General features: G+C 47.2%; 5 protein-coding genes across 7 annotated transcripts; 2 read left to right on the top strand and 3 right to left on the bottom strand.

The window, feature by feature from the left end:
• Nucleotides 1-9,888: 9,888 nt before the first annotated feature.
• Nucleotides 9,889-66,777, top strand: LOC139234168 (solute carrier family 25 member 44-like). Its single transcript, XM_070865192.1, has 4 exons — nucleotides 9,889-10,540; nucleotides 19,890-20,017; nucleotides 22,699-22,925; nucleotides 66,635-66,777. The coding sequence occupies exons 1-3, from the start codon at nucleotides 9,919-9,921 to the stop codon at nucleotides 22,888-22,890; spliced, it is 942 nt and encodes a 313-aa protein (XP_070721293.1). The 5' UTR covers nucleotides 9,889-9,918; the 3' UTR covers nucleotides 22,891-22,925; nucleotides 66,635-66,777.
• On the top strand, nucleotides 22,906-150,053 carry skic8 (SKI8 subunit of superkiller complex). Of its 2 annotated transcripts, none has more exons than XM_070865194.1 (11): nucleotides 22,906-22,925; nucleotides 134,899-134,948; nucleotides 135,050-135,077; nucleotides 136,859-136,964; nucleotides 139,675-139,847; nucleotides 142,461-142,609; nucleotides 145,589-145,682; nucleotides 147,910-148,003; nucleotides 148,109-148,201; nucleotides 149,415-149,493; nucleotides 149,643-150,053. In XM_070865194.1, the coding sequence occupies exons 2-11, from the start codon at nucleotides 134,937-134,939 to the stop codon at nucleotides 149,730-149,732; spliced, it is 918 nt and encodes a 305-aa protein (XP_070721295.1). In that variant the 5' UTR covers nucleotides 22,906-22,925; nucleotides 134,899-134,936; the 3' UTR covers nucleotides 149,733-150,053. The 2 variants fall into 2 exon arrangements, with proteins under 2 accessions (XP_070721295.1, XP_070721294.1); XM_070865193.1 differs by lacking the exon at nucleotides 22,906-22,925 and adding an exon at nucleotides 134,168-134,254.
• LOC139233744 (cellular retinoic acid-binding protein 1) lies at nucleotides 87,584-98,099 on the bottom strand. The gene is made up of 4 exons (XM_070864218.1): nucleotides 97,907-98,099; nucleotides 96,492-96,670; nucleotides 89,944-90,057; nucleotides 87,584-88,004 (listed from the first exon to the last, which is right to left on the bottom strand). The coding sequence occupies exons 1-4, from the start codon at nucleotides 97,974-97,976 to the stop codon at nucleotides 87,954-87,956; spliced, it is 414 nt and encodes a 137-aa protein (XP_070720319.1). The 5' UTR covers nucleotides 97,977-98,099; the 3' UTR covers nucleotides 87,584-87,953.
• Nucleotides 150,054-155,847: 5,794 nt separating the features above from the next.
• On the bottom strand, nucleotides 155,848-183,401 carry LOC139234170 (dnaJ homolog subfamily A member 4-like). Of its 2 annotated transcripts, XM_070865196.1 has the most exons (7): nucleotides 183,029-183,401; nucleotides 174,627-174,807; nucleotides 166,872-166,976; nucleotides 160,068-160,295; nucleotides 159,727-159,957; nucleotides 156,774-156,874; nucleotides 155,848-156,691 (listed from the first exon to the last, which is right to left on the bottom strand). In XM_070865196.1, the coding sequence occupies exons 1-7, from the start codon at nucleotides 183,158-183,160 to the stop codon at nucleotides 156,479-156,481; spliced, it is 1,191 nt and encodes a 396-aa protein (XP_070721297.1). In that variant the 5' UTR covers nucleotides 183,161-183,401; the 3' UTR covers nucleotides 155,848-156,478. The 2 variants fall into 2 exon arrangements, with proteins under 2 accessions (XP_070721297.1, XP_070721298.1); XM_070865197.1 differs by lacking the exons at nucleotides 174,627-174,807; nucleotides 183,029-183,401 and adding an exon at nucleotides 173,697-174,613.
• Nucleotides 183,402-220,136: 36,735 nt separating this feature from the next.
• On the bottom strand, nucleotides 220,137-247,940 carry LOC139233745 (uncharacterized). Its single transcript, XM_070864219.1, has 5 exons — nucleotides 247,782-247,940; nucleotides 230,000-230,129; nucleotides 228,497-228,679; nucleotides 226,334-226,504; nucleotides 220,137-220,830 (listed from the first exon to the last, which is right to left on the bottom strand). Exons 1-5 carry the CDS (start codon nucleotides 247,926-247,928, stop codon nucleotides 220,280-220,282), a joined length of 1,182 nt encoding a protein of 393 aa, XP_070720320.1. The 5' UTR covers nucleotides 247,929-247,940; the 3' UTR covers nucleotides 220,137-220,279.
• Between the last annotated feature and the right edge of the window lie 40,418 nt (nucleotides 247,941-288,358).

The raw sequence follows: 288,358 nt of genomic DNA on the forward strand, positions 1-288,358 counted from the left end.
CTGCAGGACCATGTGTCCTGTGGCGAAACTGGCCCAACCTGGTCGTCGTCTTCTTCGTATGGCAGTTGTTATGTATGTAAACCTCACCAATGTGTAAGACTTGCCACCAGGGGGCACACCTGTGGGAGATCTAAAGGTCACCTGTGCACCCTGGGCAAGCAGGTATAAAAGGTAACCTACCATGCTGCTTCCTCACTCTGGAGTTACATGAAAGAGACCAAGGTCACAATAGTTTGAGCTTACAATACAATCTTGTGGAGTTATTCTGAACTTAATCACTGGCGACGAGTAACAGATCAAGAACTTTCACACGGTAATGGCTGCCGTTGGTATTCTTGAGAGATTTGTTGAGGGTGATGATTGGGAAGCCTTCATTGAGCGTCTCGACCAGTACTTCGTGGCCAATGAGCTGGACACAGCTGAGATGGCGGTCAAGCGCAGGGCGATTCTCCTCACCATATGTGGGTCTTCGATATATGGCCTCGTCTGCTGACACCGATCAAACCAACGGACACGACTTACACAGACCTGTGCACGCTGGTTCGGGAACACCTCAAGCCAAAGGAGAGCATCTTAATGGCCAGGTATCGCTTTTACACGCATCATCGCTCCGAGGGCCAGAACGTGGCGAGCTATGTCGTTGACCTAAGACGCCTTGCGGGACAGTGCAAATTTGTCGGATCTTTGGGGAAATGTTGCGTGACTTTTTCATGCTTGGAATCGGCCACGAGGTCATTCTTTGCAAACTGTTGTCTGCCGAATCCTTAGATCTGAGCAAGGCCATCACAATAGACCAGGCTTTCATATCCACAAGCGATAACACGAAACAGATATCTTCACAGCATCGAAGCTCACCAGCAAGTACTGTGCATAACATAATGCCTTCAGCAGGCAGAACTGTACATGGCAGGGCCTACACGACCGCAGAGGCCAGGCCTAGGGTGACTCAGAGTCCGCTGTGGGGTATGAATGCTTATCATTAATACCATGTTGGCGCTGCGGGGGTAGCCATAGAGCTCATCAATGTCGATTCAAGCACTATGTGTGCAAGCGCTGTGGATCAATGGGGCACCTCGAGCAAATGTGCAAACGACCCGTGACTCACCACTTGGCAGAGTCAGCAGAGGACGACCAATCCAGCGCGGATCACGCTGAACAAGCTGGAGAGGCAACTCAACTGCCAAAGCCCTCCGATAATGTTAAAAGTTAAACTTAACGGCATTCCAATCTCCATGGAATTGGACACAGGGGCGAGTCAATCAATCATGAGCCAGAAAGCTTTTGAGAAGCTGTGGGGCAACAAGGCACAGAGGCCAAAACTGAGCCCGATTCACACAAAGCTGCGCACTTACACCAAAGAGCTCATACCTGTTATCGACAGTGCAGCAGTGAAGGTATCATACGAGGGAGCTGTGCATGATTTACCACTGTGGATTGTACCATGCGATGGCCCAACGCTGTTCGGCAGAAGCTGGCTAGGAAAGATCCGATGGAACTGGGACGACATCAAAGCACTGTCTTTGGAGGATGACGCCTCGTGCGCCCAGATGCTAAACAAATTCCCGGCACTATTTGAGCCAGGCATCGGCAACTTCATAGGTGCCAAGGTGCAGATCCATCTTGTTCCTGGGGCACAGCCCGTTCATCACGAGGTCTGAGCAATCCCATATATGATGCAAGAGAAAATCGAGATCGAGCTGGACAGACTTCAACGAGAGGGAATCATATCGCCAGTCGAGTTCAACGAGTGGGCCAATTCAATCATGCCAGTGCTAAAGAGCGATGGGACGGTCAAAATCTGTGGGGACTACAAGGTAACGATCAATCGAGTCTCGTTACAGGACTAGTACCCACTACCTAAAGTGGAGGACCTATTCGCAACGCTAGCAGGGGGAAAGTCGTTCACCAAGCTAGATCTAACCTCTGCTTACATGACACAGGAGCTGGCTGAACAGTCAAAGAAATTATCGTGCATCAACACATACAAAGGACTGTTTGTGTACCACAGATGCCTCTTTGGGGTTCGCTCGGCTGCGGCCATCTTCCAGAGGAACATGGAGAGTCTGCTGAAATAGGTTCCATGCACCGTGGTGTTTCAAGACGACATCCTCATCACTGGTCGCAACACCACCGAATACTTGCACAACCTGGAAGAGGTTCTGAAGCGACTGGACAGAGTGGGACTCGGGCTGAAACGCTCCAAGTATGTTTTCCTGGTGCCAAAGGTCAAATTTCTGGGGAGAAAGATTGCGGTGGACGGCATCAGACCACGGACTCCAAGATGGAGGCCATCAAGAATGCACCAAGACCACAGAATGTGATGGAGCTGCGTTCGTTCCTGGGACTCCTCAACTATTTTGGTAACTTTCTACCGGGGTTGAGCACTTTGCTGGAACCCTTGCATTTATTGCTACGGAAGGGTGACGACTGGGTTTGGGGTAAATCTCAAGAGACAGCCTTTAATAAGGCCAGAAACCTGCTATGCTCTAACAAGTTACTTGTATTGTATGACCCAATTAAACATTTAGTGATATGTCGTCGTTTGGGGTCGGTTGTGTGTTACAACAAGCAAATGTGTCAGGCAAACTACAACCGGTTGCATATGCGTCCACAAGTTTATCCAAGGCTGAAAGAGCTTTCAGTATGGTTGAGAAAGAAGCGTTAGCATGTGTATACGGGGTTAAGAAAATGCACCAATACCTATTTGGTCTCCGGTTCGAGCTCGAAACCGACCACAAACTGCTTGCTTCACCGCTCTCAAAAAGCAAAGGTATCAACACCAATGCTTCATCCTGCAACCAAAGATAGGCAATAATATTGTCTGCGTATGACTGTGTAATCCGCCACAGACCAGGCACTGAGAACTGCACTAACGTCCTCAGTCGGCTACCATTGCCCACCACCGGGGTGGAAATGGCACAGCCCACAGACTTGCTTCTGGTAATGGATGCTTTTGAGAGCGAGGGGTCACCTGTCACGGCTCGCCAGATCAGGACCTGGACTAGCCAGGACCCTGTGCTATCACTAGTAAAAAGCTGCGTCCTTAATGGAAGCAGGTCGGTGGTTCCCAGGGAAATGCAAGATGAAATGAAGCCGTTCCACCGACGCAAGGATGAATTGTCTATCCAATCGGATTGTCTCCGATGGGGGAATCACGTGGTTTTGGCAAAAAAGGCAGGGAAACGTTTATAAGCGACCTACACAGTCCCCACCCAGGCATAGACATGATGAAGGCTATCGTCAGGTCACACGTTTGGTGGCCCGGCATTGACTCCCAATTGGAGTCATGCAGACACCAATGCAACATTTGCTCACAGTTGAGCAATGCACCTAGGGAGGCCCCACTGAGCCTGTGGTCATGGGTCCCACATAGATTTTTCTGGCCCTTTTCTAGGAAAGATGTTTCTAGTAGCAGTGGACACTTACTCTAAATGGATTGAATACATAATAATGTCATCATGTACGTCCACTGCCACCATTGAAAGCCTCAGGGCCATGTTCACCACCCATAGTTTGCCCGTCATCCTTGTTAGTGCCAATGGACTGTGTTTCACCAGCTCAGAATTCAACGAGTTCATGACCCATAATGGCATTAAGCATGTCAGGTCTGCCCCATTTAAGCCTGCATCCAATGGTCAAGCGGAATGGGCAGTCCAAACCATCAAGCAGAGCTTGAAACGCGTAACGGACGGCTCCTTGCAGACCCGGTTATCTTGGGTCCTGCTCAGCTACCGGACGCGCCCGCACTTGCTCACCGGGGTTCCTCCTGCAGAATTGTTAATGAAGAGAGCACTCAGAAACAGGCTCTCCTTAGTCCACCCGGATCTCAATGATCACGTAGAAACCCGGCGGCACTGGCATAACGCGTACCACGATCGCGCAGCTGTATCATGTGACATTGAGGTTAATGATCCTGTGTTTGTTCTCAATCATGGTCATGGTCCCAAATGGGTTGCTGGCAAGGAGGGAAATGGAGTGTTTGTTGTTAAACTGTTGAATGGACAAACATGCAGAAAGCACATGGATCAGACCAAACTGCAATTCACTGACAACCAAGAACAGTTTGAAGAAGACTTTACCATCTATGATCCACCAACACACACCCAGCCAGCAATCGACCTCGCTGTCAACCACGAGGATAAACCCACCATGCCTGACAGTCCGATCAGACCAGCCGCGCTGCCGTGCAGCAATGATCTGACAACTCCCCCATGCCAGGACTTCAACTTCAACTCAGGCAATCAGCCCGGGAACGCAGAGTGCCAGATCACCTCAACCTGTAAATAACTTGTACATAAGACTTTTGGGGGGGATGGGGGGGGGTGATGTTATGTATGTAAACCTCACCAATGTGTAAGACTTGCCACCAGGGGTCACCTGTGCACCCTGGGCAAACAGGTATAAAAGGTAACCTACCATGCTGCTTCCTCACTCTGGAGTTACATTAAAGAGACCAAGGTCACAATAGTTTGAGCTTACAATACAGTCTTGTGGCGTTATTCTGAACTTAACAGCAGTAGCAAAGCAAATCAAATGTCAGTATCTAAGTCAGATATCCAGGCCAAAGCTTCCAGTGTAACAGTGTGGATCTCCTGTAGGCTGCCTGTGAATTCCCTCTGAGGGCAGTGCTTGATGATGTGCTCCAGGGTCTGATTAGGAGCTCCACAGTCGCTTTAATCTTCCACCTATGGAGAAGGTGGCAGCATCGACTGTGACCAGTTCTGAGGCGGTTGATGGTTGTCCACTATTTGCGAGGAAGGTTTGACCCTTCAGGTTGTATTGGGGGTCCGCTAAGGAATCCATTCTGTATGTCACAGTTCTTCCAAGCATTTCGCCATCGGTCATCAAGGCTGAGAGGAGATCACTGAAGGGCTTCGGCGACGGTCCAAAATGGCCACCTAGATTTGAGATGGTTTGGTGGTAGGTTGTTCGAGTCGGCCTGGATTGGCATGTCTTTGCTGGTGTAGCGGTTGTATTCTCTGGATACTGCATATTCGTGGTGTGGGTGTGGTGGTGCGATGTTTGCCCAACCTGGTGATTTCCTTCTCGTGCCAGGTTTAGAACCACCAAGTAGACTTGGCAGGTCATTTTTACGCCAGTTTGGAGAAAAGAGTTGACAAACCTGATGTTTAGTGAAGTGCAGGCCTCTTTGCAGATCGACGTTAGTGTGATTATGAGATGTTTTGAGGTGTATGAAAGACAAGTCTTCGGGTGGGCGTGGAGGAATTCGGCCTCCTTGCCCACCCATGCTTTCTGCTCAAGCTACAATTCCTCTAAGCTGGACTGCTGAATTGCCGCTAAGGTTTGAAAGGCCAAGGCGTCTCTTTAGGGATCAGATGCCTACCTGGAGGAATGCACCTACGCATCTATCAAGATCACGTAACCGTTGAGCCAAACCCCGGCAGCCACTATTTGGAACAGCAAAATTAAAGCACATAGGATTGGGGGTAATGTATTGGCATGGATTGAAAATTGGTTAACTGGCAGGAAACAGAGTAGGAATAAATGGGTCTTTTTCCGGGTGGCGGGCAGTGACTAGTGGAGCACCACAGGGATCAGTGCTTGGGCCCCAGCTATTCACAATATATATAAATGATTTGGATGAGGGAACCAAATGTAATATTTCCAAGTTTGCTAACGACACAAAACTAGGTGGGATTGTGAGTTGTGAGGAGGATGCAAAGACGCTGCAAGGCAATTTAGATAGGTTGAGTGAGAGGGCAAACACATGGCAGATGCAGTATAACATGGATAAATGTGAAATTAGCCATTTTGTTAGGAAAAACATAAGGACAAAGTATTATTTAAATAGTGATGGCTTGGGAAGTGTAGATGTACAAAGGGACCTGGGTGTCCTGTATACCAGTCATTGAAAGCAAACATGCAGGTGCAGCAAGCAGTTAGGAAGGCAAATGGTATATTGCAAGAGGATTTGAGTAAAGAAGCAAGGATGTCTTACTACAGTTATACAGGGCCTTGGTGAGACCGCACCTGGAATATTGTGTGCAGTTTTGGTCTCCTTACCTAAGAAAGGATATACTTGCCATAGAGAAAGTGCAGCGAAGGTTCACCAGACTGATTCGTGGGATGGCAGGACTGTCGTATGAGGAGAGATTGGGTCGACTAGACCTGTATTCACTAGAGTTTAGAAGAATGAGAGGGGATCTCATTGAAACATATAAAATTCTGATTGGGTTGGATAGACTGGATGCGGGGAGGATGTTTCCCCTGGCTGGGAAGTCTAGAACAAGGGGTCACAGTCTCAGGATACAGGGTAGGAAATTTAGGACCGAGATGAGGTGACATTTTTTCACTCAGAGGGTGGAGAACCTGTGGAATTCTCTACAACAGAAGGCTGTGGAGGCCAAGTCACTGAATATATTTAAGAGGGAGATAGATAGATTTCTAGAAACAAAAGACATCAAGAGGTATGGGGAAAAAGCGGGAACATGGTGTTGAGATAGAGGATCAGCCATGATCAGATTGAATGGCGGTGCAGACTCGAAGGGCCGAATGGCCTACTCCTGCCCCTATTTTCTATAAAGGAGCTGGGCCACCACATTGATCTGTGTTGTCGGAATTGAATGTAATAGTTCCAAGTTTGCAGATGACACTAAGCTGGGTGGCAGTGTGAGCTGTGAGGAGGATGCTAAGAGGCTGCAGGGTGACTTGGACAGGTTGGGTGAGTAGGCAAATGCATGGCAGATGCAGTATAATGTAGATAAATGTGAGGTTATCCACTTTGGTGGTAAAAACAGGAAGGCAGAATATTATCTGAATGGTGACAGATTAAGAAAAGGGGAGGTGCAATGAGACCTGGTGTCATGGTACATCAGTCATTGAAAGTTGAATGCAGGTACAGCAGGTGGTGAAAAAGGCAAATGGCATGTTGGCCTTCATAACGAGAGGATTTGAGTATAGGAGCAGGGAGGTCTTACTGCAGTTGTACAGGGCCTTGGTGAGGCCACACCTTGAAAATTGTGTACAGTTTTGGTCTCCTAATCTGAGGAAGGACATTCTTGCTATTAAGGGAGTGCAGCGAAGGTTCACCAGACTGATTCCCGGGATGGCACGACTTACATATGAAGAAAAACTGGATCAACTGGGCTTATATTCACTGGAATTTAGAAGAATGAGATGGGATCTCGTAGAAACATAAAATTCTGATGGGATTGGACAGGTTAGATGCAGGAAGAATGTTCCCGATGTTGGGGAAGTCCAGAACCAGGGTGATATGTCCTTACTATACAGTATAAATGCACACGAGGCCCATACTTGAGAGAAGGTCACTCTGTGACCAGTTACCTTTATTACCAAGACCTCAAGTGATGAAGCTGGGTGGAGCTTCCCCTTTTATACCTGAAAGTCCAGGTTAGGAGTGTCTCCCACAAGTTCACCCCTTGTGGTCAATGTTCTCAAGGTGTACAACTTAGGTCAGCTTATACATGGGTTACAATGATAGTTGAATACATGACACAGGGGTCACAGACTAAGGATAAGGGGTAAGCCATTTAGGACCAAGATGAGGAGAAACTTCTTCACTCAGAGAATTGGGAACCTGTGGAATTCTCTACTACAGAAACTTGTTGAGATATATTCAAAAGGGAGTTAGATGTGGCCCTTACGGCTAAAGGGATCAAGGGGTATGGAGAGAAAGCAGGAATGGGGTACTGAAGTTGCATGATCGGCCATGATCATATTGAATGGTGGTTAGGCTCGAAGGGCCGCATGGCCTACTCCTGCACTTACTTTCTATGGTTCTATGTTTGCTCATTCAAGGAATGATATGGACAGGTTGTTTTCTCTTGGGTGCTGTATATACTGGCCATAAATGGGAGTAGTTCTTTGTATGCAAGGTCAAAAGTGCAGGGATTACTGATATACTAATTGGTATCTGAATGCTATATCTGAGCGTTAAAGAGTCGAATTCTCTAAATGTGTTCAGGAATGTCTCGCGTAAGAGACATGTCCTCGATTGTTTCCTGGTTTGTAACCTGAGAGCTGATGTGGGAAATGATGGGTCGTGAAGTAGTGGGCCTGGTTATATGTATTAATATGTCATCTGCACACAGTGTGTTTTATGTTTGGCTCTTCCGGCTTGCATTCCATAGAGTTCATTATTATAGGTACTGCAGGTGGTCCAATGGCCAGAGCAAAGAGAAGGGGCCCCAAGGGACAGCTGTATCTGGCTGCTCTTTGTAAGTACAATGGGGGCACAAGGGGCAATTGGTGTATAATATAGATTAAAGGGTTCTGATTCAGCGGTATCGTCCTGGTTGGGGCATTAACTTTTGAGAAGTTGGAAGTTTAACACCAGGCGCAAATCAATCTCGCTGCCCGCTAAATTCGGTCTCGGCACTCAAAAGAGTGCAGGAGAGTGCTAAATCAGGCGCTAATGGTGCAGGTGAGTGGCATTAGGCTCCAAGTGATAATGAGTATGTGGTGTGTAATCGGGAGTGAGCCTTGGCAAAGGCGCCTTCCAGCCATTAAAGGGGAGGGTCACTGGAGTCTGCACACCAGTCCCCAATGATTCGGAGAGAGCAGAATGGCGATATGCTGTGGGATGAAATGCAAAGTCCTTTGACAGCCCACGACACTCCGGGGACTAAGCAGCCTTTATTTGCCTGCAGAACAATCCTGCGCTCTGCCACTCATAAATGACCTTTGGAACGGAAGTTTCTTGACAGCTGGTGTGCATTTCTCTAAGTAACGCCCCGCCCCGCCGGCCGGCTGGTTTAGACCTCCCCTCCTTGGTGCTGTCGACGTGAGGGCGAGGGCGTTGGCGCTACTGAGCTTTGCATGCTCACTGACGTCACAGTCCTGCCGGGCGCTAACTAGGGGTGCTAACATGCCGAATTTCTCCCCCAGTGTCTTTACAAAGGCCATTCTCGATCATGGGGAGAAGGCAGTCCAATTCTACCCAATTAAATGCCTTCTCAGCACTAATTAAGGAAGAAATCACTACCTTAGTGGTGAACGTATGAAATATCTGCCTGATTGTCAATCGTGGATGAAGCATATTTGGCCTGGATGCTACAATCAGCTCCGGTATACGTGGGTTAGTGAGAGAAGAGATGGGAGCGGATTTCTGTTTCTGATTACTATTCAGTGATGACCATAACCGTTGTGTTGGAAAATTCCTGAATTTTGACAAGACAGGCCTTGGCTATGATGCTCTTCCCAGTTGATGAGGCTGCTCTGCTGGCACTTGCTGTCTCAGTTCCCAAATTCAGACTGGCCACTTGAAAGAGATGCCACTAATGTTCATGGAACTTGCTGAGGCATGAATCACCGGGAGAAAATACTAGCGCTGGGCAGGTCTGAGGGGGCAAGGCAACATCTTTTTGCTTCAATTGATATAATGTGCTATTTAATGTTAATTTAAATTACATGCCGTGATGGAAGAGTTCATGTTCTAGAACTAAGGGGCATTGTCTCAGAATAAGGGGTCGCCCATTTAAGACGGAAATGAGGAAGAATTTCTTCTCTGAGGGTCGTGAATCTTTGGAACTCTCTGCCCCAGAGAGTTGTGGAGGCTGGGTCATTGAATATATTTAAGGTGGAGATGGACAGATTTTCAGAGGATAAGGGAGTCGAGGGTTATGGGGAGAGGGCAGGGAAGTGGAGCTGAGTCCATGATCAGATCAGCCATGACCTTATTGAAAGGTGGAGCAGGCTCGAGGGGCCGAATGGCCGACTCCTGCTCCTATTTCGTATGTTCTGGAGGGAGGAGCATTGTTGCGCCAAATGCCCTGCAGTGACACTGAATTTTAGATACATCTTGGGAAGAAAATGTGAACTTTAGAACTTGTAAAGTGGATAAAGTCAACCTAATGACGTTAGTGGTTCTAAAACTGAGCACCCTTCCTGACCTTTTTTACAGATTACTGTGGACATTAGGTACAACCGCAGCCGGAAATGCATGAAAAGCGAAACATTCAGATAATAGGATGGGAGGACCTGGACAAAACAAAATTCTACTCGTTTGGTATCTTAATGAATCTGTCGCTGCGCCTTGGGCTGTATCCAGCCATGCTGATCAGGACCAGGCTCCAGGTCCAAAAGGGGAAGAGTCATTATGAAGGCACTTATGACGCGTTGTTTAAAATCCTACGGACTGAGGGCATGCGGGGACTTTACAGAGGTTTTTCCGTGAATGTATTCACCATCGTCGCTAGCCAAGCGTATATCACAACCTACGAGCTGGTGCGCACATATGTGTCCAACTACAGCGATAATAATGCCATTAAGTCATTTGTGGCAGGAGGTTTGTCGGCACTCATTGCACAGAGCTTCGCCGTGCCCATTGATAACGTTTCTCAGCACATGATGGTGGCGGGCCACAGAGCGAATATTGGCAGGTTCAAGCTGTATGAAATCACAAGATCGTACAGACAGGCGTTTGGACTAACGCGGGAAGTTATCTCTCAGATTTTCAGAAATGATGGCCCAGGGGGGTTTTACAGAGGATATTTAGCCTCCCTGATGACGTACATTCCCAACAGTGCATTGTGGTGGCCTTTTTATCATTTCTTTGCAGGTATGTAAGATTTAGGATCACAGGTCACACACAGATACCCAAAGGGTCTTAGGAGTTCTACGGCATTTATTAAGAGAGCGATAGTTCAAATATCGTCAAACATAACACACAATCAGGATAGGCATAGTAGACATACGACCATGACAAGTAGCTGGTACTAGTCCCGATTGGACAGACGGCTGGTGGTAAGAACACTGCTTATCTTCACCGCCTGCCCTGAAATTCCTTCTAGGTCTCTCTTTTATTCTCTTTTTAGGGGTGGGCCTGGTATAGGATATGGACAGGACTATTTAACCTGTGATATGTCGGGTTTTTTGTCTGAACTCTTGGGTGGAAACCCTCCTCTTCACATCCTCCCGAGCTGGAGTCAGTCAGGCCATTCTTGGCCTTCAGATGTTTGGAACTGCCCGTGATCAGTTATTTATTTTAACGCTGTTCAAGCCGCTTTAGCTATTGTACCACGGAATGAATCTTCAATTCTAACACCAGTCTGAGGAGACTTTTTGGTCTCAAGTTACTTCTTCCAATTCACAATTTATTACAGGTATGGAAGGCTGCAGTTGTTCTCTCTCCTTCCTGAGCTCAGCTTTATAATAAATGTCGAAAATGCTGGAAATCTCAGCGGTTCAGGCAGCATTTGAACTCTGTTTCTCTCCACAGATGCTGCCTGACCAGCCGAGATTTCCAGCATTTTCTGTTTTTATTTCAGATTCCAGCATCTGCAGTATTTTGCTTTTGTGTCTAGAATAAATGTGTTGGACATCAAATAATTTGGGAAGGGGAGAGGTTTCCAACCACTTGTACATGAAAACTTGGCATTACTCTTGTTCAGAATGAATTTAGCAAAATCTAGAATAACTCCCGCTCTTCAGCAGATTCTACTTCATTGGAAAATTTAGTTTCAAGACTGTGGCCACGTTCTCAAACTTTGTGCTTCCTTCAGGGTTGATTTATAATAGTGCTTAAAGCAGTTACATATTACAGCTATTTGGTAATCACAGTACAATAAATTATATAAAATGAAGGACATAGCTCATGTATAAAAAGTGTAACAGTAATGGTTACAAGTCGGTGTGTAACATGTGTAACGGTTACATGTCAGTGTGTAACAGTCACATATTGGTGTGTAACGGTCACACGCCGATGTCGCAGTAACGGTTAAATGGCAGTTCCTCTTGTGTAAGACGATAAGGAATTTTAGGAACAGGAAAAGGCCATTTTACATCAACTCCAGTTATCCAACTTTTAACTATCTTTCAATCACTTCTCTTCCCGACATGCATCCAGTTATCTCAACATATTTAGCTTGTCTGCTACAATGGCTTTCTCTAGTAACTTACTCCACAGGTCCTGTTATCTTCCAGGTGCAAACGTTCTGCCTGGATTTTCTTCTTTCTTTTAAGGCTGCGTCTATTTGTACTAACTGAAATGCAGCTGTTTCTCTGATTGGCTCTCCATTTTCACATGACCTATTGCTGATTGGTCCCCATGGAGGATAAGCCGCACCCTGAAGTTCCTCTGGAATGTGTAACTGGAACCGCCCAACCCAAGTTCTGAGTAACTTTCCAATTTATAATTCGATCCATTTTGACTTCAGAAGCCACAGAAGATAGATCTGCCCAAAAGCCACCAAGTTCCAGCCGAAGTCCATTACCCCAGTGCAAGTGCATCCCTTCGCCATCTGAAGACCCTTACCCCAGCATATACTGCCTTCCACAGCTGAAGTCCCTTACCCAAACGCAAGATCTTATCTCCCCCGCCCCATAGATGGGGCATTGTGCAAGCTCTCTCTCTCTCTCCCCACAAGCTCTCTCTCCCCCCCAAGCTCTCTCTCTCTCTCTCCCCCCAAGCTCTCTCTCTCTCTCTCCTCCCAAGCTCTCTCTCCCGCTAAGCTCTCGCTCTCTCCCCCCAAGCTCTCTCTATCCCCCCAAGCTCTCTCTCTCCCCCAAGCTCTCTCTCCCCCCAAGCTCTCTCCCTCTCTCTCCTCCCTCTCCTCCCAAGCTCTCCTGCTAAGTTCTCGCTTCTCCCCCCAAGCTCTCCCCCCAAGCTCTCTCTTCCCCCCCCCCAAGCTCCCTCTATCTCTCTCCCTCAGGCTCCCCCAAGCTCTCTTGCTCTTCCCCCCTCCCCAAGCTCTCCCCCCCTCCCCAAGCTCTCCCCACAAGCTCTCTCTCCCCCCCCAAGCTCTCCCCCCCCCAAGCTCTCTCTCTCCCCACAAGCTCTCTCTCCTCCCAAGCTCTCTCTCTCCCCCCCCAAGCTCTCTCTCTCTCCCCCCAAGCTCTCTCTCTCTCCCCAAGCTCTCTCTCTCCCCCCCAAGCTCTCTCCCCCCAAGCTCTCTCTCTCCCCCCAAGCTCTCTCTCTCTCTCTCTCCCCCAAGCTCTCTCTCTCTCTTTCTCCTCCCAAGCTCTCTCTCCCGCTAAGCTCTCGCTCTCTCCCCCCAAGCTCTCTCTATTCCCCCAAGCTCTCTCTCTCCCCCCAAGCTCTCTCTCTCTCTCCCCCAAGCTCTCTCTCTCTCTCTCCTCCCAAGCTCTCTCTCTCCCGCTAAGCTCTCGCTTCTCCCCCCAAGCTCTCCCCCCAAGCTCTCTTCCCCCCCCCCCCCCTAAGCTCCCTCTCTCTCTCTCCCTCAGGCTCCCCCAACCTCTCTCGCTCTCACCCCCCCCAAGCTCTCTCCCCAAGCTCTCGCTCTCTCCCCCCAAGTTCTCTCCCCCCAAAAGCGCGATCTCTCTCTCCCACAGGCGCGCTCTCTCTTTCTCCCCCCCCCCAAGCTCTCTCTCTCTTTCCCCCCCCCAGCGCTCGCTCTCTTCCCTAAACTCTCTCTCTCCCCCCCCCCCCCAGCTCTCTCTCCCCCCCCCTCTCTCTCCCCCCCAGCTCTCTCTCTCTCTCTCCCCCCAAGCTTGCGCTCTCTCCTCCCAAGCTTGCTCTCTCCCCGCTTCTCACTCTCCCCGTTGCCCCGGGCTCTCTTCCCCCCCAACAAGCAGATGTTCGCGGCACTGCGGGTGGCTCAGAGGCAACGTGGTGTTGGATGCATGCGCAGAAAAGGGTTATTGAGAATTGGGTGGGGTGGGGGGGGTGGGTGAGGCGCCGAGTCGGCGATATTTGTCCTAACTCTCGCTTCTGCGCATGTGTCAGAAGGGAGTTTAGCTTCCGTATATTTTGCGTGCCTCCCTGATATTTGAACTATTTTTGCATGTCTTTAATAATTTCCAATTCTCCTACCTACTTGTTTTGAAATACTTGTGCTTATCCTGCTACTGTTCTCGCCCTATAATCTGTTTCAATGGCCAGAATTAAGTTGGACTATTTCACTACCATTCCTTAAATATTCTGCACTCTCTCACCTTGGGTCTTCCAGCCATTTTAGTGTTGCATCTAATCTTATCTTCATTCATTTTGTTCTCCCTGGAAGTCCAAAGGTTTTTGTATCACAATCCTTTTGCAAACCCTGATGAACATTTCAGTTCCAATGATCCTCGATGCTTCCTCACATCTAATATACGCACTGTTACATCTTGAATATAGAGTCAGACCAGATACTGAAAGCTCAAAGTAAGAGTGCCTCTCCAGCCTCCTTATATACAGGTGCTCCCAAGGGATTGTGGGATCCCTTGTGACTCCAGGGGATAAGCCTTCTGGTGGTTAGACATGGTAATTACAGGTTTACATACATAACAACACTCCTCCCACCCAAAGTCAATAGTGTAACTATTTACAATGTGAGTCGATCTGGGGCCTTCCTTTCCCTGGTTGATCGTCTCGGTGCGGTGCAAATGCTGGTGTTGGTGAGTCGTTTGTTGGGCCTTTGCTCGACTGCTGCTCAGCTGGCCTTGCTAGACTGCTGGGGATGGTGAGTCTTGCTGGGCAGCTGCGGGTGATGGGTTCTGTTTTGTGGTCAACCGCTGGGTTGGTTGCCACTGGTATGTGTGTTGGAGGGTCAAAAAAGGTAGAGTCCATTGTGGGTTGTTCTGGATAGTCTGTAAATCTGAGTTTGGTTTGATCCAAGTGTTTTCTGCAGGTGAGTCCATTTGCGAGTTTGACCACAAACACTCTACTCCCCTCTTTGGCCAAAACAGTGCCAGCAAGCCACTTGGGATCGTATCCATAGTTCAACACAAATACAGGATCATTTACTTCAATTTCACGTGACACATTTGCACGATCATGATATGTATTCTGTTGAAGCTGCCTGCTCTCTACCTGTTCATGTAGATCAGAGTGGACTAACGAGAGCCTTGTCTTAAGTGCCCTTTTCATGAGCAGTTCAGCGGGAGGGACCCCGGTGAGCGAGTGGGTCTTGTGCGGTAACTAAGCAGGACTCGGGATAAGCGAGTCTGCAGTGAGCCTTCAGTTACCCTTTTCAAGCTCTGCTTGAATGTTTGAACTGCTTGTTCTGCCTGACCGTTGGACGCTGGCTTAAAAGGGGCAGACATGACATGTTTGATCCCATTGCGGGTCATGAATTCCTTGAATTCGGCACTGGTAAAGCATGGCCCATTGTCACTTACAAGGACATCAGGCAGGCCGTGCATGGCAAACATGGCCCGTAGGCTTTCAATGGTGGCAGCGGATGTGCTTGCCGACATTATCACGCATTCAATCCATTTGGAGTATGCATCTACAACCACTAAAAACATTTTTCCCAAGAATGGGCCTGCATAGTCGACATGAACCCGAGACCACGGTTTGGAGGGCCAAGACCATAAACTTAGTGGCGCCTCCCTGGATGCATTGCTTAACTGGGAACATGTATTACATTTGTGCACACAGGATTCTAAGTCTGCATCGATACCGGGCCATGTGGGATCTGGCTATTGCTTTCATCATTACAATGCCTGGGTGGGTACTGTGGAGATCACTAATGAAAGTGTCTCTGCCCTTTTTTGGCACAATTACCCGATTACCCCATCGGAAGCAGTCTGCCTGTATAGACATTTCATCTTTGCGCTGCTGGTACGGCTTTATTTCTTCCTGCATCTCTAATGGGACACTAGACCAACTCCCGTGAAGCACACAGTTTTTTTTACTAAGGACAGTCAGGGGTCCTGGTTCGTCCAGGTTCTAATCTGTCGGGCGGTAACAGGCGATTGCTCACTCTCGAATGCTTCCATTACCATAACTAAATCTACAGGCTGTGCCATTTCCACCCCAGTGGTGGGCAATAGTAGCCTACTGAGAGCATCGGCACAGTTTTCTGTGCCTGGCTTGTGGCGGATGGCGTAGTTGTATGCGGACAACATGAGCGCCCATCTCTGGATGCGGGCCGATGCACTCGTATTTATCCCCTTACTTTCAGAAAAGAGGGATATAAGTGGCTTATGGTTGGTTTCCAATTCAAATTTGAGCCCGAACAGATATTGATGCATTTTCTTTACCCTGTAAATACACGGTAATGCTTCTTTTTCGATCATATTGTAGGCCCTCACGGCTTTAGACAGACTTCTGGATGCATAAGCAACCGGTTGCAATTTCCCAAATTCATTGGCTTGTGGCAATACACGCCCGCCCCCGTACGACGACGCATCACATGCTAGCACCAAACGTTTACATGGATCATACAACACAAGCAATTTGTTTGAACATAACAGCTTCCTAGCTTTGTCAATGGCATTTTCTTGGCTTTTACCCCATACCCCATTCATCTCCCTTATGCAGTAAAGAATACAGGGGTACTAACAATATGCTAAGACCCGGTAAGAAGTTACCAAAATAGTTCAGGAGTCCTAGAAACGACCGCAGCTCCGTCACATTCTGTGGTCTCGGTGAGTTCTTGATTGCCTCCGTCTTCGAATCAGTGGGCCTGATGCTGTTCATTGCGATTCTTCTCCCCAGGAACTCCATTTCAGTCACCAGGAAAACGCACTTCGAGCATTTTAGCCTGAGCCCCACACGATTAAGCCGACTAAGAACCTCCTTCGGGTTCTGCAAGTGCTCGACGGTATCCCGACCTGTAACCAAGATGTCATCCTGGAAGACCACGGTGCACGGGACCGACTTCAGCAAACTTTTCATGTTCCTCTGGAATATCGCCGCGGCCGATCGAATCCCAAACGGGCATCTGTTGTAAACAAAAAGACCTTTGTGCGTGTTGATGCAGGTGAGGCCTCTCAAGATTTCCTCCAGCTCCTGCGTCATGTAGGCCGAGGTCAAGTCCAGCTTTGTGAACGTTTTCCCTCCCGCCAGCGTCGCAAATAGGTCGTCTGCCTTTGGTAGCGGGTATTGATCCTGCAGCGAGAAACGATTGATAGTTACTTTGTAATCACCACAATTCTGACGGTGCCGCCTCCCTTGAGGACTGGAATGATCAGACTGGCCCACTTAGTGAATTCGATCAGTGAAATGATTCCCTCTCGTTGCAGCCTGTCCAGCTCGATCTCCACCCTCTCATCATGTAAGGTACTGCTCTCACCTTGTGATGGATTGGTCGCACCCCCAGAATCAAATGGATCTGCACTTTTGCTCCTTGGAACTTCTCGATGCCTGGTTTAAACAGCAAGGGAAACTTGCTTAGGACCTGGGCACGTGAGGTGTTGTCGATGGACGAAAGCGCTCGGACGTCATCCCAGTTCCAGCGTATCCTTCCCAGCCAGCTCCTGCCGAACAGCGTGGGGCCATCGCCCGGTACCACCCAGAGTGGTAAATCGTGCACCGCTCCATCGTAGGAGACCTTTACGGTAGCACTGCCAATTACGGGAATCAGTTCCTTTGTGTACATTCTAAGTTTGGTGCAAATGAGAGTCAGGACTGAAGCCTTGTTGCACCACAACTTATCGAAAGTCTTTTTACCATTATTGACTGGCTTGTACCTGTGTCCAGCTCCATGGACCACATTTAATTCAACCTTCAGCATTATCGGGGTACACTTTGTGGTAAATGCGTGCACCTCATATACCTCTGCCTCCTCGGTCTGAGGCTCTGGTTCGTCATGACCCACCGTGGATCTGTCCTCCTCTGAAACATGGTGGTTTGCAGGGTTTGCAGCTCGCCTGCACATACGTTGGAGGTGTCCCATTGTTCCACAGCCCTTGCAAACGTATCCTTTGAAGCGGCATGAATGTAATCGATGATCACCCCCGCAGCGCCAACAAGGTGTTAATTGCCTTGTATTCACCACCCTTGATGGCGGACTCTGAGTCACCTGTGTACATGCAGCTGCAGGCGTGTAAGTGCTGCCATGTACATATCGATTCGAAAACAATGTTACTTTGTTCACAGTAGTTGCAGCAGCACTAGTGTGCTGGGAAATTTGTTTAGTATTGTCACTGGTGGCAATAAAAGCCTGGGCTATCGCTATGGCTTTACTCAATGTTGGGGCCTTTACAGTCAAAAATGAAGTATTACCTCACGGCCAATGCCAAGTACAAAGAAGTCCCTGAGCATGTGCTCCAAGTGTCCATCAAATTCGCAATGTTCTGCAAGGCGCCTTAGCTCGGCGACGTAGCTCGCCACTTCCTGGCCTTCAGACCTCTCGCATGTGTAGAAACAGTACCTCGCCATCAGAACGTTTTCCTTCGGGTTTAGATGCTCCCGGATCAGTGTGCACAACTCATCGTCCAACTTGTCTGTGGGTTTTGCTGGAACGAGCAGGTTTTTCATGAGGCCAAATGTTGATGCCCCGCAAATGGTGAGGAGGATCGCCCTTCGTTTGGCAGTGTTCCCTCCTCCTTCTAGCTCGTTGGCCATGAAGTATTGGTCAAGCCGCTCCACGAAGATTTCCCAATCATCTCCCTCCGAAAATTTCTCCAGGTTGCCCACAGTTCTCTGCATAGTTGCAGTGGGGTTCGGCGCCAGTTGTTACGTCTTGAATAAAGAGTCAGACTAGATACTGCAAGCTCAAAGTAAGTGTGACCGTAGTCCTTTATTACAGATCTCAGAGTGCCTCTCCAGCCTTATATCCAGGTGCTCCCAAGGGATTGTGGGATCCCTTGGGACTCCAAGGGATAAGCCCTCTGGTGGTTAGACATGGTAATTACAGGTTTACATACCTAACACGCACCATATCTGGATTATTCATAGAGTCGATGCAGAAAGTCACAGAGTACAAACATGAGTCGGGAAACGATCCAACTCCAACTCTACAAATGACTGTTTGGAAATAAAAAAGGCTTCTCTTTGGGGGAAAAAAACTGCAGGCGATAACAAACCATAAAGAGTCTCACGATTAATAATCCTACTTTGTAACTGATTAATTTTTGAAAGGAGTCCTACTGGTAAAACGCTTTAGCTGGAAATTGGGTTGAAGGTTATTTAAGGCGTTAATGTCGGGCGATCGCTAAATTTAGCGCCGGAAAATGGGTTGCGACGGCAGCCAAAAAATTAAGTGGAGCAGAGTGCTAAGTGATGCGTTCCACACCTGTCTCGGGGCGCTAGGCCAGGTGAGCAACTGAATATCCGTTGCTAAAGAGCCGGCTTCATAGAGCCCAAAGAGAAGCTTCCCTGCCAAAAAAAGAATCGGAACAAAAAACATTACTCGCCCCAAATAAAGTTAAATTGCAAAAAAAAATGGATCCTACTTACTTCACGCAGTTATTCCTTCCATTAGCGCCCCAGGACAGCTCTGACCGGCAGGCTTTCTCTGGCGGGGTCACTACGGGGCGCTACAAGTGCAGCGCAAACCAAATGTTGGTTCCATGTTGATACCGGGGGCGTTGCACACCGGCGCTACGCTCCTCAGTGCCGCTGGTGCCGGCACACTGTAGTTACCGAGTAGAGCGAATGCCGGCGGTCACGTCTGCTCACCCTTTAGCGACCTATTACAATGTACAAAATCACAGAGGGAAAACTATTGTGTGTTTGAGATACTAGAGTGGGATAGCTGAGTGGAGAATAATAACATAAGAAATAGGAGCAGGAGTAGGCCATTCAGTCCCTCGGGCCTGCTCCGCCATTCAATAAGATCATGGCTGGTCTAATCATGGACTCAGCTCCACTTCCCCGCCCACTCCCCAGAACCCCTTATCCCCTTATCGCTCAAAAATCTGTCTATCTCCGCTTTAAATACATTCAATGACCCTCCACAGCTCTCTGGGGCAGAGAATTCCACAGATTTACAACCCTCAAAGAAATTCCTCCTCATCTCAGTTTTAAATGGGCAGCCCCTTATTCTGAGACTATGTCCCCTAGTTTTAGTTTCCCCTATGAGTGGAAATATACTCTCTGCATCCACCTTGTCGAGCCCCCTCATTATCTTAAATGTTTCGATAAGATCACCTCTCATTCTTCTGAACTCCAATGTGTATGGGCCCAACCTACTCAACCTATCCTCATAAGTCAACCCCCTTATCTCCAGAATCAACCTAGTGATCTTCTGATTGTGTGCATCTAACCATTGATGCCTGTTTATTTGTCTGAATTACAGAGCAGTTGTTCTATTGGGCTCCTGGTGACTGCCCTCATTTGGTCCTTCAAGGAATGGCCGCACCACTGGCTGCAGCCACAGCATCTACAATCACCAACCCGATGGATGTTGTCAGGGCTAGGGTTCAGGTGAGGATACTTTAAAAAAAAAATTCTCGGCATATCGGTGCCGCTAGCAAGTCCAGCATTTATTGCCCATTCCTTTTTGCCCATGAGAAGTAGTGAGTAACCTTCGTGAACCACTGCAGACCGTAGGGTGGAGGTACCAGAGGGGGTTCCAGGATTTTGACTCATCGGTGGAATTGTGGAATTGACGTGTGTGTGTGTGGCAGGAGAAAAATCAGTGATGAGCAATCAGAAGCAGGAGCTCTGGTCGGTTCCCTTTCTCCCGCTAGCCCAGACACCAGCTCTAGGATCGCCACTGCCGCAGTTAGATTTGGCTAACAGCACAGGCAGGAACTGAATCTGGGACCTTACCTTCCGACCTGTGTGACTCAGTATGATGCTGTGGTTGACCTTGGATTTTGTATTGTAAAAGTAAAAGGAATGGATAAAATCTCATTTAAGCATTGCTTCCATTTTTATCAGGATTCAGACTTCAATAACTCGGAACCAAGAGAAGGAAAGAAGTAATTTAGAAGTTTGACCAATGATACTTGTATTAATTGGGATTGGAATTCCTGTTTCTAAACACATCAACAGCCACCTGCAGCTCCGTGTGGCTCTATGGCTGAATGGGCTGTACAGTGTCATTCTGAGTCACACAGGTCGGAAGGTCAGGTCCCAGATTCAGTTCCTGTCCTGTGCTGTTAGCCAAATCTAACTGCGGCAGTGGCGATCCTAGAGCTGGTGCCTGGGCTAGAGGGAGAAAGGGAACTGACCAGAGCTCCTGCTTCTGATTTTTCTCCCGCCACAAACTCCGATCCCTAGCCACTGACTCCATCCCTCTCCCTAGCATCTGTCTGAGACTGCACCAAACTGTTCACAACCTAGGCGTCATATTCCACCCTGAAATGAGCTTCCGGCCACATATCCGTGGCATAACTAAAACCGCCTATTTCCACATCAATAACATCGCCCGCCTCTGCCCCTGCCTCAGCTCATCTGCTGCTGTACCCTCACCTATGCCTTTGTTATTTCTAGACTTGACTACTCCAATGCATTCCTGGCTGGCCTCCCATATTCTACCCTACATAAGCTTGAGGTCATCCAAAACTCAGCAGCCCATGTCCTGACTCGCACCAAGTCCCGCTCACCCATCACCCCCTGTGCTCGCTGACCTACATTGGCTCCCAGTTAAGCAAGGCCTCGATTTCAAAATTCTCATCCTTGTTTACAAGTCCCTCCATGGCCTTGGCCCTCCCTATCTCCGTAATCTCTTTCAGCCTGACAACCCCACGAGATGTCTGCATTCCTCAAATTCTGCCCTCTTGAGCATCCCTGATCATAACTGCTCAACCATCGGTGGCCGTGCCTTCAGCTGCCAGGACTCTAAGCTCTGGAACTCCCTCCCTAAACCTCTCCACCTCGCTACCTCTCTTTCCTCCTTTAAGACGCCCCTTAAAACCTACCTCTCATCTGCCGTAATTTCTTCTTTTTTGGCTCGGTGTCAAATTTATTAGTTTTGTTTTCTAACACCGCTGTGAAGCTCCTTGGGACATTTTACTACGATAAAGGCGCTATATAAATAAAAGTTGTTGTTGTTGTTGTTGTTGTTGAAAGTAGCTAGTCGAAGAGTCACATTTGGCTGAAACAGGCTCCATGGTTGAATAGCCTGCCGGCGTGTAGAATGGCTCCGTGGCCGAGGTACTTGAGATCCACTCTCATCCATTCGCTCATACCGAGGCACCTGTCACTACCGCGAGAAAATGTCAGGCGAAACATTATCGAATGGGAGAGGGGTAATGAGCACTGTTTAATCAGTGTTCACAGAACTTAAAACTGCTTTTATATATTTATCCAATGTTCGGGCCCAGTATTGGTGATCTCGCTCCCGGCATTTTAGATGTTTATCTCATCATCATAGGCCATTGACACAACTATTATTCAGCAAGATTTAGTAAACCTTCGTGTTTAGGCAGGGGATTTGCCAAATGACTTTAAACATAGGACAATCTACAGATTACAATTAAGTATAAACTGAAGACATTTGACGACAAGAATCCGAGCAGGATTTGAAAGATTTAAAAATGTCATGGCACAACCATTACGAGGGACTGCCTAATACTTTACTATACAACCATTGTGCAATTAGTAAAAGGCGCACGATCATAAGAAATTTATTGCAAGGAATTAGTGCAGAGAGATAATGCAATCTGCTTGAACAGCAGACCTTAAACATCCACTCCCTCCACCATCATTGCACTGTGGCTGTAGTATGTACTAGCAAAGTGGTTAATTAGGGCAGATACCATTTAACCATTGGTATGTTTCTCTCTTTATCTTAAATAAGCTCTCCATAATTTGTGGAGAGAGTAGCATTGAGAGCCAAGTGATGAACACAATCTCACAGTAATCTAAATGGATGCTCCACTTGCAGAGCAATGCCTAACCTTTAGGGAAACCTATTGAGCAGGACAAGTAACAGCAGGTTAATATTAAGGGAAAACACAGGAAAGAATTTGTTAAATATTATTGGAGAGATATCTAAATCCAAATATGATGAACCAAACAAACTATGGGGTGGGAAGGAGATGTGGTAATGAGTAGAGAACGAGATCAGGACACAGCCGCCCAAGTCTATTAGGAACACCCTGGATTTCCCCCGAGTGCAGTAATTGGCTTGGTTCCATTCATGTTTTGTGTTTCAGGTGGGGGTGAAGTCCTCGATGATTGAAACGTTCCGGCAGCTTCTGAGAGAAGAGGGTGCCGGGGGCTTGACCAAGGGGCTGTCTGCCCGCATCTTATCCACAGCTCCAGCGTCTCTCGTCTTAGTGCTGTGTTATGAAACACTCAAGAGGATCAGTCTGAGGCCAGAACGAGTGGAATCTCGACACTGCTAGCTGCCTGGGAGCCTGTGGCTGATCGAAACAAACGGGTACAAATTTCCACTGCGGCTATTAACGCAAAGTTGGCAAATTTTGGTCATCTTATACATAAACTCACTGTTTGACATTTTAAACTCCAGTGATGATGCAGGCATTGCACTTAAGCAAAGGACCTTTATTCTAGAAATGAATCTTTTCCATTTACTGGTTGTGCTTATAGTCCTCCCTCATTCAGAGTCACTTATAGTCTCTGATACTCTGTGATCATAAGAATGGGGTTTACTGTACGCTTGAGCTGGCAATCAAATCATTATGAACAGTGTAGTTAATTCAGCCGATGGATGGTGTAATATTCTCATGTTGTGTCCTCTCCAATTGTGAAAACTCCCAGCAGTACAGTGATAAATTTTAGCCTTCAAAACCTGGGATGTGTTTGGAGAGGATTTTAAGATGCAACAACAAAAGGCTGCAGCACCAACACTGGTGAGATAGTGAGTTTAGAAGATCTATTGTCGCCGTATGAAAGCATAGACTAAAGCTGCGTTCACAGTGTCGGATGTAAACAGAGTGAAGCGCTCCCGAGATTGTCTCAGATTTTGGTTTGTACTAAGTCTCCCTTCTCGGTGTACGTGGGTGCTGAAGCTGGTGTTCAAACGCACCATGGTGTATTGAGACACCTCTCACCATTTATTTTTAAAGACAGTTCTATTGGGTTCTGTGCCTTTAAAGGGACTCGTTTTGTATTTTATCCGGTGGTTAGTAATGTACTTGCGAGAAAGCAACTGCACAATTTTCATAAAGATTTTGCTTCTGACGCCTACAACCCAAAAAATGACAACTTCTAGATTTCTCAGTGCCATCTATTTCTCGGTGGCATTTTACACAGTGAGTCAAGACCCAGGTGAAATCCTCAGGTGACACAAGGTCAGATGGCAAGAAATATTGGACTGGAGTACGGAGATGTAATTCAGTCTCCATTTTAAAGCTAGACACTTTGCTCTGGTTTTTATTTTCATTTATAAATTCCGGTGCCCAGATTTATAATGGAAAGTACCCAAGCAAACTTGCCCCCGTGCAATTATACTCTCCTGCCAGTAGAATTTACAGCACAGTCATTCGGTCCGACTGGTCGATGCAGGTGTTGATGTTCCACACCAGCCTCTTCCCTCTCTATTTCCTTCATCTCGCCCTGTCAACATATCCTTCTATTTCTTCCTCATCAAACTTCCCCGTAACTGCAGAAAATGTTATGACAATGTGACAAGTTTACAAAGGAATTTATAACGGTAAAATGGCAGGAAATGCACGAGGCCATAACATTTTATATATATATATTATATATTAGTTGATCTTCTGTGGCATTGCACACAGGAAGTCAAGAGCAATTGTAGTCTTGGGTGAAGTGAGGGTATGGATGGGAGATTAATAACCCGGGGCGTGCAGACCTAATTCATGTCGCCATTTTAAAGCCACACATTCTGTCCTTTTTTTACATTTCAATGATAGATTCCTGTGTCCATACTTATAACAGAAACTGCTTCTGGAAACTTGGCCCACTGTAATTCCCCCAATTCCTCCTTCTTTCAATGAAGGATACAGCGACAAAGGAGGCCATTCAGCCCATCGTGCCTATTGTCAGCTCTTTGAAAGACCTATCCAATTAGTCCCCCGTCCCCACCCCCCCGCACCGTTCTGCTCTTTCCCCATAGCCCTGCAAATTTTTCCTTTTCAAGTATTTATCTAATTCACTTTTGAAAGTTATTGAATCTGTTTCCAGGCGATACATTTCAGATCATAACAACTTGTTACATAAAATAAACTCCTCATGCCCCCTCTGGTTCTGTTGCCAATCACCTTAAATCCGTGTCCTCTGGTTACCGACCCTCCTGCCACTGGAAGCTGTTTCTCCTTATTTACTATATCAAAGCCGTTCATAATTTTGAACACTTCTGTTAAATCTTCCCTTGACCCTCTCTGCTCCAAGGAAAACAGCACCAGCTTCTCTAATCTCTCCATGGAACTGAAGTCTCTCATCCCTGGTATAATTCCTCTGCACTCAAGGTCTTGACATCCATTCTAAAGTGTGGTGTACCAGAATTGGCCACAATACTCCAGCTGAGGCAAGCCAGTGCTTTGTAAAGGTTTATCAACAACTTCCTTGTGAAAATTAGACGGTGGAAGACTTCTAGCTCGGTGAATGTGTTCCAATCCCTCCATGGCCTCACTCCTCCCTATCTCCTCCAGCCCTCCGAGAAATCTGCACTCCTCCAATTCTGGCCTCCCCGATTTCTTTCCTCCACCATCGCTGACTTTTCCTTCAGCTGCCGAGGCCCTAAGCTCTGGAATTCCCTCCCTAAACATCTCTGCCTCTCTCGCTCCCTCCTTTAAAACCTACCTCTTTGACCAAGCTTTTGGTCACCTGTCCTAATCTCTCCTTATGTGGCTTAGTATCAAATGTTTGTCTGATTTTCGCTCCAGCAAAGCGTTTTGACTACATTACAGGCGCTATAGAAATGCAAGATGTAATTGCCACTGCTGGGCCTCCCCCGGAGACCGGGCATAATTGCAACAGCCAAGTTAACATAGGCCGTTCCCATTATAAACGTCAACACATGAACATACAATCAAAAAAAGTTCAGGGAGAGCACGCAAACTTGAAAATGATAGTCAGGAAAAGACCAGCTGGTCCTTCGAGCCCCTGCCCCACACTAATGATGCCTGGAGCACCGTGACTAGACACTTCCGAATGCCCACCCCCGCTGCCACCCTCCTGTGAGAGGCAAAAAACCCAGGGCCACTAAGGGGGGGGTACAGCTGGTAACACATTCCAGAGGCTCACTACTCCGGGCAAAGAAGAAGGGTCGAACATCCAGCCTCTTCCTACTTTCACACAGTTTAGCTGCATGTCCCCTGGCTTTCACCACTCGGAAGTAATCGATCAAGAGGCATGCAATCCGGCCCTTTCATTATTTTATGCACCTCTATCGGGTCGCCTCTAAGTCTGCACTGCTCTAGAATAAAAGAGATCCAACTCTTCAAGCCGATCTGAGTAACTAAGGTTCTTTAAGCTGGGAATTATTCTCGCAGCTCTCCTCTGCACCTTTTCCAAGGCCGCTATATCGCCCACCATGTGAGAGCTGTGCACAGTCCTCTCGATGTGGTCTAACCAATAACCTGTACAGCTCTCACCATTCCGCTCCCTCTACACTCAGACCTTTCTGAGCTTTTTATATTCGCACAAAGCCAGTTAATCTTAAAAGAGATCATTTGTATCTGTTGGTGCCTGTTCAGTCTGGAATGGTTACAGTTCAATCATTTACTGGACACAGTTCTTTAATACATTTACTAACATTCGAGTCTACTAACATTAAACATCTATGTATATAAAATAAAGCAAGATTCTAGATCTAGTTTACTTTTATGACTACTATTTCACATACAATCTGATTTTCTAACGTCTCCACTGTCCAGGTCATTAATAAAAGCAGTGAACAGTAACAGGCCTAGGTCTGAGCTCGGGGAGAGGGTGGGTAGGTGGCGGAACATCACTAATAACTTGCCTCCTGGCTGATCCACATCCGTTAATTACAATTTTTTTCGATGCGCTGATTCCCACTGATACCACAGATTCTACCTTGCAAAGTAACCTAGCGTGAGGTACCTTCCTGAAAGTCCAGGCAGACAACATCAACCAGATTACCTTCATCCACTAACTAGTAACTGGTTCAAAAAACTCCAGTTTGTAAGACATGACCTTTTCTGGAAGCTGTGCTGAATATTTCTAATGGCCCCTTTTTCCAATCATTAACGCAATCTCTTCGTATCCTTTCAAGCATCTTCCTAATGATGGGCGTCAGGCTAACGGGCCTAGTTCCCTGGCTCTGACTTGTCCCCTTTTTTGAAGGAACTACATAAACTAGCTTTCACTGTAAAGGAACAATCCTTGACTCTCCTTCTTAGGCAGTCCCCCGGAGTCGAGGATGACTTGCTTCCACACTAACCTGAGTTCTCAGGTGACTAATGAGACCAATGTGGAACCTACAGACTCTGTCACAGGTGGGGCACATGGTGGTTGGAGGGACGGGTGGGTGGGGTGCTTGATTTGTCGTACATTCCTTCCGCTGTTTGTATTTGGCTTCTGCGTGCTCCCAGCGAAGAGACTCAAAGTGTTTGGTGACTTCTCGGATGCTTCTCCTCCACTTTGAGCGGCCTTGGGCTAGGGATTCCCAAGAGTCGGTGGGGATTTTACATTTTTTTCAAGGAGGCTTTGAGGGTGCTGACTCTATTGAACTATTGAAGATATGGGCAAGAGATTCACAGAACACCCACCTGTCCCATCTCTTTAATACAGAGGCAAGATTTTTTTTAAAGTTATCTGTATGGGTTATATTCCACTGTCATGTGGATTGCAATTATTGATCAGCCCAAAACATGGTACAGGTACACCCTCCCCAATCCAGCAACCTCCGTGCCGGTTTTCGTGTTTTTCCGGACTTTGGAATGTGTTTCTGATGTCTGAAGTCCGGAAACGCCCGAGCCTAGGTTCGGGTATTTCTGGATTTCAGAACACCAGAAGCGTGTCCTGAGTCCGGAAATGCCTGGGCCCAGGTTGTGATTTTTCTGTTTTTTGGACGTCATCTTGTAGTTCTCCTCGCAGGCCTCGTAGTGCTCGCTTCTTCGCAATGATTGGTAAGCCTCCCTCTCTTGTTTTTGCAACGCAGTATCCTGTAACTACTTAATATGAGCTTCCCGGCCTGTATCTTTTGCTACCATCTTCAAATTTGAAAAGGAATGTACAGTACGCAATCTGCTTGAGGTGAGGTCAGATCAGCTCCGCTCGGAGTCATGGGGCGTGGCAATCCACTTTGTTCAGGCTAAAACTACTAGTCAGATTTATTTACAATAAGGCAGTTTACACAGTAGCAGGTGGCCAACTGCTGATGGCAGAAAACAATAAAGTTAGGATCAGTCCATGAGGGATTAAATGACCTTCCTACACCATCAATATCTGCAATACCTTCACAGAAAACAGTCTTCTGTAGACTTCCTTAGGTAAAACCTATAGTCTGTGAAGTGAGCAAAATTAAAGCGTCACTTCCAGAAACTGAACAGAAGATGTTGCAAAAAGCCTGTGGATTATTTTCTGGTTGAAAAGGCCCCTGAATAAATATTTGTCAACCAGTCAAATTCAGAGACAGAATGCTGCGAGCCACCACAGTATCAAACAACTTGACACAGGAAGACTTTCTGGTTATTGGATGGACGATAGTGGTTTGGAACACACAAGGAGGACATTTGCCATACCTGATTAACTTTCCACAATTTGCATGGCCTTCCAAGGGACCACTAATTTGGTTAGCACCTGTAACCACATTTCTGCATCCTTATTTGCATAATGCCTATTTTGAAGAAGAGCAGGGGAGTTATCTCCGGTGTCCTGGCCAATATTTATCCCTCAATCAACATCATTAAACAAATTATCCGGTCATTATCACATTGCTGTTTGTGGGAGCTTGCTGTGCACAAATTTTCTGTCACGTTTCCCACATTACAACAGTGACTACACTCCAAAAGTACTTCATTGGGTGCAAAGCGCTTTGAGACGTCCAGTGGCAATGAAAGGTGCTATCTAAATGCAAGTCTCCCTCCCTCTCTCATAATCAAGCACGCTCCCTGTGCTCTCACAGACAGCTTGGCTCATTGAAGATGTGGATGCGTTGGGACAGATTTGTGTATTGCAGCTCCCAACACACAGAAAGTAAATGCTTTTAACGATAACTTAAACGCACCTTTGCTGTATCTAATGTCGCATGTATTTAAGAAAAACTGTATGATGATAATGATGGGCAGAATGGCCTCTTTCTGCCCTGTCAGTCCCCCTCAAAATCTTATATGTTTCAATGAGATTACCTCTCATTCTTCTAAACTCCAAAGAGTATAGGCCCAATCTACTCAATCTCTCCTCATTGGACAACCCTCTCATCCCAGGGATCAATTTAGTGAACCTTTGTTTCACCATCTCTAGGGTAAGTTTGTCCTTCCTCAGATAAGGAGACCAAAACTGTGCTCAGTACTCCAGGTGTGGTCTCTGTCTTGCAATAAAGGACAACTTGCCATTTGCCTTCCGAATTGCTTGTTGTTCCTGTATGCTAACTCTCTGTGTTTCTTGTACGAGGACACCTAAATCTCTCTGAACACTATTTGTAATAGTTTCTCACTGTTTTAAAAAATATTATTTCTATTCTTCCTACCAAAGTGAATCACCTCACATTTCCCCACATTGTACTCCATCTGCCACCTTGCTGTCCATTCACTGAACCTGTCTATATTCCTTTGCAGGGTCTTTGTGTCCTCCTCACAGCTTAATGTCCCACCTAGCTTTGTTTCGTCAGTAAACCATTACACTCAGTCCTTTCATCTAATTTATTAATACAGATTGTAAATAAATGAGGCCCAAGCACTGCTGCCTGCTAGTTACATTGCCCCACTTGTTTTACTATGTTCAAGGTGCAAATAAATGGAAGTTGTTGTGATATGTGCCGCTGGATATAGACTTTTAGGGAAACAATGATGCACTGCCACCAGGTGTCCACATTGTGCAATTACATGGTGAGTTTAGAAACATTGCCAGAAATTCAGTATTGCCCCGATTGGGACGTTAACCTTTGAGACGTTAGAAGTTTAGCACCAGTCACTAATCAATCTCGCTACCTGCTAAATTCAGTCTCAGCGCTCAAAGAGTGCAGGGGAACGCTAAATCAGGTGCTATCATCATAGGCAGTCCCTCGAAATTGAGGAAGACTTGCTTTCACTCTAAAAGTGAGTTCTCAGATGACTGTACAGTCCAATACGGGAATTACAGTCTCTGTCACAGGTGGGACAGACAGTCGTTGAGGGAAGGGGTGGGTGGGACTGGTTTGTCACACGCTCCTTCCGCTGCCTGTGCTTGGTTCCTGCATGCTCTCGGCGACGAAACTCGAGGTGCTCAGCGACCTCCCGGATGCTCTTCCTCCACTTAGGGCGGTCTTTGGCCAGGGACTCCCAGGTGTCAGTGGGGATGTTGCATTTTATCAAGGAGGCTTTGAGGGTGTCCATGTGACGTTTCCTCTGCCCACCTGGAGCTCGCCTGCCGTGTAGGAGCTGTGATGCTAATGGTGTAGGTGAGGGTGTTAGGCTTCAAGCAGTGTGTAATCGGGAGTGAGCATTGGCGAAGGCATCTTCCAGCCATTAAAGGGGAGGGTGACTGGAGTCTGCACACCAGCCCCCAATGATTCGGGGAGAGCAGAATGGCGATATGCCGTGGGAGGAAATGCAAAGTTCTTTGACTGCCCACAACACTCCGGGGATGAAGCAGCCTTCATCTGCCTGCAGAAAAATCCTGCGATCTCTGCCACTCATAACTGACACCAGTGGTGGAGTGATGGAAATCGGGGTTGCATAAGAGGCCAGAATTGGAGAAGCGCAGACATCTTGGGGGTTGTGGGGCTGGAGGAGGATACAGAGATAGGGAGGGGGCGGGGCTAGAGGAGGATACAGAGATAGGGAGGGGGCGGGGCTAGAGGAGGATACAGAGATAGGGAGGGGGCGGGGCTAGAGGAGGATACAGAGATAGGGAGGGGGCGGGGCTAGAGGAGGATACAGAGATGAGGGGGCGGGGCTAGAGGAGGATACAGATATAGGGAGAGGGTGGGGCTAGAGGAGGATACAGAGATAGGGAGGGGGCGGGGCTAGAGGAGGATACAGATATAGGGAGGGGGTGGGGCTAGAGGAGGATACAGAGATAGGGAGGGGGTGGAGCTAGAGGAGGATATAGGGAGGGGGTGGGGCTAGAGGAGGATACAGAGATAGGGAGGGGGCGGGGCTAGAGGAGGATACAGATATTGGGAGGGGGTGGGGCTAGAGGAGGATACAGAGATAGGGAGGGGGCGGGGCTAGAGGAGGATACAGAGATAGGGAGGGGGCGGGGCTAGAGGAGGATACAGAGATAGGGAGGGGTGGGGCTAGAGGAGGATACAGAGATAGGGAGGGGCGGGGCTAGAGGAGGATACAGATATAGGGAGGGGGCGGGGCTAGAGGAGGATACAGAGATAGGGAGGGGGTAGAGCTAGAGGAGAATACAGAGATGGGGAGGGGGCGGGGCTAGAGGAGGATACAGAGACAGGGTGGGGGCGGGGTTAGAGGAGGATACAGAGACAGGGCGGGGCTAGAGGAGGATACAGATAGGGAGGGGGTGGGGCTAGAGGAGGATACAGAGACAGGGCGTTGCTAGAGGAGGATACAGAGATAGGGAGGGGGCGAGGCCATGGAGGGATTTGAAAACAAGGATGAGAATTTTATAATTGAGGCGTTGTGGAACCAAGTCCCACTTCAGAAATGTGAGCCTGCAATCACGGCTGTAAAGGGCTGTGGGACGTTCTGAGGGTCGTGAAATGCAAGTTTGTTTTTCTTTCTTGTCATTGACTGGAGAAAATAGTTTATTCTGCCTTTTTAAAGCTGTTATAGAGAGCAAAACAAAGACTGGGACACTCACATGGGGAAAAGGCAAACCTGAAGTAAGACAATCATGGTAATTGTCAATATTAGAATTCCCTCCTCAACACCATCTCCGCAGGGATTGCAGCAATTCACAGGAAAAGCCCACCACTGCTCTCTCAGCGCGGCAATAATTGAGGCCCTGCCAACATCACCCAAAGCCCGAGAACAGGATTAAATACATAGCAAATAATGACGCTTGTTGATAGAGTAAACATGGAGAAGTTGCTTTCACTGGAAGGTGGATCAGAAACTGGAGGTCACAGATTTAAGGTATTTAGTAAATAAAACCAGAGGGGCAACATTTTTACGCAGCGAGTTATGATCTGGAACGCGCTGCCTGAAAGGGCGGTGGAAGCAGATTCAATAGTGACTTACAAAAGGGAATTGGTTGAATTCTTGAAAAAGAGAAATGTGCAGGGGAGTGGGGAAAGAGCAGGGGAATGGAACTGATTGGATCGCTCGTCTAAAGAGCTGGCACAGGCCCTGTGGGCCGAATGGCCTCCCTGTGCTGTGTGATTCTATTCTATGATTCTATATACAAATCACAATGTAAAAATATATATATAATAAAGAACAAAATCAAAAAAAAAACAACACACATATAATAACTGAACTTTATAAATCTCTGGTTAGGCCTCTGCTGGAGTATTGTGGAGTATTCTGGGCACCACACTTCAGGAAAGATGTAAAGGCCTTAGAAAGGTTAGAGAGGAGGTTTACCGGGATGAGGGATGAGGGACTTCAGTTATGAGGTGAGGTCGGAAAAGTCAGGCCTGATCTCCTTGGAGCAGAGATGGTTAAGAAGTGACCTAATAGAGGTTTTCAAGATGAGGAGAGTATTATGTATGTAGGCACTTTGTTAATGACTCCACAAGGCAGGGTATGATACTTGAGCTGTGTAGACTGTAGTCTTTTATTGCAGCTCCTAGAGTGAGGACACCAAGCTGTGAGCTCCTTTTTATACTGGGTTACCTGCAGTGTGCAGGTAACCCTTAGGTCTCCAGCAGCAGCACCCTCTGGTATACAGGTAAGGTGTGTACAGGGTGAAGGTACATTCAATGTTACAGACATCATATAACAATACAAGCATGCATACATAACAGAGAGGTTTTGAGAGTGTAGATGGGGAAACGATTCCCTGTGGCGAGTGGGTCAACAACCAGAGGTCACAGATTCAAAACCTTTGGAAAATATCTAGAGGGGAGGTGAGGGGAATTTTTTTCACTCAGAGAGTTGTCAGGATCTGGAATGCTCTACCTGAACAGTGGTGGTAGCCTTTTAAAAGACACTGTAATGTATTTGCTTCATGGGCTCTTTGCATAAGAATGCACAGCAACACATTGCTATTAAGAACTAGTTGGTTAATTAGCAAAGGTTTAACAATCACACTACACATTACCAGTTCATCCACCAGGCTCACAACTGCATTCCTCATTGTGGATAGAAACATAGAAAATAGGTGCAGGAGTAGGACATTCGGCCCTTCGAGCCTGCACCACCATTCAATATGATCATGGCTGATCATTCCCTCAGTACCCCTTTCCTGATTTCTCTCCATACCCCTTGATCCCTTTAGCCGTAAGGGTCACATCTAATTCCCCTTTGAATATATCTAACGAACTCGCCTCAACAACTTTCTGTGGCAGAGAATTCCACAGGTTCACAATTCTCTCTGAGTGAAGAAGTTTCACCTCATTTCGGTCCTAAATGGCTTACCCCCTATCCTTAGACTATGACCCCTGTTCTGGACTTCCACAACATCGGGAACATTCTTCCTGCATCTAACCTGTCCAATTCCATCAGAATTTTATATGTTTCTATGAGATCCCCTCTCATTCTTCTAAACTCCAGTGAAATAAAACTCTAGCCATTTGGGTCTTGGTCATCCTAGAATATTATCTGAATGGTGACAGATTAGGAAAAGGGGAGGTGCAATGAGACCTGGGTGTCATGGTACATCAGTCATTGAAAGTTGGCATGCAGGTACAGCAGGCGGTGAAGAAGGCAAATGGCATGTTGGCCTTCATAGTGAGAGGATCCAGTCTTTCTTCATATGTCAGTCCTGCCATCCTGGGAATCAGTCTGGTGAACCTTCGCTGCACTCCCTCAATAGCAAGAACGTCCTTCCTCAGATTAGGAGACCAAAACTGTACGCAATATTCGAGGTACAGCCTCACCAAGGCCCTGTACAACTGCAGTAAGACCTCCCTGCTCCGATACTCAAATCCTCTCGCTATGAAGGCCAACATGCCATTTGCCTTCTTCACCGCCTGCTGTATCTGTATGCCAACTTTCAATGACTGATGTACCATGACACCCAGGTCTCATTGCACCTCCCCTTTTCCTAATCTGTCACCATTCAGATAATATTCTAGGATGACCTAGACCCAAATGGCTGGAGTTTTATTGAGTCTTGTGAACATCACGTGACTGGTTCATCCACCAGGCTCACAACCACCTCCCTCATCGTGGATCCCCCGAACCCACCTGGCTGGGATTTTATTGAGTCTTGTGAATATCATGTGACTGGCTAAGTCACTCCCAACTCAACAGCTCTACAAATCTGTGAGCATCCTCACAAGGAGTTGGACAGGAACTTGAGGATGAAGAACTTACAAGGTAAGCAGGGATGTGGGACTGAGCAAAGAATCAGCACAGGCACGACGGGCCAAATGGCCTCCTTCTGTGCTGTAATTTTCTAAGTTTCTATAACGCTCACTAACACCCGAGAGAAAAGGGGAGCGGTGGGGAAAGCCAGAAAGAGAACAGGAGAAGGACAAGGAGTGGTGGGTGATAGAGAAGGAACAGAACCATAGTGTTGAGCCAGAGTGGAGAGAGAGGGACACACGTCGTATTGAGGGGGGAATCACGGGAATAGCGCAGGAGAAGCACTGACTATTGAACTGGTTTACCTGCCAGCAATCCAACAGATCATCGTGAGTCGTTGTATGGTTGTAGTCTTTCTGTTAACGAGGGAAAAATTAAAAATTCACTGCTATATCTGAGGTTCAAATGATAGTGAGGCACAAATTCACTCGCTGTGGTGTTTATTCTGAGAATAATCGGGACACTGGTTACACACTGACTCTCATTCAAACAGCGTTTAGAGCGACAGATAAACTGGACGAAGGCGACTGAGAAGTTTTCCCATTATTGCCAAATGCTTAAAATACCAGCACCAGAGGGCGCTATAACCATGGTCTGCCTCACAGAAACCTCACTGAAAGAAAGACTTGTATTTATATAGCGCCTTTTACGACCACCGTACGTCTCAAAGTGCTTCACAGCCAATGAAGTACTTTTGAAGTGTTGTGATGTGGGAAAAGCAGCAGCCAATTTGTGCACAGCAAGCTCCCACAAACAGCAATGTGATAATGACCAGATAATCTGTTTTTGCTATGTTGATTGAGGGATAAATATTGGCCCTAGGACACCGGGGATAACTCCCCTGCTTTTCTTCAAAATAGTGCCATGGGATCTTTAACATTCACCTGAGAAAGCAGACGGGGCCTCGGTTTAACGTCTCATCCAAACGACGGCACCTCCGGCACTGCCCCGTTACCATAGTAATCCCGCAGTTTTGAAGCAATCGGTGCCATTGTTTATCAAGATAGCGTCACACACAAGTGACCCGCTGCCACGTTTTGCAATGCAGTGAAATCCTGTCTGTCAGCTGAGGGAGAGCTGCTTTAGGAGATGGTGGCCAGGATTTCCTCCGAGCCATTTCCATTCTGGTGCCTGTGTGATCTTACCATGTACGGAGGGATTTTACACTGCAGTCATGGCAAAGAGTTCCCCGGCCTCGTCCTCGAAGGCGGTGGGGGGCTAAACCGGACACGGTATTCTAAACGAGGCCGTACACAGATCGTGCTCGAGGACAAGATCGTATTTCCTGTTCACAGAAGCATAGAAATTTACAGCACAGAAGGCAGCCATTTCGGCCCATTGTGTCCGTGCCGGCCGACAAAGAGCTATCCAGCCCAATCCCACTTTCCAGCTCTTGGTCCGTAGCCCTGTAGGTTACGGCACTTCAAGTGCACATCCAAGTACTTTTTAAATGTGGTGAGGGTTTCTGCCTCTACCACCCTTTCAGGCAGTGAGTTCCAGACCCCCACCGCCCTCTGGGTGAAGAAATTTCCCCTCTAAACCTCCCCTCAGTTACTTTAATTCTATGCCCCCTGGTTATTGACCCCTCTGCCAAGGGAAATAGGTCTTTCCTCTCCACTCTATCCGGGCCCCTCATCATTTTATATACCTCAATAAGGTCTCCCCTCAGCCTCCTCTGCTCCAAAGAAAACAAAGTTAGTGGCCATTGGTGAGTAGGATGGAGGTGCTGGAGGTGATGCCACCCATATGGTGGGGTGGAGGAGTCCAGAAAAAAGGGAGCAGAAACTTAAAATTAGAGCCAGGCCGTTCAGGGGTGATGTCAGGAAGCACTTCTTCACACAAAGGGCCGAGGGAATCTGGAACTCTCCCCTCCCAAAAAGCTGTTGGGGCTGGGGGGGGTCAATTGAAAATTTCAAAACTGAGTTTGATGGATATTTTTTGGGGAAGGGGATTAAGGGACATGGAGCAAACACATGTAAATGGAGTTAGAATAAAGATCAGCTCTGATCAAACTGAATGACGGAACAGCGTCGAAGGGCTGAATGGCCTGCTCCTGTCGTAGTTCATGTTATAAATTTAAAAAAGAAAGACTTGCATTTATATAGCGCCTTTCATGCCCACGGGATGTCTCAAAGCGCTTTACAGCCAATGAAGTACTTTTGGAGTGTAGTCGCTGTTGTAATGTGGGAAACGCGGCGGCCAACTTGCGCACAGCAAGCTCCCACAAATGTGACAATGACCAGATAATCTGTTTTTTGTTATGTTGATTGAGGGATAATCATTGTCCCAGGACACAGGGGATAGCTCCCCTGCTCTGCTTCGAAAGATTGCCATGCGATCTTTTACGTCCACCTGAGGGGGCAGATGGGGCCTCGGTTTAATGTCTCATCCGAAAGACGGCACCTCTGACAGTGCAGCACTCCCTCACCACTGCACTGGAGTGTTAGCCAAGATTTATGTGCTGATAAGAACATTGGCTGGCGCAGATACGATGGTAAATACTGCAGGGAATCAAATACGGCTAGGTTGATCTCCTGGACTATTTTCGATTGTCTGGATGGGTCGGACAGGAATTTTTCCCAGACTTTTCTCCCTAAATTGGCCTGGGGTTTTTATCTGTTTTTTGCCTCTCCCGGGAGATCACATGGCTCCGGTTGGGGTGGAGTGTAGAATGTTTCAGTGTTTTAGTGTCACAGTTGTGTGAGGCGGACTGGTTGGGCTGGGTGCTCTTTACCTTTCCGCCATTGTTCATTGTTCATAGGTTTATATGTAACCTTCAGGGCTGCTGACCGAGGGCCGTGCGGCTCTTTGTCGACTGGCGCGGACACGATGGGCCGAGATGGCCTCCTTCTGCGCTGTAAATTTCTATGTTTCTGTAAGAAATAGGAGCAGGAGACGTCCATACGGCCCCTCCAGCCTGCTCATGGGTGATCTGATCTTGAGCTCAATTCCACTTCCCTGCCCGCTCCCCATAACCATGGTCTCCTTTCCATCCATCTCAATTCATTACGAGTACGAGAGACTCATTTGCTGTGTTAAGGATCTGTGGTTTCATAGTCGCCCCTTTAATCATGATCCCAGGAGCAGTTCTATGACTGCCAGCTGGACAAGGCCCCACCTCCAATCAGTCGGTGGCGATTTACGCAAATTATGCCGGTGTTTGTCAACCTGATGTTTTATTTTCTCCAGACAAAAGGCAGCTTGTGGAGCCGAGGCGCTGCAGCTGCCAAGTGACCTGACGTGGATGAAACTAACGTGACATTCGACCCCGGGTCACATTAGCGACAGCAAACAGCTCCCGGCGGCAGCATTCTCCTGCCAGGGGCGCGGCCCAAATTCGGAAAGAATAAACTGTGTCAAGGTCATTAAAAAAGCGTTAAGTGCAGGAGAGCGCATTTGCTCTGCTCTCTCGGTAAAGTGCAGCTTGATCAACCTCCTCATCGGCCCGTCTTATTAAGGGGCAAAGACCATCTCTGGGAGTGGTGGGGGTGGGTTGAGGACTCCGAAAGGACAGGCATTTTTGGGGGGGTTTTATTGCAGTTCACGTCGAACCCTCATTCGGGACAGGGTGAAGCTCGGCCCTGACCTCAATCATTGGCTGCATTTAATGGGAACATCGATAACGCAACAGCGAGTGAGCCTGAATCAGACTGACAGATGTCGGACAATATTGGCTCAACATTAAACTCACGGCTATGCCCCAATCGCAGCTTTTGCTGAAATACAAATTGTTAAACACCCTCCCCACAACAGAATTGTGCACGGCTCCTAATGTCATGTCGTGTCAGCTGTGGATCAGTGGGCAGCACACTCGCCTCGGAGTCAGAGAGTTGTGGGTTCAAATCCCACTCCAGGGACTTGAGCACATAATCCAGGCTAACACTCCAGTGCAGTGCTGAGGGAGTGTTGCACTGTCAGAGGTGCCATCCCATCTTTCGGATCAGACGTTAAACCGAGGCCCCGTCTGCTCTCTTCAGGTGGACGTAAAAGATCCCATGGCACTATTTGGAAGAAGAGCAGAGGAATTATCCCCGGTGTCCTGGGGCCAATATTTATCCCTCAATCAACATCACAAAAAAACAGATGATCTGGTCATTATCACATTGCTGTTTGTGGGAGCTTGCTGCGCGCAACTTGGCTGCCGCATTTCCCACATTACAACAGTGACTACACTCCAAAAGTACTTCATTGGCTGTAAAGCACTTTGAGACATTCGGTGGTCATGAAAGGCGCTATAGAAATGCAAGTCTTTCTTTGTTTTTCAACCTTTCAGGGCACGTCAGTAGTCCTGTATTCCGTTTAGAAAATCTGTGAAAATAATGCTCCTCTTTATTTTTATTATTTTGTTTTCAATTCCTTCCCCTGTGTTATTCCAGTGTGTATTTAATTGTAAGGAGTGTTGTGTATCTGTAAAGCATGCACTCCCATGTTCTGCCACCAAGGAGGGCATCCCCTGAAGTCCCAAGGGATCCCAGCATCCCTTGGGAGCACTGTATATAAGCCGGCCCCGAAGGCCTGTTCCTCACTCTGGAGTGTCTTAATAAAGACTGAGGTCACTGTTATTTTAACCTCCCTGTGTGCAGTCTCATCTGTGTTAGGAACACAATAACTGGCGCCGAGAATACGAATCCAACGCAAAGATGCAACAAACTGTGGGCATCCTGGAGAAGTTCTCGGAGGGTGAGGACTGGGAAGTCTATGTCGAATGGCTAGACCAGTATTTTGTAGCCAACGAGCTGGACGGAGAAGGAAGCACTGCAAAAAGGAGAGCGGTCCTCCTCACAGTCTGCGGGGCACCGACCTACAGCCTCATGAAGAATCTTCTGGCTCCAGTGAAACCCACAGATAAGTCGTATGAGGAGCTGTGTACACTGGTTCGGGAGCATCTTAACCCGAGGGAGAGCGTGCTGATGGCGAGGTATCGGTTCTACACGTGCCAGCGATCTGAAGGATAGGAAGTGGCGAGCTACGTCGCCGAGCTAAGGTCACTTGCAGGACAATGTGAGTTTGATGGCTACCTGGAGCAGATGCTCAGAGACTTTTTTGTACTCGGCATTGGCCACGAGACCATCCTACGAAAACTTTTGACTGTACAGACACCGACCCTGGCGGTTATGTCCACCAGTGCTAACACCAAAACAAATCTCTCAGCACACAAGTGCTAGCAATGTTCATAAATTAACTGGAACTGTGTTTGCGAGCAGAAATGTACAGGGCAGAAACCACGAGTCTGCAACTGCCAGCAGACCTCAGGTGACCCAGATGACTCAGAGTCCCCAACAAGGGATGAATGCAAGGCAATTCACACCTTGTTGGCGTTGTGGAGGCTTCCATTCAGCCTATTCATGCCGCTTCAAAGGGTATGTTTGTAAGAGCTGTAGAACAATGGGGCACCTCCAACGAGCTTGATGACAAGCAGCGAGCTCTGCAAAACCTGCTAACCACCACATGGCAGAGGAAGATCGGTCCATGGTGGATCAAAGCAATTTCGAGCATCAGTAAATGTCAAATTGAATGGCTTACCCGTAGCCATGGAACAGGACACTGGTGCTAGCCAATCCATCATCAATAAAAAGATGTTTGAGAGACTGTGGTGCAACAAGGCATTCAGACCAGCCCTGAGCCCCATCCACACGAAACTGAGAACGTACACCAAAGAGCTTATCACTGTCCTGGGCAGCGCCATGGTCAAGGTCACCTACGAGGACACGGTGCACGAACTGCCACTCTGGATTGTCCCGGGCGATGGCCCCACACTGCTTGGAAGGAGCTGGCTTGGCAAAATCCGCTGTCACATGTCGATGAGGCCTCATGTACCCAGGTTCTTAACAAATTTCCTTCCCTTTTTGAGCCAGGCATTGGAAACTTTTCCGGGGCGAAGGTGCAGATCCACTTGGTCCCAGAGGCACGACCCATTCACCACAAGGCGCGAGCGGTACCTCACATGATGAGGGAGAGAGTGGAAATCGAGCTGGACAGGCTGCAACGCAAGGGCATCATCTCCCCAGTGGAATTCAGCGAGTGGGCCAGCCCCATTGTTCCAGTACTCAAAAGTGATGGCACGGTCAGGATTTGTGGCGATTATAAAGTTACTATTAATCGTTTCTCGCTACAGGACCAATACCCGCTACCTAAGGCAGACAACCTATTTGCGACGCTGGCAGGAGGCAAGACGTTCACTAAGCTCGACCTGACTTCGGCCTACATGATGCAGGAGCTGGAGGAGTCTTCGAAGGGCCTCACCTGCATCAACACGCACAAGGGACTGTTCATCTACAACAGATGCCCGTTTGGAATTTGGTCGGCTGCAGCGATCTTCCAGAGAAAACATGGAGAGCCTACTCAAGTCGGTACCATACACGGTGGGTTTTTCAGGACAACATATTGGTCACGGGTTGGAACACTGTCGAGCATCTACAAAACCTGGAGGAGGTCCTCCAGCGACTGGATCGCGTAGGGCTGCGGCTGAAGAGGTCGAAATGCGTCTTCATGGCAACAGAAGTGGAGTTTTTGGGGAGAAAGATCGCGGCGGACAGCATTCGGCCCACAGACGCCAAGACAGAGGCTATCAGGAACGCGCACAGGCCACAGAACGTCACGGAGCTGCGGTCATTCCTGGGACTCCTCAACTATTTTGGTAACTTCCTACTTGGGTTAAGCACCCTCTTAGAGCCCCTACATGTGTTATTGCGAAAAGGTGAGAACTGGGTATGGGAAAAAAAACAAGTAATTGCTTTTGAGAAAGCCAGAAACATTTTATGCTCCAACAAGCTGCTTGTATTGTATAACCCGTGTAAAAGACTTGTGCTAGCATGTGACGCGTCGTCGTATGGCGTCGGGTGTGTATTACAACAAGCTAACGTTGCGGGGAAGTTGCAACCTGTCGCCTATGCCTCCAGGAGCTTGTCTAAGGCTGAGAGGGCCGACAGCATGATTGAGAAGGAGGCATTAGCGTGTGTGTTCGGGGTAAAGAAAATGCTTCAGTACCTGTTTGACCTCAAATTTGAGCTGGAAACTGATCACAAGCCCCTCATATCCCTGTTCGCTGAAAACAAGGGGATAAATACTAATGCCTCAGCCCGCATACAAAGGTGGGCACTCGCGCTATCAGCGTATAACTATACCATCTGCCACAGGTCAGGCACCGAGAACTGTGCGGATGCTCTCAGTCGGCAGACCTGTTGATGGTCATGGAAGCGTTTGAAAATGATAAATCACCTGTCACAGCCCACCAGCTTAGGACTTGGACCAGCCAAGATCCTCTGCTGTCCCTAGTAAAAAACTGTGTACTGCATGGGAGCTGGGCCAGCATCCCCGTTGAAATGCAAGAGCCAATCAAGCTGTTCCAGCGGCGAAAGGACGAGCTGTCCATTCAGGCAGACTGCCTGTTGTGGGGTAACTGCATAGTGCTATCCAAAAAGGGCAGGGAGACATTCATCTCGGATCTCCACAGCACACACCCGGGTATAGTAATGATGAAAGCGATAGCCAGATCCCACGTGTGGTGGCCCGGTATCGACTCTGACTTAGAGTCCTGTGTACGGCAATGCAGCGTGTGTGCCCAGTTGAGCAACGCGCCCAGAGCGGCACCACTAAGTTTGTGTTCCTGGCCCTCCAGACCATGGTCGAGGATCCATGTCGACTATGGGGGCCCGTTTGTCGGTAAAATGTTCCTGGATGGTGGTGGATGCTTTTTGAAAATGGATTGCATGTGAAATAATGTCGGGAAGCACCGCCACCGCCACCATTGAAAGCCTGAGGGCCATGTTTGCCACCCACGGCCTGCCTGACATACTGCTCAGTGACAACGGGCCATGAGTCACCAGTGCCGAATTTAAAGAATTCATGACCCGCAATGGGATCAAACATGTCACCTCGGCCCCGTTTAAACCAGCCTCCAATGGGCGGGCAGAGCGGGCAGTACAAACCATCAAACAGAGCCTTAAACGAGTCACAGAAGGCTCACTCCAATCCCGCCTGTCCCGAGTACTGCTCAGCTACCACACAAGACCCCATTCACTCACAGGGATGCCCCCGGCTGAGCTACTCATGAAAAGGACACTTAAAACCAGACTCTCGCTGGTTCACCCCAACCTGCATGATCAGGTAGAAAGCAGGCGGCAGCAACAAAATGTAAACGATGGTCGCGCCACTGTGTCACGGGAAATTGATCTGAATGACCCTGTGTATGTGCTAAACTATGGACATGGTCCCAAGTGGATCGCGGGCACGGTGATAGCTAAAGAAGGGAGTAGGATGTTTGTAGTCAAACGAGACAATGGACAAATTTGCAGAAAACACCTGGACCAAACGAGGTTGCGGTTCACAGACTGCCCTGAACAACCCACAGCAGACACCACCTTTTTCGAGCCCACTACACACACCCAAAGGATCAACGACACCACGCCGGACCAGGAAATCGAACCCATCACGCCCAATAGCCCAGCAAGGCCAGGCTCACCTAGCAGCCCTGCAGGGCCAACAACACGCCAGCCCAGCGAGGACACAGCCAACACACCAGAACAGACATTTGTACTGAGGCGGCCCACCAGGGAAAGAAAGGCTCCCGACCGCCTCACCTTGTAAATAGTTTTCACTTTGACTTTGTGGGGGAGTGGTGTTGTGTATCTGTAAAGCATGCACTCCCATGTTCCGCCACCAGAGAGCGGATCCCCTGCAGTCCCAAGGGATCCCAGCATCCCTTGGGAGCACTGTATATAAGGCCTGTTCCTCGCTCTGGATTGTCTCATTAAAGACTGAGGTCACTGTTACTTTAACCTCCCTGTGTGCAGTCTGATCTGTGTTAGGAACACAATAAGGAGGATAGGCCGAGCCTCGTTGGCCACTGCCAGACCAAGGTTATTAGTCTCAGCCTTGGTTTGCTGTGAAACGGAAGCCTGTGGATCTTGGCCGCACTCCAGCATTTGATCGTTTGACAGCAGCAGTACCGCGGGAGGTGGAGGGGACACAGGAATGGGGGGCGACTTTAACTCTAACTGCCTAGCGGAAACTAAGGTCCCACCTTGCCCCCACCCGGAAAGGCAATATTTTCCCCCGCTGTAGTGAGGCAGCTCCAAGGACGGCCACCCGAAGCCGATGGGGTCCTTCTTAGCATGTGCATGTCGGTCGGCCTGAGGAGGGATGTAACTGTGCCTTTCCCGTCAGGGGGGTGACGGCAGGATAAGCTAAGTCCTGGTGGGGCCAGGAGAGGCCCGAGTACTGCCCTCACCCCGCGAGAAAGCTGTGGCCCTCCTTTACCACGGACTGCCTCCTTTTCCCCCCCCACATACCCAAACAGCCAGATATCTACCCAAGTCAGTTCTGCCATCCACCTTCGAAACATAGAAACATAGAAAATAGGAGCAGTAGTCGGCCATTGGATGAGGGCCTGTTCGTGCGGATGTGAAGGTTGGACGGAATTCCAAGAATGGGGAAAGGCAATGGTATAAATACAATCTGATGATCTGGATGTACAGGTACATATAACTCTTGGTCATTCCAGTGCAGGCAGACCAAGAGTTCTCACATCATAGTATAAAGGCACTATATAGGCTTGCAGTAACGATGTGGATTGTCCTCTCCGCTCTCACTGGGCATCTTGTCAAACTCTGAACAATTGTTGATCATTGGAGGTGGCCAAATGGTGTTGAGTGCAGCTCGTGAATGTATCCAGAGTGAATTGGTTAGTGCCGTAAACACGCAGCAACCAGTCAGTATCTGAAAGAGAAAAGATCGGTTCATGTATCAGCGGGTTCGTCCTTTTCTTCTCTCAACACTTGCTTTAATCCAGTCGGTTTGCCAAATTAGATCGCTGAACATTGGGAACAGTAACACAGTGGTTATATTACTGGACCAGTAATCCCGAGGCCTGGATTAATGATCCGGAGACATGAGTACAAATACCACCACGGCAGCTGGGGAATTTAAATTCAGTTAAACAAATAAATCTGGAATTAAAACGTTAAATCAGTAATAACCACCATGAAACTACCGGATTGTCATAAAACCTAATCTGGTTCACTAATGCCCTTTAGGGAAGGAAACCTGCCGCCCTTACCCGGTCTGGCCTATGTGTGACTCCAGACCCACAGCAAAATGATTGACCCTTCACTGCCCTCTGAAATGGCCCAGCGAGACACTCAGTTGTCACCACACGGACTGCAGCATTGAAGAAAACGGCTCACCACCTTCTCACGGGCAACTGGGGAGGGGCAATAAATGCCGGCCTTGCCAGCGACGCCCACATCCCGTGAATGAATTTTTTTGAAACGGTTCTGAACCTGGCCAGGACAGAATGTGAATGTTTGAGGAGAGGGGTCATTAGCGTTACCTAGGTACTTGCAGCCAGGGCAGCTTGTAACCATAGTTCCTGAACACAATTGTGCCATGTGTGATCTGTGTCAAATGTTAATGCTTGCGTAGCACTTACTCTGAGCTAAAGAACTGTTTGTCTCTCTTCCCCCCCCCCCCCCCTGCCAGTTGGAAGCAATGCTTTGAATGTGCCCAATTGAGCAATACCAGGTAAGAGATTTAAGGTTTGTCACTGTGTCGACCTAAGGGTCCTTGATGACCCAGTCAGTGCCATACTGACATATTTGTCTTTACCACTAACCTTTGATGGAATTAGAGCGATGTCGACTGTGACACCAACAGTTTTGGCAACAGACTGTTTAGAGGAGCCGATCCCAAAAACTGCCCCAAAGTTAATACAACCCCTTTGATCTGCTGGAGTATTTTCCCATGAATTGTTCTCATATTGATTACCAAAGCAATTGGTGACATAGCCTGACAAGTCTTTGAATGATGGAGGGGGGGGGGGTGCAAGTTTATCCTGAGCCGCCCTACCCCGCGGGGAACTGCCGGGATGGATGGATGGGGGGCCAGCGCTGACTTTACAGCCCGTGGTCAGTATCAGGAGTGGGGTAATACTGGCGTCCCATCCCATCCCGTGGTGATTCCTGCCCGGCGAGTTTGGTAAAAGTGATACCCCCCCACCCCCGGGTCTCTGTGTGGCAGCCTCTTCAGGGGTTTTAATTTCTCCAGCCTCCCTGCGCACGGTTTCAGCGGGTCCCCAAAGTCAGAGGGTCCCCCGTTACTGGCTGATGCTTGGCAGTGCTTACGGTCTTGTATGTATTGTCGCCATCGGGTTAATCAAGATCTGGTCAGTTACAAGCGATCTGTAAAGATGCAATGGGTTTTCCTGAATTTGTTAAGGCCCCTAGTTAATACGCAGCGAGGGTGTTACCATTCATCTGGACTTGGTTGGCTGTGAGGACAAGTGTACCCACTGTAGCTGAACTCCCTCCTCTTGCTCCAGGCCAAGCAATGGAAGATACATTCAGGAAAGGGGTACTGAGGGAATGATCAGCCATGATCTTATTGAATGGTGGTGCAGGCTCGAAGGGCCGAATAGCCTACTCCTGCACCCATTTTCTATGTTTCTATCTATTCATCCCTTCGAGCCTGCACCACCATTCAATATGATCATGGTTGATTCTCGATCTCAACACCATATTCCTACTTTTTCCCCATACCCCTTGATGTCTTTTGTGTCTAGAAATCTACCTATCTCCCTCTTGCATATATTCAGTGATTTGGCCTCCACAGCCTTCTGTGGTAGAGAATTCCACAGGTTCAACACCCTCTGAGTGAAAAAAATTCTCTTCATCTCCTACCCCGTATCCTGAGACTGTGACCCCTTGTTCTAGACTTCCCAGTCATGGGAAACATCTTCCCTGCATCCAGTCTATCCAACCCAGTCAGAATTTTATACCTTGTGACGGCAGGAGACCTCCAGGCCTCTAGGAAGTCAGCCGGCTGGAATTAATTGAGGCCCGGGAGTTGGGCCTCATTTCTGGAGCAGAGGGTGAGCTGCCAATCTGCCCCAGACACACGCGGAGTTAAAATCAGGGCCCGAGGGCTCAGCCGCCTCTTCAGGTGGATGTAAAAGATCCCAAACCAATATTTGTAAAGCAGCAGCAAGTTCTCTCCGTGTCCTGACCCAGATTTCTCACTAATCCCACACCACCAGAAGCAGATTAACTGGTCATGTACCTCACTGTTTTTTGGGGGACCTTGCTGCGTCCGAATCGACCACAGCGTTTGCCCGCAAGGCAACACCTGACTACACCTCAAACTCTAATCATTGGCTGTAAATCGCTTCAGCCCTTCTCCTGGTTTTGTTCTATTTGCTGCTCTTTGCTTTGTTTACACACTCAGTCTCCGAGCTCCAGCCCCTGCCGCTGGAGTTGCTGCAAAGATGGCTTTTTGTTCCTGTGTTTTGATATAGTTGCTGGCATCATAGAATCATAAAGATTTACTGCACGGAAGGAGGCTATTCCGGCCCATCGTGTCCATGCCGGCCGACAAAGAGCAGTCCAGCCTAATCCCATCCTACATCTCTCGGTCCCTAGCCCTGTAGGTTACGGCACTTCAAGTGCAGATCCAAGTCCTTTTTAAATGTGGTGAGGGTTTCTGTCTCTACCACCCTTTCAGGCAGTGAGTTCCAGACCCCCACCGCCCTCTGGGTGAAGAAATTTCCCCTCAAATCCCCTCTAAACCTCCTACCAATTACTTTAAATCTATGTCCCCTGGTTGTTGATCCCTCTGCCAGGTCCTTCCTATCCACTCTATCCAGACCCCTCATAATTTTATACACCTCAGTCAGGTCTCCCCTCAGCCTCCTCTGCTCTAAAGAAAACAGACCCAGCATCTCCAATCTTTCCTCATAGCCAAAATTCTCCAGTCCAGGCAACATTCTTGTAAATCCCCTCTGCACCCTTTCCAGTGCAATCACATCTTTCCTGTAATGTGGTGACCAGAACTGCACACAGTACTCCTGCTGTGGTCTAACCAGTGTTTTATACATTGGAGATGCTGGGTTTGTTTTCTTTGGAACAGAGGAGGCTGAGGGGAGACCTGATTGGGTGTATAAAATTATGAGGGGTCTGGATAGAGTGGATAGGAAGGATCTGCTTCCCTTGGCATCCATTCTTTCCTTTTTTTTGGACAAGAGTGCTTAGAAAGAGCATCTTATAATTGCTGCAAGACTTTTGCGTTTGAGCCAACCCATTATAGTTAGTTAAGTGAGTTTTGTCATAAGCACATAGGAATTAGGAGCAGGAGTTGGCTATTCGGCCCCTCGAGCCTGCTCCGCCATTCAATGAGATCAAGGCTGATCTTCTACCTCAACTCCACTTTCCTGCACTGGCCCCATATCCCTCGATTCCCTTAATATCCAAAAATCTATCGATCACCGTCTTAAATATACTCAAAGACTGAGCCTGCACAGCCCTCTGGGGCAGAGAATTCCAAAGATTCACCACCCTCAGAGTGAAGAAATTCCTCCTCATCTAGTCCTAAATGGCCGAGCCCTTATCCTGAGACTGTGACCCCTGATTCTAGACTCCCCAGCCCGGGGGAAACATCCTCCCTGCATTTACCCTGTCTTATGGAGGCTAGAGTCCTGTGCTTGTGTCCAATACATAAGAACATAAGAAATAGAAACAGGAGTAGGCCATACGGCCCTTCGAGCCTGCTCCGCCATTCAATAAGATCATGGCTGATCTGATCATGGACTCAGCTCCACTTCCTCGCCCGCTCCCCATAACCTCTTATCCCCTTATCGTTTAAGACCGCAAACACTACTTGAAGATTTATTAAAGGATAAATTAATCAACATGTCTACAGCCGACATTGAGATTACATAAGATGCAGTCACATAACAGGATGGCCAGTTGAGCTCAATTTTTCTCTACTCTCTCTCTTTCCAACTTCTTCCCTCTTCCGATTTTTTCCCACCTGTGGTTAAGATCTCTCCACATTAGTACTGTTTCTAAGCTGCGCCTATCTATCGTGCTTTGCATTCATAACCCTTGACCTATTTTCGGTGCAAGCCACTATCATGGTGTCCCAGGCCTGTTAAATATTATGGTCCCAAAGTTGCACAGAGAGCATTGATGTTCAGGATAGCAAGGCATAGAAAGAGAACTGAGTTTCCAGTTGGAGGTGATAAAGCGTATCTAAATGTAAGTATGTCCCAACCCGGCCTTAGCGACTGAGGTAGACATTCTTTTCTACAGTCTCATTTCTTTTAACTGCAGAACCAATCTAAAAACTGACTATAATACAAGTAATTCCTTTGTGTAAAATGAGTTCCCGTACTGTTTCTCCATCTTACTCTCTAACACACCTCGGAGATGTATTTCCGAGGATCACCATGGTAATGTGAGCTGCTCGCCATTGAGTCCGAAGCTTTGGGTCCAGCTCTCACTCCAGGAACTGAGTTCACAGTCGAGGCTGACATTCCAGTGTCAATGAAAGACTTGCATTTATATAGCGCCTTTCACAACTTCAGGATGTCCCAAAGCGCTTTTCAGCCAATGAAGTACTTTTGCAGTGTAGTCACTGTTGTTATCATCATCATGGGCGGTCCCTCAAAACGAGGATGACTTGCTTCCACACCAAAAAAAAGGATGAGTTCACAGGTGTTTCAATGAAGGACCTAATATTCCAGATCCCGAACTACATCCTGAAGGGTGGAAGATGCCTGTGCGTGGATTTTTTTAACGTGGGGTGACCATTGCACACCAGCCACCACACGGGCTTGACAGAGCGAGGTCTTGGTCCAGTGGCAAGGGTTAACCAGGACAACTGGAGACCAGCTCTGCTGCACGGACCCAGTGCGCGCACATATCGCAGTGTGGGCTGGCCCGTGCTGGCCTTGGGCCCCGGCTGGCCTTGGGCCCCGGCCCCAAACGCACGCCTCCCCTGGGCCTCGATCACATCCCTCTACAATCTCTCGCTGCTCCTTTGCCCCGACCTCGCCGTCCTGCTGTACCTGCCCATGCTCCAATCACCGACCTGGACCTTGATGACGTCACTCTTCGCTGCCCATGGCCACCGCTCGCCGCTCCTTTTATGGCCCCGACCTGCCGCTGATGGTCTCTCGCAGGTTGGGGCCTCCACACTGTTGTAATGTGGGAAACGCGGCAGCCATGTTGCGCACAGCAAGCTCCCACAAACAGCAATGCGATCGTGATCCGATAATCTGTTTTATTGATGTTGGTTGAGGGATAAATATTGGCCAGGACACCAGGGAGAACTCCCCCTGCTCGTCTTCGAAATGATACCCTGTGATCTGTTACAGTGCGAAAGAAAGAGAAATTTGGTTTATACCAAAGAGTGAACATACTGTGAAAGTGATTGCTGGCGATGGTTTGGTATATTACTGTGATATTTCTCACACTGTCACTGGCTCCTAACCAAACGCGAGCTTCACTCTGACCACAGATCACACTATCGATCAGCAGGAACTGCCTGCAGTGCACACTGTCCACACAACACTGCGTTGTTGCCATGGGAACTCGGATTCTGGGACAAATTCATTTGTATCGCGGTGACTCATCCTCGGGACCAGTATTTGAGTGTCAGCAAATGGACAGCTTTATTACTCAAACGTTAAATTAATAAAATAGGCAAGCAATGTAAACCCCAAATCCCCAAACAGACCGGTCGTAGTGTAAAGGGGTGACTGGGTAGATTTAGTGGGATGGTGAGGATATTGCTTCACAAGCCCCACAGCCTCCTTCCAATTAATCAGCCTCTTCAATTTATCGTTAGGCTCAGTCTAGCCTTCAAACGCTACACTTATTACTAACACAGACCATGGAGCGGGACCCAAGTAGGTGACAGCCATGGTTCAGTGGGTAGAAACATAGAAACATAGAAATTAGGTGCAGGAGTAGGCCATTCGGCCCATCGAGCCTGCACCACCATTCAATATGATCATGGCACTCTCGCCAGGGACTTGAGTAGAATAGATCTAGGCTAACACTCCAGTGCAGGGCTGAGGGAATGCTGCCATCTGTCGGAGGTGCCATCTTTTGGATGAGACGCTAAACCGAGGCCCCGTCTGCTCTCTCAGGTGGACATCAAAGATCCCATGGCACCATTTTGAAGAGCAGGGGAGTTATACCCGGTGTCCTGGGCCAATATTTATCCCTCAACCAACATCACAAAAAAACGGATTATCTGGTCATTGTGGGAGCTTGCTGTGCGCAAATTGGTTGCCGCGTTCCCCACATTACAACAGTGACTATACTATAAAAGTACCCCATTGGCTGTAAAGTGCTTTGGGACATCCTGAGGTTGTGAAAGGCGCTGTTTAAATGCAATCTTTCATTTACATTGAATGTCAGCCTAGCCTGTGAGCTCGAACCCAAAGCTTCGGACTCAATGGTGAGCATGTGGAAAGCGGACACATTGCTGTTTGTGGGAGCTTGCTGTGCGCAAATTGTCTGCCACGTTTCCCACATTACAACAGTGACTGCACTCCAAGAAGTACTTTATTGGCTGCAAAGCGCTTTGAGCTGCCCTGAGAATCATTAAAGGCGCTCTACAAAATGCAAGGTTCTTTTTCCATTTCATGAACAAATCTATAAGGACAGGTGAGATCTGCCTTCTGACGTGCTGTGACCCAATTTTGCCACCGGACCATGTTGATCGGGCGGATGATGAGTGGTGGTGACAGATCCATACGTCGCAATTTCTTAGCAGTAAAGTTAATGAGCGAGTTCAAAAGCCCCGAACACAAGGCAATGAAACGAACAGGGTTCTGCATGGTTAGATGATGAGACCACGTCGCGGTTCCTTTTCACATAGTTGGCCTCTTGGTAATTTGTGCGTCCGTTACATGTTGCGACAATTCTCCCAATAACTCAAAGCAACAGTGACTCAAGCATAAAGTTCACCCGGGGGTTATGGCAGGTGCTGACCATCACTGAAATGGCAATTTGAAATCAAGTTCCGATGAATGGCTTGTTCGTAGAATATTAGATATTTTAGTTGGAAGCCTAGGGTAGGAACTGAGCGAGCCTCTTTCATGGTGCTGGTCCCACAAGCTGTTTGATTTAACAATAGCTCAGACATCGACTGGACAGCTCCAAGCTCAGCTTCCGAAGCACGCCAATCGTCCTTCGAGTTTGGCGCTATTGAAACAGTATGATTAATTAATACGCTCCATGCTATGGCAAATGATTCATCACTGCCACAAGGGAGGCTCTGGATTTTTAAGTGTTACCTCACTGTCTCTCTCTGCCATTGTAGCTCCGAACTTGTTGCCAATAATCAGAACTGACAGAAGCATCCAAAAGTTTACATTTTGCTGCCTGGTCATTACTGAAACTCTTCAAGAATCTAACTTCTTGTTCCAGGATCATGGGAACCTTAGGGACAGGAGGAGGCCATTCAGCTCCTCTAGCCCGCTCTGCCATGGCTTATGTCGACCTCAACTCCATTTACCCGTCTTTGTTCCATATCCCTTGATACTCTTACATAAGAAACATTGTTGAGGCCAGTTCGTTAGATATATTCAAAAGGGAGTTAGATGTGGCCCTTACGGCTAAAGGGATCAAATGGAGAGAAAGCAGGAATGGGGTACTGAAGTTGCATGATCAGCCATGATCATATTGAATGGTGGTGCAGGCTCGAATGGCCTGCTCCTGCACCTATTTTCTATGTTTCTATAAGAAATAGGAACAGGAGTAGGCCATTTGGCCCCTCGAGATTCAATAAGATCATGGTTGATCTGATCCTGGGCTCAGCTCCACTTCCCCGCCCACTCCCCATAACTCTTAACTCCCTTACCTTGAATGCTCCAAATGTTCCCCAGCATCCACAGTCTATTGGGGGGAGAGTTCCAGATTTCTATTAGACTTTGTATATTAATTTTCTGAAAGTGGCCCCTTAGACATTTTTTTTTCGAAGCCCATCTCCACCCCGAGGCCACAGTCCCCCACTTGGAAATGCTTGGATCATCAAGCGAACAGATCTGCATTGTGCATTCACAAGTGTTTATTAAATCACTGTAGCCATGGATGGATTCATCGTTAAATTAACAGGCCATTGCACTAATATCAGACAATTTCCTTCAACCCATTGTACAAAACCAGCCAGGGGCAGCTTATTCACTTATTGTGCATTGGGGTCAAAAGTAGAGCAATCTGTAACTGCAGGCCCACAGGCCGTGGTGTCAAAGCATCTTCCTGAGCACAAATGATGAAAAGTGAAATCGGCAAATAGTCCAGAAGATGCGACGGTGTTTGAATATTTGTTTCATTGTTTTATACAATTTCTTACACTGTGGGACAGTGCCAATGTTGATAAAGTCCAACTAGTTTAAATCCTATTTAGTACCGAGAAACTGGTTTCATATGACAACACAAAAAGGATATCTTACTGTGCCCAAACCCACAACCTCTACAACTTAGAAGGACAGGGCAGCATGAGTATGGGAACACCACCAAAATCCTGAAAGACATGGATTAACCAAGGACAGTCAGCACGGATTTGTTAAGGGAGGGTCGTGTCTGACTAACTTGATTTAATTTTTCGAGAAGGTAACCAGGAGGCTCAATGAGGGCAGTGTGTACGTTGTAGTGTATATGGATTTTAGCAAAGCTTTTGATAAGGTCCCACATGACAGACTGATCACGAAAGTAAAAGCCCATAGGATACAGGGCAAAGTGGCAAGTTGGATCCAAAATTGGCTCAGAGGCAGGAAGCAAAGCGTAATGGTTGATGGGTGTTTTTGTGACCGGAAGACTGCATCCAGTGGGGTTCCGCAGGGCCCAGTGCTGGGTCCCTTGCTTTTTTTTGGTATATATCAATGACTTGGACTTAAATGTTGGGGGGTATGATTAAGAAGTTTGGAGATGATACAAAAATAGGCTGTGTGGTTGATAATGAAGAAGAAAGCTGCAGATTGCAGGAAGATATCAATATATTGGTCAGAACAGTGGCAAATGGAATTCAATCCGGAGAAGTGTGAGGTAATGCATTTGGCGAGGGGTAACAAGACAAGGGAATACACATTAAATGGTAGGACACTGAAAAGTGTAGAGGAACAAAGGGACCTTGGAGTGCAAGTCCACAGATTCCTGAAGGTAGCAGGCCAGGTAGATAAGGTGGTTAAGAAGGCATTCGGAATACTTGCCTTTATTAGTTGAGGCATGGAATACAAGAGCAGGGAGGTTAGGCTTGAACTGCATAAAACACTGGTTAGGCCACAGCTGGAGTGCTGCGTGCAGTTCTGATCACCACATTACAGGAAATATGTGATTGCACTGGAGAGGGCACAGAGGAGATTTACAAGAATATTACCTTGACTGGAGAATTTTGGCTATGAGTTAAGATAGGAGATGCTGGGTCTGTTTTCTTTGGAATAGAGGAGGCTGAGGGGAGACCTGATTGAGGGGTATAAAATTATGAGGGGAGTGGATAGGGAGATATGAGGGGAAATTTCATCACCTAGAGGGTGGTGGGAGTCTGGAACTCGCTGCTTGAAAGGGTGGTAGAGGCAGAAACCCTCACCATATTTAAAAAATACTTGGATGTGCACTTAAAGTACAGGACTACGGACCGAGAGCTCAAAAGTGGGTTTAGGCTGGATAGCTCTTTGTCGGCCGGTGGGGACACAATGGGCCAAAATGGCCTCCTTCTGTGCTGTAAATTTCTGTGATTCTATGACCACCTCGCCAAGTTCCCCTCCAAGTTTCCTAACTTGGAAATATATCGCTGTTCCTTCACCGTCGCTGGGTCAAAATCCTGGAACTCCCTCCCTAACAGCACTGTGGGAGCACCTTCACCACACGGACTGCAGCGGTTCAAGAAGACGGCTCACCACCACCTTCTCAAGGGCAATTAGGGATGGGCAATAAATGCCAGCCTTGCCAGCGATGCCCACATCCCAGGAATGAATAAAAAAAATAGTTGGAATTATGCTCCCCATAACCCTTCACTCCCTTATCGTTCAAAAACCTGTCTATATCCACCTTAAATATATTCAATGACCCAGCCTCCACAGCTCTCTGGAGCAGAGTATTCCAAAGATTCACGACCCTCTGAGAGAAGAAATTCCTCCTCATTTCTGTTTTAAATGGGCGGCCCCTTATTCTGAAACTATGCACCCTAGTTTTAGATTCCCCCACGAGGGGAAATATCCTCTCTGCATCTACCCTGTCAAGCCCCCTCAGAATCTTATACATTTCAATAAGATCACCTCTCATTCTTCTAAACTCCAATGAGTATAGGCCCAACCTGCTCAACCTTTCTTCATAAGACAACCCCTTCATCTCGTGAACCTTCTATGAACTGTCTCCAGTGCAAGTATATCCCTCCTATATAAGGAGACCAAATCTGTATGCAGTACTCCAGGTGTGGCCTCACCAATACCCTGTACAGTTGTAGCAGGACTTCTCTGCTTTTATACTCCATCCCCCTTGCAATAAAGGCCAACATTCCATTTGCCTTCCTAATTACTTGTTGTACCTGCATACTAACTTTTTGTGTTTCATGTACAAGGACCCCCAGGTCCCTCTGTACCGTAGCATTTTGTAATCTCTCCTCATTTAAATAATAATTAGCTTTTTTATTTTTCCTACCTAAGTGGATAACCTCATATTTTCCCACATTATACTCCATAATGCCAAACTTTTGCCCATTCACTTAGCCTGTCTATATCCCTTTGCAGATGCTTTGTGTCCTCCTCACAATTTGCTTTTCTACCCATCTTTGTATCATCAGCAAATTTGGCTACATTACACTCGGTCCCTTCATCCAATTCATTAATATAGATTGTAAATAGTTGAGGCCCCAGCACCGATCCCTGCGGCAACCCACTAGATACAGTTTGCCAACCTGAAAATGACCCATTTATCCCCACTCTCTGTTTTCTGTTAGTTAGCTAATCCTCTATCCATGCTAATATATTATCCCCAACCCCATCTTGTGCAGTAACCTTTTAAGTGGCACCTTATCGAATGCCTTCTGGAAATCCAAATACACAACATCTACTGGTTCCCCATTATCCACCCTGCTCATTACATCCTCAAAGAACTCCAGCAAACTTGTCAAACACGATTTCCCTTTCATAAAACCATGCTGACTCTGCTTGACTGTATTATGCTTTTCTAAATGTCCTGCTGCTACTTCCTTAATAATGGACTCTACCATTTTCCCAATCACAGATATTAGGCTAACTGGTCTATAGTTTCCTGCTTTTTGTCTCCATCTTTCCTTAAATAGGGGCATCACATTTGCGGATTTGCAATCCACTGGGACCTCTCCAGAATCCAGGGAATTTTGTTAGATTAAACATAGAAACATAGAAAATAGGTGCAGGAGTAGGCCATTTGGCCCTTCGAGCCTGCACCACCATTCAATAAGATCACGGCTGATCATTCTACTCAGTACCCATTTCCTGCTTTCTCTCCATACTCCTTGATCCCGTTAGCCGTAAAGGCCATATCTAATTCCCTCTAACACCACACAAGTGCCAGGCAATGACTATCTAAAACAATCGAGAGTCTAACCATCGCCTTTTGACATTCAACGGCATTACTATCGCTGAATACTCCACCATCAACATCCTGGGGTCACCATTGACCAGAAACCTAACTGGACCAGCCACATAAATACTGTGGCAACAAGAGCGGGTCAGAGGCTGGGTATTCTGCGGCGAGTGTCTCACCTCCTGACTCCCCAAAGCCTTTCCACCATCTACAAGGCACAAGTCAGGAGTGTGATGGGATACTCTCCACTTGCCTGGATGAGTTGCAGCTCCAACAACACTCAAGAAGCTCGACACCATCCAGGACAAAGCAGCCCGTTTGATCGGCACCCCATCCACCACCTTAAACACTCACTCCTTCCATCACCGACGTACCGTGGCTGCAGTGTGTACCATCTACAAGATGCGCTGCAGCCGTCTTGGTTAATCCTTGCCACTGGTCCAAGCCCGTGCGGTGGCTGGTGTGCAACGGCCACCACACATTAAAAAATCTAGGCACAGGCATCTTCCACCCTTTAACATGTAGCTTAGGATCTGAAATATTAGGTCCTTCATTGAAACACCTGCAAACTCATCTCTTTTTGGCGTGGAAGCAAGTTATCCTCGATACGAGGGACTTCCTATGATGATGTTGAAGATGATGCACTGCAGCAACTCACCAAGGATTGTTCGGCAGCACCTCCCAAACCCACGACCTCTACCACCTAGAAGGACAACACCAGCAGGCGCATGGGAACACCACCACTTCCACATTTCCCTCCAAGTCACACACCATCCTGACTTAGAACTATATCGCTGTTCCTTCATCGTCCGTGGGTCAAAATCCTACAACTCCCTCCGCAACAGCACTGTGGGAGTACCTTCACCACACGGACTGCAGCGGTTCAAGAAGGCGGTTCACATCTTCTCGAGGGCAATTAGGGATGGGCAATAAATGCTGGTTTGGCCAGTGACGTCCACATCCCATGAACGAATTTTTAAAAAAGTATTTCCAGCATTTTCTGTTTTTATTTGCTTCAAACATAATTGGCAGAGCTGCTGCCTTGTGGGCCTGCACTGGGAGCAGGTAAGGCAGGTTCTGTGGGACTCAAGTTAATGGCAGCAGAACCTGCTTGTCTCCAACTATTTTATTTGTGAACATTAAACAAGTGCCCCCGATTAAAGGGAGGTCGCACTCCAAAAACCTTTCAAGTGCCCCCTTGTTTTTTTTGATGGCACTAGAAACACAAATTATATAAGTGCCCACTGGCTATAAGGGGTGGGGCACTAAAACCGACAAACATAGACAAATTAAACTTTAAACATTAAGGATCAAATTAAAGTTTGGTTGCCGGGGGCAGTGATGCACTCCAGTCCCTCCGGCGCCCACCTCTCGCGGAAGGCCGCGAGCGTACCGGTGGACACCGCGTGCTCCATCTCCAGGGACACCATGGCCCGGATGTAACTGCGGAAGAGAGGCAGGCAGTCAGGCTGAACGACCCCCTCGACCGCCCGCTGCCTGGACCGGCTGATGGCCCCCTTGGCCATGCCCAGGAGCAGTCCTACGAGGTGGCCTTCGAACCTTCCCAATCCCCTCTGCACAGGGTGCCCAAAGATCAGGAGTGTGGGACTGAACTGCAACCAGAATTTGAGGAGCAGCCCCTTCAGATATTGGAAGAGGGGCTGCAACCTCACACACTCAATATACACATGGAACACGGACTCCTCTAGATTGCAGATATTACAAGCGTGTGGGAGCCCGTGAACCGACTGAAAAACTTATTGCACAGGACTGCTCCGTGCAACACCCTCAATGATTACAACTAATGCATCCACTATCTCTGCAGCCACTTCTTTTAAGATCCGAGGACGCAGGCCATCAGGTCCAGGGGACTTGTCCACTTCTAGTCCCATTAGTTTACCGAGTACATTTTCTTTAGTGATAGTAATTGTTTTAAGTTCCCCTCTCCCTATAGCCCCTGATTTATCAATTATTGGGATGCTTTTAGTGTCTTCTCCCATGAAGACCGATACAAAATAAGGGACCAATATTTACTTTAACTACTCTCTTCCTTTCTATATACCTGTAAAAGCTCCAACTAACTGTCTGTTACTTCTTGCTAGTTTACTCTCATAAACCATCTTCTTGCTCTTTATTATTTTTTTAATCGTCCTTTGCTGGTTTCTAAAAATTTCCTAATCCTCTGGCCTTCCACTGTCCTTCGTATGCCTTGTTTGTGGGAGCTTGCTGTGCGCAAATTGGCTGCTGCATCTCCCAGATTACAACAGTGACTACCCTCCAAATGTACTCCATTAGTTGTACAGCGCTTTTGAGGCGTCCGGTGGTCATGAAAGGCGCTATATAAATGCAAGTCTTGCTTGCCTTTGTTTTCAATTTGATACCATCCTTTACTTTCTTTTGGCCTTTCCAGCAATGCCTATACCCCGAGAATGAATGACATTTAATTTAAAGTAAGAAATTAAGGGGTATTCTTAAACAAGCAATTTGGAACAAAATGAAAAGCAAGCGTTATAGAGTCTCTTCAATCAAATCTCTTGTTTAAGGTCTTCTCTCTCCTTGCCCTTTGTTGGTTCTGCCTTCACTGCTGAGAGGGTGGGTTCAGGACTCTGTCAATGCATTTTGAAACCAGCCACAAAGAATTACAAGAGACTGGTGCCTAATTTTAAAATAAGATGCAGCAGTTACTTTATATAACCCATTTAATATTTTATATTCTGAGTGAGTTCTATTTAATTCTTTGTGTCACTGGCCCTGAAATCCCAGTTTCTTCCCGCGGGCGTTCGACTAAAAATAGGACAAAAGATGCTCTGTTACCTTTTGGTGGAACGCTCACCAGAGATCCCAGACTCGAGGCCTCCTCTTCTTGCGGAACGGAGTGCGTTCACATTGGGACGTCCGTAGGAATCACGTGGGCCTGGACACCCAATCACGGTAAAGTATTTTCTCATTCATAGTACTAGGAGTTTCGTAAGTCTGGAACTCCTATTATTATGAATCCGAAATACCCCCAAACATCCAAACACTACATAAAACATTTTAAAAACACCTCACATAAATACATTATAGAAATTAAAGTTGATAGAAATGTTTTTGAAAAAAATATATATTTGCAGATTTTTAAAAAAAGTTTTAATTATGGTTTAAAATAAAATTACCTGAGTGGGCAGGGTTTTTAACATAAATCTGTATTTTTAAATTTTATTTTAATATGTTTTTGATATGTTTTTAAACTCTTATGCTGGTAAAGAGTTTTAAGGACATTCGCAGGGCAAGAGATGGGCAAATAGCCCAATCTCTGCCGTGGGACTGTCCTCGCTCCCGACATGCAGCGATCTGTCAAGCCAGAAACTTGGTGATGTCACCGCCCCGTCTCTGCCCCTCAGGTGATGTCACCGCCCCATATCCGCCCCTCAGGTGATGTCACCGACGCTTATCCGCCCCTCAGGTGACGTCACCGCCCCATATCCGCCCCTCAGGTGTAGTCACCGCTCCATCTCCGCCCCTCAGGTGATGTCACCGCCCCATATCCGCCCCTCAGGTGATGTCACTGCCCCATCTCCGCCCCTCAGGTGTAGTCACCGCTCCATCTCCGCCCCTCAGGTGATGTCACCGCCCCATATCCGCCCCTCAGGCGATGTCACCGCCCCATATCCGCCCCTCAGGCGATGTCACCGCCCCATATCCGCCCCCTAGGGGATGTCACTGCCCCATATCCGCCCCTCAGGTGATGTCATCGCCCCATATCTGCCCCTCGGGTGATGCCACTGCCCCATATCCGCCCCTCAGGTGAGGTCACCACCCATCTCCGCCCCTCAGGTGATGTCACCGTCCCATATCTGCCCCTCACGTGTAGTCACCGCCTCATATCCGCCCCTCAAGTGAGGTCACTGACCCATCTCTGCCCCTCAGGTGATGTCACCGCCCCCATCTCCGCCCCTCAGGTGATGTCACCATCCCATATCCACCCCTCAGGTGATGTCACCGTCCCCATTTACACCAACTTCCGGATCAAAACAAAAAAAAACAAAGAGTAGAATTGCGCGAAAGAGCCGACCTGAACCACAGTTGTGGTAAAAACCACCGAAACGGGGTGGGAATGCCCCATTTTGGGCGGGGGGCAATTTGTACCCCTTAACCTTCTCAGCTCTAATGAATAAAACCCTAAAGTTTCAAGTGTCTCTTCACAGCTGTAACCCCCTCGTCCCTGGTAATATCCCAGTGAATCCATACTTTTACTACCCTTTATATATCCTATAATGGAATCCACCAAAACTGTGCACAATACTCCAACTGCAGCCTTACTAAGGTCTTGTACTGACTCAGCATCATCTCCTATGCTTTTGTATTCTGTGCCTCTAGGTACAAAACCAAGCATTCCATTCGCCTTTTTATACTCCAGGGACGTGAGCACACAATCCAGGCTGACAGTCCAGTGCAGGACTGAGGGAGTGCTGCACTGTCCAAGGTGCCATCTTTCAGATGAGACGTTAAGAGGATATAAAGGCATGGCACTATTTGAAGAAGAGCAGGGGAGTTATCCCCGGTGTCCTGGCCAATATTTATCCCTCAATCAACATCACTACAAAACAGATTATCTGGTCATTATCACATTGCTGTTTGTGGGAGCTTGCTGTGCACAAATTGGCTGCCGCGTTACCCACATTACAACAGTGACAACATTTCCAAAAAGTATAGCATTGGCTGCAAAGTGCTTTGGGACATCTTGAGGTTGTGAAAGGCGCTATATGAATGCAGTGTCCAATGTTGCAATAAGTTTTCCCTTCAAAGAAATCTTCAAAGGACTTTTGGGAAAGTGATCCCCAATCCCAGTATATGTCCAGACCCTGCACCAAATAAAGTGATAAGATAGTCAGACAACCTGTCTCCGAGCTTCCAGTGTAGCTCTGAGCCAGTCACTAGAAGGTATTGCACAGGATATACCACTCAGAAACAGGCCATTCGGCCCAACCAGTCCATGCTGGCGTTTATGCTCCACTCGAGCTTCCTCCCGTCTTTCCTCATCTAACTGTCAGCATAACACTCTATTCCTTTCTCCCTTATATATCTCCTCTTAAATGCATCGATACTATTCGCTTCAACCACTCCCTGTGGGAGCAAGTTCCACATTCTCAGCATTCCCTGAGTAAAGACGTTTTTTCTGAATACACAGCACAGAAACAGGCCAATCGGCCCAACCAGCATTTGATTTCTTGGTGACTAACTTATATTGATGGCCTCTAGTTATGCTCTTCCCCACAAGTGGAAACATTCTCTCTGTATCCACTCTATCAAAAACTTTCAGAATTTTAAAGACCTCTATTAGATCACCCCTCAGCCTTCTCGTTTCAAGGCAACTTGTTCATCATTTCCTGATAGGTATAATCTCAGTTTCGGTATCAATCTTGTAAATCTTTTTTACACCCTCTCCAGTGCCTCTATATCCTTTTTATAATATGGCAACCAATTGTACGCAGTGCTCCAAGCACGGTTTAATCAAGATTCGATACAGGTTTAGCATAACTGCTCCACTTTTCAATTCTACCCTCTAGAAATAAACCCTAGTGCTTGGTTTGCTTTTTTATGGCCTTGTTAATCTGTGTCACAACTTATAGTGATTTGTGTATTTGTACTCCCAGATCCCTCTGTTCCCCTAGCCCATTTAGATTTTTATTTTCCAAGTAATACATGACCTCCTTATTTTTCTTACCAAAATCTCTTATCTGTGTTAAAATTCATTTGCCAAGTATATGCCCATTCCTTCACGTTTATTAATGTCCTCTTGTAAGTTGTTGCAGTCCTCCTCATTATTGACTATTGCCCTTAATTTGCTGTCCTCCACAAATTTAGAAATTGTGTTCTTGATTCCAAAGTCTAAATCATTAATATAAATTGTGAACAACAGTGGTCCCAGCACTGATCCTTGTGGAACACCACTACCCACCTTCTGCCATTGTGAATAGCTACCCTTTATCCCTACTCTCTACTTTCTGACTTGAAGCCAGTTAGCGATCCATTCTGCTACTTGCCCCCTGACTGCACATGCTCTGACTTTGTTCATTAGCCTATTATCGGGTACCTTATCGAAGGCCTTTTGAAAATCTAGATATATCACATCTACTACATTACCCTTGTCTACTCTCTCTGATACTTCAAAGAATTCCGTGAGGTTGGTCAAGCAAGATTTTTCCCTTTTGAAAGTCATCTATTCATTATTATACTTTTGATTCCTAGATTTTTTCTATTTTCTCCTTTAGTTGGAATTCCATTATTTTTCCTACTGCTGATGTTAAGCTGACTGGTCTATAGTTCCATGGACATTTTCTATCCCCCTTCTTAAATATAGGTAAACGGTTAGCTATCCGCCAGTTCTCTGGCACTACACCTTTTTCTAATGAATTATTAAATATGGGTAATAGTGCCTCTGCTATCTCTTTAGATTCTTTTAAAATGCATGGATGTAATCTGTCCAGACGAGATGTTTTATCCTCTTTGAGTTTGATTAGTTTATTTTCTATTTCTCCCCTTTTTATTTTAAATGTAATTATATCATTTTAATCCATCTTCCGATGTCATGTCCACCTGATCTGTCTCCCTGGTAAATATCTGCCATTCTGCTATCGCTGCCTGTGATTTTATCCTGTCCATCTCTTCGTGGCCCTAGTCCCATCCCAACTTTACTTTTTTTGTTTCTGTGCCTGGAAAATAGTTTACTATTTTGTTTTATGTTCCTTGATGATTTAATTTCATAGTTCCTCTTTGCCTTCCTAATTATTTATTTAACTTCTCTCCCGGTCTCTTTGGTATTCTCCCTCGTCATGCGCTCCTCTGCTGTCCATGTACTCAATTTATGTCCCTTTCCTTGCCCTCAAATTTTCCCTTCCATCTCTATTTAAACATGGTATCTTATTAGTGTTTTGTTTGTTCTTGAATGTGAGAGCTGAATGGTGATAACTGTCCCAACTACACTCTGTGAGGAAGTCTTCAGTCTTTGCTTGGTGATTCCCCACAGTATGAAACACATTATTGAGCTGTTTAAGGGGCCTTGATTACCTGTAGCTCGAATACTGCGTGCAGTTCTGGTCACCACAATACAGGAAAGATGTGATGCACTGGAAAGGGTGCAGAGGAGAATTATGAGGATTTTGCCTGGACTGGAAATCTTTAGTTATGAGGCTGGGGTTGTTTTCTTTGAAACAGAGGGGGCTGAGCAGAGATTTAATTGAGGTGTATAAAATTATGAGGGGCCTAGATAGAGTGGCTATGAAGGACCTATTTCCCTTAGCGGGTGGGGGGGAGGGGGGGTCAATAACCAGGGGGCATAGATTTAAAGTAATTTGTGGAAGGTTTAGAGGGGAGTTGAGGATTTTTTTCACCCAGAGGGTGGTGGGGGCCTGGAACTCACTGCCTGAAAGGGTGGTAGAGGCAGAAACCCTCACCACATTTAAAAAGTACTTGGATGTGCACTTGAAGTGCTGTAACCTATAGGGCGATGGACCAAGAGATGTAGGGTGGGATTGGGCTGGGTAGCTCGTTTTTGACCGGCATGGACACGATGGGCCGAATGGCCTCCTTCTGTGTCGCAATTTTCTATGAGCACGACCGTAATCACAACCATGGCAATCCAGGAGACCATGGGCATGTGGCGAGATTCTAACATGCCTTGTCGAGTTACGTTAATAATTGCAATTTCCTCAGCTTGAAATTCTGCTGTGCAATATTATTGTGCGAGGACTTTGCCTGCTTGCAACACACTCCTTCACTGTTTTAATAGAGAATATAACCAATGTACACTTAGTGGTTGAGTATATTTACAAAGATCGATAGATTTTTGGATATTAATGAAATTAAGGAACATGGGGACAGTGCAGGAAGGTGGAGTTGAGGTCGAAGATCAGCCATGTTCTCAGTGAATGATGGAGCAGGCTCGAGGGGCCGAATGGCCGACTATTTCATATGACCTTATGAAATAAACAGATTAACACCATTGAAATAGTGGGTACACATAAATACACCAAATCATCATATGATAATATTGCACAGCATCATACTGAAGAGTGCTTCAGCTGTAGGGTTGTAATAGAGGGCTGTGCCTCAATAATGTAATCGGGTGTTATGTGGTGATTAGCTATCGGAGCGTTATGTGTCGATACAGTAATAGAGGGGTATGTATTGACAACGCGAGCCAGGGTGTCCCTGGAGATGGAGCACGTGGTGTCCGCTGGTACGCTCGCGGCCTTCTGCGAGAGATGGGCGCCGGAGGGACTGGAGTACATCATCACCCCCGGCAACCAAATTTTAATTTGATTTGACAAAGTTGCATTGTTAATTTGTGGGTTTTGATGCCCTTACAAAAGGGGGCACTTGATTTAATGATACACAAAAATAATTGTATCGACGAAGTCAATAAGGGAAACGCAATGACTTCAGAGCACTAATCATCATCATAGGCAGTCCCTCGAAATCGAGGAAGACTTGCTTCCACTCCAACAGTGAGTTCTCAGGTGGCTGAACAGTCCAATACGGGAATTACAGTCTCTGTCACAGGTGGAACAGACAGTGGTTGAGGGAAAGGGTGGGTGGGGAGTCTGGTTTGCCGCACGCTCCTTCCGCTGCCCGCGCTTGTTTTCTGCATGCTCTCGGCGACGGGACGCGAGGGGCTCAGCGCCCTCCCGGATGCACTGAAACATACACCTTGGCAACAACGCTCAAAAGTGAGCTGAAGAGAGGGTAGGTAGGAAATTCAATCCTGATAAATCATATCTGGCCCCTCTCTGGCAGATACTTTCTGGGAAGGCTGCAAGGGTCCATGGTGCATTAAATTGGGGGAGTTACAGAGCAATAAACACAAGCGACAGTGAATCCCAGTTGGAGAATGCTGCTTTCTCAGACTGGTCTAACTCCCCCCGGTTTATATATTTTTGTACCGAGCCAAAGTCCGTGCGTACACTGACCCTCCCACACGCGCTCACTTTATCAAATACCCTTGTACCTAACTTTATTCCCCATGCTTGCTTTGGGGAGTCGTTTACAGACACATGTGTCATCCTTTGACTCTGATCTGCTGCACCTTTTGCCGCATATGTCTCATTGACAGCTCCGCAGACCCTGCCCTCTGCCTTTGTGCGTTCTCCCACAAGACACCAGATGTCACCGAGGAGACGGCTGGCAGATAGGGCACATGCTGCCCTGCTCCCTCCATCATCCCTCCTTCCCCCTGAAGATCGCCTGTTGAGACAACCTGATTGTTCCGCTGGCCATCCATCAGCGGCGGGCTGTCAGGCACCTGCCAGGGTAACAAAGGCTGAGCTGCTGGAGTGACACAGGCCCGAGATAATAAAACCCAGCCAGGCATCAACTCCATCATCGGGCCCGGAGACAACCATCTCCCCCATCACCTCAGGCAATCCCCCGAAGCCCTCATACTCAATGCAACCCTGCAGCCCTTTATTCACGTGATAAAACAACGCAATGCAGGCGGCTGACCAAGGTGACCCTAATCATTCAGCTAACCCCTCAAAGAATGAAGAAGATTTATGTCCTTGTGATGTGAGCGATCAGCGGCCCTACAAATAAATACAGCCCGAGGGATTGGACTCAGGACTGGCTAAAGGCCGCATTGTTTGTTTATGTTTAAAACTGTACGACGTGCCTTCTGTAACCGTTGGCAACGAGCACTAAAGGTTGATCGACAAACAGGGTTCACGATCAAATATCAGTCTCCCTGCTTTGTTTAGTTTCGGTTCTGTTTTATTTTAAATAACTTCAATATCGTATGTATTACATAGATTCCTATTGACCAAACTCATTCCAATTAACCAAATTTCTTTGAATTAACCAAACTTCTTTGAATTAACCAAACTCCCTCGAAATAACCAAACTCCCTCGAATTAACCCAAATTCAGTCTAATTTTTTAAAAATTCATTGGATGTGGGCATCGCTGCTGCCAAGGCCAACATTTATTGCCCATCCATAACTGTCCTTGACAAAGTGGTGGTGCTGAGCTGCCTTCTTGATAACTGAGTGGCTTGCTAGGCCATTTAAGAGTCAACCACATTGCTGTGGGTCTGGAGTCACATGCAGGCCAGACCAGGCAAGGATGGCAGATTTCCTTCCCTCAACGACATTAAGTGAGCCAGATGGGTTTTTATGACAATCCATTAGTTTCATGCTTACCATTACTGATACTAGCTTTTTATTCCAGATTTATTTAATTAACTGAATTTAAATTCGCCCCACATGGTGGGATTTGAACTCACATCCCCAGATTATTAGTCCAGGCCTCTAGATTACTCGTCCACTGACATAACCACTATGCCACCGTTGCTATTCTAAATAACTGATATCATTTTGAGTTTGATGTCTCTGATAACAGAGGGCTCAGTGTCTGTATCAATGGCGCCCTCCCCTTACATCATTACTGCTTTCATTCTCATGTTATCTAACCCGCAAGTCTAGTTCAGAAAAAAGAAAGAAAGAACTTGCATTTATATAGCGCCTTTCACGACCACTAGACACCGGACATCTCAAATCGCTTTACAGCCAATGAAGTACTTTTGGAGTGTAGTCACTGTTGTAATGTGGGAAACGCAGCAGCCAATTTGCGCACAGCAAGCTCCCACAAGCAGCAATGTGATAATGACCAGATAATCTGTTTTTTTTGTTTATGTGGATTGAGGGATAAATATCGGCCCCAGGACACCGGAGATAACTCCCCTGCTCTTCTTTGAAATAGTGCCATGGGATTTTTTACATCCACCTGAGAGAGCAAACGGGGCCTCGGTTTAACGTCTCATCCGAAAGACGGCATCTCCGACAGTGCAGCACTCCCTCAGCATTGCACTGGAGTGTTAGCCTAGATTTATGTGCTCAAGTCCCTGGAATTGGACTGGAACCCACAACCTTCTGACTCCGAGGCGAGGGTGCTACCCACGTGACAAGAATACTCGACTAGTTTGACTGGGGCTTTGCTTATCGACAATGTTATTGAGCCGAGTCTCTGCAGTGAAGGTGGAGCTCTAGTGATTATGCTATTAAAGATGTAATTATAGTAATTTAATGCTATATTAATATATTATTTCATTCTTTCACATATATATATATATATATATAGGCCAAGCAATCTTTGAGTAATCCCGATGTCCACACTTGTACACACACCCCAGTAAAGTGAATGGTGACTGTTGGGCCGATGGGTTGGTCTTCCTGGAGGTGGTCAATACACAAGAATAGTCCGCCATCGCTAGTGTAATTTTTCTCTTTTACCTAGCACGTGATACCTGCAGATTTGGACAGTAAGGAACAAATAGTCAAAAGGCCAGACTTTCCCTAAAGCCCCCAACGCCCGATTGCCCGCTGAGAAGCAACGCTATCGTCCGGTGAAAAAAGCTAGCGAGAATTTCCATTTTGAGGGTAAAGGTAAGTAAAACTAATCGCCCGGCACACTCATTGTCGGTGGTTTTCTCAGCGGGTAAGTGCAAAGTTAGCCAAATGAGCGATCGTTACCAGAATGGACGGTAAGTAGTGAAATTTAGTCCGAGGCTGCGGTTGGGCCTAGGGAGGGGGGAAAACTTTAAAAAAATGTCATTTAAAAAAAAACACTGTACAAAGCATTCCCAAGACAGTTTTAACCCTAATCGCTGTGTTAAAATTAAAAATAAATAATTAAAGAACCTTTCACTGACCTTTCTTTGCAGGGCTCCCCCTTACCGACCTATTTAAGCAGCATTTACAGGGCGGGTCTCTCGCCGATCTGGACGCCGGCGGTTGAGGCCAAACTTATGCCCTGGCGGTTGTTCTCGCCATTGCACACGGGCGGTCTGGTCCCGGTGGGCGACTTCTGATGTGGGCGATAATGTTCAAAAAGTTACGTGGAAACTCTTGCCAGGCGGAAAACCAGCTGTACCGCCGAGAAAATCGGCGACAATGAAGCCGAGAGTCTGGCCCATAGTATTTTGCTTGTTCCTATATTAGATCCGAGGTACCGAACACAGATTCACAAACCCACAGAGAGTCAAGCAAGGTCTGTACGGCGCAGCCTTGGACAACATGGACCACTTTCCACACCTCGGGAACCTATTATCAGCAAGGGCAGACATCGATGACGAGGTCCAACATCGCCTCCAGTGCGCCAACGCAGCCTTCGGTCGCCTGAGGAAGATAGTCCTCAAATCTGGCACCAAGCTCATGGTCTACTGGGCTGTAGTGATACCCGCCCTCCTATATGGCTCAGAGACGTGGACCATATACAGTAGACACTTCAAATCGCTGGAGAAATACCACCAACGCTGTCTCCACAAGAGCCTGCAAATCCCCTGGGAGGATGGAGGCGCCAACGTCAGTGTTCTCGATCAGGCCAACATCACCAGCATCGAAGCACTGACCACACTCGACCAACTTTGTTGGGCGGGCCACATCGTCTGCATGCCCGACAGAAGACTCCCAAGGCAAGTGCTCTACTCGGAATTCCTACACGGCAAGTGAGCCCCAGGTGGGTGGAGGAAATATTTCAAGGACACCCTCAAAGCCTCCTTGATAAAGTGCAACATCCCCACCGACACCTGGGAGTCCCTGGCCAAAGACCTCCCTAAGTGGAGGGCGCTGAGCACCTTGAGTCTTGTCACCAAGAGTGTTATGTTCCTAATAAAGTAATGTAACTGAGTACTGAAGACATGAGCAAGTGTGACCTTAGCTCCTTTATTCAAACTTCAGAGTGCTGGTACAGCATGGGAGGCCTGCTTATATACAGTACTCCCAAGGGATGCTGGGATCCCTTGGGACGCCAACAGGTATGCCCTCTGGTGGCGGTATGATACAGGTTACATAGGGTTGCATACATAACAGAGAGCATGCAGAAACCAAGCGCAGGCAGCGGAAGGATTATACAGCAAACCAGTCCCACCCACCCTTTCCTTCAACCACTGTCTGCCCCACCTGTGACAGAGACTGTAATTCCTGTATTGGACTGTTCAGCCATCTGAGAACTCACTTTTAGAGTGGAAGCAAGTCTTCCTCGATTCTGAGGGACTGCCTATGATGATGATGATGTACAAGGACTTTAAGTCTTGGCTGCCAGCTCTCACCTGAACTCTCCATTATCCATGCCCTTGTGTTCAATGGTACTCGGGACAGCAGGGCCTTGTTCCTCGTGTTTCCCCACCGGCCAAATCCCACATCCCACTGCTGCAAGGCCTAGCTCATTGTGACCTGCGGGATCTTGCTGTGTGCAAATGGGCTGCCACCTTCGCCTGCAAGGATGCTCCCAGAATTGCGAGGTTATACCCATCAGGAATCATTGAACAGCCGGGGCTCGTTTCTCTAGAACAGGGAAGACAAATAGAGACCTTTAAGATCATGAAAGGATTTGATCAAGTAGATGTAGAGAGAATATTTCCACTTGTGAGGGAGACCAAAACTAGGGGCAATAAATAGAAGACAGTCACTAATAAATCCAGTAAGGAATTCAGGAGAAATGTCTTTACCCAGAGAGTGGTGAGAATGTGGAACTCATAAGAACATAAGAAATAGGAGCAGGAGTCGGCCTCCTGGCCCCTCGAGCCTGCTCCACCAGTCAATAAGATCATGGCTGGTCTGATCATGGACTCAGCTCCACTTCCCTGCCCGCTCCCCATAACCCGTTATCCCCTTATCACTCAAAAATCTGTCTCTCTCCACCTTAAATATATCCAATAACCCAGCCTCCACAGCTCTCTGGGGCAGAGAATTCCACAGATTTACAGCCCTCTGAGAGAAGAAATTCCTCCTCATCTCAGTTTTAAATGGACGGCCCCTTATTCTGAGACTGTGCCCCCTAGTTTTAGTTTCCCCTATGAGTGGAAATTGCCTCTCTGCATCCACCTTGTCGAGCTTCCTCATTATCTTATATGTTTCGATAAGACCACCTCTCATTCTTCTGAACTCCATGAGTAGAGGCCCAACCTACTCAACCTATCTTCATAAGTCAACCCCCTCATCTCCGGAATCAACCGAGTGAACCTTCTCTGAACAGCCTCCAATGCAAATATATCCCTCCTTAAATACGGAGACCAAAACTGTATGCAGTACTCCAGGTGTGTCCTCACCAATACCCTGTACAGTTGTAGCAGGACTTCTCTTTTTTTTTCAAAATATACTTTATTCATATAAAAATTTGTACAGTACATTCAACAGCAGTTCAGTACATTTAGCTGCGGTCAGCAATCCCATACACTACATTTGGGTGCTGACGTCAGTTCCGTTCGATACATTTCCTTGCTTTTCGGTTCAAGTACAATTCGGAACAATACAGGATACATTGTAGTACGTTCAACAAATGACATTACATGTGTCACTATACAGTACACGGAATTGGTGATGGTACATTTCCATTTTGTCTTTTCAACATGCATTACGAAACAGACCTTGCATAGTACATGGCACTACATAGGTGTTTACAGGTCATGGTGCTCCATGTATGCAAAAAGTAAATTACAAGTACGGCCCGAGGGGAGTTTTGTACTGATTCCAGCCCCTGGGTTTACCGTGGCGGAAGGGCTTTAAACTGTGGCCCTTCCCCACCGTGCCTTTGCGGCGACTGCACCAATTTTCAGTGCGTCCCTCAGCACATAGTCCTGGATCTTGGATTGCGCCAGTCTGCAACACGCAGACGTGGACATCTCCTTGCTCTGGAAGACCAGCAAGTTTCGGCAAGACCAAAGTGCGTCTTTCACCGAGTTGATGGCCCTCCAGCAGCAGGTGATGTCTGTCTCGGTGTGTGTCCCTGGGAACAGTCCATAGAGCACAGGGTCCTGTGTTACGGAGCTGCTCAGGATGAACCTCGACAGCAACCACTGCATCTCTTTCCAGACCTGCCTTGCGAAGGCGCAATCCTGAAGGAGGTGGGTGACAGTCTCGTCCGCCCCGCAGCCGACTCGGGGGCACCGTGCCGTGCTGCTGAGACGTCGGCTGTGCATGAATGCTCTGACTGGTAGGGCCCTCCTCACCGCCAACCAAGCTACATCTTCAGAGCTTGTGTGAAAGCTCTGGCGATGAGACGTTCTGCCAAACGAGTTCGACAGTCTGCTCAGGGAACCACCCGACAGGGTCCACCCTCTCCTTCTTTCATAGGGCGTCCAGGACCTTATGTGCTGACCACTGTTTTATGGCTTTGCGGTCAAATGGGTTTTTTGTGAAAAACTTTTCCACGAAGGACAGGTGGACAGGCATGGTCCAGCTGGTGGGGCCATTTCGCGGCAGCATCGCCAGGCCCATCCTTCGCAACACCGGGGACAGGTAGAACCTCAGCACGTAGTGACACTTGGTGTTTGCGTACCGGGGGTCTGTGCACAGTTTGATGCAGCCGCACACAAAGGTGGCCATCAGGATGAGGGCCACGTTCGGAACATCCTTTCCTCCACTGTCCAGAGATTTATACATTGTGTCTCTGCGGACACGTTCCATTTTGGTTCTCCAGACAAAGTGGAAGACGGCCCGGGTGATTGCCGCGGCACAGGAGCGAGAGATAGGCCAGACCTGTGCCACGTGTAGCAACCCCGAGAGCACCTCACTCCTGATGACCAGCTTCTTTCCTGCCATGGAGAGGAAGCACAGCTTCCACCATCCCAGTTTTTGCTTCACTTTGGCAATACACTCTTCCCAGTTTTTGACACATTCCCCGCTCCGAACCATATTCCCAACACCTTCAGGTAATCTGGCTTAACGGTGAAGGGTTAAGCAGGACTTCTCTGCTTTTATACTCTATCCCCCTTGCAATAAAGGCCAACATTCCATTTGCCTTCCTGATTACTTGCTGTACCTGCAAACTAACCTTTTGTGTTTCATGCACAAAGACCCCCAGGTCCCTCTGTACTACAGCACTTTGCAATTTTTCTCCATTTAAATTATAATTTGCTTTTCTATTTTTTCTGCCAAAGTGGATAACCTCACATTTTCCCACATTATACTCCATCTGCCAATTTTTTGCCCACTCACTTAGCCTGTCTATATCCTTTTACAGATTTTGTGTGTCCTCCTCGCAATTTGCTATCGCATCCATCTTTGTGTAATCAGAAAACTTGGCTACATTACACTCGGTCCCTTCATCCAAGTCATTAATATAGATTGTAAATAGTTGAGGCCCCAGCACCAATCCCTGTGGCACCCCACTAGTCACTGTTTGCCAACCGGAAAATGACCCATTTATCCCAACTTTCTGTTTTCTGTTAGTTAGCCAATCCTCTATCCATGTTAATATATTACCCCAACCCCGTGAGCTTTTATCTTGTGCAGTAACCTTTTGTAAGGCACCTTATTGAATGCCTTCTGGAAATCCAAATACACCACATCCACTGGTTTTCCCTTATCCACCTTGTTCGTTACATCCTCAAAGAACTCCAGCAAATTTGTCAAACATGATTTCCCTTTCATAAAACCATGCTGACTCTGCTTGATTTTATCATGCTTTTCCAAACTGCTTCCTTAATAATGGACTCCAGCATTTTCCCAACGACAGATGTTAGGCTAACTGGTCTATAGTTTCCTGCTTTCTGTCTGCCTCGCTACCACGTAGTGTAGTTAAGGCGAACAGTATAGATATATTTAAGGCGAAACTAGATAAACACATGAGGGAGAAAGGAATAGAAGGTTACACTGAAGGGGCTGGATTTTCGGGTCTTCTGCGCTCTGTGCGGCGGCAATGGCGGGGGTGGGGGTGTTCTGGGCGGGCGGTCAGCCTCCAGCGCCCTGCGGCGATCCTCGGGTCCGGTTTAGCGGCGGCGCGGAGCAGCACCGCCCGGAAGAACTGCGTCCGGTGTGCGACACCCCTGATCGTGACACCGGCGCGAGTTTGAGCTCCTGCCCGACCCGTCTGCCTCGCAGCGCGCCCCTCACTGACCGCCTGGGAAATCAGGGCGGCCTACCATCCCGTCGGCGGACAGGTAAGTAATAGACTCCTAAGGTAAGATTGTTTTTTCTTTAAATATTTTTTGCAATTTGTGTTGTGCTGGCGTGGGCAATGTTTTGGGAATGTTTTTGTGTTTTTTAGTTCCCCCCCAGGCGTCTCTGGGAGCGCTCCCGGCCCGGCTCGTTAGCTCGGGAGTTTCGCATCCTAACGCCCCGAGAGGGGTGTACACCGCCTCCCTTAGCGCTGCGCCCCCTGACTCAGGACCCAGCTGCCCAATGTTACTGACTGAGGCGCAAACTGTTCCCGGGCACTAACTTTCCCATCCCGCCACTAACTTTCCCACCCTGCCACCATTATCGCCCCGAAAACATCAAAGCCTAAACTCCAGCTCACGGAGTTAGATGAAGAGGGTATGGAGGAGGCTCGTATGGAGCGCACACACTGGACAAATGGCCCATTTCTGTTCTGTGAATTCCATGTTATTCTCACTGTATGTGAATCCATTTGTCTGAAATGTGATAAGCACGAGTCTTTCAATGGAGGGAGGGGCACTTGCTGCTGTTACTGTGGTGCTGAGGTTCGAGGCATGTTGCTGTGAGCGAGTGATAGTCTGACACTGCTGGAGATCGGGAGCTGTGCATTCCTTGTTCTTTATGAGGTTCACAGTGCTGAATACATGCTCACAGATCCAAGGGAAACCAAGCGTGGTACACGTGCTGCTTTCAAGGGCTTTAAGATTTGGGTGCTGAGCTGTTCTGCCTGCTCTCCTCAGAGTTCTTCCAGTTCGTGTGTGTCTTCTTCACAACACCACTGGTTTATTGATCAAACTCCAGTCGAACTTTCCCTCCACTCAGACATTTGCTCGGTGATTCACACCTCAATGCGCAGCAGCGAAAATGGGTCAAGGGCAGAGCGAAGTTCTCCATACAACTGTGCAGGGAGTCGGGTGAACAATTCAAGCCAGGGTCTTATGACACTGCTGTGAAGCACCTTAGGACCTTTTACTATGTTAAAGGCACTATATAAGTAAAAGTTGTTGTTGTTGTTTGCATGAAGTTTTCAAAATTGCCAATTGGAGACATAATAGGACCCTGCGACAGCTGGCTATTGTTCATTGCGTTTGGCAGCAGCCGTGTTTCACTATTGCAGGAGGTCCACGTGTGGTGATGGACGGCATCTTCTCGACACCGAGCTCCTGTTCCTGGAGCAATTGTGGCAACTGCTCGGACAGCTCAGCTTCCTGGCTGTGATTTTGCAAAGGCAAAATGGTGAATAGCTCTTTCATAAATGCTTTCCTGGTGTTAAAATAAGCAAAAGCGTACAATTCTTGAATGACCTGATTTATCCATCTCAGTGCCGTGGTTCTGTGAGGTCTCGGATTGCATGGTGAAGACCTTCAGATAAAACCGCTATATGTTGTACGCTTGTTGAATCTGTCAATGGAATTTTGTGAAAGCCTTTCACTTCACTCTCTGCTAACCCTGTCTTTGCTACCCCAACCCTGCATTCCTTCACGACCTCAGCATCACTGGCGGGTTTGCATCATTTTCTCAGCGGCTAACATACTCAAGTAATAAAAACAGAAAATGCTGGAAATATCAGCGGGTCAGGCAGCATCTGTGGAGAGAAACAGAGTTAACGGAACTTCCTCCGAATGTAGCTGTTTCCTTGGTGGTTCATTGTATGATCGGGGCGGAGGAGTGATGAGGAATTGTGGCTAAGATTCGGTGAGAGATCGTGGCAGAGGTGCGGCGAATGAGGGTGTGGGACCCAGAAGAACAAAAGAACATAAAAATTAGGAACAGGAGTAGGCCATCTAGCCCCTCCAGCCTGCTCCGCCATTCAACAAGATCATGGCTGATCTGGCCGTGGACTCAGCTCCACTTACCCGCCCGCTCTCCATAACCCTTAATTCCCCTATTGGTTAAAAATCTATCCATCTGTGATTTGAATACATTCAATGAGCTAGCCTCAACTGGGCAGAGAATTCCACAGGTTCACAACCCTCTGGGAGAAGAAATTCCCTCTCAACTCGGTTTTAAATTGGCTCCCCCGTATTTTGAGGCTGTGCCCCCTAGTTCTAGTCTGCCCGACCAGTGGAAACAACCTCTCTGCCTCTATCTTGTCTATCCCTTTCATTATTTTAAATGTTTCTATAAGATCACCCCTCATCCTTCTGAACTCCAACGAGTAAAGATCCAGTCTACTTAATCTATCATCATAAGGTAAACCCCTCATCTCCGGAATCAGCCTAGTGAATCGTCTCTGTACCCCCTCCAAAGCTAGTATATCCTTCCTTAAGTAAGGTGACCAAAACTGCATGCAGTACTCCAGGTGCGGCCTCACCAATACCCTATACAGTTGCAGCAGGACCTCCCTGCTTTTGTACTCCATCCCTCTCGCAATGAAGGCCAACATTTCATTCGCCTTCCTGATTACCTGCTGCACCTGCAAACTAACTTTTTGGGATTCATGCACAAGGACCCCCAGGTCCCTCTGCACCGCAGCATGTTGTAATTTCTCCCCATTCAAATAATATTCCCTTTTACTGTTTTTTTTTTCCCAAGGATGACCTCACACTTTCCGACATTGTATTCCATCTGCCAAACCTTAGCCCATTCGCTTAACCTATCCAAATCTCTTTGCAGCCTCTCTGTGTTCTCTACACAACCCGCTTTCCCACTAATCTTTGTGTCATCTGCAAATTTTGTTACACTACACTCTGTCCCCTCTTCCAGGTCATCTATGTATATTGTAAACTGTTGTGCTCCCAGCACCGATCCCTGTGGCACACCACTAACCACCGATTTTCAACCCGAAAAGGACCCATTTATCCCGACTCTCTGCTTTCTGTTAGCCAGCCAATTTTCTATCCATGCTAATACAATTCCTCTGACTCCGCGTACCTTTATCTTCTACAGTAGTTTTGTGTGGCACCTTATCAAATGTCTTTTGGAAATCTAAATACACCACATCCATCGGTACACCTCTATCCACCATGCTCATTATATCCTCAAAGAATTCCAGTAAATTAGTTAAACATGATTTCCCCTTCATGAATCCATGTTGCGTCTACTTGATTGCACTATTCCTATCCAGGTGTCCCGCTATTTCTTCCTTAATGATAGCTTCAAGCATTTTCCCCACTACAGATGTTAAACTAACTGGCCTATACTTACCTGCCTTTTGTCTGCCCCCTTTTTTAAACAGAGGCGTTACATTAGCTGCTTTCCAATCCGCTGGTACCTCCCCAGAGTCCAGAAAATGTTGGTAGATTATAATGAATGCATCTGCTATAACTTCCGCCATCTCTTTTAATATCCTGGGATGCATTTCATCAGGACCAGGGGACTTGTCTACCTTGAGTCCCATTAGCCTGTCCAGCACTACCCCCCTAGTGATAGTGATTGTCTCGAGGTCCTCCCTTCCCACATTCCTGTGACCAGCAATTTTTGGCATGGTTTTTGTGTCTTCCACTGTGAAGACCGAAGCAAAATAATTGTTTAAGGTCTCAGCCATTTCCACATTTCCCATTATTAAATCCCCCTTCTCATCTCCGAAGGGACCAACATTTACTTTAGTCACTCTTTTCCGTTTTATATATCTGTAAAAGCTTTTACTATCTGTTTTTATGTTTTGCGCAAGTTTACTTTCGTAATCTATCTTTCCTTTATTGCTTTCTTAGTCATTCTTTGCTGTCGTTTAAAATTTTCCCAATCTTCTAGTTTCCCACTAACCTTGGCCACCTTATACGCATTGGTTTTTAATTTGATACTCTCCTTTATTTCTTTGGTTATCCACGGCTGGTTATCTTGGCCACCCTGCAACCACGTTTCTGTAATGGCCACCAAATCATACCCATTTGTAATGATTTGTGCCGTCAACTCATTTACTTTATTTCGAATGCTGCGTGCGTTTAGGTAGAGTGTTTTAATACAAGTTTTAAACCATGATTTTTAGTTTTGACCCCTCCTGCAGCCCCTTTATATTCTTACATATTGTCCCTTCCTATCACCTTGTGGTTTACACTTACCCCAGTGCTACTCTGCTCTGTTGCCTCCTGCCTTTTGCATTCTTTCTTGGGATCCTGTTCATCTGAGCTCTCACCCATTCTAACTAGCTCAGAGCCCTCTCCTGTGTTCCGAATACTCCTTGCATTGAGGCATCGAGCTTTCATGCTTGCCTTTTTATTACACTTTGACTCTTTAGAATTTTGCTGTACAGTGGCCCTTTTTGTTTTTTGCCTTGGGTTTCTCTGCCCTCCATTTCCTTTCTGTCTTTTGCTTTGGTCTCCTTTTTGTTTCCCTCTGTCTCCCTGCATTGGTTCCCATCCCCCTGCCATGTTAGTTTAACTCCTCCCCAATAGTACTGGCAAACACTCCCCCTAGGACATTGGTTCCGGTCCTGCCTAGGTGCAGACCGTCCAGTTTGTACTGGTCCCACCTCCCCCAGAACCAGTTCCAATGCCCCAGGAATTTGAATCCCTCCCTGCTGCACCACTGCCCAAGCCACGTATTCATCTGAGCTATCCTGTGATTCCTACTCTGACTAGCACGTGGCACTGGTAGCAATCCCGAGATTACTACTTTTGAGGTCCTACGTTTTAATTTAGCTCCTAGCTCCTTAAATTCATCTCGTAGGACCTCATCCCTTTTTTAACCTATATCGTTGGTACCAATGTGCACCACGACAACTGGCTGTTCACCCTCCCTTTTCAGAATGTCCTGCACCCGCTCTGAGACATCCTTGACCCTTGCACCAGGGAGGCAACATACCATCCTGGAGTCTCGGTTGCGGCCGCAGAAACACCTATCTATTCCCCTTACAATCGAATCCCCTACCACTATCGCTCTCCCACTCTTTTTCCTGCCCTCCTGTGCAGCAGAGCCAGCCACGGTGCCATGAACTTGGCTGCTGCTGCCCTCCCCTGATGAGTCATCCCCCTCAACAGTACTCAAAGCGGTGTATCTGTTTTGCAGGGGGATGACCGCAGGAGACCCCTGCACTACCTTCCTTGCACTGCTCTTCCTGCTGGCTGGGGAACCCTTCACCTGCGGTAAGACCAACTCGCTACACGTGCTACTCACGTCATTCTCAGCATCGTGGATGCTCCAGAGTAAATCCACCCTCAGCTCCAATTCCGCAACGCGTGCAGCAGAGCAGGTCTCCAGTCTTCCTGGTTAACCCTTGCCGCTAGCTAAAGGCTGAGCTCTGTCAAGCCCGTGTGGTGGCTGGTGTGCAACAGCCACCACACGTTAAAACAATCCATGCACAGGCATCTGTGGAGAGAAACCACAGTTACCCACCCCCTCAATTGGAGTTCAGGGCTAGAACATCGGGTCCTTCATTGAAACATCTGTGAACTCATGTGGAAGCAAGTCATCCTCGTTCGAGGGACCGCCTATGATGATGATGATTCATTGCATGACTTCCAAAGTTGGGCAAACGTTTAAATGTGTCGATTTCAGTGCTTCCATTTTCCTTCCTCTGACTCCTGAAGGAAGACATGATTGCTGAACTGGAGAGAGGAGACTTTCACAGCAACTTTCCCCCCTACAGCACAGCAACAGGACTGAGGCCTGGAGCCAAGTTTTGCTTCTCCCTAACTCTTCTGCTCCTCAATTTGCGGAACATACAGAGGCCACTCTGAGTGAGGGTGAGAGGAGGTGAGGGCCAGTGGCCTTCTCCATTAAAAGAAAGAAAGACTTGCATTTATATAGCGCCTTTCATGACCACCGGGCGTCTCAAAGTGCTTTACAACCAATGAAGTACTTTTGGAGTGTAGTCACTGTTGTAATGTGGGGAACGTAACAGCCATTGTGCACAGCAAGCTCCCACACACAGCAATGTGATAATGACCAGATCATCTGTTTTTTTGTTATGTTGATTGAGGGATAAATATTGGCCCCAGGACACCGGGGATAACTCCCCTGCTCTTCTTCGAAATTGTTCCATGGGATCTTTTACGTCCTCTTGAGAGGGCAGACGGGGCCTCGGTTTAACGTCTCATCCGAAAGACAGCACAGCATTCCCTCAGCACTGCACTGGGAGTGTCCACCTCGATTTCGTTTGTGCTCAAGTCCCTGGACTGGGACTTGAACCCACAACCTTCTGACTCAGAGACGAGAGTGCTGCCCACTGAGCCACAGCTAATAGTAAACCCCAACAGCCCGTCATACATCCACTCAACAGAGAAAGAGCTACTTGCTTTATTGAGGAGTTGTCCATGAGGGTCCTGACATTCCAGGTCCCAAATTTCATTTTGAGGGGGTGGAAGATGCCTGTGCGTGAGTTCTTTTAACATAGGGTGGCTGTTGCACACCGGCTATCACATGGGCTTAGCAGAGCAAGGTCTTGGTCCAGTAGCAAGGGGGTCCAAGATGACTGGAGACCAGGCTCTGCTGTATGAGAACACGGGAGCTGGAGTTGTGGAGGAAGCTATAACTAGGGGATAGACACCCTGATGTACAGTTGCAATCAGCGGTCCTCAGTGACATGTTTCCACCCAGGCAGAAAGCGTGGCAGAATAGGGAGGACAAACCAACAGATATCAAGGGGCATGTCGGAACCAACGCGATAGGCAAGAACCTGAATGAGCTTGAGGAGTTAGGATCTAGATTTAAGCGTTAAACCTCAAGGGTAGGAATCTCATTGGTTACTCCCAGTAGCAGGGGCTGGAAGTCAGGGGAAAGCAGGTTAATTGTGTTAATGTGTGGTGGAAGGGAGGCTTTCCTAGGACATTGAGACAGGCTCTGGGGCAGTGGTGGGGGGGGGGGGGGGGGAAGTGTTGTGGGGGTTGTTGGGGGTGGAATGTTGGGGGTTGTGTTTGGGGGGGGAGTGTTGAGGGGAATGTTGGGGGGGGCCAGTGTTGGGGGGGAGTGTTGGAGGGGGAGTTTTGGGGGGTCAGTGTTGGGGGGGAGTGTTGGAGGGGGAGTGTAGGGGGGCATATTAGGGGTAGTGTTGAGGGGAGTATTGGGGGATGTGTTGAGGAGGCAGTGTTAGGGGAGTGTTGTGGGGGGTGTTGTGGGGGAGTGTTGGCGGGGGAGCGTTGGGGGGGGGAGTGTGTTGGGGTGGAGTGTTGGGGGGAAGCGTTGGGGGGAGCGTTGGGGTTGTTGGGAGGATCGTTGGGGGGTGTTAGGGGGGCTGTTGGGAATGTTGTTGGGGGGAGCGTTTGGGGGTGTTGGGGGGATTGTTGGGGAGAGCTGTGCAGGTAGGACGGGGGTGTTGGGGGGATTGTCGGGAGAGCTGTGCAGGTAGGACGGGGCTGCCGCTGAATCAGACCAATGACCTGCAGAGAGGGTAAATAAGTCAACTGGAGGAAGGATCGAAACTAAGAAGGCAAGGAGGTGGGCCAAACAATACAGACCCTGTAGAGAGGAAATAGAGAGGCAGAAAAGATACAGGAGCTGGATGTTGTGAGACAGAGCAGGGACTGATAGACAACAGTTCAAGGGAAGAACCTGACACCATGGGTTGGAAGAAATATGTTTTCAGATCATTGAGTATTGGTGCAGTTATTGTAAACCAGGCCAATCAGCAGAGTATGTTGGGTTTATATAGGCTTTTGTCATATATCTCTATTGCCCTTATGTGGGGGTACTATAGGGTATTACCATGCATCCTTTACCCCTAATAGTTCAAGGACTAGGAAACATTATAACTATGGTTAATATTCTTTATTAATTGAATCAATGAGATAATAAAACTCACCCCTTTACAGTGTAAATGTGATATAGGTCCCAATTATAGATCACATACGAGGGACCTCGTCAGGAAACGGAAAGCGTGTCATCCTTAGCTGCTCTAACTGGCGCAGCAAAACCAGAATAAACCTCCCCAAGGGGCCCCAGTGAGTGTATTGTTCATATGTGTAATGTCGTCCTCCTAACGCAGTGTATCAGGTCAACGCATTCCAACCATGTCTGGTTAATCTCCCATCAACAAGCCTGCTGATTAACAAATGGGAAACCGCGGGTATCAGTTCTGTCCTTGCTCTTATCTCATCCCAGAACATTCATAACACAAGCCTAATCACCCCACAGCACCTCCCTACCCTCACTTGGCCGATTTACCGTACACTGACTATATTCCTTCATCGCTTCTCACGGATGGGTCCCCCCAACACCCCCCACCACCCCCCACAACATTCCCCCACAACGGTTCTGCTCCAGTGCTAACCTTGCAGAGCCGTTGCAGAATAAGTACTATTATGTCGGCGTATATTTTAAAAGCTCACGATGGCGATTCTCCCTGGTACACCTGTAGTTTCAGACTGGAGATGGCAGTGTGTCATTCGTATTCGAATCGGTCTTTGATACTCAGAGACTGGAGAGAGCTTTGTTCCAAACTATATGTTTATTACACATAAAAGAAGCTGCAATATAAGAAATAAAGAAATTAAAGTACAAAGGTTATACTTATAAAGTCGATATACAACCTGCTAAACAATGCAAGGTTCCGAGGTGATCAACTTGAATCGCCCTTCAGTCACCTGAGCGTGTCCAGTTCTGCTCCAAAAAACATTCCAATGTTCCATGCTTTAAACCCGCCTTAGCTGCACTGATCACATTTCACACTATGGGAACTTGAGCCTACTTTCGTGCCTGTCTGCTAATTAATTTTAATGTTTGCCAGGCCAAGCAGCCACCGAACAACTCCATCACATTCCACAAAAGCCAGACTCAGCTAATGGTTCCTATGATCCTATAACCGTATGATAACCAAGGAGACAGCTGGATTTTCGGTTGTCTAACGCCTCAGCTAGCGGCCAGAGGGGGCATTAATGGGAGCATTAGAGCTTAGCGGCCGGGCGCACAGCTTTTAGCGCCACAACGGAAAATTCGTTGCGGCTCACCGGGGGCGCAAACCACTAGCGGCGGCTGTTGACGATCGCTCCGATCCTGATGTTGGTCCTGGTGCAACGCCCACGCTTCCCTGGTCGGTAAATTCAGTGCGGCCACCTCATTGAGCGCCCGCCAAGAACAACGTCTGGAAAAACAGTGGGTCCAGGCTTGCAGAGTTGTTAACTGGTGGCTACTTAAAGGGATGAGGAAGCGCTTCCCTCGGAGGTCACAGTCAGTGCAACGTTTACACACAGCACGGTGCGGGAGCCTCCCAGTTTGCAGCGGCAGACAGACATAACAGTGCTGGTTGGAAACAAGTGATTTTGAAAACGTTAATGAGTGCGTTACTATGCCGCGCCTTTAAGACTCGGCTTTTCCTGGGATCTGATTCGGAGTTCCGCGCATGCGCAATGGCTCCACAAAATGTACCGACCAAACATTCATCATGGTCTCCCCACCTGTAGTGTACAACGGCTGGTTTATCGTCCCTGTCAGCTCTTAGACCAATTCTGACAAATTTCTGGGCACGAGTGCAAACATGTTTAAGGCGCCAAAAGTAACGCTCCGCCTGGGTTAATGCCGCAACAGAGATGCGGCCAAATTTCTCCCCCATTGTGTCTTGCTACGTAGGGTTATCAAGGACATTTTACAAACTGCTGACAAAGCAGCCCGCTTGATCGGCACCCCATCCATCACCTTCAACATTCACTCTCTCCACCACCTTAAACATTCACTCCCTCCACCACCGGCGCACTATGGCTGCAATGTGTACCATCTACAAGATGCACTGCAGCAACTCGCCAAGGCCAAGGCTTCTTTGGCAGCACCTCCCAAACCCGCGACCTCTACCACCTAGAAGGACAAGGGCAGCAGGCGCATGGGAACACCACCACCTGCAAGCCCTAAGCTCTGGGATTCCCTCCCTAAACCTCTCTTCTTCTCTACCTCACTTTCCTCCTTTAAGACGCTCATTAAAACTAACCTCTTTATCTGCCCTTTACGTGGCTCGATGTCAAATTTTGTTTTATAACACTCCTGTGAAGCACCTTGGGACATTTTACTACGTTAAAGGCGCTATATAATTACAAGTTGTTGTTGTTATTGCAAGTTTCCCTCCAAGTCATATACCATCCTGACTTGGAAATATATCGTCGCTATCATAAGGCATTCCATCGTTCACTGGGTCAAAATCCTGGAACTCCCTTCCTAACAGCACTGTCGGAGCACCTTCACCACACGGACTGCAGCGGTTCAAGAAGGCAGCTCACCACCATCTTCCTAAGGGCGATTAGGGATGGGCCATAAATGCCGGCCTTGTCAGCAATGCCTACATCTCGTGAACGAATAAAAAAAATACAACTTTGAAGCTAAAAGGCCCATTCTACAGAAAAGCCAAATGGCCAACTCCTGCTCCTATTTCTTATGTTTATGTTTCTTATGAACGATGGAATGCCTTATGATAGCGGCCTGAGAGGTTACCATGGACATGCCAACCACCAGGAGGAGGTCCATCGGGACGTTGATCCTTAAGGGGGTTGAAAACCAGCATAACAGACCCCCGCCCCCTTTCTCAAACCAGCTGTGCCCACTTTGTGCCAGCTTAGCTGACATGACTAGTTGGTAAATCTGCACTAAGACCCTCCGTAATCCACTCAGTAACAGCCCGTACGCACAACTTGTTCCCACTGTGGATCTTTATGAGTGAGGAGCTTTATCAAAAGAGCTGCTCCCATTCAGATCCCCTCAGTGAATTTTAATCACTCATTGAACTGGCGTTTGGCTCCAATAGTTCTCCAAAATGCTTAAAGCAGTGACGACAAAGTCCAGCGCAGGATAATCATTCGATTGTCCCCGGGGCACAGATGAGTCTTGATGCTAATATTCAGGCACCTGCAATTGACAATGACGCCAAGCGCTGAGCACTGGGATTGTGTCTCCCTCCCCTCTCTCACAGATGCATGAGCTCATTCACAGAGAAAACTGCAGATTTGCAAACTAATTGCCGCCACTCCCAGCAGCCTGGGCGGGCGGTGATCTTCGAGCAGAGGGAACGGAAGGCCGAGGGTTCGGAACAAAGCCCTCAGTGTGAGGTCCGAGAACTGTGTCAGGGACAAATAGACTGCGAGTGGCCGTCATTTGCAATAACCCCGGTGATTGCACCCCCCCCCCCGGCCCCCCGCTGAGTGAGCCGTGGATTTAGGAAGCAGCCCGCGACAGCCGGCCATCTCGCGGGTCCCGTGTCTGTCGCTTGGGCCACAGGTTGGGTTGCCAACCCTCCCGGGCTGCCCTGGCACCTTCGGGATTATTAGTTACAAAAAATATTGGAGCATGATTGCGTTACATGGATAGACTGGAGAAGCTGGGGTTGTTCTCCTTGGAGCAGAGAAGGTTGAGAGGAGATTTGATCGAGGTGTTCTGGACAGAGTAGATAGAAACTGTTCCCATTGGTGGAAGGGTTGGAACCAAAGGACTCAGATTTAAGGTGATTTAGAAGAATGAGAGGTGATCTCATTGAAATATACAAGATTCTAAAGGGGATTGACAGGGTAGATGCTAAGAGGATGTTTCCCCCGGGCTGGAGAGTCTAGAACCAGGGGTCACAGTCTCAGGATAAAGGGTCGGTCATTTAAGACGGAGATGAAGAGGAAATTGTTTTCTCAGAGGGTTGTGAACCTTTGGAATTCTCTGCCCCAGAGAGCTGTGGATGCTGAGTCTCTGAATATATTTAAGGCTGAGATCGCTAGATTTTTGGACTCTAGAGCAATAAAGGGATCTGGAGATCGGGTGGGAAAGTGAGTTGAGGTCAATGATCAGCCATGATCTTATGGAATGTTGGAGCAGGCTCGAGGGGCCGTAGGTCCTACTCCAGCTCCTATTTCTTATGTTCTTATGTCTTTCTTATGATTGGTAAAAGAACCAAAGGTGACATGAGGAACGACTTTTTTACCCAGCGAGTGGTTAGGATCTGGAATGCACGGCCTGAAAGGGTGGTGGAGGCAGACTCAATCGCGGCTTTCAAAGGGGAGTTGGATAAGTACCTGGAGGAACAAAAATTGCAGGGCTACTGGGAAAGGGCGGGGGAGTGGGATTAGCTGAGGTGCTCTTGCAGAGAGCCGGCACGGGCTCGATGGGCCGAATGGCCTCCTTCGGTGCTGTAACCACTCTGTGATTCTAGGATAAAAAAAGCTCGTTAACCCCCGGCTGGGCCTGTTGGAGGTGGAAGGTCACGTGATGAAACCTCCAGGGAAACATCCAACCAGAGTTGGCAACCCCTTGCCAGCGGAGTTATTAAAAATGAGAACATTTCATTATTCATGTGAAAGTAGGCCTTTCAGTCGGATATTTGTATGGGGACTAGAGTTTTGCATGTTGTCTGGTAGGTGTTAGCTCGTGAACAATGTACAAGTGTCAGCTTGGCTCAGTTGGTAGCACTCTTGCCTCTGGGTGAGAAGGATGTGGATTCACGACCCACTCCCAGCACGCAACCTAGGTGGGCACTCCAATCCAGGGCTGAGGGAATGCTGCATTGTTGGAGCAGGTTTGTTGAGGCAGTTAATGTCTCGGAATCCATGGCCTGACTGATATCTGGGAGATGATGAGAGGTTGCAAGTACTTGCCAAGGAGATTTTAACACTCAAAGTAACGTCCCCTTTGCAAGAACCTTGTGCAATTAATTTAGGTTACTGGCAAAAGAGCCAGAGATGAGATGAGAATCTTTTTTACACAGCGTGCTATTGTGATCAGGAACGCGCTGCCTGAAAGGGTGGTGGAAGCAGATTCAATAGTAACCCTCGCTGGGGGAATTGGATGTATACTAGGAAAGGTAACATTTGCAGGGCTATGTGGAAAGAGGGGAGGTGGGACTGTGGGCCGAATGGCCGCCTTTTGTGCCGTATGATTCTAAGTGGGGTTTCTGCTACACTGTGTAATAAGAAATCGTGGAGTAGATTATTCTGACCCCCGCCCTCTGCCTGGCAACAGATGGGGACAGCACACCCAAAGGACCTCTGCCCCTGTCCATGCCCAAGAGCGCTGGTATTTCTCACCCCGGGCCTTTAATATGGCCTGACGCACACACTGCACAGGCCTTTATTGCAAGGGGGATGGAGTATAAAAGCAGAGAAGTGCTGCTACAACTGTACTGCGTACACTTTTGGTCTCCTTATTTAAGGAAGGATATACTTGCATTGGAGGCTGTTCAGAGAAGGTTCACTAGGTTGATTCCAGAGATGAGGGGGTTGACTTATGAGGATAGGTTGAGTAGGTTGGGCCTCTATACATTGGAGTTGATCTTATCGAAACATAAGATAATGAGGGGGCTCAATAAGGTGGATGCAGAGAGGATATTTCCACTCATAGGGGAAACTAAAACTAGGGGACATAGTCTCAGAATAAGGAACCGCTCATTTAAAACTGAGATGAGGAGGAATTTCTTCTCTGAGGGTTGTAAATCTGTGGAATTCTCTGCCCCAGAGAGCTGTGGAGGCTGGGTCATTGAATATATTTAAAGCGAAGATAGACAGATTTTTGAGCGATAAGGGAATAAAGGGTTATGGGGAGCGGGCGGGGAAGTGGAGCTGAGTCCATGATCAGATCAGCCATGATCGTATTGAATGGCGGAGCAGGCTCGAGGGGTCAAATGGCCGACTCCTGCTCCTATTTCTTATGTTCTTATAACTACCCCCTTAGGCCAGAGCAAGGGGGCAAGAGATGTTGGAACCTGCAGCTGAGTGTTGGCCCACCGAGCTCTGGATCTCCTGGTTGCTGGTGGAGGTCAGCAATCGATGGACATAATGCCTCGATTGTGCACACGATCTGGTCTTGGCAGTCCTTCAGCTTATCACCAGAACCTTCACAGAACCTCCGGCCAGCCCGGCTCCGGAGCGGACCACAGCGGCACAGGAAAGGAGTGGAAACTAACAGGGATACAGGAAAAGGGAGAGGAGAGAGAGACTGCATTTTCTATAGCGCCTTTCACAACCTTAGAACGTCTCACAACTCTTCACAGCCAATGAAGTAGATCCGAAGTGTAGTCACTGTTGTAATGTAAGAAACGGGAGAGCCAATTTGGGTACAGCAAGCTCCCGCAAGCAGCGACGAGATAAATGACCAGGTATCCTGCTTCGGCAACGCTGGTCCACGTGTGCATCAGAATGCGCAAGGGCCAGATAGCCAACCCAGTACCTGGAGGAACGGGCCACCCCAGTCCCAAGAAGACATCCCAAGCGCCCGCCATCTTCAGCCACTCGGGGGGTCTCTGACACGGAGCACAAGATCTGGTGCTACGTAAAGTCACCAAGGGGAAACGCCAGCCACGTACCGTCCCTGGTAGTTGGGCTGGCTGTAAAGCACTTTGGGTCGTCTGGTGGCCAGGAAAGGCACTACATAACTGCACGGAACTCTACAATGCCAGTTTTTGCGCTAAAAACATTCGAATTGTCCAATAATTTGAAGTATATGTTAAGTTAGTGCTTCAAAAATTGAATTCTCAGATCACTTGATGTAAGCAAATTGGAATTAGGAGTAGACTGTAAACGCTTGGAGTCCCTGGTTGGGCGTGTGTAGAGGCCAGTGTTGTCGGAGGGGCATTGGGCCACAGCACTGTGTACACCTGGGGAGGAGGGGGAATACATTGGGTGATGTGAGAGTGGGCTGATGTTCTCTATGGAAACCTGCTGTGCGGTATTTCACTCGCAATGCCCCCTGGATAGTTAACTTCCAAAAACACAATGAGAGACTCAAACTTCACTTTCATAAAGATTCAGTTGCCAGCTTCACATAGACACCGACCTTCCGTGGCCTTTTCACTTGGGCGATCTGAATGCACAGCACATTGCCAGGGAGAACATTGAGGACATCTCATCTCTGCTTATTTCCATCACATTTCCATATGTTAATATATTAAAATGAAGCTCTCAGGCATTTTGGAGTGAAACCACTTCTGACCTGAGCCAGCTGGAGAATCATGTGTCGCAGGCCGAGCACAGGCAGCAGATCCAGGTCCCCGATCAATGGCCATGGCTACACTCACCTCCCTGCCCATCGATGGCCAATGTAAAGGATAATCTCTCAACCCCCATCAATGGCCAATGAACAATGATCTCTCTGCCCCACAGTGGCCAATGAACGATGATCTCTTTGCCCATCAATGGCCAATGAACAATGATCTCTCTGCCCCAAAGTGGCCAATGAACGATGATCTCTTTGCCCATCAATGGCCCAATGAACGATGATCCCTCTACCCCACAGTGGCCAATGAACGATGATTTCTCAACCCTCACAGTGGGCAATGAACGATGATCCCTCTACCCCAATAAACGATGATCTCTCTATCTCACAGTGCCCATTAAAGTGGTGATTTTTCTGCCCAACAGACAGGCGCCACGAGACAACAAACCATAAAATCAAAACTAGACATTTCTTGAAAAGAAAGTGCCAAATACGCCTTGAACGTTTCTTTTAGATTTTATTCTCCAATTCATCGTATTTCTGTCCAGTTGCATTCAGCATTTGGGAATGAACAAAACCCATTCCACTTCAATGAAATGCAGCAACGCACCAGCCAGTGATAAATGGACAGGTACAGATAGTGCTCAAAGGTTCTACTTCAGAAGTACAAAATTATACGGGACCGAGTGAAAACAGATACGCTTAGTAAACCTCGGGTGATTCACACCTTCACTATTACACACATCAAAGAGATCTCCCGACATTAAAATAAAACATACAACACTAATGTAAAACTTGGAATGTCGCGATTAGGTATCAGTAACTGTGATACACCATCATGCACACATCATGTGAGAGGAAATGATTCTGCAGCTAATGGGCTTTCCCCATATTACAAAGACGCTGTGTTGGTGCAGTTACTCCTTAACATAGACCCTCGTACAGACGACATCATTAGCAACCAGCGTCTGGAATTAAAGAACAGAAAAGAATGTTATCATTTGTAATAGCTCACTCCATGGTCTATGCTTACATTAAAGAGTATGCAATGTCGGTTGTTAAGATTTTTATTCAGGTGTGAAAGAAATGTTTTAGCAAGAAAGACTTGCATTTATATAGCACCTTTCACAACCACAGGATTCCCCGAAGTGCTTTACAGCCAAATGAAGTACTTTTGAAGTGCAGTCACTGTTAGTACGTAGGAAAAGTGGCTACCAATTTGTGCACAGCAAGCTCCCACAATCAGCCATGCGATTATGACCAAATAAAGTGGTGTTGGTTGAGGGATCATCATCATAGGCAGTCCCTCGGAATCGAGGAAGACTTGCTTCCACTCCTGAAGCGAGTTCTCTGGTGCCTGAACAGTCCAATACGAGAGTCACAGACTCTGTCACAGGTGGGACAGACAGTCGCCAAGGGAAGGGGTGTGTGGGACTGATTTGCCGCACGCTCCTTCCGCTGCCTGCGCTTGACCTCTTCACGCTCTCAGCGTTGAGATTCGAAGAGCTCAACGCCCTCCCGGATGCACTTTCTCCACCTAGGGTGGTCTTTGGCCAAGGACTCCCAGGTGTCAGTGGTGATGTCGCAGTTTATCAGGGAAGCTTTGAGAATTGTAACATTTCCACTGCCCACCGTTGGCTCGTTTGCCGTGAAGGAGCTCCGCATAGAGCAATTGCTTAGGGAGTCTCGTGTCTGGCATGCAAACTATGTGGCCTGCCCAGTGAAGCTGATCGAGTGTGGTCAGTGCTTCAATGCTGGGGATGTTGGCCTGGATGAGGACACTGATGTCAGTGCGTCTGTCCTCCCAAGGGGTTTGCAGGATCTTACGGAGACATCGTTGGTGATATATCTCCAGCGACTTGAGGTGCCTTCTGTACATCGTCCATGCCTCTGATCCATACAGGAAGGCAGGTATTACTACAGCCCTGTAGACCGTGAGCTTGGTGGTAGACTTGAGGGTAGTGTTGGTTGAGAGATAAATATTACCCAGATCACCGCGGAGTACTTTCTTGCTCTTCTTCGAATAGTGCCATAGGATCTTTTACAGTCCACCTGAGAGAGCAGACGGGGCCTCGGTTTAACATCTCATCCGAAAGACGGCACCTCCGAAAATGCAGCACTCCCTCAGCACCTCACTGAAATGTCAGCTTGGATTGCGTGCTCAAGTCTCTTGGGTGGGAACTTGAACCCACAGCCTTCTGACTGAAAGGTGAGAGTGTTACTAACTGCACTAAGACTAATATCGACCCAGAGCAACATTGGGGCTGGTTTCTGAGAGTGTGCAAACAGCAAGGGTCAAGCACAGACAGTATGCATCGTGACTTCTCCCTGGCCATACGCAATCGCGGGCCAATGAGCACCATGAATCAAAAGGAATGCTGGTGTCCCAGCCAGTGATGTTGGTAAAACCAGCCCCATTGTTATTGACTATCACAATGTCAGCTGTAGCTCAGTGGGCAGCACACTTGCCTCTGAGTCAGAAGGTTGTGGGTTCAAGTCCCACCCTAGGAACTGGAGCACATAAATCTAGGCTGACACTCCCAGTGCAGTGCTGAGGGAATGTTGCATTGTTGGAGGTGCTGTCTTTCACATGAACTGTTAAACCAAGGTCCCGTCTGCCCTCTAAAATGGACCTAAAAGATCCCACAGCACTATTTTGAAGAAGAGCAGGGAAGTTATCCCTCAATCAACATAACAAATGATCTGGTCATTATCACATAGCTGTTGGTGGGGGCTTGCCGTATGCACATTGGCTGTCGCGTTTCCCATATTACAACAATGACTACACTCCAAAAGGACTTCATTGGCCGTAAAGTGCTTCGGGTGGTCGTGAAAGGTGCTATATAAATGCAAGTCTTTCTTTTTCCCTCTGACGGTGGATCTAATAAGAAAATCAAAATGACCTACCAGGATTAATTCATTGTTCACCAGTTCCCGTGTCCAGTGTGTTTTAGGCCCACCTCCGTTCAGAAGGGTTTGCTTGCAGTAGATTTTGTTTTCACTTTCCCAGTTGGGCAGACTCTGGAAGAAAAAGGGATGAACAAAGACAGTAAGCGATCCCACGGCTGAACACACGTAAATAAATCCGTTCTGTGCAAAGGTCCCCAGTGTTAGGTTTCTCCCTCGTTAGATATCTTTCACAAAATCTATGCAAGCGATTGGATTGTAATAACTTTGAAATAATAATCAATATGAGGCCACAGTAGTCTTGTGGTTAAGGTCTTGAACTCGCATAGGAACACAGTAGGCCATTCACACCCCACCCTCCTTCAAGACTGTCCCCCCAACCCAGAGGTCAGGATTTCAAATCTCGCAATGGCAAGTTGTGAAATTGAATTTGATAATCTTGCTATGTGCGGCTGGCATCAGAAAAATGACCGTGAAGATGGCCGGATTGTCATAAAAACCCAACTGGCTCACTGATGTGCATCAGGAAAGAGACCAATCCAGCCTGGCCTATACGTGACTCCAGTCGCACACAATGAGGTTGACCATTAATGCCCCCACATCCCAATAAACACTACCCTGTAACGTTGCAAAAATATATTTTTTAAATGACACAGATACAAAATAACTGAACAGGACAGACAGCCATGAGATGCTGCAATTGTCCTTTCGGGAGGGAAATCTGCCGCCCTTACCCTGGTCTGGCCTATATGTAACTCCAGATCCGCAGCAAGGTGGTTGGCTCTTAAAGTGCCCTCTGAAATGGCCTAGCGAGCCACTCAGTTGCTCAAGGGCAAATAGGGATGGGCAATAAATGCTGCTGAAGCCCACGTCCAAAGAACGAATAAAAAAAATAAATAGAAACATAGAAACATAGAAAATAGGTGCAGGAGTAGGCCATTCGGCCCTTCTAGCCTGCACCGCCATTCAATGAGTTCATGGCTGAACATGCAATTTCAGTACCCGCTTCCTGCTTTCTCACCATACCCCTTGATCCCCCGAGTAGTAAGGACTTTATCTAACTTGAATATATTTAGTGAATTGGCCTCAACAACTTTCTGTGGTAGAGAATTCCACAGGTTCACCACTCTCTGGGTGAAGAAGTTTCTCCTCATCTCGGTCCTAAATGGCTTACCTCTTATCCTTAGGCTGTGACCCCTGGTTCTGGACTTCCCCAACATTGGGAACATTCTTCCTGCATCTAACCTGTCCAAACCCGTCAGAATTTTAAACGTTTCTATGAGGTCCCCTCTCATTCTTCTGAACTCCAGTGAATACAAGCCCAGTTGATCCAGTCTTTCTTGATAGGTCAGTCCCACCATCCCGGGAATCAGTCTGGTGAACCTTCGCTGCACTCCCTCAATAACAAGAATGACCTTCCTCAAGTTAGGAGACCAAAACTGTACACAATACTCCAGGTGTGGCCTCACCAAGGCCCTGTACAACTGTAGCAACACCTCCCTGCCCCTGTACTCAAATCCCCTTGCTATGAAGGCCAACATGCCATTTGCTTTCTTAACCGCCTGCTGTACCTGCATGCCAACCTTCAATGACTGATGTACCTTGACACCCAGGTCTCGTTGCACCTCCCCTTTTCTTAATCTGTCACCATTCAGATAATAGTCTGTCTCTCTATTTTTACCTCACATTTATCCACATTATACTTCATCTGCCATGCATTTGCCCACTCACCTAACCTATCCAAGTCACTCTGCAGCCTCATAGCATCCTCCTCGCAGCTCACACTGCCACCCAACTTAGTGTCATCCGCAAATTTGGAGATACTACATTTAATCCCCTGGTCTAAATCATTAATGTACAGTGAAACAGCTGGGGCCCCAGCACAGAACCTTGCGGTACCCCACTAGTCACTGCCTGCCATTCTGAAAAGTACCCATTTACTCCTACTCTTTGCTTCCTGTCTGACAACCAGTTCTCAATCCATGTCAGCACACTACTCCCAATCCCATGTGCTTTAACTTTGCACATTAATCTCTTGTGTGGGACCTTGTCGAAAGCCTTCTGAAAGTCCAAATATACCACATCAACTGGTTCTCCCTTGTCCACTCTACTGGAAACATCCTCAAATAAACTGCAATGCCCCTATTTGATCAGGTATCAATTTATATTGTGCAGCGAAAGACGCGGGGCCGATTGTGATCTTCAAGTCGAAGTCATGTCGAAATGCTTTCGAACTGCTGTTACTCCTGCCAGAGAGGTCGAGTGCCAATAACACTCAGTTCTCATTTGCTCATTTGCATCGTTACTCACAGCAACAAGTGCGAGATGGAAAGAGTGCTGCCACAGAGCAAAGGCACCTAATATTCATTATTTTACTGATTTCTGTCTGTCTGTAGTTTTTTTATTAAGTGTGAACTAATGCCACAATCAGACCAACTGGCTCGGAGAACCAGTGGCATACTGATCAGGAATTCCGACACGTTTCGCGGGGATTGGGGATTCAGAAATCCGGGCGTGCGCACTCCACGATTCGCCGACAGGGGATCTTTGTGGGAGTGCACACTGAAATTCCTGATAGTCACATCCAAATTCCCTTTACGGATTCCCGATGGGTGATGGGTGGAAAACTGTGGGCAGAGCGAGGCCAATATTCTCAGCGTGTGCTCCTGGTGGTGAGGCTCCATGGCGGGAACGGGATTTCACAGGGTTACCCCTTCTACCTTTAAACTGAAAGCCTGCGGAGAATAGATTCGCCAGGGAGAGGAGAAAGACATCAAATGGGAATACAGATAGAAAACCACATTTAATTCCATTCGCCACGGTTATTAAGCTGGGCGCCAGTGCTCATCTCTACCCGGTTTAAGATTCCAAGGGGATCATCTGGACTTTGTACGATAGTGTAAAACGGGGGATAGCGAATCAGCAACTTGTTTTACATCTTAGAATCAGAAAGCAGACATCTTAGAATTGGGCATGAAAGTGGAGTCGAGGTAGAAGATCAGCCACAATCTTGTTAAATGGCGCTCCAGGCTCGAGGGGCCGTATTGGCCTACTCCTGCTCCTAGTTCTTATGTTAAAGAAAGACTTGGATTTATACATCACCTTTCATGGCCACCGGACGTCTCAAAGCGTTTTACAGCCAACGAAGTACTTTTGGAGTCACTGTTGTAATGTAGGAAACGCAGCAGCCAATCTGCGCACAGCAAGCTCCCACAAACAGCAATGTGACAATGACCAGATAATCTTTTTTTTTGTTATGTTGATTGAGGGATAAATATTGGCCCCAGGACGCCGGGGATAACTCCCCTGCTCGTCTTTGAAATAGTGCCACGGGATCTTTTACATCCACCTGAGAGCAGACGGAGCCTCAGTTTAACGTCCCATCCGGAAGACGGCACCTCCGACAGTGCGGCACTCCTTCAGCACTGCACTGGAGTGTCAGCCTAGATTTTTTGTGCTCAAAGTCCCTGGAGTGGAACTTGAACCCACAACCTTCTGACCCAGAGGCGAGTGTGCTGCCCACTGAGCCACGGCTGACACTACACAGGAGACCATTTGGCCCATCATGTTGGCTCTTTGAAAGGTCTGTACAAATAGTCCCACTCCACAGTTCTTTCCCCTTAGCCGGGCAATTCTTTTTCCAAGTACATGTAAGTCACACGTAGGGCGTCACACTTTAAGTAGATAAATAGCCACTACATGTTTCGTTTCCTCTTGCTGATTTTCTGAACTATCTGATCGACTGGAATTTCAGGACCAGAGGCTTCCTTCGGACGAATGCCTCCAACCCGGAATTTTTTGCGAAAGTACTTTATGGTCCTGGAGGCGCCTTCGATTGCTATGGGAGGCTTTCTCTTCCCGCGCAACCAATCACAGTACAGTATTCTCATTGCTAGCGACGGGACCTCTGTAACTCCGAGTTCTCATTGCTATCAATGAGGAAAAAAAAAACACCCAAGAACAACACAAAGGTGAAACATTACATCTCAGAGTCAGAAGGTTGTGGGATCAAGTCCCACTCCAGAGACTTGAGCACATAAATCTAGGCTGACACTCCAGTGCAGTGCTGAGGGAATGCCGCGCTGTCGGAGGTGCCGTCTTTCGGATGCGACGTTAAACCGAGGCCCTGTCTGCCCTCTCAGGTGGATGTAAAAGATCCCACGGCCACTGTTTCAAAGAAGAGCAGGGGAGTTCTCACAGATGTCCTGACTAATATTTATCCCTCAACTAACATCACGAAAAACAACAGATTATCTGGGTCATTGTCACATTTGTGGGAGCTTGCTGTGCGCAAATTGGCTGCTGTATTTTCCGCATTACAACAGTGACTACATCAATGCTCCCTCTAAGCTGTGTGGCCGCACAGCTCTCTGCCAGTCCCACATAGCATGTGACGGGCTTTTTCAATGTTACATTTTACACAAGCCGGAAACTGTGAATGGGCCGCACTACCCCTTAAAGGAGCACACAAAAACAAAATTAGGGGAACATTGGAATGCACTTCAATAAAGTTCTTCATTGGCTGTAAAGAGCTTTGAGTCCTCCTTGAGGTCGTGAGAGGTACTGTCTAAAAAAGAAAAAGGACTTACATTTATATAGCGCCTTTCACAACCTTTACAGCCAATGAAGTATATTTGGAGTGTAGTCACTGTTGTAATGTGGGAAACGCGGCAGCCAATTTGTGCACAGCAAGCTCCCACAAACAGCAATGTGATAATGACCAGATAATCTGTTTTTGTTGATTGAGGGATAAATATTGGCCCAGGACACCGGGGATAACTCCCCTGCTCTTCTTCGAAATGGTGCCATGGGATCTTTTACATCCACCTGAGAGAGCAGACTGGGCCTTGGTTTAACGTCCCATCCGAAAGACGGCACCTCTGACAGTGCAGCACTCCCTCAGCGCTGCACTGGAGTGTCAGCCTAGATTTATGTGCTCAAGTCCCTGGCTGGTCTCCCACATTCTGCCCAACGTAAACTAGAGGTCAGCTGAAACTCGGCTGCCCGTGTCCTAACTCGCACCAAGTCCCGCTCACCCATCACCCCTGTGCTCGCTGACCCACATTAGTTTCCCGGTTGCAACATCTCAATTTCAAAATTCTCATTCTTGTTTTCAAATCCCTCCATGGACTCACCCCTCCCTATCTCTGTAATCTCCTCCAGCTCCACAAGATGTCTGCGCTCCTCTAATTCTGCCCCCTTGAGCATCCCTGATTATAATCGCTAAACCATTGGTGGCCGTGCCTTCTGTTGCCTGGGCCCCAAGCTCTGGAACTCTCTGCCTGAACTTCTCTGCCTCTCTTTCCTCCTTCAAATCACTTTATTTAAGACACTCGTTAAACCCTACCTCTTTGACCAAGCTTTTGGTCACTCGTGCTAATTTCTATTTATGCGGTTTGGTATCAATTTTTTAATCTCGTGGCACTCCTGTGAAGCACCTTGGGACATTTCACTGCGTTAAAAGGCGCTATATAAATACAAGTTGTTGTTGTTGGAGTGGGGCTTGAACCCACAACCTTCAGAGGCAATTGAGGCACAGCCGACACACAAAATGCACGTCTTGCTTTCTTCTTCACCTCATCTTGTGTTTGGAGCCGGTCACACCGGGAGTTCAAGTCAGCGGACACTGCTTGATAATGTTTGTAGAGAACAGCTTCACTCACTACCCCCCCGAAGCAGTATCAACACCTCAACCAGCAACATCTACAAGCAACACAAGCGTGTGGTAGCCGGGCAGAGCGCCGAGCAAGCAGCGATAGACAGGAGGGCTAAAAGAATGAAATAGCAGGAGAGAGAGAGAGAGAAAGCATGTTATTTTTCCCCCATTTTCCGCTGAGCCACTGGAGACCAGCTTGTCTATTCTAATGCTGCCGGCACCAGGCGCCCGCTCAGATCTTACTGGGAAGCGAGTTGTCTGCAGCATCATTAACTTAATATAAAGTCAACTGGCCAAGCAAGGATGAATTAGTCACTCTTGACGTTTGCAGTCACCACAGGGAGCCACCCACACTCAATTAGTAATGTGTTAGTGTGTGTCTCATTGTAGCAGGACTCTCCGAGCCCTGACTATCTGCCGTCTCCTCATTGCTTAATGTTCAAAATCCCTCTCACCGCCAGCTCTGCTGCATTTTATTCCTGCTCCAGAAACAAGGGAGTGTTTATAATATAAAAGATCAAAAGAGAAAGCGCTGGAAATCTCAGCGGGTCAGACAGCATCTGTGGAGAGAAACAGAGTTAACGTTTCAGGTCTGTGTGACCCTTCGTCAAAAGGAAGTGTTGAACCCACTTTGTGACTCTTCAATCTGCTGCCTAATCCTTTCAGTGCAATTATCTGATAATTACATTTTTATATTCCCATTTTTCTTACACATTTATCTCTCCCCACAGATGCTGCTGAGATTTCCAGCATTTTATGTTTTTATTCCCATTTTTCTGTCTTATTTATCTGGCGTAGTTCCCATCATTGGCTTGTGGGTTGGATGAGTTTTTTTTTAAGAACACTAGAGAATCCACCCCCCACACCGGGAGCATGTAAATGTTCACCTCACCTTGCATTTTCTCCCGTCTACCGTCTCCTCCTCAAACTCCTCTCCGATCTTGAAGTTGATCTCGGTGGTCCTCACCGTGGTGGAGGTCTTGATGTAGAACTGGTCGCCATCCTGTCTGATCTCCACCAGCGGCTTGGATGCTGCAGCTACTGCCACTTTCCTCAGCATGGCATTGACCCCTGGGGGTGAGGGTCAGAGAATGAGGGGGTCAGACAGGCAGAGCAAACACATCCCCCAAAATACAGACTTACATTGGGGAGGTCACAGTTCATTTGAGGAGGGCTACCAGTCTTTTCTATTCCAACAATAACCAGCTCACAACACTTCGAATTAAAGAAAGACTTGCATTTATATAGCACCTTTCACGACCACCGGACATCTCAAAGCGCTTTACAGTCAATGAAGTACTTTTGGAGTGTAGTCACTGTTGTAATGTGGGATTATATAGGATCTACAACACAGAGACAGGCCATTCAGCCAACCAGTCCATGCCGGCGTTTATGCTCCACTCAAGCCTCCTCCAGTCTTTCCTCATCTAACCCTATCAGCATAACCCTCTATTCCCTTCTCCCTAATGTGTTTGTCTAGCCTCCCCTTAAATGCATCGATACTATTCGCTTCAACCACTCCCTGTGGCAGTGAGTTCCACATTCTCACCGCTCTCTGGGTAAAGAAGTTTCTCCTGAATTCCCCATTGGATTTCTTGAATATCTTATATTGATGGCCTCTAGTTATGTTCTTCCCCACAAGTGGAAACATTTTCTCTGTACCCACTCTATCAAAACCTTTCATCATTTTACAGACCTCTATTAGGTCACCCCTCAGCCTTCTCTTTGCAAGAGAACAGAGACCCCCAGCCTGTTCATCCTTTCCTGATATGTGTACCAGATCGAAAGTTCTGCTGGTGGAGATAACTCGACGCTAGGGAAGGGGACTCCCCACCCCTCCCGTGCAGTTACTCTCAGACAACACCGACTATTGAATGTACAAAACAAAAAGGTCACATGAATCACTGCAAAATCATGCAATAAACACACTCTGGGACCAAAGCCCTCGGAGGGCTACATTTTTCAGTCGTTTTCGAAAATGCATTGAACGATTCCTGTTACATGCGACTATTATAGAGCAGAACTAAGGTGCCGTGAGTAAATAGATGTATTTATCGATTACGCTGATGCAGAAGCTTGTTGCCTGTTCCACTTTAGGAAAAAAAAGGAACCGATTGTTCAATTGCTTGCGATTGATGGTTTTTTTTTCCTGTTGCAAAAAAATTGTAAAAATGCAAAGCAAAGGATCGGATTAAGATTCAGCCTGGGACACTGGCAGCTCTCTATCTCTGTGCATCTGTACCGTGCGGCTCGGCATCAGGCAAACAGGGGGTCACTGCAACAAGGATGGACACAAAACAGCCTTACCCAGGACTTTGAGCAGCTCATCGAAATTCTCACTGCTTCTCATCTTCCAAGTGCCGGCAAAGTTGGGCATGTTGTGCCTGTGCTGTCACAGATGCTGTGCCTGGGCTGGGAGAGTTTCTCTGCAGGGTAAAGCAGTTCCTACACACACTCTCAGACACACAAGTCTCTCCAGCTGCTGCCTCTCAAACTCTGCTGCTCATTACGCGAGGGGTCTGTGCTCGGAATCACCCAACGTGCTGCCACAGTCCCGGCCCACCCAACTGCAACCTTGGATTTAAAGCCGCACTGTCCCCCGCTCTGCCTTTTATGTGTGGTTGGTCTTCGAACCCACCCCCTCTCTCGGGCTCTGACGCTTGTCTCTCGCTGCTTGCACACACTGGCTTGAAACAAATTAACCCAATCCAGGGGGAATTTATGGAGTGAGACAATTAAAGGCATAGTCGCCCTCTCCCGCCCCCCATAAACCACAGCCTAGGAGGACCCCCCACCCCAGATATCCCATCCTGTCCCGCTCACCAGTCACCTTCGTGTGCAACCAGTCTCCCACTCAAAGACCTGGCTGGCCAATTTAAACTTTCGCCCATAATGTAAGACACGTTACACTCCTTCTCCTGATTTTCCAATCCCTTTGAAAGCAAAGAAAGACTTGCATTTATAGAAACGTAGAAAATAGGTGCAGGAGTAGGCCATTCGACCCCTTCGAGCCTGCACCGCCATTCAATAAGATCATGGCTGATCATGCAACTTCAGTATTCCATTCCTGCTTTCTCTTCATACTCCTTGATCCCTTTAGTCGTAAGGGCCATATATAACTCCCTTTTGAAATGAACTGGCCTCAACAACTTACTGTGGTAGAGAATTCCACAGGGTCACAATTCTCTGAGTGAAGAAGTTTCTCCTCATCTTGGTCCTAAATGGCTTACCCCTTATCCTTAGACTGTGACCCCTGGTTCTGGACTTCCCCAACATCGGGAACGTTCTTCCTGCAACTAACCTGTCCAATCCCGTCAGAATTTTATATGTTTCTATGAGATCCCCTCTCATTTTTCTAAATTTCGGTGAACATAAGCCTAGTCGATCCAGTCTCTCCTCATAGGTCAGTCCTGCCATCCCGGGAATCAGTCTGGTGAACCTTTGCTGCACTCCCTCAATAGCAAGAATGTCCTTCCTCAGATTAGGAGACCAAAACTGTACCAATATTTATATAACGCCTTTCATGATCACCGGACGTCCCAATGCGCTTTATAGCCAATGAAGTACTTTTGGAGCGTAGTCACTGTTGTAATGTGGGAAACGCGGCAGCCAATTTGCGCACAGCAAGCTCCCACAAACAGCACTGTGATAATGACCAGATAATCTGTTTTAGTGACGTTGATTGAGGGATAAATATTGGCCCAGGACACCGGGGATAACTTCCCTGCTCTTCTTCAAAATAGTGCCATGGGATCTTTTACATCCACCCGAGAGAGCAGACGGGGGCCTCGGTTTAACATCTCCTCCGAAAGACGGCACCTCTGACAGTGCAACACTCCCTCAGCACTGCACTGGAGAGTGTCAGCCTAGGTTTTGTGCTTCTCAGGAGTGGGACTTGAACCCAAAATCTTCTGACTCAGGTGAGTGTGCTACCCACTAAGCCACGGCTGACCAAATATTAACAGGCAGCCCATCCAATAGACAAAAGTTAAAACAACCCCCCTCCCCATCTTTATTTTCAAATCCCTCTGTTGCATCACTATCCAGCCCTTCGATCCAGCTCATCGCCAACATCGGTTGCTAATCTCGCGTGTTGCCCGTCCTCCACTCACTATGAGATGGGAAAAGCTGCGGATCGCTCACTCACCACTCCTCTGCAATTCTCCTCATTCTCAGTTACACAGCTTCCTGTAAAGCCCTCGCCCATCATAACCCCTGCAGCCTCCCCCAGCCCGATGTACCAACCTTGGCCTGCTTCGCACCCAGCTACCTTGGCCCTACATGGATTGTAGCATTGGAGCAGCACGGGCCAGCCCACACTGCGATATGTGCGCACTGGTTCCGTGCAGCAGAGCTGGTCTCCAGTCGTCCTGGGTAATCCTTGCCACTGGAGCAAGATCTCGCTCTGTCAAGCCCGTGTGGTGGCTGGTGTGCAACGGTCACCCCTAGTTAATAAAATCCACGCACAGGCATCTTCCACCCTTCGACATGTAGTTCGGGACCTGGAATATTGAAACACCTGTGAACTCATCCCTTTTTGGCATGGAAGCAAGTCATCCACGCTTCGAGGGATTGCCTATGATGATGATGACATGCATTTCTGTCACTTTAACCACTTTCACTCAAGAGGCTTGCCACCATCCAGGACAAAGCAGCCACTTGGTCGGCACCCCATCCACCACCTTCAACATTCATTCCCTCCACCACCGGCGCACCGTGGCTGCAGTGTGTACCATCTATAAGATGCACTGCAGCAACTCGCCAAGGCTTCTTCAGCAGCACCTCCCAAACCCACGACCTCTACCACCTAGAAGGACAAGGGCAGCAGGTGCATGGGAACACCAGTACCTGCAAGTTCCCCTCCAATTTACGCACCATCCTGACTTAGAAATACATCGGCTGTTCCTTCATCGTCGCTGGGTCAAAATCCTGGAACTCCCTCCCTAACAGCATTGTGGAAGCACCTTCACCACACGGACTGCAGCGGTTCAAGAAGGTGGTTCACCATCACCTTCTCGAGGGGCAATTAGGGATGGGCAATAAATGCCAGCCTTGCCAGCGATGCCTTTCGCCCATATCCCTTGTTGCTGTGCAAAAGACTCGGCCGCACCGATTTTTATTTCTACTGGAACTGAAATCGGGCGGACTTTCCAACGAGTAGTCAATCCGCAAACATTGGCTTTACACCTCGGGGGGAAATTTAGCCTCACGTCTCCTAAACATGTGCGGAAAGGTGCCTGCAACTTCCGCTTATTCAAAAGTGCTTTTTACCCATGATCTACAACTCATTCCCATTTTCAGAGCTTCAGTAATGTCATGGGCCGACATTAGAGAGTGTTATAGACCGAGGTGCCCAGCGACTGCGACCACCAGATATCATCATATGCATATCCCTCGAAATCGAGGAAGACTTGCTTCCACTCGAAAAATGAGTCCTTAGGTGACTGTACAGTCCAATATGGGAATTACAGTCTCTATCACAGGTGGGACAGACAGTGGTTGAAGGAAAGGGTGGGTAGGGAGTCTGGTTTGCCGCACGCTCCTTTCGCTGCCTGCGCTTGGTTTCTGCATGCTCTCGGTGACGAGACTCGAGGTGCTCAGCGCCCTCCTGGATAATATGTGAGCTGATGGTGCATTTGGCTTTGGTTCAAATTGGTTTTCTTTGATTCATTCTCCTGAGGTGGGCGTCGCTGGCAAGGCTGGCATTGATTGCCCCGTCACTCGAAGGTGGTGGTACTCCTTGAACCGAGTGGCTTGCAGGGTAGTTAAGAGTCAACCACGTTGGTGTGAGACTGGAGTCACATGTAGGCCAGACCGGGGTAAGGACAGTAAGTTTCCTTCCCTGAAGGACGTGTGAAGGAAAGGACGCAGTTTTTTTATAAAAAGCAGCGCGATGCGTATTACTAAGTTTCCGAGTGCGAGATTAAATGACAGGCTGTGGACAATGGGCTGGATGTGGGTTTGTGCGATTATTGATCAAACCTTCTGACTGCCTCCTCCCCCCACCAGGCAGGGATCGGGACACTTGATCAAACTCATCAATCTGTCAGAACGGCTGTAAATTATTTTGCAACAATGGAGAGTTGGAGCGGTACAGATGAGGCTCAGGGGCCAGGTCCGCCCCTTAACAAATTTACTTAAGCTGCAAATAATAAGGCTGGGGGCTGCCACTTTGCATTTATTGATTGAAGAGCAGGCTGGATTTCAGCCGCTCGCCCAGCCCCCCTCGGTAAAGGCAATCCGTCACACGTCCTCTGGCCTGCTCCTGAGCACAAGCTATTTGCTGCCACAAACAGATCCCAGCTGCAGTATAAATAAGTCCCACTGCTAACTTTAAGCACTCGGGAAATGAAATAACATCGCATCAAGGTGGCCGCGAATGTTCTCAAGTCAACTCAAAGTGGAAAAGAGGTTCACCAGACTGATTCCTGGGCTGGGGGGATTGTCCTATGAGGAGAGATTGAGTAGACCAGGCCTATATTCTCTCGAGTTTAGAATATGAGAGGTGATCTCATTGAAACATACAAAATTCTTACAGGGCTTGACAGGGTCGATGCAGGGAGGATGTTTCCCCCTGGCTGGGGAGTCCAGAACCAGGGGTCACAGTCTCAGGATAAGGGGTCGGCTATTTAGGACTGAGATGAGGAGAAATTTCTTCACTCAGAGGGTGGTGAATCTGTGGAATTCTCTGCCACAGAGGGCTGTGGAGGCTCAGTATTTGAGTATATTCAAGACAGAGATCGATAGATTTTTGAATATTAAGGGAATCAAGGGATTACCGGGAAAGTGCAGGAAAGTGGAGTTGAGGTCGAAGATCAGCCATGATCTGATTGAATGGCGGAGCAGGCTCGAGGGGCCGAATGGCCTACTTCTGCTCCTAATTCTTTATGCTCGTATGAGACAATAGGGCGGATCTGTGATAATTGTACGTTGATCTTAACTGCAACATCTGCATAAACTGAGAGAGAACTTCCTTGTATTTGTTTTTCGTGAAAGGGATCGCGTTTTTGCCCGCCTTCGATTGATGACTTTACCTCAGGTTTGTGTGGTAATGAATCCCAGATTGAGATTGACATGAATGCTCTTAAACAGCCTGCACTTTGAAATCCCTCTGGCAGTCCACAAGATTTCCTTTTCCGTCATTAAATCCCTCGGAGGCTCCTTTCGTGTGACGAGAATTGGGTCGTGTGCTGCACTCGGTTAAGTACAGGTACCTTTAAGATTGGAAGCATCGTTTCTTCAGCTTCAGAGCGCCAGCCGGGATGATTTACACTCAGTGATGATGTTAACATTAATAGTTAACCAGGACTGTCACTATAAATATAGGCAGCGAGAGTATATCGCTGTAGAAAGTAATGTGCACTGCTCTCACGCCCAGGAGTTAATTTAAGGTACATGACTAACAGGGTGAGCTGAATAGCAGTCAACATGTTCTTCTCCACCATTGGAAACTAAATGCACCACAGATACCTAAAACTTTTCTTTGCTGGTACTTTAGCTCTGTGAAGCTTATTGCTAACTTTGCCTCTCTACTATAACTAACACTACAAATCTGTTAGTGGACACAGCAAATTCCATTCTCAACCGATAATATTCTACTGGGGTCAGCACTGTGTGACTCCAATACCCGCACTTTATGCTAATCTCATCATCATAGACGGCCCCTCGAACGAGGATGACTTGCTTCTGTAAATTCTTGGATTCTTTTACCTCAATCTGGTTCAGTAAAATTACTGAGTCGAATACCTCTTGTGCTTTGAACAAAGCAGTCTTTATTACCGGCCAGTAAGACCTATCAGACAGAAGATATACTCTCTGGATAGAGCGTACACACTCCCTACGGATAGGTGAAGTTACATCGTAAAGCGTCAACAGTTATACAGTTTTGAAATCAGATAACAAAATACAATTAGATTGACATTCTAACTCATCCACTCATTAGTCAATCGATATGAGATGTTTTTATGAAAGCTCAAGCATTGCCTCTAAATGTTTCAATCTAGTGGTGTGACTATTAACTGAGACCTTGCAATTCTGCAGATTTATTTCATGTTACAATTAGATGTTATTGGCAGGATTAGTGACTTGAAACCTTGAGAAAGACTGTTAGCTATGCTGATGTTGCATTATTTGCAATCTGACATTCTCCCAGCTATTCTTCCATGGCTTATACATTTTCATATATCCCGTTTACTTTACTGTCCTTAATTCCAAATATTCCGTTCAGATTTCCACATCCCTCCTTTTATCATTCTATGATAACATTTAGGATCATTCTAGGAGTATTGCATTCATCCGTTCACACTCCCTTTCCAGAATCATATTATTGTTGAGTAGTTCTCTAGTTTGTTGGATCATAACCCGGGAACCCTTGACCACAAGAGGGTCTGCTAACCTTGTCATCATTACTTTACAGCAGAGGTTAAGGCAACCAACAATCAAACAGCAGGTAATTATTATTACGATGAGAACAATTGCCCCATGTATTAGATAGGATCTCCAAGATCCACCCAGAAACCAATCAAACCTGCTAAGTTCTTTTGCTGGTGTGGATAACTTCTTCACCTCCCTCCTTATGTGATCGGCAAGGTGGGTTATGTTTTCTGAACTATCAGGAATGTAAGTGCAACATTCAGATCCTATCAGGGCACACGTTCCCCCTTTCTCAGCTAACAGGTAATCGAGGGCCATTCGGTTTTGTAATGCTACGGTCCTTATCGCTACCATTTCAGCTGTGATGCCCTCCAGAGCCTCAGCAGTGCGGTTAGCTACCTGTTCCAATATCGTTTCTTTGAATCCATCTAACAGTCTCAGTTAGGGTCAGTGGAACGGTGCGCAAAGGAATTCCCCCTTTGGAATGTATAGGGATATGTGAACACACCCAGCATCTAGTGAAGTGCCCTTTTTCCGCATAAACGTAAGATATATACAAAAAGGTGTTTACATGGAGCTCTCGCCTTTGTCTTCCTTCCCGTGCGCCAAAACTGTCATATATCAACACTATTATGCAGACAGTGGCATACAGACACAGTCTCATCTTATAAATAGTCCAATTATTTAGCTGATAAAAAGAGTTCTTTTTTCCCGTTTCCCTTCTTCAGGCCTCCGTCAGTGTATTTGGCTGTCTTACGGGTAAAAGTTCAAACTGATCCTCCTTCAACTGCCTTGTTCAGCTATGGGGAAGAGGAGATCTGGAACAGAAACAGGAATTAGACTAACCAGCAAAATTTGTTTAAATGGTGATGAGCTTGCAGTGGTGCAGGTGAACCCAGGCACTTTTCCCCTCAACCTTGGCTGCAGTGGAGGTAGTGAGTGACACCTAAAAAAAAAAAGGCCCCTCCCATTGTGGCTCTAATCCCTTCCGAATCACTACTTCCCTGGTGCCATGAGGGACAATTCGGGTAAAACTGGGAGGTCGAGGTGAGCATCTTGAATCTGGTTGTGAACTAGTCGCAGAGCCTGAGTCAGAGAAAGAACATAGATGGTCATCAGTCTAGCTGAGATCTCATATCTAGGAACAATTTCCCTCATTAACACCTTAACAACAGTCTGAGTCTTATTGTCCAGGTTAGGGTAGGCTTCAATCCATCTGCTGAACACATCTACTATTACTAACACATATTTGTAACACTGAACTTTTTGCAACTCAATATAGTCCAACTGAAATGTCTCAAAGGGACCTTCGGGTAGGGGCGTTTTACCCCAATCACAGGGGACTCCCTTCCCTGGATTATGTTGCTGGCAAACCAGGCAACGACGACTGATGTTCTGGGTGAGCGCCTGGAGTCTAGGGTGCCACCAAGTAGCCAAAAGTGTGTCACTCGTGGTCCTTGCTCCACAATGAGTAGCAAAATGCATACATTCAATAACCCATAGAACCAACTCGTCAGACATGCAAGTCTGTTCCGCGGGAGTGGTCCAGAGTTTAGAAACATTGTCATAAGTACATGCATAATATTTCCACAACAGTTTATCTTTTTCAGGAGCGTCCTCCTGTGCTTTTATAACATCTTGGATGGTTGGCATTGGTTTTTCCGAGGCTAACTTATCCTTCGCAGGATTTTTAGTCTGACTCATAATTTTGGGCACTACCATCTGTTGGTCACGAGAGGCCTGTTTGGCCTCTTGGTCAGCACAACGATTCCCTATATCAACCAGAGAATTTCCGGTAGTGTGGGCAGTACATTTGACAATGGCAATGCGTTTGGGGAACATGAGGGCTTGCAACAAATCAGATACTAGCTGTTTATGGGATATCTCATTCCCTTGTGAGGTTAGGAATCCCCTATTTTTCCATAATTGTCCGAAATCATGGGCCACCCCAAAGGCATACCTAGAGTCGGTATAGATATTGACTTTGAGATCTTTGGCCAAGATACAGGCTCGGGTGAGGGCGAATAGTTCAGCTTGTTGAGCAGAATAGGCAGTTTCAAAAGCGGCAGATTCCAAGACCTGATTCTCCTGGTTTACTATGGCGTATCCTGCGATTCGTGTATCTTCTGGATTAATAGAAGTACTTCCGTCAACATACATAAACAATCATGACTGGGTTCTTCCTCATCTTGGGTTGGCTCAGTAAGAATACAGTCTGGATCTTCCATTGGTACATCAACTAAATCTTCCCTGACTGATGTGGCCTCTTAAATTAAAGATAAGCAATCATGACTGGGTTCTTCCTCATCTTGGGGTAGCTCAGTAAGAAAACAGGCCGGATTACTTGCAGTACAGTGCCGAAAGGTCAGTTTAGGATTGCCTGTGATTTCAGTGGGTTCTGTCGGATAGAGGGCCAGTCCACATTGCCCTGCACTGGGATCTCAATCGGATCAATGGGAGTATAACCCACTTGGGAGGGGTCCTCTGCCCACACATGAGGATCCACATAGTCAGGTATGTCCGAGCCAGTATGATGCTGTAGAGTCGTTAAGACATTCTCGGGGTCCCCATGAAATTGGACTGTTCGGCCATGTTTTACGATATGCACATCCCGGCTGGTAGGGTCAGCCTCATCTATGGCCTTGCGTACCATAACTCCCAAATCTTTAGCATGGTGAGGGGCTAATACTTCACGAGCAATATGCAGTGCCATTGTTAGGGGCTGTTTCCACAGATTCTTATCCACTTCCACAAAATCTGCCTCTCTTTCCAGTCCAGTCACTCTAGCCCTTAATAGAATTCCCTTCACTTCCCCTTCGTGATCCTGATAAAAGTTCTGCAGGTCCTGATTCTTTCCACTGGGATCGTATGCTAGGGTCACGTGATAGGGTGCCTGTGGCAGGTCCAGAGACCACCACTGAGGGGTTCTAGTGGTATAATACTGCCGCTTAAGGGTTTCCTGTTTTACAATAATCCCATCATCTCCACACTCCAAATGCAACTGGAATTTGCAAAGGAGGTCTCTAGCCATCAAGTTACAGTCCAGATTGGTTGTGATAACAACTCGATGTTCCACCGATTCTTCCTGGTAACCCATTTTAACCGGTTCTGACACTGGGAATGTCGAGATTTGTCCCAGGAATCCTGAAAGTTCTTGTGTTTCAGTAGAGGCAGGGAGTTTAAGCTTTGATTGTACAGAAGACATGAAGGCTCCCGTATCTATCAAAAAGGGTTGCCACTCATTCAGAATGGGTTCGTCGTCCGGGGAGGATCTCTGCACAATCAAGCTGTGTAGTCAATTGGGGGACAATTGACCAAAGGGGTTGTTCTGGGAGAAGTTAGTGTAAGATCCTCCTCTCCCCCCTTGCCCCCCTCCTCTTCCTCCTCTTCCTTTTCCATGCTGACGGTAGGGGCAATTTTTATTCCAATGTCCTTCCTGCCCACAATTAAAACAGTCAATTCCTCTTACCCAGTCCCGGCCTCTTCCCATACCATGCCGGGGACAATAGGGAGGTTTATTAGCAGGGCTCGGGCCGTTTGGTTGTTTAGTATAACCGTATCCTTGCCCATCCATCCAATCCTGTATGCAACACTGCGGTTCTATTGATCCTTCCTCCCGAGATGGCTCTTCCTTTCTAGTCACGTATTCAGTCTTGACCCAGGTTGGGGGCGCACCTCCCCCCTCCCCTTTCTTTTCCTGCCAATAATATCTAACTGCCCTTTCCATTTGTCCGGATAGCGTGAGCAATCAAATAGTTGTTCGAAGATCACATAGACATCTATAGTGGGGTGGTCTGCAGCTTGTTGTGCATCAGGGTTTGGCATTGGTCTGACAGGGAATTGGTGTCGGGACTTTGGGATCTTGGAAATCATTTCTAGGTCGGAGGATGTTTCGGAGCTGTCTGACTGCTTGACAGTTCTGCGTCTCGGATCGGCGGGGGTGTTTGCTATGTCTTTCACAACTTGGACTGGTAGAGTGACTCGATGATTTACGGGACTGTCTGTGAGTGAGATATAGTTCTGCCCTTTCGAGTGTGAGATCTGGTCCTTTCGGCTATATTGCTTGTGAACTGGGGATCCGAATCGTTATCAGAGGATGAGGAGTCAGTTTGGGTTTGTTGCTTTGGTGGTATGGGGTTATTTTTAACTCCTCTCGCCGGAGTGTAAGGTGGAGGGTGTTGGGAAGAGGACTGGAGCAAGGGGCCAGGGGGTTCGGAAGGCGCCGTTGGGCGCTGAGTCAGTGTCCACTCATCAATTTCATCATCAGCCTCGGTTAACACAATGCCAGCTATTTTAACTCGTAGTTGATCAATACCTTTCTCAGAGGTCCCAGAGGATCTCTTAGCAAGTTTCTCGTGCGCACATTCTTTCTTTAAGACGTCTACAGTTTTAACATGTGTTCCCTCTGTCAATGAAAGTCCTAATTTAATAGCATTTGTTTGCCAACTTGACAGAAGTGATGCATCTTTTAATTTCTGACAATAATGTCGCCAGGTTGCAATTAAATTTTTATCCCCTTTTCCTCGTCCCCTTCTCCAAATTAATCCCTGTGCTTTTTTTGCTACCTCTACGCTTCTGGTGCCACCTAGAGGCCACTGGTCATCCCCTAATAATTTGTTCAGGGCTCCTGATAATTTTCTAAAGTCTTCAGCTCTTTCAGGGAATTCCTCACATAGCTTTTGTAGCGGACTATCCGCATCCGTTGTTTTATCCAACTGATCACCCATTTTCACACTGCCTCTCGTATTACCGTGTCGTTACGCGTTCGTGTCGTCGTGCAATTTAAACAAACTTAAAAATAGACACAGACTTTACAGAAACTAACACTGACTTTAACTAACTCCAAATAAACAAACGTTACTAATGCTAACACTTACCCGCGTCGCCGCGCGGTTCGCGTCGCCGCGCGATTCTTAAAACTCCCACGTCGCCCCACAGTTCACGTCGCCGCGCAATCCGCGTTGCCTCGCAGTTCACGTCGCCACGCAATCCGCGTCGACCCGTGGCTCGCATCGCCGCGCGAGTTAAGATACTTAAAACTTTAAAAGCTAAACAAGGACTTCTAACACTTACCCGCGTCGCCGCGCAGTTCGTGTCACCGCGCGATTTCAATACAAGATTGACAAAGACTTCTAACACTTACCCGCGTCGCCGCGCGATTTAAATACTTAAAACTCTAAACACTTAAGACTTACAAAGACTTACTGACATTAGCACTGACTTTCGCGATTCGCGTTGCTGCGCCTCTGCGTCACTGCGCGTCTACGTCACTGCGCATTTACGTCACTGCGCGTTCGCTTCACTGCGCGTTTACATCACTGCGCGTTCGCTTCACTGCGCGTTTACGTCACTGCGCGTTCGCTTCGGCCCTTCTCCTCTCGGCCGCACGCTCGCGCCGCTGCGCGCCTCGCGTTGTTTGTGCGTCTGTGCCGCTGCGCGTTCGCGTCGGCCCTACCTTCAGAGTTGCTGCGGGGGTTTTTAAAAAAAAATTCAATCAGAGCCTAGACGGGCCAAGTGATATACAAGGTCGACGTCGTACCTGAGTTGAACACCTATCCTCTATTTAAATCCCCATTTTATTCCCTGTGAGCCTAATTTTCTAATTTTGATTTCTTATGAGCCTCAATTAATTTCTTTCAGTTTCCAAATTTCCCTATCCTTTCACTTTACTGCGCAGTTTAAATCCAATCAGATGAACACCTATTTCTAATTTTAGAAGGTATTCGCCAAATTGTTATGAATCTCGTTCAGACACTACCCGAGAACCAGCGAGTGGCTAAACTTTTCTCAGACTTATGAAACTGGGGGAAACTGGAACAGTATTGAAATCATACTCACTCCAGTGGCCACTTTCCCCTCGTCTCGTCCAAGGTTAGTCTGGCTCTTAGTTCGCAAGTTTTCGGCAGTCGTCCGTTGAGATCCCACTTCTGACACCAAATGTAAATTCCTGGATTCTTTTACCTCAATCTGGTTCAGTAAAATTATTGAGTCGAATACCTCTTGTGCTTTGAACAAAGCAGTCTTTATTACCGGCCAGTAAGACCTATCAGACAGAAGATATACTCTCTGGATAGAGCGTACATACTCCCTACAGATTGGTGAAGTTACATCGTAAAGCGTCAACAGTTATACAGTTTTGAAATCAGATAACAAAATACAATTAGATTGACATTCTAACTCAGCCACTCATTAGTCAATCGATATGAGATGTTTTTATGAAAGCTCAAGCATTGCCTCTAAATGTTTCAATCTAGTGGTGTGACTATTAACTGAGACCTTGCAATTCTGCAGATTTATTTCATGTTACAATTCGATGTTATTGGCAGGATTAGTGACTTGAAACCTTGAGAAAGACTGTTAGCTATGCTGATGTTGCACTATTTGCAATCTGACATTCTCCCAGCTATTCTTCCATGGCTTATACATTTTCATATATCCCGTTTACTTTACTGTCATTAATTCCATATATTCCGTTCAGATATCCACACTTCCACAAGTGTTCACAGATGTTTCAATGAAGGACCCGATGTTCCAGTCCTGAACTCCAGTTGAGGGGGTGGAAGATGCCTGTGTGTGGATTTTTTTAACGTTTGGTGACCGTTGCACACCAGCCACCACACGGGCTTGACAGAGCTCGGTCTTTATCCAGTGGCGAGGGTTAACCAGGACGACTGGAGACCTGCTCTGCTGCACGGACCTAGTGCGCACACATATCGCAGTGTGGGCTGGTCCGTGCTGCCCCTGGGCCCTCGGCTCTTCTGGGCCCCGTACTCTCATTCGCCGCACCTCCGCCACGATCTCTCACCGCTACCATATTATTGACAACATAAAATAGCTTTACTTTGTTACAAAAGAATCTACATATGTCTTATATATTCCTTTTAAATGGATATGCTGCCCTGTAATTGTGTACAATAGGTTATTCCTCGAATGGCAGTGCAGATTATTCCTTTAGCAGGCGTGCACGTTATTCCGATATTTCTTTAAGTGTGAAATTTTAATTTTCAACTCAAGTTGTCATCATTCCTGCCTGTCAGGCACAGCATATTTAAGGACCTAAATCGGGGAAGCTTTTCAATTTTTAATGTGACTTTTCCTCACGCCACAAAAATCCATTAAAAGAAACAGAAAATACAGAGCAGGTGTCAGTGTGGATAAATGTTTAAAACAAAACAAAACACTCAAGCAGATGGGACTAAATCACCAGAAGAATTACTTTCTTTTCGACTGCTCCTGAAAACTCGGTCGCAATGTGAAGACGCCCTCCCGACGAGCCCAATTAGAGGTTTGGGGGCTTGGCCAGTTTTACAGGCGCCTCTGGCCACAAGAGGTCCAGGTCCAAGGCTTCAAGGTGCGTATTGTATGCCTTTAACTCTGTGCTTGCTACCAAAATCACAGAATCAGAGAAATTTACAGCACGGAGGAGGCCATTTCGGCCCATCGTGTCCGCGCCGGCCGACCAAGAGCTATCCGGCCTAATCCCACTTTGCAGCTCTGGGTCCGTAGCCCTGGAGGTTACTTCAGGTGCACATCCAAGTACTTTTTAAATGTGATGAGAGTTTTGGCCTCCAGCAGGCAGTGAGTTCCAGACCCCCCCCTCCTGGGAAAAATATTTCCCCTCAAATCCCCTCTAAACCTCCTACCAATTACTTTAACTCTATGCCGCCTGGTTGTTGGTTCCTCTGCGAAGGGAAATAGGTTCATCCTATCCATTCTATCCAGGCCCCTCATCATTTTATACACCTCAATCAGGTCTCCCCTCAGCCTCCTCTGTTCCAAAGAAAACAACCCCAGCCTATCCAATCTTTCCTCAAAGCTAAAATTCTCCAGTGCAGGTAACATCCTGGTAAATCTCTGTACCCTCTCTAGTGCAACATCCTGGTAAATCTCCTCTATACACTCTCTAGTGCAACATCCTGGCAAATCTCCTCTGTACCCTCTCTGGTATAACATCCTGGCAAATCTCCTCTGTACCCTCTCTAGTGCAACATCCTGGCAAATCTCCTCTGTACCCTCTCTAGTGCAACATCCTGGTAAATCTCCTCTGCACCCTCTCTAGTGCAACATCCTGGTAAATCTCCTCTGTACCCTCTCTGGTGCAACATCCTGGTAAATCTCCTCTGTACCCTCTCTAGTGCAACATCCTGGTAAATCTCCTCTGCACCCTCTCTAGTGCAACATCCTGGTAAATCTCCTCTGCACCCTCTCTGGTGCAACATTCTGGTAAATCTCCTCTGTACCCTCTCTGGTGCAACATCCTGGTAAATCTCCTCTGTACCCTCTCTGGTGCAACATTCTGGTAAATCTCCTCTGTACCCTCTCTCGTGCAACATTCTGGTAAATCTCCTCGTACCCTCTAGTGCAACATCCTTGTAGTGTATGTAGGCACTTTTGGTAATGACTCCACGAGGCAGGGGTATGGCACTTAAACTGTGCAGACTGTAGTCCTTTATTTGCAGCTCCTTGGGTGAGGACACTAACCTGTGAGCTTTTTATACTGGGTTACCGTGTGCAGGTAACCCTTAGGTCTCCAGCAGCAGCACCCTCTGGTGTACAGGTAAGGTATGTACAGTGTAAGGGTACATTCAGTGTTACAGACATCATACAACAAAACAAGCATGCATATATAACAATCCTGGTAAACCTCCTCTGTACCCTCTCCTAGTGCAGCACCCTGGTAAATCTCCTCTGTACCCTCTCTGGTGCAACATCCTGGTAAATCTCCTCTGTACCCTCTCTGGTGCAACACCCTGGTAAATCTCCTCTGTACCCTCTCTGGTGCAACATCCTGGTAAATCTCCTCTGCACCCTCTCTAGTGCAACATCCTGGTAAACCTCCTCTGTACCCTCTCCTAGTGCAGCACCCTGGTAAATCTCCTCTGTACCCTCTCTGGTGCAACATCCTGGTAAATCTCCTCTGTACCCTCTCTGGTGCAACATCCTGGTAAATCTCCTCTGCACCATCTCTAGTGCAACATCCTGGTAAATCTCCTCTGTACCCTCTCCTAGTGCAACATCCTGGTAAATCTCCTCTGTACCCTCTCTGGTGCAACATCCTGGTAAATCTCCTCTGTACCCTCTCCTAGTGCAACATCCTGGTAAATCTCCTCTGTACCCTCTCTGGTGCAACATCCTGGTAAATCTCCTCTGTACCCTCTCTGGTGCAACATCCTGGTAAATCTCCTCTGTACCCTCTCTGGTGCAACATCCTGGTAAATCTCCTCTGTATCCGCTCTAGTGCAAATGGAAGCATGCCCAGGCCCTCGGGAACTTTGTAGGCCTCTGGTTTCTGCCTCCAATTTTAGGAACATAGGAACCGGAGAAGGCCATTCAAATCCTCGAGCCTGTTCCACCATTCAGTTAGATCATGGCTGATCTGTATCTTAACTCCAATTGCCCGTCTTGATTCCAAAACCCTTAATCCCCTTGCCTAACAAAAAGCCATCAATCTCAGTTTTAAAATTTCCAATTGACCCACAGGCTCAACAGCTTTTTGGGGGAGGGAGTTCCAGATTCCCACGGCCCTTTGTGTGAAGAAGTACTTCCCGACATCCCCCCTGAATGGCCTGGCTCTCATTTTAAGGTTATGCCCCTTGTTCTGGACTCAGCCCACCAGAGGTATTGAGTATGGAAGAACTCCACAAGACTGAGTACTGTGAGCTAAAACTGATGTGACCTTAGTCTCTTTAATACAACTCCAGAGTGCCTAAGCAACATGGCAGACAACCTTTTATACTCCCTTGCACGAGGTGTATACAACAGTTGCACCCCCTGGTGGTGAGTCTTACACAGTTACAATGTTTACATACATACTTCAGGAAATAGTTTCCCTCTCCCCACCCTAAAAACTCCTTTAATCATCTTAAACTCCTCGATTAGATCTTCAACACTCGAGGGAATACAAGCCCAATCTGTGCAACCTGCCCTCGTCATAGAAACATAGAAAATAGGTGCAGGAGTAGGCCATTCGGCCCTTCGAGCCTGCACCGCCATTCAACAAGATCATGGCTGATCACCCACCCCAGCACCTCCCCCTCCCCACGCCCCCTCCACACCCCCCCGACCCCCCCAGCCGCTAGGACCACATCCAACTCCCTCCCGAACACATCCAATGAACTGGCATCAACAACTCCCCAAGTGAACCCCACAGGCCAACAACTCCCCGAGTGAACCCCACAGGCCAACAACTCCCCGAGTGAACCCCACAGGCCAACAACTCCCCGAGTGAACCCCACAGGCCAACAACTCCCCAAGTGAACCCCACAGGCCAACAACTCCCCGAGTGAACCCCACAGGCCAACAACTCCCCGAGTGAAGAAGTCTCTCCCAATCCCAGCCTCAAACAGCCCACCCCCCCCATCCCAAGAGCGTGCCCCCCCGCAACTCCAGACCCACCCAACACCGGGAACACTCCCCCCGCACCCAACCCGCCCCGTCCCGTCAGAATCCTTCCCAAATGCCGAACACCCCCGGATGTCGAGCCCCCAGCCCCGGCCATCCCGGAGCCGCGCCCCCGCGACGCCAACCACACCACATCCACCAACCGCCATCTGCACAGTCAACCCGTCCACCCCACTCCGAACACTCCCCGCACCGGGGCACAGAGCCCCCAGGCCCGCCCCTCCAACACACTTCGCCCCCCCAGACCTCCACTGCAATGTGGCCCCTCCTGTCCCCCGCCCTGGGTTTCTCCGTCATTTAAGCCTTTTAGCCCCAATTTTCTCTGGAGTGAAAACATTGGAAGCCCCTTGTGCAAGAAACATTCCCAGCTTTCCTTTTTACTCCAGATTTCCTCAGTTTTGACTTGTCCCTTCCCCCGATGATAAATAATTTATCGGAATTAACTTTGGAAATCCTCAATTAACACAGCTGAAAGTCTGCTCTTTTCCAAAGGGAATAAGCCAACTTTCTTCACACTTCTTCCCAACTGAGCTTCCTAACCCCGGGGTCAATGTAATTGCTTCTATCTGTGCTGTATGATTAATAGGGTGTTGCTCAGCATGTTACAGCAATCCAGTTCCTTCCCTTTTGCACTGCAGCCAAGCTGAGGGTTTCGAACACGTACATCATCATCATAGGCAGTCCCTCGGAATCGAGGAAGACTTGCTTCCACTCTTAAAATGAGTCCTTAGGTGGCTGAGCAGTCCAATACGAGAGCCCCAGTCCCTGTCACAGGTGGGACGGATAGTCATTGAGGGAAAGGGTGGGTGGGACAGGTTTGCCGCACGCTCCTTCTGTTGCCAGCGCTTGGTTTCTGCATGCTCTCGGCGATGAGACTCGAGGTGTTCAGCACCCTCCCGGATGCACTTCCTCCACTTTGGGTCGTCTTTGGCCAGGGTCTCCCAGGTGTCGGTGGGGATGTTGCACTTTATCAGGGAGGCTCTGAGGGTGTCCTTGAAACGTTTCCTCTGCCTACCTTTATTCGGAACTCCTTCACGGCAAACGAGCCAGAGCGCTTGCTTTGGGAGTCTCGTGTCTGGCATGCGAACTATGTGGCCCGCCCAGTGGAGCTGATCAAGTGTGGTCAGTGCTTCAATGTATAACCCCCAAGTCATAGTCAACGTATTTACTGAGGCGTACGAAAGCATGGGCTTTACGCTAACATCCGTAAGACAAAGATCCTCCACCAGCCTGTTCTCGTCGCACAGCACTGCCCCCAGTCATCAAGATCCTCGGCACGGCCCTGGACAACATGGACCATTTCCCATACCTACACATACCAACAGTAAACAACTGCTCTTTGACACATACTGGCTGAGACAGGTCGGGTCAGACTGACCATTGATATAAATGAGAGGCCGGCGGGTGGGTGCAATTTCGTGACATCATCTCCCAGCATGCACAAAGAGCTCGGTTTATTTTGACCATGAAAACAGGGAACGCCAGAATGCACAGTATGGAAGTAGTAGTTTAACTTTACCAGTGGAATTCTCCCCCTAACCTCTCCCCCTCTCTCTCCACCTTAAAACCCAGCTTGTTGTCAAGCTTTGGTTCCCCGACCCCCACCCCCACCACTGTCGGGTTGCCAACTCTGGTTGGAGGAATTCCTGGAGGCTTGATCATGTGACATGCTGTCATCTGACCATGTGACGCCTGGTCACATGGCCTCTGACCACATGACTTCTACAAATGTCAGTGCGTTCACGGTACGAAGGTCGGCTCCCCTGTCGTTGGCACCTTTTGCTCGTGGTTTCGGGCCAGCAGCTGTTGTGCGACAAGTTCCAAAAACCAAGGGGAAGGGAGGAAACCGTGGAACTCCTCCCCATCTCAGAGACCCCACATTTCAAAGACCTTCCATTTCAGGAACGTCCCTGGATGCTGACCCCCGCCATTCCCAACACTCCAGCACCCTCCAACTGCACCCCATGTGCTCGCAATTCTCTGCGAGGCTTGTCTCTCAGCAGCCGATGACATCATGGGGGGTGGTGGGGAAGTGGGGAGTGGGGAGTGGGGAAGGGTGGGAGTGGGGTGTGGGGAGGGGAGGGAGTTGGGGGGAGTGAGTGGGGAGGGGTGGAACGGGGGGGTGGGGAGTGGGGGAGGATTGCAGGGGGAGAAGGGTGGTGGGAGTGGAGGGGTAGTGAGTGGGGGGGGTTGTGGGGGAGGGGAGTGGGAGGGGAGAGTGAGGAGGGGTGAGAGTGGGGGAGGGGTGAGAGTGGGGGAGGGGTGAGAGTGGGGGAGGGGTGAGAGTGGGGGAGGGGTGAGAGTGGGGGAGGGGAGAGTGTGGAGGGAGAGGGGTGTATGGGGGGGGGTGAGAGTGGAGGGGTAGTGAGTGGGGGAGGGGAGTGGAGGGGGTGTGAGGTGTGTGGGGGAGTGAGGAGGGGTGAGAGTGGGGAAGGGGGGAGTGCAGAGGGAGAGGGGTGTGTGGGGGGGTGGGAGTGGAGGGAGGGGAGTGGGGGGGGTTGGGGGTGGTGAGGAGTGCGGGGGGAGAAGGGTGTGAAGGGGTGGGGGTTGTATGGGGGGGTGGGAGTGGAGGGGTAGTGAGTGGGGGAGGGGTAGTGAGTGGGAGAGGGGAGTGGGGGGGGGGGGTGAGGAGTGTGGAGGGAGAGGGGTGTATGGGGTACGCACTGCGGCAGGATATTTAAATGGCTGAAGCCCCCAGGCTGCTGGAGGCAACACTCGGGGGAGGAACTGCTGAGTCTGGGAGGCTCTCCGCCATTCCGGGAGGATTGGGAATCCTGCCCCTCTGTCTAATCCCTCTGCCTTTGGCTCGTTGCCCATTTTTTCTTTACACCCCCAGGTTACCCTGGGACATGGTGCAATATACAAGGTGCAAGGAGTCGCCACGGTTGGTGTTGTATTTCCCGCTGTTTAGGCCGCTAATCGCCTTGCCCCCAGTGCGCCACACCGCCTTTAGGGATATTTATTCACTCTGCCTTGTGCCCAGTACGTGTTCCTCGCAATGTATCTGGGACGATTCTGTGAATATCCGGGATTCGCCTCCACCAGCTAGGTCGATCAGGAGACTGTGGGCCATGCTACACTTGATTGTCCATCCATAACAGTTGGAATCCGGAGCGCTGTATATACGCGACTGGCAGCATAGGAATTCTGAGATAAAGACCAGGGCCCATCCAGTTCACCTTCTACTTTCCTGGACCATGTTGCAACCATCTACCATGATGCAACGATAATGGAGCTGTTGACCAATCACAGTGAGCGATCTCTATCAATGCGTCTACAACAGAGCCCGACACGAGGTGAGGGAAGCCCTCAGTGGGCGAGAGCTTTGAGGAACCACAGGTCCAAAGTCCCCTGTTCCCCTCTGAGCTCGCTACTCTCCCCATACGTCACGGCCCAAATTACTCACATACTGTTGGGGGGGGGGGGGGGGGAGTTTTGGCTGTTTGCGTCTCCCGTTCTAACGGGGTGCAAACAGCTTCTCACTCGGACGGGGCGCCGCAACCGACTTCCATGAAATTCCACAGGACTTTAGTGCTGGGGGTAACCTGCTCCCCGCTCCTCACTCCCCACTCCTCCCCGCTCCCCACTTCCCGCTCCTCCCTGCTCCCAACTGCTCCCCATTCCCCTCTGCTCCCCCCCTCCCGCTCCTGCACCCCCCCCCCCCCCCACTGCTGGTAACTTCCCGGGCTTCTGCGCAGCGACCCGTCTGCGCCCCGGAGCGAACGTTCGGTATCATCCCGCAAACAATGCAAGAACGTACTGGGCTGTAGGCCGCTCGTGGGGCGAGAATTAAAGGGAAAGTGCGGTAGTAAAAAAACAAAATGGCCGCATTACTGGTGGCAGCCATGCTGTTTGTGGGTCGCGGGGTCTGTGACGGGCTCGCGCTTGTGTGCTGGGCTGCTGCCACAGCAACCCCGCTCCCCGGTGTTCCAGCGATGGCCCCGTCTCCCGCCCGCAGTCGGCAGCTTGGCCCTCCACTTTAATGGAAAGGGGAGGGGCCCTGTCTTCCCGCCAGCGCTTGGCTTCCTTCCGTGTAGCGCTGGAAATGCCACGTGGCTTTGCGTCCTGGTCCCGCCCTCGAGAGGAATTGCGGCGCGAGATTTGCCCTGCAGTTCCCCTCGGGGGCCGATAAGTCCAATATAGCTCGCCAAATGGGGGCGGTACGGAATTTCACCCCCTGTATTTCTTTCAGAAAATGACATCGATCCAAATTTAATTTAAATGAATAAAAACTGTTGTTAAGTTTAGAATAACTCCACAAGACTGAGTACTGTGAGCTAAAACTGATGTGACCTTAGTCTCTTTAATAAAACTTCAGAGTGCCAAAGCAGCATGGCCGACAACCTTTTATACTCGCTTGCACGAGGTGTGCTGGTGACCCTTGGGTCTCCAACAGGTGCGCCCCCTGGTGGCAAGTCTTACCCAGTTATCATGTTTACATACATAACAAAAACTAACTGCTCCCACCTTCTGCCTCGGGAGCCTATTCCACAGATTGACCACTCGCTCACTGAAATATTGTTTCCGAAGGTTAGTTTTGAATTTACCCCTCCTTCTGGTCCAAACGGTGTCCCCTGGCTCTCCTGTGCTGGACACGGTCAACATTATCTAGTCCCTTTAGAATCCTCCAAACAGTCGCCTCAAAACCTCCTTTTCCAGTGTGGATAAGCCCTATTTACATAATCGCTCCTCATAATCCAATCCCTCAAGCCCCTCATTCTGTTGCTCTCTCCTGTACCCCCTCAATCACTGCTGTACCCTTTCTGTACAGTGGCGACCAGAACTGTACTCAGTATTCCACGTGTGATCGCACCAGTGATTTATAAAGTGACAGGATTACCTCGCTATTTCACTTCAATATTGGCCTTTTAGTAAATCCCAACATTTGACTCATTTTACTCACTGCTGCCGAGCACTGTTGGGATATTGGTCACGTGTATTTGTAAAAGATTAGAGTTTGATTTGAGATAGATCCAGTACCTGAACTCAAAGGATTTGAAATTAGTTCTGACCTGCATTGGCTCCCAGTCCACCAACGCCTTGATTTTAAAATGCTCATCCTTGTTTTCAAATCCCTCTATGGCCTCGCCCCTCCCTACCTCTGTAATCTCCTCCAGCCTCACAACCTCCCCCCGCCGCCGGGATGTCAGCGTTCCTCTAATTCTGTCCTCTTGAGCATCCCTGATTATAAATCGCTCAACCACAATAAATGGGAGGATACTGAGCGGTGTGGAGGTACAGAGGGACCTTGGATTATGCGTCCACAGATCCTTAAAGATAGCAGGCCAGGTCGATAAGGTTGTTAAAAAGGCATATGGAATGCTTTCCTTTATTAGCCGAGGCATAGAATACAAGAGCAGGGAAGTTATGCTTGAACTGTATAAAACACTAGTTAGGCCACAGCTGGAGTACTGCATGCAGGTCTGGTCACCACATTACACGAAAGATGTGATTGCACTGGAGAGGGTACAGAGGAGATTTACGAGGATGCTGCCAGGACTGGAGAATTTTAGCTAAGAGGAAAGATTGGATAGGCTGGTGTTGTTTCCTTGGAACAGAGGAGGCTGAGGGGAGATTTAATTGAGGTGTATAAAATTATGAGGGGCCTAGAGAGAGTGGATAGGTAGGACCTATTTCCCTTAGCAGAGGGGTCAATAATCAGGGGGCATAGATTTAAAGTCGTTGGTGGAAGGATTAGAGGGGAGATGAGGAAATATTTCTTCACCCAGAGGGCGGTGGGGGTCTGGAACTCACTGCCTGAAAGGGTGGTAGAGGCAGAAACCCTCACCACATTTAAAAAGTACCTGGATGTGCACTTGAAGTGCCGTAACCTACAGGGCTACGGACCGAGAGCTGGAAAGTGGGATTAGGCTGGATAGCTCTTTGTCAGCCGGCACGGACACGATGGGCCGAATGGCCTCCTTCTGTGTTGTAATTTTTCTATGATTCTATGATTCTAACCATTGGTGGCCGAGCCTTCTGTTGCCTGGGCCCCAAGCTCTGGAACTACCTCCCTAAACCTCTCCACCTCTCTACCTCTCTTTCCTCCTTTAAGACGCTCCTTAAAACCTACCTCTTTGACCAAGCTTTTGGTCACCTGCCCTACTCTCTGTGTACGGCTCCGTGTCAAATTTTTATAACGTTCCTGTGAAGCACCTTGGGGCGTTTCACTAGATTAAAGGTGCTATATAAATACGAGTTGTTGATAATTTGGATTAGAATTCAGATAGAGTAAAGTTTAAATTCATAAAAAGGGATGGAATTCAACCTAAAAATTGTGGCTAGATTTTGAATTAAGAAATTTGAATTCATAAAACATTATGAGCTAAAGCAAATTAGTTTGGTTTCTAAAAATAGATTGAGCTTTTGATTTGAATCGAATAAAGAGATTGAAATCTCCTCAGAAATGGAGACAAAAAATTGGAAATCAGCAAACATCATTTACACATATGTTGGTATGGGATTGGAGTTTAACTTCAAAGATCGGATTGGCAAACAGTTGAGAAAAGGGACTGGCATTTTACTTCGAATTGAGAAAAGAAAATGAATTAAAATTGGGGAAAAGAAAATGGCTGAACTTTCAATTATAAACAGGGGCTTGGAAATCGAATTTTAGAAAAGAAAATATGTGAATTTAAATTAAGAAAAAGCAAGTTGATGTATTGGAATTGTATTAGGGATGAGGAAGAATTTGAATTCAAGTTGCAAAACTGGTTTGGCTTTGAAATCAAAATCGAGACAAAGGGGATGGAAAGTAATTTTAAAAAGGAGAGCAGTGGGACTTCACACAAAAAATAATCTGAACTGGAAAAGGCTGAGTTTCAAGTTGGAACAGGAAAGCTATGTGACTCCTGTATAACTCAGGCTGTCCTGGTAGCAAAACTCCCCATCACTGACAATCTGGCCTCTGTCAGCCTCTTTGTGTCTTTCCAGTTTCATTGATTTACTGACTGCCTCACTGACAGGCCGATCGCTAGCTGTGCGCACAGGCCTGTCTGTTTAATATTCCAGAGCTTTCACACAACAACTGCTGTCCGGGGGCTGAATGGGATTCTGAGATTGCTGCTGGGCCCCGAGAGTCCGATCGTTCCCCGCTCAGCTCTTCTCTGCCATCAGGTGGCTTAATAGTGACATTAATAGCTGGTTTATTCTGCAAGTACAGTGGATAGAACCATAATCTAATGCACACAGTTCATATATTTGTATCAAGCCATTCCTAGTGCAGCACCCCACTGCTGCATTGTCGGAGTTCTTGATTTTAAAATGTTCATTCTTGTGTTCAAATCCCTCCATGGCCTCACCCCTCCCTATCTCTGTAACCTCCTCCAGCCCCTACACCCTTCCCTATCTCTGTAACCCCCTCCAGCCCCTACATCCCTTCCCTATCTCTGTAACCTCCTCCAGCCCCACAACCCTCCCTATCTCTGTAACCTCTTCCAGCCACTACACCCCTTCCTATCTCTGTAACCTCCTCCAGCCCCTACATCCCTCCCTATCTCTGTAACCTCCTCCAGCCCCTACACCCCTTCCTATCTCTGTAACCCCCTCCAGCCCCTACACCCCTTCCTATCTCTGTAACCCCCTCCAGCCCCTACATCCCTCCCTATCTCTGTAACCCCCTCCAGCCCCTACACCCCTCCGAGATATCTGCGCTGCTTCAATTCTGGCCACTTGAAATCTGCATCCCTGACTTTAATCAATCCACCATTAGCACTGTCATGTATGTAACCTTCATGTAACACTGTACACTGTATACACCTAAGCAATGCACACCTTGACCACAGGGGGTGAACTTGTGGGAGACACTCCTCACCTGGTCATCCAGGTATATAAAGGGAGGTCCCACGCAGGGTCATCACTTCTTGGTCCTGTGAATAAAGGTTCGGGTCACAGAGTGACCTTATCTGCAGAATGTGCCTCGTGTGAATTTATAGTAGTGCGTAAGGACACTACATTTGGCGACGAGAAACGGGAATCAACGACTCATGAGAATGACCACCGGTAGCACAGAGGAATGGTACTGTGTTGGTGAGGACTGGGACGATTTCGTTGAGAGGCTCCAGCAGAGCTTTGTCACGAAGGACTGGCTGGGAGCGGCAGCGGTTAACAAGCGAAGGGCGCATCTACTGACCAGCTGTGGACCTAAGACATACGTGCTGATGAAGGACCTGTTCGCACCCGAGAAGCCGGCGGACAAAACCTTTGAAGAGCTCAGCAAACTGATCGTTGAGCACCTCAAACCGGCGAGCAGCACACACATGGCCCGACACCGATTCTATACACACCGACGTCGGGAAGGACAGAGCATACCGGACTTCGTCGCGGACCTTCGGCGCTTGGCCAGCCTCTAAGTTCACAGACACCTGCAGGGGGGAGATGTTAAGGGATTTCTTCATTGAAGGCATTGGTCATGCCGAGATTTTCAGAAAGCTAATTGAGACCAAGGACTTGACCTTGGAAGCAGCGGCGTTGATGGCTCAGACTTTTCTGGTGAGGGAGGAGGAAACCAAGATCATATACGCGCGCAACTCTGCTTCCAATGTGGCGATGGATCAGGGAGTTAACATGGTAAACGCGACTCAGAACCCCGCAGGCAGGCAAGGGCAATTCGACACCACCCAGGCAGCAACAGACTCTAGAGTGGGTCCTCAACAGAGACAATGGCAGGTTGAACAGACATTTACACCATCACAGTGGACAATGCATCCCGGGATGGGGCCATTGACACCCACTAACAGAGTGCTCAAGAGTAATCAAAGAGACAATCAGAGAGGAATGCCTGGTAACAGCTCTTTTGTTCACAACAATCTCAGCTCATGCTGGAGGTGCGGGGGCAGTCATGCTGCAAAAACCTGTAGGTTTCAACAATTTATCTGTAGAAATTGTAACTTCAGTGGGCATTTAGCCAGAATGTGCAGGAAGCCCACAGCGAGGCTAATTTACGAGGCAGATGAACCACAAGAGGGGTCTGCAAGGCAGGTTGATGCTTGGGACAAAGCAATGGACGCTGAAGTTCAGCGGGTTCATGTGGCAAACATCATGTGGCAGCTCATATACTAAAACGCCATCTATGATGATGAAAGTCCTATTAAACGGCATTCCGGTACGCATGGAGCTGGACACAGGGGCCAGCCAGTCACTTAGGAGTGTCCAACAATTCGAGAAACTACGGCCACTCAGAGCTAGCAGACCCAAGCTAGAACGCATTGACACGCAATTCCGCATGTACACCAAAGAGATCATCCCAGTGCTAGGCAGTGCAATGTTGGTGGTCACACATAATGGATCAGAGAACCGGCTGCCACTCTAAATTGTCCCGGGAAATGGTCCCGCGCTTTTGGGGAGGAGCTGGCTAGCCAAGATGAACTGGAAATGGGGGGGATGTGCACGCCATTTCATCTGTGGAGCGAAATTCATGCTCACAGGTCCTACAGAAATTTGTGTCACTATTTCAACCTGACGTAAGGACTTTCAAAGGCACCAAAGTAAGGATACGCATCACCCTGGACGCCACACCAGTACACCACAAAGCCAGAGCTGTGCCGTACATGATGCGGGAGAAAATTGAGAGTGAGTTGGACAGGTTGCTAAGAGAGGGCATAATTTCGCCCGTTGAATTCAGCAACTGGGCAAGCCCCAACTCTCCATCCAAGCCAACTGCCTGCTATGGGGCAGCCGGGTAGTCATGTCCCAGAGGGGTAGGGAAGCATTCATCAGGGAACTCCACAGCGAGCACCCAGGCATCGCGCTAATGAAGGCCATTGCCCGGTCACATGTATGGTGGCCGGGAATTGACTCAGACCTGGAACACTGTGTTCGCAGATGCACGACATGTGCCCAGCTGGGCAATGCCCCCAGGGAGGCCCCACTCAGTCCGTGGCTCTGGCCCACCAGGCCATGGTCACGTATTCACGTAGACTATGCGGGCCCGTTCATGGGAAAAATGTTCCTCATTGTTGTTGATGCATACTCGAAATGGATCGCGTGCATCATATTGAATTCGTGCACGACATCCACCACTGTGGAGAGTCTGCGTATGATCTTTGCGACGCACGGGTTGCCGGACATCCTGGTTAGCGACAATGGCCCGTGTTTCACTAACTATGAATTCCGGGAGTTCATGTTGGGTAATGACATCAAACATATCAGGACAGCACCGTTCAAGCCGGCTTCCAATGGCCAGGCGGAACGAGCGGTCCAAATCATAAAACAATGCATGCTCCAGATTCAAGGACCCTCCCTTCAATACTGTCTATCGCGCCTCCTGCTGGCCTATAGGTTCCGACCGCATTCACTCACGGGAGTCCCGCCAGCGGAACTACTCATGAAACGTACACTTAAAACTCGGCTGTCCCTCATTCATCCAGTCCTGTCAGACATTGTTGAGGGCAAGCGCCAGTCCCAAAATGAGTGCCATGACCGTAACTCAAAGGGGCGATGTATAGAAATCGATGACCGTGTATTTGTTCTTAATCACGCTTTGGGGCCCAAGTGGCTTGAGGGTACTGTAATTGGCAAAGAGGGGAATCGGGTCATAGTGGTCAGACTTAACAATGGACAGATATGCCACAAGCATCTGGACCAAGTAAAAAAAAGGTTCAGCATGGACACTGAGGAACCTGAGGAAGATCATGAGATGCTGCCCACACCACCGCAAGTGAATGAGCAACAAGAACTTTCAGCAGCATGCACAGTCCCTGCGACCAGCCCGGACGAGCCGGAATCACCACAGAGGACAGAGATGCATACCAAGGCTCAACAACCAGAGCCCCAACTGCAGCACTCCACGAGAGAGTGTCGACCGCCCGAAAGACTTAATCTTTGACCCCATAAGATGTTGGGGGGGGGGGGGGGGGGAGGGTGATGTCATGTATGTAACCTTCATGTAACAACACTGCATACTGTATACACCTAAGAAATGCACACCTTGACCACAGGGGGTGAACTTGTGGGAGACACTCCTCACCTGGTTATCCAGGTATATAAAGGGAGGTCCCACGCAGGGTCATCACTTCTTGGTCCTGTGAATAAAGGTTTGGGTCACAGAGTGATCTTATCTGCAGAATGTGCCTCATGTGAATTTATAGTAGTGTGTAAGGACACAACAAGCACCATTAGGACTAGGCCCTAAGCTCTGGGATTCCCTCCCCAAGCCTCTCCGCCTCTCTACCTCTCTTTCCTCCTTTAAGACGCAGCTTAATACCTACCTCTTTGACCAACCTGCCTGAATATCTCCTTATGTGTCAAATGTTGTTTTATTACGCTCCTGTGACGCGCCTTGGGACTTTCACTGTATTAAAGACGCTGTTCCATGCTCATGCTAGTGCAGACTCTCCCATCAGGTTCTCACCCTGCATATGCAAAGATCCCCAATACAGGAAAATGGGTCAGGAATGTGATGGACACAGAGGGGTGAGTGGTAGTCCTGTCCCACCAGAACTCATAGAAACATAGAAAATAAGTGCAGGAGTAGGCCATTCGGCCCTTCGAGCCTGCACTGCCATTCGATATGATCATGGCTGATCATGCAACTTCTGTACCCAATTCCTGCTTTCTCTCCATACCCCTTGATCCCTTTAGCCATAAGGGCCATATCTAACTCCCCTTTGAATATATCTAACGAACTGGCATCAACAACTCTCTGTGGTAGAGAATTCCACAAGTTCAGAGTGAAGAAGTTTCTCCTCATCTCAGTCCTAAATGGCTTACCCCTTATCCTTAGACTGTGACCCCTGGTTCTGGACTTCCACAACATCGGGAACATTCTTCCTGCATCTAACCTGTCCAATCCCGTCAGAATTTTACATGTTTCTATGAGATCCCCTCTCATTCTTCTAAATTCCAGTGACTATAAGCCTAGTCGATCCAGTCGTTCTTCATATGTCATTCCTGCCATCCCGGGAATCAGTCTGGTGAACCTTCGCTGCACTCCCTCAATAGCAAGAATGCCCTTCCTCAGATTAGGAGATCAAAACTGAACACAATATTCAAGGTGTGGCCTCACCAAGGCCCTGTACAACTGCAGCAAGACCTCCCTGCTCCTATACTTAAATCCTCTCGCTATGAAGGCCAACATGCCATTTGCCTTCTTCACTGCCTGCTGTATCTGTATGCCAACTTTCAATGACTGATGTACCATGACACCCAGGTCTTGTTGCACCTCCCCTTTTCCTAATCTGTCACCATTCAGATAATATTCCGCCTTCCTGTTTTTGCCACCAAAGTGGATAACCTCACATTTATCTACATTATACTGCATCTGCCATGCAGTTGCCCACTCACCTAACCTGTCCAAGTCACCCTGCAGCCTCTTAGCATCCTCCTCACAGCTCACACTGCCACCCAGCTTAGTGTCATCTGCAAACTTGGAGATACTACATTCAATTCCTTCATCAAATCATTAATGTATATTGTAAATAGCTGGGATCCGAGCACTGAACCTTGTGGTACCCCACTAGTCACTGCCTGCCATTTTGAAAACATAGAAACATAGAAATTAGGTGCAGGAGCAGGCCATTTGACCCTTCGAGCCTGCACCACCATTCAATATGATCATGGCTGATCATTCAACCTTAGTACCCCTTTCCTGCTTTCTCTCCATAACCCTTGATCCCTTTGGCCGTAAGGGCCATATCTAACTCCCTTTTGAATATATCTAACAAACTGGCCTCAACAACTTTCTGCGGTAGAGAATTCCACAGGACCCATTTATTCCTACTCTTTGCTTCCTGTCTGCTAACCAGTTCTCTATCCATGTCAACATATTACCCCCAATACCATGTGCTTTAATTTTGCACACTAATCTCTTGTATGGGATCTTGTCAAAAGCCTTTTGAATGTCCAAATACATTACATCCACTGGTTCTCCCTTGTCCACTCTACTAATTTTATCCTCAAAAAAATTCTAGAAGATTTGTCAAGCATGATTTCCCTTTCATAAATCCATGCTGACTTGGACCGATCCTGTCACTGCTTTCCAAATGCGCTGCTAGTACATCTTTAATAATTGATTCCAACATTTTCCCCACTACTGATGTCAGGCTAACTGGTCTATAATTACCAGTTTTCTCTCTCCCTCCTTTTTTAAAAAGTGGGATTACATTAGCTACCCTCCAGTCCATAGGAACTGACTCAGAGTCTATAGAATGTTGCCCAAATAGGAGAATCTTTTCAAACTGGAGGAAAGGAAAGATAACACGATTGAATTCAAGTATGAGAAAGGCAAAAGGTATTTGAAAGTAGAAAGTGGGTCAGATGGGCTACAGAACAAACTCACGAATGTGGTGTGTGTTCCTGACACTTCCGACATCTCAACACTAATCTGCTCGTTATTTTTTTAATTCTTTCCTGGGATGTGGGCGTTACTGGCAAGGCTGGCATTTATGGCCCATCCCTAATTGCCCTTAAGAAGGTGGTGGTGAGTCGCCTTCTTGAACCGCTGCAGTCTGTGTGGTGAAGGTACTCCTACAGTGCTGCTAGGGAGAGAGTTCCAGGATTTTGACCCAGCAACGATGAAGGAACGGCGATATATTTCCAAGTCAGGATGGTGTGTGACTTAGAGGGGAACGTGGAGGTGGTGGTGTTCCCATGCGCCTGCTGTCCTTGTCCTTCTTGGTGGTAGAGGTCGCGGGTTTGGCAGGTGTGGCATATAACAGAGAGCACAGAGGAGGGTCCCAGAATTCCAAATCACCAAGTCCCTTTGAAGAGGCTACAATCATTGAAATGGACATGATAGGGAGAGTGAAGTCGAGCTCTGTAAGGTAGTAACATCAGTCTTGTGCTCGTTGTCCTCTCCTCTTCCCTCACATACTGTCACCCAGGCTTCAGGCTTTCACTCCTTGTGCTAGATGTAGTGAAACTATAAACCCCATACAAATACAAGGTTGATTTTTCTTCTGGCGGTTTAATTACATCTGGTGTACGGAGAAAGCTTTCTCCTCAGAGTAGTGTTTCTCCTCAGGGTGTGACCAATCATTGCACACCTCTTGTAACCTCTCCCATCATAGCTTGGAGCCTGCTTCCCAAACCATCTTCACTTGTGAAGCCCCATTCCCAGTGCTGCACTGCCGGAGGTGCTGTCTTTCAGATCAGACATTAATCTGCTCTCTCGGGTGGATGTAAAAGATCCCACGACACTATTCAAAGAAGAGCAGGGGAGTTGTTAAGTATGGAAGAACTCCACAAGACTGAGTACTGTGAGCTAAAACTGATATGACCTTAGTCTCTTTAATACAACTCCAGAGTGCCTGAGCAGCATGGCAGACAACCTTTTATACTCCCTTGCACAAAGTGTGCAGGTGACCCTTGGGCCTCCAACAGTTGCACCCTCTGGTGGCAAGTCATACACAGTTACAATGTTTACATACATAACAAGAGTTATCATAGAATCATAGTGTCATGTATCTCACATTACTGTACATAACTGTATATTACAATGCTATACATGACTGTAATTAGATATGACCTGTAACCACAAGCATACCTTACCACCAGGGGTGCACTTGCAGGAGACACTGCACACCTGTTCCACACAGGTATATAAAGACAGGTCTCAGGCAAGTGTGGCATTCGAGAGCTGTGTAATAAAGGTGCAGGTCCTGAGTGACCTTGACTTCAGCATGTGCCTCGTGTGAGTCTGTACTACAGAGACAGGACTTTACAGTGGTGAAGAGTTACGGGATTACAGAATCCACAGAATGGCGACCAACGGCTCAGATGAAAAATACAATGCTGGAGATAATTGGGAGGACTTTATAGAAAGGCTCCAGCAAAGCTTCATAACCAAAGACTGGTTAGGCGATGATAAGGCAGACAAGAGAAGAGCCCATCTCTTGACCATGGCTCGAAAACATACGTCTTAATGAAGGACCTGCTGGCACCCGAGAACCAGGAAGCAAGTCGTTTGAAGAGTTGAGCACACTGGTAAGAGACCACCTGAAGCCAGCGAGCAGCCTACACATGGCCAGACACAGGTTCTACAACTACAGACGCTGTGTGGGCCAGAGCATACCCGACTTCGTGGCAGAACTTTGGAGGTTGGCTAGCTTATGTGAGTTCTCCGATGAACTAAGGAGAGAAGTACTGAGAGACTTTTTTATTGAAGGAATAGGCCATGCAGGTATATTCCAAAAGCTCATAGAGACCAAGAACTTGACCCTAGAGGCAGCAGCACTGGTTGCACAGACATTCTTGGCAGGAGAAGAAGAAACGAGGTTGATCTATACTGCGGGTACGACAACTAACGAAACATCGGAACAAGGGGTTCACAGCGTGAAACAAGCCACTACCCCCACACACAGACAAAGGCAGGAGAGCAGGCCCTCAACAGCAGGCAGTGGCGCCAGAAGCCATCAAGGGCCACAGGAACCTCATCAACCCACAATGCGAGCAATCAACTACAAACAGAGAAGCTCAAGAAAGATCAGCCAGATGCAGCTCATCCTTTGGAAACAATGGAAGCGGTCTATGCTGGAGATGTGGGGGAAGGCACTCATTAAGGGGGTGTCGATTTCAACTATACAGGGCATCTGGCCCGCATGTACAGAAAAACGACAGCTCGGCTGGTATGCGAATCGGAAGGGTTGGAAAGCGGACCAGAAGATGATGGGGACAGTACCCGGGACACCGAGGTACAGCAGGTCAACACGATCAATGGCCACTGCTCTTACAACAAGATGCCTCCAATAATGATGAGGGTCCTACTCAACGGGATACCCGTCAACCATGGAGCTGGATACGGGAGCGAGTCAATCTCTCATGAGCGCTCAACAATTTGAACAGGTGAGACAGACCAAAACTCACAAGGGTCGACACCAAACTAAGGACCTATACCAAAGAAATCGTCCCAGTCCTTGGCAGCGCCATGCTCTCAGTCACACACAAAGGGACAGTGAACCGACTTCCTCTGTGGATGTCCCCGGATATCTCCCAGCACTGCTGGGGAGAAGCTGGCTGGCAAAACTAAATTGGAAATGAGATAATGTTCACGCCATGTCGTCAGAGGAACGGACCTCCTGCTCAACAATTCTAAGTCGATTTGAACATCTGTTTCAGCCAGGTGTGGGCACCTTCAAAGGGGCTAAAGTCAAAATCTACATCACACAGGACGCTAGACCGGTCCATCACAAGGCTAGAGCTGTGCCCTATGTGATGAGGGAAAAGATTGAACATGAACTGGACAGGCTTCTGCGGGAAGGCATTATCTCACCAGTGGAATTTAACGACTGGGCAAGTCCCATCGTCCCAGTCATGAAGCCTGATGGATCCGTACGAATCTGTGGGGATTACAAATCTACCATAAACAGAGTCTCCCTACAGGACCAGTACCCGCTGCCCAGAGCGGAGGACTTATTTGCCACATTGGCTGGAGGAAAACTTTTCTCGAAACTAGATCTCACACCTGCGTATATGACGCAAGAATTGACCGAGGAATCCAAGCTACTCACCACCACTCACACACATCGAGGCCTTTTCATGTACAATCGATGCCCATTCAGCATCAGGTCGGCAGCTGCTATATTCCAGCGCAACATGGAGAGTCTGCTCAAGTCCATCCCGGGGACGGTTGTATTTCAAGACGACATACTTATCACGGGCAGGGACACTGACTCCCATCTCCGCAATTTGGAGGAAGTACTAAAGCGGTTGGATCGGGTAGGCCAAAGAGTTAAGAAATCCAAATGCCTGTTTTTCGTGCCCGAGGTTGAATTTTTGGGCAGAAGGATTGCCGCTGATGGAATCCGCCCAACAGAGTCCAAAACAGAAGCAGTTCGCCTGGCACCCAGGCCCTGGAATGTCTCGGAACTGCCGCCTTTCTCGGGCTACTCAATTACTTTGGGAACTTTATGCAGAACTTAAGCATGCTGCTGGAACCTCTCCACGTGCTACTCAGAAAGGGGTGCGATTGGTTTTGGGAGGACGCCCACGAACGTGCCTTCAATAAGGCACGCAACCTTCTGTGTTCCAACAGTGTTTTGACGTTCTTTGATCCAGGTAAAAAGCTAGTTCTCACATGCGATGCGTCAGCGTATGGGGTCGAGTGCGTTTTACAACATGTCAGTGGTGCGGGTAAATTACAACCCATAGCTTATGCCTCCAGGTCACTTTCGCGGGCGGAGCACGGGTACGGAATGGTGGAGAAGGAGGCGCTCGCGTGCGTGTACGGTGTCAAAAAGATGCACCAATACTTTTTCGGGGCCAAGTTCGTGTTAGAAACAGACCACAAGCCCCTCACGTCCCTCCAATCAGAGAGCAAGGCAATAAACGCCAACGCCTCGGCGCGCATTCAACGGTGGGCACTCGTGCTGGCGTCTTACGACTACACCCTAAGGCACAGACCAGGCACAGACAACTGTGCCGACGCGCTTAGCAGGCTACCGCTGGCGATCACAGAAGGGTCCGACGAACAGGACTGTGAGATAGTCATGAACCTTTGAGTCCACAGGTTCCCCCATGACAGCTCGCCAAATCAGAGCCTGGACGACCAGCGACCCCATGTTATCCCTAGTAAAAAGATGTGTCTTAACTGGGCAGAGGCTCGCGATGCCTGCCCCAAGGAGATCAAACCTTTCCATAGGCGCATGCATGAGCTGTCACTACAAGCAGACTGCCTGATGTGGGGCAGCCGAGTAGTTATGCCTCTGCGAGGCAGAGAGGCGTTTGTCCAGGAGCTCCACCGCGAGCACCCGGGGATCGTTCTCATGAAGGCCATAGTCAGATCTCACGTCTGGTGGCCTGGCATTGACGCGGACTTGGAGCTCTGCGTCTGAAGGTGCACCATTTGTGCCCAACTCAGTAATGCCCCCAGGGAGGCCCCCCTGAGCTCCTGGCCCACCAAACCGTGGTCGCGGGTGCACATAGACTATGCGGGCCCATTCATGGGCAAAATGTTCCTCATAGTTGGTAGATGCATTTTCAAAGAGGATCGAATGCACCATTTTAAACTCGAGCACCACCTCCACCACTGTGGAGAGCCTTGGAACCATGTTCACAATGCACGGCATTCCTGACATATTGGTCAGTGATAATGGTCCGAGCTTCACCAATGCAGAATTCCAAGATTTTATAAGTGACCACGGCATAAATCACGTTAAGACGGCACCGTTCAAGCCGGCCTTCAATGGCCAGGCGGAGCGAGCAGTGCAGATCATTAAACAAGGCATGCTCAAAATCCAAGGTCCCACACTGCAGGGCCACCTGTCACGACTGCTGCTGGCAGACAGATCTCGTCTGCATTCATTGACTGGAGTTCTCCCCGCGCAACTATTGATGAAACGGACCTTAAAGACAAGGCTCTCATTAATCCTCCCAGACATGCATGACATCGTTGAGGCAAAGCGCCGTAAGCTAACTGAGTACCATGACCGAAATTCGACGGGGAGGTGGAATGAGATAGGGACAAAGTGTTCATGCAGGGGTCCCAAATGGCTTGCAGGGACGGTAACAGGCAAGGAAGGAAACAGGCTACTGGTGGTACAAATGGACAATGGCCAAACCTGCCGGAGGCATGTAGACCAAGTCAAAAGTAGATTTACCAACAACACTGCTGAACCAGAGGCAGACTACAATGTGGAATTCACACCACACCTGGTGGACAGACAGAGGGAACAACCTGAGGAAAAGGCAATCCCAACAGACTGCCCAGGGGAAGACACCAACAATCATACTGAACGAAACAGACAGCCCAGGCGAGATACCAACAATCACACCGAAAGAAAAACAGGCACCAAGGCAAACAGCTGAACCACAACTAAGACGCTCCACGCGAGAGCGTAGTCCACCTGAGAGACTGAATCTATAAAGACAATAAGACCTTGGGGAAGGGTGATGTCATTTTTCTCACATTACTGTACATAACTGTATCTTACCATGCTATACATGACTGTAACTAGATATGACCTGTAACTACAAGCATACCTTACCACAAGGGGTGCACTTACAGGAGACACTGCATACCTGTTCCACACAGGTATATAAAGACAGGTCTCAGGCAAGTAAGGCATTCGAGAGCTGTGTAATAAAGGTGCAAGTCCTGAGTGACCTTGACTTCAGCATGTGCCTCGTGTGAGTCTGAATGCAGGGACAGGATTTTACACATAAGACGATCACAGCACGGAAGGAGGCTATTTTGGTTCATTGTGTCCGTGCTGGCCGACAAAGAGCTATCTAGCCTAATCCCACTTCCCAGCTCTTGGTCCGTAGCCCTGTAGGTTACGGCACTTCAACTGCATATCCAAGTACTTTTTTAATGACCTTCCCTAACCCCGGTGTCCTGGCCAATATCCCTCAACCAACATCATGAAAACAGAGTATCTGGTCACTGTCACATTGCTGTGTGTGGGAGCTTGCTGTGCGCAAATTGACTGCTGCGTTTCCCATATTACAACAGTGACTGCGCTCCAAAAAGTACTTCATTGGCTGTAAAGCGCTTTGGGATGTCCGGTGGTTGTGAAAGGCGCTATAGAAATGCAAGTCTTTCTTGCTATTCGGGTATGTTCCGAGGTGGCGATGGGAACTGTAGAAATGGAAGTCCTGGCCCAGTGTTTGTCAATATAGGTGTTGCTGTACCAAACTTAAACCAGAATTGAGTGGGCTTCACAGCCAATGAGCAATGGAGGGATAAGATGGCAGAGGCTTGGAGAGACCATGGCTACACCAGTTGACCATTGCTGAGAGAGGGAGAGGCTGTGGGAAAAGGGGACCCGGCGCGCATGCGCGGCTTTGGCCCATCGCGCGCATGCGTAGCAAAGCCACGAAAGCCTGCACTCTGGATCGCGCGTGCGCAGTACAGCCGGAAACCGGCGGCGACAGTGTCGTCACTTCCGCGGAGAGTTGTCATGGTGCCCAAGGCCTGTTGAGCGAGCCCGGAGCCTCCAGACTCGGGTAATGGGCGCCGCCAGCTCTTCCTCCAGCGCTGGCGCCCCGCGGGTGTAGGGGAGGGGAGCAGCGCGCTCTCCCGGCTCAAACTCCTCATCCACGGCCCTCGCTGTGCGCGCATTTATATAGCGCCTCTCACCACCACCACCTCAGGGCGTCCCAAAGCGCTTTACAGCCAATGAAGTACTTTGAGTGTAGTCACTGTTGTAATGTGGGAAACGCGGCAGCCAATTTGTGCACAGCACGCTCCCACAAATAGCAATGTGATAATGCCCAGATCATCTGTTTTTGTTATGTTGATTGAGGGATAAATATTGGCCCCAGGACACCGGGGATAACTTCCCTGCTCTTCTTTAAAATAGTGCCATGGAATCTTTTACGTCCACCTGAGAGCAGACGGGGCCTCGGTTCAACGTCTCATCCGAAAGACGGCACCTCCGACAGTGCAGCACTCCCTCAGCACTGCACTGGAGTGTCAGCCTAGGGTTATTTGCTCAAGTAACCCACGACCTTCTGACTCAGAGGCGAGGGTGCTGCCCACTGAGCCGTGGCCCAAATGAGAGGGACTGCACTTTAGAGTTGCTCACGTGGCATTTTTGCACCAAGGACTGTGACAAGGTGCCATTTAAATACAAGTTCTTCCTTTCCAGAGTAAATCATCAGTCCGCGTTGGTCAGAAGCCAGAAGAATGAGCACACAGGTAAAGAAATAAGTTAATTTACCTTTGTAAAAGAAGCAAAATGTCTTGCATTTTACTATTTTGAATGCTTTATGCACTAACATTCCTCTTTCTATCTTCAGTACAGTGTCCTGTTCAAACAAGAGCATGGTGAGTAACTAACATTTTATAGTAATGTACTGTATATGGAAAGGAAATTACTTGGCTTAATTTTGCTGAAAATAGCATTTTAAAATGAATCTAATACTTAAACTATATGGTCCTGACTAAAGACATCCAAGTATGAGCTGTATGCTAAAAGTCAAACTCACCACCAACTAAGATGGCCAGCATAAACTAAACATAGAGACCCCTTTTACCCTGATAAGTCTGTACACTAAAAATCAAAGTGTTCCTCACCTCGCATCAGAATTGTCTCTCGCTCACTTTTTTTTGTTCTGCTGCCCCTTTACATTGCCTGGTGCCCGCCCACCCACTCGCTGCTCCTTTGGTGCCCTGTCTGCTGCTCCTGCTGATTATTATATCTGCTGCCAACTTCGCATTGCCCCTTTCAGACTTTTTTTTTTAAACTTCCTGCACTCGGATGCTCTTTCCTGATTGGTTCAAAACTGTTGCCAATTAGGAAGCAACCATTTCTGATCTTCCATTCCCAAGGAGTTTGAATTGTTCAGCCAAGTCTCCCTTGCATTTAAAAACTCAAATGATCCACAGGTCAGGTTGAAGGAGACTGTGGCTTGGATTTGGTCTGTAGACGGTGTTACACACTGCTGCCGTAGATATACAAGTGATTTGCCCAGAGCTTACAAACGCCTCCAGAATTTGGCTGTATAAACTGATTTTGGGGATGAACTGATTTTCCCGATGTTGGGGAAGTCAAGAACCAGGGGACCAGTTCATTGGATATATTCAAGAGGGAGTTAAATATGGCCCTTGCGGCTAAGGGGATCAAGGGGTATGGAGAGAAAGTAGGAAAGAGGTACTGAGGGAATGATCAGCCATGATATTGAATGGCGGTGCAGACTCGAAGGGCCGAATGGCCTACTCCTGCACCTATTTTCTATGTTTCTATTTCTTAAATTTTACTTATGATTTTATTTTCCTTTTGAATTAATTGTTTCAAACCTTCCGTGAGTACGATCTGACTGATATTAAATTCTTATCAGCTATTTCATTGTTTTTCCTACGTTTATTTAGAGTATTGGCATCAATATTCCAGAGGAAAAATCACCCAGTTGTACTATCTTTGTGATGTATCCAAAATAGTGCAGGTTGAACCTCCCTTATCCAGAACTCCCTTATCCGGAACTATCCCTCGTCCAGAACCATTTCTGACCACTGGGTGGCGCATACGCAGAACTCCGACATGAACAAATTAAAGTCCTTCCTTGCTGCCGACTCCCGCAATCGCTGGCCTGACCCCGTGATCCACCGCTTCCAATGATCTCTCTGCCGCACTCCCAGCCCCAAACCAGCCAGCCCCGCTATCCCCTTGCTCAGTACCTGTACCATTCAATTTAAGATGGCCACCCCTTGTCCGGAAAAATCCCTTATCCAGAACAGGCCAGGTCCTGAGAGTTCCGGCTAAGGGAGGTTCAACCTGTATATTTAATTTTTTTTTAATGGAAATTCAGAACCTTCTACAAAACCTATGACAATACAGTGTTAAAATGTTCATGGTTGCAGACTGGTGAGAGAAATAATTCAAATTAGACCATTGTCGAGTGACCAGTTCAGTTTGTAAATGACTGATAGTTCCTTTTTAGATTTGAATGCTCAAATATTCAAGATTCTCGCACAGGCTTTGCATTTCTAATAGGATTTTTGTAAGCCTTTCTGCCATTCGCCTTTCAGTTCATCTTGCCTATTGCTTGCAGTAAAGGTTCGCCTTGTTAACATTCAATAATTAGCCTCTGGTTCTCATTTCCTTAAAGCTCACGAAGACTCGATCTGGTCTGTGGCCTGGGGAAAGAGTGAGAAGGATGGCTCGGAGTCCATAGTGACCGGCTCTTTAGATGACCTCGTTAAAGTCTGGAAATGGTAGGTCTGCTTTTGATTTGAAGAATATTTCAACTTCTGGAACTTAGAAATATGCTTTGGACACTGACATTAAATGCAATACGTCAATTGAACACTTAACTTTCTTGAGGAGACTAGCTTGATGCTTTACTTTTTTTAAAGAACACTTGCAATACGGGTGTGACAAAATAATATTTTGGTCTGCTTTGGTACCTTTTCCTTTGAATCTCGTCTTGGGGACATCAGTTCAATACCTTTGACCAAACCTGTGTCGATACAGTGTTAACATTTTCAGACTGGAGAGAGAAATAATTGAAATGAGACCATTGCCGTGGGACCACTTCAGTGTGCAAATGACTGATTGTTCCTTTTAGATTTGAATATTCAGATATTCAGGGAGTCCCAGTAACTCTTAGTTTCTGTTTTGGGGAGTGAGTTTGAAATTCCTGGAAGGGAGAGAAATCGATTTAACATTCCCCCGAAAAACTTTAGGATATTATAAACTCCCACAGTGATAAGGCATTGAAAGAGAAAAATAACTTTATGTATCTACAAGTTATTCTTACCAGTTGTGATATTTTGCTTTGTCCAGTAGGGAAGTTAGTTGGAAAGCAGATGTTTAGTTGCTTATTTAATAAATATACTTGATATTTTAAACTTAAAATAAGCTTATGTGATGCTTTACCACTTTAAAAAAGAAAGACTTGCACCTTTCACCACCACCGGACGTTTCAAAGCGCTTTACAGCCAATGAAGTACTTTTGGAGTGTAGTAATGTGGGAAACGTGGCAGCCAATTTGCGCACAGCAAGCTCCCACAAACAGCACTGTGATAACGATCAGATCATCTCTTTCTTTAATGTTGATTGAAGGATAAATATTGGCCAGGACACCAGGGATAACTCCCTGCTCTTCTTCACAATAGTGCCACGGGATCTTTTACATCCACCTGAGAGGGCAGACGAGTCTCATCCAAAAGATGGCACCTCCGACAGTGCAGCACTCCCTCAGCACTGCACTGGAGTGTCAGCCCAGATTTATGTGCTCAAGTCCCTGGAGTGGGACTTGAACCCACAACCTTCTGACTCAAGACGAGAGTGCTGCCCACTGAGCCACAGCTGACTAGAGGACTGGAGAGAGAGATTGTGGCAGTTCAGTATCTAAAAACAATTAACAAATGGGGTTTTTCCATTTCCTGGGTGTTTTACTGAAAGTGTACCTAAAGTGTGTGGAGTTGGGACTCTCCCGGGAGAGTGTATTAGTCTATCAATCTTATTATAAAATGTTGTCCATACTTTGTCCAACACAAGTTTTTGTGTTTTTTCTTAAGTCCCATTTGCAATATACAGAAATCTTAACAAACCACAATGTTAACAGGCTCTTAATTGCTCCCTAAATAAAACCATGGTTCTATCACTGGGCTGAATAACAGTTAATGCAATCACCAGTCTTTTCTTAATCAATTAGGCTTTCTGTCTTTAAATGGAGACATCCACAATTTAGCAAAAAAACACATTTTATTTTACACAATATATCCTGTCCTTATAAAATAACATATCCTTTGACTTACTGAGAGCAGTGTCAATTTTTTATATACATCCAACGGCCATAGTTACCTGCTTAAAGTGATTATACTATACAAGTTCTATATAATGCGAATATTATTTTCAAATCCCTCTCTATCTCTGTAATTTCCTCCAGCCCCACAAACCGCCACCCCCCCCCCCCCCCCCCCGAGATATCTGCGCTCCTCGAATTCTGCCCTCCAGAGCATCCCTGATTATAATCGCTCAACCATTGGTGGCCGTGCCTTCTGTTGCCTGGGCCCGAAGCTCTAGAACTCCCTCCCTAAACCTCTCCGCCTCTCCTCCTTCAAGACGCTCCTTAAAACCAAGCTTTTGGTCACTTGCCCTACTTTCTACTTGTGTGGCTCAGTGTGAAATTTGTTATAATACATCTGTGAAGTGTCTTGAGACTTTTCACTATGTTAAAAGGCGCTATATAAATATAAGTTGTTGTTAACTTTGATTTCTTTACCTAATTAAGGATCATTTGCTTGACCTCACTCGTTTTAAAGACAGTTTAAAAAAAAATCTTCCGCCTCCTGGCGGGTGACGTGATAAAATCATGCGTGTGGAGAATGTGTAACCACAGGTAGCAAAATGGTGTCCCTCCAACTCACTCAGCAACGTCACTGGGCCTCTGCTAGTAATATGTAAAAATATTATGTGCGTACATAACATGATCTAATTGAATGGTCTACTGTTCCGAGCACACTTCAATTTATAAAATTCCCTGATAAACACCAGTTAAACTGAATGACCTGAAGCTCCGAATATTTGACCATTGGACTCTGTGGTCTTAAAGGGGCAGCTGCTGAATAAATAACGCACTGCGTGTTACGTGGTGTAAAGCTGCTGTCCTTTTAAAACAACCGATCTTCATCCGACTGACTTAAGAACAACACCAAAATACAGTTTCTGACCGATGTCTAGTGAGTTACAAGGAGCTAATAATCCACTCAGAAAATGCCCTCTAATTGATTTTGTGATTTGCCTATTTACAAATTTGAGCTTGTGCTCTTAAAGGGACACACCGCTTCACCCACTGGTCTGCATTAGCAGCAGAATAATACATTGTGCAGCGCACAGCATCGTGCCCCTGACTAGCTGTGCGCAGCGTACCTGCTAATCTTCTAAACTGCTTGAATTCATGTATATCTCTTGCTTCAGGGTGGATGAGAAGTTGGAACTGCAGTGGACTCTTGAAGGACACCAGCTAGGTGTCGTATCAGTTGATATTAATCACACGGGCACCACTGCAGCCTCTAGTTCTCTGGATGCGCATATCCGCCTCTGGGACTTGGAATCAGGCAAGCAAATTAAGTCTTTGGATGCTGGGCCAGGTAAAATATTGATCATTTATTTCAATTAATTACTGTTGCTTATAATTCTGACCAGAACTTGTACAACTAATGCGCATCGGTCGAATTCTAACTGTTGAAACGTGCAAAAATAGCATGCATGTACACAAATCAAGTGGTTTAGGGTATTATTGTGAATATAGACTACAGTCACTTCTAGAATTGATTTTATATTTGCTTAAACTTGTCAGATTATTCTGTGTATTTGTACCCGACTGCATCTCTGTAGTTGAAGTGAATGTGCCCCATCTCCAGCCAATAGAGATCAGCACCTCGTCCAATGTAAGGTGTGGCCTCAGTGTGCCTGCAGTAATACACTGAGCAGATTACTGAATGTTATTCCACTAAGTACTACTGGTTTTAAGAGAAGAGAAACTTGAATTCAAACAAATTAGTTAAAAAGCTGGGTTTTTATTGAAAGCTAAGAATTTAAGTCAGACAGTGAAATGTTGGGGGAGATGGATCATAAGAATTAGGAGTAGGGCATTCGGCCCCTCGAGCCTGCTCCGCCATTCAGTGAGATCATGGCTGATCTTTTACCTCAACTCCACTTTCCTGCACTATCCACATATCCCTTGATTCCCTTTAGTATCCAAAAATTTATCGATCTCTGTCTTGAATATATTCAAAGACTGAGCCTCCACAGCCCTCAGGGGGAGAGAATTGCAAAGATTCACCAGCCTCTGAGTGAAGAAGTTTCTCCTCATCTCAGTCCTAAATGGCAACCCCTTATTCTGAGACTGACCCCTGGTTCTAGGCTCCCCAGCCAGAGGAAACATCTTCCTGCATCGACCCTGTCAAGCCCTGTAAGAATGTTGTATGTTTCAATGAGATCACCTCTCATTCTTCTAAACTCTAGAGAATATAGGCCTGGTCTACTCAATCTCTCCTTATCAGTCACAAGAACTTAACTGTTTTTGTGAAGAATCAAAAATTGGATCAGTGTTCTTCGATTGGAAAGTAATCTGCCACGAGTAAAGCACTTGGTTAAGTTTGGGTACCTTATGTTAGTTTTTAGCTGGAAGATGGAAAATAATTCACATAGTTTGCCAAATAATCTTCGCCTTCATATCAGAGTACAATCTGATAATGATGGGCTGGGTTAAACTCTATTGTCTGTAACAGAGCTCTTCTAGAAACATAGAAATATAGACATAGAAAATAGGTGCAGGAGTCGGCCATTCGGCCCTTCGAGCCTGCACTACCATTCAATATGATCATGGCTGATCATGAAACTTCAGTACCCCATTCATGCTTTCTCTCCATACCCCTTGATCCCTTTAGCCGTAAGGGCCATATCTAACTCCCTTTTGAATATATCCAATGAACTGGCCTCAACAACTTTCTGTGGCAGAGAATTCCACAGGTTCACAACTCTCTGGGTGAAAAAGTTTCTCCTTATCTAGGTCCTATATGGCCTCCCCTTTATCTTTAGACCCCTGTTTCTGGACTTCCCCAACATTGGGAACATTCTTCCCGCATCTAACCTGTCCAGTCCCGTCAGAATTTTATAAGTTTCTATGAGATCCCCTCTCATTCATCTAAATTCCAGTGAATATAAGCCTAGTTGATCCAGTCTTTCCTCATATGTCAGTCCTGTCATCCCGGGAATCAGTGAACCTTCGCTGCACTCCCTCAATAGCAAGAATGTCCTTCCTCAGATTAGGAGACCAAAACTGTACACATACTCAAGGTGTGGTCTCACCAAGGCCCTGTACAACTGCAGTAAGATCTCCCTGCTCCTATACTCAAATCCCCTCCCTTTGAAGGCCAGCATGCCATTTGCTTTCTTTACTGCCTGCTGTACCTGCATGCCTATCTTCAATGACTGATGTACCATGACACCCAGGCCTCGTTGCACCTCCCCTTTTACTAATGTCACCATTCAGATAATGTGCCTTCCTGTTTTTGCCACCAAAGTGGATAACCTCACATTTATCCACATTATACTGCATCTGCCATGCATTTGCCCACTCACCTAACATATCCAAGTCACCTTGCAGCCTCATTCTGACCGATTAATTGCAGCTTTGAGTTCAATCATGTGCGAGGGTAGTGGGGTCAGGGGCAAGGTTCTCTCTCTTTTTGGTGCGTGGCCCAGTCAAAATACCACAGATGCGCGGTTTTACCTTTGCGGGATCTCGAGTGCAGTGGGGATCTGCGGAGTGGGGCGGGGCCAGGGGCCTGCGGGGTGGGGGGGGGCCCGTGGAGAGTGGGGGTCGGTGTCAGGGGACCTGTCGGGGGAGGGGGGGGCGGGGTCAGGGGCCCATGGAGGGGGGTGGGATTGTGGTTTGTGGCTGCATTTTCCATGTTTGCCTTGATTAGTTTTCTATTCCTATTTTCCTTTGCATCAAACGGACAGTTTGCGTTTCCTGCTGTCTTGTTGCCTCCTCCTGTGTCGCTCTGTAACCTTGCTTAGTCCCTGTCTCCAAGTTTGTCATTGTTCAAACTGCAGTTGGGTCTGCTGGATCGGCAAAGCCAAACGTTGAATTTCCAGGTTTCTTTACAGTTAGCTTGTTTTTTTTTCGGTGTTTTTTAATGTTTTGTGTTCATGAACTAACACTAATTTTATTGAGGTATTTTGTTTCTCTTCAGTTGATGCCTGGGCCGTGGCCTTCTCTCCAGATGGCAAGTTTTTAGCAACAGGGAGTCACCTGGGGAAAGTTAATATATTTGGCGTTGAAAGTGGAAAGAAAGAATCTTCCTTGGATACCAGAGGAAAATTCATCCTCAGTATTGCATATGTAAGACAAACCAGAGAAGGGGTTTTATTCACAGTTGACATGTTGTGCTGCACTGAGGGCAGACTGAAGCCTGGTTCTGGTGGAGGTGTGATTATGTTAATTTTAGGTCTAATCTAGATATACTCTCCGGTTCAGAACATAAGAAATAGGAACAGGAGTAGGCCATACGGCCCCTTCGAGCCTGCTCCGCCATCAAATAAGATCATGGCTGATCTGATCACGGGCTCAGCTCCACTTCCCTGTCCACTCCCCATAACCCCTTATCGATTAAGAAACTGTCTACTTCTGTCTTAAATTCATTCAATGTTTAACGGAGATCAAACAGGGCACAATAAACACATGTTCTTTCTCTGCAATAGTTCGGACACTGCTGCAGCTGCTACAAATGGCCCTTTCCCTCTGAAAAAGAGGAACTTCCATTAAAAGCTGCTGTAAAACACTGCATGGGCAGGATCAAGCTTGATTGATGGCTCACCCCAAAAAGCTTCATAACATCGATTATAGATCAAAGGTAACTGGTCACTTGGGCAAGGTACCTGAAGCTACACCTGAGTGGCCATAGGAGAAGGAAGGAGAAAACATTACAACTATGTTAAAAACATGAATGATTTTCACTAGTTTCCCCTACATTCAAGAGTTTACCTTCACAGCCCAATATCTAGCCATGTGGTAGCCTAACCTGGGGTCACTAATAGAACACTGGGCATTTAATATCAACTGGATGGACTCTTATGGCCTCACCCCTCCCTATCTCTGTAACCTCCTTCAGCCCCCGAGATATCTGCCCTCCTCTAATTCTACCCTCCTCTAATTCTGCCCTCCTCTAATTCTGCCCTCCTCTAATTCTGCCCTCCTCTAATTCTGCCCTCCTCTAATTCTGCCCTCCTCTAATTCTGCCCTCCTCTAATTCTGCCCTCCTCTAATTCTGCCCTCCTCTAATTCTGCCCTCTTGAGCATCCCTGGTTATAATCACTCAACAATTAGTGGCTGTGCCTTCAGCTGCCTGGACCCCAAGCTCTGGTGTTCCCTCACTAAACCTCTCCACTTCTCTACCTCTCCTTGAAACCGCTCCTTAAAACCTGCCTCTTCCCTAATATCTCATTATGTGGCTCGGTGTCACATTTTGTTTGATTATGCTCCTGAGAAATGCTGTGGGATGTTTTATGTTAAAAGCGCTGTATAAAAACAAGTTGTTGCTCCCTGCCTTAATCTCACGCCTGCAACCACATGGCTTCCTCCAGTATTCTGAGCGATGGACCGATGGACACGTTAATCAGATGAGAATCATCAAACAGTCAGTAACTGTGTTTAGAGGAACAGTAAACCTTGCTGGCCCTCCTTGACCTGGCCAAACATGGGGTCGAAATTGATCAAGAGCAAGCTCTGCCCATTTACTGCCGAAACCACCGCTAAGATCCTGACGGTACTTTGGGCAGAAGTTTGGTCAAAAAAAAGAGGGCGGGGAAAGTGCCCAGCGGCAAAACTGGGCGTTACCCTCCGATTCTGGGCGGTAAATGCAATCCTGGAGAAAGTTACGCCGAGGCTGGAGTCTGGCCCGGGGGGGGGGGGGGGGGGGGAGAAACGCACCAAAAAAAACGTTCCAAAAATAAAAAAAACAAGAATCACAAAACCTTCAGAGGACCCTTTAACATAAAATCACTGCAAAAGAAGTCAAGAAAAAAATTCTCACTTACCTTTTCTTGCAGCTCTTCAAACCGACCGTGCTTCCACACAACGGTCTTTTCTCCTGGAGGAGTGGAGGACCGCTCGGGTGAATCTCAGACGGGAGCGAGTGGGGGGGCTTTTTTCGCTGTTGCACGCTAGCGCACACTCCCCCAGCGGTCCTTTCAAACCGCCGGCGTGAGGGCCTCACCAATCTCCCACGGAGGGGACACCGCCGAGTTTTGCCGGCGGTAGGACCATCAATTTCGGCCCCCATGTGTTTTCTTTGTTCTTACCTGCTAGCCGGACAGGAAGGCAGCTGTTTGACCTCCGACCCTACCTCTGTTTGGGGGTGGGGGTTGGCAAATGGGGCGACCAATTAAATAGGCGACGGCCCCAAGAAATTATGGTTCTTGAATCGAGGCATTTTGACAAAATTAATCAAATCATCTTTTCTCAGTTTAAAATAGTATGCGATTAGCAATGTTTCACAAACTGGTCCATCTAACTTCAATACACTTTCCCTTCTTCTTGCCCCCAACCCCCCCCCTCCACCCTTCTCCGCAGCTCCAGCAGTAGGAATTTTAATCCCTTGTGAATTAATAACCTCTCAACATAAATCATGCCAAGATTATTCTGTGGTGAAAATGGTCAGAGATCCTGATGCCTGAGCAGGTGACTTGCTGAATGGAAATTGTACATTTAACCCATTGATGTCACTGAGCCGTGCGCTGCAGTATACCATATCCAGTCTCTAATTGTAGGCTCATTGTCTCGCCCAAGGAGTTTGTGTAATTAGCAGTGGACTGTTCCCGGACCTCGGGTTTCAGTCTGTTCCTCCTTTATTCAGCTAGATGTGTCCAGATAGTCGTACACTCAAATGTTAACTCTGATATGTTTTTGGGTTAGTTGTGTGTGTAGGGGGTGAGTTATTGGTTTTGCTTTGCAGGGTATATGTTTTAAATGTTCTCTCAAAGTTTTGAAAGTTTAAATATTAAAAGCCCCATATTCTTTGACCTTGGTTTAAAATGAGTCAGTTGCAGTAATATTCAATATATTTTCTTTCACTGAAATAATCGCACAAATATTGCATGCTTTATTTCCTGAAGCTTTATATCGGTTGTGGTTGAATAGATATCACTCGATTATGAATCAGTGAATCCTAAAATATTTGACTTTTAAGTATTTTGTGACCGAGTATATATTGCCCTGTGTACAGTGCGAGGATGGGTCTGTGAGCAGTTATTTTGCTGTGGGGCTGGGGGAGAAAACGATGTTGCTTCATATCATAAGGCACGAATCTTGTGTTCGCTGCAGAGCCCTGATGGGAAGTACCTAGCCAGCGGAGCTATCGATGGCATCATCAACATTTTCGATATTGCAACTGGGAAGCTTCTGCATACGCTAGAAGGTAAAACTACCAGAGCTGTGCAGTGCTGATAAATGGAAAGCACGTCATGTGATCAGCATAGTGAAACATTACTGTGCTATTACAACTACTTTAAAATAACTTTAAATCAAGTGCCTGCTTTTGTAAGGGCACAATAATCCACAGATTAACCAATAAGCATTAAGGATGCATTTATTTGTACTAACTGAATTGCAGCCATTTCTCTGATTGGCTCTCCATTATCACATGACCTATTGCTGATTGGTCCTCTTGGAGGATAAGCCACACCCTGACGTTTCTCTGGAATGTGTAAATGGAACCGCCCAGCCTGACACTGCACATTGTAACGTGATTCATTTGGACTTCAGAAGGCAGAAAGGACTCATCCCTCCCCCAGCCGCAGTACCCCCTTACCCCAGTGCAAGTACATCCCCCTTACCCCAGTGCAAGTGCATCCCTCCCCCAGCCTAAGTCCCTTACCCAAGCGCAAGTACCCTTACTGCTCGCCTCCCTGCCGTGGATCGGGCATTGTCATTGAGTGCGGATTATTAACAGGTTTATTGGGTATGTAGTGTCAGTATCGTGACTTCTGGATTTTATCCACACCAACGATGTCGGGTGTGGGTGTAAAGAGGGTTGGAGGAATGTGATTTATCTTCCCTGAGTTTCCTCTCTTTTTCCCCCCCCCCCACCCCCAAACCAGGCTTCTCTCCTCCCAACCTCCCAACCAAGCTCCCAGGCTCTCTCTCTTTCTTCCCCACCGGAGCGGAGTCGGCGACGATTTGTCCTAACTAGTTCTAGCGAGTTAGGACCAATAGTCACTCCGAAACATTAAAGGGAGCCTTACAAGTTGAATTAAATTAAAATTTTGTCCCTGTTGAAATGATACACTCCAGTCCCCACCTCTCGCAGAAGGCCGCGAGCGTACCGGTGGACACCGCGTGCCCCATCTCCAGGGACACCCTGGCACGAACGTTGGCGTGAAAGAGAGGCAGGCAGTCGGGCTGAATGACCCCCTTGACCGCCCGCTGCCTGGACCGGCTGATGGCTCCCTTGGCCATGACAAGGAGCAGTCCTACGAGGAGGCCCTCGGACCTGCCCGCTCCCCTCCGCACAGGGTGCCCAAAGATCAGGAGCGTGGGACTGAAGTGCAACCAGAAATTGAGGAGCAGTCCCTTCAAGTATTGGAAGAGGGGCTGCAACCTCGCACACTGTATATAAACACATGGAACACAGACTCCTTAAGAAATTGCAGGTAGCTTGGAGACCGTGACTGGGATTGCATGGAGTTGGATGAGTGGACAGGTGTGGCCTTGTGCTTGTGATCCTCCATGTGGTCATTTACCCTGGAGGGAAAGTCTTCATTTATCTGATAGTCTGCACCGTCTCACAGTCAGTTTTTGCAATGACATTGGTGGACGTTTGTGAGTAGCTTATGTGTCTGATTTCTGAATCACAGATGGTGTGTGACAAGCGACTGGAAAAAGAGGGAGATTAGCTTTGGAAATAGTTTCCCTCGTAAAATAAATTGTGAACATGTCTTTTCTTCCTTCTTCCTCCTCCTCCTCCCGCAAGTGGAAGGAGTAAAATCCGAATCCACCTCCGGTTTGACTATATCATAGATAAGGGAGAGAAATAGACAAGTTAAAGCTTCTCCATTCCCCTGAGCGGGTTATTTTTGAGACCGTATACTTGTCATCTTTATCAGATGGATTGACTCCCGTGTTACAGAATTTTCCCAGACCATAATTCTGTGAAGATGCTGGTTTGATATTTAGACTTTCAACGTGTCGGTGTCTTTCTTTCCTGATGGATCTCCATTACAAACTCCTTCTTCGTCCGTATTTCACCATTCACCTGCAGCCAGACAGATCCCTCCCGAGTCAAAGCTAAATACTGCGGATGCTGGAAATCCGAAATAAAAACGGAAAATGCTGGAAACACTCAGCAGGTCGGACAGCATCTGTGAAGGAAGAAACAGAGTTAACGTTTCAGGTCGCTGACCTTTCAGAACTGATGAAAGGTCGTCGACCTGATACGTTAACTCCGTTTCTCCATCCAGATGCTGCCTCACCTGCTGAGTATTTCCAGCATTTTCTGTTTTTATTTGAGATCCCTCTCAATCTTGTCTTCCTACCTGAGGTGACATTTTCTCCTTGGCGTAGAATGTTTGGATTTTAAAAATATTCAATTCTCTTCGATACCTGCAAAACTCAGTTCTTAAATGGTTCAATTCTTTGACTTTCAGGTCACGCCAAGCCGATTCGATCTCTGACATTCTCTCCAGACTCGCAACTTCTAATCACAGCCTCTGATGATGGCTACATCAAGATTTATGATGTGTAAGAGGTTTCATTACACTTGTTTGATTTAGTTGTTCTAGTTATGTTTCAACAGCCTAATTAATTGGTTCCCATTAACACGACTCCATCTGACCCTTCCTACAGCCAACATGCCAATCTTGCTGGTACCCTGAGTGGTCATGGGTCCTGGGTGCTGAGTGTCGCTTTCTGCCCGGATGACACGCATTTTGTATCAAGGTAATGATGCATTGCTTGTGGAATAAATGCACCTGAGTTTTGAAATGCTAATTGAAATCTCCCAAGGGCTGAAATGATGTGGTGGGACACTGGCAAACAAGCACTCAATGAGTTTCTCTGAAAATCCTCTGATATTTGTCAGGATATCAACCGGTTTAAAAGGAATGGGTCAGAGGAGTTTCAGACCAGCGTTTTATTGGTACACTAGTATCCAATAGTGCAGTTCCATGGCCCAAGTGTCCTGCTGAATTCTAAAAATGGAAAGTAAATGATATCATGGTATTATTCAGTTGACCTCTAGTATAGTAATCAGGACCCAGGTCGCTGCTTGCAGCGTGGGCAGGAGCATCGGCGAGGCCCTGGTACAGCAGAGGAGTGGGAAGGTCGTGGCGGACTTGCGACGAGTGATCGGGGCGGAGGAGTGATTATGGCTGAGATTTAGTGGGTGATCGTGACGGAGGTTCGGCGAATGTTTGGTGTGGAGGCGGAGGTGCGGCGGTAGATCGTGGCGGAAGTGCGGCGAGTGTTTTTGTGGCGAGGAGCGGTGAGGGATCGTGGCGGAAGTGCGGTGAATGAGGGTACTGGCCCAGAAGAGCCGAGGGCCCAGGGGCAGCACGGGCCAGCCCACACTGATATGTGTGCTTACTAGGTCCGTGCAGCAGAGCTGGTCTCCAGTCGTTCTGGTTAACCCTTCCCAGTGGATAAAGGCCTAGCTCTGTCAAGCCCGTGTGGTGGCTGATGTGCAACAGTTACCACGCGTTAAAAAAATCCACGCACAGGCATCTTCCATCCTCTCAATTGGAGTTCAGGACTGGAACATCGGGTCCTTCATTGAAACATCTGTGAACTTGTGGAAGCAAGTCATCCTCGTTCGAGGAACCACCTATGATGATGAGTATAGTAATGTCATCAAATCCAGCTACAGAACTGCAATACAACTTGTACAGCCATACACCTATTTTTTATCCGAGAGTAACATTTGTTCAAGTTCCTTTTTTTTTTCCTTGCCTTTTTTGCCAAGTTTCTCAGTGATGCACAGCAAGGGCCAAAGGGCAGGCCTAAAGCTCGGAGGACAGTCAGTCAGCCTTTGCCCAGTGCCACTGTAAAGCTAGCCTTTAGACGATGTGTGGAAACGACTGGGGGCAGCTCAGGCACCCTCAGAGAGAGTTTGTTAAAGAATTGTTTTTAACCAGCTTCTTCTCTTCTGTATCAGCTCTTCTGACAAAAGTGTCAAGGTTTGGGACGCTAGCTCAAGAAGTTGTGTGCACACTTTCTTTGATCACCTGGATCAGGTAACTTTCATTCCAATCGGACAGTTTCAAACCTCGCCAGCAGTTAACTGTATTCTGCGCTGTACATATTGTAGCTCTGTTCCCTTGCTGATCTAAAAGGCCTCACGAAGTAGACCTTTTTAAGTATAAACGTTTTACATTCTCCACAGGTCTGGGGTGCTAAATACAATGGAAATGGATCCAAGATAGTCTCTGTTGCAGATGATCGTGAGATCCACATTTATGACTGTCCGATCTGAAGTTTTCTCCCACTGTTCCAAGTGTAAACCTGCACCCACGCTGACAAACTGGTGCCTCTCTGGGAATTTTCAAGACCAGTAACATGCTTTTTATGACGGCAGAAATCTGCAGTTACAATACTTTATGAAACCAAAGGAGCCATCATGAAATCTGCCTGGATTAAACTATTCCTTGTTTTATTTTAATTTGGTGTATATGGAACACTTTGCCCATATAAGAAAACTTTTATTGTGTTTTGAGTTTTTGCTGTATCCCTTGTGTAAGGTGTATTGTCTTTTGTTCTATTTTTGAAGTTGCTGAAATAAACTTGGTTTTATAAATGTGGTTGTGGCCTAATTCCACACCGCGCACGGATAGGAATGCTCGCTGATTTGAGCTGCTGTATCGGGACGAATTGATGTCTCTGCCACTTAGCTCTGTGTTCCTGGGCCGAAGTTTAGGTTGCTGACAGAAAACAAATTGTTGCCACTTCTGTTTGAAACCACTAAAGATCATCATGCAAGTCTGTAATGTGAAATGCGTAAGAGAAAGTGTTGTGTAGGGCTGAGAGATCTGGCACCATTGTGGGAATGGTAATGAAAATACTATTAATACAGCAATATTTTCATCCACTTAAACGCAAGGAAAACAGCAATAACATTTTTTAAATGCACAAATTAATTTGGAACAGTTTGCTTTCAAATGAAACATAGAAAATAGGTGCAGGAGTAGGCCATTCGAGCCTGCACCACCATTCAATAAGATCATGGCTGATCATTCACCTCAGTACCCCTTTTCTGCTTTCTCTCCATACCCCTTGATCCCTTTAGCCGTAAGGGCCATACCTAATTTCCTCTTGATGCCAGTTCGTTGGATATATTCAACAACTCTCTGCGGTAGGCAATTCCACAGGTTAACAACTCTCTGGGTGAAGAAGTTTCTCCTCATCTCAGTCCTAAATGGCTTACCCCTTATCCTTAGACTGTGACCCCTGGTTCTGGACTTCCCCAACATCGGAAACATGCTTCCTGCATCTAACCTGTCCAGTCCTGGCAGAATTTTATATGTTTCTATGAGATCCCCTCTCACTCTTCTAAAATACAGGCCCAGTCGATCCAGTCTCTTCTCATATGTCAGTCCTGCCATCCCGGGAATCAGTCTGGTGAACCTTCGCTGCACTCCCTCAATAGCAAGAACATCCTTCTTCAGATTAGGAGACCAAAACTGAACACAATATTCCAGGTGAGGCCTCACCAAGGCCCTGTACAACTGTAGTAAGACCTCCCTGCTCCTATACTCAAATCCTCTCGCTATGAAGGCCAACATGCCATTTGCCGCCTTCACCGCCTGCTGTACCTGCATGCCAACTTTCAATGACTGATGTACCATGACACCCAGGTCTCGTTGCACCTCCCCTTTTCCTAATCTGCCGTCATTCAGATAATATTCTGCCTTCATGTTTTTGCCACAAATGTGGATAACCTCTCATTTATCTACATTATACTGCATTTGCCCACTCACCTAACCTGTCCAAGTCCCCCTGAAGCCTCTTAGTGTCCTCCTAACAGCTCACATTGCCACCCAGCTTAGTGTCATCTGCAAACTTGGAGATATTACACATCATCTAAATCATTGATGTATATTAATAGCTGGGGTCCCAGCACTGAGCCCTGCGGCACCCCACTAGTCATTGCCTGCCATTCTGAAAAGGACCCGTTTATCCTGACTCTGCTTCCTGTCTGCCAACCAGTTCTCTACATTACCCCCCAATACCACGTGCTTTGATTTTGCACACCAATCTCTTGTGTGGCACCTTGTCAAAAACCTTTTGAAAGTCCAAATACACCACATCTACTGGTTCTCCCTTGTCCAGTCTACTAGTTACATCCTCAAAAAATTCTAGAAGATTTGTCAAGCATGATTTCCCTTTCATAAATTCATGCTGACTTGGACCGATCCTGTCACTGTCTTTCAAATGCGCTGCTATTTCATCTTTAGTAATTGATTCCAACATTTTCCCCACTACTGATGTCAGGCTAACCGGTCTATAATTACCCATTTTCTCTTTCCCTGTTTTAATAAGTGGTGTTACATTAGCTACCCTCCAGTCCATAGGAACTGATTCAGAGTCGATAGACTGTTGGAAAATGATCACCAATGCATCCACTATTTCTAAGGCCACTTCCTTAAGTACTCTGGGATGCAGACTCAGGCTCTGGGGATTTATCGGCCTTCAATCCCATCAATTTCCCTAACACAATTTCCTGACTAATAACGATTTCCTTCAGTTCTTCTTTCTCACTAGACCCTCGGTCCCCTAGTATTTCCGGAAGGTTATTTGTTCCTTCGTGAAGACAGAACCAAAGTATTTGTTCAATTGGTCTGCCATTTCTTTGTTCCCCGTTATAAATTCACCTGATTCTGACTGCAAGGGACTTACGTTTGTCTTCACTAATCTTTTTCTCTTCACATATCTATAGAAGCTTTTGCAGTCAGTTTTTATGTTCCCAGCAAGCTTCCTCTCATACTCTATTTTCCCCCTCCTAATTAAACCCTTTGTCCTCCTCTGAATTCTAAATTTCTCCCAGTCCTCAAGTTTGCTGCTTTTTCTGGCCAATTTATATGCCTCTTCCTTGGTTTTAACACTATCCCCAAATTTCCCTTGTTAGCCAAGGTTGAGCCACCTTCCCTGTTTCATTTTTATTCCAGACAGGGATGTACAATTGTTGAAGTTCATCCATGTGATCTTTAAATGTTTACCATTGCCTATCCATTGTCAACCCTTTAAGTATCATTCGCTAGTTCACGTCTCATACCATCGAAGTTACCTTTCCTTAAGTTCAGGATCCTAAGTCTCTGAATTAACTGTCACTCCCCATCTTAATAAAGAATTCTATCATATTATCATCACTCTTCCCCCAAGGGGCCTCGCACAAGATTGCTAATTAGTCCTTTCTCATTACCCAGTCTAGGATGGCCAGCCCTCTAGTTGGTCCCTCGACATATTGGTCTAGAAAACCATCCCTAATACACTCCAGGAAATCCTCCTCCACCATATTGCTACCAGTACAGATAACTGCTGTTCCTTTATTGCTCGCATCCCTAATTTGTTGTTTGATGCTGTCCCAATCCTCACTACTACTGTTTGGTGATCTGTACACAACTCCCACTAGTGTTTTCTGTCCTTTGGTATTCTGCAGCTCTACTATTCGGATTCTACATCATCCAAGTTAATGTCCTTCCTTACTATTGGTTAATTTCCTCTTTAACCAACAATGCTACTCTACCTCCCTTTCCTTTCTGTCTATCCTTCCTGAATGTTGAATACACCTGGATGTTGAGTTACCAGCCTTGGTCACCCTGGAGCCATGTCTCTGTAATCCCAATTATATCATATTCGTTAATAGCTGCCTGTGCAGTTAATTCGTCCACTTTATTACCAATACTCCTCGCATTGAGGCACAGAGCCTTCAGGCTTGTCTTTTTAACACACTTTGTCCCTTTTGAATTTTGCTGTAATGTGGCCCTTTTTGATTTTTGCCTTGGGTTTCTCTGCCCTCCACTTTTACTTTTCCACTTTATCTTTTGCTTCCGCCTCCATTTTACTTCCCTCTGTCTCCCTGCATAGGTTCCCATCCCCCTGCCATATTAGTTTAATGCCCTGCAGCTGCTCCGAGACATCCTTGACCCTTGCACCAGGGAGGCAACATACCAGCCTGGAGTCTCGATTGAGGCAGCAGAAATGCTTATTCCCCTTACAATGGAATTCCCTACCACTATAGCTCTCCCACTTTTTCCTGCCCTCCTGTGCAGCAGAGCCACCCATGTTGTCATGAACTTGGCTGCTGCTGCCCTCCTGATGAGTCATTCCCCCACAACAGCACCATAAAGGTGGTGTATCTGTTTTGGAGGGGGATGACCGCAGGGGACACTTGCACTACCTTCCTTCCACTGCTCTGCCTGATGGTCACCCATTCCCTATCTGCCTGAGTAACCTTTACCTGCGGTGTGACCAACTCACTAAACGTGCTATTCACAACATCCTCAGCATCGCGGTATTCCAGAGTGAATCCACCCGCAGCTCCAGTGAGATGTTAAATCGAAGCCCCGTCTGCCCTCTCAAGTGGACATAAAATATCCCAAAATGCTATTTTGAAGAAGAGCAGAGAGTTCTCCCCAGTGTCCTGGCCAATGTTTATCCCTCAACCAACATCACTAAAAACAGATTATCACATTGCTGGTTGTGGGAGCTTGCTGTGTGCAAATTGGCTGCCGCGTTTCCCACATTACAATAGTGACTGCACTTCAAAAAGCAGTTCATTGGTTGTAAAGTGCTTTGGGTAGTCCTGAGGCCATGAAAGGTGCTATATAAATGCAAGTCTTTAATTTCACTTCAGAGGGAGAACCTGAATTTGGTAGTTTTCCAGCTATGACACTCCTGCTAGATGTTTTTTTTTTCCATTCTCTATGTAGCAACTGGATGTTCTCGATGTCATTTAAAATCCTCTCGTTTTAAGAGCACAAATCTAAAATTGGCATCAATTTTATTTAATATACAGGTGCTAGCTTTTGACCCATACTTGAGTAAAACAACCTGGAATCAAAAACAATGAAGATTAAGATGGCTCCAGTTGCCTCGTTGGCATTTGCTTATTCAGGCAGGAAAATAGTGTACTTCACACCATTATTAAAACCAGCAACAGTTTGTACTGGTGTAAAGTAGACCTCATATGTACGGCCTGGAAAGGTAAGATACAGCAGGATCTTGAGTGATGCAAAAGGGGAATTTGAGCAGCTAATTTCTGGTTGAAGACCCAAATTCTCCTTGACCATCTGGAGTTGGTGGCTAGGAACCAAAGACATTGGCCTTCCCAATGTTTATTTGGAGGAAACTTATCATCGGACAAGCAGTCAGACAATTTAGAGACTGTGCAGAGAGGTGGAGCTGGATGTTGTCAAAGTACATGTGGAAGCTACCAAGGAGCATATACAACAACCCTCCCCCAATTCTCTGTTCCTCTAACCGGCCACTGGTGCAAACCCCCTTTGCCCTACCATTAGCGACCATTGTAGGCCCCACACTCTTAATTCTTCACCTCCCTCTCCTCAAAAGGTCGTCCAAAACCCACTTCTTTGACCAAGCTTTTAATGACCCCCTCCTTATATCTCCATCTATTTTTTGTCAGATTACACCTCTGTGAATCACCTTGGGATATTTTTCTACATTACATTTTTATAGTACATTTAAGTTGTTGAGACAAAAAACATCTTCCATAATTCCAGACATTATGGAGCCAGGTGGACATCGAAGACCTCAGCTTTACTGTATGCAGGGCAGTGTTAATTTATATACAAAGCTAATTCTGGCGCTCGCTCCTTCATGACCATAGAATGTCACATGGCTAAACTTGACATTTAAGGTCCTGTACAATCTATTTTGTAAAGAAGAAAGGTAAATTTAATCATGCAATGTCAGTTCAAACTCTATTAAAATCATAACTTTGTATGATCTGTATGTTAACAGTCTATCAGTCTAAAATGTCTTATGCTTTCACACATTTATGAAATAATTTATCAAACATTATTTAAATTACTTATAGAATAGGTTTAATCATTCATGCCATTCTGAAATAAACAGCGTTCCAGCTAGTGGCAAATAGTGGAATCTGATTCAGCCTTATGATTTGAGCGTTCTTGCACAGGACTGTGTTACGTACAAATCAGGCTAATTGCCAACACGCTCACTAAACATCCGTAAGACAAAAGTCCCCCACCAACCTGTCCCCGCCATACCCCCCAGTCATGAAGATACACGGACAACATGGACCACTTTCCATACCTCGGGAGCCTATTATCAAAAAGGGCAGACATCGACGAGATTCAACACCGCCTCCAGTGCGTCAGCGCAGCCTTCGGCCGCCTGAGGAAAATAGTGTTCGAAGACCAGGCCCTCAAATCTGCCACCAAGCTCATGGTCTACAGGGCTGTAGTAATACCTGCCCTCCTGTATGGCTCATATGATGTTATGAAGGTACTGTAGTTCAGATTTTCTAATAGATAAAAATTTAGCAACAGGATGTTTTTTTTGGCCAGATAGTGAATTATTTCAAATACACTGGCTCACATATACAGTAATCAGTTTCCATAGTCCATTTAATATTGGAAGACAAGAAAAACACATCACTCCATAATCCTATGAGCAATACCAGAGCTAACATGTAGAAATACACTCAGACATCAGTAGAATGGGCTTGTGTTGATTGTCTAAACGGAACAATGTGACCATTCATCGATTACAGTGTGGCCAGAACGACAAAGACAAATTACAGTGCTTCAGTGCATATAAATACAGGAACAATCTGAGATAGCAAAAAAACTCCAGTAGGTATTCTTTATCAAAATAAAGGGAAAAAAGACAAGTACTTTCTTGTAATTAAAAACAGAGAATGCTGGAAAGCTCAGCAGGTCAGGCAGCATCTGTGGAGAGAGAAACAGAGTTAATGTTTCAGGTCGATCTTAAACGCTAACTCTGTTTCTCCACAGATGCTGCCTGACCCGCTGAGATTTCCAGCATTTTCTGTTTTTATTTCAGATTCCAGCATCCGCAGTATTTTGCTTTTGTATTAGTTCTATTTTGTAGCTGTTCAAGTGTATGATGTACAATAAATTTTATGCAGTCTGTTATTCCTGGATAACCAAAGCAATGCTTTTTTTTAATATTAAAATAGTTTTGATGCCTATTTTTAGAACACCAGCTAGCCATGGTTTAGGATGTTTGACACTGAACACCTCCTCTCGGTTTCTGATCTTCCTTGTATGCTTCTCCACAGTAAGCTTTGCGCTGCTCCTCCAGGAGACATTCTGTCAGCTCCACCTGTTCCATGTCGGCAGTGATCGCCACCTTTTGACGTGGCGGAAGCAGATCTTCCAACTCAGTCAGGTTTTGTGCGGGAATCCAGCCGTATGGGGGAAACTTCACCTGCAGATGAGGCAAGAGCGTAACTATCCAACAGTCATAACCCGTACCTTCAGTAACCAGAACGTCCTGGGCTAAAACTTACCGAGAACTGAATCATCAGCTGGCCTTTCTCAAACGGATCTCTGTAAATAGGTAGACCTTCATTAAGAACACTTTTAAAATTGCCCACTCTCATAACGTCGCCTAAAAAAAAGACAACCAAAATTCAGGTACAAAGTAAAATGCACATTAAAATCTCACCGACTATTTGGTACAACATATATTACCTATGAAGGATCAATAAAGAGGAAAAGGGTACTAGATTGGGAAAAATAATTACAGAACAAGGGACCTTGCCCGGATTGAATGGAAGTAAAAATAGAAAAATAGACCAATAGATCAGCAATAGGACTGAATGGCCGCCGTTTCTCTGATTGGCTCTCCATTATCACATGACCTATTGCTGATTGGTTCCGTTGGAGGATAAGCCACACCCTGAAGTTTCTCTGGAATGTGTAATTGGAACAGCTGAACATCTGACTGACTTTGCAAATTGTAAGATGATCCTTTCTGACTTCTGAAGCCAGAGAGGACACATCTCGAGCAACCCAGCAAAAGCTATCAAGTTCCAGTCGAAGTCCCTTACCCCAGCACAAGTGCTTCCTCCCCCAGCCAAAGTCCCTTACCCCCCCCCCCCGCACCATAGATGGGGCATTGTGTGGGTAACAGATTGTTAACAGGTTTATTGGGTATACAGTGTCGTAACTTCTGGATCTCATCCACTCCAACAATGGCCCTTGTAACACATGCACTGAGCTTTCGAGAAATCGGGTGTGGGTGTAACGGGGGTTGGAAGAACATGATCTGTCTTGCCAGAGTTCCCGCTCTCCCCTCCCACCCTCCCAACCAGTGTCTCTCGCTCTCTCTCGCCAGTCAGAATAAATTTCTAAAAGGAGGATTGTACTTGACCAACCTTGTAGAATTCTTTGAAGAAGTAAGAGGATAAAGGAAATGCTGGCAATGTGGTGTATATGAATTTTTAAAAATAAAGCATTTCATAAGGTACCATTACAGCAAAGATAATGGTACACTGAGTTGCAGGGAATGTGGCTGGAAAGCAGGAAAAATAAACCCAGAAAGGAGTGGCTCTCTGCAGAGTGGGGCTGCTCTAACTTACTGTACAGGATTCTCCTCTTGATTCAAATTCCCACTCTGCTGTGTTCATTAAATGTTTTAAATACAAAATTACTACAAAAATGACGAATTACCAGGAGTAAATTAATGATCAGAACAGAGACGATACCAAAACTTTCTGATGACACCAAATTCTGACTAGGATTGTGAAAGGCAGCACGATCAGTTCGGATAGCTGGCAGGTGGAAACGTTTCATTTTGGAAGCAATATTTAAAGGATGTAACCCTTAATTATTAAGATTTTAAATGGCATAAAAGAAACACAGGTCACTAAACATTAATGGCAAACAGTAACTAGTGGGGTGCCGCAGGGATCGATGTTGGGACCCCAACTATTTACAATCTATATTAATGACTTGGATGAAGGGACTGAGTGTAATGTAGACAAGTTTGCTGATGATACAAAGACGGGTGGGAAAGCAAATTGTGAGGAGGACGCAAAAAATCTGCAAAGGAATATAGACAGGCTAAGTGAGTGGGCAAAAATTTGGCAGATGGAGTATAATGTGGGAAAATGTGAGGTTGTCCATTTTGGCAGAAAAATAGAAAAGTAAATTATAATTTAAATGGAGAAAAATTGCAAAATGCTTCATTACAGAATGACCTGGGGGTCCTTGTGCATGAAACACAAAAAGTGAGTATGCAGGTACAGCAAGTAATCAGGAAGGCAAATGGAATGTTGGCCTTTATTGCAAGGGGGATGGAGTATAAAAGCAGAGAAGTCCTGCTACAACTGTACAGGGTATTGGCGAGGCCACACCTAGAGTACTGCGTACAGTTTTGGTCTCCGTATTTAAGGAAGGATATACTTACATTGGAGGCTATTCAGAGAAGGTTCACTAGGTTGATTCCGGAGATGAGGGGTTGACATGAAAATAGGTTGAGTTTGTTGAGCCTATACACACTGGAGTTCAGAAGAATGAGGTGATCTTATCGAAACATATAAGATTATGAGGGGGCTCAACATGGTGGATGCAGATAGGATATTTCCACTCATAGGGGAAACTAAAACTAGGGAGCATAGTCTCAGAATAAGGGGCCACCCATTTAAAACTGAGATGAGGAGGAATTTCTTCTCTCAGAGGGCTGTAAATCTGTGGAATTCTCTGTCCCAGAGAGCTGTAGAGGCTGGGTCATTGAATATATTTAAGGTGGAGATAGACAGATTTTTAAGCGATAAAGGAATAAAGGGTTATGGGGAGCAGGTGGGGAAGTGGAGCTGAGTCCATGATCAGATCAGCCATGATCTTATTAAATGGCGGAGCCGGCTTGAGGGGCCAAATGGCCGACTCCCGCTTCTTATGTAAGCAGATAAAGCCGTACAATGCCAACAAAGTTTTAGTTTTATGTATCCAGAGACAGAATATGGGTGGTAATGTTGAACGTGTACAAGAGCTCTGTTAAGCAAACGATGGAGTATTGTATACAGTTCTGAACTATAAAACAATGGAAAGGGGGATGGGATGTTGCAAGGGGTGAGGGATTGGAGCCTGAAGATGGAAAAGGTCGGCGCCTTTACTCCCACTGAATCAGAGAAGGTTAAAAGGCAACTTGATAAGGTAAGCGATGATGAGATTGTTTCCACTGATCCGTGAGACAGTAGCAAGAGGAATTACAAAAATAATTTGAAAGAACAGTTTTGCACAGAAGGCATTTAGAATGAAGAATTCTTTCAAATGGTCTGTTTCTGCACTAGAACATTCTAAAGTAAATTTTAAAGTGCTATTTTAACCAAGTAGGAAATAGTATAATTGTGCCAAATTCTGAAAAAGATAAATGGAGCTTTCAGTAATGTTAGGACATCACTGCTTTAGAACTTTATATAGCGCTAAGAAAGAAATAGTATTTTCTTTGATGTTAACCTGGTTTTGAAGTAATCAGAAGTGTCCTTTTGTCAAGTGTTATTACTGTTCTTTTGAAACCACATAAAGCTTCCACGAGCAGGATTTCCATTTTCATTATCAAGTTATTTCCATGTCTTCGGAATAAATCATGGTCCTTTTGATCAAGCACAATGACGACGTCACCAGGATCTAATCCAGGCTCCTGATCCCCCTCTCCACGGAAGGTTATCTTCTGCCCATCTTGCATACCTTAAATAAAGTCATTTCAGAATATGTAATTCCCAAAGTCATAAATAAAACTATTATACAGAACAGCTCCAAGATCTAAACCTCAGAGCATCCTTACTCTCTTCATTTACCTTTGTCTATGTGAACTTCCAGTATTTTTCTCTCTTTCATAATTTTGCGTCCATTACAATTCTTGCACCGGTCTTTTGGATCAATGTGTTCACACTGCCCGTGGCATTCGGAGCACATTGTCTGAATCTGCTGCACCATTCCAAGCCCAATTTGTTGGATGTGGATTTCAATCCCTCGGCCTTTGCAGTTTGGACATTTTTCCACAGATCCTTTCTTGCCTCCACAACCTGTTTATTTTTTTTTTAAATAGACAAGATGAAAAACATGGAATAAAACTCTTGTGTGGCACCTTGTCAAAAACCTTTTGAAAGTCCAAATACACCACATCTACTGGTTCTCCCTTGTCCACTCTACTAGTTACATCCTCAAAAAATTCTCGAAGATTTGTCAAGCATGATTTCCCTTTCATAAATCTTGGACCGATCCTGTCACTACTTTCCAAGTGCGCTGCTATTTCATCTTTAATAATTGATGCCAACATTTTCCCCACTACTGATGTCAGGCTAACCTGTCTTCATTACCCGTTTTCTCTTTCTCTCCTTTCTTAAAATGTGGTGTTACATTAGCTACCCTCCAGTCCATAGGAACTGATCCAGAGTCTATAGACTGTTGGAAAATGATCACCAATGCATCCACTATTTTTAGGGCCACTTCCTTAAGTGCTCTGGGATACAGACTATCAGGCCCCGGGGATTTATTGGCCTTCAATTCCATCAATTTCCCTAACACAATTTCCCGCCTAATAAGGATTTCCTTCAGTTCCTCCTTCTCACTGGACCCTTGGTCCCCTAGTATTGCCGGAAGGTTATTTGTGTCTTCCTTCGTGAAGACAGAACCAAAGTATTTGTTCAACTGGTCTGCCATTTCTTTGTTCCTCATTATAAATTCACCTGAATCTGACTGCAAGGGACCTAAGTTTGTCTTCACTACTCTTTTTCTCTTCACATATCTATAGAAGCTTTTGCAGTCAGTTTTTATGTTCCCGGCAAGCTTCCTCTCATACTCTATTTCCCCCCTCCTAATTAAACCCTTTGTCCTCCTCTGCTGAATTATAAAATTCTCCCAGTGCTCAGGTTTGCTGCTTTTTCAGGCCAATTTATATGCCTCTTCTTTGGATTTAACACTATCCTTAATTTCCCTTGTTAGCCACGATTGAGTCACCTTCCCCGTTTTATTTTTACTCCAGACAGGGATGTGCAATTGTTGAAGTTCATCCATGTGATCTTTAAATGTTTGCCATTGCCTATCCACCGTCAACCCTTAAAGTATCATTCGCCAGTCTATTCTAGCCAATTCACGAAACATACCACCGAAGTTACCTTTCCTTAAGTTCAGGACCCTAGTCTCTGAATTAACTGTGTCACTCTCTATCTTAATAAAGAATTCTACCATGTTATTTCCCAAGGGGCCTCACACAACAAGATTGCTAATTAGTCCTTTCTCATTACACATCACCCAGTCTAGGATGGTCAGCCCTCTAGTTGGTTCCTCGACATATTGGCCTAGAAAACCATCCCTAATACACTCCAGGAAATCCTCCTCCACTGCATTGCTACCAGTTTGGTTAGCCCAATCAATATGTAGATTAAAGTCGCCCATGATAACTGCTGTACCTTTATTGCACACATCCCTAATTTCTTGTTTGATGCTGTCCCCAACCTCACTACTACTGTTTGGTGGTCTGTACACAACTCCCACTGGCATTTTCTGCCCTTTGGTATTCCGTAGCTCCACCCATACCGATTCCACATCATCTAAGCTAATGTCCTTCCTTACTATTACGTTAATTTCCTCCTTAACCAGCAACACCACCTCACCTCCTTTTCCTTTCTGTCTATCCTTCCTGAATGTTGAATACCCCAGGATGTTGAGTTCCCAGCCTTGGTCACCCTGTAGGCTCTTTCAGCCTTGGATAAACTTCTGGACGCATATGCAACCGGTTGCAGTTTGCCTGACACATTGGCTTGCTGTAACACACAACCGACCCCGTACGAAGATGCATCACAAGCTAGTACTAAACGTTTACATGGGTCATACAGTACAAATAACTTGTTAGAACATAGCAAGTTTCAGGCCTTGTTAAAGGCTGTCTCGAGATTTACCCCAAACCCAGTCGTCACCCTTGCATAGCAATAAGTGCAAAGGTTCCAGCAAAGTGCTCAACCCCAGTAGAAAGTTACCAAAATAGTTGAGTCCCAGAAACGAATGCAGCTCCATCACATTCTGTGGTCTGGGTGCATTCTTGATGGCCTCCGACTTGGAGTCTGTGGGTCTGATGCCGTCCGCCGCGATCTTTCTCCCTAGAAATTCGACCTCTGGCACCAGGAAACTTGGAGCATTTCAGCCCGAGTCCCACTCTGTCCAGTCGCTTTAGAACCTCTTTCAGATTGTGCAAGTGTTCGGTGGTGTTGCGGCCAGTGATCAGGATGATCTTGAAACACCACGGTGCGCGGAACCAATTTCAGCAGACTCTCCATGTTCCTCTGGAAGATGGCCAAAGCCGAGCGAATCCCAAAGGGGCATTTGTGGTATATGAACAGTCCTTTGTGCATGTTGATGCATGTCAATTTTTTCGAAGGTTCAGCCAGCTCCTGTCATGTAAGCAGAGGTTAGATCCAGCTTGGTGAACGACTTCCCCCCTGCTAGCGTTGCGAACAGGTCATCCACTTTGGGTAGTGGGTACTGGTCCTGTAACAAGACTCGGTTGATCGTTACCTTGTAGTCCCCGCAGATTCTGACCGTCCCATCACTTTTCAACCGGAACAATTGGACTGGCCCACTCGTTGAACTCGATTGGCGATATGATCCCCTCGATCTCGACTTTCTCTCGCATCATGTATGGAACCGCTCGGGCCTTGTGATGAACAGGTCATGCATCAGGGACTAGATGGATCTGCACTTTGGCGCCTGTGAAGTTGCCGATGCCTGGCTCGAATAACGACGTGAATTTGTTTTGCACTTGGGCGCACGAAGCGTCATCTACCAAAGACGATGCTTTGATGTCGTCCCAGTTCCATCGAATCTTTCCTAGCCAGCTTCTGCCGAACAGCGTTGGGCCATTGCTGGTACAATCCATAGTGGTAAATCATGCACAGCTTATCATATGATACCTTCACTGCCGCACTGCCAATGACTGGTATGAGGTCTTTGGTGTAAGTGCGTAGCTTGGTGTGGATCGGGCTTAGTTTTGTCCTTTGTGCCTTGTTGCCCCAGTTTCTCAAAAGCCTTCTGGCTCATAATTGACTGACTCACCCCCGTATCCGATTCCATAGAAACTGGAATGCCGTTTAATTTGACTTTTAACATTATTGAAGGGCTTTTGGTGGTGAAGGTGTGTACCCCATACACTTCCTCTTCAGCCTCGGCTTGAGTTGCCTCTCTTACTTGTTCAGCATGATCCACGCCGGATCAGTCATCTTCTGCCGACTCTGTTAGGTGGTGAGTCGCAGCATGTCTGCACATTCACTGGAGGTGCCCCATTGTTCCACAGCCCTTTCACACGTAGTGCTTGAATCAACATTGATGGGCTCAATGATTACCCCCCAGCGCCAACATGGTGTTAATGGATTCGCATTCACGCCCCACGGCGGATTCAGTCATCCTAGGTCTGGCCTCTGTGGGCGTGTAGGCCCTGCCATGTACAGTTCTGCCTGCTGAAGGTGTTATTTTATGCACAGTACTTTCCGGTGTGCTTCGATGCTGCAATGTTTCGTGTTGTCGTTCGTGGACAAGGCTATCGTGATGGCCTTGCTCAGATCTAGGGATTCGGCAGACAGCAAGTTTGCGAAGAATGACCTCGTGGCTGATTCCAAGCACGAAAAAGTCCCGCAATACTTCCCCCAAAAATCCAGCAACGTGTCTTAGGTCGGCGACATAGCTCGTCACGTCCTGGCCCTCGGAGCGATGGTGTGTATAAAAGTGATACCTGGCCATCAAGATGCTCTCCTTCGGCTTGAGGTGTTCCCAAACCAGTGTGCACAACTCTTCATATGTCTCCTCCGTTGGTTTCGTCGGTGCTAGCAGATTTTTGATGAGGCCATATATCGTGGACCCGCAAATGGTGAGGAGAATCGCCCTGCGCTTGACCACGTTTTTTTCTGTATCCAGCTCATTGGCCACGAAGTACTGGTCAAGACGCTCAACGATGGCTTTCCAATCATCACTCTCAACAAATCTCTGAAGAATACCAACGGCAGCCATAACCGCGTGAAAGTTTGTGATCTGTTACTCATCGCCAATTGTTATGTTCAGAATAACTCCACAAGACTGTATATTGTAAGCTCAAACTGTTGTGACCTTGATCTCTTTAATGTAACTCCAGAGTGAGGAAGCAGCATGGTAGAATGCCTTTTATACCTGGGTGTGCAGGTGACCCTTGGGTCTCCCACAGGTGCGCCCCCTGGTGGCAAGTCTTACACACTGGTTTACATACATAATAGAAACCTTTTTTCCTGTTTTTGCCATACACTGCAAAATCAAACAGTTTACACTTCAAAGCTTTTCAAAATGTACATCTAGCTCATTTAATGAAAACTTATTGGTGGCTCTCTTGTTCACCCCATTGTTTGTTGTCCAATACCTCCACACAATTACCTCCGACCATTCCCTTGGTGGTTACCGTATTAGTAAAATAGAATACCATAACATATCCAATCATGGTAACTGCCAGCGTTTCCAGGACAGTGTCCACAGCCAAAAATCACTATAGCTCCTGGATCTTCTGCTTCTAGCAAGATCAGGAATTTCCACTCAGCATGCAGTGGCACTGATTCACTTTAGAGCAGCAGTAACAGGAGGGAGGAGCTAGAGGAGGAAGGAAAGAGTTCGGAGAATCCCAGCATTGGAGGGAGAGGGGAGAGTTGAAAGCAAGGAGTGCACAGGCATCAACTTGGGGCGGGGGTGGCAGGAGGGAGAGGAGAAAGAGAGAAGGTTGAACAGACAAGTGGAACAGGAGGAGAGGAGACAGGGAGTAGAGTGCCAGCATGAATGGACAGCTCGATGAAAAGTGCCAGTCTCAAATAGGTGAGGCAGGGAAAGATGAGCATCAGGTTGATCGGAGGAGGACAGTGCCTGCATGAATGGCGGGTGAGAGGTTACCTCTGAATTGGGAAGCAGGTGATAGAATGTTTGTACACTGGCTTCATGGGGAGCACAGTGCCTTTGAACTGGAGCTATCTACTTTAATCCCATGTTCCAATATTCTAACCAAAATTCTAATTCTTTCCCCCCCCCCCATTATTTCTGAGTGCTAATCCTCAATCTATGGCTGTTCTTTACCAATTCACCAACCACACAAACAATCTTTCATTGCTTACTCTCTGAATTGTGAAAATATCTATTGGATCCCCTTTAACCCCAGTGATAAAGCCCCAATTTTTTGATAGCTAACCTTTCATTGCTGAATCTTTGTTGTACTAATTCCATGGCTGGAGTTCCTAGTTATTAGAACTGGATTACTACAGAAAACCTCTCTAAACTGCCAAATCCCATCATTTACTTATTTCCCGCTATCTGGCTATGAGACGCTCTCAATATGGTAACAGATTAATTATTTGACTCAACCAAGAAAGACTCTAAATTGAACACCAGCATCATTAAAAAAAAACTTGCTTTGTTCCAAATTAATTAAGGCCACCATCTTCCCATTTTTCCTTTGATATCGCTTCTGACATTTTTTTAAAAAGACAGAATATTTTGTATCCCAGCAGAAGCCAAGTTTCTATCAAGCCTGCATCATGCTCGCCCATTCTAATTAGTGTCTCCAGTTCCTTGACTATTTCCAATGCTCTGTACATAAACAGAGTGCAACCCAGCCTATTAACTCTCCAACTATGCTTTCCTTCACCATGCTCTAATTTCTCTCCCATCTGCGGAGGTATGTTTCTCCATAACCTTCTCTTCAACCCCATCCCCTGAGCCGGTGGTTAGATTGCTCTGCCCTTCACTATACTTATTTCAATCTTGCTCACAAGTGCTGCAAAATTTCCTGCTGCTACCCTCCCCCACCCCCCCCGATCTTATTGGTGTCTGACAAGTGTCAGCTGTGGCTCAGTGGGCAGCACTCTCGCCTCTGAGTCAGAAGGTTTTGGGTTCAAGTCCCACTCCAGGGACTTGAGCACAAAAATCTAGGCTGACACTCCCAGTGCAGTGCTGAGGGAGTGCTGCACTGTTGGAGGTGCTATCTTTCAGATGAGACGTTAAACCGAGGCCCCATCTGCTCTCTCAGGTGGACGTAAAAGATCCTGTGGCACTATTTCAAAGAAGAGCAGGGGAGTTCTCCCCGGTGTCCTGGCCAAAATTTATCCCTCAATTGACATAACAAGAAACAGATGATCTGGTCATTATCACATTGCTGTTTGCGGGAGCTTGCTGTGCGCAACTTGGCTGCCACGTTTCCCACATTACAAGTGACTACACTCCAAAAGTACTTAATTGGCTGTAAAGTGCTTTGAGATGTCCGGTGGTCGTGAAAGGCGCTATAGAAATGCAAGTTTAAAAATAAAATTCTCCTCTTTCTATTTTTACTCTCTCTATAAAGACTTTGGTAGCAGTTCTGGTTAGATGAAGCCCATACCATCTGTTCCAGAGCTCATTCCACAGTCCTCAAAACAAACCTCCCTTCTACACCATCTATCAAGCTATGCATAAATGTATTCAAGCCCATTTCGAGTTGTCAGCTTTTGTGGCGTTGTCAGCTGTTAACCAGTTGTTTTCAGTTTGGTATGTGTCATTTCATGCTATAGCTTCAGCTCAACTGCCTCTCAACAGATTATTTAAGTTTTGAATGAAATTTGTGTACCCACCGTCGCATTTGTCACAAATGACATTTTTCTTCAATGCCAACTTCCTTGTGGCTCCATTATAAATATCTTCAAGTGAAACAGCTAACTGGTGCACAACATCCTTGCCTAGACATAGATAGGTAATGCTGTCAGAACATGTGAAAATATATATCCAAATGCTGATTTCAGTTTATATATTGAAACATTATCTTACAATTGAACTTTTCTTTAAGCATCAAATATAATTATGGGATTACTTTAACACTGAGAAAAGTTAAGTTAAATTATTGGTAGACATACAACTAGATAGTTGTCTATACAGAGTTCCAGGAGGTTGATGGAGGATAAGAAATATCAGTGAGTCCGACTGGAGCAATGACAGAGGAAGCTCCCTGTTGTCGGCCACTGGGAAAGTCATCGCTAGAATCCTCCTCAAGTGTCTTCTCCCTGTTGCTGAGGAGCTCCTCCCGGAGTCACAGTGCGGATTTCATCCACTACGGAGTACAACGGACATGATCTTTACGGCACAACAACTGCAAGAGAAATGCAGGGAACAGCACCAACCCTTGTACATGGCCTTCTTTAACCTCATAAAGGCCTTTGACACTGGGTTAATGTGCCATCTCATTTATTACATTGTGGGACTGGTACGGAACACAAGAAATGGTTATGGAGCTATCTTCATGCCCCTTGCTACTTTCCATGTATATGCAGTAAGTCAATGTCATCTTTTGCCAGTTAGATAAAGTTAGCATTTGGGGTTTCTTTAAAAAAAAAATACACTAGTTTTATTTGTTTGCATGTTTCAGGCTACTTTTGTAGGTTAACCCTAGCTTCCCATGCCCAGATATATAGGTGATGTATAGCAAGCCCAGAATCTGAATAGAGAACCCTCTTCAGTTAGTTTTATCAAATGATCTGGGGTGATTACCCTCGAAAGGCAGAAAAGCATCAGTAGACTTTGACAGATGAAACAGTAAAGGAACAAGTGGCAGCAGTACTAATATACATTTGATTATTAAAGTTGAAAATAATTTAACCATTGCACTAAGCTATCATATAAACAATATGTTTATGCAATGGTTGTTTTCCTTCCCACCATCTATAGAAACGATCTAAAGTGACCATCTCTGAAGCCTACAGACACTCACCAATCTGAACAACTGATCAATAAGTATTTTCAACAGTTACCAAGAACAAGCAGATTTAAATAACCATTGAATTTAAACTAATCTTCCAATCAAGCACACTTGAAAAAACCCTACACGATGTTTGCATTTGAATTGATTGGCCTGGCCCCTCCCTTAGACACCGGGGACAGACATCGACTGAAATCTTTAACAATTGAATCCAGTTAAACTGGGGCATGATCTCTGCAAATGAAGCAGGTTTTTAAATTGATGTACCATGGGAGAATTACAGTTGCCAAAAAACATGCAAAATATTAGACAAAAGATACTTAAATGTTGTGTCCTTGGCCCAAACACCAGCACCTGCTGGACTGCATAGTCCCACAGAGATCTCTAATTGCTGGATGGATCATTGCATAAATCACTCACCATTCTGACAGGCCATCACAAGGACGTGTTTATTTGCAACACCTAAAGCTTGGATCCCCTTGATTACATGACCTGATTGCTGATTGGTCCCCTTGGAGGATAAGACACACCCAGCAGTTTCTCTGGAATGTGTAATTAGAACTGTCCTGCCTATTTAATCAGTGACTTTGCAAAGTGTAATTCGAGTCATTCTGACTGCTGACTCCAGGCAGGAGAGAGTTCACTCTCACAGGTTAAGACCTTATCCCAACCCGCCAAACAAGTTCCTGCCCCACCGCCCAAGTTCCTGACATACTCACCCCCCAACCGAAGTTCCTGACCTACTCCCCTGCCCAAGTTCCTTTACCTGCTCACCCACACCTACCTCCCCCACCATATATGGGGCATTGTGTGTGGGTCACGGATTGTTGGGTTTATTGGGTATGAAGTGAATCATCATCATAGGCAGTCCTTCGTAGTCGAGGATGACTTGCTTCCACACTAGAAATGTGTTCTGAGGTGACTGAAGAGTCCAATGCGGGACCTACAGTCTCTGTCACAGGTGGGGCAAACGGTGGTTGAAGGAACAGGTGAGTGGGGTGCTTGGGTTGCCACGTGCTCCTTCCGCCATCGATACTTGGCTTCAGCTTGCTCTTGGCAAAGAGTCGCGAGGTGTTCAGCGCCTTCCCAGATGCTTTCCCTCCACTTTGTGCGGACTTGGGCCAGGGATTCCCAGGTGTCGGTGGGGATGATACATTGTTCAAGGACACTTTGAGGGTGTCCTTTAAGTGTTTCTTCTGCCCACCTGGGGCTCGCTTGCTGTTTCAGAGCTCCGAGTACAGAGTTTGTTTTGGGAGTCTCGTGTCAGGCATGCGGACGATGTGGCCCATCCAGCGGAGCTGATTGAGCGTGGTCAGTGCTTCGATGCTGGGGATATTGGCCTGAGCGACGTTGGGGCGCCTATCCTACCAATGGATTTGCGGAGGCAGCTTTGGTGGTACTTCTCCAGTATTTTGAGTTGCCTGCTGTACATAGTCCATGTTTCGGAGCCATATAGGAGGAATAGTGACAGTCTCGTGACTTCCAGATTTTGTCCAGTCTTGCCACCTGTATCATGTTCTGTCTCTCAAACCCCGCGCCCTCCCCATTAGACCCCAATCACGCTCTTCTGCCATGCCCACTGTGCTGTCCGTATTCTTTAGGCCTCTCCCCCCCCCCCCCCACTCCCCGCCTTCCCCCCAATCCAATTTTCTCGGGAGCCTTCTCCACGGAGCTGAGGAAAGCGTGGCCCGCGCAGTCCGGCAACTGCAACTGAGGTACTGTGCATGCGCGACCAAACCTCAGTGGCAGCGCGCATATGCAAATGGGGCAGAGGCGGCAGCGCACGCGCGCAGAAGGACACAAAAATGTTCGTGCAGATAATCACTCCCACAAGAAAATCTTGGAAGTTTCAGTGTCAGGTGGTTGAAAAATTCCCAGTATCACTGTACAGTTGCGCATCAGCCGGTCATTCCGGAAACAATGTCAACTCTCAATGGAAGTCCTTTAAACATACTGAGGCTGAAACTCTGGCCTCACCGGGTCCATACGAAGTGCGGACGGATCCGGTGAGGCCTCGCAAAAGCCGGTTTTCGGAGCGTGATGTGCATACGCTGAAAACCGGCTTTTCCGATCTGTCAAGATTTGTCTCCGCATCCCCGCAGGAAGGACATCCGCGCGGGTGAGATTGGGCTATTTACACAACTCATACCCAGCGAATGCCCTTCAAACTCTTACGCCTGGTAAAGGTAGGTGCGTAGCTTACTTTTAACAGCGCGAGTTTTAAAACATATAAAAATTAAATTTAAAAACACATTTTTACGTTAAAAACCCTGTCCATTAGGGTAAGTTTGTGTTAAGCCATATTAAAACACAAAAATGTTTTTCAAAATATATTATTTTCAAAAACATTTAATTAACTTTAATATGAAGTAATTTTAAATATGCGAGGTGTTTTATTTATTTATTATGTTGTGTTTGGGGGTTTTCTCATTGATAGTAATGGCAACTCAGAGAAACGGAGTTCCCATTATTATCAACGAGAATACTGCAGAGTGATTGGTTGTCCAGGCCCATGTGATTCCAGCTTGGACTTGCATTACCTCGAAGACAGGTCCCCGTGCGATGCGCAGCAAATGACCGGGATCTTGCGTTTCTCCAGACCAACAGGTAGATTCGTAGATTTTTTTTCCGGGTCGTACGAAGTAAGCCTCCGACCGGAATTTTCACCCCACTGTTTTTTCAAACACGACTGGTTTGACAAACACAACTTGGAAAGCAAAATGTTCCTGGCCAGAAAGCCAAGAACTTCCAACAGTTGATTTAGAAGACAAGCACTCGATGATCACTATTTTGACTTGTGTCGTTGGGTACAACTTGTGCTGCATGCAAATCACACACAAGGCATAAAAGGATCCAACTGTTTCAGTCAGCAGGACTCTTAATAATCCCAAAACACAAATTGTCCTTCTATGTAACAGCTGATTACAATAAAGCACTAATCTTCTACAGGTTATTGTTGGACATTATGGAACAGGCCTTTATGTTTTACTCTAGATCATTTATTTCCAGTTCAATATCTCAAACCACTGCCACAGGAGAACCCTTACTCCCGATTACCTACCCAATATCTTGGTCATTTGTAGTGAGCCCAATTATCTAAGAGAAAACCTTCATCATTGTATTTTGACTTACTGGAAGGTAGTAGAATTGCTAAACTGTGCCATTGATTATAAACTGCTAAACAGATTTATTGAACAGTAAATGGATAAGTGAACAGAAAAGATGACACTGTTGATTTACTTAATCTTAACTAACCATCCTTGGATTCAATAGAAAAGTAACCCGAGTTGTGCCGACTCCACTAAACCACCCTGGAAACTGGACCGAGGGCCCTGAATACTACCCTTTACAAGGTGCTTTGTTGCTGACTGTCCATGGCACCACTCTGGTCTATATCACAATCTCGGTTTCAAATGCATTAGCAAATTTTAACAAGATAAGTTGAGAACTTTTTAAATGACCAGGATGAAAACATCACAGAATCATAGAGGTTTACAGCACGGAAGGAGGCCATTTCGGTCCATTGTGTCCGTGCCGGGCGACAAAGAGCTATCCAGCCTAATCCCACTTTCCAGCTCTCGGTCTGTAGCCCTGCAGGTTACGGCACTTCAACTGCACATCCAAGTACTTTTTTAAATGCTACGAGGGTTTCTGCCTCTACCACCCTTGCAGGCAGGGAGTTCCAGACCCACACCACCCTCTGGCTGAAAAAAATTCTCCTCAAATCCCCTGTAAACCTCCTACCAATTACTTTAGATCTATGCCCTCTGCTAAGGGAAATACATCCTTCCTTTCCACTCAATCTAGGCCCCTCATAATTTTAAACACCTTAATTTGGTCTTCCCTCAGCCTCCTCTGTTCCAAAGGAAACAAACCCAGCCTATCCAATCTTTCCTCATAGCTAAAATACTCCAGTCACATCTTTCCTGTAATGTGGTGACCAGAACTGCACACAGTACTCCAGCTGTAGCTTTACTCGTGTTTTATACAGTTCAAGCATAACCTCCTTGCTCTTGTATTCAATGCCTCGGCTAATAATGACAAGTATCGCAAGGTTCTGTGCTGGGGCCCCAGCTGTTTACACTGTACATTAATGATTTAGACGAGGGGATTAAATGTAGTATCTCCAAATTTGCGGATGACACTAAGTTGGGTGGCAGTGTGAGCTGCGAGGAGGATGCTATGAGGCTGCAGAGTGACTTGGATAGGTTAGGTGAGTGGGCAAATGAATGGCAGATGAAGTATAATGTGGATAAATGTGAGGTTATCCACTTTGGTGGTAAAAACAGAGAGACAGACTATTATCTGAATGGTGACAGATTAGGAAAAGGGAAGGTGCAACGAGACCTGGGTGTCATGGTACATCAGTCATTGAAGGTTGGCATGCAGGTACAGCAGGCGGTTAAGAAAGCAAATGGCATGTTGGCCTTCATAGCGAGGGGATTGGAGTACAGGGGCAGGGAGGTGTTGCTACAGTTGTACAGGGCCTTGGTGAGGCCACACCTGGAGTATTGTGTAACGTTTTGGTCTCCTAACTTGAGGAAGGACATTCTTGCTATTGAGGGAGTGCAGCGAAGATTCACCAGACTGATTCCCGGGATGGTGAGACTGACCTATCAAGAAAGACTGGATCAACTGGGCTTGTATTCACTGGAGTTCAGAAGAATGAGAGGGGACCTCATAGAAACGTTTAAAATTCTGACGGGTTTAGACAGGTTAGATGCAGGAAGAATGTTCCCAATGTTGGGGAAGTCCAGAACCAGGGGTCACAGTCTAAGGATAAGGGGTAAGCCATTTAGGACCGAGATGAGGAGAAACTTCTTCACCCAGAGAGTGGTGAACCTGTGGAATTCTCTACCACAGAAAGTAGTTGAGGCCAATTCACTAAATATATTCAAAAGGAAGTTAGATGAAGTCCTTACTAATCGGGGGATCAAGGGGTATGGCGAGAAAGCAGGAATGGGGTACTGAAGTTTCATGTTCAGCCATGAACTCATTGAATGGCGGTGCAGGCTAGAAGGGCTGAATGGCCTGCTCCTGCACCTAGTTTCTATGTATCCTGTATGCCCTCTTAACCACCTTATCTACCTGGCCTGCTACCTTCAGGGATTTGTGGACCTACACTCCAAGGTCCCTGTGTTCCTCTGCACTTCTCAATGTCCTACCATTTAATGTGGATTCCCTTGCCTTGTTAGACCTCCCCAAATGTATCACTTCACACTTCTCCGGATTGAATTCCATTTGCCACTGTTCTGCCCACCTGTCCACTGGTCCACTGATACCTTCCTGCAGACTACAGCTTTCTTCTTCATTATCACCCACACAGCCAATTTTTGTATCTGCAAACTTCTTAATCATACCCCCTATGTTCAAGTCCAAATCACTGAAACATATCACAAAAGGCAAGGGACCTAGTACCGATCCCTGAAGTTCAACTGAAGAGGACTGTAAGTGACCTCAGGAGGGGAAAGACAGATTAGTAGACAGAGCAGATGAACACCAGATGTAATTTAATACGGAGAAATAGGCCGTACATTTGCGAAGGATAAGGAGCAGACATGCATATGGTGAAACTTGGAGGAGCAGAGATTTAGGGGTTTCAATATTAAAAAAAATTTAAAGTGGGAGGACAAGTTGAAGCAGCCACAAAAGCATATTGGTGGCCAGTTTTTATAAACTGGGGTAGAGTATAAAACCAAAACCAAACCTGTATGAATCATTGGTTAGGCCGCAATAACACTGTGGCCAGTTGTGGGTGCTTTACTTCAGGATGGAGCCAAGGCCACTGAGAGGCCGCAGAAGAGATTCACCAAGGTGAGACCAGGGATGGGAAACGTTTGTTCGGAGGTAGGATTAGAGAAACTGGGTCCCGATAATGTCCCAATACACTGCCACCAAAGTCAGAATGTAGGTTCCTTCTGTAAATGATTTTTTAAATTTCAAAATATACTTTATTCATATAAAAATTTGCACAATACATTCGAAAGTAGTTCAGTGCATTTGGATGCGGTCAGCAATTCCATACATTACATTTGGATGCTGTCCGCAGTTCCGTTCAATACATTTGTTTACTTTACATTTCAAGGTACGATTCATACAATCCAGGATACATTGTGGTACGTTCATCAAGTTACATTACATGTGTCACCATACGGTACACAATGAGGGCACAGTTACATTTGTTTCCAACATGCATTACGCAACAGAACTTGCATTATACATGGCACTACATAGGTGTTTGCTTCTGTAAATGATAAATATCCATAATTCCTTAACAGAAAATGGTATTTCCATGCACTACACATCGTCCAAGTCAACTGCCGGCACCTCACCTCCAAGTTAGTCTGTCAACATGTGGCTCGGTGAGAGGGCAGCTGGGTTAACTTTTCCCTCTTTCCTTCTGGGAGAATATCTGTCCTGCACCCAGCATCTCCCTTCTGGTATTTCCAATCACCATATGCGGAAACTGCAGGCACAATCTTGTATCTTACCATCTAGACTGTAAGTTAATCTTATAAGAAAAAACGAGGTAACTCAAAATGGCTTACCAACCATTTTGTCTTTCTACTGGAAAAATGCATATGTGTGTGAAATTTATTCCCCCCCGCCATTGAACTAGGGAAATTACTTCATGTACCTCTTTTCTCCCTCTGTATTCTGCCACCACCACCAAAGAACATGTCGAAGATGTCCATGGGCGAGGAGAAGCCACCAACTCCTCCTCCTCCTCCTTTAATGGCTTGCTCACCACCTTGGTCATAGAGCTCTCGCTTCTTGGGGTCTGACAAAACCTCATAGGCTTGTGCTATAAGCTTGAACTATTAAGAGAAGCAAGAAAAGAAAAGTAACCAGAAATGAACAAAATAAATTTGAATTATCTACCACCAGTGTAAACATTTCTAACATCACTAACCAATAATTCAACATAAAACAGAGCAAGATTTGAAGTTCGGGATTTTTCTCCTATGAAGACGCTTTCTCTTTGACCTATGATTTGAGAAGAAATCCTTCGACAGACTGTTGAACTGATTTGCCCAAGTAAAGTCATAAAAAGACCATCCCATCTTTAATTATTTTAAACTATTTGCACAAAAGGAACACAGCAAGAACCCAAATAGAACCTTTAAGTTCAGAGCCAACGAAAATTAGTGAAATTATCCTTGGAATACTTCTTCCAAAAGTGGCCAATCTGGGGAAAAAACTTAATGAGGACCATTTTACAATATACTTAATCGGGACACTGCTCTCTAACGGAGCTCCTTAATGAAGTTATTAAACAAAAGAATTGCCCAGGTTGATGGGTATCCTTGGTCATCTACACAGAATGCCAATCTCTAAACAAAGATAGCTGCTGTCGGGGGGGGGGGGGGGGAAGAGAAATCATGCATTAGAGGATATAAATGATGGTGTTTTGCAGGGCAAGAAAAAGGGGTCTGATTTGGGATTTTCCTTATGACTGCTCTTTTTACTGTGCAAATAAGGATTTAGTAACAGATCATGACTTACTGCAACCTGAAATAAGACTCCACGGGCTGGTTTTTTGGGTCTTCTCCGCTCTTCGCCCCGGAACGGCGACAGTGACAGGGGTGGGGTATTCTGGGCAGACGATCAGCCTCCAGCGCCCCGCAGCGATCCGCGGGTCCGGTTTTGCGGTGGCACGGAGCAGCACCTCCCTGAAGAGCTGCGCCCAGGGTGCAACACTCCTGGTTGCGACACCGGCGCAAGTTTGGACTATTGCCCGACCCGTCCGCCCCGCACTGACCGCCTGGGAAATCATGGCGGTCCAACCATCCCGTCGGCGAAGAGGTGAGTAATGTACTCCTAAGGTAAGTACGATTGTTCTTTTAATATTTTTTGCTATTTGTGTTGTGGTGGTGTGAGCAATGTTTTTGTGGGGTTTTTTTTTTTACAATCCCTCACTCCCCAGGCATCTCTGGGAGCGTTCCCGGCCCGGCTCTTTAGCTCGGGAGTTTCCCATCCTTGCGCCCGAGAGAGGTGCACGACGCCTCCCTTAGCACTGCGTTTCCCCCCCACCCCCCAAGGGCCCAGCTGCCCAAACTTACCGACTGAGGTGCAAACTGTTCCTGGGTGCTAACTTTCCCACCCCGTCGCCATTATCGCCCCAAAAACATCAAAACCAAAAATCCAGCCCATAGAAATAAAAAAAAATTAAGGCATAAAAATTAAGCAGGGCCACTAAAGGTGGGAAAAAAACGAGGGTGGGGGGGGAGGGGATGTACAAGGGAAGAGTCAGAGGGATGGGTGGGGAGGGGGTGCTGTACTGGAAAAAGGCATGGATAAGTACTTCAACAGAAGATTGGCTGAAGTAGGGGCAAATAGGCGTTAGGAGTGGAAGCAAGGGAAATCAGGGATAGCATTAAAGCCAAGGAAGTGGCATACAAATTGGCCAGAAATAGCAGCGAACCCAGGATATGGGAGAAATTTAGAACTCAGCAGAGGAGGACAAAGGGTTTGATTAAGGCAGGGAAAATGGAGTACGAGAAGAAGCTTGCAGGGAACATTAAGACGGACTGCAAAAGTTTCTATAGATATGTAAAGAGAAAAAGGTTAGTAAAGACAAACGTAGGTCCCCTGCAGTCAGAATCAGGGGAAGTCATAACGGGGAACAAAGAAATGGCGGACCAATTGAACAAGTACTTTGGTTCGGTATTCACTGAGGAGGACACAAACAACCTTCCGGATATAAAAGGGGTCGGAGGGTCTAGTAAGGAGGAGGAACTAAGGGAAATCCTTATTAGTCGGGAAATTGTGTTGGGGAAATTGATGGGATTGAAGGCCGATAAATCCCCAGGGCCTGATGGACTGCATCCCAGAGTACTTAAGGAGGTGGTCTTGGAAATAGTGGATGCATTGACAGTCATTTTCCAACATTCCATTGACTCTGGATCAGTTCCTATGGAGTGGAGGGTAGCCAATGTAACCCCACTTTTTAAAAAAGGAGGGAGAGAGAAAACAGGGAATTATAGACCGGTCAGCCTGACATCGGTAGTGGGTAAAATGATGGAATCAATTATTAAGGATATCATAGCAGTGCATTTGGAAAGAGTTGATAGGTCCAAGTCAGCATGGATTTGTGAAAGGGAAATCACGCTGGACAAATCTTCTGGAATTTTTTGAGGATGTTTCCAGCAGAGTGGACAAGGGAGAACCAGTTGATGTGGTATATTTGGACTTTCAGAAGGCTTTCGACAAGGTCCCACACAAGAGATTAATGTGCAAAGTTAAAGCACATGGGATTGGGGGTAGTGTGCTGACATGGATTGAGAACTGGTTGTCAGACAGGAAGCAAAGAGTAGGAGTAAATGGGGACTTTTCAGAATGGCAGGCAGTGACTAGTGGGGTACCGCAAGTTTTTGTGCTGGGGCCCCAGCTGTTTACACTGTACATTAATGATTTAGACGAGGGGATTAAATGTAGTATCTCCAAATTTGCGGATGACACTAAGTTGGATGGCAGTGTGAGCTGCGAGGAGGATGCTATGAGGCTGCAGAGCGACTTGGATAGGTTAGGTGAGTGGGCAAATGCATGGCAGATGAAGTATAATGTGGATAAATGTGAGGTTATCCACTTTGGTGGTTAAAAACAGAGAGACAGACTATTATCTGAATGGTGACAGATTAGGAAAAGGGGAGGTGCAAAGAGACCTGGGTGTCATGGTACATCAGTCATTGAAGGTTGGCATGCAGGTACAGCAGGCGGTTAAGAAAGCAAATGGCATGTTGGCCTTCATAGCGAGGGGATTTGAGTACAGGGGCAGGGAGGTGTTGCTACAATTGTACAGGGCCTTGGTGAGGCCACACCTGGAGTATTGTGTACAGTTTTGGTCTCCTAACCTGAGGAAGGACATTCTTGCTATTGAGGGAGTGCAGCGAAGGTTCACCAGACTGATTCCCGGGATGGCGGGACTGACCTATCAAGAAAGACTGGATCAACTGGGCTTGTATTCACTGGAGTTCAGAAGAATGAGAGGGGACCTCATAGAAACGTTTAAAATTCTGACGGGGTTAGACAGGTTAGATGCAGGAAGAAGGTTCCCAATGTTGGGGAAGTCCAGAACCAGGGGACACAGTCTAAGGATAAGGGGGAAGCCATTTAGGACCGAGATGAGGAGGAATTTCTTCACCCAGAGAGTGGTGAACCTGTGGAATTCTCTACCACAGAAAGTTGTTGAGGCCAATTCACTAAATATATTCAAAAAGAAGTTAGATGAAGTCCTTACTACTAGGGGAATCAAGGGGTATGGTGAGAAAGCAGGAATGGGGTACTGAAGTTGCATGTTCAGCCATGAACTCATTGAATGGCGGTGCAGGCTAGAAGGGCCGAATGGCCTACTCCTGCACCTATTTTCTATGTTTCTATGTCTCTGATTTAAATAAGGGGTCAGAGGCTTTGCTCATGGTCAAAAGATCATGATTGCAACCATCTGCAGCCAGAAGTGCCGAGTGGCTGATCCATATCGGTCTCCTCCTGAGGTACCCGCCATCACAGAAGCCAGTCTTCAGTCCTTTCGATTCACTCCACGTGATATCAAGACGGCTGAGTGCACTGGATACAGCAAAGGCTATGGGCCCTGACAACATCCCAGCTGTCATGCTGAAGACTTGTGCTCCAGAACTAGCCGCGCCTCCAGCCAAGATGTTCCAGTACAGCTACAACACTGGCATCTACTCCACAAAGTGGGAAACTGCCCAGTATGTCCTGTCCTGTCCACAAAAAATCAGAACAAACACAATCCGGACAATTACTGCTCCATCAGCCTACTCTCAATCATCAGCAAAGTGACGGAAGGGATTCTCGACACTACTATCAAGCGGCACTTACTCACTGATGCTCAGTTTGGGTTCCACCAGGACCACTCGGCTCCAGACCTCATTACAGCCTTGGTCCAGAGGTGGGGTGAGTGTGACTGCCCTTGACATCAAGGTAGCATTTGACCGAATGTGGCATCAAGGAGACCAGTAAAATTGAAGTCAATGGGAATCAGGGGGAAAACTCCCCCACTGGCTGAAATCATACCTAGCTCAAAAAAAGATGGTTGTGGTTTTTGGAGGCCAATCATCTCAGCCCCAGGACATCGCTGCAGGAGTTCCTCAGGCGGTGTCCTAGGCCCAACCATCTTCAGCTGCTTCATCAATGACCTTCCCTCCAATGCAAAGTCAGAAGTGAGGATGTTTGCTGATAATTGCAGTGTTCAGTTCCATTCACAACTCCTCAGATAATGAAGCAGTCATGCCCGCATACAGCAAGACCTGGACAACATTCAGGCTTGGCTGATAAATGGCAAGCAACATTTGCACTGCACAATGCTCACCTCTAACATGAGAGTCTAATCATCTCCCAACATTCAACGGCATTATCATAATTGAATCTCTCACAATGTATGACCTAGAGGATCTCCGTTGACTCTAAACTTAATTGGACCAGCCATATAAACACTGTGGCTACAAGAGCAGGTTAGAGGCTGGGTATTCTGCGGCGAGTGTCTCACCTCCTGACTCTCCAAAGCCTCACCATCTACAAGTCACAAGTCAGCAGTGTGATGGAATACTCTCCACTTGCCTGGATGAGTGTAGCTCCAACACTCAAGAAGCCTCGACACCATCCAGGACAAAGCAGCCCGCTTGATCGGCACCCCATCCACCACCTAAACATTCACTCCCTCCACCACCATCCAGGACAAAGCAGCCAGCTTGATCGGCACCCCATCCACCACCTAAACATTCACTCCCTCCACCACCATCCAGGACAAAGCAGCCCGCTTGATCGGCACCCCATCCACCACCTAAACATTCACTCCCTCCACCACCGGTGCATCGTGGCTGCAGCGTGCACCATCTACAAGATGCACTGCAGCAACTCGCCAAGGCTTCTTCTGCAGCACCTCCCAAACCTGCGATCTCTACCACCTAAGGACAGAGGCAGCAGGCGCCTGGGAACACCATCGCCTCTAACTCCCCTCCAAGTCACTCACCATCCTGACTTGGAAAAATATATCATTCCATCATCTTCGCTGGGTCAAAATCCAGGATCTCCCGAGCAATGTCCCCATTCAGCCACGTGTGCGCGCGCACCTTAACGGCAATTTGAAAGGTCCTGCGCAGGCTGTTCACTGGCTTTTACATTGTAAATAATGTGCGTTTGCAGAAATTTAAAGGGACAGCGCATTAAAAGAAACAGGCCTGCAGAACAAAGCACTGTGGGAGCACTTTCACCACAGACTGCAGCGGTTCAAGGCGGCAGCTCAAGGGGCAATTAGGGATGGGCAATAAATGCTGGCCTCGACAGCGATGCTCACATCCCAAGAATTAATTTTAAAGTAATGCATGGTCCAGATCATACTTGGAATATTGTATGCAGTTTTTATCATCAGACTTGAGGAAGGAAACTGGGAATGATTTCCAAACTTTAGATTGTGAATGAAGGTTAAGGGCTGGATTTTCGGTCTTTTGCCACCCTTGTTAGCGCACCGGAGGGGTGGCAATGGTGGCAGAAAGCACTTCCGGGCGGGCGGCCTGCTTACCCCGGGACATTCGGTGCCTGTTTTGAGGGAGCGTGGAGCAGTACCGCCCGGGAGAGGCGAGCCAGTGTGCAACACCACTAACTGCGACACCGGCTCGAAATTTGAAAGTCATCCGATCCGTAGCGTTACGTAACGTGCCCTGGTGGGACTGCCTGTGAAGGCTGGCGGTCTGAGCTGGACCAGCTGCAGTGAGTGAAGGAATGTGGACCTGAGGTAAGCGTGATTGTTTTTTTTTTACATTTTTGCGATTTATGTTGTTGTGGCGTCGGTAATGTATTGGGAATGTTTTTTGGTGGGTTTTTTTCCCAGATTTTTCCCACTGCAGGGACTTGAGCACATAAATCTCAGGCGATACTCCAGTGCAGTGCTCAGGGAGTGCTGCATTGTCGGAGGTGGCATCTTTTGGATGAGATATTAAACCGAGACCGCGTCTGCTCTCTCAGGTGGACGTAAAAGATCCCGTGGCACTATTTCGAAGAAGAGCAGGGGAGTTATCCCCGATGTCCTGGCCAATATTTATCCCTCAATCAATATAACAAAACACAGATTATCTGGTCATTATCACATTGCTGTGTGTGGGAGCTTGCTGTGCACAGATTGAGCTGGCACATTTCCCACATTACAACAGTGACTGCACTCCAAAGTCTCTCATGGGAGCGAAGGTCAATCGCAGCAAAAGCGAGGCCATGTTCTTTGGCAACTGGGCCGACCGATCCTTTATTTCCTTCACCGTTAAGCCTGATTACCTGAAGGTGTTGGGAATATGGTTCGGAGCAGACGGGGCTTGCACCAAAAACTGGGAAGAGCGTATCGCCAAAGTGAAACTAATACTGGGATGGTGGAAGCTGCGCTCCCTCTCCATCGCAGGAAAGAACTTGGTCATCAGGAGTGAGGTGCTTTCGGTATTGTTGTACGTGGCACAGGTCTGGCCCATCCCACGCTCCTGTGCTGCGGCAGTCACCTGGGCCGTCTTTCACTTTGTCTGGAGGTCCAAAATGGACCGTGTCTGCAGAGACACGATGTACAAATCTCTGGACAGTGGAGGAAAGGATGTTCCGAACGCAAACACCAAGTGTCACTACGTGCTGAGGTTCTACCTGTCTCCGGTGTTGCGAAGGATGGGTCTGGCCACGCTGCCGCGAAACGCCCCCACCAGCTGGACCATGCCTGTCCACCTGTCCTTCGTGGAAAAGTTTTTCAGAAAAAACCCCTTTGACCTCAAGGCTATAAAGCAGTGGTCGGCACGTAAGGTCCTGGACGCCCTACGAAAGGAGAGCGTGGACCCTGTCGGGTGGTTCCCTGAGCAGACTGTCAAACTCGTCTGGCAGAACATCTCATCACCAGAGCTTTCACACAAGCACCAAGACGTAGCTTGGTTGGCGGTGAGGAGGGCCCTACCTGTCAGATCCTACATGCACAGCCGGGGTTTCAGAGACACGGCACTCTATCCCCGAGTTGGCTGTGGTGCAGACGGGACTGTCATCCATCTCCTTCAGGATTGCGCCTTTGCAAGGCAGGTCTGGAAAGAGATGCAGTGGTTGCTGTTGAGGTTCATCCCGAGCAGCTCCGTAACACAAGACCCTGTGCTCTACGGGCTGTTCCCAGGGACACACACCGAGACAGACATCACCTGCTGCTGGAGGGCCATCAACTCGGTGAAAGATGCACTTTGGTCTTGCCGAAACTTGCTGGTCTTCCAGAGCAAGGAGATGTCCACGTCTGCGTGTTGCAGACTGGCGCAATCCAAGATCCAGGACTACGTGCTGAGGGACGCACTGAAAATTGGTGCAGGCGCCGCAAAGACACGGTGGGGAAGGGCCACAGTTTAAAGCCCTTCCGCCACGGTAAACCCAGGGGCTGGAATCAGTACAAAACAACCCTCGGGCCGTACTTGTAAACTTTCTGTATACATAGAGCACCATGATCTGAAAACACCTATGTAGTGTCATGTATAAAGCAAGTTCTGTTTCGTAATGTATGTTGCAAAGAAATGTAACTGTACCCTCACCCATTCCGTGTACCGTATAGTGTCACTGGTAAAGCAATATGATGACTCTATTACAATGTATCCTGGATTGTACTGAAATGTAAAGCAAGCAAACGTATTGAACGGAACTGCCGTCAGCATCCAAATGTATTGTATGGAATCGCTGACCGCATCCAAATGTACTGAACTGTCTTCCAATGTATTGTGCAAATTTTTTATATGAATAAAGTATATTTTGAAATGTAAAAACAAAATTGGCTGCAAAGCGCTTTGTGACGTCCGGTAGTCGTGAAAGGCGCTATATAAATGCAAGTCTTTCTATGTCCTCCTGCTGGGAGCAAAGATCTACATATTACAAAAATCACATTTGGAAGGGTTTTTTGGACGAGAGACCTTGAGTGAGGTTGCATGGTGGGTATATTACCCCCAGTGGGAGAGTTTATGTCCCACTGTGAGCTCCCCGTCCCCCGGGAAAGCCCGAGAAGGTGCTGGAAGGTTCCCTGGGTCTTACCCTCTCCCCCTCCGCAGGGTTCTTGTCCGGGTGGTATTTCAGCGCCAGCCGGCGATACGCCTTCCGGATCTGCTCCGCAGTGGCGGTGGGTTTGACGCCCAGCGTGTCGTAGAAAGCCGACTCCTTCACCATGGCGGCCGGCAGTGGGATCGGGCGGCTCAGTGTGTACACACAGTGCGCAGGATCCGGCCCGCACTCAGGCCCCACAGCCCGGCATTGTTCCCCGTCAGCGGCGCCGCCGCCGCCATTGTGAGTCAACGGGCCAGTGCCCGCCGGCTGCTGCTCATCAGTTGTTGTTGTATTTTGCCTCAGCGCGCAGTCCGGCGCTCGAGCATTTCTCCCGCTCGCCGGCCGGCAGAAGCTTCTGGACCAGCTCCGCCCCCACCCGCATTCCCCGGCCACGCCCCCTGCCCCTGGCCCCGCCCCCGCTGCCTTAGGCTCCGCCCTTGCCATTGGTCCCGCCCCCGCTGCCGCAGGCCCCGCCCCTGCCATTGCCCCCGCCCCCTGCTCCCGCCCCCTCTGTCCCAAGCTCCGCTCCCTGCCCTTGGCCCTGCCCCCGCCCCGGCCCCGCCCCCTCTGCCCCAGGCTCCGCCCCCGCTCCCCCAGGCCCCGCTCCCTGCCATTGGCCCCGCCCCCTGCCCCCGCCCCCTCTGTCCCAAGCTCCGCTCCCTGCCCTTGGCCCTGGCCCCGCCCCCGCTACCTCAGGCCCCGCCCCTGCCATTGGCCCTGCCCCCAGCCCCGCCCCCTCTGCCCCAGGCTCCGCTCCCTGCCCTTGGCCTTGGCCCCGCCCCCGCTGCCTCAGGCCCCGCTCCCTGGCATTGGCCCCGCCCTCTGCCCCCCGCTGCCGCAGGCCCTGCCCCTGCCCTTGGCCCTGCCCCCGCCCCGCCCCCGCTGCCCCAGGCCCCACTACCTGCCATTGGCCCCGCCCCCTGCCTCCACCCCCTGCCCCCACCCCGCCTCCTCTGCCCCAGGCTCCGCCCCCACTGCCCCAGGCCCTGCTCCTTCACCTGATGACGCGCCGCACTGGAAGAGCGCGCGCTAAGCGACGAAACAATGACGACATGACAATCAAAACAAACAAACAAAACTTGTTGAACTTTAGCTGCAGGATGTACCCTCCGGCCGGGCCCCGGGCCTCACCTGACGCCAGGTGGCCCTGCAGCGCGCGGTGACTCCGGACGGTTGGCGGGATGGCTGTGTGTGCACGGGCGCCGTTCTGGAACCTTCTCCGCCGGCGGGAGGAGGGGAAGAAAGACTTGCATTGATATAGCGCCTTTCACAACCACCGGACGTCCCAAAGTGCTTTACAACCAATGAAGTACTTTTGGCGTCTAGTCACTGTTGTAATGTGGGAAACACGGCAGCCAATTTGCGCACAGCAAGCTCCCACAAACAGCAATGCGATAATGACCAGATAATCTGTTTTTGTTATGTTAATTGAGGGATAAATATTGGCCCCAGGACACTGGGGATAACTCCACTGCTCTTCTTCGAAATAGTGCCACGGGATCTTTTACGTCTGCCTGAGAGAGCAGACGGGGCCTCGGTTTAACATCTCATCCAAAAGACGGCACTTCCGACAGTGCAGCACTCCCTCAGTGCTGCCCCACTGACTGTGCGGCACTCCCTCAGCCGGATCTGGCGGTGAATGGCGAAACCAGTTGTGCAGCATATCCATTCAAGTCTGCATCCCTTGGACTCGAGGGAGTGAAGATGAGGGCTGTACCGGGGGAACGGCCAGGGTGGGAGCGAGTAATGGTTTTAATAGGGACTAGGGCATCAAAGGTGGTGGAGAGGGTGTGGCTGAGCAGATCGATAGCTGGAGTCATGTCATGGTGAATGGAAGGCTGGACAATTGGGAGTTCATAAGTGCAGTGATAAGAGAGTTTGGAGAGGGTTTGTTCCGGGGCGGACACAGAAGGAGGTAGGGTTGGGTGGGATAAGTGGGATGTGGGTACAAGAGTGTGACAAGGAAGTGGTCAGAGATGGCCAACAATGCAGAAAAAACAGTTGAACGAGTCAACCAGCGCAACAGAGAAACAGCCACAGTGGGGAAGTTAATTTTTTTAAGCAGCAGATTGCTCACAGCAAATGAGTCTTACAGAGTAATCCAGTGCAGGAATCGATTAAGGCTGTCTCGGGCCCCGGGCAGTACCCTGGCCATGGGCCCCCTACCCCCATTCACATCCTGCAGTAAATGACATTATTAGTGAGCTAAGTCACAGGATACTATACTGAGTATGCATCAGGTCAAAGTCAGGTCAGGTCTACATCTTGGGTTATGATCTCACTGATACTATGACGTCACTCATTTAATATTTTATTATGTTTCCAAATAATCAAACCGATACCTTGAAACCCTGTATAAACAGGAAACAACAACGTTTTAATTTTTAAAAATCTTTACATTTTGAAACTAAATCGACAATGACAATAATTTAGAACAAGACAGAGCAATTTTATCCGAAGACCATCATTTGTCATTTGCGTTCCATTTTCTCCACAGAGGCAACTACAAGTATAACATTACATTGGGCTTTGCCTAGATTTTTGTCGGCTAAACTCGTCAATGATTTTCGAGAAGTCAAGTTCTCTCAGTACCTCGCTCATGATTGAAAGACTATTAAGTTGATCTTGTCCCATTCGGTTCCTGACCTCATCCTAGATGCGTTTTAGTTTCGAGAAGGACCGCTCACCACTGCAATTTGATACCATCATCGACAGATATATCCGAAAAGCTGTTTCAATGTTAGAAAAGGTTTGGGTGAGAGCGTGTGTACGGAGGAATTGGTACATTCTCAGCTCTGCTGACTTAGTTTGTTTGGCACAAATTGAGGTTTGAAGCTCTGTTGAGGATGCCAACAAGCTACAACACTGGATGAATTCACTTTCAATCATAGGTTCCCGATCTTTGGGATAGGAGCAGGCAAGATTCGCTGTGGCTTGCTTGATCTCGTGAGTCGAGAGAGCGGCTAGCTTGGACAAGAATCCAAACTTACAGTTGATTTTCTTGTATGCTTCAAGGCGATGTTTCAATGATGACAAGGAACACTTCAGTTTTGAATTGCTTCCTGGGTGACAGCACAGTGTTTTCAGCATCTCCATCGTCATAGCGTGGCCACGGAGTTTAATTCCTCGGTCTTCGAAGTCCTCAAACTCTGTCCGCTGGGTCTTCACAAAATCAACAAGAGACTCGAGTAAGGACACCATGACATTCAGATTCAAGCTGGTCTCCTGAAGTGAGAGATTGGTCAGGTGAAAGCGCTTCAAGACTGTGTTGCAAATAACAATGAGAATCGCTGAACCCAGTTCTCCCAGTTTGTCAAGGATCAACTCAGCTTCATTTCGGCATTCAACTTTCTGTTCCACCTCAGTTGCCAGGGATTCCAATACTTCGCATATGGGAGTGTAACCTTTGAGCAGGGCTGACACTGCGTCATACATTGCTGACCATCGAGTAGCAGAAAGCTGCTTGACAACAGACAGCCCTAAAGACTTTAGTTGTTCATAAAGCAGTTGCCAGCGAAACATCGATGCAGAGAGAAAAGTGTACAACTCTTATACAATGTCAAAAAATCTGAGGATCACTGGGCTGCATTTGGCACTGTTTTTCCCCACAAGGTCGAGTAAGTGCTCACCGCATGGTATAAATGTCGCACATGAGCATTGCTGTTTGATGATAGTTTGGACACCAATGTGTTTCCCTCTCATATTTGAAGTATCATAAGATTGTCCGTGACCATTTTGTATGTCAATCCCGTTCTCAAACAGAAAGGCCAGAATTATTTCTGTTATTTCTTGTCCAGTTTGACAGATTATCGGCAAGAACTTTAGGAACCTTTCCTAAGGACCAGTCGGTAGAACATAGAGGACGACAAATGTCAGCTGATCTGAGTGTGTGACATCTGGCGTTGAATCGACAGATATTGAATAGAATTTCGCTGATTTCAGTTCCTGGATAATCGCCACCCATCAGACTAATCAGTTCTTCACAAGTGGTCGAAGACAAGTATGAAGTATGCCCCTTGCCTTTGTTGGCGAACCGCTTGTGTTCAGCAAAAAATGCATCGTAGTTTGCGAGAACCTCCAACACACCCAGATAATTACCATTACTTGGAGATCCAACGATTTTGTCTCTGCCTCACAATGAAAGACCTCGTTCACAGAGAAATGTTATCACAGACAGCCCGCTCTAGCACCTTGCGTCAGTACTGTTGTTCATTTTCAAACTGGAAGTCAATATGACCATCCACACAACCAGTGCCTGCTTCTTATGCAGGCGGCTGTTTTTGTGAGATGAAATCCTCTCACCTCCATGCTTCCAGTCATTAAACCCATGAGTAAGGTGGCTACTTGTTCGTGCTGTGACCTTGCAAGCAAAGCAGTATACTGTATCATTTGTAGGTGAATAGCAGAGGCACGTTCGCTCCACATGTTGCCCTGTCAGCGGGTGCACACGTGTGAAGAAGGACTTCGAGCAGTGTCGGCAACATCCTTCCTTGGCATGAATCACGCCGGAATTTTGGAAGTCTTTATCACAGTTTCGGCAGTCTTCACTACCTTTTGCAATCCAATGGCTGCATGTCTTCTGAGATATTGTCTCCTCACAGCCCAATGTCACTCGTAAGTTGCGCCTCTTTCAGCTCAGTATGCACCAGTTGGTTTTCATCTTCTTCAACTTTTTGGACTTGGAGCTCCAACTCGGCCAACTCCAGGTCCGGAGCCACCAGTGGTTTCATTGTTGAAGTTGACGGCACAGCGTCGTCTTGGACTTCATCTTCATGATCTTGAGTTTTTAGTTGGAAAAAACTATCTAGTTTAAGCAGTTTAGCTACCTTTCATCTCTTTTGCTCCTTGCGTAGCTGGTGCTCTTTCCTTTCCTCTTACCCCCGATTTGTGTGTAGAATGCATCTCTAGAAAAAGGACATCTAGAATCTGTTTACCTCCCTGATAAAGTGCAACATCCCCACTGACACCTGGGAGTCCCTGGTCAAAGACCACCCTAAGTGGAGGAAGAGCATCCGGGAGGGCGCTGAGCATCTCGAGTCTCATCGGCGAGAGCATGCAGAAACCAAGCGCAGACAGTGGAAGGAGCGTGCGGCAAACCAGTCCCACCCACCCTTACCCTCAACAACTATCTGTCCCACCTGTGACAGGGACTGTGGTTCTCATACTGGACTGTTCAACCACCTAAGGACCCATGTTAAGAGTGGAAGCAAGTCTTCCTCGATTCCGAGGGACTGCCTATGATGATGACATCAAGTGGAGAATAACATGCCCCTGAGCCCTCGCGGCTTCACTCCGCTCTGGCTACATCACTTATGTCAATACTGTTTACCCTTACCCTTAATCCCACCCTGTATGGGCCCCACTCTAGGCTTGGGCCCCGGGCGACTGCCCCATCTGCCCCCACACCCCCCTTAATCCGTCCCTGATCCAGCGTAGTCCAATGCAGAAACGTAGTCTTGATGTGCAGAGAGTCCAGGAATTCAGAAACCAAATCTGAGAAGCAGAGAGCAGGGATGTGGATGGGTAATGACGGTTTAAAACAGTTAGCTAGCAGGTAACTTGTAGTTGGGGCTAAAATGCACCAACTGATGAAGCCAGAGGAACTTGAACAATGGATGTGAGGAGACTTGGGAGAGAAGGGACAAAGGATGGCTGGAGCTTCCCATGGATAGAAGTGAAGAACTCCAGAGCTCCTTCTGGTTCTCCCAGCCAAGCGGCAGCCTTCACAACCACCGGAGGTCCCAAAGCGCTTTACAGCCAATGGAGTACTTTAAAAAAAAATGCAGTCACTGTTGTAATGTAGCCAATTTGCACACAGCAAGCTCCCACAATGTGATAACGTCCAGATAACCAGTTTTTGTTATGTTCATTGAGGGATAAATATTTGATAAGACACCAATATTGGACAGGAGAACTCCCCTGCTCTTCTTCGGAATACAGCCATGGGATCTTTACGTCCTGTAGTCTGAGGTCATGAAGCTTCTTTGGGCACTGGAGCCACTGCTGGCCCCTGTGGGTAGAGGGCCTCTCTTGCAGTGTTGATGCCCTGCACAAAGCTGGAGTGCTGCGTGTGAGACCCTGGGTGCCCCTGCCCTGACTTGTTGAGCCAATTATGTTAGTGTTGAGGCAGATAGACAGAAAGGAAAAGGAGGTGGGGTAGCGTTGCTGGTTAAAGAGGAAATTAATGCAATAGTAGGAAAGGACATTAGCTTGGATGATGTGGAATTTGTATGGGTAGAGCTGCGGAATACCAAAGGGCAGAAAATGCTAGTGGGACTTGTGTACAGACCACCAAACAATAGTAGTGAGGTTGGGGACAGTATCAAACACAAAATTAGGGATGCGTGCAATAAAGATATAGCAGTTATCATGGGCGACTTTAATCTACATATAGATTGGGCTAACCAAACTGATAGCAATACAGTGGAGGAGGATTTCCTGGAGTGTATTAGGGATGGTTTTCTAGACCAATATGTTGAGGAACCAACTAGAGGGCTGGCCATGTGTAATGAGAAAGAACTAATTAGCAATCTTGTTGTGGGAGGCCCCTTGGAGAAGAGTGACCATAATATGGTAGAATTCTTTATTAAGATGGAGAGTGACACAGTTAATTCAGAGACTTACGCTCCTGAACTTAAGGAAAGGTAACTTCGATGGTATGAGACGTGTATTCGCTAGAATAGACTGGCGAATGATACTTAAAGGGTTGACGGTGGATAGGCAATGGCAAACATTTAAAGATCACATGGATGAACTTTAACAATTGTACATCCCTGTCTGAAGTAAAAAATAAAACGGGGAAGGTGGCTCAACCGTGGCTAACAAGGGAAATTAAGGATAGTGTTAAATCCAAGGAAGAGGCATATAAATTGGCCAGAAAAAGCAGCAAACCTGAGGACTGGGAGAATTTTATAATTCAGCAGAGAAAGACAAAGGGTTTAATTAGGAGGGGGATAATAAAGTATGAGAGGAAGCTTGCTGGGAACATAAAAACTGACTGCAAAAGCTTCTACAGATATGTGGAGAGAAAAAGATTAGTGAAGACAAACGTAGGCCCCTTGCAGTCAGAATCAGGTGAATTTATAATGGGGAACAGAGAAATGGTAGACCAATTGAATAAATACTTTGGTTCTGTCTTCACGAAGGAAGACACGAATAACCTTCCGGAAATACTAGGGGACTGAGGGTCTAGCGAGAAGGATGAACTGAAGGAAATCCTTATTAGTCAGCAAATTGTGTTAGGGAAATTGATGGGATTGAAAGCCGATAAATCTCCGGGGCCTGATAGGCTGCATCCTAGAGTACCTAAGGAAGTGGCCCTAGAAATAGTGGATGCATGGGTGATCATTTTCCAATAGTCTATCGAGTCTGGATCAGTTCCTTTGGACTGGTGGGTAGCTAATGTAACACCACTTTTTAAAATAGGAGGGAGAGAGAAAACAAGTAATTATAGACCGGTTAGCCTGACATCAGTAGTGGGGAAAATGTTGGAATCAATTATTAAAGATGAAATAGCAACACATTTGGAAAGCAGTGACAGGATCAGTCCAAGTCAGCATGGATTTATGAAAAGGAAATCATGCTTGACAAACCTTCTAGAATTTTTTGAGAATGTAACTGGTCGAATGGACAAGGGAGAACCAGTGGATGTGGTGTATTTGGACTTTCAAAAGGCTTTTGATAAGGTCCCACACAAGAGATTGGTGTGTAAAATTAAAGCACATTGTATTGGGGGTAATGTATTAACGTGGATATAGAACTGGTTGGCACACAGGAAGGAGTCGGGACAAACAAATCCTTTTCAGAATGGCGGGCAGTGACTAGTGGGGTGCCACAGGGCTCAATGCTGGGCCCCCAGTTATTTACAATATACATTAATGATTTAGATGAAGGAATTGCGTGTAATATCTCCAAGTAAGCTTGGTGGCGATGTGAGCTGTGAGGAGGATGCTAAGAGACTGCAGGGTGACTTGGACAGGTTAGGTGAGTGGGAAAATGCATGGCAGATGCAGTATAATGTGGATAAATGTGAGGTTATCCACTTTGGTGGCAAAAACATAAAGCCAGAATATTATCTGAATGGCGGCAGATTAGGAAAAGGGGAGGTGCAACATGACCTGGGTGTCATGGTACATCAGTCATTGAAAGTTGGCATGCAGGTACAGCAGGCGGTGAAGAAGGCAAATGGCATGTTGGCCTTCATAGCGAGAGGATTTGAGTATAGGAGCAGGGAAGTCTTACTGCAGTTGTACAGGGTCTTGGTGAGGCCTCACCTGGAATATTGTGTTCAGTTTTGGTCTCCTAATCTGAGGAAGAACGTTCTTGCTATTGAGGGAGTGCAGCGAAGGTTCACCAGACTGATTCCCGGGATGGCAGGACTGACATTTGAGGAGAGACTGGATTGACTGGGCCTGTATTCACTGGAGTTTAGAAGAATGAGAGGGGATCTCATAGAAACATATAAAATTCTGATGGGACTGGACAGGTTAGATGCAGGAAATATGTTCCTGATGTTGGGGAAGTCAGAACCAGGGGTCACAGTCTAAGGATAAGGGGTAAGCCATTTAGGACCGAGATGAGGAGAAACTTCTTCACTCAGAATTCTCGACTGAAGAGAGTTGTTGATGACAGTTAGTTGGATAGATTCAAGAGGGAATTAGCTATGGGCCTGACGGCTAAAGGGATCAAGGAGTTTTGAGAGAAAACAGGAAAAGGTACTGAGGTGAATGATCAGCCATGATCTTATTGATTGGTGGCGCAGACTCGAAAGGACAAATGGCCCACTCCTGCACCTATTTTCTATGTATCTATGGGGTCAAGTTTCGGCCTGAGTTGCTCCAATTCTTTTGGAGCAACTGGTTTAGAATGGAGTATCTTAGAAATTGCAATTCTCGGCATTTAGTTTGCTCCAGTTCTAGTCAGTTGGTACAGTTTCATTTTGGAACAGATTTTTTTTTTCAAAACGGGGCGTGTCCGACCACTTACACCTGTTTTGAAAGATTAGGCAGTGAAAACTTACTCCAAACTAATTTAGAATGGAGTAAGTGATCGAGAATTCAAACAGGCTGCATTTAGACAGGCTGTGAAAATTCACAGACAACAAGTCAGAGATGCTACGTGAGTGGTAGCATGTTGCATTAAGGCATCAATCAACTTGACATTTTAGGACCCTTGGGTAGCGAGCCAATTAAAAGGTTAAAAGACCATTAATTGAGCCAATAAGGTCAAAGAAGGCGAGTTCTTTTCTGTAAATTGATCCAGGTATAAGTACAGCCATTTTGACCATGTAGTGCCAGAAGAACAAAGACCTGGCTTAAAGCCAAGAACTTGTTATTGCTCTCTGCCAAGATTAAAAAGTTAAAACTACAATCGGAGTTCGTATTTCATTGGAAATTAAGAGATCTAACAATTTTGGCGTCACGAACACGATCGCCAATTTTGGACATCGGACCTACATACTGAGGTAAGGACACCTCCTTTTAAAAGTCCTCGGTCAAAAGTCTAAATTCGCCTCTCCTTCTACGCGATTCCAAAAGCCTCCGGTTTGCAAACCCTCCGGTTAAACATAGAAACATAGAAAATAGGTGCAGGAGTAGGCCATTCGGCCCTTCTAGCCTGCACCGCCATTCAATGAGTTCATGGCTGAACATTCAACTTCAGTACCCCATTCCTGCTTTCTCGCCATACCCCTTGATCCCACTAGCAGTAAGGACCTCATCTAACTCCTTTTTGAATATATTTAGTGAATTGGCCTCAACAACTTTCTGTGGTAGAGAATTCCACAGGTTCACCACTCTCTGGGTGAAGAAGTTCCTCCGCATCTCGGTCCTAAATGGCTTACCCCTTATCCTTAGACTGTGACCCCTGGTTCTGGACTTCCCCAACATTGGGAACATTCTTCCTGCATCTAACCTGTCTAACCCCGTCAGAATTTTATATGTTTCTATGAGGTCCCCTCTCATTCTTCTGAACTCCAGTGAATACAAGCCCAGTTGATCCAGTCTTTCTTGATAGGTCAGTCCCGCCATCCCGGGAATCAGTCTGGTGAACCTTCGCTGCACTCCCTCAATAGCAAGAATGTCCTTCCTCAGGTTAGGAGACCAAAACTGTACACAATACTCCAGGTGTGGCCTCACCAATGCCCTGTACAACTGTAGCAACACCTCCCTGCCCCTGTACTCAAATCCCCTTGCTATGAAGGCCAACATGCCATTTGCTTTCTTAACCGCCTGCTGCACCTGCATGCCAACCTTCAATGACTGATGTACCATGACACCCAGGTCTCTTTGCACCTCCCCTTTTCCTAATCTGTCACCATTCAGATAATAGTCTGTCTCTCTGTTTTTACCACCAAAGTGGATAACCTCACATTTATCCACATTATACTTCATCTGCCATGCATTTGCCCACTCACCTAACCTATCCAAGTCGCTCTGCAGCCTCACAGCATCCTCCTCGCAGCTCACACTGCCACCCAACTTAGTGTCATCCGCAAATTTGGAGATACTACATTTAATCCCCTCATCTAAATCATTAATGTACAGTGTAAACGGTTGATAGTCGGCTCGAGATCCCATAGACGTCTAAACTTCGGCGGTGTGTTAGTTAATTAATCACCGACCTATTGATCGGCTAGAAAGCCTATGACTCGAGACCCCAGTAAAGAAATTATGGCAGCAGGAGATAAGAGCAAAGAATTGCAAGCACCACCTGAAATTTCGCTAGATTTAATTCTCGAACAGTTGAAAGAATACATAGAGCAACAATTCAACTTATCTAAAACCTATATTAAGATCGAACAAAAGTACAGAACCTCCAAAGGACAATGGTCTTTGGACGAGATTAAAAGGGTCTGGGGAAAAACGACCCGTATGAAAAATAAAGAGCGAACTAGATGGTCCCTAGCGGTTATGGGCCAGATTCGAAAGCGGAATGAAATTATAATGCGTTCCCAACATGATCGAGAACTGACCAGTACAAAGGATCAATTGCAAGCTGTTTGTGCACAGCTGCGACAGAAAAAGCTTGAACTTGAAAAGCTGGAAGCGGAAGTTAAAGATCTTAAAGGTGAAATTAAAGAATGGAAAAAATCATTAGGTCAAGAGACAGTAATAGGAAAAGGAAAATGTATTAGTCAATTCCCAGGGTACCCATGTTTGGATAAATTAAAAGCGCAAACCCGAAGACACGACCGAGGAATAGATACGGATTCTGAATCCTCCGACAATTCAGTGTCGGAGGATGATGAAGAATTAGGGGTGCGCTTTGCCCCGTTTAAAAAAAGACGAGTTGTAGTCAAATCAGAAGAGACTGCGGATGAGGGCGGAACCAAAAAAACGAAGAAAAGGCTGTATGATAAATACTTAATTCATGCTCCGGCAGACCCAGAGAAAATTGATAAATGGTCCAAGGAATTGCCCAATCCAAAGAAAGGGGGAGTAAAAACGTGGGACCAATTGGACCGCTTAAGAAATATATATCAACTTCATCCCTGAGACGGAGTGCAAATTTTGACCATAATGGTGCCAAAAACACAGGGAAGAAAATTGCACGACAAGGTAGAAGAAGCTTTGGGGCAGAATGAGCAAGATTTAAATGCAGGATGGGAGGCGATTAAACACTGGCTGCAAGCTTTCAGTCCAGCTAAGACAGATTGGGGAAACATTGCAGCCTGCCAACAGAAAGGAACAGAGGAGGTCCTGGAGTATGACGAGTGGTTTAGATGCACGTGGCTAGAACATTCGGGTATGAATAATACGGATGAGGAAATGGATGAACAAGTGTTTGGACCCCTAAAAGCAGCTTTCGTGGCAGGTCTAAAGCCAGAACTGTCCAAAATGCTTAAGGTAGTGTTACCGGACTGGGAAGGTAGAGGAACTACCTTTGCAGCATTGGTGGATCGATGTAACCAATTAGATCGGGATATGGGAGCTAAAGTCCGAGCTGTACAGGCTATGGGATGGAAATCCCAGGATTCCGATAAACAGTTATTAGGAAAATTACCCGGAAAATGTCATTATTGTGGGAAAGAAGGTCACTGGGCCAAGACGTGCAGGGCAAAACAGCAAGGTCGTGGCTGGGGAAGAGGACGCAGCCAGGGATACAATTCAGCCAACAAGCCAGGCTTGTCACAAGATAACGACCTCATAGAAGCATTTAAGCAACTGACAATACAACAACAGAAGGAGTTACTTGGGATAGCAAAAAACGATTAGCGCCCACCCTGGCCCCACTCCTCGCACTAATACAACAAAGGGGAGATGGGCTATATATAACTGTAAGGGTGGGCGATAAGGATGTGAACTGTCTTTTAGACACAGGGGCGGAATTAACATGCTTACCCCTACAATATGGAGACTTTTTGCAGTTGGATGGTAGGGCACGTACAGCCTATGGAGTTGGGGGCCATAAAATGGAAATTAAAAGGACAACACCGGTACTTATAGGGCTGGGTCCACATGAACTAACCACTCCGGTCTGGATAGGCCCAGTAGATCAACCCCTTTTGGGAATGGACGTTCTAATCCAAGTAGATTCATCGTTGCATTTTGAGGATGGTCGGGTGACATGGTCAATTAGAACTTTGAAGAAAGAAGAATTGAAGGAACACCCGATATGGGCTAAAGATAAGAACGATTGTGGCCTACTCCAGATGGAGCCTGCGTCATTTACCAGGACCAAGCCTCCATGCACTAAACAGTATCCCATCAGTCCAACTGCCATCGCGGGAATCTTACCGGTTATTCAGCAATTGGAGAAACAAGGAGTGCTTATTAAAACGCATAGCTCCTCCAATAGCCCCGTGTGGCCGGTACAGAAATCTAATGAGACTTGGCGTTTGACTGTCGATTATAGAAAAGCTAACCAGTGTATTGATCAAAAAGCTCCTTTGGTCGCAGATCCCTCCACCATTTTTAATGCCCTCAAACCGGAACATAAATATTTCTCGGTTATAGATATGGCCAACGGATTTTGGTCGGTGCCTCTGGCACCGGAGGTTCGACACTGGTTTGCTTTCACTGTCCAAGGACAATAGTATACTTGGACCCGGTTACCGCAGGGTTTCCACAACAGCCCTACGGTATTCCACATGGCTTTACAAAGCCATTTGCGAGAATTACCTCCCCTGTCATCCACAGTCATCCAATATGTAGACGATATCCTGCTAGCTTCAAACACGGAAGAACAGCATGAACAAGATTTACGAGCTTTGCTGGACCACCTTCGGCTGAAAGGACATAAAGCCAGCATCGACAAAGCACAAATATCCCAAGAAGAGGTTGTATACCTGGGACAAAAGATTTCACAAGGAAAGAGAGAACTTACCCAGGATAGAACTGCAGCCATTCGGGCTGCTAAAAAACCCACCACTATTCAGGAACTAAGGTCTTTTTTGGGATTGTGTAACTTTAACAGAAATTGGATTGACTCCTTCACACAGCTTGCTCAGCCACTGAATGATATTTTAAAGGGGAAACGTGCCTCTAAAGAAGCCATCACCCTCACGAAAGAATAGCAAGAGGCCTTTCTGAGTTCGAAAAAGGCTTTGTATTAGAAATATAGAAACATAGAAAATATGTGCAGGAGCAGGCCATTCAGCCCTTCTAGCCTACACCGCCATTCAATGAGTTCATGGCTGAACATGAAACTTTAGTACCCCCTACCTGCTTTCTCGCCATACCCCTTGATCCCCCGAGTAGTAAGGACTTCATCTAACTCCCTTTTGAATATATTTAGTGAATTGGCCTCAACTACTTTCTGTGGTAGAGAATTCCACAGGTTCACCACTCTCTGGGAGAAGAAGTTTCTCCTCATCTCGGTCCTAAATGGCTTACCCCTTATCCTTAGACTGTGACCCCTGGTTCTGGACTTCCCCAACATTGGGAACATTCTTCCTGCATTCAACCTGTCCAAACCCGTCAGAATTTTAAACGTTTCTCACTCTTCTGAACTCCAGTGAATACAAGCCCAGTTGATCCAGTCTTTCTTGATAGGTCAGTCCCACCATCCCGGGAATCAGTCTGGTGAATCTTCGCTGCACTCCCTCAATAGCAAGAATGTCCTTCCTCAAGTTAGGAGACCAAAACTGTACACAATACTCCAGGTGTGGCCTCACCAAGGCCCTGTACAACTGTAGCAACACCTCCCTGCCCCTGTACTCAAATCCCCTCGCTATGAAGGCCAACATGCCATTTGCTTTCTTAACCGCCTGCTGTACCTGCATGCCAACCTTCAATGACTGATGTACCATGACACCCAGGTCTCGTTGCACCTTCCCTTTTCCTAATCTGTCACCATTCAGATAATAGTCTGATAATAACCTCACATTTATCCACATTATACTTCATCTGCCATGCATTTGCCCACTCACCTAACCTAATCAAGTCACTCTGCAGCCTCATAGCATCCTCCTCGCAGCTCACACTGCCACCCAACTTAGTGTCATCCACAAATTTGGAGATACTACATTTAATCCCCTCGTCTAAATCATTAATGTACAATATAAACAGCTGGGGCCCCAGCACAGAACCTTGCGGTACCCCACTAGTCATTGCCTGCCATTCTGAAAAGTACCCATTTACTCCTACTCTTTGCTTCCTGTCTGACAACCAGTTCTCAATCCACGTCAGCACACTACCCCCAATCCCATGTGCTTTAACTTTGCACATTAATCTCTTGTGTGGGACCTTGTCGAAAGCCTTCTGAAAGTCCAAATACACCACATCAACTGGTTCTCCTTTGTCCACTTCACTGGAAACATCCTCAAAAAATTCCAGAAAATTTGTCAAGCATGATTTCCCTTTCACAAATCCATGCTGACTTGGACCTATCATGTCACCATTTTCCAAATGCGCTGCTATGACATCCTTAATAATTGATTCCATCATTTTACCCACTACTGAGGTCAGGCTGACCGGTCTATAATTCCCTGCTTTCTCTCTCCCTCCTTTTTTAAAAAGTGGGGTTACATTGGCTACCCTCCACTCGATAGGAACTGATCCAGAGTCAATGGAATGTTGGAAAATGACTGTCAATGCATCCGCTATTTCCAAGGCCACCTCCTTAAGTACTCTGGGATGCAGTCCATCAGGCCCTGGGGATTTATCGGCCTTCAATCCCATCAATTTTCCCAACACAATTTCCCGACTAATAAAGATTTCCCTCAGTTCCTCCTCCTTACTAGACCCTCTGACCCCTTTTATATCCGGAAGGTTGTTTGTGTCCTCCTTAGTGAATACTGAACCAATGTACTTGTTCAATTGGCCTGCCATTTCTTTGTTCCCCGTTATGACTTCCCCTGATTCTGACTGCAGGGGACCTACGTTTGTCTTTACTAACCTTTTTCTCTTTACATATCTATAGAAACTTTTGCAATCCGCCTTAATGTTCCCTGCAAGCTTCTTCTCGTACTCCATTTTCCCTGCCCTAATCAAACCCTTTGTCCTCCTCTGCTGAGTTCTAAATTTCTCCCAGTCCCCAGGTTTGCTGCTATTTCTGGCCAATTTGTATGCCACTTCCTTGGCTTTAATACTGTCCCTGATTCCCCTTGATAGCCACGGTTGAGCCACCTTCCCTTTTTTATTTTTACCCCAGACAGGGATGTACACTTGTTGTAGTTCATCCATGCGGTCTCTAAATGTCTGCCATTGCCCATCCACTGTCAACCCCTTAAGTATCATTCGCCAATCTATCCTAGCCAATTCACGCCTCATACCTTCAAAGTTACCCTTCTTTAAGTTCTGGACCATGGTCTCTGAATTAACTGTTTCATTCTCCATCCTAATGCCGAATTCCACCATATTATGGTCACTCTTCCCCAAGGGGCCTCGCACAATGAGATTGCTAATTAATCCTCTCTCATTACGCAACACCCAGTCTAAGATGGCCTCCCCCCTAGTTGGTTCCTCGACATATTGGTCTAGAAAACCATCCCTTATGCACTCCAGGAAATCCTCCTCCACTGTATTGCTTCCAGTTTGGCTAGCCCAATCTATGTGCAAATTAAAGTCACCCATTATAACTGCTGTACCTTTATTGCATGCACCCCTAATTTCCTGTTTGATGCTCTCCCCAACATCACTACTACTGTTTGGAGGTCTGTACACAACTCCCACTAACGTTTTTTGCCCTTTGGTGTTCTGCAGCTCTACCCATATAGATTCCACATCATCCAAGCTAATGTCTTTCCTAACTATTGCATTAATCTCCTCTTTAACCAGAAATGCTACCCCACCTTCTTTTCCTTTTATTCAATCCTTCCTGAATGTTGAATAACCCTGGATGTTGAGTTCCCAGCCCTGATCATCCTGGAGCCACGTCTCCGTAATCCCAATCACATCATATTTGTAAAAATCTATTTGCACAGTTAATTCATCCACCTTATTGCGGATACTCCTTGCATTAAGACACAAAGCCTTCAGGCTTGTTTTTTTAACACCCTTTGTCCTTTTAGAATTTTGCTGTACAGTGGCCCTTTTTGTTCTTTGCCTTGGGTTTCTCAGCCCTCCACTTTTCCTCATCTCCTTTCTGTCTTTTGCTTTTGCCTCCTTTTTGTCTCCCTCTGTCTCCCTGCATTGGTTCCCATGCCCCTGCCATATTAGTTTAACTCCTCCCCAACAGCACTAGCAAACACTCCCCCTAGGACATTGGTTCCGGTCCTGCCCAGGTGCAGACCGTCCGGTTTGTACTGGTCCCACCTCCCCCAGAACCGGTTCCAATGCCCCAGGAATTTGAATCCCTCCCTGCTGCACCACTGCTCAAGCCACGTATTAATCTGCGCTATCCTGCGATTCCTACTCTGACTATCACGTGGCACTGGTAGCAATCCCGAGATTACTACTTTTGAGGTCCTACTTTTTAATTTAGCTCCTAGCTCCTTAAATTCGTTTTGTAGGACCTCATCCCTTTTTTTTACCTATGTCGTTGGTACCAATATATGCACCACAACACCTGGCTGTTCTCCCTCCCATTTCAGAATGTCCTGCACCCATTCTGAGACATCCTTGACCCTTGCACCAGGGAGGCAACATACCATCCTGGAGTCTCGGTTGCGGCCGCAGAAACGCCTATCTATTCCCCTCACCATTGAATCCCCTATCACTATCGTGCTCCCACTCTTTTTCCTGCCCTCCTGTGCAGCAGAGCCAGCCACGGTGCCCTGAACTTGGCTGCTGCTGCCCTCCCCTGATGAGTCATCCCCCCCAATAGCACTCAAAGCGGTGTATCTGTTTTGCAGGGGGATGACCACAGGGGACCCCTGCACTACCTTTCTTGCACTGCTCTTCCTGCTGGTCTTCCATTCCCTATCTGGCTGTGGACCCTTCTCCTGCGGTAAGACCAACTCACTACACGTGATACTCACGTCATTCTCAGCATCGTGGATGCTCCAGAGTGAATCCACCCTCAGCTCCAATTCCGCAACGCGGACCGCCAGGAGCTCGAGGCGGATACACTTCCCACACACGTAGTCCCCAGGGACACCGGAAGTGTCCCCGAGTTCCCACATGGTACAGGAGGAGCATATCACGTGACCGACATCTCCTGCCATGCCTTAACCCTTAGATACCCTTAAATTGGTAATAACAATATTACAGTTCACTTACTGATATAAAAAATAAAAAGAAAAGCTACTCACCAATCACCAGCCAATCACTTACCCCATTGGCTGTGACGTCACTTTTTGATTCCTTTCTACTTCTATTTTGCTTTCTCTACCGTTGTAGCTGCACAAGCACGCCTTTATAGGCCGCTCCCGCCTCTCACCGACTGCCGCTGACCCTCGAGCTCTCGCTGGGCCTTTATAGGCCGCTCCCACCTCTCACCGACTGCCGCTGACCCTCGAGCTCTCGCTGGGCCTTTATAGGCCGCTCCCGCCTCTCACCGACTGCCGCTGACCCTCGAGCTCTCGCTGGGCCTTTATAGGCCGCTCCCACCTCTCGCCAACTGCCGCTGACCCTCGAGCTCTCGCTGGGTCTTTATAGGCCGCTCCGACACTGCTCCCACCTCTCGCCAACTGCCGCTGGTACTCGAGCTCCCGCTGGGCCTTTTATTCGGCACCGGCTCTGGGAATCCCCGACAGTGGTAAGCCATTTATCCTGTTTGTCCATGAGAAAGAAGGATATTTAACAGCTATACTGACACAAGAACATGGGGATCGGCAAAGACCTATTGGCTATTATTCGGCAAAACTGGATGGGGAAGTTGCCTAAGGGCCATGGAAGCTACATGTCGAGCGGTAATGATCACTGCGGGTCTAGTCCTCGACCAAAAGCTGATTGTCAAGTGTCCCCACACCGTACATGCTTTGCTGTCTATGAATAGAATGTCTCAGGTGACGGCAGCAAGATGGACCCGCTGGACAGCAGTTTTGGAAGCTCCTAATCTCCATATCGTCCGGGCCAGCCCGGTTAATCCCGCAACTATGCTCCCGATGTCAGAATCGAGGGAGCAAGAGGGGGGAGAATGTGAAAAACATGACTGCGTGGAGCTTTTAAAAGAAACAGAAGAAGCAGCCTTAGCAGCAGAGGAGCCTCTGCACAACCCAGATCTCATCCTGTTTACAGATGGTTCCTCCTTTGTTGACAATGGTACCAGAAAAGCAGGATGGGCAGTTACAACCTTATATGAGGTAGTGGCAAAAGGATGTTTACCCTCAGGAACATCAGCACAACAGGCCGAGTTACGGGCCCTGTCAGAAGCATGTCGAATAGCAGAAGGACAGACAGCTAATGTTTACACAGATTCGCATTATGCTTTTGGAGTCGCTCACGACTTTGGTCTGTTATGGCGGAAAAGAGGATTCCTCACTGCTGCTGGTACACCTATCCGAAATGGAAAAGAAGTCAGAGACTTACTGGAGGCCATACAATTACCTCAGGAAGTGTCCATCCTGAAGTGTAAGGCCCATACCAAGGAAAATACCACAGAAGCTCAGGGAAATGCCCTAGCCGACCAGGCAGCTAAAGATGCCGCCTCACAAGGCGTTCCTCCAGAAGAACCAACACAGATGTGCAGATTGAAAGCACTCAGGACTCTGACACGAGACCTTCAAACAATGCAAGGCAAGTGCTCCCGAGAGGAAAAATGGACATGGATTGAGGCAGGAATTAAGCTATGCGAAGATGGTGTCTGGAGACAAAGAGTTACCGACAAGCCAGTCGCGCCACAAGCGCTTATGCCTTTTTTAGCCCAACAGATCCACTCGTGGGGACACTTGGCCTCACAACAGATGACGGCACGGTTCCAGAAAAGCTGGTGGGGTCGGGGATTTAAAAAACATGCCCAGCTGGTAACAGACCGCTGTGTAGTCTGCCAGAAAAATAATTCTGGACCCATCACGGTAATGCCCCAACTGAGGCCCCCTGCCCCTGTCGGACCATTCCAGCATCTGCAGGTTGATTATATATCTCTTCCTTCATGCCAAGGATACACTAACATTCTTGTCATGTTCTATAGATTCTCTAGATGGGTAGAAGCTGTCCCAACTAAAAGAGCCACAGCCAATCACACTGCAAAGGTATTGTATAAGGATTACATTCCCCGATGGGGAGTCCCGAGCAGCATTGACTCAGATCAGGGAACACACTTCACAGGTGCTGTCTGCCAAGAAGTCTGTAGGTTACTGAACATTACGTGGGATTTACACTGTCCTTATCATCCACAATCATCAGGACAAGTAGAGCGAATGAATCGAACTTTGAAACAACGACTTGCCAAATATCACCAAGAAGGAACACCATGGCCCCAGGCACTACCAATAGTGCTATGCAGCATTAGGGCAACCCCGAACAGAACTACAGGTCTAAGCCCATTTGAAATTATAACAGGAAGATTTACGGAAAGCTGATGTTCACTTAATGAGTGACACTTTGTTATCATACTGTCAGAACTTAACCAATGCTATTAGTTCTGTTTCCCGACAGGTATCGGCAGCTTGGGGTAATCCACCCGAAGGAGGACACGACATCATCCCGGGAGTCTGGGTGTATGTGAAAAAGTTGCATAAAGAACCTTTGGGTGCCAAGTGGGAGGGACCTTATCAAGTGTTATTGACCACCCAGGCAGCTGTTAAAGTCCAAGGAAAGAAAGCCTGGATCCACGCTTCACACGTTAAGCGAGCACCTGTAACTGAAGCTGAAATCTAATAAGGACAACTACTTTTTGCGAAAATGTATAAATTTACTGTATTATTGATTGTAGGTATTCTAGGCATAGGCCTACTTCTTACTAGCCGACCTTCTGCACCAAAGGGAAATAGTAGGGTAGCAAGGGAATTACATGTAAATACCTTTTTATATATGTCATACATTTATCCCAAACAAGGTAACATTTCTAGTTGTTGGGTATATGCGCATATTCCTATTCACTCAAAGGGAGGGATTCCCTTGAGGCCAGTTCCCTTGAATACCTCGGAAATGGCTGAGTGGATAATTAATCAAAACAAAACAGGCAATGCATTTCAGGATACGGAAAACTGGGCACGTAAATGGAAGTCAGCAGGTTACAATCTGACTACCTTTGAAAGGGGATACCAACCGTGCTACAATAATTCCAAACGGCCCCCATTTTTTGTTATCACTAATACAACGGGAATAGGAAGACCGGGGGAATCAGTCTGTCTGATTATAAACATCAAAGGAGGCCAAAATATGGGGTATAGTAACTGCTCCCGGAATTATAATATAATCAAGCCACGAAACCGTCCAAACTGGGCCGATGTGGGAATTTTTAACGTAACGGGGATTCTGAATAAAACAGATGGAAAAGCCTGGAGTGTTGCTGACAAAGAAACAGCTAACCTTCATTGCCTATAATGGCACCTATTGGGTGTGTGGCCACAAGGCCTACCCTTGGCTGCCCCAGAATTGGATGGGATCCTGCTATTTAGCCTACATTGTGCCTTATATGTATCATATAAAGTCACTGTCGGAACATTTACATCGTCCTAAGAGAGCTATCACAGAAACAGAGAGGTTCTTTGCCATTCTGACCCCTGGGTATGGGACCGCCAAACTGGCAAGGGAATCCATTAACATGGCATCCGTTGTGGAACGAGTAGCCAATGATACCTCAGAGGCCCTAGTTAAAATCAATGCAGAAATGGTAGCAATCCGCACAGTAGCCCTACAGAATAGACTGGCCCTTGATTACATCCTGGCTGAAAATGGAGGTACTTGTACCCTACTCGGAACTGAGTGTTGCAAATATATCCCAGATAGCTCCGAAGAAATTACCCACTTAGCGGAGCATATCCAAAAGGAGGTAGAAAAACTTAAGCAACCCCCATCATTCACTTTGTGGAGTGGAGCCACTGAATGGCTAGGTTCAATAGGAACTTCATTGGTGGAAGGTTTAATTCTATTTGTTGTAATTGTTTTACTTTTATATTGTTTGTTTATGTTGATTAAATGTTGTTGCGACCAGGCGGCTGTAGCTGCTGTCCCGCAGGTGAGACATCTTGCAGGTCTCAGAAGACCGTCTGTATGTGGCACAGGGGTATGTTATGCTTAAGGAAAGGTTGTTTACTGGTTGAATTAAGATATTGATTTGGATTAAATTGGAATAAGGTTAATTAATCTACTAAAACCAGACTTCCATTGTGGCCACGATGGAACTCGGGTTGGTGTAAATTTGTATGGAAGCTACTAGTCCGGACATGTGGCGAAACACATCAACAAATTTTAGAAGGAAACTCTATTAACATGTAAGAAATTATTTTGTAGAATGTTTAACCAGTGATACCTGATGTTTTATGATTCAGTTTGTGAAAGAATCAAAGGGGGGATTGATAGAGAATTCAAACAGGCTGCATTTAGACAGGCTGTGAAAATTCACAGACAACAAGTCAGAGATGCTACGTGAGTGGTAGCATGTTGCATTAAGGTATCAATCAACTTGACATTTTAGGACCCTTGGGTAGCGAGCCAATTAAAAGGTTAAAAGACTATTAATTGAGCCAATAAGGTCAAAGAAGGCGAGTTCTTTTCTGTAAATTGATCCAGGTATAAGTACAGCCATTTTGACCATGTGGTGCCAGAAGAACAAAGACCTGGCTTAAAGCCAAGAACTTGTTATTGCTCTCTGCCAAGATTAAAAAGTTAAAACCACAATCGGAGTTCGTATTTCATTGGAAATTAAGAGATCTAACAGTAAGTCTAGATTTTTGTACGCTCAGAAAAACCTTGCCTACACTTTAGAAATGAGGCGTAGGTTACAAATCAGGCATAGGGAACGAGGGGGGGAGGAGGGGGGGGAAGGGAAGTAATTAAATTCTACAAGCATTCAACATTCTTACTTATACAAATAAAGCGCCATCCTGAATAAAAAATTATAAACAAAGCAAATACAAAATATTGAATGTTCCTACCTGTGTGAAGCAGCAGCAGCCTTCGAGCTGCGGTGCTTCAGGCAGGCCTTCCTTCCATGTAGGAGACAGGGGTGGTGTCAGTGGCTGACGGCGGCCGAAGACACAGCAAGCAGCCTTCGAGCTGCGAGGGAGGCTGAGGCCATTCGGCCAGCGACAGGGAGAGGCAGCCAGATAGCCAGTTTGAAACTTAAATTTGTAATTGCAGAATGGGTGCTGCATTGTCAACACCACGGATTATGCAATGGTTTGCCAGCAATTCACTGCATAGGAGAGAATTGATTAGAGCTCACCACACCAGGAACGTCATAGCCCGTAGGCTGATGGGCAGGAGACGTTACCCACGTCGACAATATCGAGCCAGGCGCTCGTACCTGGACATGAGCGAGGCTGATTGTGTCAAAAGGCTGCGTTTCGGTGAGAAGTTGTCGTTGAGATCTGTGATATGCTGAGAACAGATTTGCAGCCCAGAAGCAGAACGCCAACTGCCCTGTCTGTTGCAGTGAAGGTAACAGCTGCACTTGCCCTCTATGCCTCGGGATAGTTTCAGGCTACAACTGGAGATGTGTGTGCCATCTCTCAACGTGCAATACATGCCTGCATTTACCAGGTCACAGCTGCACTGTATGTGCAGAGGAATGACCATCAATTTCCCAATGACTGCACAAGCGATCCATGAGAGGGCTGTGGGCTTCTTCAGGATTGCTGGCTTCCCAAAGGTACAGGGATGCATTGATTGTACCCACATGGCCTTGCGAGCACCTGTGGAGGATTCCGAGCAGTACCGAAATAGGAAAGGTTTTCACTCTATCAATGTGCAGCTCGTGTGTGACGACAAGCAGCGCATCACGTCAGTCGATGCGAGATTCCCTGGCAGCACCCATGATGCGTTCATCCTACGCGACAGCGTTCTATCTGACATGTTTGAGCAGCAGCCAGAAGGGCAGAGCTGGCTACTGGGAGACAAAGGGTACGGCCTGACCACCTGGCTCATGACGCCCCTACGCGTGACACGGACAGAAGCTGACCGTCAATACAACATGGCGCACATTGCGACACGCATCATCATTGAGAGGACCATTGGCATATTGAAACAGCGTTTCCGATGCCTGGATCATTACTCTCCTCAGATTGTCGGTCACTTCACTGTTGTGTGCTGCATGCTCCATAAGTTAGCCATCATGAGGCAGCAGGAGCTGGTAGTGGAACCAGAAGACCCATGTGAGGGTCCAGTGCATGATGATAGTATTTTAGAAGAGCAGGATGAGGATGATGACGACAATCAGGAAAGCATGCAAGTTCCTGATGCCGGAGCACGTGGTCGGAGGAGGGCTGTCCATCGTGCCCCTTTAACGATTGCTCGAGCCTTGCGCCAGCAGCTCATCTGTGAACGTTTCAACTACTGATGCCTGAGGGCTCTGCGATCACTGTTGCGCATGGACATGTTTATTCTTTGCAGTTGTTCCTACGTTGTGTTGTGTTAATGGAACATGAAACAGTTTTAATGAAAAAATATTTTATTGAAAAGTGAACGTCACTGTAATAAAATATTTGTTGTATCAAACTTTACTTTTAATATGACTCTTGAAGATCACTTAAAAACTTTAAGATCACTTATAAACTTGTAAAGTTACAGAACAATTTCAATGTGAAAAATCTTACACTCTTAAGATCACTTAAACTTCAAGATCACTTTTAGGTGCAAAATTAAATAAGTTACAAAAAGTGAGAGCATTTACACGATAAGATCACTTAAAAACCCTAAGATTACTTATAAGTTGTAAAGTTACAAAACTTACAAAACAATTTCAATTTGAAAAACACTACTACAGAACAAGAACAAAAGCAGCAAAGAAAGGCTGCAACCATGTCTCATCCACATCTCAGTGAATGTTCACTTCCTCATGGGGGTGTCATTTGATTGGCCGGGCTGTGTGCCCTTATTGCAGCAGCTACCTCAACCAGGCCCTCCCTGACTGCCTGTGCCGTCATTTGCATGCCCTCCCTGACGGCCTGTGCCGTCGATTGCACTCCCTCGGACATTCCCTCCCTAAGTTCCCGTGCCATTACTGCTATTTCTCCTGTCAGGACCGTCAACTCTTCACCCACTGCACTGACGCCACCGATGAGTGATCGGGTAAGCTCATTGGTCTCCATACCCAACGCCACAACCTGAGCCGCATCTGTTGCACGCTGCATCTCAGGAGAGCGTGTCTCCAATCTCCTTCTCCTCTGCCTGGGTCTGCCTCATGGCACCACTACACTGGGAGGCGCGGGCACGGACGGTGGGAAGCTCGGTGTTCCAGACGGCAGAACTAGAGGGAGAGGCTCGGGCTGGAATGGTGGGATGCTCTGTGTTCCAGACGGCAGAACTAGAGGGAGAGGTGCGGGCTGGGACGGTGGGATGCTCTGTGTTCCAGACGGCAGTACTAGAGAGAGAGGCGCGGGCTGGGACGGTGGGACGCTCTGTGTTCCAGACCGCAATACTAGAGGGAGAGGCTCGGGCTGGAACGGTGGGATGCTCTGTGTTCCAGACGGCAGCACTAGAGAGAGAGGCACGGGCTGGGATGGTGGGACGCTCGGTGTTGCAGACGGCAGTACTAGAGAGAGAGGCGCGGGCTGGGATAGTGGGGTGCTCGGTGTTCCAGATGACAGCACTCGAGTGCGAGCCGTGGGCTGGGATGGTAGGTGAATGGGTGTAAAGTGCTGCATTACACCAGCAGCACCACTGGGATCCGCAACATCGGAATCAAAACCATGGAAGTTGGAACCAGAATCTATGCAAGGGGTTGAAACTCTGATGCCCCTTAATGGGGGCTCATAAACATTAATTTGGAAGCTCTCCCCTGTAGACATTTCAGTCATCGCTGCCATCATCCAGTCTGGATCGTCCGCATCTGGTTGTACTGGTCCTTGTTCTGTACCCTCAGGATCCTCAGGGTTGGTAGCAGCAGCACGGTCATCGTCATCATCATCAACATCGTCATCATCATCATCATCATCATCATCAACATCATCATCGTCATCATCATGTTCTGCAAAACATCAGAACAGTCAAATGTTTAACAGCAAGGGAGGGGGCCGGATAGGTGGCATGAGTACTCTCACACATAGCAGCCAGGCAGCAGGTTGATTTGAAGGGCCACAATGCATTTTTAGGACTTACCCTCTTCCTCGTGTGCAGGCCCAGCTTGTGCTGTACTGATTGCTTTTATCCATGTACCACTCATCATAGCAGCTTCCCTCTGCTCCAAGGGTGTCAGTGGATGCAGATTGGGCATGCCTGCTCCTGTCCGAGTTGCTTCCCTTTTGTTGTGGGCAAATTTCTTCTGCAAAGAGTAAAATATAACTTTTTACAGAGTGTGTCAGTCTGCAGGGTGGGACATACAGATAGCCATGTTACAATTACATTAAAAAATGAAAATATTACTTGCACTAACTACTTGACCAAGGTCGTGCCATTTCTTTTTACACTGGCTTCCAGATCTCATGGTATGCACCACTGCGCAGTAATCTTCTGCAACTTGGTTCCAATGTTTCTTCATTTCTTTAGGTGGCACTTTTATGGGACCTCTGTTGCTGGTATCTAGCTCCTGCCATCTCTGCTCAATGACGTTGACTAATATCTCCACTTCCTCATGCAAGAAATTCTTTGTTCTTGGTGGAAGTTGTTCCATTGCTGTATTGAATTGATACTCTTATTTTTCAAAACACACAGTCCTTAATTTGCGTGCACCTATGCAGCACCTGTTCTTGAAGTTTAGCAGTGAAAAACAGCACTCACTGATTTCAGCAGGTGATTTATTCAACAGTGCTGCTAAAAGCACTCCTTCAGACACCAAAAAAATCACCAAAATTCAATCCCAAACCTTTCCAGACGTCCACAAGACAAATCAGCACTTTTCTTTAAGTTCCTTTAAAAATGGCTGAGCGCCAATGTTTCTGGGCTACTGCGCATGTGCGCGCTCCAACGCGCACACGCAGGGCTGCTGGCACGACGTTCCCTCATTTGACTTAGCCCCACCCCCCTCCACTTGCAGAATCAACGCGCCTTTGTGGCTCCGCCCCCCGCTGCTGTCTGCGTGCCGCGCTGAGCTCCCAGAGACCAGCAAGGAGCCAGGGAATTACGAGGTAGATTTTTGTCGGGCTTTTAGGCACGAAAAACAGGCGTCCATGTTGGGGCTGCGCCGTTCTAGACGCGGCCCGAAACTTGACCCCTAGGTTTCTATGTTTACCATTTTTTTAGGTGTGGAAGACAATTCATCTTTACGAGCAGAAGACTGCCATTTGGAAATCATTTTTAATGTATATTTTTAATTTGAAAGGCAGTAAGTGCTGAAACATAAATTTTTTCACCTGATTTTAATGATTAGTTTTGAATGCATTGCCCCTTTAATTGCCCACAATGCCTTGTGAACTCCACAACCTCACTCCCAGAGGCGGTAAGAAGCAGCAACGCTGCCTGTGGACGGGAACTTTGGAGGCCTGCATTAATCTCACCAGGGGGGCGTTGCATGGTAAGTTAGCGCTGCGATTTACAGCAAGGCCCATCAGCAGGTCACGACCTTCAAAGGACCATACCACTTCAAGGTACAACGCATGCTGGCGAGCGACGGCTGTGAAGAGGGTGACTGGATTGGACGTCACCAAAGTCCAGGTCATTGATTGGAGCGTGGGCAGGTACAGCAGGAGCGGCGAGGTCGGGGCGCAGGAGAGGCGTGAGTTTGGGGCCCAGAAAAGACGAGGGCCCAGGGGCAGCACGGGCCAGCCCACACTACGATATGTGTGCGCTCTAGGTCCGTGCAGCAGAACAGGTCTCCAGTCGTCTTGGGTAATCCTTGCCCGTGTGGTGGCTGGTGTGCAACGGCCACCACACATTAAAAAAATCCACGCACAGGAGTCTTCCATCCTTCAGGATGTAGTTCGGGATCTGGAATATTAGGTCCTTCATTGAAACACCTATGAACTCATTCCTTTTTAGCGTGGAAGCAAGTCATCCTCGATTCGAGGGCCTGCGTATGATAATGATGATTACAGCACCAACCCCCACAATTGTTCGAGGGTAGTGCTGTGGCCTTTTCACTATCCGTTAACCTGAGTTGCCATGACAGCGGCAATTCTGTTGCCGCATAAATGTTTTGCCGTTTTCCCTCCCTTGGCCAATATTGTATAGAGGCTGCTACTGCCTCAAAGGCCTCAATTTTGCTAACAAGCCGAATATGTGGTACTTTATCAAACATCTTTTGAATGTCCATATACACATCAACAACACTGCCCTCATCCACCTTCTTTCATACCTCATCAAAAAACTCAATCAAGTTAGTCAAACACGACTTGCCCCTAACCAATCTGTGGCTGTTTATTTTCTCTCGGATTATTGTTTCTAAATGCTTCCCCACCGCCGATGTTAAACCGACTGCCCTTTAATTGCCTGGTCTGTCCTTCTTTTTTGAACAAGGGTGTAACATTTGCAGTCCTTTGGCCCCGGCCCTGTATCTAAGAATATTGTGCAATTTCTACCCTTACTTCTCTCAGCAACAAACTGGTGACTTACTCACTTTCAGCACTGCCAGCATATCTAGTACGTACCTCCTCGATGCATTTGTATCTCATCCAGTAACCCGGTAACTTCATTTACCGTGACTTTGCCACAGTGCCTCAGCAATGGCTCTGCCCAATGTCCCCTGTAAGCTGCACTGCCTCCTGCATGGCCTGCCTCCCTCAATGCGCGTCCCATTCAATTTTTTGCGAATGCAAACACGACAAGATTTAACACCAGCTCCAGTGTGCGACACCCTCCCGTATGGCTCAGAGACATGGACCATGTATAGTAGACACCTCAAGTCGCTGGAGAAATAGCACCAACGCTGTCTACACAAGATCCTCCAAATCTCCTGGGAGGTCAGGCGCATCAACATTAGCATCCTCGACCTGGCCAACATCCCCAGCATTGAAGCACTGACCACACTTGATCAGCTCCGCTGGGCAGGCCACATTGTCCGCATGCCAGACACGAGACTCCCAAAGCAAGCGCTCTACTTGCAACTCCTTCATGGCAAATGAGCCCCAAGTGGGCAGAGGAAACGTTACAAGGACACCCTCAAAGCCTCCCTGATAAAGTGCAACATCCCCACCGACACCTGGGAGTCCCTGGCCAAAGACCGCCCTAAGTGGAGGAAATGCATCTGGGAGGGCGTTGCACCTCGAGTCTCGTCGCCGAGAGCGTGCAGAAAACAAGCGCAGGCAGCGGAAGGAGCGTGCGGCAAACCAGTCCCACCTACCCTTTCCCTCAACAACTATCTGACCCACCTGTGACAGAGACTGTGGTTCTCATATTGGACTGTTCAGCCACCTAAGAACTCATATTAAGAGTGGAAGCAAGTCTTCCTCGATTCCGAGGGACTGCCTATGATGATGACAATATAAAAGCTGGTGAGTGGCCTGCAAATAACTGCAGAGCCGCGCGGTTTAGCGGAAACATTGCCTCTGCCTCCACCAATATCATCCATTTTGGTGCCTGATCGGCCCCATCATCATTATCATCATAGGCAGTCCCTCGAACGAGGATGACTTGCTTCCACGAGAGTTCACAGATGTTTCAATGAAGGACCCGATGTTTCAGTTTTGAACTCCAATTGAAAGGTGGAAGATGCCTGTGTGTGGATTTTTTTAACGTGTGGTGACCATTGCACACCAGCCACCACACGGGCTCGACAGAGCTAGACCTTTATCCAGTGGCAAGGATTAACCCGGATGACTGGAGACTTGCTCTGCTGCACGGGCCTAGTGCGCACACATATGTCAGTGTGGGCTGGCCCGTGCTGCCCCTGGGCCCTCGGCTCTTCTGGCACCGCTCCTCTGACAACCATTTTACTGTTAACATATAAAAAATCTTTGGATTCCCTGTTATGTTAGCTGCCAATCTATGCTCGTATTGTCTGACTATCTGCCCCTCTTGTTTCCGTTTGTATATTCAGCCTGATTCGCCCTTGTATTATTAAGCTGACATGTGTTATACGCCCCATTTTTCTGCTGCGCCCTACTCTCTAACTCCTTCGTCATCCAGGGAGCTCTGTCTTTGGTTGTCCTTCCTTTCCCCCTTGTGAGAATGCACCCAGCCTGCACCTGAACCATCTCTTCTTTAAAGGCCACCCATTGCTCCATTACATTTCTCGCTGCCAGTCTTTGACTCCAATTTACCCGGGCCAGGTCACACCTCAATTCACTGAAATTAACCCTCGTCCAGTTAAATATTTTCATTTTAGATTGCTCCTTGTCCTTCTCCATAACTATTGCAAACCTTACAATACTATGATCACTATTCCCACGATGCTCCCGGACTGTGACAATCTCCACTTGACCCACTTTATTCCCCAAGACTAGATCCAGCAATTCCACGGTCTCTAAGTTGTCAGTCTGCTTGTCCAACATCCAGTTTTGGATGAGCAGAAATTTTCTCCAATTGAGAAGACCGAAGCCATTGTTTTCGGTCCCCGCCACAAACTCCGTTTCCTAGATACTGACTCCAACCCTCTCCTTAACTCCTGTCTGAGGCTGAACGAGACTGTTCACAACCTTGGCATCATATTTGACCCTGAAATGAGCTTTCGACCACATATCCGCAGCATAACTAAGACCGCCTATTTCCACCTCCGTAACATCGCCCGTCTCTGTCCCCGCCTCAACTCATCCGCTGCTGAAACCCTCATCCACGCGTTTGTTACCTCCAATGTTGACTATTCCAATGCACTCCCACATTCTATCCTACGTAAACTAGAGGTGATCCAAAACTCGGCTGCTCGTGTCCTACCTCGCACCGAGTCTCGCTTACCCATCACCCCTGTGCTCGTTGACCTACATTGGCTTCTGGTTAAGCAATGCCTTGATTTTAAAATTCTCATCCTTATTTTCAAATCCCTCCATGGCCTCGCCCCTCCCTATCTTTGTAACCTCCCAACCCCCTGAGATATTTGTGCTCCTCTAATTCTGCCCTCTTGAAGAACAAAAAGGGCCACTGTACAGCAAAATTCTAAAAGGACGAAGGGTGTTAAAAAGACAAGCCTGAAGGCTTTGTGTCTTAATGCAAGGAGTATCCGTAATAAGGTGGATGAATTAACTGCGCAAATAGATGTTAACAAATATGATGTGATCGGGATTACGGAGACGTGGCTCCAGGATGATCAGGGCTGGGAACTCAACATCCAGGGGTATTCAACATTCAGGAAGGATAGAATAAAAGGAAAAGGAGGTGGGGTAGCATTGCTGGTTAAAGAGGAGATTAATGCAATCGTTAGGAAGGACATTAGCTTGGATGATGTGGAATCTATATGGGTAGAGCAACAGAACACCAAAGGGCAAAAAATGTTAGTGGGAGTTGTGTACAGACCTCCAAACAGTAGTAGTGATGTTGAGGAGGGCATCAAACAGGAAATTAGGGGTGCATGCAATAAAGGTGCAGCAGTTATAATGGGTGACTTTAATATGCACATAGATTGGGCTAGCCAAACTGGAAGCAATACGGTAGAGGAGGATTTCCTGGAGTGCATAAGGGATGGTTTTCCAGACCAATATGTCGAGGAACCATCTTAGGTGGGTGTTGTGTAATGAGAGAGGATTAATTAGCAATCTCGTTGTGCGAGGCCCCTTGGGGAAGAGTGACCATAATATGGTGGAATTCTGCATTAGGATGGAGAATGAAACAGTTAATTCAGAGACCATGGTCCAGAACTTAAAGAAGGGTAACTTTGAAGGTATGAGGCGTGAATTGGCTAGGATAGATTGGCGAATGATACTTAAGGGGTTGACAGTGGATGGGCAATGGTAGACATTTAGAGACTGCATGGATGAACTACAACAAGTGTACATCCCTGTCTGGCGTAAAAATAAAAAAGGGAAGGTGGCTCAACCGTGGCTATCAAGGGGAATCAGGGACCATATTAAAGCCAAGGAAGTGGCATACAAATTGGCCAGAAATAGCAGCGAACCCGGGGATTGGGAGAAATGTAGAACTCAGCAGAGGAGGACAAAGAGTTTGATTAGGGCAGGGAAAATGGAGTACGAGAAGAAGCTTGCAGGGAACATTAAGACGGATTGCAAAAGTTTCTATAGTTATGTAAAGAGAAAAAGGTTAGTAAAGACAAACGTAGGTCCCCTGCAGTCAGAATCAGGGGAAGTCATAACGGGGAACAAAGAAATGGCAGACCAATTGAACAAGTACTTTGGTTCGGTATTCACTAAGGAGGACACAAACAACTTTCCGGATATAAAAGGGGTTAGAGGGTCTAGTAAGGAGGAGGAACTGAGGGAAATCCTTATTAGTCGGGAAATTGTGTTGGGGAAATTAATGGGATTGAAGGCTGATAAATCCCCAGGGCCTGATGGACTGCATCCCAGAGTACTTAAGGAGGTGGCCTTGGAAATAGTGGATGCATTGACAGTCATTTTCCAACATTCCATTGCCTCTGGATCAGTTTCTATCGAGTGGAGGGTAGCCAATGTAACCCCACTTTTTAAAAAAGGAGGGAGAGAGAAAACAGGGAATTATAAACCGGTCAGCCTGACCTCAGTAGTGGGTAAAATGATGGAATCAATTATTAAGGATGTCATAGCAGCGCATTTGGAAAGAGGTGACATGATAGGTCCAAGTCAGCATGGATTTGTGAAAGGGAAATCATGCTTGACAAATCTTCTGGAATTTTTTGAGGATGTTTCCAGTAGAGTGGACAAGGGAGAACCAGTTGATGTGGTATATTTGGATTTTCAGAAGGCTTTCGACAAGGTCCCACACAAGAGATTAATGTGCAAAGTTAAAGCACATGGGATTGGGGGTAGTGTGCTGACATGGATTGAGAACTGGTTGTCAGACAGGAAGCAAAGAGTAGGAGTAAATGAGCACTTTTCAGAATGGCAGGCAGTGACTAGTGGGGTACCGCAGGGTTCTGTGCAGGGGCCCCAGCTGTTTACACTGTACATTAATGATTTAGACGAGGGGATTAAATGTAGTATCTCCAAATTTGCGGATGACACTAAGTTGGGTGGCAGTGTGAGCTGCGAGGAGGATGCTATGAGGCTGCAGAGTGACTTGGATAGGTTAGGTGAGTGGGCAAATGCATGGCAGATGAAGTATAATGTGGATAAATGTGAGGTTATCCACTTTGGTGGTAAAAACAGAGAGACAGACTATTATCTGAATGGTGAGAGGTGCAGCGAGACCTGGGTGTCATGGTACATCAGTCATTGAAGGTTGGCATGCAGGTACAGCAGGCGGTTAAGAAAGCAAATGGCATGTTGGCCTTCATAGCGAGGGGATTTGAGTACAGGGGCAGGGAGGTGTTGCTACAGTTGTACAGGGCCTTGGTGAGGCCACACCTGGAGTATTGTGTACAGTTTTGGTCTCCTAACTTGAGGAAGGGCATTCTTGCTATTGAGGGAGTGCAGCGAAGGTTCACCAGACTGATTCCCTGGATGGTGGAACTGACCTATCAAGAAAGAGTGGATCAACTGGGCTTGTATTCACTGGAGTTCAGAAGAATGAGAGGGGACCTCATAGAAACGTTTAAAATTCTGATGGGTTTGGACAGGTTGGATGCAGGAAGAATGTTCCCAATGTTGGGGAAGTCCAGAACCAGGGGTCACAGTCTAAGGATAAGGGGTAAGCCATTTAGGACAGAGATGAGGAGAAACTTCTTCACCCAGAGAGTGGTGAACCTGTGGAATTCTCTACCACAGAAAGTAGTTGAGGCCAATTCACTAAATATATTCAACAGGGAGTTAGATGAAGTCCTTACGTCTCGCGGGATCAAGAGGTATGGCGAGAAAGCAGGAATAGGGAAGTTGCATGTTCAGCCATGAACTCATTGAATGGCGGTGCAGGCTAGAAGGGCCGAATGGCCTACTCCTGCACCTATTTTCTATGTTTCTATGTTGAGCATCCCTGATTATAATCGCTCAACCATTGGTGGCCGTGCCTTCTGTTGCCTGGTCCCTAAGCTCTGGAACTCCCTTCCTAAACCTCTCCGCCTCGCTATCTCTCTTTCCTCCTTTAAGACGCTCCTTAAAACCTACCTCTTTGACCGAGCTTTTGGTCACCTGCGCTAATTTCTACTTATGTGGCTCGGTGCCAAGTTGTTTTATCTTATAATACTCCTGTGAAGCGCCTTGGGACGTTTCACTACGTTAAAGGCGCTATATAAATACAAGTTGTTGTTGTTGGATGGATGTTAAACTTGCATTATGGTTGCAAAAAGTTGGAATAAAACTATTTGATCAGCAAGTGGAATGGCAAAAGAAAATATTAAACCCATTAAAGGTGGAAGATTGCAATTGGCACGCTTCAACCTGTAAAGGAAAATTGGTTTATAATATATTTGTAGCTTGAGCCATGGTATGAAATCCATTGATTGGGAATGTTTGTAAGCCTGTTTGGATAATATACGTGTAGCTGGCTATTCCTGGCGTGAAGGTTCTTTTGCTTCAAACATTTGCTTACATCACAGCGGTGAGACAGAGCTCCACAGGCAGAAGCCTGTCCATGTCATGATCTTCAAAGACTGTTAAAATATTCCAAAAAGACTCAAGTTTTCAACATCTTATTTATATTTTAGAAGCAGTTTTAAGTCGCAAGTCAGACTTTGGACTAGAAATTGCTGGCAAGTCGAGCCATTATGGTGCCACATAAAAGGTTATTACACAAGATAAGGGCTCATGGGATTGGAGATAATGAATTTAATTCGCATGGATAGAGGTTTGGTTAATGGACAGAAAACAGAGAATAGGGATAAAGGGGTCTTTTTAAGGTTGGCAGGCTGTAACTAATGGGTGCCGCAGGGATCAGTGCCGGGTCCTCAGCTATTTACAATCTATATTAATGGTCTAGCTGAAGGGGCCGAGTGTAATGTATCCAAATTTGCTGAGGATACAAAGCTAGGTGGGACAGTAAGCTGTGAGGAGAACACAAAGCATCTGCAAAGGGATATAGATAGACTAAGTGAGTGGGCAGTAAGGTGGCAGATGGAGTATAATGTAGGGAAATGTGAGGTTATTCACTTTGGTAGCAAGAATAGAAAAACAGAATATTTTTTAAATGGCGAGAAACATTTAAATGTTGGTGTTCAGGGAGATTTGGGTGTCCTTGTACAGGAAACACAGGGAGTTAGCACGCAGGTACAGCAAGCAAAAAGGAAGGCAAATGGCGTGTTGTTCTTTATTGCAAAGGAGTTGGAGTATAAGAGTAAGGAAGTCTTGCTACAATTGTACAGGGCCTTGGTGAGACCACACCTGGAGTACTGTGCACCGGTTTGGCACGGTGAGGAAGGATATACTTGCCTTGGAGGTGCTGCAACGAAGGATCACTAGATTGATTCCTGGGATGAAAGGGCTGTCTTATGATGAGAGATTGTGTAGAATGGGCCTATACTCTCTGCAGTTTAGAAGAATGAGAGGTGATCTCATTGAAACATACAAGATTCTGAGGGGGATTGACAGGGTAGATACTGAGAGGATGTCTCCCCCGGGCTGGAGAGTCTAGAACCAGGGGACACAGTCTCAGGATAAGGAGTCGGCCATTTAAGTCAGAGATGAGGAGGAATTTCTTCACTCAGAGGGTGGTGAATCTTTGGAATTCTCTTCCCAGAGGGCTATGGCGGCTGAGTCTCTGAATATATTCACGGCTGAGATAGATAGATTTTTGGACTCTAAGGGAATCAAGGGATATGGAGATTGGACGGGAAAGTGGAGTTGAGGTCGATGATCAGCCATGATCTTATTGAATGGTGGAGCAGGCTCGAGGGGCCGTATGGCCGACTCCTGCTCCTAATGTTCTTATGATCTTAACGATGCACACCATTATTAATTCATAAAAAGTCCAGCAATTTGCAAAGTAAAAGTTACGCCATGAGTTCCAATTCTCCACTAGTTGCTGGATGGTTTGCTTCACTCTGAGCATCGTCAAAGCCTTGTCTGATCTTTCTGAGCCACGTATGAAGTGAGGCCAAAAAGCTAGGCAAACTGCTCTTGGGTAGAATTCACTACCAGGGTTAGTGGTTAAGGCAGAAACGATGTCAACATTCAAGATTAGATTGGAAAGGTCGATGCTGGAAATATGGGATCAGGGCAAGTATAGTAATTATGGCTATTTGCTCAGAAGGTAAATGTCAACACTGGTTGGTCTGAATGGCCATTTTTTGTGCTGTAACTTCTCTATCAGTGCAGATCTCCACCATGGGGCTTTGAAATCAGCTGTTTGAAGTGACCCACCCTCTGTTTTTTTCATTCCTTTCCCGGCGAGCAATGCCAGGTCTCTGCTTCACACCTCCTGAGTGAGGGTTAACAGCTATAGCCCACCACTTCATAGCACCAGCAAATTGACTCCCATGGGGTTAAGAACATAAGAACATGGCTGGGCTGATCTTGGCCTCAACTCCACTTCCCTGCTCGCTTCCCATAACCCTTGACTCCCTTATCATTCAAAAATCTGTCTAATTCCACCTTAAATATATTCAATGACCCAGACCCCTTATTCTGAGACTATGGGCCCTAGTTCTAGATTCGCCCACGAGGGGAAACATCCGACATAAGAACATAAGAAATAGTAGCAGGAGTAGGCTACCCGGCCCCTCGAGCCTGCTCTGCCATTTAATATCATGCCTGATCTGATCATGGACTCAGCTCCACTTCCCTGCCCGCTCCCCATACCCCTTTATTCCCTTATTGCTCATAAATCTGACTATCTCCGTCTTCTATATATTCAATGACCCAGCCTCCACAGCTCTCTGGGGCAGAGAATTCCACAGATTTACAACCCTCAGAGAGAAGAAATTCCTCCTCATCTCAGTTTTAAATGGGCTGCCCCTTATTCAGAGACTATGCCCCCTAGTTTTAGTTTCCCCTGTGAGTGGAAATATCCTCTCTGCATCCACTTTGTCTAGTCCCCTCATTATCTTATATGGTTCAATAAGATCACCTCTAATTCTTCTGAACTCCAATGTGTATAGGCCCAACTTACTCAACCTATCTTCATAAGTCAACCCCCTCATCTCCAGAATCAACCTAGTGAACCTTCTCTGAGCAGCCTCCAATGCAAATATATCTTTCCTGAAATACGGAGACCAAAACTGCACGCAGTACTCCAGGTGTGGTCTCACCAATCCTCTCTGCATCTACCCTGTCGAGCCCCCTCAGAACCTTATACGTTTCAATAAGATCACCTCTCATTTTTCTAAACTCCAATGAGTAAAGGCCCAAACTGTTCAACCTTTCTTCATAAGACAACCCCTTCATCTCAGGAATCAACCTAAGTTTATGAATTTGTGTTTCAGGCTTAGAGCTTTGCACATTGCTAACATGACTTCTCACTTGACCGACCAAACGTTTAATATGTTTTGAAATGAATTCCATATGCAGTAATATTTTTTGGAACATTGTTACGATACCAAAATCATGTTTAAAAAACAATGTAAAATACAAAGATGCTTTCTCTGCCCAAGAATAACTAAAAGTGATTGAAACTTTTATCTATTTCAATCACATTGGTCCTTCTTTGCTCTCCCTGTAAATTACATTTTTCACATATCAATATGAAAAATCATGTAATAATAATTGAATGTATAACAGGTTTTCTTTCATTAATATTTTCAAATTAACACTTGAGCAGAGATGTGGATGCACTGGCAATATTGATATTGCTAGCATTTTCAAAATTACCATAAGCATTTTACAGATTCTCACACTTAAGTATTTATAAATATTTGCTGGTTGTCCACCAGAAAATATGCAGGGTATAAAATAATTTAAAGTGCTGTGATTTATGAACATGGTGAGCAAACAGTGGTTTCAGAGTGTACTTTGCTGTGATGTTTTCGACAAGAATGCATGGTCCCTAGTTACTTTGGTCTCCACCCTTCACGGAAGCGCATTATTTTGATGATGTGGAAGTTGTTCATCCCAAACGTGTTCTGCATGATGTCCCTGTCCAGATCGAAAAGCAAGTGGCCATCAATCTGCTGTGACTGGAAAGTCTCTATGTACTTTCCCATGTTGAGTAAATTCAAACAGTCGCAGACCTCATCCACACTCAGATGCTGCAAGTCGTCTGGTACCTCGCTCATAGAGGCGATGTGTTTTGCTTTGTATCTTTGTATATCGCCTGGTGTGTATGATCCCTTGAACAATGTTGTGATGCCCATTTTTTGTTTGGGTGCTGGAACAGGCCGAGAGAAGTCCATTTCTGGGTTTGGTTTTGCGGGTACCTGTGGCTTATTTCCCCCACGGCTTTGAGTTGGATTGTCTTTCAGCACTGGTGGTGGGATTTGCCGAGGAGGTATTGCCAGATACTTGTTTTCTGGCTTCTTTGTGTTCAGAGTGATATATATTGGCTCGATTTCAGCATATTCTCCTGTATACTGAGTCATCTCATTGTCCAGCAAAGTAATGTCTGCAAAATGGAATGTTACCGGTCATTTAAAACTGTAGTAAATCAAATCAAAATGCAAGCAGTACTTTGTATTTCAAACATTTATTTCAATACTAGAAAAACAAAGGATTTATTAAGCTACAATGCATGGTAAATCATGTTGGCCCAGAATTTGTGGTTGGAGGCTTCCCACGGTCGGATGCCTCCGACCAAATTTTTTTTTAACGAAAGTCCCTGGTGGTCTAAGAGGAACGAACTCTTGCGCTTCGAGGCCTAGATACGCAGCCCAGCGCAGGGGCCCATGCATCCCGGGAGCATAAGCGCATCCTGGGATCACATGGGCCTGGACCACCAACAAACATGGCGTATTCTCATTGATAGTAATGGCGAGTTCCGTTTGTACGAGCTCCCATAGCTATCAATGAGAATACCCCCAAAACACAGAAACACAACACAATAAATTAAAAAACACCTCACAAATTAATTGAAATTGAATTTAAATGTTTTAGAAAAGAAAATATTTTTTTGAATTTTTTAATATGTTTTAATAGGAGTAAAAACAAACTTACCTTAATGGACAGGAATTTAATATAAAAATTATTGATAACATTTTATTTTTCTATCTTTTAAAACTCTTACGCTGGTAAATGCACACCTTATGCCTGCTTTTACCAGGCGTAAGAGTTTGAAGGATATTCGCTGGGCAAGAATTGGGCAAATAGCCCAAATCTCCGCCCGCGAAGGCCCTTGTCCCGGACACGCGTTGGATCTGTCAATTTTGACAGTTTGCAAATGCCGGATTTTGGCGCATGCGCTTCGTGCTCCGAGGAACCGTCACTTGCGAGGCCTCTTCGGGCGCGAGCGTACATCGTACACACCTGGAGAGGCCGCAATGATCTCATTTCCTGCTAATGGAAAAAAAAGACTGTGACATTTTACCAAAATTACTTCATCGTTTACACTAGCTAAGTACTATCGGACACTCACACCTCCAGCTCAGACACTCGGACCAAGCTCCGTCAAGCCCATGTGGTGGCTGGTGTGCAACGGCCACCACATGTTAAAAAAAATCCACGCACAGGCATCTTCCACCCTTCAGGATGTAGTTCGGGACCTGGAATATTAGGTCCTTCATTGAAACACCTGTGAACTCATCCCTTCATGGCGTGGAAGCAAGTCATCCTGGTTTCGAGGGACCGCCTATGATGATGATGACTATCGGACAGCAACTTGGAGTCTCTCCCCCACACTGCTGAATGAAGTCCCTCACAGGTCACATTGGCGACCTCAGTAATGCACCACCCCAGTGAGATTGCTAATACCAGGGGTGAGTATCACTGGATCACACTCTTTTTGCATCTGTTATTGAGTATTTTGAGAATGGCATTAACAAAGCTCTTCGAGCAAGATGCCAACCTATGCTTTTGGCTTCTGATGTGCAGGGACGTCAAAATGCCTTAAAAAGGGGGAGGTGCACCCTCATGAAACCAAACTATGAGCGACTAGAATAAAATGATTTCAAATTCTTTTGTTTTAAAATTTTTTTCGACATTTCGGTGTCAGCATTGAACAGTCCCATGTCAGTAGAGCATGAGTGAGATACAGTAAAGATTTCCTCTACGCTACTGTAACGCTATGCCTTGAATCTCACATTAGAAAAAAGCCCCCCAACACAACAACAGTGTGAATTTTTCACCCTCTATTTCTACACCAGCTGTCCCTCAGGCTTCTCTGAGCGAAATGAACACAGTGGTTTCCACAGGGACGACAGGATCAGTGAATTTGTCACGTACCGCCTTGTCATTTTAAGAGGAAAGATACTGCATAATTTGCTCAATTTCCTTCCCAAGTTAAATCAATTAAAACTCCAAAATAACAATTTACTGTGGATCCTTATATGTCCTTGACGCATTGTTTTGACATAATGGGGGTAATCTTAACCCCCCAAGAATGGGTGGAGGGGCGGGTGTCAGTCAGGTTAGCTGTTGGGTGGGAAAACTGCAGAAAAAATGTCAGCAGGATGTTCAGGAAACCCGGGACTTGAGTACATAAATAATAATAATAACTTGTATTTATATAGCGCCTTTAACATAGTGAAAAGTCCCAAGGTGCTTCACAACAGTGTTACAGACAAACAGATAAATTTGACACTGAGCCACAGAAGAAATTAAGGCAGATGACCTAGAGCTTGTTTAAAGAGGTAGATTTTATGGAGCGTCTTAAAGGAGGAAAGAGAGGTAGAGAGGCGGAGAGGTTTAGAGAGGGAGTTCCAGAGCTTAGAGACCGGGCAGTTGAAGGCACGGCCACCGATGGTTGAGCAGTTATAATGAGGGATGTTCAAGAGGGCAGAATTTGAGGAGCGCAGACATCTTGTGGGGTTGTGAGGCTGAAAAAGATTACAGAGATAGGAAGGGGGCAAGGCCATGGAGTGATTTGTAAACAAAGATGAGAATTTTGAGATCGAGGCGTTGTTTAACTGGGAGCCAAGGTAGGTCAGAAAGCACAGGGGTGATGGGTGATCTTGACTTGGTGCGGGTTAGTACACGGGCTGCTGAGTTTTGGATGACTTCAAGTTTACGTAGTGTGGAATGTGGGAGGCCGGCCAGGCGTGAGTTGGAGTAGTCAAGACTAGAGGCAACAAAGGCATGGATGATGGTTTCAGCAGCAGAAGAGCTGAGGCAGGAGGCGGAGCCAGGCAATGTTACGGAGGTGGAAAAAGACGGTTTTATTTATACCGCGGATATATGGCTGGAAACTCATTTCAGGGTCAAATATGACACCTAGGTTGTGAACAGTCATGTTCACCCTCAGATTAATGCTAGGGAGAGGGATGATATCAGTGATTAGGGAATGCAGTTTGTGTCGAGGCTGACACCCTCAGTGCAGTACTGAGGGAATGCTACACTGTCAGAGGTGCTGTCTTTTGGATGAGACATTAAACCGAGGCCCCGTCTGCTCAGTCAGGTGGATGTGAAAGATCTTTGTTAGACTGGTGACTGTTTCTAATGCATTAATGTGCCCGAACCTTCACACAATACGAAGCTTTACCAGTGATCTAATCAAAACTTGTAGCCAAATGTTCTTGAGATACATCTCAGGATCTGATGAATGAGCCATGTTGATAATGTTGACTGAATACTTTCAATGAATTTTTAATAATGGCACCAAATCCGTTTCCAACTTTGTGTAATGTTCCAGTATGCATAACTTTGTGTTTATCTACATTAAAATGTTATTTTTCCCTTGGTCCTTCTAGATCTGCTGTGCTCATCATCTAGCTAGGCAACTTGTTGTCATCAGCACATTTCCAAGATAACATGAAATACCGCCCCCCCCCCCACCCTCCTCCCCCCACCATGTGACTTCTGAACACTGTGCAAAGCAGATCAGACCCAGTGGAACTCCAGCCTGAGCTTTGACCTTTCTATTACCACCTTTACATGTTGCTTAGTTATCAGCCCACTGAGCAAAACGTGCCTTTAGTTCAATGTGGCCGACTTTCATCTCCCCTCGATGAGCGGGAATGTGATGCTGGTGCGATGAAAAGAACAGCACAGCACTCATCGCCCGTGAACTGTTGAACATATCAAAGGAGCCAGACAGATTTCTGAACTACAGGGGAGTTATGGGGAGCTGGCGGGAAAGTGGAGTAGAGGCCAAGATTCGATCAGCCATGATCTTATTGAATGGCGGAGCAGGCTCGAGTGGCCAAGCAGCTGACTCCTGCTCCTATTCCTTTTGTTCTAACCTGCGGTCCTGAAAGGGACTGCTGCAGATCGCTTCAACAAAGTTGAAGAAAATGATTCAAACTGAAATTGGTCCCCGCCAGATGTGCGACGCTCCGTTGCTCCCCCTCGCCACCGTTAGCTAACCTGGACCAGCTAGGATCTGTGCTGGAGTCACTGAAATTCCCACTCCTTCTGATTGGTGAGTTATTCTAATTATATGATTGGACGCAAATGAGGGCCGGACACGAAAATGGTTTAAGCCTTTGACCACTTGCAACGCTCGCTCCGCACAGCTCCCACCCGACGGAAGCAGTCCCATGAAAATCGACCACTGCGAATCTTAAACTCAAAAGCCTTCTCTAGAAACAGATTGTCTGTGATAAAGATGTGACTGCACTACAGAGGGTACAGAGGAGATTTACCAGGATGTTGCACTAGAGAGGGTACAGAGGAGATTTACCAGGATGTTGCACTAGAGAGGGTACAGAGGAGATTTACCAGGATGTTGCACCAGAGAGGATACAGAGGAGATTTACCAGGATGTTGCACTAGAGAAAGTACAGAGGAGATTTACCAGGATGTTGCACGAGAGAAAGTACAGAGGAGATTTATCAAGATGTTGCACTAGAGAAAGTACAAAGGAGATTTACCAGGATGTTGCACCAGAGAGGGTACAGAGGAGATTTACCAGCATGTTGCACTGGAGAGGGTACAGAGGAGATTTACCAGGATGTTGCACTAGTGAGGGTACAGAGGAGATTTACCAGGATGTTGCACTACAGAGGATACAGAGGAGATTTACCAGGATGTTGCACTAGTGAGGGTACAGAGGAGATTTACCAGGATGTTGCACTACAGAGGATACAGAGGAGATTTACCAGGATGTTGCACTAGTGAGGGTACAGAGGAGATTTACCAGGATGTTGCACTACAGAGGATACAGAGGAGATTTACCAGGATGTTGCACTAGAGAAAGTACAGAGGAGATTTACCAGGATGTTGCACTGGAGAGGGTGCAGAGGAGATTTACCAGGATATTGCTTAGACTGGAGAATTTTGCTATGAGGAAAGATTGGATAGGCTGGGGTTGTTTTCTTTGGAACAGAGGAGGCTGAGGGGGAGACCTTATTGAGGTGTATAAAATTATGAGAGGCCTAGATAGGGCGAACCTATTTTCCTTAGCAGAGTGGTCAACAACCAGGGGGCATAGATTTAAAATAATTGGGAGGAGGTTTAGAGGGGATTTGAGGGGATATTTCTGCACCCAGAGGATGGTGGGGGTCTGGAACTCGCTGCCTGAAAGGGTGGTAGAGGCAGAAACCCTCATAGCATTTAAAAAGTACTTGGATGTGCACTTGGAGTGCCGTAACCTACAGGGCTACAGACCGAGATTAGGATTAGGAAAGTGGGATTAGGCTGGATAGCTTTGTCGGATGCCGCGGACACGATGGACCGAAATGACTCGTTCTGTGCTGTAAATTTCTATGATTCTATTATCTGCTAATTATGATGGTGCTGTTTGTGGGAGCTTGCTGTGCGCAAATTGGCTGCCAAGTTTCCTACATTACAACAGTGACTACACTTCAAAAGTACGTCACTGGCTGTAAAGTGTTTTTTGACGTCCTGAGGTCATTAAAGGTGCTGTAAAAATGCAAGTCTTTTTCTTCTCAAAATCCAAGTATTCACTCAGTTGTCCTTGACAACCAATATTATTTACCACCTCAAAGGCCTTCATTGTATTTTGATTCATCACCATGACTCACACCCCAAACCCGAGAATATTTTCAGCCACGTACCTGTGCAAATGAAATGATCCAAGTGGCCAAGTTCATTGACTGTCTTGTCATAGTTATTGCAGAACGTATTCCATTCGGTCTCATCTTTACTGTCCAATCCTTCTGCTACAACCAACTTAATTTCCTTCATGTACATTGGGATCACAGTAGGATACCGAATCAATAGATTTCCTGAAAATATATAAAATAATTACAATGAGGGATTAACCTGTTTTCTACAAACAGCCATCAATATATGATACTCACCCTGAAATCAAATAGGAATCAAAAGAAACTTCTTTACCCAGAGAGTGGCGAGAATATGGAACTTGCTGCCACAGGGAATGGTTGAGGGGAATAGTATCGATGCATTTAAGGGAAAGCTAGATAAGCATATGAGGGAGAAGGGAATAAGAACATAAGAACGTAAGAAATAGGAGCAGGAGTAGGCCATTAAGCCCCTCGAGCCTTCTCCGCCATTTAATACGATCATGGCTGATTGGATCATGGACTCAGCTCCATTTCTCCGCCCGCTCCCCATAACCCTTGACTCCATCTCCATCTTAAATTTGTTCAACGACCATGCTTTCACAGCTTTCTGGGGCAGAGAGTTCCACAGATTTACAACCCTCTGAGAGAAGAAATTCCTCCTCATCTTAGTTCTAAATAATAAGAGGCGTATGCTAATAGATTTAGATAAGGAAAGACAGGAGGAGGCTGGAATGGAGCTTAAACGCCGGCATGGACTGGTTGGGCCGAATGGCCGGTTTCTGTGCTAATTATTCGATGTAAAAGTTCTGTTAACTGAGAAAAATCCTTGTAGATCCTTGCCCTGCAGCAACTAGCCAATGATACATCAACAGCACCTCCCTTCCCTATGACCCCGAGCACTGAGAAAGGTAATATTTTAGGACCACCATCACCTCCAGGTCACCTACCTTCCTAACTTGACTGCATCGCCTTTCCTTCAATGTCGCTGGGTCAATTGGCTGATATTTACTATCTAATACTGTGGTAGGAGCATTATTAACACAAGGATTGGCGCATGCCAAGGAGAAGGCCTACTATCGCCACTCGGGGCAATTGGGGAGGATGGGCAATAAACGTGACCAGAGCGAGGTGAAAGTTGGCGGTGAGGTCTCCAGCACCCCGCAGCAATCCGCGGGTCCGGGTGTGGAACGCCCCCGGCGCGAGTTTGAGTTCCTGCCCGATCCGTACGCCCCGCAGTGCGCCCGCAATCTCAGTGGCGGTGATGAAGGTAAAGTTCTCCAAAAGGTAAGTGCGAGTGTCTGTTCTTTTAACATTTTTGGCGATTTGTGTTGTGGTGGCGTGGGCAATGTTTTGGGAATGTTTAGGTGTGATTTTTTTTTAAACCCCCGCCCCACCCCTCCCCCAGCCTGGCCTCTCTCGGAGCGCACCCGGCCCAGCACTTTAGTTCGCGAGTTTCCCATCCTTGCTCCAAGAGAGATGTACAACGCCTCCCTTCATGCTGTGCCCCCTGACGCAGAGCCCAGACTGGACTGTCGTATGAGGAGAGATTGGGTCAACTAGGCCTGTATTCACTAAAACTTAGAAGAATGAAACGTATAAAATTCTGACGGGGTTGGACAGACTGGATGTGGGGAGGATGTTTCCCCTGGGCTGGGAAGTCTAGAACAAGGGGTCACAGTCTCAGGATATGGGGTAGGAAATTTAGGATCGAGATGAGGAGAAACTTTTTCACTCAGAGAGTGGTGAACCTGTGGAATTTTCTACCACAGAAGGCTGTGGAGGCCAAGTCACTGAATATATTTAAGGAGATAGATAGATTTCTAGAAACAAAGCATCAAGGGTATGGGGAAAAAGCAGGAATATGGTGTTGAGATAGAGGATCAGCCATGATCATATTGAATGGCGGTGCAGATTCGAAGGGCCGAATGGCCTACTACTGCTCCTATTTTCTCTGTTTCTATGCCCAAACTCAAATACCAAGACGCAAACTATTCCCGGTCGGTAACTTTCCTATCCCGCCTCCGTTTTCACCCCAGAACAGAAAATCCTAAAATACAGCCCCTAGAATTCCCCCGCCATCTAAGGATTAAAATCTAACAACACAAAGCAGCATACTTGTATTATAATAATCGTATCAAAAAAGGACACATGATAAATCATGTAAATGCTTCAAAAATAAAAGATGATACTTGCCACTGTCATTTATAGTATGCCCCAGTAGAAATTCTTGCTCGTATGTCTGCTTGACAATTAACTGTCTTAATTCCTGATACTTTGATCTGGGACTGTTGATTTCTCTAAATGTCAGGTCATCAGCAGATGTGATCGTGACAGGCAACTTGAAATGTAGCAACACATCCTTCATTGTAAAGGGGCCTGTTGTAAGAATAACAGATGGGACGAGAGAAGGTTATTTGGCTCAGCATTTGTCTTCAATGGCACCTGCAATTCTGGTCTCTGTGGACTTTTCTTATTCTACTCTATCTTCTGAAGGAGGCACCATCCTTGAATCAAAGGTTTTATAAATAGGGGTATAGAGCACACAGGTGTAATGCTAAATCTACACAGATCATTTGTTTAGGTTGTAACTTAAATAGGGCCGATTTTGGTCTCAACATTGCCCGTTTTTTGGGCAGGAATAAGAACATAAGAAATAGGAGCAGGAGTAGGCCATTTGGCCCCTCGAGCCTGATCCGCCATTCAATAAGATCATGGCTGATCCGATCATGGACTCAGCTCCACTTCCCTGCTCGCTCCCATAACCCTTTACTCCCTTATCGCTCAAAAATCCGACGATCTCCACCTTAAATATACTCAATGACCCAGCCTCCACAGCTCTCTGGGGCAGAGAATTCCACAGATTTCCTTCCTTAAATACGGAGACCAATATTATGTATGCAATAAAGGTTCAAACTGAGTATTGTTTAACTAAGCAGGGTACAATCTTGCTTTGCTTTATTTTGGCCCAAAGTGCCTGACTCACAAAATGGCTGGCCTTTTATACCAGAGCAGCACCATATGCATGCTGCCCAGTGGCCTCCAACAATGACGCCATTTGGTGGCTACAAACAGCATGTACATACATGGCAACCAAAATCACAGTGCAGCAGTTACTGCCTCATTCCTGGCACTGAAAGCAATCGGCTAACATTCCCCTCCATCACCAGCACGTTGTGGCTGCGGTGTGTCCTATCTGCGGGATGCACGGCAGCAACTCATCAAGCTTAGGTCAACAGCACCTCCCCTCCCCGTGACTTCAATCGCTGAGAAGGACACGAGTCGCAAGATCATGGCACCTCCAAGTCACACGTCACCTTGACTTAGATACATATTGCAGCTGGGTCAATATCCTGACATTCCCTCCCGAACACCATTGTGGGAGCACAAGGAGTTGAAGGAGAAGGAGCCCAAGGAGAAGGCGCACAGCCACATTCTCACAATAGAGGCCTTACCAGTGTCGCCCACATCCTGAGAAATGAACACCTTGTTTCGGTTGTATTGGTTTGTGGGAGAATTGTTGGCCACAGGGAGAAACTCTCGTCTTTAAAATTCCCATTGCATTGCTCGATGCGCATGTGAACCTCATTAATATCTCATTAAAGGATGAAATTAGCTCTCATTGAATTAGATTGTATGACAGTAGCACATTCAATGTTTCATGTGTTAACGATTGAAGCTTATAAAGAAAAACAGTACCTGTTTTATGCTTGTGATTTACTACACTGAACATCATTGACTCTAAGTTTACTGGAATCGACAGGATTGATCCATTTTTGCATTCCGCGATGGCTCTCCTTTGTGAGTATAAGGAATGAATCCGAAGGATCTGCAAGGACAAAGATACAGAATGAATTGGTGCACTGAACTGTACAGATACTCACTAGAATAGAATCATAGAAATTTACAGCACGGAAGGAGGCCATTTCGGCCCATCGTGTCCATGCCGGCCGACCAAGAGCTACCCAGCCTAATCCCACTTTCCAGCTCTTGGTCCATAGCCATGGAGGTTACAGGAATTCAAGTGCAAATCCAAGTAGTTTTTAAATGTGGTGAGGGTTTCTGCCTCTACCACCCTTTCAGGCAATGAGTTCCAGACCCCCACCACCCTCTGCTAGCTAGCTAGAAGCAGTATAAAAAGAGAGGGCTTTGTGCAGACCTGCATGTGTGCAGCAGCAGCTCAGAGTGCAAAGGTAAGAGTTTGGTAAGTGGGAGAACTTTAAGGGTTAATCCCTTTTAAACCATTTCAAGGTTGATGTAAATTACTAGTGACAATTTCTAGTAGCTTCTAAAGGTAAAATAAGATTACAAGTTTAAATAAAACTGAAATATTAAACAGATAGGATTCTTGCAGGTTTAAGCAGAGACAAACAAGCAAGCTAGCTTAGTTAATTGGCTAGCTAGTAAAAACTGGTTCCCTAAACAGGCCAGTGGTGAGTCAGCTAGAAACAGTATAAAAAGAGGGGGCTTTGTGCAGACCTGCACGTGTGCAGCAGCAGGTCAGAGTGCAAAGGTAAGAGTTTGGTAAGTGGGAGAGTTCGGGCAAGTGGGAGCGGGAGGTGTTGCTTTGTCTTGTTTTCCCCACCAGTGCTGACTCCCCGACCTGGGAGGAAAAGAAAACGTAGTGTGACGTCACAGCCAAGAGGGTAAGTGATTGGCTGGTTGATTGGTGAGTAGTTTTTCTTTTTTCCTTATCTTGTCAGTAAGAAACCTTTGGCATTGTTGCCAAATTAGGTTATTTTAAGGGTTAAGTCATGGCAGGAGAGCGCAGACCCGTGTCATGCTCCTCCTGTGCCATGTGGGAAATCAGGGACGCTTCCAGTGTCCCTGACGACTATGTGTGCAGGAAGTGTATCCAGCTGCAGCTCCTGTTAGACCGCATGATGGCACTGGAGCTGCGGATGGATTCATTCTGGAGCATGCGTGATGCTGAGGATGTCGTGGATAGCACGTTCAGTGAGTTGGTCACGCCGCAGGTAAAAGTTACACAGACAGATAAGGGATGGGTGACCACCAGGCAGAGCAGGAGTAGGAAGGTAGTGCAGGAGTCCCCTGCGGTCATCTCCCTCCAAAACAGATATACCGCTTTGGATATTGTTGGGGGAGATGGCTCACCAGGGGAAAGCAGCAGCAGCCAAGTTCATGGCACTGTGGGTGGCTCTGCTGCACAGGAGGGCAGAAAAAAGAGTGGGAGAGCGATAGTGGTAGGGGATTCTGTTGTAAGGTGAATAGATAGGTGATTCTGCGATCGCAACCGAGACTCCAGGATAGTATGTTGCCTCTCTGGTGCAAGGGTCAAGGATGTCTTGGAGCGGCTGCAGGACATTCTGCAGGGGGAGAGTGAACAGCCAGTTGTTGTGGTGCATATAGGTACCAATGATATAGGTAAAAAACGGGATGAGGTCCTACAAGCTGAATTTAGGGAACTAGGAGTTAAATTAAAAAGTAGGACCTCAAAGGTAGTGATCTCAGGATTGCTACCAGTGCCACGCGCTAGTCAGAGTAGGAATCACAGGATAGCTCAGATGAATACGTGGCTTGAGGAGTGGTGCAAGAGGGAGGGATTCAAATTCCTGGGACATTGGAACCGGTTCTGGGAGAGGTGGGACCAGTACAAACCGGACGGTCTGCACCTGGGCAGGACCGGAACTAATGTCCTAGGGGGAGTGTTTGCTAGTGCTGTTGGGGAGGGGTTAAACTAATATGGCAGGGGGATGGGAACCTATGCAGGGAGACAGATGGAAATAAAATGGGGGCAGAATCAAAAGATAGAAAGGAGAATAGTAAAAGTGGAGGGCAGAGAAACCCAAGGCAAAAATCAAAAAGGGCTACATTACAGCAAAATTCTAAAGGGACAAAGAGTGTTAAAAAGACAAGCCTGAAGGCTCTGTGCCGCAATGCGAGGAGTATTCGTATTAAGGTGGATGAATTAACTGCGCAGGTATGATATAATTGAGATTACGGAGACATGGCTCCAGGGTGACCAAGGCTGGAAACTCAACATCTAGGGGTATTCAACATTCAGGAAGGATAGACAGAAAGGAAAAGGAGGTGGGGTAGCGTTGCTGGTTAAACAGGAAATTAACGCAATAGTAAGGAAGGATATTAGCTTGGATGATGTGGCATCTGTATGAGTAGAGCTGCGGAATACCAAAGGGCAGAAAACGCTAGTGGGAGTTGTGTACAGACCACCAAACAGTAGTAGTGAGGTTGGAGACAGCATCAAACAAGAAATTAGGGATGTGTGCAATAAAGGTACAGCAGTTATCATGGGCGACTTTAATCTACATATAGATTGGGCTAAACAAACTGGCAGCAATGCGGTGGAGGAGGATTTCCTGGAGTGTATTAGGGATGGCTTTCTAGACCAATATGTCGAGGAACCAACTAGAGAGCAGGCCATCCTCGACTGCGTGTTGTGTAATGAGAAGGGACTAATTAGCAATCTTGTTGTGCGAGGCCCCCTGGGGAAGAGTGACCATAATATGGTAGAATTCTTTATTAAGATGGAGAGAGACAGTGTTAATTCAGAGACTAGGGTCCTGAACTTAAGGAAAGGTAACTTCGATGGTATGAGAAGTGAATTGGCTAGGATAGACTGGCAAATGATACTTAAAGGGTTGTGATAGAGAATTCAAACAGGCTGCAAAGTTGAGAAAAACAGACCCCATGCCAACGTGAGAATGAGCACATTGCATTAAGTCATCAATCAAATTGACATTTCAGGACTTTTGGCAGCGAGCCAATTAGGGGTTAACAACATATCAATTGAGCCAATAAGGTCAAAGGAGGCGAGTTCATTTCTGTAAATTGATCCAGGATAAGAACAGCCATTTTTTCCATGTGTTCTCAGAAGGACAAAGGGTTGGCAATCAACCAGAGCTTGTTGCAGCTGCTGGAATAAAATTACTTTAAATCTACAACCGGAGTTCGCATCTCATTGAAAATTTAAGAGATCTAACAGGTTGACAGTGGATAGACAATGGCAGACATTTATAGATTACATGGATGAACTTCAACAATTGTACATCCCTGTCTGGAGTAAAAATAAAATGGGGAAGTTAGCTCAACCGTGGCTAACAAGAGAAATTAGGAATAGTGTTAAATCCAAGGAAGAGGCATATAAATTAGCCAGAAAAAGCAGCAAACCTGAGGACTGGGAGAAATTTAGAATCCAGCAGATGAGGACAAAGGGTCTAATTCAGAGGGGTAAAATAGAGTATGAGAGGAAACTTGCAGGAACATAAAAACTGACTGCAAAAGCTTCTATAAATATGTGAAGAGAAAACGATTAGTGAAGACCAACATAGGTCCCTTGCAGTCGGATTCAGGTGAATTTATAATGGGGGACAAAGAAATGGCAGACCAATTAACCTTCTGGAAATACTATGGGTTCGAGGGTCTAGCGAAAAGGAGGAACTGAAGGAAATCCTTATTAGTCAGTAAATTGTGTTTGGGAAATTGATGGGATTGAAGGCTGATAATTCCCTAGGGCCTGATAGGCTGCATCCCAGAGTACTTAAGGAAGTGGCCCTAGAAATAGTGGATGCATTGGTGATCATTTTACAACATTCTATTGACTCTGGATCAGTTCCTTTGGACTGGAGGGTAGCTAATGTAACACCACTTTTTAAAAAAGGAGGGAGAAAGAAAACAGGGAATTATAGACTGATTAGCCTGACATCAGTGGTGGGGAAAATGTTGGCATCAATTATTAAAGATGAAATAGCAGCGCATTTGGAAAGCAGTGACAGGATTGGTCCAAGTCAGCATGGATTTATGAAAGGGAAATCATGTTTGACAAATCTTCTAGAATTTTTTGAGGATGTAACTAGTAGAATGGACAAGGGAGAACCAGTGGATGTGGTGTATTTGGACTTTCAAAAGGCTTTTGACAAGGTCCCACATAAGAGATTAGTGTGCAAAATTAAGGCACATGGTATTGGGGGTAATGTATTGACGTGGATAGAGAACTGGTTGGCAGACAGGAAGCAGAGAGTCGGAATAAACGATCCTTTTCAGAATGGCAGGCAGTGACCAGTGGGGTGCCACAGGGTTCAGTGCTGGGACCCCAGCTATTTACAATATACATCAATGATTTAGATGAAGGAATTGAATGTAATATCTCCAAGTTTGCAGATGACACTAAGCTGGGTGGCGGTGTGAGCTGTGAGAAGGATGCTAAGAGGCTGCAGGGTGACTTAGACAGGTAAGGTGAGTGGGCAAATGCAGTATAATGTGGATAAATGTGAGGTTATCCACTTTGGTGGCAAAAACAGGAAGACAGAATATTATCTGAATGGTGACAGATTAGGAAAAGGGGAGGTGCAACAGGACCTGGGTGTCATGGTACATCAGTCATTGAAGTTTGGCATGCAGGTATAGCAGGCGATGAAGGCGGCAAATGGCATGTTGGCCTTCATAGCTAGAAGATTTGAGTATAGGAGCAAGGAGGTCTTACTCCAGTTGTACAAAGCCTTGTTGAGGTCACACCTGGCATATTGTGTTCAGTTTTGGTCTCCTAATCTGAGGAATGACGTTCTTGCTATTGAGGGAGTGCAGCGAAGGTTCACCAGATTGATTCCCGGGATGGCAGGACTGACTTATGAGGAGAGACTGGATCGACTGGGCTTGTATCCACTGGAGTTTAGAAGAATGAGAGGGAATCTCATAGAAACATATAAAATTCTGATGGGATTGGACATGTTAGAGGCAGGAAGAATGTTCCCGTTGCTTGGGAGTTCCAGAACCAGTCTAAGGATAAGGGGTAAGCCATTTAGGACTGATATGAGGAGAAACTTCTTCAATCAGAGAGTAGTTAACCTGTGGAATTCTCTACCACAGAAAGTTGTTGAGGCCAGTTCGTTAGATATATTCAAGAGGAAATTAGATATGGCCCTTACGGCCAAGGGGATCAAGGAGTATGGAGAGAAAGCAGGAAAGGGGTACTGAGGTTGAATGATCAGCCATGATCTTATTGAATGGCGGTGCAGGCTCAAGGAGCCGAATGGCCTAATTTCTATGTTTCTGGGTGAAACCATTTCTCCAAGTCCCCTCAAAACTTCCTACCAATTATTTTAAATCTATGCCCCCTGGTTGTTGACCCCTCTGCTCGGGGAAATAGGTCCTTCCTATCCACTCTATCCAGACCCCTCATAATTTTACACACCTCAGCCTCCTCTGTTCCAAAGAAAACAAACCCCAGCCTATCCAATCTTTCCTCATAGTGAAATTTTAAAAATTTCTTTCCTTGTCAGTCGTACACACATTTAGGGGCAGAAATTCCTGTTTGCCAGGAAAGTTGCCGGTGCTGGAGTTAACGCCCACTTGAAAATGGCCGCCACGCTAACGGGGCTAAATTTGGCGAGGGGGGGGGCTGGAGATTGCGTTAGTGGAGGCATCCGATCCGAATTTCCTGTCCAGATGCGGCATTCGAGCTTCTCAGCATGTGGAAGCAAGACTGTGGAGCAAGGAATTGTGGGCAATGAAGAGGTCTGAGAATTAAAGGGGCCACGCACACAGAACTAATTAAAATGCAGCAAAGCAATACTGTTTTCAGCCCTGTCTGCCTTTCAAGAAAACATGTAACATTAAAAAAGATGTGCCAAATGTGAATATTGAGCTCTTAATCTCAAAAAAAATGGTAAAAGTGCTTCAGCACAAACACGAATGTCCCGCGAATGTCCTTCTCCTGGGGATGTGTTGGATCTGTTAAAATACAGATCGGAAAAGCCGGTACTTGGCGCATGAGAGCGCCATTTGCGAGGCCGCTTCTGGCACGCACGCACACTGTACGCACCCAGAGAGGCTGCAATCTTCGGAGCATTACGTAACTTAGAATTTTATTTTAACGAACTGAGTGGTACTTTTTGGACAAATGAATTCAATTTAGGCGGTGTGCAGATACTGATTGTTCAAGCTCTGTGCACAACATCATCGATTGGCAGGATGGGAGAGTGTGGCCATTTTGAGAATGTGGATAGTATATCATTATAAAATTGCGGTAGCAACAAACTGAAACCCAAGTACTGTCTTGGAAAGCTGTCATTATTCTATTTTGAATCTGGGCCAGTGCAGTGGCACTGGGAGACAGCCAACACTATGAGGACAGAAACAAAATACATGCAGATGCTGGAAATACGAAAATAGAAATCGAAAAATATGAAACCACCTAGCAGCTCAGGCAGCAGCCGTGCAAAACAGTCAGCATTGGGCTTGAAATGTTGTCTGCTCTTTTCACCCCAAATACCGTGGCAGGTGTCCGTTCTCTCAAGAGGAGAGCATCGCTACTACAAGAAAAGTAGCTGAGTCAAACTACTTGCGCTTACGTTGGGTATTGGTCAATTCACTGTCTATGGGGCAGACATTGTTCTGCAGTGCCTGCGTGATCTCATTCATTCATAGGTGGTCCCTCGTATCAAGGATGACTTGCTTCCACACCAAGAAGGGATGAGTTCACAGGTGTTTCAATGAAGGACCTAATATTCCAGGTCCCGAACTACATCTTGAAGGGTGGAAGATGCCTGTGCGTGGATATTTTTAATGTATGGTGGCCGTTGTACACCAGCCACCACACGGGCTTGACCGAGCGAGGTCTTGGTCCAGTGGCAAGGGTTAACCAAGACGACTGGAGACCAGCTCTGCTGCACGGTCCTAGTGTGCACACATATCGCAGTGTGGGCTGGCCTCCTTGAGATTGCGTGATCTTGCTCGAAGGTCAGCTGGGCATGCACTGGGAAGAAAGCTAATGGTGTTCAATGCCTCCGTTAACCTTTGTTCCCAAGTGAAAGGTTCTTTTCTTTGAAGTGTGAAAGGTATTGTAATGTATTTGCTTCATGGGTTCCTTGCTTAAGAATTCATAGCCGCACGTTGCTATTAAGAACTAGTTGGTTTATTAGCAAAGGTTTAGCAATCACACTACACATTACCAGTTCATCCACCATCATGCCTCATCGTGGATCCCTCGAACCCAACTGGCTGGGATTTTATTGAGTCTTGTGAACATCACGTGACTGGCTAAGCCACTCACAACTCAACAGCTCTACAAACCTGTGAGCATACTCTCTCAGTTGCATACATTATCAACTACAGAGTGTAGAAGGGACCGAGTGTAATGTAGCCAGGTTTGCTGATGATACAAAGATGGGTGGGAGAGCAAATTGTGAGGAGGACACAAGAAATCTGCAAAGGGATATAGACAGGCTGAGTGAGTGGGCAAAAATTTGGCAGATGGAGTATATTGTGGGAAACTGTGAGGTTTTCCACTTTGGCAGAAAAAATAGAAAAGCAAATTATAATTTAAATGGAGAAAAATTGCAAAATGCTGCAGTACAGAGGGACCTGGGGGTCCTTGTGCATGAAACACAAAAAGTTTGTATGCAGGTCAGCAAGTAATCAGGAAGGCAAATGGAATGTTGGCCTTTATTGCAAGGGGGATAGAGTATAAAAGCAGAGAAATCCTGCTACAACTGTACAGGGTATTGGTGAGGCCACACCTGGAGTACTGCATACAGTTTTAGTCCCCATATTTAAGGAAGGATATACTTGCATTGGAGGCTGTTCAGAGAAGGTTCACTGGATTGATTCCGGAGATGAGGGGTTTGACTTCTGAAGATAGGTTGAGTAAGTTGGGCCGATACACATTGGAGTTCAGGTGATCTTATCGAAACATGTAAGATAATGAGGGGTCGCAACAAGGTGGATGCAGAAAGGATATTTCCACTCATAGGGGAAACTAGAACTAGGGGACATAGTCTCGGAATAAGGGGCCACCCATTTAAAACTGAGATGAGGAGGAATTTCTTCAGAGGGTTGTAAATCAAGGAATTCTCTGCCCCAGAGAGCTGTGGCGGTTGGGTCATTGAATATATTTAAGGTGGAGATACAGATTTTTGAGTGATAAAGGAGTCAAGGGTTATGGGGAGTGGGCAGGGAAGTGGAACTGAGTCCATGATCAGATCAGCCATGATCTTATTGAATGGCGGAGCAGGCTCGAGGGGCCGTATGGCCTACTCCTGTTCCTATTTCTTATGTTCTGAGTTGTGCTTCACAATTGCTGTCCGGTGTCAAGAAGACTATTAAGCTGCCTAAAGCCTCAGTTAAATGCAAGTGCCCTGCTTCTAACTCCTCCCTTAGACCCACAAGCAGGACTGGCCAGGTAAAAAAAAAAAGACTTGGGAAAAGGGGAGGTGCAACGAGACCTGGGTGCCCTGGTACATCAGTCATTGAAGGTTGGCATGCAGGTACAGCAGGCGGTTAAGAAAGCAAATGGCATGTTGGCCTTCATAGCGAGGGGATTTGAGTACAGGGGCAGGGAGGTGTTACTACAGTTGTACAGGGTCTTGGTGAGGCCACACCTGGAGTATTGTGTACAGTTTTGGTCTCCTAACTTGAGGAAGGACATTCTTGCTATTGAGGGAGTGCAGCGAAGGTTCACCAGACTGATTCCCGGGATGGTGGAACTGACCTATCAAGAAAGACTGGATCAACTGGGCTTGTATTCACTGGAGTTGAGAAGAATGAGAGGGGATCTCAGAGAAACGTTTAAAATTCTGATGGGTTTAGACAGGTTAGATGCAGGGAGAATGTTCCCAATGTTGGGGAAGTCCAGAACCAGGGGTCACAGTCGAAGGATAAGGGGTAAGCCATTTAGGACCGAGATGAGAAACTTCTTCACCCAGAGAGTGGTGAACCTGTGGAATTCTCTACCACAGAAAGTTGTTGAGGACAATTCACTAAATATATTCAAAAAAGGAGTTAGATGTAGTCCTTACTACTAGGAAGATCAAGGAGTATGGCGAGAAAGCAGGAATGGGGTACTGAAGTTGCATTTTCAGCCATGAACTCATTGAATGGCAGTGTAGGCTCGAAGGGCCGAATGGCCTACTCCTGCACCTATGTTTCTATACAGCGCCATTCACACCGCCAACAGTGCCGACAGTGCTGCACTCCCTCAGTACTGCACTGCAGTGTCAACTTATGTGCTCAAGTCTCTGGAGTGGGACTTGAACCCACAACCTTCTGACGCAGAGGCGAGTGTGCTGCCCACTGAGCTATGGCAGATAAAAATCAGTAGACCAAATCGATTCCTCCTGCTCTTACCTCACCTAACTCCTGATCTCAACTCCATTTCATCCCGCCATCCTTGTCCCGTCCCTAACCTATCTGTGACTCTCTGATGCCCTCTGCTATTTGAACAGTTTTCTTGCCTTAAGCATCTTCACTGAACGTGGCCATCAACTGGTTCACATCCACCTCCAGCCCTCCTCTGCCTGGCTGAACATCTTCTCACATTGAACAACTTTTCCTTTAGGTCTACTCACCTCCTCTAGATAAAAGGTATCACTATGGGTGCAATATATTCCTTGCAACATCACTAAAGCACACACACTCAAGATGGCTCCAACCTGGAACTTTTATTGTATAAACCGCAGTGGTTGCATTACCACAGTCGTCCACTAGGTGGAGCAATAGTCCACTTGGTGGTGTAGTAGTCCACTAGGTGGCACTATATTATCATGGGAACACTCATGGGTCCTAGCTGTGCCTGTCTATATGTAAGATATGTCAAACATTCTTTGTTCCAGTCCCATTCAGGTTCCATGGCTGATCTTTTTCCACTACACAGATGCCTACATTGGGGATGCTTTCTGCTCTCACTGATCTTCAGTTTTAATTTAAATTTCTACCCTGCCCTTTACATGGTCCATTTCTGACTCTTGCCTTCCCTTCCTGGGCTTCTCCCTCTCTCTCTCTGGGGTTAGGCTGTCCACTGACTCCCACAATATCTGCATTATACTCCATTCCCTTCTCCCAGTTACTCTGCGTCGCATCTGCTCGGATGACACCAAGTTCTGCACCATTAGAACATAAGAAATAGGAGCAGGAGTCGGCCATTCGGCCCCTCGAGCCTGCTCCGCCATTCAATAAGATCATGGCTGATCCGATCATGGACTCAGCTCCACTTCCCTGCCCGCTCCCCATAACCCTTGACTCCCTTATCATTCAAAAATCTGTCTATCTCCACCTTAAATATATTCAATGACCCAGCCTCCACAGCTCTCTGGGGTAGAGAATTTCAAATATTCACGACCCTCCCTTTACCTCAGTCGATAATTCCCCACACCAGAGTTGATCACGGATCCTTGAGCAAGTCTGACCCATTTTCCGTGATTCTGTCCTCACCCTTATCCCCGCCGCTACTCAGCTCTAAGAATCAGAATAGGTTCCCTCTTTGTCCTCACCTTTGACCCCACCAGCCTTCGAATTCTTGGGAGCTTGGGTTATAAATGTCTGAAGATTGTGGGACAGACTTGCGGAGTTCTCAGGGTCCAAGGATAGAATGAAAGTACTTATAGGAGATAAAAGTTACAGGGCTATGGAGAAAGAGCGGGGGAGTGGGACTAACTGGACCGCTCTTCGAAAGTTCCGGCGCAGACTGGACGGGCCGAATAGCCTCCTCCTGTGTCACACTGTTTTATGATTGTATACTTCAATCAATCACCTTGTGACATTTCCACCACTGCGAATGCAACCCCACCACCTCAAAAGGGACCATTCCTTCCATCACTCTCCAACACCCCGACCGCATGCCGTCCTTTCCCTGGCCCCTTCCCCTGCAAGCTCAGGGGGTGCAACATCTGTCCATTCACCCCCCCGACACTACAATCCAGGGCCTCAAACATTCCTTGTGTTTGAGGCAGCTTCATTCTGTGATTCTGACCAGCTAGCACACTGCATTCACTGCTCTACACCAGGGAGACCAAACTCGGGTGAGATGATCGCTTTGCTGAACATACGTGTGACCCTGAGCCCCCAGCACTTACTACTTCAATTCTCCACCCCGCTCCCACTCTGGCCTCTCAGTCTTTCGTGATTCACATGTGTTGCACCCTATTTCTGGGGGAGAAATTGGCCTACATTGCACCCTATTTCTGGGGGAGAAATTGGCCTACATTGCACCCTATTTCTGGGAGAAATTGGCCTGAATGGCACCCCATTTCTGGGCCACTAAATCAATATTTGGGCAATGAATTCTGCTTCCGATCTGACTGTCTCCTCAGTCGTGCGCCGGCTGCTATATTGAAAGCCAACGCCCTTCTCGTCTCCAGGGTGCCTGACTGAAACAGACGTTGGTCCCTTGAATATGCTGATCAGGGTCAGAACACCCTGCTCCCAAATTAAGCAGCTGCTGGGTGGAGCACATGCTGTGCAAACTCCGCTCAGCGTTTCCAGGTCAACTGAGGCCCCACCGACAGTTTCCATAGCGACCGTGGGAGGTCTTTGAGTCATACTGTTTTCATTGACCTTAATGTGGAGCCAGGAGGAACATAAGAACATAACAAGAAATAGGAGCAGGAGTTGGCCATTTGGCCCCTCGAGCCCGCTCCGCCATTTAATAAGATCATGGCTGATCTGATCATGGACTCAGCTCCACTTCCCCGCCCGCTCCCCATAACCCTTGACTCCCTAATCGCTCAAAAATCTGCCTTAAATATATTCAATGACCCAGCCTCCACAGCTCTCTGGGGCAGAGAATTCCACAGATTTACGACCCTCTGAGAGAAGAAATTTCTCCTCATCTCAGTTTTAAATGGACGGCTCCTTATTCTGAGACTATGGCCCTAGTTTTAGTTTCCCCTATGAATGGAAATATCTTCTTTGCATCCACCTTGTCGAGCCCCTTCATTATCTTATGTTTTGATAATAGGAGCAGGAGTTAAGGCCATTGCTGCTCCACAGATTACTTTTCAAAACCTGTTTCTATTGCTCAGCAAAAAAGTTTAGTTTAATAACTTACTACATGTTGCTTCAGGTTAATCTATTTGTGCTGTAACTTATTCTTGGAACAGGTTCTGACTAACCATGACGTAGTGTGTGAACGATGAGTTGAAGGCAAGAATAAGATTTTGCTACATCGCAAATACTTCCGCCCTTTAGAGATGATTCATTGACTGATTGCTGGAATAACCTTACCCCAGTCAGTATTCACATACAATCAAGTTTATCTTGTTTCTGAATACTGACTGGGGTCAACCTAACTCTTCCCGCCTCTCCTTCAATAGAACCTCCCCTGCTACCATGGCAACACGGTCGCAATCTCATACTCCCCATTGTATAAACATTCCTGAACTATTCTCAACTTTACTTCCTCCTGGCATCTAACAGGCAGCGATTAATTCAGCAGTTTCATCAGGATTTTTAGTCACTTATGCCTAAATGCCTTTTAAAAAAAAAAAAAAGTTTTTCACAAAACGTCTGCACACCTGGTGTGGTGCATCAACGGAAACGCTGGTTTTCTCATCTCAGTCTTAAATGACCGACCCCTTATCCTGAGACTGTGTCCCCTGGTTCCAGACTCTCCAGCCCGGGGGGAAACAACCTCTCAGTATCTACCCTGTCAATCCCCCTCAGAATCTTGTATATTTCAATGAGATTACCTCTCATTCTTCTAAACTCCAGAGAGTATCGGCCCATTCTACACAATCTCTCATCCACACTGCGAGAGAAAATCATTTTTAAAACCATCACTGTAAATTCTGAATAAACTAAACAATATTAGACTTTATTAGTTTGAAAATGTTTTCCAGTGTCACTTATGGAATTATTTACGGGATATCACTGTGAGCCATAATTCCTGTGGCGCACCTGCAAGCTCTCTTGGTTGATGAGTTGGTATGTTATAAAGCATATCAGGTCTTGCACAATCAAAAATTTGCTTCTCCCCAATATGAAGAACAATTTGTATTTATATAGCGCCTTTAATATAGTAAAACATCCCAAGGCTCTTCACAGGAGTGTTGTAAGACAAAAATTTGACACCGAGCCACATAAGCCACATTACGGCAGATGACCAAAAGCTCGGTCAAAGAGGTAGGTTTTAAGAAGCGTCTTAAAGGAGGAAAGAGAGGTAGAGAGGCGGAGAGGTTTAGGGAGGGAGTTCCAGAGCTTGGGGCCCAGGCAGCTGAAGGCATAGCCACCGATGGTGGAGTGATTATAATCAGGGATGCTCAAGAGGGCAGAATTCGAGGAGCACAGACATCTCTGGGGGTTGTGAGGCTGAAGGAGATTACAAATAGGGAGGGGTGAGGCCATGGAGGGATTTGTAAACAAGGATGAGAATTTTGATATCTAAAGCTTTCAGTCATGAATATGATCAGTAGTATCTCATTAGCCATAAAACTTTGCCGGGGTATATGGTACTGGCCTCGGCTGCATCATTTCGGCAAAGGGCAGAAAAACCATGCTGTTATCCGTGACCTTGGTGTAGCCTACTGAAGGGCACAGATGGCTGAAGGCAGAAGCAGGGTGCCTTCTCTGCGGTGGTATTTCGCCTGGTCCAAGGGGGAACCTTACTCAATGTAGACAGAGGGACAAAGTGCATTTTCACTGAATAAAAGGTAGATTCTCTGCTGAACTTATGCCGGCTCCCCCGTGTAATGTGAGCAGGCGGGGGCAGAAAATCAGATGGGTTCCACCCTGCCCACTCCGTACAGGCTCCTGCCTCCCATGGGATTTTCCTCCAGGACTGACAGATGACACAGTACATGCACCCTAATATGGGCAGGGATATTGAAAAGACATGTAAATGATAGCAGTACGCCCTTTGACCCATAGCAATACTGGGTGCGAGGAAGGCTAGGGCATTCCTGGTGTCCACATTTATAAGCATCACTTTGCTGAGCGCAATCACAGGATTACATCGGATATACGGCACACAAACAGGCCATTCGGCCCAATCAGTCCATGCCTGCCGTTTATGCTCCACTTAAGCCTCCTCCCGTCTTTCCTCATCTAACTATCAGCATAACCCTCTATTCCCTTCTCCCTCACATACTTGTCTAACTTCCCCTTAAATGCAACTAAATTATTTGCTTCAACCACACCCTGTGGCAGCGAGATCCACATTCTCACCACTCTCTGGGTAAAGAATTTTCTTCTGAATTCCCGATTGGATTTCTTGGTGACTATCTTATATTGATGGCCTCTAGTTATGCTCTTCCCCACAAGTGGAAACATTCTCTCTGTATCTACTCTATCAAAACCTTTCATCATTTTAAAGACCTCTATTAGATCACCCCTCAGCCGCCTTTTTTCAAGACAAGAGACCCAGCCTGTTCATCCTTTCCTGATATGTATACCCTCGCATTTCTGGTATCACCCTTGTCAATCTTCTCTGAACCTTCTCCAGTGCCTCTATATCCGTTTTATAATATGGCGACCAGAACTGTACACAGTACTCCAAGTGTGGTCCAATTAAGGTTCGATACAGGTTTAGCATAACTTCCATACTTTTCAATTCTATTCCTCTAGAAATAAACCCTATGCTTGGTTTGCTTTTGTTATGGCCTTGCTAACCCGTGTCGCAACTTTTAATGATTTGTGTATTTGTACTCCGAGATCCCTTTGTTCCTCTACCCCACCCAGACTTGCACCCTCCCAGTAATAAGTGACCTCCCTATTCTTCCCACCAAAATATAATGCCTCACATTTATGTGTTGAACTTCATTTGCTAATTATATGCCCATTCTGCAAGTTTATTAATGTCCTTCTGTAACTTTTTGCAGTCTTCCTCAGTATTGACTATTGGTGACAATTTGGTGTCATCAGCAAATTTAGAAATTGTATTTTTGATTCCAAAGTCAAAATCGTTAATATAAATTGTGAACAACAGTGGTCCCAGCACTGATCCTTGTGGAACACCACTACCCACCTCCTGCCCCTGTGAATAGCTACCCTTTACCCCTACTCTCTGTCTTGAAGCCAGCTAACTATCCATTCTGCTACTTGTCCCCTGACTCTGCATTCTCTGACCTTGTTCATCAGTCTATTATGGGGTACACTATCAAAGGCCTTTTGAAAATCTAGATAGATTACATCTACTGCATTACCATTGTCTACTGTCTCTGTTACCTCTTCAAAAATTTCTATGAGGTTGGTCAAGCAAGATTTTCCCTTTTTGAATTTTATATTTTTGTCCTCTGTTCTATTTTCTCCTTTAGTAGGGATTCCATTATTTTTCCTACCACCGATGTTAAGCTGACTGGGCTATAATTCCCTGGACATGTTCTAACCCCCTTAAACATAGATATTATGTTAGCTATCTGCCAGTCCTCTGGCGCTACACAAAGGCACAGTCACAAAACCAAAAATTTTTTGTCCCAAAGCGCTCTGCAGCTGAAGAAGTAGTTTTGACGTGTAGTCACTGTTGACCTGTCGGTAAATACAGCAGCCAATTTGCGCACAGCAAGCTCCCACAAACACCAATGTGATGATGATCAGATAATTTGGGCCGGATTTTGCTCTCAGCAGCAAATGAACTGCACCAGCCATTCATTACGCTTGCTCTTGCATATAGACTTTCTGTGGGATTTTGCACTAGAACTTAGTCATTTAGAGAGCCAAAGCACAGAGCCCTATAATTGTTAATGTCCGCAAATCAATGTCACTGGCCCAGAAAGTGAACAATTAAAAGTGCAAAATCTCACTCCTTCAGATAATGAATTGTTGGGGATTTAAAAAAGATCAAATTTATAGAAACATAGAAATTTACAGCGCAGAAGGAGACCATTTCAGCCCACCATGTCTGTGCCGGCCGATAAAGAGCTGCACGGCCCTTGGTCAGCAGCCCTGAAGATTACATACAAACCCATGAACAATGACGGAAAGGTAAAGAGCACCTGGCCCAACCAATCTGCCTCACACAACTGCAATACCCCTTATACTGAAACATTCTACACTCCACCCCAACCGGAGCCATGTGATCTCCTGGGAGAGGCAAAAACCAGATAAAAACCCAGGCCAATTTAGAGAGAAAAAAATCTGGGAAAATTCCTCTCCGACCCATCCAGGCGATCGAAACTAGGTCAGATCAATCACCTGGGCTGTATTCTATTCCCTGCAGCACTTACCATTATACCTGCTCCGTCCAACAAAAGGTCATCCAGTCTAATCCCAATTACCAGCTCTAGGTCCGTAACCCTGCAGGTTGCTGCACTTTAAGTGCCCATCCAACCATCTCTTAAAAGTGGTGAGGGTTTCTGCATCCACCACTCTTCCAGACAGTGAGTTCCATTTATTTTTTCTTACTTATTCTCTCTCTCTCTCTCTCTCTCTCTCTCTCTCAATCCAATCTTTCTTTCCCTCTCTTTAGTTCTCTTCCTGTACCTGATTTCACTCTAACTCACCCCACTTCCTTCTCAGTCCTTCTCCTATTTATTTCTCAATCCTTTAGTCCCGTCGGTTAAGGAGATGCACTGCTTGTCCCATGGTTTACCGAGGTCCCAGATGTCCCGGTGCCCTCGTCGTGCCATTATCAGCTCTCACATCCAGCAACTTTGTGGCCAAAACTTTTTCGAGCTGCAGGGCGCAGGAACAAGTCTAGCTCACAGGCTGGGGCAGGCACCCTCCCTCCCACCCAGGAGAGCTCCCCAATGGAGGCAAGAATCCTGTTGTAAATATTAAAGCCAGCCTGTATTGAAAGTATAGAATAATACTGCCCTACTTTATATTGGCAACTAGTTGGAATAGAGGATGTTATGACTGGATAATTCCAGCTATGAGGAATGATTGGACAGGCTGGGTTTGTTTTCTTTTGAACAGAGGAGGCTGAGGGGAGATTTAATTGAGGTGTATAAAATGATGAGGGGCCTGGATAGAGTGGATAGGAAGGGCTGATTTCCCTTAGCAGAGGGGTCAACAACAGGGGGCATAGATTTAAAGTAATTGGTAGGAGGTTTAGAGGGGATTTGAGGGGAAATGTCTTCACCCAGAGGGTGGTGGTGGTCTGGAACTCACTGCCTGAAAGGGTGGTAGAGGCAGAAACCCTCACCACATTTAAAAAGTACTTGGATGTGAACTTGAAGTGCCGTAACCTACAGGGCTACGGACCGAGAGCTGGAAAGTGGGATTAGACTGGATGGCACGGACGGGAGTTAGATGTGGCCCTTATGGCTAAAGGGATCAAGGGGTATGGAAAGAAATCAGGAAAGGGGTACTGAGGGAATGATCAGCCGTGATCTTATTGAATGGTGGTGCAGGCTCGAAGGGCCGAATGGCCTCCTTCGGTGCTGTAAATTTCTAGACCAACAGTCACAAAATAGTTCTGAGGAAGGGTCACATCCCTGAAAGCTTAACGCTGTTTCTCTCCACAGATGCTGCCTGACCTGCTGGGATTTGCAGTATGTTGTGTTTTGATATACAAACTTACATGCGAATGTTACTGTATCATACGTGTCATCAAAGTGCCAAGAGCCGAGTTGTTAGCAACATAAAAATGCCAGTCACCATATACAGAGATTCCGCGTCAGTAGAACGTGTGACTTTAACGTGCAGTCGACAGAAATTCCGCATTTAATCCTACACCGCATGAACTTTAGGGGCATTTGCTCCCTGTGTGCCTGGAATCCCGCAGACAATCGCGAGTGTTTTGCCCAGGGAGCTCCAGCAGTGACTGAAGGAACCGGGACAGAGAGGTGCTTACTGTGCTGGCGCTGATGGTATCCACTTCTTGCCGGCCCAGGAACCCCTCGGTGACTTTCACCACTTTGGGAAACGCCGTTCGGAACTTTCGCAGGAACTCATTCAGGCTGTAGTCCCTTGCCGTCCACTGGATTGCGCTGGACTGCATTGCTCACTTCAGCCGCGGGCACACCTTGTGCGGCAGTGCAGGGTACGCGGGACTGCCTGCGCTGCGATCCTGGGCACACCTGAACCCGCGGTGCGCACCTGGTGCGCAGGTAAGAGGGGGCCGCGCAAGTTCCGGGTTCGGGCACTGAGCAGGCGCCCAAACCTCCGCACTTGCGATCTGTCAAGAATTCTCCTGACACCAGCATCCACCTCATGCCAAGGACAAGGTGCTTCCGCAGGGCGAGGAGTTTTAAGCTATTTGCCCAACTCCTGCCCAGCGAATGTCCTTCAAATTCTTACACCTGGTGAGAGTTTCAGAAGGTAGAAAGATTAAAATGTTATCACTGGTTTATATATTACAAACCCTGTCCATTTATAAGGTACGTTTATTTCTAGCCCAGTTAAAACACAGCGAGCCAGAAATCGCAGTCCCTCCGGGCGCGTACAACGTGCGCACACACCCGTAAAACCACCGCAAGTGCCCGTTCTTGGCGCGCGATGCACATGCCCCGAAATCGGCACTCGCGGACTGTCAAAATTTGATCGCATACATCCGCGGGAGAAGGGTCTCCGCGGGCGGAGATTTGGGTATTTGCCTAACGAATGTCCTTCAAATTCTTACGCCTGGTAAAAGCAAGTGTGCAGACTGCTTTTACCAGTGTAAGAGTTTTAACAGATAGAAAAATAAAATTTTATCAATAATTTTTACATTAAAAAGCCCTGTCCATTAAGGTAATTTTATTTTTTACCCCTCTTAAAACATATTAAAAAAAAATTTCAAAAATATATTTTTTGTCTAAAGCATTCAATTTCAATTAATTTTAAATATGTGAAGTGTTTTTCCTATTTATTTAAAATGTGTTTTTGGGGGGTAACCCCATTCATTGGGGCCAAGTTTCGGCCTGAGTTGCTCCTGTTTTTTTGGAGCAACTGGTTTAGAATGGAGTATCTTAGAAATTGCAATTCCCGGCATTTAGTTTGCTCCAGTTCTAGTCAGTTAGAACAGTTTCAGTTTGGAACAGATTTTTTTTTCAAAAGGGGGCGTGTCCAGCCACTTATGCCCGTTTTGAAAGTTTAGGCAGTGAAAACATACTCCAAACTAACTTAGAATGGAGTAAGTATAGATTTTTGTACACTCAGAAAAATCTTGCCTACATTTAGAAAATCAGGCGTAGGGAATTGGGGGGGGGGGTGGGAGGGAGGGAGTGTGGGGGGGGCGGTTTAAAGGGAAGTTTACAAACATGAAACACTTCAGTTTTACAAATAAAGAGCCATCATCAATAATAAATGATAAATACATCAATAAATCAACCAATAAATCAATCAAAATAAATTAATAAAAAATATCAATAAATAAAACATTTTCTACTTACCGACTGCAGCACCGGGAATCCTCCAACAGCATGCTGGGATGGGCCCCCCCCCCCCCCCAAGTGTGTCTCTGTCAGTGTCTCTATCTCTCTGTCTGTCTTTGTGTGTCTCTCTCACTCTGTCTGTCAGTGTCTGTGTTTCTGACGAGGAGGGGGAGAGGGAGAGGGGAGGGGGAGAAGGGGGGGAGAGGAGAGGGAGGCTAAACGAGCCGGGCACCAGATTGACAGGTAGGTGGCCAGGGGTCGGGTCGGGGGTCGGGTGGGTCCGGTCCGGGGGCGCGAGGGGTTCGGGGCGGGGAGTGGGTCCAGTCCGGGGGCGGTCCGGTCCAGGGTCAGGTCCGGGGGCGCGGGGGGGGGGTGGGTCCGGTCTGGGGGCGCGAGGGGTCCGGGGCGGGGAGTGGGTCCAGTCCGGGGGCGGTGGGGGGGGTCCGGTCCAGGGTCAGGGCGGGGGGGGGGGGTCGGGTCCAGGGTCGAGTCCAGGGAGGGGCGGGGTCCGGGGGCGGTAGTCGGGGGGAGCGGGAGTCGGGTCGGGTCCGGGGGCGGTGGGGGGGGAGCGGGAGTCGGGTCGGGTCCGGGGGGGGGGGGGGGGGGCGGTGGGCGGGGAGGGAGTCGGGTCGGGAGGAAGCAGGAGCTGGGCGTGGGAGGTGCAGCCTGATCCACGCAGCCCCAGTGAGGCCATTCGGCCAGGGATAGGGGCAGCGTGCTTCAGGCCCCTCCCACAGTTTTGGGCGCCATTACTGTGTATGGGGAAACGCCATTTTTATTGGTTGGTGCGGCCCACGTGATCCGAGGCTACACACACGCTCCCGGGATACTGGGGCCCCGACGCCAGACTGTGCAGCTCAGCCTCGGAGCGCACGCCTCCGGGACCACTAGGTAGTTAAAAACAAATCCGGTCGGAGGCACCTGCGCACGGGAAGAATCCGACCACAATTTTTGGCCCAAAATGTTATCACTCATTTATATATTAAAAGTCCAGTCCATTAAGGTAAGTTTATTTTTTAGCCCTGTTAAAACATATAAAACATTTTTCAAAAAATACATTTTTGTGTAAAATATTTAATTAAATTGCATTTTAATTTTTAAATATGGAATGTGTTTATAAAATTTATTTTCAGTTTTTGAGGGTATTCCCATTCATACTTATTGCCGCTCCATAAGAATCACCAAAACTATGAATGGGGATCTCCCTACACTGATAGGTTGGGATGGCCTACGTGATGTCAGAGATCCGTACGAAACCCGTACGATCCAGGGATACGTGGGCCCCTATGCTGGCCTTCGGGTAGGGTCCCAGGACTGCATTTCGTAGAAATCTGTCCGCGGGAAGCCTCCAACCTCAATTTCTGGGCCAATACATTCCCTCCAACCATAGCCACGGTCATTATCACCTTGCTATTTGTGGGAGCTTGCTGTGCACAAATTGGCTGCTGTGTTTCCTACATTGCAACAGTGACTACACTTTAAAAGTACTTCATTGGCTGTAAAACGCTTTGGATCATAGAAATTTACAGCTCAGAAGGAGGCGATTCGGCCCATCGTGTCCGCACCGGCCGAAAAAGAGCTAACCAGCCTAATCCCACTTTCCAGCTCTTGGTCCATAGCCCTGTGGACTGCAGTACTTCAAGTGCATAGCCAAGTACTTTTTAAATGCGATGAGGGTTTCTGCCTCTACTACTCATTCTGGCAGTGAGTTCCAAACCCCCACCACCTTCTGGGTGAAAAAAGTTCTCCTCAACTCCCCTTTTGGGACGTTCTGAGGTTGTGAAAGGCGCTATATAAATGCAAGTCTTTCTCTTTTTTTTGTATGCACTTAGTGATAGCACTGGCAATTATTTCCCATTTTCTCTGTCAAACCGTCTCCAAGCTCTTCGTACAATGAGTTATTTTTGAAAAAAAGTCATTCTATGCCGCACAAACATCGATGCGATTTTTTACGATATTATTGTTTGCGGGAAGAATGTTGGTCAGGATGTTGGAGAGCTCATTTGCCAATGAGGAACCGTGTCCACGGAGAGTGCTGGTTGGAAACTAGCAGGACCACACGGCCAAATTCCCCATCCAGTCATTAATATTATTTGCAGGTACATCGATCATTAAACTGTCATGAGCGGGTACAAAAAAATAACCATAAAGGCTAATGGAATGCTAACCTTTGTATCCAGAGGACTAGAGTACAAGGGGACAGAAGTTATGCTGCAGCTGTACAAAACCCTGGTTAGACCACACCTGGAGCACTGAGCAGTTCTAGGCACCACACTTTAGGAAGGATCTATTGACCTGGGAGGGAGTGCAGCTCAGATTTACCAGAATGATACCCAGACTCCAAGGGTTAATTTGCAAGGAGAAATTACACAAATTAAGGTTGCATTCCCTAGAATTTAGAAGGTTAAGGGTTGATTTGATCAAAGTTTTCAAGATATTAAAGGGAACAGATAGGGTAGATAGAGAAACTATTTCTGCTGATTGGTCACTGTAAACTCACTCAGGTGCAACCTGCTCCATCTTTATTCCAGCCCAAGAGTGCCAGCAGGACAAAGCCACCCAGCTTATATACAGGTGACCAAGCACACATGCCACTTGCGTACAGCCCGATGATCTCCGACCGCGGCGCCCTCTGGTGTCTGGTGACCCCCAAGCATTAATACATAATGGGGCATAGTCTAAAAGTTAGAGACAGATCTTTCAGGAGTGAAATTAGGAAACAATTCTACACACTGTCACTGGGCTAGAAATTCACCACCGTAATGTGCGTTTTAATGCGATTTTGTGTTTTTTTTGCATTAAAACAAAGTTTTTGTCCGAAAAATAAAGTGCTTAAAATTCCACAAACCTTAAGGATGGCGTTGTCAAAGTATTGCCATTTTCAGAAACGTCATACCAGTAGCGCCTAAGTTTGGCCATTTGGCAACACCGTACTCGCTTCGCAAAACACCGTTTTGAAAAACCTGGCATTGCAGCTTCAAAAAATGCGTAAAAGTTTGAAGGACATTCGCTGGGCAAGAGATGGGCAAATAGCCCAATCTTGCCCGCGCGGATGGCCTTCCTGCGGGGATGCATTGGATCTGTCTAGAGAAATCTTGACAGCTCGGAAAAGCCGGTATTCAGCGCATGGTGCATGGCGCCCTGAAAACCGGCTTTGGCAAGGCCTCCCCGAGTCCGTGTGCACTCTGTACGTACCCGGGCGAGGCCGGAATTTCAGCCCGATTACTCCAGCTGGGGCAGAACTAATATATTTTATAGGTTTAACAACAAGACCAACTTGTATTTATATAGCGCCTTTAATGACGTGAAATGTCCCAAGGCACTTCACAGAAGTATTATGAGATTAAAAAATTGACACCGAGCCACATAAGTAGAAATTAGCTCAGGCGACCAAAAGCTTGGTCAAAGAGGTAGGTTTTAAGGAGCATCTTTGTACTGTATGCACCTGTGAGTGTGCTCACAGGTTGGTAGAGCTGTTGAGTTGTGAGTGGCTTAGCCAGTCACATGATGTTCACAAGACTCAATAAAACCCCAGCCAGCTGGGTTCGGGGGATCCTCGATGAGGCAGGTGGTTGTGAGCCTGGTGGATGAACTGGTAATGTGTAGTGTGATTGTTAAACCTTTGCTAATAAACCAACTGCAGTTGGTGAGGCGCGAGTCCGGGGTCGGAGGCCTATAAAAGGCCCAGCGGCAGCGAGAGGCGGCGGCAGTTGGTGAGGCGTGAGTCCGGGGTCGGAGGCCTATAAAAAGCCCAGCGGCAGCGAGAGGCGTACTTGTGCAGTTACAGGGAGAAGGCAAAAAAGTAGAAAGAAACAGAAAGGTGACGTCGCAGCCAAGGGGGTAAGTGATTGGCTGGTGATTGGTGAGTAGTTTTTCTTTCTTCTCTTCTATAACAGTGAGTAAGCTTTAGCATTGTTGTTGCCTATCTAAGGGTTAAGTCATGGCAGGACAGCTCGGTCACGTGATATGCTCCTCCTGTAACCATGTGGGAACTCAGGGATGACTCCAGTGTTCCTGATGACTACGTGTGCGGGAAGTGTATCCGCCTCCAGCTCCTGACGGACCGCGTTGCGGAGTTGGAGCTGAGGGTGGATTCACTCTGGAGCATCCACGATGCTGAGAATGACGTGAGTAGCACGTGTAGCGAGTTGGTCTTACCGCAGGTGAAGGGTCCACAGCCAGCTAGGAAATGGAACACCAGCAGGAAGAGCAGTGCAAGGAAGGTAGTGCAGGGGTCCCCTGTGGTCATCCCCCTGCAAAACAGATACACTGCTTTGAGTACTGTTGAGGGGGATGACTCATCAGGGGAGGGCAGCAGCAGCCAAGTTCATGGCACCGTGGCTGGCTCTGTTGAACAGGAGGGGAGGGAAAAGAGTGGAAGAGCGATAGTGATAGGGGATTCAATTGTAAGGGGAATAGATAGGTGTTTCTGCGGCCGCAACCGAGACTCCAGGATGGTATGTTGCCTCCCTGGTGCAAGGGTCAAGGATGTCTCGGAGCGGGTGCAGGACATTCTAAAAAAGGAGGGAGAACAGCCAGTTGTCGTGGTGCACATTGGTACCAACGACATAGGTTAAAAAAAGGGATGAGGTCCTACTAAACAAATTTAAGGAGCTAGGAGCTAAATTTAAAAAGTAGGACCTCAAAAGTAGTAATCTCGGGATTGCTACCAGTGCCACGTGCTAGTCAGAGTAGGAATCACAGGATAGCACAGATGAATACATGGCTTGAGCAGTGGTGCAGCAGGGAGGGATTCAAATTCCTGGGGCATTGGAACCGGTTCTGGGGGAGGTGGGACCAGTACAAAGCGGACGGTCTGCACCTGGGCAGGACCGGAACCAATGTCCTAGGGGGAGTGTTTGCTAGTGCTGTTGGAGAGGAGTTAAACTAATATGGCAGGGGGATGGGAATCAATGCAGGGAGACAGAGGGAAACAAAAAGGAGACAAAAGCAAAAGACAGAAAGGAGATGAGGAAAAGTGGAGGGCAGAGAAACCCAAGACAAAAAACAAAAAGGGCCACTGTACAGCAAAAATCTAAAAGGAAAAAGGGTGTTAAAAAAACAAGCCTGAAGGCTTTGTGTCTTAATGCAAGGAGTATCCGTAATAAGGTGGATGAATTAACTGTTCAAATAGATGTTAACAAATATGATGTGATTGGGATTACGGAGACGTGGCTCCAGGATGATCAGGGCTGGGAACTCAACATCCAGGGTTATTCAACATTCAGGAAGGATAGAATAAAAGGAAAAGGAGGTGGGGTAGCATTGCTGGTTAAAGAAGAGATTAATGCAATAGTTAGAATGGACGATGTGGAATCCATATGGGTAGAACTGCAGAACAACAAAGGGCAAAAAACATTAGTGGGAGTTGTGTACAGACCTCCAAACAGTAGTAGTAATGTTGGGGAGGGCATCAAACAGAGGTGCATGCAATAAGGGTGCAGCAGTTATAATGGGTGACTTTAATATGTACATAGATTGGGCTAACCAAACTGGAAGCAATACGGTGGAGGAGGATTTCCTGGAGTGCATAAGGGATGGTTTTCTAGACCAATATGTTGAGGAACCAACTAGGGGGGAGGCCATCTTAGACTGGGTGTTGTGTAATGAGAGAGGATTAATTAGCAATACCGTTGTGCGAGGCCCCTTGGGGAAGAGTGACCATAATATGGTGGCATTCTGCATTAGGATGGAGAATGAAACAGTTAATTCAGAGACCATGGTCCAGAACTTAAAGAAGGGTAACTTTGAAGGTATGAGGCGTGAATTAGCTAGGATTGATTGGCGAATGATACTTAAGAGGTTGACTGTGGATGGGCAATGGCAGATATTTAGAGACCGCATGGATGAACTACAACAATTGTACATCCCTGTCTGGCGTAAAAATAAAAAAGGGAAGGTGGATCAACCGTGGCTATCGAGGGAAATCAGGATAGTATTAAAGCCAAGGAAGTGGCATACAAATTGGCAAGAAATAGCAGTGAACCCGGAGACTGGGAGAAATTTAGAACTCAGCAGAGGAGGACAAAGAGTTTGATTAGGGCAGGGAAAATGGAGTACGAGAAGAAGCTTGCAGGGAACATTAAGACGGATTGCAAAAGTTTCTATAGATATGTAAAGAGAAAAAGGTTAGTAAAAACAAACGTAGATCCCCTGCAGTCAGAATCAGGGGAAGTCATAACGGGGAACAAAGAAATGGCGGACCAATTGAACAAGTACTTTGGTTCGGTATTCACTAAGGAGGACACTAACAACCTTCCGGATATAAGAGGGGTCAGAGGGTCTAGTAAGGAGGAGGAACTGAGGGGAATCCTTATTAGTCGGGAAATTGTGTTGGGGGAATTAATGGGATTGAAGGCCGATAAATCCCCAGGGCCTGATGGACTGCATCCCAGAATACTTAAGGAGGTGGCCTTGGAAATAGTGGATGCATTGACAGTCATTTTCCAACATTCCATTGCCTCTGGATCAGTTTCTATCGAGTGGAGGGTAGCCAATGTAACCCCACTTTTTAAAAAAGGAGGGAGAGAGAAAACAGGGAATTATAAACCGGTCAGCCTGACCTCAGTAGTGGGTAAAATGATGGAATCAATTATTAAGGATGTCATAGCAGCGCATTTGGAAAGAGGTGACATGATAGGTCCAAGTCAGCATGGATTTGTGAAAGGGAAATCATGCTTGACAAATCTTCTGGAATTTTTTGAGGATGTTTCCAGTAGAGTGGACAAGGGAGAACCAGTTGATGTGGTATATTTGGATTTTCAGAAGGCTTTCGACAAGGTCCCACACAAGAGATTAATGTGCAAAGTTAAAGCACATGGGATTGGGGGTAGTGTGCTGACATGGATTGAGAACTGGTTGTCAGACAGGAAGCAAAGAGTAGGAGTAAATGGATACTTTTCAGAATGGCAGGCGGTGACTAGTGGGGTACTGCAAGGTTCTGTGCTGGGGCCCCAACTGTTTACACTGTACATTAATGATTTAGACGAGGGGATTAAATGTAGTATCTCCAAATTTGCGGATGACACTAAGTTAGGTGGCAGTGTGAGCTGCGAGGAGGATGCTATGAGGCTGCAGAGTGACTTGGATAGGTTCGGTGAGTGGGCAAATGCATGGCAGATGAAGTATAATGTGGATAAATGTGAGGTTATCCACTTTGGTGGTAAAAACAGAGAGACAGACTATTATCTGAATGGTGACAGATTAGGAAAAGGGGAGTTGCAACGAGACCTGGGTGTCATGGTACATCAGTCATTGAAGGTTGGCATGCAGGTACAGCAGGCGGTTAAGAAAGCAAATGGCATGTTGGCCTTCATAGCGAGGGGATTTGAGTACAGGGGCAGGGAGGTGTTGCTACAGTTGTACAGGGCATTGGTGAGGCCACACCTGGAGTATTACGTACAGTTTTGGTCTCCTAACCTGAGGAAGGACATTCTTGCTATTGAGGGAGTGCAGCGAAGGTTCACCAGACTGATTCCCGGGATGGTGGGACTGACCTATCATGAAAGACTGGATCAACTGGGCTTGTATTCACTGGAGTTCAGAAGAATGAGAGGGGACCTCATAGAAATGTTTAAAATTCTGATGGGTTTAGACAGGTTAGATGCAGGAAGAATGTTCCCAATGTTGGGGAAGTCCAGAACCAGGGGTCACAGTCTAAGGATAAGGGGTAAGCCATTTAGGACCGAGATGAGGAGAAACTTCTTCACCCAGAGAGTGGTGAACCTGTGGAATTCTCTACCACAGAAAGTTGTTGAGGTCAATTCACTAAATATATTCAAAAAAGAGTTAGACGTAGTCCTTACTACTCGGGGGATCAAGGGGTATGGTGAGAAAGCAGGAATGGGGTACTGAAGTTGCATGTTCAGCCATGAACTCATTGAATGGCGGTGCGGGTTAGAAGGGCCGAATATCCTACTCATGCACCTATTTTCTATGTTTCTAACTAGTTCTTAATGGCAAAGAACCCACGAAGCAAATGCAATACAGTCTTGAAGGAGGATAGAGAGGTGGAGAGGTTTAGGGAGGGAGTTCCATAGCTTGGGGCGTAGGCAACAGAAGGCACGGCCACCAATGTTTGAGCGATTACAATCAGGGATGCTCAAGAGGGCAAAATTAAAGCGTAACATCCTGGCTTTTGTACTCTATGCCTATATTTATAAACCCACGATCTCATACGCTTTATTAACTGCTTTGTTAACCTGTCCTGACACCTTCAAAGATTTGTGCATAAGGATCAAGGCTGACTAATGCAACATTATCCAGGAAATACAGGCACCTAGGCCGCTTCTGAATTGCAAGTAGGCTCCAATTAACTTGCTGTCATCATTCCGCCCACGCAAAGCAAGCATTCATCCAGGCATGGATTTCGTTCACCGACAACAACCTCTTAATAAATAACCCTGGATGTCGATTAATAAAAGTGAAGCAAATATTAACCCGCAAAATGGTAAACTAAGTTCTGCAAAGTGGATTCTTTGCTCAGAATTCCGCTCAAACTCATTTGCATATGGCCGAGCGTAAAGTATGCCAGGAACCAGCACAATTGGGCAGCGTTTTAGAACGTCACTTTAAAAAAGAATTTCTCTTAAAAACATTCCATGATATCTTTAAGAGTGGTAACTTGATACAGTTTTATGAATACTGCTGAAAATGGGCTTCCCGAGAAATTAAACATTTTAATTCACACTCTCAATCCAACACCTGTGAGAAACCCACTTTTAAATAACTGAAATAAAATGATTTTAACAAACTGTACACAACCATTGGCGACAGTAGTCGGTTCCTTAGTTAATTATCACATTTTTAAAAGATGTCCTCGCGCTTTACAAATTAATTTTAAGAGTCGGTTCCAAGGCCCGCAATTAGCAGAAACTCGCCATGGTGATAAATTCGATCTGGGGGCGGGGCCAGTTTCCAGCACAATGATTTCTAAACTAACCCAAAAGCTCACAGACACTCGATTGGCTGCAACTCCTGTCTTCAGCTGTGACTCAGTGGGCAGCACACTCGCCTCTGAGTCAGAAGGTTGTGGGTTTAAGTCCTACTCCAGGGACTTGAGCATATAAATCCAGGCTGACCCTCCACTGCACTGTCAGAAGTGCTGTCTTTTGGATGAGACGTTAAACCGAGGCCCTGTCTGCTCTCTCAGGTGGATGTAAAAGATCCCATGGCACTATTTCGAAGAAGAGCGGGGGAGTTATCCCTGCTGTCCTGGGGCCAATATTTATCCCTCAATCAACAGAACAAAAACAGATCATCTGGTCATTATCACATTGCTGTTTGTGGGAGCTTGCTGTGCGCAAATTGGCTGCCGCGTTTCCCACATTACAACAGTGACTACACTCCAAAAGTACTTCATTGGCTGTAAAGCGCTTTGAGATGGTTGTGGTTGTGAAAGGCGCTATATAGATCCTTTGTCGAAGGAATTGACCAGGGCCTAGGAGAGGCGTGAGTCTGGGGCCCAGAAGAGGCGAGGGCCCAGGGGCAGCACGGGCCAGCCCACACTGCGATATGTGCGCGCACTGGGTCCGTGCAGCAGAGCTGGTCTCCAGTTGTCCTGGGTAACCCTTGCCACTGGACCAAGACCTAGCTCTGTCAAGCCTGTGTGGTGGCTGGTGTGCAACGGCCACCACACATTAAAAAAATCCCCCCATAGGCATCTTCCACCCTTCAGGATGTAGTTCAGGACCTGAAATATTAGGTCCTTCATTGAAACACCTGTGAACTCATCCCTTTTTGGCATGGAAGCAAGTTATCCTCGCTTCGTGGGACTGCCTATGATGATGAGGATATAAATCCAAGTCTTTATTTTTTCAGCGGCAGAATGGAAGCAGCTTTAGAGCTTTAAAATAAATACATTTAAACAGCTTTTCGAGGAGTTTGCAAAATGCGAGCAGCCATTTGGAAATCAGTTTTAATCAAACGGAATGGAAGTAAACAATGACATCTCACACCCAATCTTTCTTGACAAAAAGACAATAGTCTGTGGATCTGGATGAAAATACTCACAATACCAATAAATAGAGAACAAATCGAGATGCAGCGAATGTCAGCACATTATAGATTTCAACAAAGTAAATGATGCTATGTTGCAAAGTAGTTGAAAGACTATCCCACTACAAATCAAATCTGTATATGTATTGTGTGAATCACCTTTGTATTAACCAATAATGTACGTAAAGACTACGAACAGATTGTAAGCACTTGTGATAACCTCACACATGTACCTTGATTCATTGTACCACATGTATTTTTGATATGTAACTTTTACAGTTCTTTATATGATCACCTTTTAGTTTGAATCAAACCAGTATACAGCAGTGATGAAAGCTAGAAATCGTCAAGCTTTGCGAAGCTGTGAGGAAAAGCAGCATTTTGCCTTCACACAATGAACACCGTGTGCGATTGCTAACATACACAGCCGTGAAAATCAACTAACTGGCCCGAGCCCGAGATAGAAAAAAGACTTGCATTTATATAGCGCCTTTCACGACCACTGGATGTCTCAAAGTGCTTTACAGCCAATCAAGTACTTTTGGAGTGCAGTCACTGTTGTAATGTGGGAAACGCGGCAGCCAATTTACGCACAGCAAGCTCCCACAAACAGCAATATGATAATGACCAGATAATGGGCTGGATTTTCTGCTCCTTTGCGCTCCTAATTTTACCCCGGAGCGGCGTGCAATGGAACGGCGAGGTCTCCTGCATCCCGCCGCGATCCTCGGGTCGGGTTTTGCGTCTGCGCGGAGCAGCACCGCCGGGACAAGCTGCGCTGGGCGTGCAACACCTCTAGTTGCAACACCGGCTGAGGGGGAGCGGGAGGGGGACTGGGAGGGGGAGCGGGACGGGGTGGGGGAGGGGGAGGGGGAGCGGGAGCGGGAGGAGGAGAGGAAGGGGGAAGGGGAGGAGGACGGGGAGGGGATGGGGAGGGAGAACGGGGAGAGGGGAAGGGAGAGGGGAAGGGAGAGCGGGACGGGTAGGAGGAGCGGGGCGGGGAGGAGCGGGGTGGGGTGGGGGAGGGGGAGCGGGAAGGGGTGGGGGAGGAGGAGGGGGAGCGGGAGGGGATGTGGAGGGGGAGGGGGAGCGGGAGGGGGAGGGGGAGCGGGATGGGGATGGGGGGAGGGGGTGGGGCAGAAACCAGCAGAGAACGAGCAATTCCTAGCAGAGGGCAGAAATCTGTAAACACAGGCTGGACACAACAACCTGCTTTTATATAGTGCCGTTAACGTAGTAAAACATCCCTCGGCGCTTCGCGGGACATAAATCCAACAAATATTGACACAAAGCCAAAGAAGGAAACATCAGCACAGGTGGCCAAACACTTGGTCAAAGAGACAGGTTTTAAGAGAACAAGATCGTAGGAATTAGAAGCAGGAGTCGGCCATTCGGCCCCTCGAGCCTGCTCTCGCCATTCAATGAGACCATGGTTGATCTTTGACCTCAACACTTTCCTGCACTGTCCCCATATCGCTCTATTCCGTTAGTATCCAAAAATCTATCGATCACTGGCTTGAATATACTCAAAGACTGAACCTCCACAGCCCTCTGGGGCAGAGAATTCCAAAGATTCACCACCCTCTGAGTGAATTTCTCCTCATTTCAGTCCTAAATGGCCGACCCCTTATTCTGAAACTATGACCCCTAGTTCTAGACTCCCCAGCCCGGGGAAACAGCGTTTCAGCTATCCTGTCAAGCCCTGGAAGAATTTGAAGACTTTGAATGAGATCACCTCTCATTCTAAACTCTGGAGAATATCAGTCGAGTCTACTCAATCTCTCCTCATAGGATAATCCCCCCATCCCAGGAATCAGTCTGGTGAACCTTTGTTGCACTCCCTCTATGGCAAGTATATCCTTCCTTAGGTAAGGAGACCAAAACTGTGCACAATACTCCAGGTGCGGTCTCACCAGGGCCCTATATAATTGCAGTAAGACATCTTTACTCATACTTTTGTAATAAAAGCCAACAAACCGTTTGCTTTCCTAATTGCTTGCTGTTAACTTTCAGTGATTGGTGTACAGGGACACCCAGGTCCCTCTGAACACCAACACTTCCCAATCTCTCACCGTTTAAAAAATACTCTGCTTTTCTATTTTTCCTTTCAAAGTGGATAACGTCACATTTCCCCACATTAAATTCCATTTGCCTTGTTCTTGCCCACTCACTTAGCCTGTCTAATATCCCCTTGCAGCCTCCTTGCATCCTCCTCACAGCTCACTTTCCCACCCTGCTTTGTATCGTCAGTGAACGTGGATCCATTACACTCAGTCTTCTCATCTATACCATTGATATAGATTGTGAATAGCTGAGGTCCAAGCACCGACCCCACTAGTTACAGCCTGCCAACCCGAAAATGACCCTTTATTCCTGCTCTCTGTTTTGTGTCCGTAAACCAATCCACAATCGATGCTAATATATTACCCCCAATCCCTAATTGATCCCTAATACCGTACCGAATGTCTTCTGATATTCCGAATATATGCATTGGTTCCCCTTGTCTATCCTGCTAGTTGCAACCTAAAGAATGCAAGAAAGACTTGGATTTATATAGCGCCTTTCATGACCACCGGACATCTCAAAGAGTTTTGCAGCCAATGAAATACTTTTTTGGCGTATAGTCACTGTTGTAATGTCGGAACAATGATTTGCTCTCAATGTACAGCACTTCTAGCTCACCCCCTTCATTCCTTATATTCCTGACATTCACATAAGTACAATTCAGGTTATCCATTAATATCCGTAATGTAACTTGGCTAATTATTCGTAACCAACAGTCAATCCTGCTGTCCCCTCCGCTCTGCTGAACCAGTTTAAATACAGACCCACTGCCTGGTTTACACTTTCTCTAAGTGTGTTGGTGCGCCTCCAATTCAGATGAAGTCTGTCTCTCCTGAACAGGTTCCCTCCGTGCGCAAAATCCGTCCCTGTCCAGGTGTGATTGACAGGGGCATTGCGCAATCCTCTCCGTTCTGGCTGGGAACACGGCGTTACTATACGCAGACTTTTATAAAATGCCTTGTGTGTCGGTCGTGGCTCAGTGGGCAGCACTCTCGCCTCTGAGTCAGAAGGTTGTGGGTTCTCCAGGGACTTGAACACAAAAAAATCTAGGCTGACATTCCAGTGCAGTGCTGAGGGAGCGCTGCACTGTCGGAGGTGCCGTCTCTCGGATGAGCCATTAAACCGAGGCCCCGTCTGCTCTCTCAGGTGGACGTAAAAGATCCCACTGCACTATTTAGAAGAAGAGCAGGGGAGTTTTCCCTGGGGCCTATATTTATCCCTCAATCAACATAACAAAAAAAGAGATGATCTGGTCATTATCACATTGCTGTTTGTGGGGGCTTGCTGTGCACAAATTGGCTGCCACGTTTCCCACATTACAACAGTGACTACACTCCAAAAGTACTTCATTGACTGTAAAACACTTTGAGACATCCGATGGTTGTGAAAAGTGCTATAGAAATGCGAGTCTTTCTTTGTTGATCATAATATGATGTTCGAGCCCCTCACATAGGACAGTGACGGCAGGGTGTGAGCAATATCCCAGTGGGTATGCAACTGATGTACATTATTCCTTGTTCTCAGGTGAGCTGTGCTCAGGCCCAATGTTCTCTGTAATGTTATTTCTCGGTGCGGGGCCCATTTGCGGGACTGCGTGACCTGTTCAGGCCCCGCACTCGAGCCATCTCCCCATTGAGAATCCGGCAAGCGGCCTCACCAGAGCATCAGAGCGCCGCGCAGCCCGAGGAGTGAGTCCATCTTTCATTGCTCACACTTCATTTGGTTTTCCCCAATTTTCTGACAGCAGCTCCGTCCGTGACTCAGTGCCTCTGCCCACTGAGACCCTGAGCCATCCAAGAATAGGTCACCCCCAGATTTGGACCCTGGCCTCTGCTGATAGGACTCTCCTCAGTCCAGAACTTTATGGCTGCTACAATTAGCCTCAGAGCTTCTCTGCATTGGGGAGGAGGATGTCGGGTTGGGTCCCTGCTCCTGGCAGTTGCCCTGTGACTCCTGCTGACCCCCAGGGTGCAGGCACAGGAACAGGCTTGTCTGCGATGGTCACCCTGGTCAAATAGTCCAATGCCACTCACTGCCAAAATCTCACAGCTGAGTAATGGCCCCTTGGGCCTGGTGCCAGAGAATGACCATATCCCAGCAATGGGTCCAGCACATTCAGGAAGGAAATGAATAGATCTCACACCAACACTAACCCCAACTCCGAATGCTAAACCCCAAACCGTGCGCTGTCAATAGTGCAATATAGAACCAGTTGTGGTATCAATAGTCATTGCGACATCATTGGAGCTCATTGTGATGTCACCTGTGGTCATTGTGACATCACCTGTGGTCATTGTGACATCATTGATGGTCATTGTGACATCACCTGTGCTCATTGTGACATCACCTGTGGTCATTGTGACATTGATGGTCATTGTGACATCACCTGTGGTCATTGTGACATCATTGATGGTCATTGTGACATCACCTGTGGTCATTGTGACATCACCTGTGGTCATTGTGATGTCATCGATGGTGCAGGTTGACTGCATTGTCAATAGTCACTCTGAGAAAGACATGACGCCCTGGTATGACTGATCCACCTGACAGCGATCCGTGAACCCCACGATTGACTATTGGACCTGAACCCCTGTAATGATGATGTAGACTGGAGATATTACGAGCTCAGACTCCCATTGGAAGCTCACAGGGAATCTGGGCACGGAGAGTCAGGAACACAAACTCATAGGGGGAGAAATTTGTCATCACCCCATTTGGGGCGTTAATTTTTGAAAGTTGAAAAAATTAGCGCCAGGCGGATGTGATTTTCAGCTTTTACAAAATTCGGCGTTTGCACTGCAGGAAGGAAGTGGAGCACTAAATCAAGCCTGGCGATGCTGCAGGGGGACGAACACAGGTGTGGGTCTGGGGCGTTACCAGGGTGATGACATCACCATCTCCGGACGAAGGAGATCGGGGTGCAACAAGTTACCGCCGTCGCAAACCTCTTGCCAAAGTTAGCGGGAATCGTTCATCTCGCCGCGCCCAGTCGGTTAGAAGCAGTTTTACAACCGACCCAGAAATGCACGACTCGATCAATTATGAGGTCTCCCTCACCAGTGAGGTCATCACCTGGCAGGTCATGTGACAGCTGAAGTCACAAGCCGTCACAATGACAGTTGCGACCTCACTTAAGCAGGAAACAATGACACAGCGTCGTTTTCAAATAAAGTTGTTGTTGCTTGGTCGTCCAGCAGTGAAACTCTGTGTTTGGCCGGGAGGAGAACGAGGCAGTGTGTGTTTTCAAAAGAAACCTTTTCAAAGCCATCAACCAAACTCTTTCAAACATTAAAATAGTTGAAGACCATCGAACTAGGAATCTACGATGAAAAGTCTGCATCGGACGGATGTCTATGTGTGTGAGAACTTCCATTTACAGGAGAGAAGGAGCCCGGGTTAGGGTGAGAAAGAATTGACTGTGACAGGTGGCTGAACATGTTGGTGGTACAACAAACTGCAGCAAGGAACGATGGGTGAATGAGAGTCAGGGCTGGCAGTGACCCCAACTCGGCCTGTGTGCCAGCATCTGTGTTTTACCCTGTGTGTACAGACCTTGCATTTATATAGCGCCTTTCACGGCCTCCGAGTGTCCCAAAGTGTTTCACAGCCGCCGATTGGCTATTTCCCTGACGGGACGCTCAGGCCTTAGACCGGCCGGCGCTGTCGGACTGTAGCACGGACAGCCACCAGAGGGCGCTCCGAGATAGAGCCCAAAGGGGCGAGGGCACTGAGGCACGTAATCCATCGCGGAGCGGGAACGGTCGCCAGGCAACGGGCATTGGGCAGCAGCGGGGTGGGACAGGGTGCGGGATGGGGGGAACAGGGAGGGAGAAGGGGGAGCGGGAGTGGGACGGGGAGAGGGAGGGGGAAACGGCAGAAACCAGCAGAGAACGAGCAATTCCCAGCAGAGGGCAGAAATCTGTAAACACCGCCGCAGGCTCGACACAACAACCTGCATTTATATAGTGCCTTTACGGTAGTAAAACATCCATCGGTGCTTCACGAGAACGTACATCACCCCCTGTGCTCGCTGACCTACATTGGCTCCCGGTTAAGCAACGCCTTGATTTCAAAATTCTCATCCTGGTTTTCAAATACCCTCCATGGCCTCGCCCCTCCCTATCTCTGTAATCTTCTCCAGCTCCACAACCCCATCGAGTTCCTGCACTATTCAAATTCTGCCCTCCTGAGCATCCCTGATTATAATCGCTCAACCATCGGTGGCCGTGCCTTCTGTTGCCTGGGCCCCAAGCTCTGGAACTCCCTCCCTAAACCTCTCCACCTCTCTACCTCTCTCTCCTCCTTCAAGACGCTCCTTAAAACCTACCTCTGTGACCAAGCGGTCACCTGCGTTAATTTCTACTCATGCGGCTTATTTTTTGGTCATAACTCTGCTGTGAAGCGCCTCGGGATGTTACTACATTAAAGATGCTATATAAATGCAAGTTGTGGTTGCTGTTACCTCCTTTCATTTCCCGGAACTGGATCCAGCCCCTTGTTAGACTGACCACAGACCGATCTAGACAACCATGCTGGACACAGAGCAGAGACTCCTCCCCTTCTCGGTTACTCACCCTTACCAGAGCCCATCTTTAAATACTAAGACGGTGCACTATTGGCCCTGAAATCCCGCGGGCGATCGCCTGAAAAGAAGAGAAAAGATGCGCACTTTCCTTTAGCTCGGGCGCCCACCAGCGATTGGGCCTCCTCTCCCTGCGCATCGGAGCGCGTGCACATCTGGACGGACATAGAGCTGGAGTCACGTGGGCCTGGACACCCAATCCGGGTAAAGGATTCTCATTCGTAATAATCGGAACTCCGTAAGTAGGAGTTCTCATTATTAAAAAAATAATATTGAAAAAAACACTGCACATATTTAAATTGAAGTTAATAATTGTGTTAGAAAAAATATATATTTTTCCGATTTTTTAAAGTTTTGTCATTATGGTTTAAAATAAACGTAACCGTTTTAAAATTTTATTTTTATATGTTTTTTATATGTTTTAAAATTCTTACGCTGGTAAAAGTAGGCTATGTACCTGCTTTTATCAGGCGCAAGAGTTTTAAGGACATTCGCTGGGCAAGAGATGGGCAAATACAGCAATCTTGCCCGTGTGAATGTGTCCTGGCTGTGCGGATATGGAGGATCCGTCAAGCCAGAGCTTGACAGATCGGAAAAGCCAGTTTTCTGCGCATGCACATTGCGAGCCGAAAACCGGCTTTTGCGACGCATTCCCGGGTCCGTATACACTCCGTACCGACCTGGGGAGGCCGGGATTTCAGGCCCAATATGTTCCTATTATTTCTGGATATTTCTCTAGTTTGTCTACCCATGTCTCCTTCTATCTCCTTCCCACACTTCAGAGGTCTATAATAGCTTAAAGGGATGCTGTAGCATTGTGGTTATGTTACTGGGTTAGTAATCCAGGGGTTTGGACCAATGATCTGGAGACACGAGTTCAGATTCCATCGTAGCTTTGTATATTCTTTTCCCACAATCTGACAATCCTCATTGTATACAGGAGCAGTGCCGGAGGACTGGAGGGTTGCTAATGTTATACCCGTACCAATATTCAAGGAAGGGGAGAGGGGTAAACCAGGAGCTACAGACCAGTCAGCCTAACATCGGTGGTGGGGAAGTTATTAGAAACTGTTTGTGGAAAGGCATGGGTTAATCAAGGAGAGCCAGCATGGATTTGCTAAAGGTAAATCGTGTCTGACTGACTTGATGGAATTCTTTGATGAGGTAACAGAGAAGGTTGATCAAGGCAGTGCAGTCGATGCTGTATATGTGGACTTTCAGAAGGCATTTGACAAAGTGCCAGACAGAAGGCTTGTTAAGAAGGTGGAAGCCCATGGAATTAAGGAGAAAGTGGTGGTATGGATACAGAATTGGCTCAGTGACAGCAAGCAAAGGGTGGTGGTGGTCGGATGTTTTTCAGATTGGGGGCTGGCTTGCTGTGGTGTTCCCCAAGGGTCACCTTTGGTCCCATTACTCTTTTCAATTTTTATAAACGACATCGACTCGGGTGTAGGGAGCAGAATTCTAAAGTTTTCAGATGAAATGAAACTTGGTAAAATAGTAAAGAGTGATGAGGATAGCTATAGGCTTTAGGATGATATAGGCAGGATGGTGAAATAGGCAGAGGCAGGGCAGATGGAGTTCGATGAGGAGAACTGTGAAGCGATGCACTTTGGGAAGACTAATATGGAAAGACAATTTTGGAAAGTAGACGAGCAGCGAGACCTTGGTGTCCATCACACACATTCTTAAGGGTGGCCAGGCAAATTGGTAAACCAGGTAAAATACGATGTGGGTTACTTGGGTTTATGAGGAACAGAATATAAACGCAAAGAAAACATGCGAGAATTTTATAAATGACTGGGTTGGGCCTCAGCTGGAGTATTGTGGACAATTCTGGGCACCGCACTACAGGAACGATGTAAAGGCCTTGGAAAGGATACAGAGGTCTACCAAGGATGAATGGCCTCCATTTGCGTTGTGAATTTCTATGATACTATGAGGGACTTCAATTATGAGGAAACTTCGGAAAAGTTAGGTCTGATCTCCTTGGAACAGAGAAGGTTCAAAGGTGAGGTTCAAAAAGCAGGGAAGTGGGACTCATGTCTGGCTGCTTTATCACGGGCCGAATGGCCTCCTTCTTTGCTGTGATTGATTCCATGGCAGTTTGTGAATTTCAATTCACTTAATTAAATCAATCTGGAATAAACAGCTAGTGTCAGTAATGGTGATCATGAATCAGGGTGACTTGGACAGGTTAGGAAAGTGGGAAAATGCATGGCAGATGCAGTATAATGTGGATAAATGTGAGGTTATCCACTTTGGTGGCAAAAACACGAAGGCAGAATACTATCTGAATAGTGGCACATTAGGAAAAGGGGAGGTGCAACGAGACCTGGGTGTCATGGTACATCAGTCATTAAAAGTTGGCATGCAGGTACAGCAGGCGGTGAAGAAGACAAATGGTATGTTGGCCTTCATAGCTGGGGGATTTGAGTATTGGAGCAGGGAGGTCTTACTGCAGTTGTACAGGGCCTTGGTGAGGCCTCACCTGGAATATTGTGTTCAGTTTTGGTCTCCTACTCTGAGGAAGGACGTTCTTGCTATTGAGGGAATGCAGCAAAGGTTCACCAGACTGATTCCCAGGATGGCAGGACTGACATATGAGGAGAGACTGGATAGACTGGGCCTGTATTCACTGGAGTTTAGAAGAATGAGAGGGGATCTCATAGAAAATACTGACGGGACTGGACAGGTTAGATGCAGGAAGAATGTTCCCGATGTTAGAGAAGTCCAGAACCAGGGAACATAGTCTAAGGATAAGGGGTAAACCAGTTAGGGGAAACTTCTTCACTCAGAGAGTTGTTAACCTGTGGAATTCCCTGCCGCAGAGAGTTGTTGAGGCCAGTTCATTGGATATATTCAGGAGGGAGTTAGATATGGCCCTTATGTCTAAAGGGATCAAGGGGTATGGAGAGAAAGCAGGAAAGGGGTACTGAGGTGATGATCAGCCATGATCTTATTGAATGGCGATGCAGGCTCGAAGGGCCGAATGGCCTACACCTGCACCTATTTTCTGTGTTTCTATGTTTCTATTGGATCCACAGCACTGACGCAGGAGGTAACTACATCACCTACACAGCTCATACCTGGGGACAGTAATGGGGAGAGATACAAATGAGATGGGCTGATCCTTCTCCGGGAGTCCTCTTGTGATAACCTGGGGACAGGGGCCTGTCAGGGTTCTGAGTGACTGCTCACTAATGTTTCGATCATCGAAAGGGAAAGTTAAATGCCTGAATCGAGGGCCCGCTTCAAACTGCTCAGTGTTAATTGCTGTTCACTCTCCGAGCATCAGGTACCGTGGTGCACAAATCTCATTTCTCTCCATCCTGTGGCGTGGATTTAACGGGCACTTGAACCAAATGGCTGCTGTGCATTGGCAGCACTCGTCGGCAACAGCATCGGATTGCTTTGTAAATCTACCGCTGGTTTATCTGTTTCTCATTACATACCGTGCGCATCTCAGTATCTCCAAGTGTTTCTGTAACGATTTGACCCTTTGCTAAACAAGCGACTTTGCGAAACAAAGTCCAATAAAATATCCTAAAGAATTGGACAGAAACCAGCAGTGAACATGGCAAAACCCAGCCATGCTTCACTGGAATGTATTTGCTTTGTGAGTTCTTTGCTTAAGAATTCATAGCAACACATTGCTATTGAAAACTAGTTGGTTTATTCGCAAAAGGTTTAACAATCACACTACACATTACCAGTTCATCTACCAGGCTCACAACCACCTGCCTCATCGAGGATCCCCAAAACCCAACTGGCTGGGGTTTTATTGAGTCTTCTGAACATCACATGACTGGCTAAGCCTCTCACAACTCAACAGCTCTACAACTATTTTAATTCTAACTTTGATAAGGGCACCAGAATCCACAAATTTCCAAATAAAACTTTAACGGAAACTTAGATCAAATTAAAATATAGTTGCCAGGGGTGATGATGCATTCCAGTCCCTCCAGTGCTCACCTCTCGCAGAAGGCCACGAGCGTACCAGTGGACACCGCATGTTCCATCTCCAGGGACACCCTGGCCCGGATGTAACTGTGGAAAGAGTGGCAGGCAGTCGGGCTGAACGACCCCCTCGACCGCCCACTGCCTGGACCAGCTGATGCCCACTTGGCCAGGCCCAGGAGCAGTCCTACGAGAAGGCCTTCTGACCTGCCCGCTCCCATCGCACAGGGTGCCCAAAGATCAGGAGGGGCTGAAGTGCAACCAGAATTTGAGGAGCAGCCCCCTCAAATATTGGAATAGGGGCTGCAATCTCGCACATTCCATAAAAACATGGAACACGGACTCTTCTAGTCCGCAGAAATTGCAGGCGGCCAGGGAGCCCGTGAACCGACTTAAAAACTTATTGCACGGGACTGCTCCGTGCACCACCCTCCAGGCCAAGTCCCCGATAAATAGTGGGAGGACTCCCGCGTAGAGTGCACTCCATCGGGGACCCCCGCCTCCTCCGGACGGCAAGATGGTTCTCCATGGCGTGTCCGGACAGCAGATGAGGATGGCAAGGTTGAGAGTGTGCAGGAGCAGCCCGTACAGGAAACCCCTCCGCGCAGAACTGAAAGGCATGGAGGGGATTTCCCCGAGGAGGCTCAAGTTGTGAGGCGCCCGCTCCCGAGGGAGGCTTCGGGGCTTGGCGCCGATGAGGAATTCCGTCTGGACGGGAGTCAGTTTGGACGGGCAACAGCTCTACAACTCTTTTAGGAGACAAAATAAACAGTAAATCAAGTGCCCCCCCGATCTGGGGGACACTTCAAATATTTTTCCAGGCCCTTTTTTTCTTTTTGTATTTTTTGTATTTTTTTTTTGTTGTTTTTTTTTTGGGCACTAAAACTATATATTTTACAAGTACCCCCTACAAAAGGGGAGGGGGACACTAAAACCCGGTAATTAAAACAAATTAAACTTTAAAACATAAAATCAAATTAAAATTTCGTTGCCGGGGGTGATGATGCACTCCAGTCCCTCCGGCGCCCACCTCTCGCGGAAGGCCGCGAGCGTACCGGTGGACACCGCTAAGGACACCCTGGCGCGGATGTACGCGTGGAAGAGAGGCAGGCAGTCGGGCTGAACGACCCCCTCGACCGCCCGCTGCCTGGACCGGCTGATGGCCCCCTTGGCCAGGCCCAGGAGCAGTCCTACGAAGAGGCCCTCAGACCTACCCGCTCCCCTCCGCACAGGGTGCCCAAAGATCAGGAGTGTGGGACTGAAGTGCAGCCAGAATTTGAGGAGCAACCCCTTTAAATTATGGAACAGGGGCTGCAACCTCGTGCATTCGATAAAAACATGGAACACGGACTCTTCCAGACCGCAGAAATTGCAGGCGGCCTGGGAGCCCGTGAACCGACTTAAAAACTTATTGCATGGGACTGCTCCATGCACCACCCTCCAGGCCAAGTCCCCGATAAATAGAGGGAGGACTCCCGCGTAGAGTGCACTCCATCGAGGACCCCCGCCTCCTCCGGACGGCAAGATGGTACGCCATGGCGTGTCCGGATGGTAGACGAGGATGGCAAAGTTGAGAGTGTGCAGGAGCAGCCCGTACAGGAAACTCCTCCGCGCAGAACTGAAAGGCACGGAGGGGATTTCCCCGAGGAGGCTCAAGTTGTGAGGCGCCGGCTCCTGAGGGAGGTTTTGAGGTTTGGCGCCGATGAGGAATTCCGACCGGACGGGGGTCAGTTTGGACGGGCAACAGCTCTACAAACCTGTGAGCAGATTCCCGGGTGCATACGTTGCACTCACCCTAATGGGCCCCTTGAATCGGCTGCCACCAATGGGGGGGAGCAATTGGCCCCGGTGAAAGATCAGCGTCAGTGGGAAACCCAATCGGGTTGCAATCTCTCACGCTCCCTCAAGTGTCTGGGCCGCCTGAGCCATGGCTGCGAAGGGGTGGGGGGAGACGTGAGGGAGGGGAGGGTAAATGTCTGGTCAGAAGGCTCCAGCCACCATCGTGTGGGGCAGGCTTGCTGGGCCGCTGGTCTTTACCTGCCTGCCATTTTCCTGTGTTCGGAAACAGGCCCAGAGGCATCTTGAAGGGTACAGCGATTATCTCATGTTAGGGATGAGACATTAAACTGAGGCCCGTCTGCTCTCTCAGGTGGGTGTAAAAGATCCCATGGCATTATTTCGAAGAAGAGCAGGGGAGTTATCCCCGAGGTCCTGGGGCCAATATTTATCCCTCAATCAACATAACAAAAACAGATGATCTGGTCATTATCATGTTGCTGTGTGTGGGAGCTTGCTGTGCGCAAATTGGCTGCTGCGTTTCCCACATTACAACACTCCAAAAGTACTTCAGTGGCTGTATAGCGCTTTGAGACGTCCGGTGGTTGTGAAAGGCGCTATATAAATGCAAGCCGTTCTTTCCAGGATCCCACTTTTGACTTTGATACGGGCCGATTCAGGGGCAGAGACCTGATTGGCGAGGTTGAGCCAGTGAGCTGCAGGAAAGCTGGGATGGATTCGGGAGGTGACCGCACTTTCAAGGATTTTGGAGAGGAAGGAAGTGTGAGGGACGAGGCGATGATTTGCAGAGGGGCCGAGAGTGGCTTTTCTGAGGAGAGGATAATGCCAGTGGTTTCGAAACAGAAGGTCAGTCGGTGAGGAGGCAGAGCTATTTACCGTGTCAGCTCCTACACAACGGGCTGGAGATTCGGTACCGCCCGCTTCGAGGCGCTCACGGCGCTGGGGCCTATCTTTAGCGGCAGGCGATGTTTACCGCCTCAAAGTGCGATATCCCGGCGTCATAGCACCGGAATCTGAAATAGAAAATCCTGGTGAAAACTTCAATAAACTTCACCTGGACTTCCCGACTACTGCAGCAAGTTAATAGAAGTTAAAAAAATGAAATTTCGGCCCTTACCGTACACTCCGGGCGATATACCCCGGGACCGTCGGTGGACCAATTGTGTTTCCCGGACGGTCTCGGCGCCGGGCGCTACTGCAGGCGGGAGCGTGCAGTTTGCAAACGCGGGGCTACGGGGTCATGGCACGCTCAGTGATGTCACCCAGTGGGCGTGGCTATGGGGCATGTCACGCTTGGTGATGTCACCCAGTGGGCGGGGCTACGGGGGGGTGTGGCACACTCAGTGATGTCACCCAGTGGGCAGGACTATGGGGCATGGCACGCTCGGTGATGTCACCCAGTGGGCGGGGCTACAAGGCCGTGGCACATTCAGTGAGGTCACCCAGTGGGCGGGGCTAGCGAGCACAGCGCACCGGTCAGCCCCGCCCATAAACCGCCACTGGAGGTGACGCTCGGGCAGGAGGTGATTAACCTCGTTGGCAATAACCGTGGCACTAAACAGACGAATTTCTAGCCCAACATTTTCAGCAAGCGTGAGCGCAGATAAAGCTACTAAAGAGCTGCCGTGTTTGGGGTTCTATAAATAGGGGCAGCGAACACAACATTAAAGTAATTATATATTAGTGCAGAATTAGACACCCCATTATAGAGGGGACATTAAAGTCATAGAGCACACACTACATAGACTCACCGGCACGATCCCAGGGATAGGAAACTCTGGCCATGAGGAGGGATGTGAGATACTGGGATAATTCCCAGTGCACCAGGGAAGGCTGAAGGGATTTAATAACAATTATGAAGGGTTTTGATCGAGTGGACAGGGAAAGATTGTTACCTCTGGTTGGGGAGTTGGTGACACGGATCAGCGATGTCAGATTGTCACCAGGAGAGTGAGGAGAGAGTGCGGACAATGTCTTTACACAGAGGGTGGTTGGAGCACCCAATGCTCCACAGGGTGAGGCAGACACCATTGCAACCTTTTTGGCAAAGTTAGGTAAATATTTGAAGCAGAGAAAGATACAGGCGCAGGCAGGACAGTGTGATTATTCCTGGGTTGCCGGAGCAAAGAGCCAGGACCGCCGCGATGGGCCGAATGATCTCGTCCCGCACTGCAGTCTTTCATTGTTCTCCAAACCTGTGCCTGAGCTCAGTCAGGTGTAGTGTTCATCATGAAGTTTAAAATAAATGCCTGCTGAAATATTTACTGCTTTGACTTTTTTGGTATGTGTGTGAGTATTATGGGCTGTAACATGGGCGAATGCACAATTGTGTTTTTTAAATAATAATAATTGTGTTGCATGTAGAAGGAGTCAGACTGAACACTGTGAGCTCAAAGTAAAGTGTGACCGTAGTCTTTTATTGCAGGTCTCCAGAATGTCTCTCCAACCTGTGAAGCTTCCTTAAATACCTGTGCTCCCAAGGGATTATGGGATCCCTGTACAGAGTAAATACAAGTTTACATATAGAACAACACTCCCTCCCCAAAATTAATAGTGTAACTATTTACAATGTGAGTCGATCTGGGGCCCTTCTTGACCTGGTTGATCATCTCGGTGTGAAGGCTGGTGTTGTTGAATCATTTGTTGGGCCCTCGCTGGGCTGCTGTGCAGCTGGCCTTGCTGGGCTGCCTGGTATGTTGGGTCCTGCAGGGCTGCTGTGGATGATGGGTTCTGCTTCGTGGTCAACTGTGGTGCCGGTTGCCACTGGTTTGTGTGTTGAGGGATCAAAAAAGGTAGGATCCAAGGTGGGTTGCTCAGGATAGTCCGTGAATCTGAGTTTGATTTGGTCCAAGTGTTTCCGGTGAATGAGTCCATTTGAAAGTTTGACCCGAAACACCCTGCTCCCCTTTTTGGCCATGACAGTGCCGGGAAGCCACTTGGGACCTTGCCCATAATTTAATACAAATACAGGATCATTGATTTCAGTCTCGCGTGACACACTTGCTCTATCATGGTATGCACTTTGTTGAAGCCGCCTGCTCTCTACCTGTTCATGTAGATCAGGATGAACTAACGAGAGCCTTGTCTTAAGTGCTCTTTTCATGAGCAGTTCAGCAGGTGGGATCCCAGTGAGTGAGTGGGGTCTCGTGTGGTAGCTAAGCAGGACTCGGGATAGGCGAGTCTGCAGTGAGCCTTCAGTTACCCTCTTCAAGCCTTGCTTGGTGGTTTGCACTGCTCTCTCTGCCTGACCACTGGACATGGGGCAGATGTGACATGTTTGATCCCGTTACGGGTCATCAATTCTTTGAACTTAGCACTGGTATAACATGGCCCATTGTCGCTCACCAGGACATCGGGTAAGCCGTGTGTGGCAAACATGGCCCGCAGGCTTTCGGTAGTGGCAGCGGACGTGCTAGCCGACATTATCTCACATTCAATCCACTTGGAATACGAGTCTACAACCACAAGGAACATTTTACCCAAGAACTGGCCTGCATAGTTGACGTGTACCCTAGGCCACGGTTTGGAGGGCCAAGACCATAAACTTAGCGGCGCCTCCCTGGGTACATTGCTTACCTGCGAGCATGTATTACATCTGTGAACGCAGGACTCTAAGTCTGCATCGATACCAGGCCACCACACTTGGGATCTGGCTATCGCTTTCATCATTACGATGCCTGGGTGGGTACTGTGGAGGTCATTGATGAAGGTGTCTCTGCCCTTCTTGGGGACCACTACTCGATTGCCCGACAGAAGGCAGTCTGCCTGTATAGACATTTCATCTTTGTGCCGCTGGAACGGCTTTATCTCTTCCTGCATTTCCACTGGGACACTGGACCAGCTCCCATGAAGCACACAGCTTTTGACTAGAGATAATAAGGGGTCCTGGCTTGTCCAGGTTTTGATCTGCCGGGCAGTGACGGGTGATTGCTCATTCTCAAATGCTTCCATAACCATGGCTAGATCTGCGAGTTGTGCCATTTCCACCTCCGTGGTGGGCAATGGCAGTCTACTGAGAGCATCGGCGCAGTTTTCTGTGCCTGGCCTGTGGCGGATGGCGTAGTTGTACCCATCTCTGGATGCGAGCCGATGCTTTGTTATTTATCCCTTTACTCTCGGAAAACAGGGATATATGTGGCTTATGGTCGGTTTCCAATTCGAATTTTAGCCAAACAGGTATTGATGCATTTTCTTTACCCATAGACACATGCTAACGCTTTTTTTTCAATCATGCTGTAGGCTCTCTCAGCCTTAGACAGACTCCTGGATGCCTTAGCATCCGGTTGCAATTTCCCGAAATTATTAGCTTGTTGCAATACACACCCGACGCCATATGACGACGCATCACATAGAAACATAGAAACATAGAAAATAGGTGCAGGAGTAGGCCATCCGGCCCTTCGAGCCTGCACCACCATTCAATAAGATCATGGCTGATCCTTCCCTCAGTACCCCTTTCCTGCTTTCTCTCCATATCCCTTGATCCCCTTAGCCATAAGGGCCATATCTAACTCCCTCTTGAATATATCCAATGAACTGGCATCAACAACTCTCTGCGGCAGGGAATTCCACAGGTTAACAACTCTCTGAGTGAAGAAGTTTCTCCTCATCTCAGTCCTAAATGGCCTGCCCCTTATCCTAAGACTGTGTCCCCTGGTTCTGGACTTCCCCAACATCGGGAACATTCTTCCCGCATCTAACCTGTCCAATCCCGTCAGAATCTTATATGTTTCTATCAGATCTCCTCTAATCCTTCTAAACTCCAGTGAATACAGGCCCAGTTGATCCAGCCTCTCCTCATATGCTAGTACCAAACCCTTACATGGATCATACAACACAAGCAATTTGTTTGAGCATAACAATTTTCTCGCTTTTTCAAAGGCATTTTCTTGGCTTTTGCCCCAAACCCATTCGTCCCCTTTTCATAGTAAGACATGCAGTGGTTCTAGCAGTGTGCTGAGACCTGGTAAAAAGCTACCAAAGTAGTTAAAGAGTCCCAGAAATTACCGCAGCTCCGTCACATTCTGTGGCCTCGGTGCGTTCTCGATTGCCTCTGTCTTCGCGTTGATGGGCCTGCTGCCATCCGTCACAATCCTCCTTCCCAAGAACTCCACTTCAGGTGCCAGGAAAATGCACTTCAAGCATTTTAACCTGAGCTCCAAGCGTTTGAGTCGACTAAGAACCTCCTCCAGGTTCTGCAGGTGCTCAACTGTGTTCCGACCTGTGACCAAGATGTTGTCCTGGAAGACCACAGTGTGGGGGACCAATTTCAGTAAGCTTTCCATGTTTCTCTGGAATATCGCCGCCACTGATCGGATTCCAAACGAGCATCTATTATAAACAAAAAGATCTTTGTGCGTGTTGATGCAGGTGAGGGCCTTCGATGATTCCTCCAGTTCCTGCGTCATGTAGGCTGAAGTCAGATCCAGTTTTGTCTCGCCAGTGTTGCAAAGAAGTCTTTCCTCTCGCCAGTATTGCAAAGAAGTCATCGGCCTTTGGTAGTGGGTATTGGTCCTGCAGGGAGAAACGATTGATAGTTACTTTGTAATCACCACAGATTCTGACGATGCCGTCTCCCTTGAGGACTAGCCCACTCGTTGAACTCGATCGGTGAAATGATGCCCTCTCTTTGCGGCCGGTCTAGCTCGATCTCTACCCTTTCTCTCATCATGTATGGTTCTGCTCTTGCCTTGTGATGGATGAGTCGTGCCCCCGGAATTAGGTGGATCTGTACTTTTGTTCCTTGGAATTGCCCGATGCCTGGTTCGAACGGCGACCGAAATTTGTTTATGATCTGGGTATACGAAGTGTCGTCAGCGGGCGATAGCGCTCGGACGTTGTCCCAATTCCAGCGTATCTTTCTCAGCTCCTGCCGAGCAGCTTGGGACCATCGCCCGGTACCACCCAGAGTGGTAGCTTGTGCACCGCTCCATCGTAGGAGACCTTTATGGTAGCACTGCCGATTACAGGAATCAGTTCTTTTATGTAAGCTCTTAGTTTCGTGTGAACTGGAGTTAAGACTGGCCTTGAGGACTTGTTGCACCACAATCTTTCGAAAGTCTTTTTGGCCCCATGATGGACTGGCTTGCACCCGTGTCCAGCTCCATTGACACCGGGAGTCCATTTAGTTCAACATTCAGCATTATCGGGGGACAATTCATGGTGAATGTGTGCACCCCATGTACCTCTGCCTCCTCGATCTGAGGCTCTGGTTCATAGTGATCCTCCGTGGATCTGTCCTCCTCGGCAACATGGCGGTTTGCAGGTTTAACAGGCTTAGCAGCTCACCTGCACACTTGTTGGAGGTGTCCCATTGTTCCACAGCCCTTGCAAACGTACTCTTTGAATCGGCATGAATGGAAATGATGGTCACCCCCGTAGTGCCAACAAGGTGTTAATGGCCTTGAATTCATCACCCTTGATGGTGGACTCTGAAAAATCTGCAGACGTACAGCTGCAGGTATGTGTGACCTGCGCTGTACGTTACGACTCAAAAACAACATCACTTTGTTCACAGTACTTGTGTGCTGAGAGATTTGCTACGTATTGTCACTGGTGGCAATGAACGCCTGGGCTATCGCTATGGTCTTACTTAAGGTTGGGGTCTCTACAGTCAAATGTTTGCGAAGTGTGGTCCCCTTTGTCTCCAGGGGATGAGCCCTCTGGTGGCTGTACAGAGTAAATACAAGTTTACAGATATAACAATTACCATTAGAAATGGTGACATATTCTTGTGGAGGGGAGAGGAGGGGAGTGGAGGGTGGGAGGGGAGAGGAGAGGAGGGTGAGAAGGGGAGAGGGGTGAGGAAGGGAGGGGAGAAGGGGGGAGAGGAGGGGAGGAAGGGAAGGGTGGGGAGGGGAGGGAGGGGAGGAGACAAGAGGAGAGGAGGGGTGTGGGTGGGAATGGTGGGGGAGAGGAAGGAACGTTTGGAGAGGGTGGGGAGAAGAGGGGAGGGGAGGGGAAGTTGGGGAGGGAAGGGAGCGGAGGAGAGGGGAGGGTGAGGAGGGGAGGGGAGAAATGGGGAGGGGAGGGGGTGTGTGGAGGGGAAGTTGAGGAGGGGAGGGAAGGGTGAGGAGGGCAGGTGAGGGGGAAGAGGAGAGGGGAGAGGGAGATGAGGGGAGGGGAGGGTGGAAGGTGGGGAGGGGAGGGAGAGGAGGGTGTCGAGGGGGAATGGAGGGGGGTGAGTGTGGTGGTTGGGAATGGTGGGGGAGAGGAGTGAATGGTGGGAGAGGGTGGGAAGAAGAGGGGAGGTGAGTGTGGAGGGGGGGTGCAGAGGGGGAGAAATGCAGAAGAGTTCTGAATGGAGGGAAATGGCTCCATATCATGGAGTTGAGAAGCTGCTGAGGAAAGTTGAAGGTGTGAGGCGGTGAGAGAATGAGTGAGATTTGTGGCAGATGTTGGAGTGAGGTTGTGGTGGGTGGTGGTTTGGGCAGGCGCGGAGGTGGGGAGGGGAGGGTGAGGGGAGGCTGCGGAGGTGGGGAGGGGAGGGTGAGGGGAAGGTGAGGGAGGGTGCGGAGGTGGGGAGGGGATTCAGACCGATGGCGGACTGGTGGTGGATGGGAAAGACGGTTTGATGTTGAGCTCAGTGTAGGGAGCGCCAGCAGACTCTGGCGGAGAGAGCAGGCAGGAACGGGAGCTGGAATGTCCCCCTGAGCTGGGCTGGTTCTGGTCGGAGTGTGACCTCAGCCTTGCTGACACTGAGCTGAGAACAGTTTGGGTCGCCTTGGTGACCTCCACTGCAATTACAGATTGAGTGTCCGAAATCCAGAGTTCCGAAATTCGGAATGTTCCGGAATCCAGAATGTACCGGAATCAGGTCGTCCGGAAACTGGAAAACATTCCGAAATCCGGACTCCCCCCGGCCTTGGCAGCCCGACATCGTCCCATACCTCAGCCGCCCACACCTCCCCCAACCCCGACCCCACCTTCCTCGGCCCAGGCAAAGACGTTCCGAAATCCGGAAATACCCAGAGTACGGAACGGCCACGGAACCAAGGGTTCCAGATTTCGGACGTCACACTGTACTGATTACACATCGTTTCCAAGTTAAAAATCAAACACCAAGAACCAGTTTGATTTCATTTTTATAAAGCAATGGTCCATGAAGGAAACAAATGATAATGGCCACAGGAACTTGCCCATGGTATGTCGAGAGCAGATTGCTGGTTCGGTGGTGTCTTTAAGCACTCTGCTCTGATGCTTTGTGGATGTGTTGAAGGCTGAGACATAGCAATCAGATACAAGCTCAGTGGTGCACTGACAGTCCGGAATTAGAATCATCTTCCTCCTAAAGTCACTGGGATTATTTTCCAGGGGTCGACTCGTGGTGAAAAGTCACATCACCCACGGACAACGGTATAGTTTACATGGCCTGAAAAACTGGGATTGAACAGAAGAAATAGGAGCAGAAGTGGGCCATACGGCCCCTCAAGCCTGCTCCGCCATTCAATAAGATCATGGCTGATCTGATCATGGACTCAGCTCCACTTCCCTGCCCGCTCCCCATAACCCTTCACTCCCTTGTTGCTCAAAAATCTGTCTATCTCCGCCTTAAATATATTCAATGACCCAGCCTCCACAGCTCTCTGCGGCAGAGAATTCCATAGATTTACAGCCCTCTGAGAGAAGAAATTCCTCCTCATCTCATTTTTAAATGGGCGGTCCCTTATTCTAAGACTATGTCCCTTAGTTTTAGTTTCCCCAATGAGTGGAAATATCCTCTCTGCATCCACCTTGTCGAGCCCCCTCAGTATCTTATAAGTTTCAATAAAATCGCCTCTCATTCTTCTGAACTCCAATGTGTATAGGCCCAACCTACTCAACCTATCCTCATAAGTCAACCCTCTCATCTCTGGAATCAACCTTGTGAACCTTCTCTGAACAGCCTCCAATGCAAGTATATCCTTCCTTAAATACGGAGACTAAAACTGTACGCGGTACTCCAGGTGTAGCCTCACCAATACCCTGTACAAATGCAACAGGACGTCCCTACTTTTATACTCTATCCCCCTTGCAATAAAGGCCAACATTCCATTTGCCTTCCTGATTACTTGCTTTACCTGCATACTAACTTTTTGTGTTTCATGCACAAGGGCCCCCAGGTCCCTCTGTACTGCAGTACTTTGCAATTTTTCTCCATTTTAATTATAATTAGCTTTTTTATTATTTCTGCCAAAGTGGATAATCTCACATTTTCCCACATTATACTCCATCTGCCAATTTTTTGCCCACTCACTTAGCCTGTCTATATCCCTTTGCAGATTTTTTGTGTCCACTTCACAATTTGCTCTCCCACCCATCATCAGCAAACTTGGCTAATTACACTCGGTCCCTTCATCCAAGTCATTAATATAGATTGTAACTAGTTGAGGACCCAGCACTGATCCCTGTGGCACCACACCAGTTACTGTTTGCCAACCAGAAAATGACCCATTTATTCCAACTCTCTGTTTTCTGTTAGTTAGTCAATCCTCAATCCATGTTAATATATTACTCTCAGCCCCGTGAGCTTTTATCTTGTGCAGTAACCTTTTATGTGGCACCTTATCGATTTCCTTCTGGAAATCCAAATGCACCACATCCACTGGTTCCCCCTTATCCACCATGTTGTGTATGTGTAAAGCATGCACTCCCATGTTCCAACACCAGGGAGCGCATCCCCTGAAGTCCCAAGGGATCCCAGCATCCCTTGGGAGCACTGTATATAAGCTGGCCACTAAGGCCTGTTCCTCACTCCGGAGTGTCTTAATAAAGACTGAGGTTATTGCTACTTTAACCTCCTTGAGTGCAGTCTCAACTGTGTCAGGAACACAACAACTGGCGACGAGTACACGAATCCAATGCAAAGATGCAGCAAACTGTGGGCATCCTGGAGAAGTTCTAAGAGGGTGAGGACTGGGAAGCCTATGTCGAATGGCTAGACCAGTACTTTGTAGCCAACGAGCTGGACGGAGAAAGAAGCGCTGCAAAAAGGAGAGCGGTCCTCCACCGACCTACTGCCTCATGAAGAATCTTCTGGCCCCGGTGAAACCCACAGATAAGTCATATGAGGAGCTGTGTACACTGGATCGGGAGCATCTTAACCCGAGGGAGAGCATGCTGATGGAGAGGTATCGGTTCTACACGTGTCAGCGATCTGAAGGTCAGGAAGTGGCGACTTGCAGGACAACGTGAGTTTGATGGCTACCTGGGGCAAATGCTCGGAGATTTTTTTGTACTGGGCATTGGTCATGAGACCATCCTATGAAAACTTTTGACTGTACAGACACCGACCCTCAGTAAGGCCATTGCGATAGCACAGGCGTTTATGTCCACCAGTGATAACACCAAACAAATCTCTCAGCACACAAGTGCTAGCAATATTCATAAATTAACTGGAACTGTGTTTGCGAGCAGAAATATACAGGGCAGAAACCACGAGTCTGCAACTGCCAGCAGGCCTCAGGTGACCCAGATGACTCAGAATCCGCAACAAAGGATGAATGCAAGGCAATTCACACCTTGTTGGCGTTGTGGAGGTTTCCATTCAGCCTTTTCATGCCGCTTCAAAGGGTATGTTTGCAAGAGCTGTGGAACAATGGGGCATCTCCAACGAGCTTGCAGATGAGCTGCAAGCTCTGCAATACCTGCTAACCACCACGTGGCAGAGGAAGATCGGTCCATAGTGGATCAAAGCAATTTCGAGAGAGGAGGCAGATGCTGAAGTACACGGGGTGCACACATTTTTGATGAAATGTCCACCTCTAATGCTAAACGTATAATTGAATGGCTTACCCCTAGCTATGGAACTGGACACTGGCGCTAGCCAATCCATTATGAGTAAAAAGATGTTTGAGAGACTATGGTGCAACAAGGCACTCAGATCAGCCCTGAGCCTCATCCACATGAAACTGAGAACGTACACCAAAGAGCTTATCACTGTCCTGGGCAGCGCCATGGTCAAGGTCACCTATAAGGGCACGGTGCATGAACTGCCACTCTGGATTGTCCCGGGCGATGGCCCCACACTGCTTGGAAGGAGCTGGCTGGCCAAAATCCGCTGGAACTGGGATGACATCCGAGCACTATCACATGTCGATGAGGCCTCATGTACCCAGGTTCTTAACAAATTTTCTTCCCTTTTTGAGCCAGGCACTGGAAACTTTTCCGGGGTGAAGGTGCGGATCCACTTGGTCCCAGAGGCACGACCCATTCACCACAAGGCGCGAGCGGTATCTCACATGATGAGGGAGAGAGTGGAAATTGAGCTGGACAGGCTGCAACGCGAGGGCATCATCTCCCCAGTGGAATTCAGCGAGTGGGCCAGCCCGATTGTTCCAGTACTCAAACGTGATGGCACGGTCAGGAGTTGTGGTGATTATAAAGTAACTATTAATCGTTCCTCGCTACAGGACCAATACCCGCTACCAAAGGCAGACAACCTATTTGCGACGCTGGCAGGAGGCAAGACGTTCACCAAGCTCGACCTGACTTCGGCCTACATGATGCAGGAGCTGGAGGAGTCTTCGAAGGGTCTCACCTGCTTCAACACGCACAAGAGACTGTTCATCTACAACAGATGCCCGTTTGGAATTCGGTTGGCTGCAGCGATCTTCCAGAGAAACATGGAGAGCCTACTCAAGTTGGTACCACGCACGGTGGTTTTTCGGGATGACATATTGGTCATGGGTCGGGACACCGCCGAACACCTGTAAAACCTGGAGGAGGTCCTCCAGCGACTGGATCGCGTTGGGCTGCAGCTGAAGAGGTTGAAATTCGTCTTCAAGGCAACAGAAGTGGAGTTTTTGGGGAGAAAGATCGCGGCGGACGGCATTCGGCCCACAGACGCCAAGACAGAGACTATCAGGAACGCGCCTAGGCCACAGAATGTCACGGAGCTGCGGTCGTTCCTGGGACTCCTCAACTATTTTGGTAACTTCCTACTGGGGTTAAGCACCCTCTTAGAGCCACTACATGTGTTATTGCGCAAAGGTGAGAACTGGGTATGGGGAAAAAACCAAGTAATTGCTTTTGAGAAAGCAGAAACATTTCATGCTCCAACAAGCTGCTTGTATTGTATAACCCGTGTAAAAGACTTGTTCTAGCATGTGATGCGTCGTCGTACGGAGTCGGGTGTGTATTACAACAAGCTAACGTTACGGTGAAGTTGAAACATGTTGCCTATGCTTCCAGGAGCTTGTCTAAGGCCGAGAGGGCCTACAGCATGATTGAGAAAGAGGCATTAGCGTGTGTGTTCAGGGTAAAGAAAATGCATCAGTACCTGTTTGGCCTCAAATTTGAAATGGAAACCGATCACAAGCCCCTCATATCCCTGTTCGCTGAAAACAAGGGGATAAATACGAATGCTTCAGCCCGCATACAAAGGTGGGCACTCGCGCTATCAGCGTATAACTATACCATCCGCCACAGGCCAGGCACCGAGAACTGTGCGGATGCTCTCAGTCGGCTACCATTGCCCACCACGGGGGTGGAAATGGCGCAGCCTGCAAACTTGTTGATGGTGGCGCAGCCCATAGACTTGTTGATGGTCATGGAAGCGTTTGAAAATGATAAATCATCTGTCACGGCCCGCCAGATTAGGACTTGGACCAGCCAAGATCCTCTGCTGTCCCTAGTAAAAAAACTATGTACTGCATGGGAGCTGGGCCAGAAACCCCGTTGAAATGCAAGAGCTAATCAAGCCGTTCCAGCGGCGAAAGGATGAGCTGTCCATTCAGGCAGACTGCCTGTTGTGGGGTAACCGCGTAGTGCTACCCAAAAAGGGCAGGGAGACATTCATCTCGGATCTCCACAGCACACATCTGGGTATAGTAATGATGAAAGCGATAGCCAGATCCCACGTGTGGTGGCCCGGTATCGACTCTGACTTAGAGTCCTGTGTACGGCAATGCAGCGTGTGTGCTCAGTTGAGTAACGCGCCCAGAGACGCACCACTAAGTTTGTGTTCCTGGCCCTCCAGACCATGGTCGAGGATCCATGTCGACTATGCGGGCCCGTTTCTCGGTAAAATGTTCCTGGTGGTGGATGATTTTTCAAAATGGATTGAATGTGAAATAATGTCGGGAAGCACCGCCACCGCCACCATTGAAAGCCTGAGGGCCATGTTTGCCACCCACGGCCTGCCTGACATACTGGTCAGTGACAACGGGCCATGTTTCACCAGTGGCGAATTTAAAGAATTCATGACCCGCAATGGGATCAAACATGTCACCTCGGCCCCGTTTAAACTAGCCTCCAATGGGCAGGCAGAGCGGGCAGTACAAACAATCAAACAGAGCCTTAAACGAGTCACAGAAGGCTCACTCCAAACCAACCTGTCCCGAGTACTGCTCAGCTACCGCACGAGACCCCACTCGCTCACAGGGGTGCCCCTGGCTGAGCTACTCATGAAAAGGACACTTAAAACCAGACTCTCGCTGGTTCGCCCCAACCTGCATGATCAGGTAGAGAGCAGGCGGCAGCAACAAAATGTAAACGATGGTCGCACCACTGTGTCACGGGAAATTGATCTGAATGCCCCTCCTGACCCACGAGGAACCTGTAACAGAAATACTGTGCGGGGGCCTCCTGTGAGCAGGACCCTGGCTGTTACTGGCTCCCTCTGGGGGTGGGGAGGGTCCAGACCGTGACTTCCCCATGACATCATCGGTTCACGACGTTGCCATTTAAATTAGGCCCCCGCACCTCTGGGAGAGGCGGCCTTCCTGTGCCTGACTGTAGGCAAGTCAAAGTGTGGGGAGGGAGAACGTCTGAGGAACAGGACGCAAACCCCCGCCATCATATCCCCCCCCCCCGCCATCATATCCCCCCCGCCATCATATCCCCCCCCCACCATCATATCCCCCCCCATCACATCCCCCCCGCTATCTTACCCCCCTCCTTTTCGCCGCCTTATTTTCCCCGCCATCTTACCGCGCCCCCCCACCCCCTCCCCCGTTAAAACCCGCCCCACAGTCACGGTTTCGCTTGCAGGAAGAACCGAACTCTCCTGCATTCTCTGCTTTCCTTTGTTGCCCTGAATTTGTGAATGTGAGTGAGCCCTTGTGCTTAAACATGATAAGGAAACCCTAACTTGGATCCGATTGCCGCACAATGTGTTTCTAATTCTGCGTTTAATGTTGAACCACGATATTAATAAACACCGGAGTGATAGTGGGCAAGGAAATGGCTGTGTGCAGACTTTCGCCTTTAACCTGCGGCATCTCCCAGTGACAGACTCTTGCTCGCATTTCTTAAAGATTCCTCCAGAGGGCACTAAAATATCGCATTTCGCAACACGTTCCCTTCGCTCAGCGCGTTTCCCTCAGTGTAAAAGCTGAACAAAACAACACACGAAGTTCAGTTTATTGCACGCAATGCGTTGAAGGTTCTGCTGATTAGAACTCCTATCAGCTGGCTGCCCCTCTAAGCTTTAAGATTTGGTTCGATGGCGCGAGTGCAGGAGGGAACAGATTTCACTCGGCTGGTGAAACATAAGAACATAAGAATTAGGAGTCTGCCATTCGGCCCCTCGAGCCTGCTCCGCCATTCAGTGAGATCACGGCTGATCTTCGACCTCAACTCCACTTCCCCCCACCCCCCCCCGCCCCGCCTCTGATCCCTTGATTCCCTTAATATTCAAAAATCTGTCGATCTCTGTCTTGAATATACTCAAAGACTGAGCCTGCACAGCCCTCTGGGGCAGAGAATTGCAAAGATTCACCACCCTCTGAGTGAAGACGTTTCTCCTCATCTCAGTCCTAAATGGCCGACCCCTTATCCTGAGACTGTGACCCCTGGTTCTAGACTCCCCAGCCCGGGGGAAACATCCTCCCTGCATCTACCCTGTCAAGCCCTGTTAGAATTTTAAATGTTTGCATGTTTCAGTGAGATCACCTCTCATTTTTTGAAACTCTAGAGAATATCGGCTTAGTCTGCTCAATCTCTCCTCATAGGACAATCCCCCCATCCCAGGAATCAGTCTGGTGAACCGACGTTGCACTCCCTCAATGGCAAGTATATCGCTCCTTAGGTAAGGAGACCAAAACTGTACACAATACTCCAGGTGTGGTCTCACCAGGGCCCTATATAATTTACTCTTATACTCAAATCCTCTTGGAATAAAGGCCAACATACCATTTGCTTTCTTAATTGCTTGCTGTACCTGCATGTTAACTTTCAGTGATTGGTGTACAGGAACATCCAGGTCCCTCTGAACACCAACATTTCCCAATCTCTCACCATTTAAAAAATACCCGGCTTTTCTATTTTTCCTACCAAAGTGGATAACTTCACATTTCTCCACATTATGTTCGATTTGCCATGTTCTTGCCCACTCACTTAGCCTGTCGATATCCCCTTAAAGTCTCTTTGCATCCTCCTCACAATTTACATTCCCACGCAGCTTTGTATCATTAGCAAACTTGGATATATTACATTTGGTCCCCTCATCCAAATCATTGATACAGATTGTGAATAGCTGGGGCCCCAGCACCGATCCTTGCGGTATACCACTAGTTACAGTCTACCAACCTGAAAATGACCCGTTTATCCCTACTCTCTGTTTGCTGTCCGTTAACCAATCCTCAATCCATGCTAGTATATTCCCCCCAATCCCATGAGCCCTAATTTTGTTTAATAAACTCTTGTGTGACACCTTATCGAATGCCTTCTGAAAATCCAAATACACCACATCCAGTGGTCCCCCCTTATCTATTCTGCTAGATATCAGCCGTGGCTCAGTGCGTAGCACACTTAACTCTGAGTCAGAAGGTTGTGGGTTCAGGTCCCACTCCAGAGACTTGAACACGTATATCTAGGCTGACACTCCAGTGCAGTGCTGAGGGAGTGCCACACTGTTGGAGGTGCTGTTTTTTGGATGAGACGTTAAACCAAGTCTGCTCTCTTAGGTGGATGTAAAAGATCCCATGGCACGATTTCGAAGAAGAGCTGGGGAGTTATCCTCGGTGTCCTGGCCAATATCCCTCAATCAACATCACAAATAAACAGATTATCTGGTCATTATCACATTGCTGTTTGTGGGAGCTTGCTGTACACAAATTGGCTGCTGCATTTTCCCACATTACAACAGTGACTACACTCTAAAAGTACTTCATTGGCTGTAAAGCGCTTTGAGATGTCCGGTGGTTGTGAAAGGCGCTATATAAATCCAAGTCTTTCTGAGGTACGACCTCGAACACAGATTCTTCAAACATAATTTACCTTTCATAAATCCGTGTTGACTGCCCAATCCTGTTATTATTTTCTAAGTGCCCTGCTCCACGTCCTGAATAATAGATTGTTGCATTTTCCCGACTACTGACGTCAGGCTAAATGGTCTGTAGTTGCCTGTTTTCTTTCTCTCTCCTTTCTGAACTAAAGTTGTTCCCTCGCTGGTGAGTGGGCAGCAGGGGCATGACCTGCGTCCATCGCCCGCTGTGAGCCAATGCGAGGCACAGGGGTCAGAGAGCAAAGTGCAGGAAGGCTCCAGATGCTGAGGTTGGGCCTCCGCACATCATATCCTGACGGCAGGCCACCACAGCAGACGCCCTTCAAAAGGATAGTATGTAGGTACAGCAAATGATCAGGAAGACCAATGGAATCTTGGTCTTTATTGCAAAGAGGATGGAGTATAAAAGCAGGGAAGTCTTGCTACAGATATACAGGGTGTTGGTGAGGCCACACCTGGAATACTGCGTG

The sequence above is a fragment of the Pristiophorus japonicus genome, chromosome 21 (assembly GCF_044704955.1).
Source record: "Pristiophorus japonicus isolate sPriJap1 chromosome 21, sPriJap1.hap1, whole genome shotgun sequence".
NCBI classification, from domain to species: Eukaryota; Metazoa; Chordata; class Chondrichthyes; family Pristiophoridae; genus Pristiophorus; species Pristiophorus japonicus.

What these genes read in the sequence shown, in the direction of transcription:
- LOC139233745 (XM_070864219.1), bottom strand. Translation starts at nt 247,928, where the DNA reads ATGCAGTCCAGCGCAATCCAGTGGACGGCAAGGGACTACAGCCTGAAT. An exon ending in AAATCACAAGCATAAAACAG is followed by an intron (nt 228,680 to 229,999) that starts GTACTGTTTTTC and finishes TTCTTACAACAG; the next exon opens with GCCCCTTTACAATGAAGGAT. An exon ending in GCATACTATAAATGACAGTG is followed by an intron (nt 226,505 to 228,496) that starts GCAAGTATCATC and finishes ATATATTTTCAG; the next exon opens with GAAATCTATTGATTCGGTAT.
- skic8 (XM_070865194.1), top strand. An exon ending in GTCTTTGGATGCTGGGCCAG is followed by an intron (nt 139,848 to 142,460) that starts GTAAAATATTGA and finishes GTTTCTCTTCAG; the next exon opens with TTGATGCCTGGGCCGTGGCC. An exon ending in GACACGCATTTTGTATCAAG is followed by an intron (nt 148,202 to 149,414) that starts GTAATGATGCAT and finishes CTTCTGTATCAG; the next exon opens with CTCTTCTGACAAAAGTGTCA.
- LOC139234170 (XM_070865196.1), bottom strand. Translation starts at nt 183,160, where the DNA reads ATGGTGAAGGAGTCGGCTTTCTACGACACGCTGGGCGTCAAACCCACC. An exon ending in CATTTGTGACAAATGCGACG is followed by an intron (nt 160,296 to 166,871) that starts GTGGGTACACAA and finishes AAAAATAAACAG; the next exon opens with GTTGTGGAGGCAAGAAAGGA. An exon ending in AGCTGATGATTCAGTTCTCG is followed by an intron (nt 156,692 to 156,773) that starts GTAAGTTTTAGC and finishes CCTCATCTGCAG; the next exon opens with GTGAAGTTTCCCCCATACGG.
- LOC139233744 (XM_070864218.1), bottom strand. Translation starts at nt 97,976, where the DNA reads ATGCCCAACTTTGCCGGCACTTGGAAGATGAGAAGCAGTGAGAATTTC. An exon ending in TAGACGGGAGAAAATGCAAG is followed by an intron (nt 90,058 to 96,491) that starts GTGAGGTGAACA and finishes TTTTTCTTCCAG; the next exon opens with AGTCTGCCCAACTGGGAAAG. An exon ending in TGAACAATGAATTAATCCTG is followed by an intron (nt 88,005 to 89,943) that starts GTAGGTCATTTT and finishes CTTTAATTCCAG; the next exon opens with ACGCTGGTTGCTAATGATGT.
- LOC139234168 (XM_070865192.1), top strand. Translation starts at nt 9,919, where the DNA reads ATGCATGAAAAGCGAAACATTCAGATAATAGGATGGGAGGACCTGGAC. An exon ending in TTTTTATCATTTCTTTGCAG is followed by an intron (nt 10,541 to 19,889) that starts GTATGTAAGATT and finishes TCTGAATTACAG; the next exon opens with AGCAGTTGTTCTATTGGGCT. An exon ending in TTGTCAGGGCTAGGGTTCAG is followed by an intron (nt 20,018 to 22,698) that starts GTGAGGATACTT and finishes TTTGTGTTTCAG; the next exon opens with GTGGGGGTGAAGTCCTCGAT.